Source organism: Scyliorhinus torazame, chromosome 4 (assembly GCF_047496885.1).
Source record: "Scyliorhinus torazame isolate Kashiwa2021f chromosome 4, sScyTor2.1, whole genome shotgun sequence".
In the NCBI taxonomy this organism is placed as follows: Eukaryota; Metazoa; Chordata; class Chondrichthyes; order Carcharhiniformes; family Scyliorhinidae; genus Scyliorhinus; species Scyliorhinus torazame.
Window position 1 is genome coordinate 84,611,356 of NC_092710.1, and position 281,941 is coordinate 84,893,296.

Here is a 281,941-nt window from a genome sequence, read left to right on the forward strand (position 1 = left end):
GTCTCTCTCTGTGAAGAGTTTGGATGAACTCGGATAGTTTCTCGGTGAGGAGAGGTTGGGTAAGCTTGGATTGTTGCTCTATGAGGAGAGATCGGATAAACTCGGATTGTTTCTCGATGAGGAGAGGTTGGATAAACTCGGATTCTTTCTGTGTGAGGAGAGTTTGGATAAACTCGGATTGTTTCTCTATGAGGAGAGGTTGGATAAAGTCGGAATGTTTCTCTACGAGGAGTGGCTGGATAAACTCGGATTGACTCTATGAGTAGAGATTGGATAAAGTCGGATTGTTTCTCTATGAGGAGAGTTTGGATAAACTCTGATTGTTTCTCTGGGAGGAGAGGTTGCATAAACTCGGATTGTTTCTCTATGAGGAGAGTTTGGATGAACTCGGATTGTTTTGCTATGAGGAGAGGTTGGATAACTTTGGATTGTTTCTCTGTGAGGAGTGGTTGCATAAACTCGGATTGTCTCTCTGTGAGGATTGGTTGCATAAACTCGGATTGTCTCTCTGTGAAGAGAGTTTGGATAAACTCTGATGTTTCTCGATGAGGAGAGGTTTGATTAACTCGGATTGTTTAGCTATGAGGAGAGGTTGGATAAACTTGGATTGTTTCTCGATGTGGAGATGTTGGATAAACTCGGATTGTTTTGCTATGAGGAGAGGTTGGATCAACACGGATTGGTTCTCTATGAGGAGAGGTTGGATGAATTTGGATTGTTTCTCTATGATGAGAGGTTGGATAAACTCGAATTGTTTCTCTGTGAGTAGAGGTTGGATAAACTCGGATTGTCCCTCTGTGAGTAGAGGTTGGATAAACTCGGATTGTTTCTCTGTGAGTAGAGGTTGGATAAACTCGGATTGTTTTGCTGTGAGGAGAGGTTGGATAAACTTGGATTGTTTCTCTGTGAGGAGATGTTGGATAAACTCGGATTGTCTCTCTCTGAGTAGAGTTTGGATAAACTCGGATTGTTTCTCGATGAGGAGAGGTTGGGTAAGCTTGGATTGTTGCTCTATGAGGAGAGATCGGATAAACTCGGATTGTTTCTCGGTGAGGAGAATTTGGATAAACACGGACTGTTTCTCTGTGAGGAGAGGTTGGATAAACTCGAATTATTTCTCTGTGAGGAGAGGTTGGATGAACTCCGATTGTTTCTGAATAAGGAGTGGATGGATAAACTCGGATTGGCTCTCTGTGAGTAGAGTTTGGATAAACTCGGATTGTTTCTCTATGTGGAGATTTGGATAACCTCGGATTTGTTCTCTATGAGGAGAGGCTGGATAAACTCGGATTGATTTGCTATGAGGAGAGGTTGGATAAACTTGGATTGTTTCTCTGTGAGGAGATGTTGGATAAACTCGGATTGTCTCTCTCTGTGAAGAGTTTGGATGAACTCGGATTGTTTCTCGGTGAGGAGAGGTTGGGTAAGCTTGGATTGTTGCTCTATGAGGTGAGATCGGATAAACTCGGATTGTTTCTCGATGAGGAGAGGTTGGATAAACTCGGATTCTTTCTGTATGAGGAGAGTTTGGATAAACTCGGATTGTTTCTCTATGAGGAGAGGTTGGACAAACTCGGAATGTTTCTCTATGAGGAGTGGCTGGATAAACTCGGATTGACTCTCTATGAGTAGAGTTTGGATAAAGTCGGATTCTTTCTCTATGAGGAGAGTTTGGAGAAACTCTGACTGTTTCTCTGGGAGGAGAGGTTGCATAAACTCTGATTGTTTCTCTATGAGGAGAGGTTGGAAGAACTCGGATTGTTTTGCTATGAGGAGAGGTTGGATAACCTTGGATTTTTTCTCTGTGAGGAGAGTTCGGATGAACCCGGATTGTTTCTCTATGAGTAGAGGTTGGATAAACTCGGATTGTCCCTCTGTGAGTAGAGGTTGGATAAACTCGGATTGTTTCTCTATGAGTAGAGGTTGGATAAACTCGGATTGTTTCTCCATGAGGAGAGGTTGGATAAACTCGGATTGTTTCTCTTTGAGTAGAGGTTGGATAAACTCAGATTCGTTCTCGATGAGGAGAGGTTGGATAAACTTGGATTGTTTCTCTATGATGAGAGGTTGGATGAACTCGGATTGTTTCTCTAAATGGAGTGGATGGATAAACTCGGATCGTCTCTCTATGAGTAGAGTTTGGATAAACTCGGATTGTTTCTCTGTGAGGAGTGGTTGGATAAACTCGGATTGTCTCTCTGTGCAGAGAGTTTGGATAAACTCGGATGTTTCTCGATGAGGAGAGGTTGGATTAACTCGGATTGTTTTGGTATGAGGAGAGGTTGGATAAACTCGGATTGTTTCTCTGTGAGGAGATGTTGGATAAACTCGGATTGTCCCTCTCTGAGTAGAGTTTGGATAACCTCGGATTATTATTCGATGAGGAGAGGTTGGGTAAGCTTGGATTGTTCCTCAATGAGGAGAGATCGGATAAACTCGGATTGTTACTCGATGAGGAGTGGTTGGATAAACTCGGATTCTTTCTATATGAGCAGAGTTTGGATAAACTCGAATTGTTTCTCGATGAGGAGAGGTTGGATAAACTCGGAATGTTTCTCTATGAGGAGTGGCTGGATAAACTCGGATTGACTCTCTATGAGTAGAGTTTGGATAAAGTCGGATTGATTCTCTATGAGGAGAGTTTGGATAAACTCTGATTGTTTCTCTGGGAGGAGAGGTTGCATAAACTCGGATTGTTTCTCTATGAGGAGAGGTTGGATGAACTCGGATTGTTTTGCTATGAGGAGAGGTTGGATAACCTCGGATTTTTTCTCTGTGAGGAGAGTTCGGATAAACTCGGATTGTTTCTTTGTTAGGAGTGGTTGCATAAACTCGGATTGTCTCTCTGTGAAGAGAGTTTGGATAAACTCGGATGTTTCTCGATGAGGAGAGGTTGGATTAACTCGGATTGTTTAGCTATGAGGAGAGGTTGGATAAACTTGGATTGTTTCTCGTTGAGGAGAGGTTGGATAAACTCGGATTGTTTTGCTATGAGGAGAGGTTTGATAAACTCGGATTGGTTCTCTATGAGGAGAGGTTCGATAAACTTGTATTGTTTCTCTATGATGAGAGGTTGGATAAACTCGGATTGTTTCTCTATGAGTAGAGGTTGGATAAACTCGGATTGTCCCTCTGTGAGTAGAGGTTGGATGAACTCGGATTGTTTCTCTATGAGTAGAGGTTGGATAAACTTGGATTGTTTCTCCATGAGGAGTGGTTGGTTAAACTCGGATTGTTTCTCTATGAGTAGAGGTTGGATAAACTCGGATTGTTTCTCTATGAGGAGAGTTTGGATCAAATCGGATTGTCTCTCTATGAGTACAGTTTGGATAAACTCGGACTGTTTCTCTGTGAGGAGAGGTTGGATAAACTCGAATTATTTCTCTATGAGGAGAGGTTGGATGAACTCCGATTGTTTCTGAATAATGAATGGATGGATAAACTCGGATTGTCTCTCTGTGAGTAGAGTTTGGATAAACTCGGATTGTTTCTCTATGTGGAGAGTTGGATAACCTCGGATTTGTTCTCTATGAGGAGAGGCTGGATAAACTCGGATTGATTTGCTATGAGGAGAGGTTGGATAAACTTGGATTGTCTCTCTCTGTGAAGAGTTTGGATGAACTCGGCTTGTTTCTCGGTGAGGAGAGGTTGGGTAAGCTTGGATTGTTGCTCTATGAGGAGAGATCGGATAAACTCGGATTGTTTCTCGATGAGGAGAGGTTGGACAAACTCTGATTCTTTCTGTATGAGGAGAGTTTGGATAAACTCGGATTGTTTCTCTGTGAGGAGACGTTGGATAAACTCGGAATGTTTCTCTATGAGGAGTGGCTGGATAAACTCGGATTGACTCTCTATGAGTAGAGTTTGGATAAATTCGGATTGTTTCTCTATGAGGAGAATTTGTATAAACTCTGACTGTTTCTCTGGGAGGAGAGGTTGCATAAACTCGGATTGTTTCTCTATGAGGAGAGGTTGGATGAACTCGGATTGTTTTGCTATGAGGAGAGGTTGGATAACCTTGGATTTTTTCTCTGTGAGGAGAGTTCGGAAGAACTCGGATTGTTTCTCTGTGAGGAGTGGTTGCATAAACTCGGATTGTCTCTCTGTGACGAGAGTTTGGATAAACTCTGATGTTTCTCGATGAGGAGAGGTTTGATTAACTCGGATTGTTTAGCTATGAGGAGAGGTTGGATAAACTTGGATTGTTTCTCGATGAGGAGATGTTGGATAAACTCGGATTGTTTTGCGATGAGGAGAGGTTGGATAAACACGGATTGGTTCTCTATGAGGAGAGGTTGGATAAACTTGGATTGTTTCTCTATGATGAGAGGTTGGATAAACTCGGATTGTTTCTCTATGAGGAGAGGTTGGATAAACTCGGATTGTTTCTCTATGAGTAGAGGTTGGATAAACTCAGATTCGTTCTCGATGAGGAGAGGTTGGATAAACTTGGATTGTTGCTCTATGATGAGAGGTTGGATAAACTCGGATTGTTTCTCTATGAGGAGAGGTTGGATGAACTCGGATTGTTTCTCTAAATGGAGTGGATGGATAAACTCGGATTGTCTCTCTATGAGTAGATTTTGGATAAACTCGGATTGTTTCTCTGTGAGGAGTGGTTGGATAAACTCGGATTGTCTCTCTGTGCAGAGAGTTTGGATAAACTCGGATGTTTCTCGATGAGGAGAGGTTGGATTAACTCGGATTGTTTTGGTATGAGGAGAGGTTGGATAAACTCTGATTGTGGATAACTTTGGATTGTGTCTCTATGATGAGAAGTTGAATAAACTCGGATTGTTTCTCGATGAGCAGAGGTTGGATAAACTCGGAATGTTTCTCTATGAGGAGTGGCTGGATAAACTCGGATTGACTCTCTATGAGTAGAGTTTGGATAAAGTCGGATTGTTTCTCTATGAGGAGAGGTTGGATGAACTCGGACTGATTTGCTATGAGGAGAGGTTGGATAACATCGGATTTTTTCTCTGTGAGGAGAGTTCGGATAAACTCGGATTGTTTCTGTGTTAGGAGTGGTTGCATAAACTCGGATTGTCTCTCTGTGAAGAGAGTTTGGATAAACTCGGATGTTTCTCGATGAGGAGAGGTTGGATAAACTTGGATGGTTTCTCGTTGAGGAGAGGTTGGATAAACTCCGATTGTTTTGCTATGAGGAGAGGTTGGATAAACTCGGATTGGTTCTCTATGAGGAGAGGTTCGATAAACTTGTATTGTTTCTCTATGAGGAGAGGTTGGATAAACTCGAATTATTTCTCTATGAGGAGAGGTTGGATGAACTCGAATTGTTTCTGAATAAGGAGTGGATGGATGAACTCGGATTGTCTCTCTGTGAGTAGAGTTTGGATAAACTCGGATTGTTTATCTATGAGGACAGTTGGATAACCTCGGATTTGTTCTCTATGAGGAGAGGCTGGATAAACTCGGATTATTTTGCTATGAGGAGAGGTTGGATAAACTTGGATTGTTTCTCTGTGAGGAGATGTTGGATTAACTCGGATTGTCCCTCTGTGATTAGAGGTTGGATAAACTCGGATTGTTTCTCTATGAGTAGAGGTTGGATAAACTTGGATTGTTTCTCCTGAGGAGTGGTTGGTTAAACTCGGATTGTTTCTCTATGAGGAGAGTTGTATAACCTCGGATTTTTTCTCTATGAGGAGAGACTGGATAAACACGTATTGTTTTGCTATGAGGAGAGGTTGGATAAACTTGGATTGTTTCTCTGTGAGGAGATGTTGGATAAACTTGGAATGTTTCTCTATGAGGAGTGGCTGGATAAACTCCGATTGTTTCTCTATGAGTAGAGTTTGGAAAAGTCGGATTGTTTCTCTATGAGGAGAGTTTGGATCAACTCGGATTGTCTCTCGATGAGTAGAGTTTGGATAAACTAGGATTGTTTCTCTATGATGAGAGTTGGATAACCTCGGATTTTTTCTCTATGAGGATAGGCTGGATAAACTCGTATTGTTTTGCTATGAGGAGAGGTTGGATAAACTTGGATTGTTTCTCTGTGAGGAGATGTTGGATAAACTTGGAATGTTTCTCTATGAGGAGTGGCTGGATAAACTCGGATTGTCTCTCTATGAGTAGAGTTTGGATGAAGTCGGATTGTTTCTCTATGAGTAGAGTTTGGATAAACTCGGATTGTTTCTCTATGAGGAGAATTTGGATAAACACGGACTGTTTCTCTGTGAGGAGATGTTGGATAAACTCGGATTGTCTCTCTCTGTGAAGAGTTTGGATAAACTCGGATTGTTTCTCGGTGAGGAGAGGTTGGGTAAGCTTGGATTGTTGCTCTATGAGGAGAGGTCGGATCAACTCGGATTCTTTCTCTATGAGGAGAGGTTGGATAAACTCGGAATGTTTCTCTATGAGGAGTGGCTGGATAAACTCGGATTGACTCTCTATGAGTAGAGTTTGGATAATGTCGGATTGTTTCTCTATGAGGAGAGTTTGGATAAACTCTGATTGTTTCTCTGGGAGGAGAGGTTGCATAAACTCGGATTGTTTCTCTATGAGGAGAGTTTGGATGAACTCGGATTGTTTTGCTATGAGGAGAGGTTGGATAACCTTGGATATTTTCTCTGTGAGGAGTGGTTGCATAAACTCGGATTGTCTCTCTATGAAGAGAGTTTGGATAAACTCTGATGTTTCTAGATGAGGAGAGGTTTGATTAACTCGAATTATTTCTCTGTGAGGAGAGGTTGGATGCACTCCGATTGTTTCTGAATAAGGAGTGGATGGATAAACTCGGATTGGCTCTCTGTGAGTAGAGTTTGGATAAACTCGGATTGTTTCTCTATGTGGAGATTTGGATAACCTCGGATTTGTTCTCTATGAGGAGAGGCTGGATAAACTCGGATTGATTTGCTATGAGGAGAGGTTGGATAAACTTGGATTGTTTCTCTGTGAGGAGATGTTGGATAAACTCGGATTGTCTCTCTCTGTGAAGAGTTTGGATGAACTCGGATTGTTTCTCGGTGAGGAGAGTTTGGGTAAGCTTGGATTGTTGCTCTATGAGGTGAGATCGGATAAACTCGGATTGTTTCTCGATGAGGAGAGGTTGGATAAACTCGGATTCTTTCTGTATGAGGAGAGTTTGGATAAACTCGGATTGTTTCTCTATGAGGAGAGGTTGGACAAACTCGGAATGTTTCTCTATGAGGAGTGGCTGGATAAACTCGGATTGACTCTCTATGAGTAGAGTTTGGATAAAGTCGGATTGTTTCTCTATGAGGAGAGTTTGGAGAAACTCTGACTGTTTCTCTGGGAGGAGAGGTTGCATAAACTCGGATTGTTTCTCTATGAGGAGAGGTTGGAAGAACTCGGATTGTTTTGCTATGAGGAGAGGTTGGATAACCTTGGATTTTTTCTCTGTGAGGAGAGTTCGGATGAACCCGGATTGTTTCTCTGTGAGGAGTGGTTGCATTAACTCGGATTGTCTCTCTGTGACGAGAGTTTGGATAAACTCTGATGTTTCTCGATGAGGAGAGGTTTGATTAACTCGGATTGTTTAGCTATGAGGAGAGGTTGGATAAACTTGGATTGTTTCTCGATGAGGAGATGTTGGATAAACTCGGATTGTTTTGCTATGAGGAGAGGTTGGATAAACACGGATTGGTTCTCTATGAGGAGAGGTTGGATAAATTTGGATTGTTTCTCTATGATGAGAGGTTGGATAAACTCGGATTGTTTCTCTATGAGTAGAGGTTGGATAAACTCGGATTGTCCCTCTGTGAGTAGAGGTTGGATAAACTCGGATTGTTTCTCTATGAGTAGAGGTTGGATAAACTCGGATTGTTTCTCCATGAGGAGAGGTTGGATAAACTCGGATTGTTTCTCTTTGAGTAGAGGTTGGATAAACTCAGATTCGTTCTCGATGAGGAGAGGTTGGATAAACTTGGATTGTTTCTCTATGATGAGAGGTTGGATAAACTCGGATTGTTTCTCTATGAGGAGAGGTTGGATGAACTCGGATTGTTTCTCTAAATGGAGTGGATGGATAAACTCGGATCGTCTCTCTATGAGTAGAGTTTGGATAAACTCGGATTGTTTCTCTGTGAGGAGTGGTTGGATAAACTCGGATTGTCTCTCTGTGCAGAGAGTTTGGATAAACTCGGATGTTTCTCGATGAGGAGAGGTTGGATTAACTCGGATTGTTTTGGTATGAGGAGAGGTTGGATAAACTCGGATTGTTTCTCTGTGAGGAGATGTTGGATAAACTCGGATTGTCCCTCTCTGAGTAGAGTTTGGATAACCTCGGATTATTATTCGATGAGGAGAGGTTGGGTAAGCTTGGATTGTTCCTCAATGAGGAGAGATCGGATAAACTCGGATTGTTACTCGATGAGGAGTGGTTGGATAAACTCGGATTCTTTCTATATGAGCAGAGTTTGGATAAACTCGAATTGTTTCTCGATGAGGAGAGGTTGGATAAACTCGGAATGTTTCTCTATGAGGAGTGGCTGGATAAACTCGGATTGACTCTCTATGAGTAGAGTTTGGATAAAGTCGGATTGTTTCTCTATGAGGAGAGTTTGGATAAACTCTGATTGTTTCTCTATGATGAGAAGTTGAATAAACTCGGATTGTTTCTCGATGAGCAGAGGTTGGATAAACTCGGAATGTTTCTCTATGAGGAGTGGCTGGATAAACTCGGATTGACTCTCTATGAGTAGAGTTTGGATAAAGTCGGATTGTTTCTCTATGAGGAGAGGTTGGATGAACTCGGACTGTTTTGCTATGAGGAGAGGTTGGATAACATCGGATTTTTTCTCTGTGAGGAGAGTTCGGATAAACTCGGATTGTTTCTGTGTTAGGAGTGGTTGCATAAACTCGGATTGTCTCTCTGTGAAGAGAGTTTGGATAAACTCGGATGTTTCTCGATGAGGAGAGGTTGGATAAACTTGGATGGTTTCTCGTTGAGGAGAGGTTGGATAAACTCGGATTGTTTTGCTATGAGGAGAGGTTGGATAAACTCGGATTGGTTCTCTATGAGGAGAGGTTCGATAAACTTGTATTGTTTCTCTATGAGGAGAGGTTGGATAAACTCGAATTATTTCTCTATGAGGAGAGGTTGGATGAACTCGAATTGTTTCTGAATAAGGAGTGGATGGATGAACTCGGATTGTCTCTCTGTGAGTAGAGTTTGGATAAACTCGGATTGTTTATCTATGAGGACAGTTGGATAACCTCGGATTTGTTCTCTATGAGGAGAGGCTGGATAAACTCGGATTATTTTGCTATGAGGAGAGGTTGGATAAACTTGGATTGTTTCTCTGTGAGGAGATGTTGGATGAACTCGGATTGTCCCTCTGTGATTAGAGGTTGGATAAACTCGGATTGTTTCTCTATGAGTAGAGGTTGGATAAACTTGGATTGTTTCTCCTGAGGAGTGGTTGGTTAAACTCGGATTGTTTCTCTATGAGGAGAGTTGTATAACCTCGGATTTTTTCTCTATGAGGAGAGACTGGATAAACACGTATTGTTTTGCTATGAGGAGAGGTTGGATAAACTTGGATTGTTTCTCTGTGAGGAGATGTTGGATAAACTTGGAATGTTTCTCTATGAGGAGTGGCTGGATAAACTCCGATTGTTTCTCTATGAGTAGAGTTTGGAAAAGTCGGATTGTTTCTCTATGAGGAGAGTTTGGATCAACTCGGATTGTCTCTCGATGAGTAGAGTTTGGATAAACTAGGATTGTTTCTCTATGATGAGAGTTGGATAACCTCGGATTTTTTCTCTATGAGGATAGGCTGGATAAACTCGTATTGTTTTGCTATGAGGAGAGGTTGGATAAACTTGGATTGTTTCTCTGTGAGGAGATGTTGGATAAACTTGGAATGTTTCTCTATGAGGAGTGGCTGGATAAACTCGGATTGTCTCTCTATGAGTAGAGTTTGGATGAAGTCGGATTGTTTCTCTATGAGTAGAGTTTGGATAAACTCGGATTGTTTCTCTATGAGGAGAATTTGGATAAACACGGACTGTTTCTCTGTGAGGAGATGTTGGATAAACTCGGATTGTCTCTCTCTGTGAAGAGTTTGGATAAACTCGGATGTTTCTCGATGAGGAGAGGTTGGATAAACTTGGATGGTTTCTCGTTGAGGAGAGGTTGGATAAACTCGGATTGTTTTGCTATGAGGAGAGGTTGGATAAACTCGGATTGTCTCTCTATGAGTAGAGTTTGGATGAAGTCGGATTGTTTCTCTATGAGGAGAATTTGGATAAACACGGACTGTTTCTCTGTGAGGAGATGTTGGATAAACTCGGATTGTCTCTCTCTGTGAAGAGTTTGGATAAACTCGGATTGTTTCTCGGTGAGGAGAGGTTGGGTAAGCTTGGATTGTTGCTCTATGAGGAGAGGTCGGATCAACTCGGATTCTTTCTCTATGAGGAGAGGTTGGATAAACTCGGAATGTTTCTCTATGAGGAGTGGCTGGATAAACTCGGATTGACTCTCTATGAGTAGAGTTTGGATAATGTCGGATTGTTTCTCTATGAGGAGAGTTTGGATAAACTCTGATTGTTTCTCTGGGAGGAGAGGTTGCATAAACTCGGATTGTTTCTCTATGAGGAGAGTTTGGATGAACTCGGATTGTTTTGCTATGAGGAGAGGTTGGATAACCTTGGATATTTTCTCTGTGAGGAGTGGTTGCATAAACTCGGATTGTCTCTCTATGAAGAGAGTTTGGATAAACTCTGATGTTTCTAGATGAGGAGAGGTTTGATTAACTCGAATTATTTCTCTGTGAGGAGAGGTTGGATGAACTCCGATTGTTTCTGAATAAGGAGTGGATGGATAAACTCGGATTGGCTCTCTGTGAGTAGAGTTTGGATAAACTCGGATTGTTTCTCTATGTGGAGATTTGGATAACCTCGGATTTGTTCTCTATGAGGAGAGGCTGGATAAACTCGGATTGATTTGCTATGAGGAGAGGTTGGATAAACTTGGATTGTTTCTCTGTGAGGAGATGTTGGATAAACTCGGATTGTCTCTCTCTGTGAAGAGTTTGGATGAACTCGGATTGTTTCTCGGTGAGGAGAGGTTGGGTAAGCTTGGATTGTTGCTCTATGAGGTGAGATCGGATAAACTCGGATTGTTTCTCGATGAGGAGAGGTTGGATAAACTCGGATTCTTTCTGTATGAGGAGAGTTTGGATAAACTCGGATTGTTTCTCTATGAGGAGAGGTTGGACAAACTCGGAATGTTTCTCTATGAGGAGTGGCTGGATAAACTCGGATTGACTCTCTATGAGTAGAGTTTGGATAAAGTCGGATTGTTTCTCTATGAGGAGAGTTTGGAGAAACTCTGACTGTTTCTCTGGGAGGAGAGGTTGCATAAACTCGGATTGTTTCTCTATGAGGAGAGGTTGGAAGAACTCGGATTGTTTTGCTATGAGGAGAGGTTGGATAACCTTGGATTTTTTCTCTGTGAGGAGAGTTCGGATGAACCCGGATTGTTTCTCTGTGAGGAGTGGTTGCATTAACTCGGATTGTCTCTCTGTGACGAGAGTTTGGATAAACTCTGATGTTTCTCGATGAGGAGAGGTTTGATTAACTCGGATTGTTTAGCTATGAGGAGAGGTTGGATAAACTTGGATTGTTTCTCGATGAGGAGATGTTGGATAAACTCGGATTGTTTTGCTATGAGGAGAGGTTGGATAAACACGGATTGGTTCTCTATGAGGAGAGGTTGGATAAATTTGGATTGTTTCTCTATGATGAGAGGTTGGATAAACTCGGATTGTTTCTCTATGAGTAGAGGTTGGATAAACTCGGATTGTCCCTCTGTGAGTAGAGGTTGGATAAACTCGGATTGTTTCTCTATGAGTAGAGGTTGGATAAACTCGGATTGTTTCTCCATGAGGAGAGGTTGGATAAACTCGGATTGTTTCTCTTTGAGTAGAGGTTGGATAAACTCAGATTCGTTCTCGATGAGGAGAGGTTGGATAAACTTGGATTGTTTCTCTATGATGAGAGGTTGGATAAACTCGGATTGTTTCTCTATGAGGAGAGGTTGGATGAACTCGGATTGTTTCTCTAAATGGAGTGGATGGATAAACTCGGATCGTCTCTCTATGAGTAGAGTTTGGATAAACTCGGATTGTTTCTCTGTGAGGAGTGGTTGGATAAACTCGGATTGTCTCTCTGTGCAGAGAGTTTGGATAAACTCGGATGTTTCTCGATGAGGAGAGGTTGGATTAACTCGGATTGTTTTGGTATGAGGAGAGGTTGGATAAACTCGGATTGTTTCTCTGTGAGGAGATGTTGGATAAACTCGGATTGTCCCTCTCTGAGTAGAGTTTGGATAACCTCGGATTATTATTCGATGAGGAGAGGTTGGGTAAGCTTGGATTGTTCCTCAATGAGGAGAGATCGGATAAACTCGGATTGTTACTCGATGAGGAGTGGTTGGATAAACTCGGATTCTTTCTATATGAGCAGAGTTTGGATAAACTCGAATTGTTTCTCGATGAGGAGAGGTTGGATAAACTCGGAATGTTTCTCTATGAGGAGTGGCTGGATAAACTCGGATTGACTCTCTATGAGTAGAGTTTGGATAAAGTCGGATTGTTTCTCTATGAGGAGAGTTTGGATAAACTCTGATTGTTTCTCTGGGAGGAGAGGTTGCATAAACTCGGATTGTTTCTCTATGAGGAGAGGTTGGATGAACTCGGACTGTTTTGCTATGAGGAGAGGTTGGATAACCTCGGATTTTTTCTCTGTGAGGAGAGTTCGGATAAACTCGGATTGTTTCTTTGTTAGGAGTGGTTGCATAAACTCGGATTGTCTCTCTGTGAAGAGAGTTTGGATAAACTCGGATGTTTCTCGATGAGGAGAGGTTGGATTAACTCGGATTGTTTAGCTATGAGGAGAGGTTGGATAAACTTGGATTGTTTCTCGTTGAGGAGAGGTTGGATAAACTCGGATTGTTTTGCTATGAGGAGAGGTTTGATAAACTCGGATTGGTTCTCTATGAGGAGAGGTTCGATAAACTTGTATTGTTTCTCTATGATGAGAGGTTGGATAAACTCGGATTGTTTCTCTATGAGTAGAGGTTGGATAAACTTGGATTGTCCCTCTGTGAGTAGAGGTTGGATAAACTCGGATTGTTTCTCTATGAGTAGAGGTTGGATAAACTTGGATTGTTTCTCCATGAGGAGTGGTTGGTTAAACTCGGATTGTTTCTCTATGAGTAGAGGTTGGATAGACTCGGATTATTTCTCTATGAGGAGAGTTTGGATAAACACGTATTGTTTTGCTATGAGGAGAGGTTGGATAAACTTGGATTGTTGCTATGTGAGTAGATTTTTGATAAACTTGGAATGTTTCTCTATGAGGAGTGGCTGGATAAACTCGGCTTGTCTCTCTATGAGTAGAGTTTGGATAAAGTCGGATTGTTTCTCTATGAGGAGAGTTTGGATCAAATCGGATTGTCTCTCTATGAGTACAGTTTGGATAAACTCGGACTGTTTCTCTGTGAGGAGAGGTTGGATAAACTCGAATTATTTCTCTATGAGGAGAGGTTGGATGAACTCCGATTGTTTCTGAATAATGAATGGATGGATAAACTCGGATTGTCTCTCTGTGAGTAGAGTTTGGATAAACTCGGATTGTTTCTCTATGTGGAGAGTTGGATAACCTCGGATTTGTTCTCTATGAGGAGAGGCTGGATAAACTCGGATTGATTTGCTATGAGGAGAGGTTGGATAAACTTGGATTGTCTCTCTCTGTGAAGAGTTTGGATGAACTCGGCTTGTTTCTCGGTGAGGAGAGGTTGGGTAAGCTTGGATTGTTGCTCTATGAGGAGAGATCGGATAAACTCGGATTGTTTCTCGATGAGGAGAGGTTGGACAAACTCTGATTCTTTCTGTATGAGGAGAGTTTGGATAAACTCGGATTGTTTCTCTATGAGGAGACGTTGGATAAACTCGGAATGTTTCTCTATGAGGAGTGGCTGGATAAACTCAGATTGACTCTCTATGAGTAGAGTTTGGATAAATTCGGATTGTTTCTCTATGAGGAGAGTTTGGATAAACTCTGACTGTTTCTCTGGGAGGAGAGGTTGCATAAACTCGGATTGTTTCTCTATGAGGAGAGGTTGGATGAACTCGGATTGTTTTGCTATGAGGAGAGGTTGGATAACCTTGGATTTTTTCTCTGTGAGGAGAGTTCGGATGAACTCGGATTGTTTCTCTGTGAGGAGTGGTTGCATCAACTCGGATTGTCTCTCTGTGACGAGAGTTTGGATAAACTCTGATGTTTCTCGATGAGGAGAGGTTTGATTAACTCGGATTGTTTAGCTATGAGGAGAGGTTGGATAAACTTGGATTGTTTCTCGATGAGGAGATGTTGGATAAACTCGGATTGTTTTGCGATGAGGAGAGGTTGGATAAACACGGATTGGTTCTCTATGAGGAGAGGTTGGATAAATTTGGATTGTTTCTCTATGATGAGAGGTTGGATAAACTTGGATTGTTTCTCTATGAGGAGAGGTTGGATAAACTCGGATTGTTTCTCTATGAGTAGAGGTTGGATAAACTCAGATTCGTTCTCGATGAGGAGAGGTTGGATAAACTTGGATTGTTGCTCTATGATGAGAGGTTGGATAAACTCGGATTGTTTCTCTATGAGGAGAGGTTGGATGAACTCGGATTGTTTCTCTAAATGGAGTGGATGGATAAACTCGGATTGTCTCTCTATGAGTAGATTTTGGATAAACTCGGATTGTTTCTCTGTGAGGAGTGGTTGGATAAACTCGGATTGTCTCTCTGTGCAGAGAGTTTGGATAAACTCGGATTGTTTCTCGATGAGCAGAGGTTGGATAAACTCGGATTGACTCTCTATGAGTAGAGTTTGGATAAAGTCGGATTGTTTCTCTATGAGGAGAGTTTGGATAAACTCTGATTGTTTCTCTGGGAGGAGAGGTTGCATAAACTCGGATTGTTTCTCTATGAGGAGAGGTTGGATGAACTCGGACTGTTTTGCTATGAGGAGAGGTTGGATAACCTCGGATTTTTTCTCTGTGAGGAGAGTTCGGATAAACTCGGATTGTTTCTTTGTTAGGAGTGGTTGCATAAACTCGGATTGTCTCTCTGTGAAGAGAGTTTGGATAAACTCGGATGTTTCTCGATGAGGAGAGGTTGGATTAACTCGGATTGTTTAGCTATGAGGAGAGGTTGGATAAACTTGGATTGTTTCTCGTTGAGGAGAGGTTGGATAAACTCGGATTGTTTTGCTATGAGGAGAGGTTTGATAAACTCGGATTGGTTCTCTATGAGGAGAGGTTCGATAAACTTGTATTGTTTCTCTATGATGAGAGGTTGGATAAACTCGGATTGTTTCTCTATGAGTAGAGGTTGGATAAACTTGGATTGTCCCTCTGTGAGTAGAGGTTGGATAAACTCGGATTGTTTCTCTATGAGTAGAGGTTGGATAAACTTGGATTGTTTCTCCATGAGGAGTGGTTGGTTAAACTCGGATTGTTTCTCTATGAGTAGAGGTTGGATAGACTCGGATTATTTCTCTATGAGGAGAGTTTGGATAAACACGTATTGTTTTGCTATGAGGAGAGGTTGGATAAACTTGGATTGTTGCTATGTGAGTAGATTTTTGATAAACTTGGAATGTTTCTCTATGAGGAGTGGCTGGATAAACTCGGCTTGTCTCTCTATGAGTAGAGTTTGGATAAAGTCGGATTGTTTCTCTATGAGGAGAGTTTGGATCAAATCGGATTGTCTCTCTATGAGTACAGTTTGGATAAACTCGGACTGTTTCTCTGTGAGGAGAGGTTGGATAAACTCGAATTATTTCTCTATGAGGAGAGGTTGGATGAACTCCGATTGTTTCTGAATAATGAATGGATGGATAAACTCGGATTGTCTCTCTGTGAGTAGAGTTTGGATAAACTCGGATTGTTTCTCTATGTGGAGAGTTGGATAACCTCGGATTTGTTCTCTATGAGGAGAGGCTGGATAAACTCGGATTGATTTGCTATGAGGAGAGGTTGGATAAACTTGGATTGTCTCTCTCTGTGAAGAGTTTGGATGAACTCGGCTTGTTTCTCGGTGAGGAGAGGTTGGGTAAGCTTGGATTGTTGCTCTATGAGGAGAGATCGGATAAACTCGGATTGTTTCTCGATGAGGAGAGGTTGGACAAACTCTGATTCTTTCTGTATGAGGAGAGTTTGGATAAACTCGGATTGTTTCTCTATGAGGAGACGTTGGATAAACTCGGAATGTTTCTCTATGAGGAGTGGCTGGATAAACTCAGATTGACTCTCTATGAGTAGAGTTTGGATAAATTCGGATTGTTTCTCTATGAGGAGAGTTTGGATAAACTCTGACTGTTTCTCTGGGAGGAGAGGTTGCATAAACTCGGATTGTTTCTCTATGAGGAGAGGTTGGATGAACTCGGATTGTTTTGCTATGAGGAGAGGTTGGATAACCTTGGATTTTTTCTCTGTGAGGAGAGTTCGGATGAACTCGGATTGTTTCTCTGTGAGGAGTGGTTGCATCAACTCGGATTGTCTCTCTGTGACGAGAGTTTGGATAAACTCTGATGTTTCTCGATGAGGAGAGGTTTGATTAACTCGGATTGTTTATCTATGAGGAGAGGTTGGATAAACTTGGATTGTTTCTCGATGAGGAGATGTTGGATAAACTCGGATTGTTTTGCGATGAGGAGAGGTTGGATAAACACGGATTGGTTCTCTATGAGGAGAGGTTGGATAAATTTGGATTGTTTCTCTATGATGAGAGGTTGGATAAACTTGGATTGTTTCTCTATGAGGAGAGGTTGGATAAACTCGGATTGTTTCTCTATGAGTAGAGGTTGGATAAACTCAGATTCGTTCTCGATGAGGAGAGGTTGGATAAACTTGGATTGTTGCTCTATGATGAGAGGTTGGATAAACTCGGATTGTTTCTCTATGAGGAGAGGTTGGATGAACTCGGATTGTTTCTCTAAATGGAGTGGATGGATAAACTCGGATTGTCTCTCTATGAGTAGATTTTGGATAAACTCGGATTGTTTCTCTGTGAGGAGTGGTTGGATAAACTCGGATTGTCTCTCTGTGCAGAGAGTTTGGATAAACTCGGATGTTTCTCGATGAGGAGAGGTTGGATTAACTCGGATTGTTTTGGTATGAGGAGAGGTTGGATAAACTCTGATTGTGGATAAATTTGGATTGTTTCTCTATGATGAGAAGTTGAATAAACTCGGATTGTTTCTCGATGAGCAGAGGTTGGATAAACTCGGAATGTTTCTCTATGAGGAGTGGCTGGATAAACTCGGATTGACTCTCTATGAGTAGAGTTTGGATAAAGTCGGATTGTTTCTCTATGAGGAGAGGTTGGATGAACTCGGACTGTTTTGCTATGAGGAGAGGTTGGATAACATCGGATTTTTTCTCTGTGAGGAGAGTTCGGATAAACTCGGATTGTTTCTGTGTCAGGAGTGGTTGCATAAACTCGGATTGTCTCTCTGTGAAGAGAGTTTGGATAAACTCGGATGTTTCTCGATGAGGAGAGGTTGGATAAACTTGGATGGTTTCTCGTTGAGGAGAGGTTGGATAAACTCGGATTGTTTTGCTATGAGGAGAGGTTGGATAAACTCGGATTGGTTCTCTATGAGGAGAGGTTCGATAAACTTGTATTGTTTCTCTATGAGGAGAGGTTGGATAAACTCGAATTATTTCTCTATGAGGAGAGGTTGGATGAACTCGAATTGTTTCTGAATAAGGAGTGGATGGATGAACTCGGATTGTCTCTCTGTGAGTAGAGTTTGGATAAACTCGGATTGTTTATCTATGAGGACAGTTGGATAACCTCGGATTTGTTCTCTATGAGGAGAGGCTGGATAAACTCGGATGTTTCTCGATGAGGAGAGGTTGGATTAACTCGGATTGTTTTGGTATGAGGAGAGGTTGGATAAACTCTGATTGTGGATAAATTTGGATTGTTTCTCTATGATGAGAAGTTGAATAAACTCGGATTGTTTCTCGATGAGCAGAGGTTGGATAAACTCGGAATGTTTCTCTATGAGGAGTGGCTGGATAAACTCGGATTGACTCTCTATGAGTAGAGTTTGGATAAAGTCGGATTGTTTCTCTATGAGGAGAGGTTGGATGAACTCGGACTGTTTTGCTATGAGGAGAGGTTGGATAACATCGGATTTTTTCTCTGTGAGGAGAGTTCGGATAAACTCGGATTGTTTCTGTGTCAGGAGTGGTTGCATAAACTCGGATTGTCTCTCTGTGAAGAGAGTTTGGATAAACTCGGATGTTTCTCGATGAGGAGAGGTTGGATAAACTTGGATGGTTTCTCGTTGAGGAGAGGTTGGATAAACTCGGATTGTTTTGCTATGAGGAGAGGTTGGATAAACTCGGATTGGTTCTCTATGAGGAGAGGTTCGATAAACTTGTATTGTTTCTCTATGAGGAGAGGTTGGATAAACTCGAATTATTTCTCTATGAGGAGAGGTTGGATGAACTCGAATTGTTTCTGAATAAGGAGTGGATGGATGAACTCGGATTGTCTCTCTGTGAGTAGAGTTTGGATAAACTCGGATTGTTTATCTATGAGGACAGTTGGATAACCTCGGATTTGTTCTCTATGAGGAGAGGCTGGATAAACTCGGATTATTTTGCTGTGAGGAGAGGTTGGATAAACTTGGATTGTTTCTCTGTGAGGAGATGTTGGATTAACTCGGATTGTCCCTCTGTGATTAGAGGTTGGATAAACTCGGATTGATTCTCTATGAGTAGAGGTTGGATAAACTTGGATTGTTTCTCCTGAGGAGTGGTTGGTTAAACTCGGATTGTTTCTCTATGAGTAGAGGTTGGATAAATTCAGATTGTCCCTCTGTGAGTAGAGGTTGGATAAACTTGGATTGTTTCTCTATGAGGAGAGTTGTATAACCTCGGATTTTTTCTCTATGAGGAGAGGCTGGATAAACACGTATTGTTTTGCTATGAGGAGAGGTTGGATAAACTTGGATTGTTTCTCTGTGAGGAGATGTTGGATAAACTTGGAATGTTTCTCTATGAGGAGTGGCTGGATAAACTCCGATTGTTTCTCTATGAGTAGAGTTTGGAAAAGTCGGATTGTTTCTCTATGAGGAGAGTTTGGATCAACTCGGATTGTCTCTCGATGAGTACAGTTTGGATAAACTAGGATTGTTTCTCTATGATGAGAGTTGGATAACCTCGGATTTTTTCTCTATGAGGATAGGCTGGATAAACTCGTATTGTTTTGCTATGAGGAGAGGTTGGGTAAACTTGGATTGTTTCTCTGTGAGGAGATGTTGGATAAACTTGGAATGTTTCTCTATGAGGAGTGGCTGGATAAACTCGGATTGTCTCTCTATGAGTAGAGTTTGGATGAAGTCGGATTGTTTCTCTATGAGTAGAGTTTGGATAAACTCGGATTGTTTCTCTATGAGGAGAATTTGGATAAACACGAACTGTTTCTCTGTGAGGAGATGTTGGATAAACTCGGATTGTCTCTCTCTGTGAAGAGTTTGGATAAACTCGGATTGTTTCTCGGTGAGGAGAGGTTGGGTAAGCTTGGATTGTTGCTCTATGAGGAGAGGTCGGATCAACTCGGATTGTTTCTCTATGAGGAGAGGTTGGATAAACTCGGAATGTTTCTCTATGAGGAGTGGCTGGATAAACTCGGATTGACTCTCTATGAGTAGAGTTTGGATAATGTCGGATTGTTTCTCTATGAGGAGAGTTTGGATAAACTCTGATTGTTTCTCTGGGAGGAGAGGTTGCATAAACTCGGATTGTTTCTCTATGAGGAGAGTTTGGAGGAACTCGGATTGTTTTGCTATGAGGAGAGGTTGGATAACCTTGGATATTTTCTCTGTGAGGAGTGGTTGCATAAACTCGGATTGTCTCTCTATGAAGAGAGTTTGGATAAACTCTGATGTTTCTAGATGAGGAGAGGTTTGATTAACTCGGAATGTTTAGCTATGAGGAGAGGTTGGATAAACTTGGATTGTTTCTCGATGAGGAGATGTTGGATAAACTCGGATTGTTTTGCTATGAGGCGAGGTTGGATAAACACGGATTGGTTCTCTATGAGGAGAGGTTGGATACATTTGGATTGTTTCTCTATGTGTAGAGGCTGGATAAACTCAGATTCGTTCTCGATGAGGAGAGGTTGGATAAACTTGGATTGTTTCTCTATGATGAGAGGTTGAATAAACTCGGATTGTTTCTCTATGAGGAGAGGTTGGATGAACTCGGATTTTTTCTCTAAATGGAGTGGATGGATAAACTCGGATTGTCTCTCTATGAGTTGAGTTTGGATAAACTCGGATTGTTTCTCTGTGAGGAGTGGTTGGATAAACTCGGATTGTCTCTCTGTGCAGAGAGTTTGGATAAACTCGGATGTTTCTCGATGAGGAGAGGTTGGATTAACTCGGATTGGTTTGGTATGAGGAGAGGTTGGATGAACTTGGATTGTTTCTCGATGAGGAGATGTTGGATAAACTCAGATTGTCCCTCTGTGAGTAGAGGTTGGATAAACTTGGATTGTTTTTCTATGAGGAGAGTTGTATAACCTCGGATTTTTTCTCTATGAGGAGAGGCTGGATAAACTCGTATTGTTTTGCTATGAGGAGAGGTTGGATAAACTTGGATTGTTTCTCTGTGAGGAGATTTTGGATAAACTTGGAATGTTTCTCTGTGAGGAGTGGCTGGATAAACTCGGATTGTCTCTCTATGAGTAGAGTTTGGATAAAGTCGGATTGTTTCTCTATGAGGAGAGTTTGGATCAACTCGGATTGTCTCTATATGAGTACAGTTTGGATAAACTCGGACTGTTTCTCTGTGAGGAGAGGTTGGATAAACTCGAATTATTTCTCTCTGAGGAGAGGTTGGATGAACTCGGATTGTTTCTGAATAAGGAGTGGATGGATGAACTCGGATTGTCTCTCTGTGAGTAGAGTTTGGAAAAACTCGGATTGTTTCTCTATGAGGAGAGTTGGATAACCTCGGATTTGTTCTCTATGAGGAGAGGCTGGATAAACTCGGATTGTTTTGCTATGAGGAGAGGTTGGATAAACTTGGATTGTTTCTCTGTGAGGAGATGTTGGATAAACTCGGATTGTCCCTCTGTGAGTAGAGGTTGGATAAACTCGGATTGTTTCTCTGTGAGTAGAGGTTGGATAAACTTGGATTGTTTCTCCATGAGGAGAGGTTGGTTAAACTCGGATTGTTTCTCTATGAGTAGAGGTTGGATAAACTCAGATTGTCCCTCTGTGTGTAGAGGTTGGATAAACTTGGATTGTTTCTCTATGAGGAGAGTTGTATAACCTCGGATTTTTTCTCTATGAAGAAAGGCTGGATAAACTCGTATTGTTTTGCTTTGAGGAGAGGTTGGATAAACTTGGATTGTTTCTCTGTGAGAAGATGTTGGATAAACTTGGAATGTTTCTCTATGAGGAGTGGCTGGGTAAACTCGGATTGTCTCTCTATGAGTAGAGTTTGGATAAAGTCGGATTGTTTCTCTATGAGGAGTGTTTGGATCAACTCGAATTGTCTCTCTATGAGTAGAGTTTGGATAAACTAGGATTGTTTCTCGATGATGAGAGTTGGATAACCTCGGATTTTTTCTCTATGAGGATAGGCTGCATAAACTCGTATTGTTTTGCTATGAGGAGAGGTTGGATAAACTCGGATTGTTTCTCTATGAGGAGAATTTGGATAAACACGGACTGTTTCTCTGTGTGGAGAGGTTGGATAAACTCGAATTATTTCTCTATGAGGAGAGGTTGGATGAACTCCGATTGTTTCTGAATAAGGAGTGGATGGATAAACTCGGATTGTCTCTCTTTGAGTAGAGTTTGGATAAACTCGGATTGTTTCTCTATTGGGAGTGGATGGAAAACTCGGATTGTCTCTCTATGAGGAGAATTTGGATAAACTCGGATTGTTTCTCTATGAGGAGAGGTTGGATAAACTCGGATTTTTTCTCTATGAGGAGAGTTCGGAAAAACTCGGATGGTTTCTCTGTGAGGAGATTTTGGATAAACTCGGATTGTTTCTCGATGAGGAGAAGTTGGATGAACTCGGATTGTTTCTCTATGTGGAGTGGCTGGATAAACTCGGATTGTTTTGCCGTGAGGAGAGGTTGGATAACCTCGGATTTTTTCTCTATGAGGAGTGGCTGGATAAACTCGGATTGTCTCTCTATGAGAAGAGTTTGGATGAAGTCGGATTGTTTCTCTATGAGGAGAGGTTGGATAAACTCGGATTGTTACTCTCTGAGGAGAAGTTGGATAAACTCGCATTGTGATGCTATCAGGAGAGGTTGGATAACCTCGGATTTTTTCTCCATGAAGAGAGTTCGGATAAACACGGATTGTTTCTCGGTGAGGAGTGATTGGATAAACTCGGATTGTTTCTCTATGAGGAGAGGTTGGATAAACTCGGATTGTTTCTCTATGAGGAGAGGTTGGATGAACTCGGATTGTTTCTCTCTGAGGAGAAGTTGGATAAACTCGCATTGTGTTGCTATCAGGAGAGGTTGGATAACCTCGGATTTTTTCTCCATGAAGAGAGTTCGGATAAACACGGATTGTTTCTCGGTGAGGAGTGATTGGATTAACTCGGATTGTTTCTCGATGAGGAGAAGTTGGATGAAATCGGATTGTTCCTCTATGAGGTGAGATTGGATGAACACAGATTGTCTCTCTGTGAGTAGATGTTGGATAAACTCGGATTGTTTCTCTATGAGGAGAGGTTAGATAAACTCGGATTGTTTCTCTATGAGGTAGGTTGGATAAACTGAGATTGTCTCTCTGTGAGTAGAGGTTGGATAAACTCGGACTGTTTCTCTATGAGGAGAGGTTAGATAAACTCGGATTGTTTCTCTATGAGGAGAGGTTGGATCAACTCGGATTGTCTCTCTATGAGGACAGGTTGGATTTACTGGATTGTCTCTCTCTGAGGAGTGGCTGGATAAAATCGGATTGATTCTCTATGAGGAGAGGTTGGATAAACTCGGATTGTCTCTCTATGAGGACAGGTTTGATAAACTCGGATTGTCTCTCTCTGAGGAGTGGTTGGATAAACTCGGTTTGTTTCTCTATGAGGAGTGGCTGGATAAACTCGGATTGTTTCTCTATGAGGAGACGTTCGATAGACTCAGATTGTTTCTCGATGAGGAGAGGTTGGATAAACTCGGATTGAGGAGAGATTGGATAATCTCGGATTTTCTCTCTCCGAGTAGAGTTTGGATAAACTCGGATTTTTTTCTCGATGAGGAGCGATTGGATGAACTCGGATTGTTTCTCTATGAGGAGAGGTTAGATAAACTCGGATTGTTTCTCTATGAGGAGAGGTTGGACAAACTCGGATTGTTTCTCAATGAGGAGAGGTTGGATAGACGCAGATTGATTCTCTATGAGGAGAGGTTAGATAAACTCGGATTATTTCTCTATGAGGAGAGGTTGGATGAACTCGGATTGTTTATCAATGAGGAGAGGTTGGATAAACTCGGATTGATTCTCAATGAGGAGAGGTTAGATAAACTCGGATTGTTTCTCTATGAGGAGAGGTTGGACAAACTCGGATTGTTTCTCAATGAGGAGAGGTTGGATAGACACGGATTGATTCTCTATGAGGAGAGGTTAGATAAACTCGGATTATTTCTCTATGAGGAGAGGTTGGATAAACTCGGATTGTCTCTCTCTGAGGACAGGTTGGATAAACTCGGATTGTCTCTCTCTGAGGAGTGGTTGGATAAACTCGGATTGTTTCTCTATGAGGAGACGTTCGATAGACTCAGATTGTTTCTCGATGAGGAGAGGTTGGATAAACTCGGATTGAGGAGAGATTGGATAATCTCGGATTTTCTCTCTCCGAGTAGAGTTTGGATAAACTCGGATTTTTTTCTCGATGAGGAGCGATTGGATGAACTCGGATTGTTTCTCTATGAGGAGAGGTTGGATAAACTCGGATTGATTCTCAATGAGGAGAGGTTAGATAAACTCGGATTGTTTCTCTATGAGGAGAGGTTGGACAAACTCGGATTGTTTCTCAATGAGGAGAGGTTGGATAGACGCAGATTGATTCTCTATGAGGAGAGGTTAGATAAACTCGGATTATTTCTCTATGAGGAGAGGTTGGATGAACTCGGATTGTTTATCAATGAGGAGAGGTTGTATAAACTCGGATTGATTCTCAATGAGGAGAGGTTGGATAAACTCGGATTTTTTCTCTATGAGGAGATTTCAAATAAACTCGGTTGGTTTCTCTGTGAGGAGTGGTTGGATAAACTCGGATTGTCTCTCTATGAGTAGAGGTTAGGTAAACTCGGATTGTTTCTCTATGAGGAGAGGTTGGATAAACTGAGATTGTCTCTCTGTGAGTAGAGGTTGGATAAACTCGGACTGTTTCTCTACGAGGAGAGGATAGATAAACTCGGATTGTCTCTCTATGAGGACAGGTTGGATTTACTGGATTGTCTCTCTCTGAGGAGTGGCTGGATAAAATCGGATTGATTCTCTATGAGGAGAGGTTAGATAAACTCGGATTGTTGCTCTATGATGAGAGGTTGGATAAACTCGGATTGTTTCTCTATGAGGAGAGGTTGGATGAACTCGGATTGTTTCTCTAAATGGAGTGGATGGATAAACTCGGATTGTCTCTCTATGAGTAGATTTTGGATAAACTCGGATTGTTTCTCTGTGAGGAGTGGTTGGATAAACTCGGATTGTCTCTCTGTGCAGAGAGTTTGGATAAACTCGGATGTTTCTCGATGAGGAGAGGTTGGATTAACTCGGATTGTTTTGGTATGAGGAGAGGTTGGATAAACTCTGATTGTGGATAAATTTGGATTGTTTCTCTATGATGAGAAGTTGAATAAACTCGGATTGTTTCTCGATGAGCAGAGGTTGGATAAACTCGGAATGTTTCTCTATGAGGAGTGGCTGGATAAACTCGGATTGACTCTCTATGAGTAGAGTTTGGATAAAGTCGGATTGTTTCTCTATGAGGAGAGGTTGGATGAACTCGGACTGTTTTGCTATGAGGAGAGGTTGGATAACATCGGATTTTTTCTCTGTGAGGAGAGTTCGGATAAACTCGGATTGTTTCTGTGTCAGGAGTGGTTGCATAAACTCGGATTGTCTCTCTGTGAAGAGAGTTTGGATAAACTCGGATGTTTCTCGATGAGGAGAGGTTGGATAAACTTGGATGGTTTCTCGTTGAGGAGAGGTTGGATAAACTCGGATTGTTTTGCTATGAGGAGAGGTTGGATAAACTCGGATTGGTTCTCTATGAGGAGAGGTTCGATAAACTTGTATTGTTTCTCTATGAGGAGAGGTTGGATAAACTCGAATTATTTCTCTATGAGGAGAGGTTGGATGAACTCGAATTGTTTCTGAATAAGGAGTGGATGGATGAACTCGGATTGTCTCTCTGTGAGTAGAGTTTGGATAAACTCGGATTGTTTATCTATGAGGACAGTTGGATAACCTCGGATTTGTTCTCTATGAGGAGAGGCTGGATAAACTCGGATGTTTCTCGATGAGGAGAGGTTGGATTAACTCGGATTGTTTTGGTATGAGGAGAGGTTGGATAAACTCTGATTGTGGATAAATTTGGATTGTTTCTCTATGATGAGAAGTTGAATAAACTCGGATTGTTTCTCGATGAGCAGAGGTTGGATAAACTCGGAATGTTTCTCTATGAGGAGTGGCTGGATAAACTCGGATTGACTCTCTATGAGTAGAGTTTGGATAAAGTCGGATTGTTTCTCTATGAGGAGAGGTTGGATGAACTCGGACTGTTTTGCTATGAGGAGAGGTTGGATAACATCGGATTTTTTCTCTGTGAGGAGAGTTCGGATAAACTCGGATTGTTTCTGTGTCAGGAGTGGTTGCATAAACTCGGATTGTCTCTCTGTGAAGAGAGTTTGGATAAACTCGGATGTTTCTCGATGAGGAGAGGTTGGATAAACTTGGATGGTTTCTCGTTGAGGAGAGGTTGGATAAACTCGGATTGTTTTGCTATGAGGAGAGGTTGGATAAACTCGGATTGGTTCTCTATGAGGAGAGGTTCGATAAACTTGTATTGTTTCTCTATGAGGAGAGGTTGGATAAACTCGAATTATTTCTCTATGAGGAGAGGTTGGATGAACTCGAATTGTTTCTGAATAAGGAGTGGATGGATGAACTCGGATTGTCTCTCTGTGAGTAGAGTTTGGATAAACTCGGATTGTTTATCTATGAGGACAGTTGGATAACCTCGGATTTGTTCTCTATGAGGAGAGGCTGGATAAACTCGGATTATTTTGCTGTGAGGAGAGGTTGGATAAACTTGGATTGTTTCTCTGTGAGGAGATGTTGGATTAACTCGGATTGTCCCTCTGTGATTAGAGGTTGGATAAACTCGGATTGATTCTCTATGAGTAGAGGTTGGATAAACTTGGATTGTTTCTCCTGAGGAGTGGTTGGTTAAACTCGGATTGTTTCTCTATGAGTAGAGGTTGGATAAATTCAGATTGTCCCTCTGTGAGTAGAGGTTGGATAAACTTGGATTGTTTCTCTATGAGGAGAGTTGTATAATCTCGGATTTTTTCTCTATGAGGAGAGGCTGGATAAACACGTATTGTTTTGCTATGAGGAGAGGTTGGATAAACTTGGATTGTTTCTCTGTGAGGAGATGTTGGATAAACTTGGAATGTTTCTCTATGAGGAGTGGCTGGATAAACTCCGATTGTTTCTCTATGAGTAGAGTTTGGAAAAGTCGGATTGTTTCTCTATGAGGAGAGTTTGGATCAACTCGGATTGTCTCTCGATGAGTACAGTTTGGATAAACTAGGATTGTTTCTCTATGATGAGAGTTGGATAACCTCGGATTTTTTCTCTATGAGGATAGGCTGGATAAACTCGTATTGTTTTGCTATGAGGAGAGGTTGGGTAAACTTGGATTGTTTCTCTGTGAGGAGATGTTGGATAAACTTGGAATGTTTCTCTATGAGGAGTGGCTGGATAAACTCGGATTGTCTCTCTATGAGTAGAGTTTGGATGAAGTCGGATTGTTTCTCTATGAGTAGAGTTTGGATAAACTCGGATTGTTTCTCTATGAGGAGAATTTGGATAAACACGAACTGTTTCTCTGTGAGGAGATGTTGGATAAACTCGGATTGTCTCTCTCTGTGAAGAGTTTGGATAAACTCGGATTGTTTCTCGGTGAGGAGAGGTTGGGTAAGCTTGGATTGTTGCTCTATGAGGAGAGGTCGGATCAACTCGGATTGTTTCTCTATGAGGAGAGGTTGGATAAACTCGGAATGTTTCTCTATGAGGAGTGGCTGGATAAACTCGGATTGACTCTCTATGAGTAGAGTTTGGATAATGTCGGATTGTTTCTCTATGAGGAGAGTTTGGATAAACTCTGATTGTTTCTCTGGGAGGAGAGGTTGCATAAACTCGGATTGTTTCTCTATGAGGAGAGTTTGGAGGAACTCGGATTGTTTTGCTATGAGGAGAGGTTGGATAACCTTGGATATTTTCTCTGTGAGGAGTGGTTGCATAAACTCGGATTGTCTCTCTATGAAGAGAGTTTGGATAAACTCTGATGTTTCTAGATGAGGAGAGGTTTGATTAACTCGGAATGTTTAGCTATGAGGAGAGGTTGGATAAACTTGGATTGTTTCTCGATGAGGAGATGTTGGATAAACTCGGATTGTTTTGCTATGAGGCGAGGTTGGATAAACACGGATTGGTTCTCTATGAGGAGAGGTTGGATACATTTGGATTGTTTCTCTATGTGTAGAGGCTGGATAAACTCAGATTCGTTCTCGATGAGGAGAGGTTGGATAAACTTGGATTGTTTCTCTATGATGAGAGGTTGAATAAACTCGGATTGTTTCTCTATGAGGAGAGGTTGGATGAACTCGGATTTTTTCTCTAAATGGAGTGGATGGATAAACTCGGATTGTCTCTCTATGAGTTGAGTTTGGATAAACTCGGATTGTTTCTCTGTGAGGAGTGGTTGGATAAACTCGGATTGTCTCTCTGTGCAGAGAGTTTGGATAAACTCGGATGTTTCTCGATGAGGAGAGGTTGGATTAACTCGGATTGGTTTGGTATGAGGAGAGGTTGGATGAACTTGGATTGTTTCTCGATGAGGAGATGTTGGATAAACTCAGATTGTCCCTCTGTGAGTAGAGGTTGGATAAACTTGGATTGTTTTTCTATGAGGAGAGTTGTATAACCTCGGATTTTTTCTCTATGAGGAGAGGCTGGATAAACTCGTATTGTTTTGCTATGAGGAGAGGTTGGATAAACTTGGATTGTTTCTCTGTGAGGAGATTTTGGATAAACTTGGAATGTTTCTCTGTGAGGAGTGGCTGGATAAACTCGGATTGTCTCTCTATGAGTAGAGTTTGGATAAAGTCGGATTGTTTCTCTATGAGGAGAGTTTGGATCAACTCGGATTGTCTCTATATGAGTACAGTTTGGATAAACTCGGACTGTTTCTCTGTGAGGAGAGGTTGGATAAACTCGAATTATTTCTCTCTGAGGAGAGGTTGGATGAACTCGGATTGTTTCTGAATAAGGAGTGGATGGATGAACTCGGATTGTCTCTCTGTGAGTAGAGTTTGGAAAAACTCGGATTGTTTCTCTATGAGGAGAGTTGGATAACCTCGGATTTGTTCTCTATGAGGAGAGGCTGGATAAACTCGGATTGTTTTGCTATGAGGAGAGGTTGGATAAACTTGGATTGTTTCTCTGTGAGGAGATGTTGGATAAACTCGGATTGTCCCTCTGTGAGTAGAGGTTGGATAAACTCGGATTGTTTCTCTGTGAGTAGAGGTTGGATAAACTTGGATTGTTTCTCCATGAGGAGAGGTTGGTTAAACTCGGATTGTTTCTCTATGAGTAGAGGTTGGATAAACTCAGATTGTCCCTCTGTGTGTAGAGGTTGGATAAACTTGGATTGTTTCTCTATGAGGAGAGTTGTATAACCTCGGATTTTTTCTCTATGAAGAAAGGCTGGATAAACTCGTATTGTTTTGCTATGAGGAGAGGTTGGATAAACTTGGATTGTTTCTCTGTGAGAAGATGTTGGATAAACTTGGAATGTTTCTCTATGAGGAGTGGCTGGGTAAACTCGGATTGTCTCTCTATGAGTAGAGTTTGGATAAAGTCGGATTGTTTCTCTATGAGGAGTGTTTGGATCAACTCGAATTGTCTCTCTATGAGTAGAGTTTGGATAAACTAGGATTGTTTCTCGATGATGAGAGTTGGATAACCTCGGATTTTTTCTCTATGAGGATAGGCTGCATAAACTCGTATTGTTTTGCTATGAGGAGAGGTTGGATAAACTCGGATTGTTTCTCTATGAGGAGAATTTGGATAAACACGGACTGTTTCTCTGTGTGGAGAGGTTGGATAAACTCGAATTATTTCTCTATGAGGAGAGGTTGGATGAACTCCGATTGTTTCTGAATAAGGAGTGGATGGATAAACTCGGATTGTCTCTCTTTGAGTAGAGTTTGGATAAACTCGGATTGTTTCTCTATTGGGAGTGGATGGAAAACTCGGATTGTCTCTCTATGAGGAGAATTTGGATAAACTCGGATTGTTTCTCTATGAGGAGAGGTTGGATAAACTCGGATTTTTTCTCTATGAGGAGAGTTCGGAAAAACTCGGATGGTTTCTCTGTGAGGAGATTTTGGATAAACTCGGATTGTTTCTCGATGAGGAGAAGTTGGATGAACTCGGATTGTTTCTCTATGTGGAGTGGCTGGATAAACTCGGATTGTTTTGCCGTGAGGAGAGGTTGGATAACCTCGGATTTTTTCTCTATGAGGAGTGGCTGGATAAACTCGGATTGTCTCTCTATGAGAAGAGTTTGGATGAAGTCGGATTGTTTCTCTATGAGGAGAGGTTGGATAAACTCGGATTGTTACTCTCTGAGGAGAAGTTGGATAAACTCGCATTGTGATGCTATCAGGAGAGGTTGGATAACCTCGGATTTTTTCTCCATGAAGAGAGTTCGGATAAACACGGATTGTTTCTCGGTGAGGAGTGATTGGATAAACTCGGATTGTTTCTCTATGAGGAGAGGTTGGATAAACTCGGATTGTTTCTCTATGAGGAGAGGTTGGATGAACTCGGATTGTTTCTCTCTGAGGAGAAGTTGGATAAACTCGCATTGTGTTGCTATCAGGAGAGGTTGGATAACCTCGGATTTTTTCTCCATGAAGAGAGTTCGGATAAACACGGATTGTTTCTCGGTGAGGAGTGATTGGATTAACTCGGATTGTTTCTCGATGAGGAGAAGTTGGATGAAATCGGATTGTTCCTCTATGAGGTGAGATTGGATGAACACAGATTGTCTCTCTGTGAGTAGATGTTGGATAAACTCGGATTGTTTCTCTATGAGGAGAGGTTAGATAAACTCGGATTGTTTCTCTATGAGGTAGGTTGGATAAACTGAGATTGTCTCTCTGTGAGTAGAGGTTGGATAAACTCGGACTGTTTCTCTATGAGGAGAGGTTAGATAAACTCGGATTGTTTCTCTATGAGGAGAGGTTGGATCAACTCGGATTGTCTCTCTATGAGGACAGGTTGGATTTACTGGATTGTCTCTCTCTGAGGAGTGGCTGGATAAAATCGGATTGATTCTCTATGAGGAGAGGTTGGATAAACTCGGATTGTCTCTCTATGAGGACAGGTTTGATAAACTCGGATTGTCTCTCTCTGAGGAGTGGTTGGATAAACTCGGTTTGTTTCTCTATGAGGAGTGGCTGGATAAACTCGGATTGTTTCTCTATGAGGAGACGTTCGATAGACTCAGATTGTTTCTCGATGAGGAGAGGTTGGATAAACTCGGATTGAGGAGAGATTGGATAATCTCGGATTTTCTCTCTCCGAGTAGAGTTTGGATAAACTCGGATTTTTTTCTCGATGAGGAGCGATTGGATGAACTCGGATTGTTTCTCTATGAGGAGAGGTTAGATAAACTCGGATTGTTTCTCTATGAGGAGAGGTTGGACAAACTCGGATTGTTTCTCAATGAGGAGAGGTTGGATAGACGCAGATTGATTCTCTATGAGGAGAGGTTAGATAAACTCGGATTATTTCTCTATGAGGAGAGGTTGGATGAACTCGGATTGTTTATCAATGAGGAGAGGTTGGATAAACTCGGATTGATTCTCAATGAGGAGAGGTTAGATAAACTCGGATTGTTTCTCTATGAGGAGAGGTTGGACAAACTCGGATTGTTTCTCAATGAGGAGAGGTTGGATAGACACGGATTGATTCTCTATGAGGAGAGGTTAGATAAACTCGGATTATTTCTCTATGAGGAGAGGTTGGATAAACTCGGATTGTCTCTCTCTGAGGACAGGTTGGATAAACTCGGATTGTCTCTCTCTGAGGAGTGGTTGGATAAACTCGGATTGTTTCTCTATGAGGAGACGTTCGATAGACTCAGATTGTTTCTCGATGAGGAGAGGTTGGATAAACTCGGATTGAGGAGAGATTGGATAATCTCGGATTTTCTCTCTCCGAGTAGAGTTTGGATAAACTCGGATTTTTTTCTCGATGAGGAGCGATTGGATGAACTCGGATTGTTTCTCTATGAGGAGAGGTTGGATAAACTCGGATTGATTCTCAATGAGGAGAGGTTAGATAAACTCGGATTGTTTCTCTATGAGGAGAGGTTGGACAAACTCGGATTGTTTCTCAATGAGGAGAGGTTGGATAGACGCAGATTGATTCTCTATGAGGAGAGGTTAGATAAACTCGGATTATTTCTCTATGAGGAGAGGTTGGATGAACTCGGATTGTTTATCAATGAGGAGAGGTTGGATAAACTCGGATTGATTCTCAATGAGGAGAGGTTGGATAAACTCGGATTTTTTCTCTATGAGGAGATTTCAAATAAACTCGGTTGGTTTCTCTGTGAGGAGTGGTTGGATAAACTTGGATTGTCTCTCTATGAGTAGAGGTTAGGTAAACTCGGATTGTTTCTCTATGAGGAGAGGTTGGATAAACTGAGATTGTCTCTCTGTGAGTAGAGGTTGGATAAACTCGGACTGTTTCTCTACGAGGAGAGGATAGATAAACTCGGATTGTCTCTCTATGAGGACAGGTTGGATTTACTGGATTGTCTCTCTCTGAGGAGTGGCTGGATAAAATCGGATTGATTCTCTATGAGGAGAGGTTAGATAAACTCGGATTGTTTCTCTATGAGGAGAGGTTGGATAAACTCGGATTGTCTCTCTCTGAGGAGTGGCTGGATAAACTCGGATTGTTTCTCTATGAGGAGACGTTGGATAGACTCAGATTGTTTCTCGATGAGGAGACGTTGGATAAACTCGGATTGAGGAGAGGTTGGATAATCTCGGATTTTCTCTCTCCGAGTAGAGTTTGGATAAACTCGGATTTTTTCTCGATGAGGAGCGATTGGATGAACTCGGATTGTTTCTCTATGAGGAGAGGTTGGATAAACTCGGAATGTTTCTCTGTGAGGAGAGGTTGGATTAACACGGATTGTTTCTCTATGAGGAGAGGTTATATGAACTAGGATTGTTTCTCTATGAGGAGAGGTTGGATAAACTCGGAATGTTTCTCTGTGAGGAGAGGTTGGATAAACACGGATTGTTTCTCTATGAGGAGAGGTTATATGAACTCGGATTGTTTCTCTATGAGGAGAGGTTGGATAAACTCGGATTGTTTTTTTTTTGAGGAGAGGTTGGATAATCTCGGATTGTCTCTCTATGAGGACAGGTTGGATAAACGCGGATTGTTTCTCTGTAAGGAGTGGCTGGATAAACTCGGATTGTCTCTCTAAGAGAAGAGTTTGGATAAAGTCGGATTGTTTCTCTATGAGGAGAGGTTGGATAAACTCGGATTGTTTCTCTATGAGGAGAGGTTGGATAAACTCAGATTGTTTTCCCACGAGGAGAGGTTGGATAACCTCGGATTTTTTCTCTATGAGGAGAGTTCGGATAAACTCGGATGGTTTCTCTGTGAGGAGTGGTTGGATAAACTCGGATTGTCTCTCTAAGAGTAGAGCTTAGGTAAAATTGGAATGTTTCTCTATGAGGAGAGGTTGGATTAACTCGGATTGTTTCTCTATGAGCAGAGGTTGGATAAACTCAGATTGTCTCTCTATGAGGTGAGGTCAGATAAACTCGGATTGTTTCTCTATGAGGAGAGGTTGGATAAACTCGGATTGTCTCTCTATGAGGACAGGTTGTTTAAACTCGGATTGTCTCTCTCTGAGGAGTGGCTGGATAAACTCGGATTGATTCTCTATGAGGAGAGGTTAGATAAACTCGGATTGTTTCTCCATGAGGAGAGGTTGGATACACTCGGATTGTCTCTCTATGAGGACAGGTTGGATGAACTCGGATTGTCTCTCTCTGAGGAGTGGTTGGATAAACTCGGTTTGTTTCTCTATGAGGAGTGGCTGGATAAACTCGGATTGTTTCTCTACGAGGAGACGTTGGATAAACTCGGACTGTTTTGCTATGAGGAGAGGTTGGATAACCTCGGATTTTTTCTCTGTGAGGAGAGTTCGGATCAACTCGGATGGTTTCTCTGTGAGGAGAGTTTGGATAAACTCGGATTGTTTCTCTATGAGGAGAGGTTGGATAAACTCGGATTGTTTTGCTATGAGGATAGGTTGGATAAACTTGTATTGCTTCTCTATGAGGGCAGGTTGGATAATCTCGGATTGTTTCTCTTGAGGAGAGGTTGCATAAACTCGGATTGTTTCTCTGTGAGAAGAGGTTGGATAAACTCGGATTGTTTCTCTATGATGAGTGGTTGGATAAACTCGGAATGTTTTGCATTGAGGAGAGGTTGGATAACCTCGGATTTTTTCTCTATGAGGAGAGTTCGGATAAACTCGGATGGTTTCACTGTGAGGAGAGTTTGGATAAAATCGGATTGTTTCTCTATGAGGAGAGGTTGGATAAACTCGGATTGTTTTGCTATGAGGAGAGGTTGGATAAACTTGGATTGCTTCTCTATGAGGACAGGTTGGATAATCTCGGATTGTTTCTCTTGAGGAGAGGTTGCATGAACTCGGATTGTTTCTCTGTGAGAAGAGGTTGGATAAACTCGGATTGTTTCTCTATGATGAGAGTTTGGATAAACTCGGATTGTTTCTCGATGAGGAGCGATTGGATAAACTCGGAATGTTTCTCTATGTGGAGAGGTTGGATAACCTTGGATTCTTTCTCCATGAGGAGTGGTTGGATAAACTCGGATGGTTTCTCTGTGAGGATAGGTTGGATAAACTCGGATTATTTCTCTATGAGGAGAGGTTATATAAACTCGGATTTTTTCTCTATGAGGAGAGATTGGATAAACTCGGATTGTTTTTATATGAGGAGAGGTTGGATAAACTCGGATTGTTTCTCTGTGAGGAGAGGTTGGATGAACTCGGATTGTTTCTCTCTGAGGAGAGGTTAGATAATCTCGGAAACTTTCTCTATGAGGAGTTGCTGGATAAACTTGGATTGTCTCTTTATGAGTAGAGTTTGGATAAAGTCGGATTGTTTCTCAATGAGGAGATGTTGGATAAACTCGGATTGTTGCTCTATGAGGAGAGGTTGGGTAAACTCGGATTGTTTTGCTATGAGGAGAGGTTGGATTACCTCGGATTTTTGCTCTATGAGGAGAGTTCGGATAAACTCGGGTTGTTTCTGTGTGAGGACTGGTTGGATAAACTCGGATTGTCTCTCTATGAGTAGAGGTTGGATAAACTCGGATTGTTTCTCTATGAGGAGAGGTTGGATAAACTCAGATTGTTTCTCTATGAGGAGAGGTTGGATAAACTTGGATTATTTCTCAAAAAGGAGTGGATGGATAAAGTCGGAATGTCTCTCTATGAGTAGAGTTTGGATAAACTCGGATTGTTTCTCTATGAGGAGAGGTTGCATAAATTCGGATTGCTTCTCTATGAGGAGAGGTTGGATAAACTGGGATTGTTTCTCTATGAGGTGAGGTTGGATGAAGTCGGACTGTTTCTCTATTGGGAGTGGATGGAAAACTCGGATTGTCTCTCTATGAGGAGAATTTGGATAAACTCGGATTGTTTCTCGATGAGAAGAGGTTGGATAAACTCGGATTGTTTCTCTATGAGGAGAGGTTGGATAAACTCGGAATATTTCTCTATGGGGAGTGGCTGGATAAACTCGGATTGTCTCTATGAGTAGAGTTTGGAAAAAGCCGGATTGTTTCTCTATGAGAGGTTTGATAATCGTGGATTGGTTCTCTGTGAGTAGAGGGTGGATAAACTCGGATTGTTTCTCGATGAGGAGAAGTTGGCTGAACATGGATTGTTTCTCTCTGAGGAGCGGTTGGATAAACTCGGATTGTGTCTCGATGAGGACAGGTGGGAGAAACTCGGATTATTTCTCTCTGAGGAGAGGTTGGATAAACTCGGATTGTCTCTCTCTGAGTAGAGTTGGATAAACTCGGATTGTTTCTCGATGAGGTGCGATTGGATAAACTCGGATTGTCTCTCTATGAGGAGTGGTTGGATTAAATCGGATTGTTTCTCTGTGAAGATAGGTTGGATAAACTCGGATTGTTTCTCTATGAGGAGAGGTTATATAAACTCGGATTGTTTCTCTCTGAGGACAGGTTGGATAAACTTGGATTGTTTCTCTGTGAGGAGAGTTTGTATAAACTCGGATTGTTTCTCTATGAGTAGAGGTTGGATAATCTCGTAAACTTTCTCTCTGAGGAGTGGCTGAATAAACTTGGATTGTCTCTCTATGAGTAGAGTTTGGATAAAGTCGGATTGTTTCTCGATGAGGAGATGTTGGGTAAACTCGGAATGTTTCTCTATGAGGAGAGGTTGGATAAACTCGGAATGTTTCTCTATGAGGAGAGGTTGGATAAACTCGGATTGTTACTCTGTGGGGAGAGGTGGGATAAACTCGGATTGTTTTGCTATGAGGGGAGCTTGGATAACCTCGGATTTTTGCTCTATAAGGAGAGTTCGGATAAACTCGGGTTGTTTCTCTGTGAGGACTGGTTGGAAAAACTCGGATTGTCTCTCTATGAGTAGAGGTTGGATAAACTCGGATTGTTTCTCTATGAGGAGATGTTGAACAAACTTGGATTGTTTCTCAAAAAGGAGTGGATGGATAAACTCGGAATGTCTCTCTATGAGTAGAGTTTGGATAAACTCGGATTGTTTCTCTATGTGGAGAGGTTGAATAAACTCGGATTGTTTCTCTATGAGGAGACGTTGGATAAACTCGGAATGTTTCTCTATGAGGAGTGGTTGGATAAACTCGGATTGTCTCTCTATGAGGACAGGTTGGATAAACTCGGATTGTCTCACTATGAGTCAAGATTGGATAAACTCGGATTGTTTCTCTTGAGGAGAGGTTGCATAAACTTGGATTGTTTCTCTGTGAGAAGAGTTTGGATAAACTCGGATTGTCTCTCTATGAGTAGAGTTTGGTTAAACTCGGATGGTTTCTCTATGAGGAGAGGTTGGATAAACTCGGATTGTTTTGCTATGAGGAGAGGTTGGATAAACTTGGATTGTTTCTCGATGAGGAGATGTTGGATAAACTCGGATTGTTTCTCTATGAGGAGAGGTTGGATAAACTCGGATTGTTTCTCTATGAGGACAGGTTGGATAATCTTGGATTGTTTCGCTTGAGGATAGGTTTCATGATCTCGTATTGTTTCTCTGTGAGAAGAGGTTGGATAAACTCGGATTGTTTCTCTATGAGGAGAGGTTGGATAAACTCGGAATGTTTCTCTATGGGGAGTGGCTGGATAAACTCGGATTGTCTCTATGAGTAGAGTTTGGAAAAAGCCGGATTGTTTCTCTATGAGGAGAGGTTTGATAAACTTGGATTGTTTCCCTGTGAGTAGAGAGTGGATAAACTCGGATTGTTTCTCGATGAGGAGAAGTTGGCTGAACATGGATTGTTTCTCTCTGAGGAGCGGTTGGATAAACTCGGATTGTGTCTCGATGAGGACAGGTTGGAGAAACTCGGATTATTTCTCTGTGAGGAGAGGTTGGATAAACTCGGACTGTTTCTCTCTGAGGAGAGGTTGGATAAACTCGGATTGTCTCTCTCTGAGTAGAGTTTGGATAAACTCGGATTGTTTCTCGATGAGGTGCGATTGGATAAACTCGGATTGTCTCTCTATGAGGAGTGGTTGGATAAACTCGGATTGTTTCTCTGTGAAGATAGGTTGGATAAACTCGGATTGTTTCTCTATGAGGAGAGGTTATATAAACTCCGATTGTTTCTCTATGAGGAGAGGTTGGATAAACTCGGATTGTCTCTCTCTGAGGACAGGTTGGATAAACTTGGATTGTTTCTCTGTGAGGAGAGGTTGTATAAACTCGGATTGTTTCTCTATGAGTAGAGGTTGGATAATCTCGTAAACTTTCTCTCTGAGGAGTGGCTGAATAAACTTGGATTGTCTCTCTATGAGTAGAGTTTGGATAAAGTCGGATTGTTTCTCGATGAGGAGATGTTGGGTAAACTCGGATTGTTTCTCTATGAGGAGAGGTTGGATGAACTCGGATTGTTACTCTATGGGGAGAGCTTGGATAAACTCGGATTGTTTTGCTATGAGGAGAGTTCGGATAACCTCAGATTGTTTCTCTGTGAGGAGCGATTGGATATATTCGGATTGTTTCTCTATGAGTTGCGGTTGGATAAACTCGCATTGTTTCTCGATGAGGAGAAGTTGGATGAACTCGGATTGCTTGTCTATGAGGAGCGGTTGGATAAACTCGGATTGTTTCTCGATGAGGAGAAGTTGGATGAACTCGGATTGTTTCTCCATGAGGAGCGGTTGGATAAACTCGGATTATTTCTCTATGCGGAGAGGTTGGATAAACTCAGATTGTCTCCCTATGAGTAGAGTTTGGATAAACTCGGATTGTTTCTCGATGAGGAGAGGTTGGATAAACTCGGATTGTCTCTCTCTGAGTAGAGTTTGGATAAACTCGGATTGTTTCTCGATGAGGTGCGATTGGATAAACTCGGATTGTCTCTCTATGAGGAGTGGTTGGATTAAAACGGATTGTTTCTCTGTGAAGATAGGTTGGATAAACTCGGATTGTTTCTCTATGAGGAGAGGTTATATAAACTCGGATTGTTTCTCTATGAGGAGAGGCTGGATAAACTCGGATTGTTTTTATATGAGGAGAGGTTGGATAAACTCGGATTGTCTCTCTCTGAGGACAGGTTGGATAAACTTGGATTGTTTCTCGGTGAGGAGAGGTTGTATAAACTCGGATTGTTTCTCTATGAGTAGAGGTTGGATAATCTCGTAAACTTTCTCTCTGAGGACTGGCTGAATAAACTTGGATTGTCTCTCTATGAGTAGAGTTTGGATAAAGTCGGATTATTTCTCGATGAGGAGATGTTGGGTAAACTCGGATTGTTTCTCTATGAGGAGAGGTTGGATAAACTCGGATTGTTACTCTATGGGGAGAGGTTGGATAAACTCGGATTGTTTTGCTATGAGGAGAGCTTGGATAACCTCGGGTTTTTGCTCTATGAGGAGAGTTCGGATAAACTCGGGTTGTTTCTCTATGAGGAGAGGTTGGATAAAATCGGATTGTTTTGCTATGAGGAGAGGTTGGATAACCTCGGATATTTGCTCTATGAGGAGAGTTCGGATAAACTCGGGTTGTTTCTCTGTGAGGACTGGTTGGATAAACTCGGATTGTCTCTCTATGAGTAGAGGTTGGATGAACTCGGATTGTTTCTCTACGAGGAGAGGTTGGATAAACTCAGATTGTTTCTCTATGAGGAGATGTTGGATAAACTTGGATTGTTTCTCAAAAAGGAGTGGATGGATAAACTCGGAATGTCTCTCTATGTGTAGAGTTTGGATAAACTCGGATTGTTTCTCTATGTGGAGAGGTTGAATAAACTCGGATTGTTTCTATATGAGGAGAGGTTGGATAAACTCAGATTGTTTCTCTATGAGTAGAGGTTGGATAAGCTCAGATTGTTTTTCTATGAGGAGAGGTTAGATATACTCGGATTATATCTCTATGAGTAGAGTTTGGATAACGTCTGATTGTTTCTCTGAGAGGAGAGGTTGGATAAACTCGGATTGTTTCTCTCTGAGGAGAGGTTGGATAAGCTCGGATTGTTTTGCTATGAGGAGAGGTTGGATAACCTCGGATTCTTTCTCCATGAGGAGAGTTCGGATAACCTCAGATTGTTTCTCTGTGAGGAGCGATTGGATAAACTCGGATTGTTTCTCTATGAGTAGCGGTTGGATAAACTCGCATTGTTTCTCGATGAGGAGAAGTTGGATGAACTCGGATTGTTTCTCTGTGAGAAGAGGTTGGATAAACTCGGATTGTTTCTCTATGATGAGAGTTTGGATAAACTCGGATTGTTTCTCGATGAGGAGCGATTGGATAAACTCGGAATGTTTCTCTATGTGGAGAGGTTGGATAACCTTGGATTCTTTCTCCATGAGGAGTGGTTGGATAAACTCGGATGGTTTCTCTGTGAGGATAGGTTGGATAAACTCGGATTATTTCTCTATGAGGAGAGGTTATATAAACTCGGATTTTTTCTCTATGAGGAGAGATTGGATAAACTCGGATTGTTTTTATATGAGGAGAGGTTGGATAAACTCGGATTGTTTCTCTGTGAGGAGAGGTTGGATGAACTCGGATTGTTTCTCTCTGAGGAGAGGTTAGATAATCTCGGAAACTTTCTCTATGAGGAGTTGCTGGATAAACTTGGATTGTCTCTTTATGAGTAGAGTTTGGATAAAGTCGGATTGTTTCTCAATGAGGAGAGGTTGGATTACCTCGGATTTTTGCTCTATGAGGAGAGTTCGGATAAACTCGGGTTGTTTCTGTGTGAGGACTGGTTGGATAAACTCGGATTGTCTCTCTATGAGTAGAGGTTGGATAAACTCGGATTGTTTCTCTATGAGGAGAGGTTGGATAAACTCAGATTGTTTCTCTATGAGGAGAGGTTGGATAAACTTGGATTATTTCTCAAAAAGGAGTGGATGGATAAAGTCGGAATGTCTCTCTATGAGTAGAGTTTGGATAAACTCGGATTGTTTCTCTATGAGGAGAGGTTGCATAAATTCGGATTGCTTCTCTATGAGGAGAGGTTGGATAAACTCGGATTGTTTCTCTATGAGGTGAGGTTGGATGAAGTCGGACTGTTTCTCTATTGGGAGTGGATGGAAAACTCGGATTGTCTCTCTATGAGGAGAATTTGGATAAACTCGGATTGTTTCTCGATGAGAAGAGGTTGGATAAACTCGGATTGTTTCTCTATGAGGAGAGGTTGGATAAACTCGGAATATTTCTCTATGGGGAGTGGCTGGATAAACTCGGATTGTCTCTATGAGTAGAGTTTGGAAAAAGCCGGATTGTTTCTCTATGAGAGGTTTGATAATCGTGGATTGGTTCTCTGTGAGTAGAGGGTGGATAAACTCGGATTGTTTCTCGATGAGGAGAAGTTGGCTGAACATGGATTGTTTCTCTCTGAGGAGCGGTTGGATAAACTCGGATTGTGTCTCGATGAGGACAGGTGGGAGAAACTCGGATTATTTCTCTCTGAGGAGAGGTTGGATAAACTCGGATTGTCTCTCTCTGAGTAGAGTTGGATAAACTCGGATTGTTTCTCGATGAGGTGCGATTGGATAAACTCGGATTGTCTCTCTATGAGGAGTGGTTGGATTAAATCGGATTGTTTCTCTGTGAAGATAGGTTGGATAAACTCGGATTGTTTCTCTATGAGGAGAGGTTATATAAACTCGGATTGTTTCTCTCTGAGGACAGGTTGGATAAACTTGGATTGTTTCTCTATAAGGAGAAGTTGGATAAACTCGGATTGTTTTGCTATGAGGAGAGGTTGGATAAACTTGGATTGTTTCTCGATGAGGAGATGTTGGATAAACTCGGATTGTTTCTCTATGAGGAGAGGTTGGATAAACTCGGATTGTTTCTCTATGAGGACAGGTTGGATAAACTCGGATTGTTTCTCTATGAGTAGAGGTTGGATAAGCTCAGATTGTTTTTCTATGAGGAGAGGTTAGATATACTCGGATTATATCTCTATGAGTAGAGTTTGGATAACGTCTGATTGTTTCTCTGAGAGGAGAGGTTGGATAAACTCGGATTGTTTCTCTCTGAGGAGAGGTTGGATAAGCTCGGATTGTTTTGCTATGAGGAGAGGTTGGATAACCTCGGATTCTTTCTCCATGAGGAGAGTTCGGATAACCTCAGATTGTTTCTCTGTGAGGAGCGATTGGATAAACTCGGATTGTTTCTCTATGAGTAGCGGTTGGATAAACTCGCATTGTTTCTCGATGAGGAGAAGTTGGATGAACTCGGATTGTTTCTCTATGAGGAGCGGTTGGATAAACTCGGATTGTTTCTCGATGAGGAGAAGTTGGATGAACTCGGATTGTTTCTCCATGAGGAGCGGTTGGATAAACTCGGATTGTTTCTCTATGCGGAGAGGTTGGATAAACTCAGATTGTCTCTCTATGAGTAGAGTTTGGATAAACTCGGATTGTTTCTCGATGAGGAGCGATTGGATAAACTTGGATTGTTTCTCTATGAGGAGTGGTTGGATAAACGCGGATTGTTTCTCTATGAGGAGAGGTTGGATAAACTCGGATTGTCTCTCTATGAGGACAGGTTGGATAAGCTCGGATTGTCTCACTATGAGTCAAGTTTGGATAAACTCGGATTGTTTCTCTTGAGGAGAGGTTGCATAAACTTGGATTGTTTCTATGTGAGAAGAGGTTGGATAAACTCGGATTGGCTCTCTATGAGTAGAGTTTGGTTAAACTCGGATTGTTTCTCTATGAGGAGAGGTTGGATAAACTCGGATTGTTTTGCTATGAGGAGAGGTTGGATAAACTTGGATTGTTTCTCGATGAGGAGATGTTGGATATACTCGGATTGTTTCTCTATGAGGAGATGTTGGATAAACTCGGATTGTTTCTCTATGAGGACAGTTTGGATAATCTCGGATTGTTTCGCTTGAGGAGAGGTTTCAAAACTCGGATTGTTTCTCTGTGAGAAGAGGTTGGATAAACTCGGATTGTTTCTCTATGAGTAGAGGTTGGATAATATCGTAAACTTTCTCTCTGAGGAGTGGCTGAATAAACTTGGATTGTCTCTCTATGAGTAGAGTTTGGATAAAGTCGAATTATTTCTCGATGAGGAGATGTTGGGTAAACTCGGATTGTTTCTCTCTGAGGAGAGGTTGGATAAACTCGGATTTTTACTCTATGAGGAGAGTTCGGATAAACTCGGGTTGTTTCTCTATGAGGAGAGGTTGGATAAAATCGGATTGTTTTGCTATGAGGAGAGGTTGGATGAACTCAGACTGTTTCTCTATGAGGAGATGTTGGATAAACTTGGAATGTTTCTCAAAAAGGAGTGGATGGATAAACTCGGAATGTCTCTCTATGAGTAGAGTTTGGATAAACTCGGATTGTTTCTCTGTGTGGAGAGTTTGAATATACTCGGATTGTTTCTATATGAAGAGAGGTTGGATAAACTCGGATTGTTTCTCTATGAGGAGTGGTTGGATAAACTCAGATTGTTTTTCTATGAGGAGAGGTTAGATATACTCGGATTATCTCTCTATGAGTAGAGTTTGGATAACGTCTGATTGTTTCTCTGAGGAGAGGTTGGATAAACTCGGATTGTTTCTCTCTGAGGAGAGGTTGGATAAGCTCGGATTGTTTTGCTATGAGGAGAGGTTGGATAACCTCGGATTCTTTCTCCATGAGGAGAGTTCGGATAACCTCAGATTGTTTCTCTGTGAGGAGCGATTGGATATACTCGGATTGTTTCTCTATGAGGAGCGGTTGGATAAACTCGGATTGTTTCTCGATGAGGAGAAGTTGGATGAACTCGGATTGTTTCTCCATGAGGAGCGGTTGGATAAACTCGGATTGTTTCTCTATGCGGAGAGGTTGGTTAAACTCATATTGTCTCTCTATGAGTAGAGCTTGGATAAACTCGGATTGTTTCTCGATGAGGAGCGATTGGATAAACTTGGATTGTTTCTCTATGAGGAGTGGTTGGATGAACTCGGATTGTTTCTCTATGAGGAGAGGTTGGATAAACTCGGATTGTCTCTCTATGAGGACAGGTTGGATAAACTCGGTTTGTCTCACTATGAGTCAAGTTTGGATAAACTCGTGTTGTTTCTCTTGAGGAGAGGTTGCATAAACTTGGATTGTTTCTCTGTGAGAAGAGGTTGGATAAACTCGGATTGGCTCTCTATGAGTAGAGTTTGGTTAAACTCGGATTGTTTCTCTATGAGGAGAGGTTGGATAAACTCGGATTTTTTTGCTATGAGGAGAGTTTGGAAAAACTTGGATTGTTTCTCGATGAGGAGATGTTGGATAAACTCGGATTGTTTCTCTATGAGGAGATGTTGGATAAACTCGGATTGTTTCTCTATGAGGAGATGTTGGATAAACTCGGATTGTTTCGCTTGAGGAGAGGTTTCATAAACTCGGATTGTTTCTCTGTGAGAAGAGGTTGGATAAACTCGGATTGTTTCTCTATGAGGAGAGGTTGGATAAACTCGGAATGTTTCTCTATGGGGAGTGGCTGGATAAACTCGGATTGTCTCTATGAGTAGAGTTTGGAAAAAGCCGGATTGTTTCTCTATGAGGAGAGGTTTGATAAACTTCGATAGTTTCTCTGTGAGTAGAGCGTGGATAAACTCGGATTGTTTCTCGATGAGGAGAAATTGGCTGAACATGGATTGTTTCTCTCTGAGGAGCAGTTGGATAAACTCGGATTGTTTCTCTATGAGGAGAGGTTGGATAAACTCGGATTGTTTCTCTATTTGGAGAGGTTGAATAAACTCGGATTGTTTCTCTATGAGGAGAGGTTGGATAAAGTCGGATTGTTTCTCTATGAGGTGAGGTTGGATGAACTCGGACTGTTTCTCTCTAAGGAGTGGATGGATAAACTCGGATTGTCTCTCTATGAGTAGAATTTGGATGAACTCGGATTGTTTCTCAATTAGGAGAGGTTGGATTAACTCGGATTGTTTCTCTATGAGGAGAGGTTGGAAAAACTCGGATTGTTTTACTATGAGGAGCAGTTGGATAATCTTGGATTGTTTCTCTGTGAGAAGAGGTTGGATAAAATCGGATTGTCTCTCTATGAGTAGAGTTTGGATAAACTCGGATTGTTTCTCGATGAGGAGAGGTTGGATAAACTCGAATTGTTTCTCTATGAGGAGAGGTTGGATAAACTCGGATTGTCTCTCTATGAGGAGAGGTTGGATAAACACGGATTGTTTCTCTATGAGGAGAGGTTGGATAAACTCGGATTGTTTCTCGATGAGGAGAGGTTGGATAAACTCGGATTGTTTGGCTGTGAGGAGAGGTTGGAAAAACTCGGATTGTTTCTCTATGAGGAGAGGTTGGATAAACTCGGATTGTCTCTCTGTGAGGAGAGGTTGGATAAACTCGGATTGTTTCTCTATGAGGAGAGGTTGGATAAACTCGGATTGTTTCTCTGTGAGTAGAGTTTGGATGAAGTCGGATTGTTTCGCTGTGAGGAGAGGTTGGATAACCTCGGATTCTCTCTCCATGAGGAGAGTTCGGATAACCTCAGATTGTTTCTCTGTGAGGAGCGATTGGATAAACTCGGATTGTTTCTCTATGAGTAGCGGTTGGATAAACTCGGATTGTTTCTCGATGAGGAGACGTTGGATGAACTCGGATTGTTTCTCTATGAGGAGAGGTTGGATAAACTCGGATTGTTTCTCTATGAGCTGAGGTTGGATAAACTCGGATTGTTTCTCTATGAGGAGAGGTTGGATAATCTCGGAGTGTTTCTCGTTGAGGAGCGGTTGCATAAACTCGCATTGTTTCTCGATGAGGAGAAGTTGGATGAACTCGGATTGTTTCTCTATGAGGAGAGGTTGGATGAACTCGGATTGTTTCTCTATGAGCTGAGGTTGGATAAACTCGGATTGTTTCTCTATGAGGAGAGGTTGGATAATCTCGGAGTGTTTCTCGTTGAGGAGCGGTTGCATAAACTCGCATTGTTTCTCGATGAGGAGAAGTTAGATGAACTCGGATTGTTTCTCCATGAGGAGCGGTTGGATAAACTCGGAGTGTTTCTCGTTGAGGAGCGGTTGGATAAACTCGCATTGTTTCTCGATGAGGAGAAGTTGGATGAACTCGGATTGTTTCTCCATGAGGAGCGGTTGGATGAACTCGGATTGTTTCTCTATGCGGAGAGGTTGGATAAACTCAGATTGTCTCTCTATGAGTAGAGTTTGGACAAACTCAGATTGTTTCTCGATGCGGAGCGATTGGATAAACTTGGATTGTTTCTCTATGAGGAGAGGTTGGATAAACTCGGATTGTCTCTCTATGAGGACAGGTTGGATAAACTAGGATTGTCTCACTATGAGTCAAGTTTGGATTAACTCGGATTGATTCTCGATGAGGAGCGATTGGATAAACTTGGATTGTTTCTCTATGAGGAGAGGTTGGATAAACTCGGATTGTTTCTCTGTGAGGAGAGGCCGGATAAACTCGGATTGTTTCTCTATGAGGAGAGGTTGGATAAACTCGGATTGTTTCTCTATGAGGACAGGTTGGATGAACTCGGATTGTTTCTCTGTGAGGAGAGGTTCGATAAACTCGGATTGTTGCTCCATGAGGAGAGCTTGGATAAACTCGGATTGTTTCTCTATGAGGAGAGGTTTGATAAACTCAGGCTGTCTCGCTATGAGTAGAGGTTGGATAAACTCGGATTGTTTCTCTATGAGGAGAGGTTGTATAAACTCGGATTGTTTCTCTATGAGTAGAGGTTGGATGAACTCGGATTGTTTCTCTATGAGGAGAGGTTGAATAAACTCGGATTGTTTCTCTATGAGGAGACGTTGGATAAACTCGGATTGTTTTGCTATGAGGAGAGGTTGGATAAACTTGGATTGTTTCTCTATGAGCTGAGGTTGGATAAACTCGGATTTTTTCTCTATGAGGAGAGGTTAGATAAACTCGGATTGTTTCTCTATGAGGAGAGTTTGGATAAACTCGGATTCTCTCTCTATGAGTAGAGTTTGGATCAACTCGGATTGTTTCTCTATGAGGAGAGGCTGGATAAACTCGGATTGTTTCTCTCTGAGGAGAGGTTGGATAAACTCGGATTGTTTCTCTATGAGGAGTGGTTGGATAAACTCGGATTGTTTCTCCATGAGGTGAGGTTGGATAAACTGCACACAATACTTCAAGTGTGGCCTCACCAAGGCCCTGTACAATTTCAGCAACACATCCCTGCTTCTATACTCAAAACCTCTCGCAATGAAGGCCAACATACCATTAGCCTTCTTTACCGCCTGCTGCACCTGCATGCTTATCTTCAGCGAATGGTGCACAAGGACACCCAGGTCCCGCTGCACACTCCCCTCTCCCAATTTACAACCATTCCGGTAGTAATCTGCCTTCCTGTTTTTGTTTCCAAAATGAATAACCTCACACTTAACCAAATTATACTGCATCTGCCATTGATTTGCCCACTCGCCCAACCTGTCCAGATCTTGCTGAAGGATCCCTGCCTCCTCGTCACAATTCACCCTCCCACCTAATTTGGTATCATCTGCAAACTTTGAGATGTTACATTTTGTTTCCTCATCCAAATCATTATTTATATTGTGAATAGCTGGTGTCCCAGCACCAATCCCACTAGTTACTGCCTGCCAATTTGAAAAGGACCCATTAATCCCTATTCTTTGTTTCCTCTCTTCCAACCAGTTTTCTATCCACCTCAATACATTTCCCCCAATCCCATGCGCTTTAATTTTGCATAATAATCTCTTATGCGGGACTTTGTCAAACGCCTTTGTGTGGACCAGTAATGTACGGTGTCGGCTGCGGCCTCCCAGGGGAGGTTGGTAGATTTTGGGTCAACAGTCTATGATGAACGGTTACTGTATTATTGTACCCTTATCATCATGTAAGGTGATGTCCCCTTTCAGACTGGGCTTGGAACCCTGGGGGACTCTGCCTCTGGCTCCGCCCACCTGGGAGCCGTATATAAGGGGCCGCCTTGTGGGCGGCACCCAGTAAGCACCCGTCTCGGTACCAGGCTAGTTCTTAGCTTATTAAAGCCTCCTTTATCGTTTTACTCTCTAAGCGTCATTATTGAGGGTACAACAATTTAATAAGCTAAACTATATCAGGATGGACGCAGGCCTAAAACCAGAGAAGCTTAATCTGGAAGCATGGACACCGGAGGCAAAATAAATTTTTAAATACTGGCTTCGATGCTTCGAGGCCTACCTGGACTCCTCAGAGACTCCCATCCTGGGAGTCGGTAGGTGCAAGCTGCACCTACTCCACGCCCGGGTGAGTCACAGAATCTTGCCACACTCGAAAAAGCGACTACCTACGAAGAGGCGGTTGAGTTACTATGCAAGCGGTTTGTCAAACCCATCAACGAGGTACATGCCCGGCATCTGCTTTCTACCTGCCGGCAGCGCTCGGGGGAATCGCTAGACGAATTTGTAGGAAAACTCACCGCGCTCGCCAGGGTCTGTGACCATCAGGATGTGACAGGGGAAGTTCATATGAACCTGCACATCAGAGACGCTTTCGTGTCTGGCATCCGCTTGACCTACATCCGGCAGCGGCTACTCGAAAACGGGCAAAAGACCTCCAGGCAACGCTAACGTTCGCCTCCTTGCTGGAAGTGGCCCGACATAATTTGGGCACGTACCCCGCGGACCCTGCGAGCCCCCCTCGGACTTCCCCAGGCTCGGCCACGTTACGGGCCTGCACCGCGTGGCGACCCGCCCAGACCGGGGGGCACACCGTGCTACTTCTGCGGGCAGGGCCAGCATCCATGCCCACCCTGCCCAGCCCGCTCTGCCATCTGCAGCTACTGCGGGAAAAAGGGGCATTTTGTGAGGGCCTGCCTGGCCAGGCTCAAGGGCCAGAAACACAAAGAACAGCAAGCCCGAAAATCAGGCTCACAGGCCCGCAGGCCTTGCAATGCGGCTGCGCATCGACCCAACACGCCCACTTCAGACGCGTCATCCACCTCGTGCGAATCATGGGAGCGGCCATCTTGTCAGCGGCCATCTTCTCGACCCAACACATGCGACTGACGGCGACGGCCATTTTACGAATCCGACTCGGCTGAGGACTCGGACTACCCGTGACTGGGAGTGATTACCCTCGACCAAACGCAGCCAAAACATCTGCAGAACTCGATGATGAAGGTCCAGGTCAACGGGCGCGACACTCCTTGCCTTTTCGACTCCGGGAGCACTGAGAGCTTTATTCATCCTGAGACGGTAAGGCGCTGCTACTTGCACACCCATTCCGCGTCCCAAACCATAGCCCTCGCATCCGGATCCCACTCGGTACAAATCAAGGGGTATTGTATCGCGGATCTCTCGATCCAGGGCGCCGAATACACCCTTTTCAAACTATATGACCACAATTCTGTGACTTTCACTTTAGTAATGGAGAGGGATAGGTGCGTACAACAGGGCAAGGTTTACAATTGGGGGAAGGGTAAATACGATGTTGTCAGACAAGAATTGAAGTGCATAAGTTGGGAACAGAGGCTGTCAGGGAAGGACACAAGTGAAATGTGGAACTTGTTCAAGGAACAGGTACTACGTGTCCTTGATACGTATGTCCCTGTCAGGCAGGGAAGAGATGGTCGAGTGAGGGAACCATGGTTGACAAGAGAGGTTGAATGTCTTGTTAAGAGGAAAAAGGTGACTTATGTAAGGCTGAGGAAACAAGGTTCAGACAGGGCATTGGAGGGATACAAGATAGCCAGGAGGGAACTGAAGAAAGGGAGAGCTAAGAGAGGGCATGAACAATCTTTGGCGGGTAGGATCAAGGAAAACCCCAAGGCCTTTTACACATATGTGAGAAATATGAGAATGACTAGAGCGAGGGTCGGTCCGATCAAGGACAGTAGCGAGGGATTGTGTATTGAGTCTGAAGAGATAGGAGAGGTCTTCTGTATTTACAAATGAGAGGGGCGATATTGTTGGAGAGGACAGTGTGAAACAGACTGGTAAGCTTGAGGAAATACTTGTTAGGAAGGAAGATGTGTTGGGCATTTTGAAAAACTTGAGGATAGACAAGTCGGGTATCCCGGGCCTGACGGGATATATCAAGGATTCTATGGGAAGCAAGAGATGAAATTGCAGAGCCGTTGGAAATGATCCTTTCGTCCTCACTGTCAACAGGGGTAGTACCAGGATTGGAGAGTGGCGAATGTCGTGCCCCTGTTCAAAAAAGGGACTAGGGATAACCCTGGGAATTACAGGCCAGTTAGTCTTACTTCGGTGGTAGGCAAAGGTGGAAAGGGTACTGAAGGATAGGATTTCTGAGCATCTGGAAAGACACTGCTTGATTAGGGATAGTCAGCACGGATTTGTGAGGGGTAGGTCTTGCCTTACAAATCTTATTGAATTCTTTGAGGAGGTGACCAAGCATGTGGATGAAGGTAAAGCAGTGGATGTAGTGTACATGGATTTTAGTAAGGCATTTGATAAGGATCCCCATGGTAGGCTTCTGCAGAAAGTAAGGAGGCATGGGATAGTGGGAAATTTGGCCAGTTGGATAACGAACTGGCTAACCGATAGAAGTCAGAGAGTGGTGGTGGATGGCAAATATTCAGCCTGGATCCCAGTTACCAGTGGCGTACCGCAGGGATCAGTTCTGGGTCCTCTGCTGTTTGTGATTTTCATTAATGACTTGGATGAGGGAGTTGAAGGGTGGGTCAGTAAATTTTCAGACGATACGAAGATTGGTGGAGTTGTGGATAGTAAGGAGGGCTGTTGTCGGCTGCAAAGAGACATAGATAGGATGCAGAGCTGGGTTGAGAAGTGGCAGATGGAGTTTAACCCTGAAAAGTGTGAGGTTGTCCATTTTGGAAGGACAAATATGAATGCGGAATACAGGGTTAACGGTAGAGTTCTTGGCCATGTGGAGGAGCAGAGAGATCTTGGGGTCTATGTTCATACATCTTTGAAAGTTGCCACTCAAGTGGATAGAGCTGTGAAGAAGGCCTATGGTGTGCTCGCGTTCATTAACAGAGGGATTGAATTTAAGGGCCGTGAGGTGATGATGCAGCTGTACAAAACTTTGGTAAGGCCACATTTGGAGTACTGTGTACAGTTCTGGTCACCTTATTTTAGGAAGGATGTGGAAGCTTTGGAAAAGGTGCAAAGAAGATTTACCAGGATGTTACTTGGAATGGAGAGTAGGTCTTACGAGGAAAGGTTGAGGGTGCTAGGCCTTTTCTCATTAGAACGGAGAAGGATGAGGGGCGACTTGATAGAGGTTGATAAGATGATCAGGGGAATGGATAGAGTAGACAGTCAGAGACTTTTTCCCCGGGTGGAACAAACCATTACAAGGGGACATAAATTTAAGGTGAAAGGTGGAAGATATAAGAGGGATATCAGAGGTAGGTTCTTTACCCAGAGAGTAGTGGTGGCATGGAATGCACTGCCTGTGGAAGTAGTTGAGTCGGAAACATTAGGGACCTTCAAGCAGCTATTGGATAGGTACATGGATTACGGTAAAATGAAATAGTGTAGATTTATTTGTTCTTAAGGGCAGCACGGTAGCATTGTGGATAGCAGAATCGTCCGGCTTGGGTCACTGTCTGTGCGGAGTCTGCACGTCCTCCCCGTGTCTGCGTGGGTTTCCTCCGGGTGCTCCGGTTTCCTCCCACAGTCCAAAGATGTGCAGGGTAGGTGGATTGGCCATGATAAATTGCCCTTAGTGTCCAAAATTGCCCTTGATGTTGGGTGGAGGTGTTGAGTTTGGGTAGGGTGCTCTTTCCAAGAGCCGGTGCAGACTCAGGGGGCCGAATGGCCTCCTTCTGCACTGTAAATTCAATGATAATCTATGATGAATCTAGGACAAAGGTTCGGCACAACATCGTGGGCCGAAGGGCCTGTTCTGTGCTGTATTTTCTATGTTCTATGTTCTATGTATATCCTCCCTCACCTCTGCGCCCCCCTGCTGCTTGGACTGGATTTCCAGTGCAGCCACCGAAGCCTGACACTGAAGTTCGGTGGACTCTTGTCCCCCCTCACGGTATGCAGCCTTGCGACACTGAAAGTCGCACCCCCCTCTCTATTCGCGAACCTCACTCCCGACTGTAAGCCCGTCGCCACCAGGAGCCGGCGGTACAGTGCCCAAGACATGACTTTCATCAAGTCAGAGGTCCAGCGTTTACTGGGAGAGGGGGTCATCGAGGCTAGCAACAGCCCCTGGAGAGCACAACTGGTGGTTGTCCGGTCTGGGGAAAAGAAACGAATGGTCGTGGATTATAGCCAGACCATAAACCGCTCCACGCTGCTCAATGCGTACCCCCTTCCTCGTATCGCGGAAATGGTAAATCGGATCGCCCAATACTGGGTATTTTCCACGGTCGATCTCAAATCCGCCTATCACCAGCTCCCCATCCGACCAAAAGACCGCCCCTATACTGCCTTCGAAGCAGCCGGCCGGCTCTTCCACTTCCTCAGGGTCCCCTTTGGTGTCACAAATGGGGTCTCCATCTTCCAAAGGTTGATGGACCAAATGGTGGACCAGTACGGTTTGCGGGCTACATACCTGTACTTGGACAATGTCACCATCTGCAGCCATGATCAGCAAGATCATGACGCGAACCTCGAAAAGTTCGTCCAGACCGACCGAGCCCTCAACCTGACCTATAACGAGGAAAAATGCGTTTTCTACACAACCCAGCTAGCCATCCTCGGCTATGTCGTGGGAAACGGGGTCCTAGGTCCCGACCCCGACCGCATAAAGAACTTTCCCTCCCCTGCAGCCTCAAGGCCCTCAAACGGTGCTTGGGGCTCCTCTCCTATTACGCCCAGTGGGTCCCCAAATATGCGGACAAAGCCCGCCCACTCATAAAGACCACGATATTTCCCCTGTCGGCTGAGGCCCGATCGGCCTTCAGCCGCATCAAGGCCGACATCATCAAGGCCGCTATGCACGCGGTGGACAAAACTATCCTCTTCCAGGTAGAGAGCGATGCATCAGACATCGCCCTGGCTGCTACCCTCAACCAGGCAGGCAGACCAGTAGCGTTCTTCTCCCGGACCCTCACCTCCTCCGAGATTCAGGCACTCTGCAGTCGAGAAGGAGGCACAAGCCATTATGGAGGCTGTGCGGCACTGGAGGCATTACCTAGCCAGTAGGAGGTTCACCCTCATCACCGACCAATGGTCGGTAGCCTTTATGTTCGATAACGCACAACGCGGCAATAAAAAAACAATTACATTTTGAGGTGGAGGATCTCCACCTACACGTACGATATCAAGTATCGTCCAGGGGAGCTCAACGAGCCCCCAGATGCCCTGTCCCATGGCACGTGCGCCAACGCGCAGGAGGACAGCCTGCAAGCCATCCACAATGACCTCTGCCACCCGGGGGTTACCCGGCTCGTCCACTTTATCAAGTCCCGCAACCTATCTTACTCAACCAAGGAGGTCAAGGCTATGACCAGGGCCTGCCAGATCTGCACAGAGTGCAAACACCACTTCTACCGGCCACACAAGGCTCGGCTCATGAAGGCCTCGGGGCCCTTTGAGCGACTAAGCGTGGACTTCAAGGGTCCCCTCCCGTCCACCAACCGCAATGCCTATTTCCTCACCGTTATTGACGAGTTCTCCCGCTTCCCATTCGCCATCCCCTGCCCCGACATGACCTCAGGCACTGTGACAAAGGCACTGCACAACATCTTCACCCTGTTTGTTTTCTCCGCTTATATCCACAGAGACCGGGATACATCGTTCATGAGCGATGAACTGCGTCAGTATCTGCTCAGCAAAAGCATCACCTCGAGCAGGACGACCAGTTATAACCCGCGGGGAAACGGGCAGGTGGAGAGGGAGAATGCGACAGTTTGGAAGGCTGTCCTTCTGGCCCTACTGTCGAGAAGTCTCCCAACCACCCGCTGGCAGGAGGTCCTGCCCGATGCCCTACACTCCATTAGGTTGCTCCTCTGCACGGCCACGAATGAGACCCCTCACAACCGATTGTTTGTCTTCCCCAGGAAGTCCACCTCTGGGTCTCGTACGCCCAAGTAGGTTTAAACCCTAGTGGTGTGACCGGGTGCACGGCATCTGGTCACACCCTTTTTGGGCCTAATTCCCATCCCAACGCCTCATGGGATGTGGGTATATACTGTAAGGCGTGAAGGCTATTGGGAAGTCCGTGAGAGGCCTTTGCTAGGCCGCGTTGCGCTTGAGCGAGAGGGCAAAAAGATAATGCCCAGAGAGAGACATAGGGCGCGATTCTCTAACATAAGGGACACAGCACTGATCCCTGTGGTATGTCGCTGGACAGCCTCCACTTAGTCAAACGGCCTCCTACCACCATCCTGCCTGTCCTATTACTAAGCTAGTTTTGGATCAATCTCGACAAGTTTCCATGAATTCCATGTGTTTCAACCTTCACAATCAGTCTATCATGTGGGGCCTTGTCAAAGGCTTTGCTAAAATCCGTATGAACTACATCAACTGCACTTCCTTCATCCATGCACTCAGTCACTTTATCAAAAGGCTCTATCAAATTTGTTAGGCATGACCGTCCTCTGACAAAGCCATGCTGACTATCATAGAACATAGAACAGTACAGCACAGAACAGACCCTTCGGCCCTCGATGTTGTGCCGAGCTTTATCCGAAACCAAGATCAAGCTATTCCACTCCCTGTTATTCTGGTGTGCTCCATGTGCCTATCCAATAACCGCTTGAAAGTTCCTAAAGTGTCCGACTCCACTATCACAGCAGGCAGTCCATTCCACACCCTAACCACTCTCTAAGAACCTACCTCGGACATCCCTCCTATATCTCCCACCCTGAACCTTATAGTTATGCCCCCTTGTAACAGCTACATCCACCCGAGGAAATAGTCTCTGAATGTCCACTCTATCTATCCCCCTCATCATCTTATAAACCTCTATTAAGTCATCTCTTATCCTCCTCCGCTCCAAAGAGAAAAGTCTTAGCTCCCTCAACCTTTCCTCATAAAACCTACCCTCCAAACCAGGCAGCATCCTGGTAAATCTCCTTTCCACCCTTTACAATGCTTCCACATCCTTCCTATAGTGAGGTGACCAGAACTGCACACAATATTCCAAATGTGGTCTCACCAGGGTCATGTACAGTTGCAGCATAACCCCACGGCTCTTAAACTCAAGCCCCCTGTTGATAAACGCTAACACACTGTAGGCCTTCTTCACGGCTCTATCCACTTGAGTGGCAACCTTCAGAGATCTGTGAACATGAACCCCGAGATCTCTCTGTTCCTCCACATTCCTCAGAACCCTGCCGTTGACCCTGTAATCTGCATTCAAATTTTTCCTACCAAAATGAATCGCCTCGCATTTATCAGGGCTAAACTTCATCTGCCATTTTTCGGCCCAGCTCTGCATCCTATCAATGTCTCATTGCAGCCTACAACAGCCCTCCCCCTCATCCACTACCCCACCAGTCTTGGTGTCATCAGCAAATTTACTGACGCACCCTTCAGCCCCCTCCTCCAAGTCAATGATAAAAATCACAAATAGCAGAGGACCCAGCACTGATCCCTGTGGTACACCGCTGGTAACTGGTCTCCAGTCTGAAAATTTTTCATCCACCACCACCCTCTGTCTTCGACGTGATAGCCAGTTACTGATCCAATCAACCTATGCCAACCCATGCTATCCTAATCAACCCATGCCTTTCCAAGTGGAGATTAATTCTCTCCTTCAGAATTTTCTCCAATAGTTTCCCTACCACTGACGTGAGACTCACCAGTCTGTAATTCCCTGGCTTATCTCTACCACTCTTATTGAAAAGTGGAACATTAGCTGTTCTCCAGTCCACTGGCACGTCCCCCGTGGCCAGAGAGGAATTAATAACTTGTGCAGAGCCCCTGCCTCGCCTCCCACAGCAGCTTCAGATGCAATTCATCCAGGCCTGGGGATTTGTCTATTTTGAAGTCCGTCAAAGCCTCCAACAGTTCCTCATTTCCTAGGTCAAACTGCTCAAGATCCTCATAGTCCCATTTCCTGAAAACTGTACCTATGTCCTCCTTCTCCTGAGTGAAGACCGCCGAGAAGTATTCATTTAACACTGTAGCAATGTCCTGCAGCTTCACACACAGATTTCCCCCTTCATTTCTAATGGGCCCTACTCTGTAAATACATTCTCTAAATGTATTTATAGAATACCTTAGGGTTCTCCCTAATCTTATTCTCAAGTCCTTTTTCATGCCACCTTTTTATTCTTCTAATTGTCGGACAGTACGGTAGCACAGTTGCTTCACAGCTCCAGGGTCCCAGGTTCGATTCCCGACTTGGGTCACTGTCTGTGTGAAGTCTGCACGTTCTCCCCATGTGTGCATGGGTTTCCTCCGGGTGCTCCGGTTTCCTCCCACAGTCCAAAGACGTGCAGGTTAGGTGGATTGGCTATGCTAAATTGCCCTTAGTGTCCAAAAAAAGTTAGGTTGGGTTACTGGGTTACAGGGACAGGGTGGAGGCGTGGGCTTAAGTAGGGTGCTCTCTCCAAGGACTGGTGCAGACTCGATGGGCCGAATGGCTTCCTTCTGTACTGTAAATTCTAAGATTGTATAATTACTTTCTCAAGTTCTCTCTTGCACTTCCTATATTCCTCTCGGGCCGCAGTTGAATTTCTCCCTTTAGACTTGCCTTCTCTTTCTCCTTATTATGTCCTGGATTGTCCTACGCATTTAGGGTTCCCTGAATTTATTACTCCTATATTTCCCTCTACAGCGAGCTTGTTGAACCTGTGCTCTCCCCATTTCCTTTTCTCCACTGCTTGGCTGCAGATTTTCCCACAAGAAGTTGTTCCCAAGTGAGTTAGCCCTGCTGCCTCACGGCGCCGAGATCTCAGGTTCAATCCCGGCTCTGGGTCACTGTCGGTGTGGAGTTTGCACATTCTCCCCGTGTTTGCGTGGGTTTGACCCCCACAACCCAAAGATGTGCAGGGTAGGTGGATTGGCCCTTAATTGGAAAAAATGAATTGAGTACTCTAAATTTATAAAACAAAAAGTTGTTCCCAGTCAACTTTGGCCAGATCCAGCCTTATTTTAGTAAAATCTGCCTTGCCCCAATCCAAAACAGTCTTATTTGCAGGTCATCTATTTCCTTGTCCATTACAAATTTGAACTGTACCGTGTTGTGGTCGCTATTACTAAAGTGCTCCCCCACAGCCACATTGAACACTTGTCCGGCTTCGTTCCCCAGAATCTTGTCAAATGCCTTCTGGAAATCCAAGTACCGCACATCCACAGCTTCCCCTTTATCCATGCTGTTTGTCGCTTTCTCAAATAACTCTTAACAAATTTTCCTTTTACAAAACGGTGTTTTCTCTGCCTCATTACATTCAGATTTTCTATGCGCCCCACAATAACCTTAATAATAGATTCCGGCAGTTTCCAGTGACAGATGTTAGACTTCCTGGCTTGTTGTCTCCCGCCTTTCTTGAACAGGGGAGTCACATTTGCTATTTCCAATCTGATGGGACCTGTCAGAATCAAGGGACCTTTCGATAATTAATAATAATTAATAATAATTAATAATAATAATAATGCACCCACTATCTCAGCAGCAACTTCTTTATAAACCCTAGGATAAAGTCCATCAGGAGCTAGGGACGTGTCAGCTTTTAGTCCAAAGAATTTTCTCAGTACCCTTTACTTGGCGATTATAATTGTTTTACGTTGCTCCCATCCTTTCACCTCAAAATGCGCACTTATTTCTGGAACCTTCTCTGTATCCTCTACAGCGAAGACAGACACAAAATATCTGTTCAATCTTCATCCCATTTTCTTATTTTCCGCGGCATGGTAGCCCAGTTGTTAGCACTGTTGCTTCACTGCTCCAGGGTCCCAAGTTGGATTCCCGGCTTGGGTCACTGCCTGTGTGGAGTCTGCACGATCTCCCCGTGTCTGCGTGGGCCAGCATTTATTACCCATCCCTAATGGGCAATAAATAAGAATCAACCACATTGCTGTGGGTCTGGAGTCACATGTTAGGCCAGACCTTAGAGGTAAGGATGACAGATTTCCTTCCCAAAGGACACTAGTGAACCAGATGGATTTTTTCAACAATCGACATGGTCATCCTTTTAATTCCAGATTTTTATTGAATTCAAATTCTGCAGTTGTGGGATTTGAACCTGGGTCCGCAGAGCATTACTCTGGGTGTCTGCTTAACTAGTCCAGTGACAATGCCACTACGTCACTGTGTTTACATTTCTCGCTAGCTTCCTCTCATACTCTAATCCCGTCCTCATTATTGTTTTCGTCATTCTTGTCACTGTTTTATGTTCTGTCCAATCTTCTAAACTGCCATTAATTTTGTGGAATTATACACTTTTCTTGCTGTGGAAGGGAAATTAACATAAATGAAATACTGCTGAAATATTCTGGTTTCGGCCTTATTATGAAAACATATTGTCCTCCGAAAGATAACAAAGCCAAGGGCAAGAACATACGTACTACGTATTTCATCGTACGTACTTTCCAAGGTCTATTTAATATAAACATGCCTGTTTACTTCAGATTATAAAAACATGCTGTCTTCAATCGAATCTCAGAGTGCAGTGCCCTGGCTTTGCAGCTGAAACACTCTCTCTCCGCAAATATATTTGTGTAAATAAATTTCCTTTAATCGAATCTCGAGGAATTTGTCTTTATTATGATTTCCACGACACTTGCAGTTTGGTTTAAGGCAGATAGTTTGATGGATCTCGGGCGGGAATTTCTGGTCTCGAGGTGGTCAGGACGGAAAATCCTGCCAACTGTCTTTAACTTCTTCAGTTAGCCATGGGTGGTGTCTTCCTCCTTTCTTTCTCTCTGAATTGTATTGTTGCTGACTGTTACGAAGTAACTCTTCAATTGTCTGCTGCTGCACGTCTACTGACCTGTCCCATGTTCTAATTTCCCAACTCACTTCAGCCAGCTCCGTCCTCCTACCCTCATAACTGCCCTTATTTAAGTTCAAAATCTTGAGTCTTAGACCCACTTCTTCCTCCCTCAAACCAAATGGAAAATTCAATCGTACTATGATCACTGCTGTCTACCTTTACGATGAGGCGATTAATTACTCCAGTTTCATTTCACATGATCGGATCTGCTGTTCCCTGCTCTATGGTTGGGCTGTAGAAGGCACTGCTTCACGAGAATGTCTCGGAAACACTCTCTGAACTCATCATGCAGGCTATCTTTCCCAATTTGGCGGCACGGTAGCACAGTGGTTAGCACCGATGCTTCTCAGCTCCAGGGTCCCAGGTTCGATTCCTGGCTTGGGTCATTGTCTCTGCAGAGTCTGCATGTTCTCCCTGTGTCTGCGTGAGTTTCCACCGGGTGCTCCGGTTTCCTCCCACAACTCCCGAAAGACGTGCTGCTAGGAAATTAAGACTTTCTGAATTCTCCCTCTGTGTACCCGAACATGTGCCGCAGCGCGGCGACTAGGCTTTTCACAGTAACATCATTGCAGTGTTAATGTAAGCCTACTTGTGACAATAAAGATTATTATTAATCTATATGTACAGTAAAATCACCCATGATTATCACCTGACCGACTTCCATTATCTCTTCCTGTATGCCCCGTTCTGGAGTGTGGTGACTGATAGGGGGAACGTACAAACTTCTTAAACTGCTCCCACAAGTGACTTCCAGCTGTTACAATGTCTTATCTTTACTCAAATTGATTCTACATCTTGACCTGTCGAACAAAGGTTGTCTCCCTCTCTCTCTCTAGCATCCTCGTGCCATCCATTTTTAAAATAAATTCAGAGTACCCAATTTTTCTTTCCAAATAAGGGGCAATTTAGCGTGGCCAATCCACCTACACTGCACGTCTTTGGGTTGTGGGAGTCAAACCCATGCAGACACGGGGAAAATGTACAAACTCCACACGGACAGTGACCCAGAGCCGGGATCAAACCCGGGTCCTCGGTGCCATGAGGCAACAGTGCTAATCACTGTGCCACTGTGCTGCCCTGTGCTCAAGCCATCCTTAATTAACCAGGCTACCCTTCCAATGCTTCCGGGTTTCCTGCCCCACCTAAATGCCATGTATCCTTGAATATTCAGGTCTAAGTCGTTGTTATGCTGCACTTTTTAAAATAAATTTTAGAATACCCAATTCATTTTTTCCAATTAAGGGACAATTTAGCGTGGCCAATCCACCTACTCTGCACATCTTTGGGTTGTGGGGGTGAAACCCATGCAAACACGGGGAGAATGTGTAAACTCCACACGGACAGTGACCCAGAGCCGGGATCGAACCTGGGACCTCGGCGCCGTGAGGCAGCAATGCTAACCACTGCACCACCGTGCTGCCCATGTTGTTATGCTGCATTGAGGTTTTCGCCTGTTGGGTGCATGCACTCAGTGGTCCCCGAAGTGGATGCAAAATGCTGCAGCCGGCGCTGGAGTGCAATTGTACTCTGGCTGACCAATTAATGGCCATCCAACGTGAACCAGGCTCTGTGGAAAGCTGAGTGCTGCCGGGGAGGGCGAGAAGAGGATGGACATGGAAAAAAAGGGAGGGTGCGGGCTTTAATAGAACATAGAACATAGAACAATAAAAGGGCAGTGCAGGCCCTTCGGCCCACGATGTTGCAACGAAACAAAAGCCATCTAACCTACACTATGCCATTATCATCCATATGTTTATCCAATAAACTTTTAAATGCCCTCAATGTTGGCGAGTTCACTACTGTAGCAGATAGGGCATTCCACGGCCTCACTACTCTTTGCGTAAAGAACCTACCTCTGACCTCTGTCCTATATCTATTACCCCTCAGTTTAAAGTTATGTCCCCTCGTGCCAGCCATTTCCATCCGCGGGAGAAGGCTCTCACTGTCCACCCTATCCAACCCCCTGATCATTTTGTATGCCTCTATTAAGTCTCCTCTTAACCTTCTTCTCTCCAACGAAAACAACCTCAAGTCCATCAGCCTTTCCTCATAAGATTTTCCCTCCATACCAGGCAACATCCTGGTAAATCTCCTCTGCACCCGCTCCAAAGCCTCCACGTCCTTCCTATAATGCGGTGACCAGAACTGTACGCAATACTCCAAATGCGGCCGTACCAAAGTTCTGTACAGCTGCAACATGATCTCCTGACTCCGGAACTCAATCCCTCTACCAATAAAGGCCAACACTCCATAGGCCTTCTTCACAACCCTATCAACCTGGGTGGCAACTTTCAGGGATCTATGTACATGGATACCTAGATCCCTCTGCTCATCCACACTTCCAAGAACTTTACCATTAGCCAAATATTCCGCATTCCTGTTATTCCTTCCAAAGTGAATCACCTCACACTTCTCTACATTAAATTCCATTTGCCACCTCTCAGCCCAGCTCTGCAGCTTATCTATATCCCTCTGTAACCTGCTCTACATCCTTCCACACTATCGACAACACCACCGACTTTAGTATCGTCTGCAAATTTACTCACCCACCCTTCTGCGCCTTCCTCTAGGTCATTGATAAAAATGACAAACAGCAACGACCCCAGAACAGATCCTTGTGGTACTCCACTTGTGACTGTACTCCATTCTGAACATTTCCCATCAACCACCACCCTCTGTCTTCTTTCAGCTAGCCAATTTCTGATCCACATCTCTAAATCACCCTCAATCCCCAGCCTCCGTATTTTCTGCAATAGCCTACTGTGGGGAACCTTATCAAACGCTTTGCTGAAATCCATATACACCACATCAACTGCTTTCTAATGTGCTCCCTTGGTAAGCCTCTGCGGAGCTGCCTCAGGGAACTACAGACCCGTGATGAATAAATATTGATTTCAAAACAATGCTACGAGTGTCTAGGCAGCATTCAAACACATCCTGTCCTGGATTGAGGTTTAAACTAAAACGTAATGGCTGCTTGGCCAATCAGCTCGCTCGCTAACTGTAAATGCAGACGGGCCGCATAAAATGGCTCCCGAATGCACTACATTGCCTGCTTATCGCCGGGCGTCTGACTCTCACGCGCGCGACAACCAAAATATTGCATTAGTATGCGACAACATTGGGACATGTGTCCCACGCCTTTTCCCCATGACCATGCGCTCTCTATGCCCAAGTGATGTGAAATTGTGGCTCGTGTCTCTGCAATCCTGCTGACTAATTTCACTGCATGCTGTCAAATCATCCACCTTGATACCAATGCTACTGCCATTCAGACCATTACACTTTTCTTTCCTGGCCTTATTTGCTGGTGCACTCCACTCTGTCCCTTCCTCCGATTGTCACTGTTGTGTCTGTTGTGTTATGCTTCTTCATGTAGCATAAGCTGCTTCCTTGATGTATACTCTGACAAATGAAGGTTTAGACTTGGAGATAGGTTTAACACATTTATTGAACAGTTAACAGTTCTCCTACTTGAGTTCAACTCTCCTGCTGATCTTCCTATAGTAACTCAGTCTAACTAATCAGCCTGCTCTAATCCATGCAGTAGGTGTGATGCTTCCTGATCTGCCCCTGTCTCTGAGTGTCGCCTATGGAAAGAGAAAGAGCATGTGTGCACTGTCCTTTTATATGGGTAGGCCCCTTGTGGTAGTGTCACCTCTGGGTGTGTCTTGACTGCCCATTGGTCGTGTCCTATCTTACTGACCTTTTAGTTGAATGTCTGTGTGTCATGACATTCATGATGTCTCCGGTGCTCCCTCTAGTGTTTACTCAGTCCTAGTGTATCTACATTAACCCTTTGTGTATTTACAGTGATGCATATCACCACATCCTCCCTTTTTTCGTGTTACATATTTTCTGTACAGTGTTAAGAAAATTGAACAAAATAGGTAGATAAGTGATGACATGTACAAATCATGATGACAGTGATGATTATACAATACCAAATAATATGTATTTGGTCCAAAGTTCATGAATTAATATGGTCGAGTGGCTTTCTTGTTTTGTTATTGAAGTGTCGACGTCGATGTTGTCATTTCCTTGTGAACGCAGTCAGTGTCCCTGTGCTTAAGGAACCAAGAAGTGGTCAAATCACTTCATTGTCTGATTTGGAGTCTTTTTTTTCTATGCTTGTGGTAGCGATGCAGTATGTAATCTGTGTCATCCAACCTGGACTGTTTCTTGTGATTGTGATATTGATGCAGTATGTCAGCTGCCATGAAAGCTGGTCTGCTTGTTTGTAGTGGAGCAAACACATCTGCCTTGAAAGTTTGTTTGCTTGTTTGTAGTGGAGGAAACTTGAACCTGTGAGATTTGCTGTCATGCCATGGTATGGCTGTACTCTTGCCAGTGTCAGGAGCTGTGCTGTTACATTGTCCTGCATTTGCAGAGTTGTACCATGTTGTACCAGTAATTTTTCCAGTGTTGTTGTTTTTGTCGTGCTTGTTGTTGACATTGGTGCCTTTGGTACGCTTCTTGTTGTTGTTTTCATAGGTTTTGTTGTTGTGTTTGCTGCGCTCAATGACCATTCCAAGTAGAGAATTCGAGTCCTTCACAAAGTTACTTGTGTCAGTGTCCTTTGTGGCATCTGCTGTTTCATTGAGCGGCACGCCAAGGATGATTCCAGTGAACCGGACATGATTTCAGGCGGTGAACGCCGAGCAATCAGAGACGGCACGTCTCTGATTGCTCGGCGTTCACCGCCTGAAGTCATGTCCGGTTCACTGGAATCATCCTTGGCTTGTCGATGCTCCCCGTCTGGAGCCCTTTCTGGTTCACCTGAATCAGCTTTGGTTTCTTGACACTCCCCGTTCGGAATCATTTCAGGTTCAGTTGAATCATCTGAGGTGGCTTGATGCTCCCCGTCTGGAGTCAAAACGTTCAGGAATGCATTTTCCTTTGGAGAGGCTCGAGTAGATGAGGTTTGAATTAACGTAGTGTCACTGGAGTCACTAGTAACCTCACTTTGGTTGTTGAGTGCCTCTGTATATAGTAGCTGAGATCTGTCAGTCTCGCTGAGATGTCGCACATCTTGTATGGGAATTGTGATGCCTTCGTCACTTGTCGCACATACAGTGGGTAGACCTTCAGTGTCTTCTTGTCGGTTACATGAGCTGGGTAGACTGTCAGAGTCTTCTTCTGGTGGCTCAAATAATCTGGGTGGACTGCCATAGTTGCTTTGTTGTTCACGTGAGCATGGCAGACTGTCATAGTCTTCTTGCTGTTCACTGGAGCATGGCAGACTTGCATCGTCTGCTGCTGGTTGCTCAGATAAGGTTGCTAGACCTTAATGGCCTTGTTCATGCAAGGACTGCCCTCTGCAGTCTTGCGTTGCTTCCATTGTGGAGTCTGTCAACGAGCTCACCGTGGAACATAGAACATTACAGCGCAGTACAGGCCCTTAGGCCCTCGATGTTGCGCCGGCCTGTGAAACCACTCTAAAGCCCATCTCTACTATTCCCTTATCGTCCATATGTCTATCCAATGACCATTTGAATGCCCTTAGTGTTGGTGGGTCCACTACTGTTGCAGGCAGGGCATTCCACGCCCTTACTACTCTCTGAGTAAAGAACCTACCTCTGACATCTGTCTTATATCTATCTCCCCTCAATTTAAAGCTATGTCCCCTCATGCTAGACATCACCATCCGAGGAAAAAGGCTCTCACTGTCCACCCTATCCAATCCTCTGATCATCTTGTATGCCTCAATTAAGTCACCTCTTAACCTTCTTCTCTCTAACGAAAACAGCCTCAAGTCCCTCAGCCTTTCCTCATAAGATCTTCCCTCCATACCAGGCAACATTCTGGTAAATCTCCTCTGCACCCTTTCCAATGCTTTCACATCCTTCCTATAATGCAGCGACCAGAATTGCACGCAATACTCCAAATGCGGCCGCACCAGAGTTTTGTACAGCTGCAACATGACCTCATGGCTCCGAAACTCAATCCCTCTACAAATAAAAGCTAACACACCTTCTTAACAACCCTCTCAACCTGAATGGCAACTTTCAGGGATCTATGTACATGGACACCGAGATCTCTCTGCTCATCCACACTGCCAAGAATCTTACCATTAGCCCAGTACTCTGTCTTCCTGTTATTCCTTCCAAAATGAATCACCCCACACTTTTCTGCATTAAACTCCATTTGCCACCTCTCAGCCCAGCGTTGCAGCTTATCTATGTCCCTCTGTAACTTGCTTCATACTTCCGCACTGTCCACAATTCCACCGACTTTAGTGTCATCTGCAAATTTACTCACCCAACCTTCTACGCCCTCCTCCAGGTCATTTATAAAAATGACAAACAGCAGTGGCCCCAAAACAGATCCTTGCAGTACACCACTGGTAACTGGACTCCAGTCTGAACATTTCCCATCAACCACCACCCTTTGTCTTCTTCCAGCTAGCCAATTTCAGATCCAAACTGCTAAATCACCCTGAATCCCATGCCTCCGTATTTTCTGTAGTAGTCTACTGTGGGGAACCTTATCAAATGCTTTACTGAAATCCATATACACCACATCAACTGCTTTACCCTCATCCACCTGTTTGGTCACCTTCTCAAAGAACTCAATAAGGTTTGTGAGGCACGACCTACCCTTCACAAAACCGTGTTGACTATCTCTAATCAAATTATTCCTTTCCAGATGATTATACATCCTATCTCTTATAAACCTTTCCAAGATTTTGCCCACAACAGAAGTAACGCTCACTGGTCTATAGTTACCTGGGTTGTCTCTACTCCCCTTCTTGAACAAGGGGACAACATTTGTTATCCTCCAGTCTTCTGGCACTATTCCTGTAGACAAAGATGACTTAAAGATCAAAGCCAAAGGCTCAGCAATCTCCTCCCTAGCTTCCCAGAGAATCCTAGGATAAATCCCATCCGGCCCAGGGGACTTATCTATTTTCACACTTTCCAGAATTGCTAACACCTCCTCCTTATGAACCTCAAGCCCTTCTAGTCTAGTAGCCTGAATCTCAGTATTCTCCTCGACAACATTGCCTTTTTCCTGTGTGAAAACGGACGAAAAATATTCATTTAGCACCTCCCCTATCTCCTCGGACTCCAAACACTACTGTCCTTGACTGGCCCTACTCTTACCCTAGTCATTCATTTATTCCTGACATATCTAGAGAAAGCTTTAGGGTTATCCTTGATCCTACCTGCCAAAGACTTCTCATGTCCCCTCCTGGCTCTTCCTAGCTAACTTGTAACTCTTGAGCGCCCTAACTGAACCTTCATGTCTCACCTTTACATAAGCCTTCTTCTTCCTCTTGACAAGTGGAGGCTTGTATCGGTCTCACTGTGGAGTCTGTCATCGCTTAATGTGTGGAGTCGGGGACTCTTCGTGGTGCGTGGACCACTCTCTGTGTGGAGTCGTGGACTCTTTGTGGTGCGTGGAACACTGTTCGTGGTGGGTGGATCACTAGTGTGGCGTCAGGTCACTCTCTGTGGGCTTGTACCGCTCTCTGTCTCTTGGCTTCAGGCCGCAGCAGAATCCTGTACTTCTGGATTAGGATGTCGTCTGCGCTGGGCTGAGGATCCTCAAATCCGAAGAACTCGTCCATGTCTGAGTCGGATTCTTCACTGTACAACACATCTCGTTGCAGTTCGGATTTGGTACTGAGGTCACCACGTCCAATCGTCTGAGTCGTAGTCTTCAAGGACCATATCATCACTTTTTGTGTCAGAGCTGTCATTGTGATCGCGTTGTCCAAAGAAGTAATCAACATCTGAGTCGTAGTCTTCAAGAACCAAATCATTTCTTTGGGTGGTGCTAACTGCTTGCTGCAGGGTTCTGCAGAGGTTACTTTCAGCTACTGGTCGAAGTTCAGGCATTGTGCTGTCATTCCAGGTGAAAGAATTGTGTTTTCCGGCTTAAATGTTTTTTCTCTCACTATTTTGGGACATTTCCCCTTTAAGTGGGCGTGGTCCAAGGCCTCTGACGACATGAAGCTTGTGACATAGAGTGTAGGAATGGATCGCGCATGCGCAGATCGCTTTTCCTTTACTGTGCGCTCTTTGCACATGCGCAGCTTCTCACATTGTTTTGCCGGTTCTCGTCTTCTGGGGAACTGCGCATGTGCAGCTCCTTTCTCAAGATGGCTGCCAAACAAAACTGCCGTTTGCTGCATTTGCAGGCCTACCTTCGCCTCGTGGTGAGTATTGGCGCCTCTTTTACCATTCTCTCTTGTGTACTCTTGAAACTTGTCCAGGACTGCCTGGAAGTCTCTCTTGTCTTTGGAGTACTTGAAGATTTCTGCTGCACTTGCACCCCCAACAGTGAGCAGAAGCTTTATTTTCTCTGCATCCGCCACACCATCTAGGTCGGATGCTACTAGGTAGATCTCGAATCTCTGCCTGAACGCACGCCAGTTTGCACTGAGATTGCCGTGGTACCTGAGCTACAATGGAACCGGAATCTCGAACATCATGCCTGGGTGCTGTTGCTGGTAGTCACGGACTTGTTGAATTGAACTATGTAAATTTAACAGGCACTAATTGATACCATGTTGTGTTATGCTTCTTCATGTAGCATAAGCTGTTTCCTTGATGTATACTCTGATAAAGGAAGGGTCAGACTTGGAGATAGGTTTAACACACTTATTGAACAGTTAAAAATTCTCCTACTTGAGTTTGACTCTCCTGCTGATCTTCCTATAGTAACTCAATCTAACTAACCAGTCTGCTCTAATCCATGCGGTGGGTGTGATGCTTCCTGATCTGCCCCTGTCTCTCTGAGTGTCACCTATGGAAAGAGAAAGAGCATGTGTGCCCTGTTCTTTTATATGGGTAGCCCCCTTGTGATAGTGTCACCTCTGGGTGTCTTGACTGCCCATTGGTCATGTCCTATCCTACTGACCTTACTGGTTGAATGTCTATGTGTCATGATGTCTCTGGTGCTCCCTCTAGTGTTTACTCAGTCCTAGTGTTAACCCCTTGTGTATTTACAATGATGCATATCACCACACCGTCTTCCCCCATTTAGTTGAAAGCCCACTCTACTGCCTTAGTTACGTTACTCGGCAGAGCACCCGCCCCAGCATGCTTCAGGTTGTGGCCGAACGGCCACCCAAGATGGTGTCCTGCATAGGATGCTGGGAGAACTGGCTAAGTTTAAGGACATGCAGGCTGCAGCTCAAATGAATATTGAAGCAGCCCAGGCTCTGCAATACACTGGAAAATGGCCATCTCCAGGCCATCCCAAGGACAATAGAACTATCATGTCAAACATACTCATCTATCAGACACAACAGCACCTGCATTCCTTATTTGGAAGGGCCTACGTGCCCCTGACACCTACAGACATGGCCGATGAGTGCACGCCCCACAAACAAGGTGGCAGGCCCTGAATGGACTTGATCGATCAGGGTGATCGAACCCTGATCGATTGATTGATAGCATCCCAGGAACGCCCAAAACGGTGCAAAATCAGTGAAGTTAAAAGGTGCTGCGCCACCCCAGAATCTCTCTCTGAAGCAGCAATGAAACGGTGACCTTTTTTTGGGGAAAATATTTTTATTAAAGTATTTGCAAATTTTTATAACAACAACAAAAATAATAACAATGACATTGACATAGTAAAATAAACATTTCCCCACCCGACCCAATCTTCACACACCACAACCCTCTAGCACCTATCCGCCCCCCCCCCCCCCCCCTCCTTGGAATACTGCATCTGCTGACATTTTAATTTTCCCCGAGAAAATCGACGAACGGCTGCCACCTCCGAGAGAACCCCAACATTGACCCTCTTAAGGCAAACTTTATTTTCTCCAGCTTGAGAAACCCAGCCATGTCACTAACCCAGGTCTCGACACTCGGGGGCTTCGAGTCCCTCCACAATAACAAAATCCGTCTCCGGGCTACTAGGGAGGCAAAGGCCAGGACATCGGCCTCTTTCACTCCCTGAACTCCCGGATCTTCTGACACTCCAAAGGTCGCTACCTCTGGACCCGGCACCACCCGAGTTCCTAGCACCGTGGACATTGCCTTTGCAAACTCCTGCCAAAACTCTCTGAGCTTCGGGCATGCCCAGAACATGTGGACATGGTTTGCTGGGGTTCCCGCGCACCTCACACATCTATCCTCTACCCCGAAAAACTTGCTCATCCTCGCCGCTGTTATATGTGCCCGGTGGACTACCTTGAATTGTATTAGGCTAAGCCTGGCACATGAAGATGAGGAATTGACCCTGCTTAGGGCATCCGCCCATCGACCTGCCTCTATCTCTCCACCTAGCTCGTCCTCCCACTTGCCCTTAAGCTCCTCCACCGGAGTTTCCTCTGCCTCCGAAAGCTCCTGGTAGATATCCGACACTTTCCCCTCCCCCACCCAGGTATCGTATACAACTCTATCCTGTAACCCCCGTGGCTGCAGCAGCGGAAAGGCCGGAACCTGCTTTCTCAGGAAGTCTTGCACCTGCAAATATCTAAACCCATTCCCTGGCGGTAGTTTAAATTTATCTTCCAGCGCCTTCAAGCCGGGAAAGCTCCCGTCTATAAATAGATCCCCCATCCTTCGAATTCCTGCCCTCTGCCAGCTCTGCAACCCACCATCCAGCCTGCCCGGTGCAAACCTGTGGTTGTTACAAATCGGGGTCCAGACCGATGCACCCTCCACCTTCTTATGCCTCCTCCATTGCCCCCAGATTTTCAGAGCCGCCACTACCACCAGACTTGTGGAGTACCGGGCCAGCGAGAACGGCAGAGGTGCTGTTACCAATGCCCCCAGACTGGTGCCTTTACAAGACGCCGCCTCCAGCCGCTCCCATGCCGACCCCTCCCCCATTACCCACTTCTGAATCATGGTGATGTTAGCCGCCCAGTAGTAGTTGCTGAAGTTCGGCAGCGCCAACCCACCCTCCCCGACTACGCTCCAACCACATTCTCTTCACCCGCGGGGTTTTATTTGCCCATACAAAGCCCGAGAGATCTTGTTCACCCGCTTGAAAAAGGCCTTAGGGATGAAGATGGGGAGGCACTGAAAGACTGTTATGGGCGAGGCATTTTCAGAACCCCAAAATGTATCATGGAGTTCAACCAACCTCCCCCTTTAATGTATTTGTTGCTTTTCCTAGCACACGGCTTTTTCCCTAGGTGTGTGGATTACAATTATGGACACGTGGGTTTTTAAACACAAAACAATGTTTATTTCATGAAATCAACTTAACATCTTAAATAAATATTGGATCACTTAACACCCCTTACTTCAAAGATAACTCAGAAAATATTACAACAGTAAATAATTCCTCAAAATGTTCCTTCAAACTTCCAAGACACTTTACACCTTTAAACAGAATCACATCAGGTTAAAGACTTTACTATTATGAGTTTAAATCACCCAAATGATCCAGAGATAATCTTTCATGGCAGAGATCACAGCAAATCCAGCTCACTGCAAAACACAGACACTCCCCAAGCTTTTTTCCTCCAAATTGCAGCTCTCTGGAAACACACACAAACAGGTTTTCCAACTAAAACTTCAAAAATGGCTGATCTGAAGCCCAGCTCCACCCACTCTCTGACATCACTGTTTTCTTAAAGGTACATTGCTTAAACATCCATGTCTTAAAGGTACTCACACAAAGTCTGGGGAGGACCGTCATTTTCACGGTCTGTACCCTCCCCGCCAGTGACAACGGGAGCATGTCCCATCTCTTAAAGTCCCCTTCCATTTGCTCTACAAACTAGAATAGATTAAGCTTATGCAGTGCCTCCCATTTCTGAGCCACCTGGATTCCCAGATAGCGAAAGCTCTTCCCTACCATTCTAAGCGGCAGCTCCCACAGTCTTTCCTCCTGCCCTCCAACCTGAATCACAAACATTTCGCTCTTCCCCATGTTCAATGTATACCCCGAAAAACTGCCAAATTCCCCCAAGATCCGCATGACCTCTCCCATCCCCTCCAGTGGGTTCGAAGTGGGTTAGAGCGAGACCCAATGATCCACATCCCCCCGAACCAGCCCCTGCCAGTTCCTCAAAGCTCTTAGCACCATGACCAGTGGCTCTATAGCTAGAGCAAACAATAACGGGGAGAGGAGGCACCCTTGCCTCGCCCCTTGGTGTAATTTAAAATACAGGCGCCTTCTCTCCTCCCGCGCTGTTTTCAATGTCCCGGAGAGTGAGCCGGGGCATTGAAAACAGCGCGAGTGGAGAGTGAGCAGGGACATTGAAAACAGCGCGAGTGGAGAGTGAGCCGGGACATTGAAAACAGCGCGAGTGGAGAGTGAGCCGGGACATTGAAAACAGCGCGAGTGGAGAGTGAGCCGGGACATTGAAAACAGCGCGACAGGTGAGTGAGCCGGGACATTGAAAACAGCGCGAGTGGAGAGTGAGCCGGGACATTGAAAACAGCGCAAGTGGAGAGTTGAGCCTGGACATTGAAAACAGCGCGAGTGGAGAGTGAGCCGGGACAGTGAAAACAGCGCGAAAGAGAAAGCCGGGACATTGAAAACAGCGCGAGTGGAGAGTGAGCCGGGACATTGAAAACAGCGCGAGTGGAGAGTGAGCCGGGACATTGAAAACAGCGCGAGTGGAGAGTGAGCCGGGACATTGAAAACAGCGCGAGTGGAGAGTGAGCCGGGACATTGAAAACAGCACGAGTGGAGAGTGAGCCGGGACATTGAAAACAGCGCGAGTGGTGAGAGAGCCGGGACATTGAAAACAGCGCGAGTGGAGAGTGAGCCGGGACATTGGAAACAGCACGAGTGGAGAGTGAGCCGGGACATTGAAAACAGCGCGAGTGGTGAGAGAGCCGGGACATTGAAAACAGCGCGAGTGGAGAGAGAGCCGGGACATTGAAAACAGCGCGAGAGGAGAGAGAGCCGAGACATTGAAAACAGCGCGAGTGGTGAGAGAGACGGGACATTGAAAACAGCGCGAGAGGAGAGTGAGCCGAGACATTGAAAACAGCGCGAGTGGAGAGTGAGCCGGGACATTGAAAACAACGCGAGTGGAGAGTGAGCCGGGACATTGAAAACAGCGCAAGAGGAGAGTGAGCCGAGACATTGAAAACAGCGCGAGAGGAGAGTGAGCCGGGACATTGAAAACAGCGCGAGTGGTGAGAGAGCGGGAGATTCTAAACGCGCGGGAGGAGAGAGAGCCAGGAGATTTTAAAAGCGCGGGAGATTTAAAAAGAGCAGGAGCTGCGAGTCAGAGCGGAGATTTAAAAAGATCGCGGCCTAGTTTCGGGAGCCGTTCGGAGGAGGAGGAGCAGTCTCTGTCAGGGAGAGAACTTGAGAACATCTAAGACACTCAGAAGGTAAGAAGGTAAGTAAGTGATTTTTACTCATTTTTACTTTTATACCTTTTTCAAAGTGTGTGTGTCAGGGGGAAACTGAAGTGACATCACAGAAAAGCTGTGACCTGAGTGGCTGGTTGGGAATCTACACTAAATTAAAAAAATTAAGCATTGGTAACTAATTAAACAGAATTACTTAATTATAATTTAGAGGGGTATCTAAGCCAGAGATCGGAGAGTACTATATTTGGCTTTCGCATTTATATTAGAAATCTAGTGCTAGGAAACAGATAGTTAACAGTAACTTTGAAAAATTTTTTTTTTAATGTTTTTTAACTTTTAATTTTAATTAATTGACGCAATGTCAGTTAGAGGGGTGCAGTGCTCTGACTGTGAGATGTGGCAGGTCCGGGAGGCTTCCAGCGTCCCGAATGGCTTCATCTGCAGAAAGTGCACCCAACTGGAGCTCCTCACAGACCGCATGGTTCGGTTGGAGCAGCAATTGGATGCACTTAGGAGCATGCAGGTGGCGGAAAGCGCCATAGATCGCAGTTATATAAATGTGGTCACACCCAAGGTGCAGGCAGAGAAATGGGTGACCACCAGAAAGGGCACGCAGTCAGTGCAGGAATCCCCTGTGGTTGTCCCCCTCTCGAACAGGTATACCCCTTTGGATACTGTCGGGGTATAGCCTATCAGGGGAAAACAGCAGCAGCCAGAGCCACCACGGCTGGCTCTGATGTTCAGAAGGGAGGGGCAAAGCGCAGAAGAGCAATAGTAATAGGGGACTCTATAGTTAGGGGCACAGATAGGCGCTTCTGTGGACGTGAAAGAGATGGTATGTTGCCTCCCTGGTGCCAGGGTCCAGGATGTCTCCGAACGGGTAGAGGGCATCCTGAAGGGGGAGGGCAAACAGGCAGAGGTCGTTGTACATATTGGTACTAACGACATAGGCAGGAAGGGGCATGAGGTCCTGCAGCAGGAGTTCAGGGAGCTAGGCAGTAAGTTAAAAGACAGGACCTCTAGGGTTGTAATCTCGGGATTACTCCCTGTGCCACGCGCCAGTGAGGCTAGAAATAGGAAGATAGAGCAGCTAAACACGTGGCTAAACAGCTGGTGTAGGAGGGAGGGTTTCCATTATCTGGACCACTGGGACCTCTTCCGGGGCAGGTGTGACCTGTATAAGAAGGACGGGTTGCATCTAAACCGGAGAGGCATAAATATCCTGGCCGCGAGGTTTGCTAGTGTCACACGGGAGGGTTTAAACTAGTATGGCAGGGGGGTGGGCACGGGAGCAATAGGTCAGAAGGTGAGAGCATTGAGGGAGAACTAGGGAATAGGGACAGTGTGGCTCTGAGGCAGAGCAGACAGGGAGAAGTTGCTGAACACAGCGGGTCTGGTGGCCTGAAGTGCATATGTTTTAATGCAAGAAGTATTACGGGTAAGGCAGATGAACTTAGAGCTTGGATTAGTACTTGGAACGTTGGAATGTTGTTGCCATTACAGAGATCTGGTTGAGGGAAGGGCAGGATTGGCAGTTAAACGTTCCAGGATTTAGATGTTTCAGGTGGGATAGAGGGGGATGTAAAAGGGGTGGCGGAGTTGCGCTACTGGTTAGGGAGAATATCACAGCTGTACTGCGGGAGGACACCTCAGAGGGCAGTGAGGCTATATGGGTAGAGATCAGGAATAAGAAGGTTGCAGTCACAATGTTGGGGGTTTACTACAGGCCTCCCAACAGCCAGCGGGAGATAGAGGAGCAGATAGGTAGACAGATTTTGGAAAAGAGTAAAAACAACAGGGTTGTGGTGATGCGAGACTTCAACTTCCCCAATATTGACTGGGACTCACTTAGTGCCAGGGGCTTAGACGGGGCGGAGTTTGTAAGGAGCATCCAGGAGGGCTTCTTAAAACAATATGTGGACAGTCCAACTAGGGAAGGGGCGGTACTGGACCTGGTATTGGGGAATGAGCCCGGCTAGGTGGTAGGTGTTTCAGTAGGGGAGCATTTCGAGAATAGTGACCACAATTCAGTAAGTTTGAAAGTCCTGGTGGACAAGGATAAGAGTGGTCCTAGGATGAATGTGCTAAATTGGGGGAAGGCTAATTATAACAATATTAGGCGGGAACTGAAGAACATAGATTGGGGGCGGATGTTTGAGGGCAAATCAACATCTGACATGTGGGAGGCTTTCAAGTGGCAGTTGAAAGGAATTCAGGACCGGCATGTTCCTGTGAGGAAGAAGGATAAATACGGCAATTTTCGGGAACCTTGGATAACGAGAGATATTGTAGGCCTCGTCAAAAAGAAAAAGGAGGCATTTGTCAAGGCTAAAAGGCTGGGAACAGACGAAGTCTGTGTGGAATATAAGGAAAGTAGGAAGGAACTTAAGCAAGGAGTCAGGAGGGCTAGAAGGGGTCACGAAAAGTCACTGGCAAATAGGGTTAAGGAAAATCCCAAGGCTTTTTACATGTACATAAAAAGCAAGAGGGTAGCCAGGGAAAGGGTTGGCCCACTGAAGGATAGGCAAGGGAATCTATGTGTGGAGCCAGAGGAAATGGGCGAGGTACTAAATGAATACTTTGCATCAGCATTCACCAAAGAGAAGAAATTGGTAGATGTTGAGTCTAGAGAAGGGGGTGTAGATAGCCTTGGTCACATTGAGATCCAAAAAGACGAGGTGTTGGATGTCTTAAAAAATATTAAGGTAGATACGTCCCCAGGGCCTGATGGGATCTGCCCCAGAATACTGAAGGAGGCTGGAGAGGAAATTGCTGAGGCCTTGACAGAAATCTTTGGATCCTCACTGTCTTCAGGTGATGTCCTGGAGGACTGGAGAATAGCCAATGTTGTTCCTCTGTTTAAGAAGGGTAGCAAGGATAATCCAGGGAACTACAGGCCGGTGAGCCTTACTTCAGTGGTAGGGAAATTACTGGAGAGAATTCTTCGAGACAGGATCTACTCCCATTTGCAAGCAAATGGACGTATTAGTGAGAGGCAGCATGGTTTTGTGAAGGGGAGGTCGTGTCTCACTAACTTGATCGAGTTTTTCGAGGTCACTAAGATGATTGATGCAGGTAGGGTAGTGGATGCTGTCCATATGGACTTCAGTAAGGCCTTTGACAAGGTCCCTCATGGTAGACTAGTACAAAAGGTGAAGTCACACGGGATCAGGGGTGAGCTGGCAAGGTGGATACAGAACTGGCTAGGTCATAGAAGGCAGAGAGTAGCAATGGAAGGATGCTTTTCTAATTGGAGGGCTGTGACCAGTGGTGTTCCACAGGAATCAGTGCTGGGACCTTTGCTCTTTGTAGTATATATAAATGATTTGGAGGAAAATGTAACTGGTCTGATTAGTAAGTTTGCAGATGACACAAAGGTTGGTGGAATTGCGGATAGCGATGAGGACTGTCAGAGGATACAGCAGAATTTAGATTGTTTGGAGACTTGGGCGGAGAGATGGCAGGTGGAGTTTAATCCGGAGAAATGTGAGGTAATGCATTTTGGAAGGTCTAATGCAGGTAGGGAATATACATAGAACATAGAACGATACAGCGCAGTACAGGCCCTTCGGCCCACGATGTTGCACCGAAACAAAAGCCATCTAACCTACACTATGCCATTATCATCCATATGTTTATCCAATAAACCTTTAAATGCCCTCAATGTTGGCGAGTTCACTACTGTAGCAGGTAGGGCATTCCACGGCCTCACTACTTTTGCGTAAAGAACCTACCTCTGACCTCTGTCCTATATCTATTACCCCTCAGTTTAAAGCTATGTCCCCTCGTGCCAGCCATTTCCATCCGCGGGAGAAGGTTCTCACTGTCCACCCTATATAACCCCCTGATCATTTTGTATGCCTCTATTAAGTCTCCTCTTAACCTTCTTCTCTCCAACGAAAACAACCTCAAGTCCAGCAGCCTTTCCTCATAAGATTTTCCCTCCATACCAGGCAACATCCTGGTAAATCTCCTCTGCACCCGCTCCAAAGCCTCCACGTCCTTCCTATAATGCGGTGACCAGAACTGTACGCAATACTCCAAATGCGGCCGTACCAAAGTTCTGTACAGCTGCAACATGACCTCCTGACTCCGGAACTCAATCCCTCTACCAATAAAGGCCAACACTCCATAGGCCTTCTTCACAACCCTATCAACCTGGGTGGCAACTTTCAGGGATCTATGTACATGGACACCTAGATCCCTCTGCTCATCCACACTTCCAAGAACTTTACCATTAGCCAAATATTCCGCATTCCTGTTATTCCTTCCAAAGTGAATCACCTCACACTTCTCTACATTAAATTCCATTTGCCACCTCTCAGCCCAGCTCTGCAGCTTATCTATATCCTTCTGTAACCTGCTACATCCTTCCACACTATCGACAACACCACCGACTTTCGTATCGTCTGCAAATTTACTCACCCACCCTTCTGCGCCTTCCTCTAGGTCATTGATAAAAATGACAAACAGCAACGGCCCCAGAACAGATCCTTGTGGTACTCCACATGTAACTGAACTCCATTCTGAACATTTCCCATCAACCACCAACCTCTGTCTTCTTTCAGCTAGCCAATTTCTGATCCACATCTCTAAATCACCCTCAATCCCCAGCCTCCGTATTTTCTGCAATAGCCTACCGTGGGGAACCTTATCAAACACTTTGCTGAAATCCATATACACCACATCAACTGTTCTACCCTCGTCTACCTGTTCAGTCACCTTCTCAAAGAACTCGATAAGGTTTGTGAGGCATGACCTACCCTTCACAAAGCCATGCTGACTATCCCTGATCATATTATTCCTATCTAGATGATTATAAATCTTGTCTCTTATAATCCCCTCCAAGACTTTACCCACTACAGACGTGAGGCTCACCGGTCTATAGTTGCCGGGGTTGTCTCTGCTCCACTTTTTGAACAAAGGGACCACATTTGCTATCCTCCAGTCCTCTGGCACTATTCCTGTAGCCAATGATGACATAAAAATCAAAGCCAAAGGTCCAGCAATCTCTTCCCTGGCCTCCCAGAGAATCCTAGGATAAATCCCATCAGGACCCGGGGACTTATCTATTTTCAGCCTGTCCAGAATTGCCAACACCTCTTCCCTACGTACCTCAATGCCATCTATTCTATTAGCCTGGGTCTCAGCATTCTCCTCCACAACATTATCTTTTTCCTGAGTGAATACTGACGAAAAATATTCATTTAGTATCTCGCCTATCTCTTCAGACTCCACACACAACTTCCCATCCCTGTCCTTGACTGGTCCCTAGTCATTCGCTTATTCCTGACATACCTATAGAAAGCTTTTGGGTTTTCCTTGATCCTACCTGCCAAATACTTCTCATGTCCCCTCCTTGCTCATCTTAGCTCTCTCTTTAGATCCTTCCTCGCTACCTTGTAACTATCCATCGCCCCAACTGAAACTTCAGACCTCATCTTCACGTAGGCCTCCTTCTTCCTATTAACAAGAGATTCCACTTCCTTGGTAAACCACGGTTCCCTCGCTCGACGCCTTCCTCCTTGCCTGACCGGAACATACTTATCAAGAACACGCAGTAGCTGATCCTTGAACAAGCTCCACTTATCCAGTGTGCCCAACACTTGCAGCCTACTTCTCCACCTTATCCCCCCCAAGTCACGTCTAATGGCATCATAATTGCCCTTCCCCCAGCTATAACTCTTGCCCTGCGGTGTATACTTATCCCTTTCCATCATTAACGTAAACGTCACCGAATTGTGGTCACTGTCCCCAAAGTGCTCTCCTACCTCCAAATCCAACGCCTGGCCTGGTTCATTACCCAAAACCAAATCCAACGTGGCCTCGCCTCTTGTTGGCCTGTCAACATATTGTGTCAGGAAACCCTCCTGCACACACTGTACAAAAAACGACCCATCTAATGTACTCGAACTATATCTTTTCCAGTCAATATTTGGAAAGTTAAAGTCTCCCCTAATAACTACCCTGTTACTTCCGCTCTTATCCAGGATCATCCTCGCCAACCTTTCCTCTACATCCCTAGAACTATTTGGAGGTCTATAGAAGACTCCCAACAGGGTGACCTCTCCTTTCACGTTTCTAACCTCAGCCCATACTACCTCGGAAGATGAGTCCCCATCTAGCATCCTCTCCGCCACCGTAATACTGCTCTTGACTAGCAGCGCCACACCTCCCCCTATTTTGCCTCCTTCTCTGAGCTTACTAAAACACCTAAACCCCGGAACCTGCAACATCCATTCCTGTCCCTGCTCTATCCATGTCTCCGAAATGGCCACAACATCGATGTCCCAGGTACCAACCCATGCTGCCAGTTCCCCTACCTTATTTTGTATACTCCTGGCATTGAAGTAGACACACTTCAAACCACCTACCTGAACACTGGCCCCCTCCTGCGACGTCAAATCTGTGCTCCTGACCTCTATACTCTCATTCTCCCTTACCCTAAAACTACAATCCAGGTTCCCATGCCCCTGCTGCATTAGTTTAAACCCCCCCAAAGAGCACTAACAAATCTCCCCCCCAGGATATTTGTGCCGCTCAGGTTCAGATGTAGACCATCCTGTCTGTAGAGGTCCCACCTTCCCCAGAAAGAGCCCCAGTTATCCAGAAATCTGAATCCCTCCCGCCTGCACCATCCCTGTAGCCACGTGTTTAATTGCTCTCTCTCCCTATTCCTCATCTCACTATCACGTGGCACGGGCAACAACCCAGAGATAATAACTCTGTTTGTTCTAGTTCTGAGCTTCCATCCGAGCTCCCTGAAAGCCTGCCTGACATCCTTGTCCCCTTTCCTACCTATGTCGTTAGTGCCAATGTGGACCACGACTTGGGGCTGCTCACCCTCCCCCCTAAGGACCCGGAAAACACGATCCGAGACATGACGTACCCTTGCACCTGGGAGGCAACATACCAAACGTGAGTCTCTCACGCTCCCACAAAATCTCCTATCTGTGCCCCTGACTATCGAGTCCCCAATTACTAACGCTCTGCTCCTCTTCCCCCCTTCCCTTCTGAGCAGCAGGGACAGACTCCGTGCCAGAGGCCCGTGCCCCATGGCTTACCCCTGGTAAGCCCCCCCCCCCCCCACAAGTATCCAAAGCGGTATACTTGTTTCTCAGGGGAACGACCGCAGGGGATCCCTGCACTGACTGCTTCTTCCCAGTCCCTCTTACAGTTACCCAGCTATCTCCAATCTTTGGTGTAACTAATTCCCTGAAGCTGCTATCTATGACCCCCTCTGCCTCCCGAATGATCCGAAGTTCTTCCAACTCCAGCTCCAGTTCCCTAACTCGGTCTTGGAGGAGCTGGAGATGGCGGCACTTCCTGCAGGTAAAATCAGCAGGGACACTAACGGCATCCCTCACCTCAAACATCCTGCAGGAGGAACATTGCACTCCCTTCCCTGCCATCCCTCTAACTTTCTACCAAGATCTGGCTAACAACTAAATTAAATTAAACAAAAAAATAATAATAATAATAAAATATGGTACTTATTATTCGGTTAGAGGAGGAGGGCAGGTGGGAGACACTACACGTGTAGTGTCTCGGGTTTCCTCTCCACCAGAATTTATTGGTGAGGGTCTTCCCAGAAGTCCGCGGGTCGAACTTCCTGTTCCCGCCTTAAACACTAAAAATTTTTTTTAAAACAGCAAAGAGGGACCGAAAACGGGACCAGGTAAGTGTTTACTGCTGAAATTGACTAGCCTGCTCCTGTGAAGGTCTCCCAGGAATCACTAACGCACCGCTCCCGCTGATATCGACTGGTCTGCTCCTGCAAAGACAAGTGTTTTTAAAGGAGAAACTTACCTCCCAGAAATCACTTGCTCACTGCTCCCGCTGAAATTGACTAACCTGCTCCGCTCCCGCTGAAATCGACTGACCTGCTCCTGCAAAGACAAGTGTTTTTAAAGGAGAAACTTACCTCCCAGAAATCACTTGCGCACTGCTCCCGCTGAAATTGACTAACCTGCTCCGCTCCCGCTGAAATCGACTGGCCTGCTCCTGCAAAGACAAGTGTTTTTAAAGGAGAAACTTACCTCCCAGAAATCACTTGCGCACTGCTCCCGCTGAAATTGACTAACCTGCTCCGCTCCCGCTGAAATCGGCTGGCCTGCTCCTGCAAAGACAAGTGTTTTTAAAGGAGAAACTTACCTCCCAGAAATCACTTGCGCACTGCTCCCGCTGTGTACAGTGAATGGTAGAACCCTCAAGAGTATTGAAAGTCAAAGAGATCTAGGAGTACAGGTCCACAGGTCACTGAAAGCGGCAACACAGGTGGAGAAGGTAGTCAAGAAGGCATACGGCATACTTGCCTTCATTGGCCGGGGCATTGAGTATAAGAGTTGGCAAGTCATGTTGCAGCTGTATAGAACCTTAGTTAGGCCACACTTGGAGTATAGTGTTCAATTCTGGTTGCCACACTACCAGAAGGATGTGGAGGCTTTAGAGAGGGTGCAGAAGAGATTTACCAGAATGTTGCCTAGTATGGAGGGCATTAGCTATGAGGAGCGGTTGAATAAACTCGGTTTGTTCTCACTGGAACGAAGGAGGTTGAGGGGCGACCTGATAGAGGTCTACAAAATTATGAGGGGCATAGACAGAGTTGATAGTCAGAGGCTTTTCCCCGGGGTAGAGAGGTCAATTACTAGTGGGCATAGGTTTAAGATGAGAGGGGCAAGGTTTAGAGTAGATGTACAAGGCAAGTTTTTTACGCAGAGGGTAGTGGGTGCCTGGAACTCGCTACCGGAGGAGGTGGTGGAACCAGGGACGATAGTGACATTTAAGGGGCATCTTGACAAGTACATGAATAGGATGGGAATAGAGGGATATTGACCCAGGAAGTGTAGAAGATTGTAGTTTAGTCGGGCAGCATGGTCGGCACGGGCTTGGAGGGCCGAAGGGCCTGTTCCTGTGCTGTACATTTCTTTGTTCTTTGTACATAAAAAGCAAGAGGGTAGCCAGGGAAATGGTTGGCCCACTGAAGGAAAGGCAAGGGAACCTATGTGTGGAGCCAGAGGAAATGGGCGAGGTACTAAATGAATACTTTGCATCAGTATTCACCAAAGAGAAGAAATTGGTAGATGTTGAGTCTGGAGAAGGGTGTGTAGATAGCCTGGGTCACATTGAGATCCAAAAAGACGAGGTGTTGGGTGTCTTAAAAAATATTAAGGTAGATAAGTCCCCAGGGCCTGATGGGATCTACCCCAGAATACTGAACGATACTAATAATGTATTGAGGGAGTGCTGCACTGTCAGAGGGTCAGTACTGAGGGAGTGTTGAACTGTCAGAGGGTCAGTATTGAGGGAGCGTTGCACTGTCAGCGGGGCAGTACTGAGGGAGTGCTGCACTGTCACAAGGTCAGTACTGAGTGTGTGCTGCACTGTCAGAGGGTCAGTACTGAGGGAGTGCTGCACTGTCAAAGGGTCAGTACTGAGGTAGTGCGGCACAGTCGGAGGGTCAGTACTGAGGGAGCGCTGCACTGTCAGAGGGTCAGTACTGAGGTAGTGCGGCACAGTCGGAGGGTCAGTAATGAGGTAGTGCTGCACTGTCAGAGGGTCAGTACTGAGGGAGCGCTGCACGGTCAGGGGGTCAGTACTGAGGGAGTGCTGCCCTGTCAGAGGGTCAGTACTGAGGGAGTGCTGCACTGTCACAGGGTCAGTTCTGAGGGAGTGCGACATTGAAAGAGTGTCAGTATTGAGGGAGTGTTGCACTGTCAGAGGGTCAGTACTGAGGGAGTGCTGCACTGTCTGGGGGGTCAGTACTGAGGGAGCGCTGCACTGTCAGGGGGTCAGTACTGAGGGAGTGCTGCACTGTCAGAGGGTCAGTACTAAGGGAGTGCTGCACTGTCAGAGGGTCAGTACTGAGGGAGCGCTGCATTGACAGAGGGTCAGTACTGAGGGAATGCTGCACTGTCACAGGGTCAGTTCTGAGGGAGTGCGACACTGTCAGAGGGTCAGTATTTTTTAAAAATATATATATTTATTCAAGATTTTTCACACAATTTTTCTCCCTTGCAAACAATAACCCCCCCCTCATAACAAATAAAAACGAGAAATTGCGCAGAGCAAGATATATACGTGGCAAAATGATATATTTACACAGCTTTGTACACTGGCCCTCACCCATACGTGCCAGTTTCCCCAAATCTTCATGTTATCTCTTGCTCATCCACCCTCCCAGGCAGTCCCCCCTTTTGCCCCCCCCGCCCCCCCCAAGGTTACTGCTGCTGCTGACCGACCTTCCCCTAACGATCCGCGTGATAGTCTAGGAACGGTTGCCACCGCCTGTAGAACCCCTGCGCAGACCCTCTCAAGGCGAATTTAATCCTCTCCAACTTTATGAACCAAGCCATATCATTTATCCAGGCCTCCAGGCTGGGGGGCTTCGACCCCTTCCACATTAGCAAGATCCTTCGCCGGGCTACTAGGGACGCAAAGGCCAGAATGCCGGCCTCTAGAGGGTCAGTATTGAGGGAGTGCTGCACTGTCAGAGGGTCAGTACTGAGGGAGTGCTGCACTGTCTGCGGGGCCAATACTAAGGGAGTGCTGCACTGTCAGAGGGTCAGTACTGAGGGAGCGCTGCACTGTCAGAGGGTCAGTACTGAGAGAGTCCTGCACTGTTAGGAGGTAAGTACTGAGGGAGCGCTGATCTGTCAGAGGGTCAGTACTGAGGGAGAGCTGCACTGTCAGAAGGTCAGTACTGAGGGAGTGCTGCACTGTCAGGAGGTAAGTACTGAGGGAGCGCTGATCTGTCAGAGGGTCAGTACTGAGGGAGTGCTGCACTGTCAGAAGGTCAGTACTGAGGGAGTGCTGCACTGTCAGAGAATCAGTACTGAGGGGAGTGCTGCACTGTCAGACGGTCAGTACTGAGGGAGTACTGCACTGAATACAGTCAGTTTTGAGGGAATGCTGCACTATCAGAGGGTCAGTAAAGGGAGTGTTGCAGTGTCAGAGGGTCAGTACAGAGGGAGTGTTGCACTGTCAGAGGGTCAGTACTGAGGGAGTGCTGCCCTCTCAGAGGGTCAGTACTGAAGGAGCGCTGATCTGTCAGGGGGTCAGTGATGAGGGAGCGCTGCGCTGTCAGAGTGTCAGTACTGAGGGAGTGCTGCACTGTCAGGGGGTCAGTACTGAGGGAGCGCTGCACTGTCAGTGGGTCAGTTCTGAGGGAGGGCTGCACTGTCAGAGGGTCAGTACAGAGGGAGTGCTGCACTGTCAGACGGTCAGTACTGAGGGAGCGCTGCACTGTCAGAGGGTCAGTACTGAGTGAGTGTTGCACTGTCAGAGGGTCAGTACTGAAAGATTGCTGCCCTGTCAGAGGGTCAGTACTGAAGGAGCTCTGATCTGTCAGAGGGTCAGCACTGAGGGAGTGCTGCACTGTCAGAGGTTCAGAATTGAGGGAGTATTGCACTGTCAGAGGGCCAGTACTGAGGGAGTGCTGCACTGTCAGAGGATCAGTACTGAGGGAGTGATGCACTGTCACGGGGTCAGTCCTGAGGGTGTGCTGCACTATCGGAGGGTAGGTACTGAAGGAGCGCTGATCTGTCACAGGGTCAGTTCTGAGGGAGTGCTACACTGTCAGAGGGTCAGAATTGAGGGGGTTTTGCACTGTCAGAGGGTCAGTACTGAGGGAGTGCTGCACTGTCAGAGGATCAGTACTGAGGGAGTGCTGCACTGTCACGGGGTCAGTCCTGAGGGTGTGCTGCACTGTCAGAGGGTCAGTACTGAGGGAGTGCTGCACTGTCAAAGGGTCAGTACTGAGTGTGTGCTGCACAGAAAGAGGGTCAATACTGAGGGAGTGCTGCACTGTCAGAGGGTCAGTACTGAGGTAAGGCTGCACAGTCGGAGGGCCAGTGCTGAGGGAGGGCTGCACTGTCAAAGAACCAGTACTCAGGGAGGGCTGCACGGTCAGGGGGTCAGTACTGAGGGAGTGCTGCACTGTCAGAGGGTCAGTACTGAGAGAGTGCTGCACTGTCAGACGGTCAGTACTGAGGGAATGCTGCACTGTCACAGCGACAGCTCTGAGGGAGTGCTGCACTGTCAGAGGTTCAATACTGAGGGAGCGTTGCACGCTCAAAGGGTCAGTGCTGAGTGAGCGCTGCTCTGTCAGAGGGTCAGTACTGAGGGAGTGCTGCACTGTCTGACAGTTATTACTGAGGGAGTGCTGCACTTTCAGAGAGTCAGTACTGAGGGAGTGCTGCACTGAATACAGAGTCAGTTTTGAGGGAATGCTGCACTATCAGAGGGTCAGTACGGAAGGAGCGCTGATCTATCAGGGGGTCAGTACTGAGGGAGCGCTGAACTGTCAGTGGGCAGTTCTGAGGGAGTGCTGCACTGTCAGAGGGTCCGTACTGAGGGAGTGCTGCACTGTCAGGGGGTCAGCACTGAGGGTGGGCTGCACTGTCAGAGGGTCAGTACTGAAAGAGTGCTGCCCTGTCAGAGGGTCAGATTTGAGGGGGTTTTGCACTGTCAGAGGGTCAGTACTGAGGGTGTGCTGCACTGTCAGAGGATCAGTACTGAGGGAGTGCTGCACTGTCACGGGGTCAGTCCTGAGGGTGTGCTGCACTGTCGGAGGGTCAGTACTGAGGGAGTGCTGCACTGTCACAGGGTCAGTACTGAGTGAGTGCTGCACAGTCAGAGGGCCAGTAATGAGGGAGTGCTGCACTGTCAGAGGATCAGTACTGAGATAGTGCTGCACAGTCGGAAAGCCAGTTCTGAGGGAGTGCTGCACTGTCAGAGGGTCAGTACTGAGGGAGTGCTGCACTGTCAGATGGTCAGTACTGAGGGAATGCTGCACTGTCACAGGGTCAGTTCTGAGGGAGTGCTGCACTGTCAGAGGGTCAGTACTGAGGGAGCATTGCACACTCAAATGGTCAGTACTGAGGGAGTGCTGCACTGTCAGAGGGTCAGTACTGAAGGAGCGCTGATCTGTCAGAGGGTCAGTACTGAAAGAGTGCTGCCCTGACAGAGGGTCAGAATTGAGGGTGTGCTGCACTGTCACGGGGTCAGTCCTGAGGGTGTGCTGCACTGTCGGAGGGTCAGTACTGAGGGAATGCTGCACTGTCACAGGGTCAGTACTTAGATAGTGCTGCACAGTCGGAAAGCCAGTGCTGAGGGAGTGCTGCACTGTCATAGGGTAAGTACTGAGGGAGCGCTGCACTGTCAGAGAACCAGTACTCAGGGAGTGCTGCACGGTCAGGGGGTCAGTACTGAGCGAGTGCTGCACTGTCAGAGGTTCAGTACTCAGGGAGTGCTGCACTGTCAGACGATCAGTACTGAGGGAGTGCTGCACTGTCAGAGGGGTCAGTAGTGAAGGAGCGCTGATCTGTCAGAGGGTCAGTACTGAAGGAGCGCTGATCTGTCAGAGGGTCAGTACTGAGGGACTGCTGCACTATCAGAGGGTCAGTTCTGAGGGAGTGCTGCACTGTCAGAGGGTCAGTACTGAGGGAGTGCTGCACTGTCAGGGGGTCAGCACAGAGGGGGCGCTGATCTGTCAGAGGATCAGTACTGAGGGAGTGCTGCACTGAATACAGAGTCAGTTTTGAGGGAATGCTGCACTATCAGAGGGTCAGTACTGAGGGAGTGTTGCAGTGTCAGAGGGTCAGTACTGAGGGAGTGCTGCACTGTCTGAGGGTCAGTACTGAAGGAGCGCTGATCTGTCAGAGGATCAGTACTGAGGGAGCGCTGCACTGTCAGAGGGTCAGTTCTGAGGGAGTGCTGCACTGTCAGAGGGTCAGTACTGAGGGAGCGTTGCACACTCAAAGGGTCAGTACTGAGGGAGTGCTGCACTGTCAGAGAGTCAGTACTGAAGGAGCGCTGATCTGTCAGAGGGTCAGTTCTGAGGGAGTGCTGCACTGTCAGAGGGTCAGTACTGAGGGAGTGCTGCACTGTCAGGGGGCCAGTACTGGGGGAGTGCTGCACTGTCAGTGGGTCAGTTCTGAGGGAGTGCTGCACTGTCAGAGGGTCATTACTGAGGGATCGCTGATCTGTAAGAGGGTCAGTACTGAGGGCGCGCTGCACTGTTAGTGGGTCAGTTCTGAGGGAGTGCTGCACTGTCAGAGGGTCAGTACTGAGGGAGTGCTGCACTGTAAGGGGGTCAGCACTGAGGGAGGGCTGCACTGTCAGGGAGTCAGTACAGGGGGAGTGTTGCACTGTCAGAGCATCAGTACTGAGGAGTGCTGCACTGTCACGGGGTCAGTCCTGAGGTTGTGCTGCACTGTCGGAGGGTCAGTACTGAGGGAGTGCTGCACTGTCACAGGGTCAGTACTGAGTGAGTACTGCACAGTCAGAGGGTCAGTACTGAGGGAGCGCTGCACTGTCAGAGGGTCAGTTCTGAGGTAGTGCTGCACAGTCGGAGGGCCAGTGCTGAGGGAGTGCTGCACTGTCAGAGAACCAGTACTCAAAAGTGCTGCACGGTCAGAGGGTCAGTACTGAGGGAGTGCTGCACTGTCAGGGGGTCAGCACTGAGGGAGGGCTGCACTGTCAGGGAGTCAGTAGAGAGGGAGTGCTGCACTGTCAGAGGGTCAGTACTGAGGGTGTGCTGCACTGTCAGAGGATCAGTACTGAGGGAGTGCTGCACTGTCAGAGGGTCAGTACTGAGGGAGTGCTGCACTGTCTGGGGGTCAATACTAAGGGAGTGCTGCACTGTCAGAGGGTCAGTACTGAGGGAGCGCTGCACTGTCGGAGGGTCAGTACTGAGAGAGTCCTGCACTGTCAGGAGGTAAGTACTGAGGGAGCGCTGATCTGTCAGAGGGTCAGTACTGAGGGAGTGCTGCACTGTCAGAAGGTCAGTACTGAGGGAGTGCTGCACTGTCAGAGAATCAGTACTGAGGGGAGTGCTGCACTGTCAGACGGTCAGTACTGAGGGAGTACTGCACTGAATACAGTCAGTTTTGAGGGAATGCTGCACTATCAGAGGGTCAGTAAAGGGAGTGTTGCAGTGTCAGAGGGTCAGTACAGAGGGAGTGTTGCACTGTCAGAGGGTCAGTACTGAGGGAGTGCTGCCCTGTCAGAGGGTCAGTACTGAAGGAGCGCTGATCTGTCAGCGGGTCAATAATGAGGGAGCGCTGCGCTGTCAGAGTGTCAGTACTGAGGGAGTGCTGCACTGTCAGGGGGTCAGTACTGAGGGAGCGCTGCACTGTCAGTGGGTCAGTTCTGAGGGAGGGCTGCACTGTCAGAGGGTCAGTACAGAGGGAGTGCTGCACTGTCAGACGGTCAGTACTGAGGGAGCGCTGCACTGTCAGAGGGTCAGTACTGAGGGAGTGTTGCACTGTCAGAGGGTCAGTACTGAAAGATTGCTGCCCTGTCAGAGGGTCAGTACTGAAGGAGCTCTGATCTGTCAGAGGGTCAGTACTGAGGGACTGCTGCACTATCAGAGGGTCAGTTCTGAGGGAGTGCTGCACTGTCAGAGGGTCAGTACTGAGGGAGTGCTGCACTGTCAGGGGGTCAGCACAGAGGGGGCGCTGATCTGTCAGAGGATCAGTACTGAGGGAGTGCTGCACTGAATACAGAGTCAGTTTTGAGGGAATGCTGCACTATCAGAGGGTCAGTACTGAGGGAGTGTTGCAGTGTCAGAGGGTCAGTACTGAGGGAGTGCTGCACTGTCTGAGGGTCAGTACTGAAGGAGCGCTGATCTGTCAGAGGATCAGTACTGAGGGAGCGCTGCACTGTCAGAGGGTCAGTTCTGAGGGAGTGCTGCACTGTCAGAGGGTCAGTACTGAGGGAGCGTTGCACACTCAAAGGGTCAGTACTGAGGGAGTGCTGCACTGTCAGAGAGTCAGTACTGAAGGAGCGCTGATCTGTCAGAGGGTCAGTTCTGAGGGAGTGCTGCACTGTCAGAGGGTCAGTACTGAGGGAGTGCTGCACTGTCAGGGGGCCAGTACTGGGGGAGTGCTGCACTGTCAGTGGGTCAGTTCTGAGGGAGTGCTGCACTGTCACAGGGTCAGTACTTAGATAGTGCTGCACAGTCGGAAAGCCAGTGCTGAGGGAGTGCTGCACTGTCATAGGGTAAGTACTGAGGGAGCGCTGCACTGTCAGAGAACCAGTACTCAGGGAGTGCTGCACGGTCAGGGGGTCAGTACTGAGCGAGTGCTGCACTGTCAGAGGTTCAGTACTCAGGGAGTGCTGCACTGTCAGACGATCAGTACTGAGGGAGTGCTGCACTGTCAGAGGGGTCAGTAGTGAAGGAGCGCTGATCTGTCAGAGGGTCAGTACTGAAGGAGCGCTGATCTGTCAGAGGGTCAGTACTGAGGGACTGCTGCACTATCAGAGGGTCAGTTCTGAGGGAGTGCTGCACTGTCAGAGGGTCAGTACTGAGGGAGTGCTGCACTGTCAGGGGGTCAGCACAGAGGGGGCGCTGATCTGTCAGAGGATCAGTACTGAGGGAGTGCTGCACTGAATACAGAGTCAGTTTTGAGGGAATGCTGCACTATCAGAGGGTCAGTACTGAGGGAGTGTTGCAGTGTCAGAGGGTCAGTACTGAGGGAGTGCTGCACTGTCTGAGGGTCAGTACTGAAGGAGCGCTGATCTGTCAGAGGATCAGTACTGAGGGAGCGCTGCACTGTCAGAGGGTCAGTTCTGAGGGAGTGCTGCACTGTCAGAGGGTCAGTACTGAGGGAGCGTTGCACACTCAAAGGGTCAGTACTGAGGGAGTGCTGCACTGTCAGAGAGTCAGTACTGAAGGAGCGCTGATCTGTCAGAGGGTCAGTTCTGAGGGAGTGCTGCACTGTCAGAGGGTCAGTACTGAGGGAGTGCTGCACTGTCAGGGGGCCAGTACTGGGGGAGTGCTGCACTGTCAGTGGGTCAGTTCTGAGGGAGTGCTGCACTGTCAGAGGGTCATTACTGAGGGATCGCTGATCTGTAAGAGGGTCAGTACTGAGGGCGCGCTGCACTGTTAGTGGGTCAGTTCTGAGGGAGTGCTGCACTGTCAGAGGGTCAGTACTGAGGGAGTGCTGCACTGTAAGGGGGTCAGCACTGAGGGAGGGCTGCACTGTCAGGGAGTCAGTACAGGGGGAGTGTTGCACTGTCAGAGCATCAGTACTGAGGAGTGCTGCACTGTCACGGGGTCAGTCCTGAGGTTGTGCTGCACTGTCGGAGGGTCAGTACTGAGGGAGTGCTGCACTGTCACAGGGTCAGTACTGAGTGAGTACTGCACAGTCAGAGGGTCAGTACTGAGGGAGCGCTGCACTGTCAGAGGGTCAGTTCTGAGGTAGTGCTGCACAGTCGGAGGGCCAGTGCTGAGGGAGTGCTGCACTGTCAGAGAACCAGTACTCAAAAGTGCTGCACGGTCAGAGGGTCAGTACTGAGGGAGTGCTGCACTGTCAGGGGGTCAGCACTGAGGGAGGGCTGCACTGTCAGGGAGTCAGTAGAGAGGGAGTGCTGCACTGTCAGAGGGTCAGTACTGAGGGTGTGCTGCACTGTCAGAGGATCAGTACTGAGGGAGTGCTGCACTGTCAGAGGGTCAGTACTGAGGGAGTGCTGCACTGTCTGGGGGTCAATACTAAGGGAGTGCTGCACTGTCAGAGGGTCAGTACTGAGGGAGCGCTGCACTGTCGGAGGGTCAGTACTGAGAGAGTCCTGCACTGTCAGGAGGTAAGTACTGAGGGAGCGCTGATCTGTCAGAGGGTCAGTACTGAGGGAGTGCTGCACTGTCAGAAGGTCAGTACTGAGGGAGTGCTGCACTGTCAGAGAATCAGTACTGAGGGGAGTGCTGCACTGTCAGACGGTCAGTACTGAGGGAGTACTGCACTGAATACAGTCAGTTTTGAGGGAATGCTGCACTATCAGAGGGTCAGTAAAGGGAGTGTTGCAGTGTCAGAGGGTCAGTACAGAGGGAGTGTTGCACTGTCAGAGGGTCAGTACTGAGGGAGTGCTGCCCTGTCAGAGGGTCAGTACTGAAGGAGCGCTGATCTGTCAGCGGGTCAATAATGAGGGAGCGCTGCGCTGTCAGAGTGTCAGTACTGAGGGAGTGCTGCACTGTCAGGGGGTCAGTACTGAGGGAGCGCTGCACTGTCAGTGGGTCAGTTCTGAGGGAGGGCTGCACTGTCAGAGGGTCAGTACAGAGGGAGTGCTGCACTGTCAGACGGTCAGTACTGAGGGAGCGCTGCACTGTCAGAGGGTCAGTACTGAGGGAGTGTTGCACTGTCAGAGGGTCAGTACTGAAAGATTGCTGCCCTGTCAGAGGGTCAGTACTGAAGGAGCTCTGATCTGTCAGAGGGTCAGTACTGAGGGACTGCTGCACTATCAGAGGGTCAGTTCTGAGGGAGTGCTGCACTGTCAGAGGGTCAGTACTGAGGGAGTGCTGCACTGTCAGGGGGTCAGCACAGAGGGGGCGCTGATCTGTCAGAGGATCAGTACTGAGGGAGTGCTGCACTGAATACAGAGTCAGTTTTGAGGGAATGCTGCACTATCAGAGGGTCAGTACTGAGGGAGTGTTGCAGTGTCAGAGGGTCAGTACTGAGGGAGTGCTGCACTGTCTGAGGGTCAGTACTGAAGGAGCGCTGATCTGTCAGAGGATCAGTACTGAGGGAGCGCTGCACTGTCAGAGGGTCAGTTCTGAGGGAGTGCTGCACTGTCAGAGGGTCAGTACTGAGGGAGCGTTGCACACTCAAAGGGTCAGTACTGAGGGAGTGCTGCACTGTCAGAGAGTCAGTACTGAAGGAGCGCTGATCTGTCAGAGGGTCAGTTCTGAGGGAGTGCTGCACTGTCAGAGGGTCAGTACTGAGGGAGTGCTGCACTGTCAGGGGGCCAGTACTGGGGGAGTGCTGCACTGTCAGTGGGTCAGTTCTGAGGGAGTGCTGCACTGTCACAGGGTCAGTACTTAGATAGTGCTGCACAGTCGGAAAGCCAGTGCTGAGGGAGTGCTGCACTGTCATAGGGTAAGTACTGAGGGAGCGCTGCACTGTCAGAGAACCAGTACTCAGGGAGTGCTGCACGGTCAGGGGGTCAGTACTGAGCGAGTGCTGCACTGTCAGAGGTTCAGTACTCAGGGAGTGCTGCACTGTCAGACGGTCAGTACTGAGGGAGTGCTGCACTGTCAGAGGGTCAGTAGTGAAGTAGCGCTGATCTGTCAGAGGGTCAGTACTGAAGGAGCGCTGATCTGTCAGAGGGTCAGTACTGAGGGACTGCTGCACTATCAGAGGGTCAGTTCTGAGTGAGTGCTGCACTGTCAGAGGGTCAGTACTGAGGGAGTGCTGCACTGTCAGGGGGTCAGTACAGAGGGGGCGCTGATCTGTCAGAGGATCAGTACTGAGGGAGTGCTGCACTGAATACAGAGTCAGTTTTGAGGGAATGCTGCACTACCAGAGGGTCAGTACTGAGGGAGTGTTGCAGTGTCAGAGGGTCAGTACTGAGGGAGTGCTGCACTGTCTGAGGGTCAGTACTGAAGGAGCGCTGATCTGACAGAGGATCAGTACTGAGGGAGCGCTGCACTGTCAGAGGGTCAGTTCTGAGGGAGTGCTGCACTGTCAGAGGGTCAGTACTGAGGGAGCGTTGCACACTCAAAGGGTCAGTACTGAGGGAGTGCTGGACTGTCAGAGGGTCAGTACTGAAGGAGCGCTGATCTGTCAGAGGGTCAGTACTGAGGGAGCGCTGCACTGTCAGAGGGTCAGTTCTGAGGGAGTGCTGCACTGTCAGAGGGTCAGTACTGAGGGAGTGCTGCACTGTCAGGGGGCCAGTACTGGGGGAGTGCTGCACTGTCAGAGGATCAGTACTGAGGGAGTGCTGCACTGTCACGGGGTCAGTCGTGAGGGTGTGCTGCACTGTCGGAGGGTCAGTACTGAGGGAGTGCTGCACTGTCACAGGGTCAGTACTGAGTGAGTGCTGCACAGTCAGAGGGTCAGTACTGAAGGAGCGCTGATCTGTCAGAGGGTCAGTACTGAAAGAGTGCTGCCCTGTCAGAGGGTCAGAATTGAGGGGGTTTTACACTGTCAGAGGGTCAGTACTGAGGGTGTGCTGCACTGTCAGAGGATCAGTACTGAGGGAGTGCTGCACTGTCACGGGGTCAGTCGTGAGGGTGTGCTGCACTGTCGAAGGGTCAGTACTGAGGGAGTGCTGCACTGTCACAGGGTCAGTACTGAGTGAGTGCTGCACAGTCAGAGGGCCAGTAATGAGGGAGTGCTGCACTGTCAGAGGATCAGTACTGAGATAGTGCTGCACAGTCGGAAAGCCAGTTCTGAGGGAGTGCTGCACTGTCAGAGGGTCAGTACTGAGGGAGTGCTGCACTGTCAGACGGTCAGTACTGAGGGAATGCTGCACTGTCACAGGGTCAGTTCTGAGGGAGTGCTGCACTGTCAGAGGGTCAGTACTGAAGGAGCGCTGATCTGTCAGAGGGTCAGTACTGAAAGAGTGCTGCCCTGTCAGAGGGTCAGAATTGAGGGTGTGCTGCACTGTCGGAGGGTCAGTACTGAGGGAGTGCTGCACTGTCACAGGGTCAGTACTGAGTGAGTGCTGCACAGTCAGAGGGCCAGTAATGAGGGAGTGCTGCACTGTCAGAGGATCAGTACTGAGATAGTGCTGCACAGTCGGAAAGCCAGTTCTGAGGGAGTGCTGCACTGTCAGAGGGTCAGTACTGAGGGAGCATTGCACACTCAAATGGTCAGTACTGAGGGAGTGCTGCACTGTCAGAGGGTCAGTACTGAAGGAGCGCTGATCTGTCAGAGGGTCAGTACTGAAAGAGTGCTGCCCTGACAGAGGGTCAGAATTGAGGGTGTGCTGCACTGTCACGGGGTCAGTCCTGAGGGTGTGCTGCACTGTCGGAGGGTCAGTACTGAGGGAATGCTGCACTGTCACAGGGTCAGTACTTAGATAGTGCTGCACAGTCGGAAAGCCAGTGCTGAGTGAGTGCTGCACTGTCAGAGGGTCAGTACTGAGGGAGTGCTGCACTGTCAGGGGGTCAGTACAGAGGGGGCGCTGATCTGTCAGAGGATCAGTACTGAGGGAGTGCTGCACTGAATACAGAGTCAGTTTTGAGGGAATGCTGCACTACCAGAGGGTCAGTACTGAGGGAGTGTTGCAGTGTCAGAGGGTCAGTACTGAGGGAGTGCTGCACTGTCTGAGGGTCAGTACTGAAGGAGCGCTGATCTGACAGAGGATCAGTACTGAGGGAGCGCTGCACTGTCAGAGGGTCAGTTCTGAGGGAGTGCTGCACTGTCAGAGGGTCAGTACTGAGGGAGCGTTGCACACTCAAAGGGTCAGTACTGAGGGAGTGCTGGACTGTCAGAGGGTCAGTACTGAAGGAGCGCTGATCTGTCAGAGGGTCAGTACTGAGGGAGCGCTGCACTGTCAGAGGGTCAGTTCTGAGGGAGTGCTGCACTGTCAGAGGGTCAGTACTGAGGGAGTGCTGCACTGTCAGGGGGCCAGTACTGGGGGAGTGCTGCACTGTCAGAGGATCAGTACTGAGGGAGTGCTGCACTGTCACGGGGTCAGTCGTGAGGGTGTGCTGCACTGTCGGAGGGTCAGTACTGAGGGAGTGCTGCACTGTCACAGGGTCAGTACTGAGTGAGTGCTGCACAGTCAGAGGGTCAGTACTGAAGGAGCGCTGATCTGTCAGAGGGTCAGTACTGAAAGAGTGCTGCCCTGTCAGAGGGTCAGAATTGAGGGGGTTTTACACTGTCAGAGGGTCAGTACTGAGGGTGTGCTGCACTGTCAGAGGATCAGTACTGAGGGAGTGCTGCACTGTCACGGGGTCAGTCGTGAGGGTGTGCTGCACTGTCGAAGGGTCAGTACTGAGGGAGTGCTGCACTGTCACAGGGTCAGTACTGAGTGAGTGCTGCACAGTCAGAGGGCCAGTAATGAGGGAGTGCTGCACTGTCAGAGGATCAGTACTGAGATAGTGCTGCACAGTCGGAAAGCCAGTTCTGAGGGAGTGCTGCACTGTCAGAGGGTCAGTACTGAGGGAGTGCTGCACTGTCAGACGGTCAGTACTGAGGGAATGCTGCACTGTCACAGGGTCAGTTCTGAGGGAGTGCTGCACTGTCAGAGGGTCAGTACTGAAGGAGCGCTGATCTGTCAGAGGGTCAGTACTGAAAGAGTGCTGCCCTGTCAGAGGGTCAGAATTGAGGGTGTGCTGCACTGTCGGAGGGTCAGTACTGAGGGAGTGCTGCACTGTCACAGGGTCAGTACTGAGTGAGTGCTGCACAGTCAGAGGGCCAGTAATGAGGGAGTGCTGCACTGTCAGAGGATCAGTACTGAGATAGTGCTGCACAGTCGGAAAGCCAGTTCTGAGGGAGTGCTGCACTGTCAGAGGGTCAGTACTGAGGGAGTGCTGCACTGTCAGATGGTCAGTACTGAGGGAATGCTGCACTGTCACAGGGTCAGTTCTGAGGGAGTGCTGCACTGTCAGAGGGTCAGTACTGAGGGAGCATTGCACACTCAAATGGTCAGTACTGAGGGAGTGCTGCACTGTCAGAGGGTCAGTACTGAAGGAGCGCTGATCTGTCAGAGGGTCAGTACTGAAAGAGTGCTGCCCTGACAGAGGGTCAGAATTGAGGGTGTGCTGCAGTGTCACGGGGTCAGTCCTGAGGGTGTGCTGCACTGTCGGAGGGTCAGTACTGAGGGAATGCTGCACTGTCACAGGGTCAGTACTTAGATAGTGCTGCACAGTCGGAAAGCCAGTGCTGAGGGAGTGCTGCACTGTCATAGGGTAAGTACTGAGGGAGCGCTGCACTGTCAGAGAACCAGTACTCAGGGAGTGCTGCACGGTCAGACGATCAGTACTGAGGGAGTGCTGCACTGTCAGAGGGGTCAGTAGTGAAGGAGCGCTGATCTGTCAGAGGGTCAGTACTGAAGGAGCGCTGATCTGTCAGAGGGTCAGTACTGAGGGACTGCTGCACTATCAGAGGGTCAGTTCTGAGGGAGTGCTGCACTGTCAGAGGGTCAGTACTGAGGGAGTGCTGCACTGTCAGGGGGTCAGCACAGAGGGGGCGCTGATCTGTCAGAGGATCAGTACTGAGGGAGTGCTGCACTGAATACAGAGTCAGTTTTGAGGGAATGCTGCACTATCAGAGGGTCAGTACTGAGGGAGTGTTGCAGTGTCAGAGGGTCAGTACTGAGGGAGTGCTGCACTGTCTGAGGGTCAGTACTGAAGGAGCGCTGATCTGTCAGAGGATCAGTACTGAGGGAGCGCTGCACTGTCAGAGGGTCAGTTCTGAGGGAGTGCTGCACTGTCAGAGGGTCAGTACTGAGGGAGCGTTGCACACTCAAAGGGTCAGTACTGAGGGAGTGCTGCACTGTCAGAGAGTCAGTACTGAAGGAGCGCTGATCTGTCAGAGGGTCAGTTCTGAGGGAGTGCTGCACTGTCAGAGGGTCAGTACTGAGGGAGTGCTGCACTGTCAGGGGGCCAGTACTGGGGGAGTGCTGCACTGTCAGTGGGTCAGTTCTGAGGGAGTGCTGCACTGTCAGAGGGTCATTACTGAGGGATCGCTGATCTGTAAGAGGGTCAGTACTGAGGGCGCGCTGCACTGTTAGTGGGTCAGTTCTGAGGGAGTGCTGCACTGTCAGAGGGTCAGTACTGAGGGAGTGCTGCACTGTAAGGGGGTCAGCACTGAGGGAGGGCTGCACTGTCAGGGAGTCAGTACAGGGGGAGTGTTGCACTGTCAGAGCATCAGTACTGAGGAGTGCTGCACTGTCACGGGGTCAGTCCTGAGGTTGTGCTGCACTGTCGGAGGGTCAGTACTGAGGGAGTGCTGCACTGTCACAGGGTCAGTACTGAGTGAGTACTGCACAGTCAGAGGGTCAGTACTGAGGGAGCGCTGCACTGTCAGAGGGTCAGTTCTGAGGTAGTGCTGCACAGTCGGAGGGCCAGTGCTGAGGGAGTGCTGCACTGTCAGAGAACCAGTACTCAAAAGTGCTGCACGGTCAGAGGGTCAGTACTGAGGGAGTGCTGCACTGTCAGGGGGTCAGCACTGAGGGAGGGCTGCACTGTCAGGGAGTTAGTACAGAGGGAGTGCTGCACTGTCAGAGGGTCAGTACTGAGGGTGTGCTGCACTGTCAGAGGATCAGTACTGAGGGAGTGCTGCACTGTCAGAGGGTCAGTACTGAGGGAGTGCTGCACTGTCTGGGGGTCAATACTAAGGGAGTGCTGCACTGTCAGAGGGTCAGTACTGAGGGAGCGCTGCACTGTCGGAGGGTCAGTACTGAGAGAGTCCTGCACTGTCAGGAGGTAAGTACTGAGGGAGCGCTGCACTGTCAGAGGGTCAGTTCTGAGGGAGTGCTGCACTGTCAGAGGGTCAGTACTGAGGGAGTGCTGCACTGTCAGGGGGCCAGTACTGGGGGAGTGCTGCACTTTCAGAGAGTCAGTACTGAGGGAGTGCTGCACTGAATACAGAGTCAGTTTTGAGGGAATGCTGCACTATCAGAGGGTCAGTACGGAAGGAGCGCTGATCTATCAGGGGGTCAGTACTGAGGGAGCGCTGAACTGTCAGTGGGCAGTTCTGAGGGAGTGCTGCACTGTCAGAGGGTCCGTACTGAGGGAGTGCTGCACTGTCAGGGGGTCAGCACTGAGGGTGGGCTGCACTGTCAGAGGGTCAGTACTGAAAGAGTGCTGCCCTGTCAGAGGGTCAGATTTGAGGGGGTTTTGCACTGTCAGAGGGTCAGTACTGAGGGTGTGCTGCACTGTCAGAGGATCAGTACTGAGGGAGTGCTGCACTGTCACGGGGTCAGTCCTGAGGGTGTGCTGCACTGTCGGAGGGTCAGTACTGAGGGAGTGCTGCACTGTCACAGGGTCAGTACTGAGTGAGTGCTGCACAGTCAGAGGGCCAGTAATGAGGGAGTGCTGCACTGTCAGAGGATCAGTACTGAGATAGTGCTGCACAGTCGGAAAGCAAGTTCTGAGGGAGTGCTGCACTGTCAGAGGGTCAGTACTGAGGGAGTGCTGCACTGTCAGATGGTCAGTACTGAGGGAATGCTGCACTGTCACAGGGTCAGTTCTGAGGGAGTGCTGCACTGTCAGAGGGTCAGTACTGAGGGAGCATTGCACACTCAAATGGTCAGTACTGAGGGAGTGCTGCACTGTCAGAGGGTCAGTACTGAAGGAGCGCTGATCTGTCAGAGGGTCAGTACTGAAAGAGTGCTGCCCTGACAGAGGGTCAGAATTGAGGGTGTGCTGCACTGTCACGGGGTCAGTCCTGAGGGTGTGCTGCACTGTCGGAGGGTCAGTACTGAGGGAATGCTGCACTGTCACAGGGTCAGTACTTAGATAGTGCTGCACAGTCGGAAAGCCAGTGCTGAGGGAGTGCTGCACTGTCATAGGGTAAGTACTGAGGGAGCGCTGCACTGTCAGAGAACCAGTACTCAGGGAGTGCTGCACGGTCAGGGGGTCAGTACTGAGCGAGTGCTGCACTGTCAGAGGTTCAGTACTCAGGGAGTGCTGCACTGTCAGACGATCAGTACTGAGGGAGTGCTGCACTGTCAGAGGGGTCAGTAGTGAAGGAGCGCTGATCTGTCAGAGGGTCAGTACTGAAGGAGCGCTGATCTGTCAGAGGGTCAGTACTGAGGGACTGCTGCACTATCAGAGGGTCAGTTCTGAGGGAGTGCTGCACTGTCAGAGGGTCAGTACTGAGGGAGTGCTGCACTGTCAGGGGGTCAGTACAGAGGGGGCGCTGATCTGTCAGAGGATCAGTACTGAGGGAGTGCTGCACTGAATACAGAGTCAGTTTTGAGGGAATGCTGCACTACCAGAGGGTCAGTACTGAGGGAGTGTTGCAGTGTCAGAGGGTCAGTACTGAGGGAGTGCTGCACTGTCTGAGGGTCAGTACTGAAGGAGCGCTGATCTGACAGAGGATCAGTACTGAGGGAGCGCTGCACTGTCAGAGGGTCAGTTCTGAGGGAGTGCTGCACTGTCAGAGGGTCAGTACTGAGGGAGCGTTGCACACTCAAAGGGTCAGTACTGAGGGAGTGCTGGACTGTCAGAGGGTCAGTACTGAAGGAGCGCTGATCTGTCAGAGGGTCAGTACTGAGGGAGCGCTGCACTGTCAGAGGGTCAGTTCTGAGGGAGTGCTGCACTGTCAGAGGGTCAGTACTGAGGGAGTGCTGCACTGTCTGACAGTTATTACTGAGGGAGTGCTGCACTTTCAGAGAGTCAGTACTGAGGGAGTGCTGCACTGAATACAGAGTCAGTTTTGAGGGAATGCTGCACTATCAGAGGGTCAGTACGGAAGGAGCGCTGATCTATCAGGGGGTCAGTACTGAGGGAGCGCTGAACTGTCAGTGGGCAGTTCTGAGGGAGTGCTGCACTGTCAGAGGGTCCGTACTGAGGGAGTGCTGCACTGTCAGGGGGTCAGCACTGAGGGTGGGCTGCACTGTCAGAGGGTCAGTACTGAAAGAGTGCTGCCCTGTCAGAGGGTCAGATTTGAGGGGGTTTTGCACTGTCAGAGGGTCAGTACTGAGGGTGTGCTGCACTGTCAGAGGATCAGTACTGAGGGAGTGCTGCACTGTCACGGGGTCAGTCCTGAGGGTGTGCTGCACTGTCGGAGGGTCAGTACTGAGGGAGTGCTGCACTGTCACAGGGTCAGTACTGAGTGAGTGCTGCACAGTCAGAGGGCCAGTAATGAGGGAGTGCTGCACTGTCAGAGGATCAGTACTGAGATAGTGCTGCACAGTCGGAAAGCAAGTTCTGAGGGAGTGCTGCACTGTCAGAGGGTCAGTACTGAGGGAGTGCTGCACTGTCAGATGGTCAGTACTGAGGGAATGCTGCACTGTCACAGGGTCAGTTCTGAGGGAGTGCTGCACTGTCAGAGGGTCAGTACTGAGGGAGCATTGCACACTCAAATGGTCAGTACTGAGGGAGTGCTGCACTGTCAGAGGGTCAGTACTGAAGGAGCGCTGATCTGTCAGAGGGTCAGTACTGAAAGAGTGCTGCCCTGACAGAGGGTCAGAATTGAGGGTGTGCTGCACTGTCACGGGGTCAGTCCTGAGGGTGTGCTGCACTGTCGGAGGGTCAGTACTGAGGGAATGCTGCACTGTCACAGGGTCAGTACTTAGATAGTGCTGCACAGTCGGAAAGCCAGTGCTGAGTGAGTGCTGCACTGTCAGAGGGTCAGTACTGAGGGAGTGCTGCACTGTCAGGGGGTCAGTACAGAGGGGGCGCTGATCTGTCAGAGGATCAGTACTGAGGGAGTGCTGCACTGAATACAGAGTCAGTTTTGAGGGAATGCTGCACTACCAGAGGGTCAGTACTGAGGGAGTGTTGCAGTGTCAGAGGGTCAGTACTGAGGGAGTGCTGCACTGTCTGAGGGTCAGTACTGAAGGAGCGCTGATCTGACAGAGGATCAGTACTGAGGGAGCGCTGCACTGTCAGAGGGTCAGTTCTGAGGGAGTGCTGCACTGTCAGAGGGTCAGTACTGAGGGAGCGTTGCACACTCAAAGGGTCAGTACTGAGGGAGTGCTGGACTGTCAGAGGGTCAGTACTGAAGGAGCGCTGATCTGTCAGAGGGTCAGTACTGAGGGAGCGCTGCACTGTCAGAGGGTCAGTTCTGAGGGAGTGCTGCACTGTCAGATGGTCAGTACTGAGGGAATGCTGCACTGTCACAGGGTCAGTTCTGAGGGAGTGCTGCACTGTCAGAGGGTCAGTACTGAGGGAGCATTGCACACTCAAATGGTCAGTACTGAGGGAGTGCTGCACTGTCAGAGGGTCAGTACTGAAGGAGCGCTGATCTGTCAGAGGGTCAGTACTGAAAGAGTGCTGCCCTGACAGAGGGTCAGAATTGAGGGTGTGCTGCACTGTCACGGGGTCAGTCCTGAGGGTGTGCTGCACTGTCGGAGGGTCAGTACTGAGGGAATGCTGCACTGTCACAGGGTCAGTACTTAGATAGTGCTGCACAGTCGGAAAGCCAGTGCTGAGGGAGTGCTGCACTGTCATAGGGTAAGTACTGAGGGAGCGCTGCACTGTCAGAGAACCAGTACTCAGGGAGTGCTGCACGGTCAGGGGGTCAGTACTGAGCGAGTGCTGCACTGTCAGAGGTTCAGTACTCAGGGAGTGCTGCACTGTCAGACGATCAGTACTGAGGGAGTGCTGCACTGTCAGAGGGGTCAGTAGTGAAGGAGCGCTGATCTGTCAGAGGGTCAGTACTGAAGGAGCGCTGATCTGTCAGAGGGTCAGTACTGAGGGACTGCTGCACTATCAGAGGGTCAGTTCTGAGTGAGTGCTGCACTGTCAGAGGGTCAGTACTGAGGGAGTGCTGCACTGAATACAGAGTCAGTTTTGAGGGAATGCTGCACTACCAGAGGGTCAGTACTGAGGGAGTGTTGCAGTGTCAGAGGGTCAGTACTGAGGGAGTGCTGCACTGTCTGAGGGTCAGTACTGAAGGAGCGCTGATCTGACAGAGGATCAGTACTGAGGGAGCGCTGCACTGTCAGAGGGTCAGTTCTGAGGGAGTGCTGCACTGTCAGAGGGTCAGTACTGAGGGAGCGTTGCACACTCAAAGGGTCAGTACTGAGGGAGTGCTGGACTGTCAGAGGGTCAGTACTGAAGGAGCGCTGATCTGTCAGAGGGTCAGTACTGAGGGAGCGCTGCACTGTCAGAGGGTCAGTTCTGAGGGAGTGCTGCACTGTCAGAGGGTCAGTACTGAGGGAGTGCTGCACTGTCTGACAGTTATTACTGAGGGAGTGCTGCACTTTCAGAGAGTCAGTACTGAGGGAGTGCTGCACTGAATACAGAGTCAGTTTTGAGGGAATGCTGCACTATCAGAGGGTCAGTACGGAAGGAGCGCTGATCTATCAGGGGGTCAGTACTGAGGGAGCGCTGAACTGTCAGTGGGCAGTTCTGAGGGAGTGCTGCACTGTCAGAGGGTCCGTACTGAGGGAGTGCTGCACTGTCAGGGGGTCAGCACTGAGGGTGGGCTGCACTGTCAGAGGGTCAGTACTGAAAGAGTGCTGCCCTGTCAGAGGGTCAGATTTGAGGGGGTTTTGCACTGTCAGAGGGTCAGTACTGAGGGTGTGCTGCACTGTCAGAGGATCAGTACTGAGGGAGTGCTGCACTGTCACGGGGTCAGTCCTGAGGGTGTGCTGCACTGTCGGAGGGTCAGTACTGAGGGAGTGCTGCACTGTCACAGGGTCAGTACTGAGTGAGTGCTGCACAGTCAGAGGGCCAGTAATGAGGGAGTGCTGCACTGTCAGAGGATCAGTACTGAGATAGTGCTGCACAGTCGGAAAGCAAGTTCTGAGGGAGTGCTGCACTGTCAGAGGGTCAGTACTGAGGGAGTGCTGCACTGTCAGATGGTCAGTACTGAGGGAATGCTGCACTGTCACAGGGTCAGTTCTGAGGGAGTGCTGCACTGTCAGAGGGTCAGTACTGAGGGAGCATTGCACACTCAAATGGTCAGTACTGAGGGAGTGCTGCACTGTCAGAGGGTCAGTACTGAAGGAGCGCTGATCTGTCAGAGGGTCAGTACTGAAAGAGTGCTGCCCTGACAGAGGGTCAGAATTGAGGGTGTGCTGCACTGTCACGGGGTCAGTCCTGAGGGTGTGCTGCACTGTCGGAGGGTCAGTACTGAGGGAATGCTGCACTGTCACAGGGTCAGTACTTAGATAGTGCTGCACAGTCGGAAAGCCAGTGCTGAGGGAGTGCTGCACTGTCATAGGGTAAGTACTGAGGGAGCGCTGCACTGTCAGAGAACCAGTACTCAGGGAGTGCTGCACGGTCAGGGGGTCAGTACTGAGCGAGTGCTGCACTGTCAGAGGTTCAGTACTCAGGGAGTGCTGCACTGTCAGACGATCAGTACTGAGGGAGTGCTGCACTGTCAGAGGGGTCAGTAGTGAAGGAGCGCTGATCTGTCAGAGGGTCAGTACTGAAGGAGCGCTGATCTGTCAGAGGGTCAGTACTGAGGGACTGCTGCACTATCAGAGGGTCAGTTCTGAGTGAGTGCTGCACTGTCAGAGGGTCAGTACTGAGGGAGTGCTGCACTGTCAGGGGGTCAGTACAGAGGGGGCGCTGATCTGTCAGAGGATCAGTACTGAGGGAGTGCTGCACTGAATACAGAGTCAGTTTTGAGGGAATGCTGCACTACCAGAGGGTCAGTACTGAGGGAGTGTTGCAGTGTCAGAGGGTCAGTACTGAGGGAGTGCTGCACTGTCTGAGGGTCAGTACTGAAGGAGCGCTGATCTGACAGAGGATCAGTACTGAGGGAGCGCTGCACTGTCAGAGGGTCAGTTCTGAGGGAGTGCTGCACTGTCAGAGGGTCAGTACTGAGGGAGCGTTGCACACTCAAAGGGTCAGTACTGAGGGAGTGCTGGACTGTCAGAGGGTCAGTACTGAAGGAGCGCTGATCTGTCAGAGGGTCAGTACTGAGGGAGCGCTGCACTGTCAGAGGGTCAGTTCTGAGGGAGTGCTGCACTGTCAGAGGGTCAGTACTGAGGGAGTGCTGCACTGTCAGGGGGCCAGTACTGGGGGAGTGCTGCACTGTCAGAGGATCAGTACTGAGGGAGTGCTGCACTGTCACGGGGTCAGTCGTGAGGGTGTGCTGCACTGTCGGAGGGTCAGTACTGAGGGAGTGCTGCACTGTCACAGGGTCAGTACTGAGTGAGTGCTGCACAGTCAGAGGGTCAGTACTGAAGGAGCGCTGATCTGTCAGAGGGTCAGTACTGAAAGAGTGCTGCCCTGTCAGAGGGTCAGAATTGAGGGGGTTTTACACTGTCAGAGGGTCAGTACTGAGGGTGTGCTGCACTGTCAGAGGATCAGTACTGAGGGAGTGCTGCACTGTCACGGGGTCAGTCGTGAGGGTGTGCTGCACTGTCGAAGGGTCAGTACTGAGGGAGTGCTGCACTGTCACAGGGTCAGTACTGAGTGAGTGCTGCACAGTCAGAGGGCCAGTAATGAGGGAGTGCTGCACTGTCAGAGGATCAGTACTGAGATAGTGCTGCACAGTCGGAAAGCCAGTTCTGAGGGAGTGCTGCACTGTCAGAGGGTCAGTACTGAGGGAGTGCTGCACTGTCAGACGGTCAGTACTGAGGGAATGCTGCACTGTCACAGGGTCAGTTCTGAGGGAGTGCTGCACTGTCAGAGGGTCAGTACTGAAGGAGCGCTGATCTGTCAGAGGGTCAGTACTGAAAGAGTGCTGCCCTGTCAGAGGGTCAGAATTGAGGGTGTGCTGCACTGTCGGAGGGTCAGTACTGAGGGAGTGCTGCACTGTCACAGGGTCAGTACTGAGTGAGTGCTGCACAGTCAGAGGGCCAGTAATGAGGGAGTGCTGCACTGTCAGAGGATCAGTACTGAGATAGTGCTGCACAGTCGGAAAGCCAGTTCTGAGGGAGTGCTGCACTGTCAGAGGGTCAGTACTGAGGGAGTGCTGCACTGTCAGATGGTCAGTACTGAGGGAATGCTGCACTGTCACAGGGTCAGTTCTGAGGGAGTGCTGCACTGTCAGAGGGTCAGTACTGAGGGAGCATTGCACACTCAAATGGTCAGTACTGAGGGAGTGCTGCACTGTCAGAGGGTCAGTACTGAAGGAGCGCTGATCTGTCAGAGGGTCAGTACTGAAAGAGTGCTGCCCTGACAGAGGGTCAGAATTGAGGGTGTGCTGCACTGTCACGGGGTCAGTCCTGAGGGTGTGCTGCACTGTCGGAGGGTCAGTACTGAGGGAATGCTGCACTGTCACAGGGTCAGTACTTAGATAGTGCTGCACAGTCGGAAAGCCAGTGCTGAGTGAGTGCTGCACTGTCAGAGGGTCAGTACTGAGGGAGTGCTGCACTGTCAGGGGGTCAGTACAGAGGGGGCGCTGATCTGTCAGAGGATCAGTACTGAGGGAGTGCTGCACTGAATACAGAGTCAGTTTTGAGGGAATGCTGCACTACCAGAGGGTCAGTACTGAGGGAGTGTTGCAGTGTCAGAGGGTCAGTACTGAGGGAGTGCTGCACTGTCTGAGGGTCAGTACTGAAGGAGCGCTGATCTGACAGAGGATCAGTACTGAGGGAGCGCTGCACTGTCAGAGGGTCAGTTCTGAGGGAGTGCTGCACTGTCAGAGGGTCAGTACTGAGGGAGCGTTGCACACTCAAAGGGTCAGTACTGAGGGAGTGCTGGACTGTCAGAGGGTCAGTACTGAAGGAGCGCTGATCTGTCAGAGGGTCAGTACTGAGGGAGCGCTGCACTGTCAGAGGGTCAGTTCTGAGGGAGTGCTGCACTGTCAGAGGGTCAGTACTGAGGGAGTGCTGCACTGTCAGGGGGCCAGTACTGGGGGAGTGCTGCACTGTCAGAGGATCAGTACTGAGGGAGTGCTGCACTGTCACGGGGTCAGTCGTGAGGGTGTGCTGCACTGTCGGAGGGTCAGTACTGAGGGAGTGCTGCACTGTCACAGGGTCAGTACTGAGTGAGTGCTGCACAGTCAGAGGGTCAGTACTGAAGGAGCGCTGATCTGTCAGAGGGTCAGTACTGAAAGAGTGCTGCCCTGTCAGAGGGTCAGAATTGAGGGGGTTTTACACTGTCAGAGGGTCAGTACTGAGGGTGTGCTGCACTGTCAGAGGATCAGTACTGAGGGAGTGCTGCACTGTCACGGGGTCAGTCGTGAGGGTGTGCTGCACTGTCGAAGGGTCAGTACTGAGGGAGTGCTGCACTGTCACAGGGTCAGTACTGAGTGAGTGCTGCACAGTCAGAGGGCCAGTAATGAGGGAGTGCTGCACTGTCAGAGGATCAGTACTGAGATAGTGCTGCACAGTCGGAAAGCCAGTTCTGAGGGAGTGCTGCACTGTCAGAGGGTCAGTACTGAGGGAGTGCTGCACTGTCAGACGGTCAGTACTGAGGGAATGCTGCACTGTCACAGGGTCAGTTCTGAGGGAGTGCTGCACTGTCAGAGGGTCAGTACTGAAGGAGCGCTGATCTGTCAGAGGGTCAGTACTGAAAGAGTGCTGCCCTGTCAGAGGGTCAGAATTGAGGGTGTGCTGCACTGTCGGAGGGTCAGTACTGAGGGAGTGCTGCACTGTCACAGGGTCAGTACTGAGTGAGTGCTGCACAGTCAGAGGGCCAGTAATGAGGGAGTGCTGCACTGTCAGAGGATCAGTACTGAGATAGTGCTGCACAGTCGGAAAGCCAGTTCTGAGGGAGTGCTGCACTGTCAGAGGGTCAGTACTGAGGGAGTGCTGCACTGTCAGATGGTCAGTACTGAGGGAATGCTGCACTGTCACAGGGTCAGTTCTGAGGGAGTGCTGCACTGTCAGAGGGTCAGTACTGAGGGAGCATTGCACACTCAAATGGTCAGTACTGAGGGAGTGCTGCACTGTCAGAGGGTCAGTACTGAAGGAGCGCTGATCTGTCAGAGGGTCAGTACTGAAAGAGTGCTGCCCTGACAGAGGGTCAGAATTGAGGGTGTGCTGCACTGTCACGGGGTCAGTCCTGAGGGTGTGCTGCACTGTCGGAGGGTCAGTACTGAGGGAATGCTGCACTGTCACAGGGTCAGTACTTAGATAGTGCTGCACAGTCGGAAAGCCAGTGCTGAGGGAGTGCTGCACTGTCATAGGGTAAGTACTGAGGGAGCGCTGCACTGTCAGAGAACCAGTACTCAGGGAGTGCTGCACGGTCAGACGATCAGTACTGAGGGAGTGCTGCACTGTCAGAGGGGTCAGTAGTGAAGGAGCGCTGATCTGTCAGAGGGTCAGTACTGAAGGAGCGCTGATCTGTCAGAGGGTCAGTACTGAGGGACTGCTGCACTATCAGAGGGTCAGTTCTGAGGGAGTGCTGCACTGTCAGAGGGTCAGTACTGAGGGAGTGCTGCACTGTCAGGGGGTCAGCACAGAGGGGGCGCTGATCTGTCAGAGGATCAGTACTGAGGGAGTGCTGCACTGAATACAGAGTCAGTTTTGAGGGAATGCTGCACTATCAGAGGGTCAGTACTGAGGGAGTGTTGCAGTGTCAGAGGGTCAGTACTGAGGGAGTGCTGCACTGTCTGAGGGTCAGTACTGAAGGAGCGCTGATCTGTCAGAGGATCAGTACTGAGGGAGCGCTGCACTGTCAGAGGGTCAGTTCTGAGGGAGTGCTGCACTGTCAGAGGGTCAGTACTGAGGGAGCGTTGCACACTCAAAGGGTCAGTACTGAGGGAGTGCTGCACTGTCAGAGAGTCAGTACTGAAGGAGCGCTGATCTGTCAGAGGGTCAGTTCTGAGGGAGTGCTGCACTGTCAGAGGGTCAGTACTGAGGGAGTGCTGCACTGTCAGGGGGCCAGTACTGGGGGAGTGCTGCACTGTCAGTGGGTCAGTTCTGAGGGAGTGCTGCACTGTCAGAGGGTCATTACTGAGGGATCGCTGATCTGTAAGAGGGTCAGTACTGAGGGCGCGCTGCACTGTTAGTGGGTCAGTTCTGAGGGAGTGCTGCACTGTCAGAGGGTCAGTACTGAGGGAGTGCTGCACTGTAAGGGGGTCAGCACTGAGGGAGGGCTGCACTGTCAGGGAGTCAGTACAGGGGGAGTGTTGCACTGTCAGAGCATCAGTACTGAGGAGTGCTGCACTGTCACGGGGTCAGTCCTGAGGTTGTGCTGCACTGTCGGAGGGTCAGTACTGAGGGAGTGCTGCACTGTCACAGGGTCAGTACTGAGTGAGTACTGCACAGTCAGAGGGTCAGTACTGAGGGAGCGCTGCACTGTCAGAGGGTCAGTTCTGAGGTAGTGCTGCACAGTCGGAGGGCCAGTGCTGAGGGAGTGCTGCACTGTCAGAGAACCAGTACTCAAAAGTGCTGCACGGTCAGAGGGTCAGTACTGAGGGAGTGCTGCACTGTCAGGGGGTCAGCACTGAGGGAGGGCTGCACTGTCAGGGAGTTAGTACAGAGGGAGTGCTGCACTGTCAGAGGGTCAGTACTGAGGGTGTGCTGCACTGTCAGAGGATCAGTACTGAGGGAGTGCTGCACTGTCAGAGGGTCAGTACTGAGGGAGTGCTGCACTGTCTGGGGGTCAATACTAAGGGAGTGCTGCACTGTCAGAGGGTCAGTACTGAGGGAGCGCTGCACTGTCGGAGGGTCAGTACTGAGAGAGTCCTGCACTGTCAGGAGGTAAGTACTGAGGGAGCGCTGATCTGTCAGAGGGTCAGTACTGAGGGAGTGCTGCACTGTCAGAAGGTCAGTACTGAGGGAGTGCTGCACTGTCAGAGAATCAGTACTGAGGGGAGTGCTGCACTGTCAGACGGTCAGTACTGAGGGAGTACTGCACTGAATACAGTCAGTTTTGAGGGAATGCTGCACTATCAGAGGGTCAGTAAAGGGAGTGTTGCAGTGTCAGAGGGTCAGTACAGAGGGAGTGTTGCACTGTCAGAGGGTCAGTACTGAGGGAGTGCTGCCCTGTCAGAGGGTCAGTACTGAAGGAGCGCTGATCTGTCAGGGGGTCAATAATGAGGGAGCGCTGCGCTGTCAGAGTGTCAGTACTGAGGGAGTGCTGCACTGTCAGGGGGTCAGTACTGAGGGAGCGCTGCACTGTCAGTGGGTCAGTACTGAGGTAGTGCGGCACAGTCGGAGGGTCAGTAATGAGGTAGTGCTGCACTGTCAGAGGGTCAGTACTGAGGGAGCGCTGCACGGTCAGGGGGTCAGTACTGAGGGAGTGCTGCACTGTCAGAGGGTCAGTACTGAGGGAGTGCTGCACTGTCACAGGGTCAGTTCTGAGGGAGTGCGACATTGAAAGAGTGTCAGTATTGAGGGAGTGTTGCACTGTCAGAGGGTCAGTACTGAGGGAGTGCTGCACTGTCTGGGGGGTCAGTACTGAGGGAGCGCTGCACTGTCAGGGGGTCAGTACTGAGGGAGTGCTGCACTGTCAGAGGGTCAGTACTAAGGGAGTGCTGCACTGTCAGAGGGTCAGTACTGAGGGAGCGCTGCATTGACAGAGGGTCAGTACTGAGGGAATGCTGCACTGTCACAGGGTCAGTTCTGAGGGAGTGCGACACTGTCAGAGGGTCAGTATTTTTTAAAAATATATATATTTATTCAAGATTTTTCACACAATTTTTCTCCCTTGCAAACAATAACCCCCCCCTCATAACAAATAAAAACGAGAAATTGCGCAGAGCAAGATATATACGTGGCAAAATGATATATTTACACAGCTTTGTACACTGGCCCTCACCCATACGTGCCAGTTTCCCCAAATCTTCATGTTATCTCTTGCTCATCCACCCTCCCAGGCAGTCCCCCCTTTTGCCCCCCCCGCCCCCCCCAAGGTTACTGCTGCTGCTGACCGACCTTCCCCTAACGATCCGCGTGATAGTCTAGGAACGGTTGCCACCGCCTGTAGAACCCCTGCGCAGACCCTCTCAAGGCGAATTTAATCCTCTCCAACTTTATGAACCAAGCCATATCATTTATCCAGGCCTCCAGGCTGGGGGGCTTCGACCCCTTCCACATTAGCAAGATCCTTCGCCGGGCTACTAGGGACGCAAAGGCCAGAATGCCGGCCTCTAGAGGGTCAGTATTGAGGGAGTGCTGCACTGTCAGAGGGTCAGTACTGAGGGAGTGCTGCACTGTCTGGGGGTCAATACTAAGGGAGTGCTGCACTGTCAGAGGGTCAGTACTGAGGGAGCGCTGCACTGTCAGAGGGTCAGTACTGAGAGAGTCCTGCACTGTTAGGAGGTAAGTACTGAGGGAGCGCTGATCTGTCAGAGGGTCAGTACTGAGGGAGAGCTGCACTGTCAGAAGGTCAGTACTGAGGGAGTGCTGCACTGTCAGGAGGTAAGTACTGAGGGAGCGCTGATCTGTCAGAGGGTCAGTACTGAGGGAGTGCTGCACTGTCAGAAGGTCAGTACTGAGGGAGTGCTGCACTGTCAGAGAATCAGTACTGAGGGGAGTGCTGCACTGTCAGACGGTCAGTACTGAGGGAGTACTGCACTGAATACAATCAGTTTTGAGGGAATGCTGCACTATCAGAGGGTCAGTAAAGGGAGTGTTGCAGTGTCAGAGGGTCAGTACAGAGGGAGTGTTGCACTGTCAGAGGGTCAGTACTGAGGGAGTGCTGCCCTCTCAGAGGGTCAGTACTGAAGGAGCGCTGATCTGTCAGGGGGTCAGTGATGAGGGAGCGCTGCGCTGTCAGAGTGTCAGTACTGAGGGAGTGCTGCACTGTCAGGGGGTCAGTACTGAGGGAGCGCTGCACTGTCAGTGGGTCAGTTCTGAGGGAGGGCTGCACTGTCAGAGGGTCAGTACAGAGGGAGTGCTGCACTGTCAGACGGTCAGTACTGAGGGAGCGCTGCACTGTCAGAGGGTCAGTACTGAGGGAGTGTTGCACTGTCAGAGGGTCAGTACTGAAAGATTGCTGCCCTGTCAGAGGGTCAGTACTGAAGGAGCTCTGATCTGTCAGAGGGTCAGCACTGAGGGAGTGCTGCACTGTCAGAGGTTCAGAATTGAGGGAGTATTGCACTGTCAGAGGGCCAGTACTGAGGGAGTGCTGCACTGTCAGAGGATCAGTACTGAGGGAGTGATGCACTGTCACGGGGTCAGTCCTGAGGGTGTGCTGCACTATCGGAGGGTAGGTACTGAAGGAGCGCTGATCTGTCACAGGGTCAGTTCTGAGGGAGTGCTACACTGTCAGAGGGTCAGAATTGAGGGGGTTTTGCACTGTCAGAGGGTCAGTACTGAGGGAGTGCTGCACTGTCAGAGGATCAGTACTGAGGGAGTGCTGCACTGTCACGGGGTCAGTCCTGAGGGTGTGCTGCACTGTCAGAGGGTCAGTACTGAGGGAGTGCTGCACTGTCAAAGGGTCAGTACTGAGTGTGTGCTGCACAGAAAGAGGGTCAATACTGAGGGAGTGCTGCACTGTCAGAGGGTCAGTACTGAGGTAAGGCTGCACAGTCGGAGGGCCAGTGCTGAGGGAGGGCTGCACTGTCAAAGAACCAGTACTCAGGGAGGGCTGCACGGTCAGGGGGTCAGTACTGAGGGAGTGCTGCACTGTCAGAGGGTCAGTACTGAGAGAGTGCTGCACTGTCAGACGGTCAGTACTGAGGGAATGCTGCACTGTCACAGCGACAGCTCTGAGGGAGTGCTGCACTGTCAGAGGTTCAATACTGAGGGAGCGTTGCACGCTCAAAGGGTCAGTGCTGAGTGAGCGCTGCTCTGTCAGAGGGTCAGTACTGAGGGAGTGCTGCACTGTCTGACAGTTATTACTGAGGGAGTGCTGCACTTTCAGAGAGTCAGTACTGAGGGAGTGCTGCACTGAATACAGAGTCAGTTTTGAGGGAATGCTGCACTATCAGAGGGTCAGTACGGAAGGAGCGCTGATCTATCAGGGGGTCAGTACTGAGGGAGCGCTGAACTGTCAGTGGGCAGTTCTGAGGGAGTGCTGCACTGTCAGAGGGTCCGTACTGAGGGAGTGCTGCACTGTCAGGGGGTCAGCACTGAGGGTGGGCTGCACTGTCAGAGGGTCAGTACTGAAAGAGTGCTGCCCTGTCAGAGGGTCAGATTTGAGGGGGTTTTGCACTGTCAGAGGGTCAGTACTGAGGGTGTGCTGCACTGTCAGAGGATCAGTACTGAGGGAGTGCTGCACTGTCACGGGGTCAGTCCTGAGGGTGTGCTGCACTGTCGGAGGGTCAGTACTGAGGGAGTGCTGCACTGTCACAGGGTCAGTACTGAGTGAGTGCTGCACAGTCAGAGGGCCAGTAATGAGGGAGTGCTGCACTGTCAGAGGATCAGTACTGAGATAGTGCTGCACAGTCGGAAAGCCAGTTCTGAGGGAGTGCTGCACTGTCAGAGGGTCAGTACTGAGGGAGTGCTGCACTGTCAGATGGTCAGTACTGAGGGAATGCTGCACTGTCACAGGGTCAGTTCTGAGGGAGTGCTGCACTGTCAGAGGGTCAGTACTGAGGGAGCATTGCACACTCAAATGGTCAGTACTGAGGGAGTGCTGCACTGTCAGAGGGTCAGTACTGAAGGAGCGCTGATCTGTCAGAGGGTCAGTACTGAAAGAGTGCTGCCCTGACAGAGGGTCAGAATTGAGGGTGTGCTGCACTGTCACGGGGTCAGTCCTGAGGGTGTGCTGCACTGTCGGAGGGTCAGTACTGAGGGAATGCTGCACTGTCACAGGGTCAGTACTTAGATAGTGCTGCACAGTCGGAAAGCCAGTGCTGAGGGAGTGCTGCACTGTCATAGGGTAAGTACTGAGGGAGCGCTGCACTGTCAGAGAACCAGTACTCAGGGAGTGCTGCACGGTCAGGGGGTCAGTACTGAGCGAGTGCTGCACTGTCAGAGGTTCAGTACTCAGGGAGTGCTGCACTGTCAGACGATCAGTACTGAGGGAGTGCTGCACTGTCAGAGGGGTCAGTAGTGAAGGAGCGCTGATCTGTCAGAGGGTCAGTACTGAAGGAGCGCTGATCTGTCAGAGGGTCAGTACTGAGGGACTGCTGCACTATCAGAGGGTCAGTTCTGAGGGAGTGCTGCACTGTCAGAGGGTCAGTACTGAGGGAGTGCTGCACTGTCAGGGGGTCAGCACAGAGGGGGCGCTGATCTGTCAGAGGATCAGTACTGAGGGAGTGCTGCACTGAATACAGAGTCAGTTTTGAGGGAATGCTGCACTATCAGAGGGTCAGTACTGAGGGAGTGTTGCAGTGTCAGAGGGTCAGTACTGAGGGAGTGCTGCACTGTCTGAGGGTCAGTACTGAAGGAGCGCTGATCTGTCAGAGGATCAGTACTGAGGGAGCGCTGCACTGTCAGAGGGTCAGTTCTGAGGGAGTGCTGCACTGTCAGAGGGTCAGTACTGAGGGAGCGTTGCACACTCAAAGGGTCAGTACTGAGGGAGTGCTGCACTGTCAGAGAGTCAGTACTGAAGGAGCGCTGATCTGTCAGAGGGTCAGTTCTGAGGGAGTGCTGCACTGTCAGAGGGTCAGTACTGAGGGAGTGCTGCACTGTCAGGGGGCCAGTACTGGGGGAGTGCTGCACTGTCAGTGGGTCAGTTCTGAGGGAGTGCTGCACTGTCAGAGGGTCATTACTGAGGGATCGCTGATCTGTAAGAGGGTCAGTACTGAGGGCGCGCTGCACTGTTAGTGGGTCAGTTCTGAGGGAGTGCTGCACTGTCAGAGGGTCAGTACTGAGGGAGTGCTGCACTGTAAGGGGGTCAGCACTGAGGGAGGGCTGCACTGTCAGGGAGTCAGTACAGGGGGAGTGTTGCACTGTCAGAGCATCAGTACTGAGGAGTGCTGCACTGTCACGGGGTCAGTCCTGAGGTTGTGCTGCACTGTCGGAGGGTCAGTACTGAGGGAGTGCTGCACTGTCACAGGGTCAGTACTGAGTGAGTACTGCACAGTCAGAGGGTCAGTACTGAGGGAGCGCTGCACTGTCAGAGGGTCAGTTCTGAGGTAGTGCTGCACAGTCGGAGGGCCAGTGCTGAGGGAGTGCTGCACTGTCAGAGAACCAGTACTCAAAAGTGCTGCACGGTCAGAGGGTCAGTACTGAGGGAGTGCTGCACTGTCAGGGGGTCAGCACTGAGGGAGGGCTGCACTGTCAGGGAGTCAGTAGAGGGAGTGCTGCACTGTCAGAGGGTCAGTACTGAGGGTGTGCTGCACTGTCAGAGGATCAGTACTGAGGGAGTGCTGCACTGTCAGAGGGTCAGTACTGAGGGAGTGCTGCACTGTCTGGGGGTCAATACTAAGGGAGTGCTGCACTGTCAGAGGGTCAGTACTGAGGGAGCGCTGCACTGTCGGAGGGTCAGTACTGAGAGAGTCCTGCACTGTCAGGAGGTAAGTACTGAGGGAGCGCTGATCTGTCAGAGGGTCAGTACTGAGGGAGTGCTGCACTGTCAGAAGGTCAGTACTGAGGGAGTGCTGCACTGTCAGAGAATCAGTACTGAGGGGAGTGCTGCACTGTCAGACGGTCAGTACTGAGGGAGTACTGCACTGAATACAGTCAGTTTTGAGGGAATGCTGCACTATCAGAGGGTCAGTAAAGGGAGTGTTGCAGTGTCAGAGGGTCAGTACAGAGGGAGTGTTGCACTGTCAGAGGGTCAGTACTGAGGGAGTGCTGCCCTGTCAGAGGGTCAGTACTGAAGGAGCGCTGATCTGTCAGGGGGTCAATAATGAGGGAGCGCTGCGCTGTCAGAGTGTCAGTACTGAGGGAGTGCTGCACTGTCAGGGGGTCAGTACTGAGGGAGCGCTGCACTGTCAGTGGGTCAGTTCTGAGGGAGGGCTGCACTGTCAGAGGGTCAGTACAGAGGGAGTGCTGCACTGTCAGACGGTCAGTACTGAGGGAGCGCTGCACTGTCAGAGGGTCAGTACTGAGGGAGTGTTGCACTGTCAGAGGGTCAGTACTGAAAGATTGCTGCCCTGTCAGAGGGTCAGTACTGAAGGAGCTCTGATCTGTCAGAGGGCCAGTACTGAGGGAGTGCTGCACTGTCAGAGGATCAGAATTGAGGGGGTTTTACACTGTCAGAGGGTCAGTACTGAGGGTGTGCTGCACTGTCAGAGGATCAGTACTGAGGGAGTGCTGCACTGTCACGGGGTCAGACGTGAGGGTGTGCTGCACTGTCGGAGGGTCAGTACTGAGGGAGTGCTGCACTGTCACAGGGTCAGTACTGAGTGAGTGCTGCACAGTCAGAGGGCCAGTAATGAGGGAGTGCTGCACTGACAGAGGATCAGTACTGAGATAGTGCTGCACAGTCGGAAAGCCAGTTCTGAGGGAGTGCTGCACTGTCAGAGGGTCAGTACTGAGGGAGTGCTGCACTGTCAGACGGTCAGTACTGAGGGAATGCTGCACTGTCACAGGGTCAGTTCTGAGGGAGTGCTGCACTGTCAGAGGGTCAGTACTGAAGGAGCGCTGATCTGTCAGAGGGTCAGTACTTAGATAGTGCTGCACAGTCGGAAAGCCAGTGCTGAGGGAGTGCTGCACTGTCATAGGGTAAGTACTGAGGGAGCGCTGCACTGTCAGAGAACCAGTACTCAGGGAGTGCTGCACGGTCAGGGGGTCAGTACTGAGCGAGTGCTGCACTGTCAGAGGTTCAGTACTCAGGGAGTGCTGCACTGTCAGACGGTCAGTACTGAGGGAGTGCTGCACTGTCAGAGGGTCAGTAGTGAAGTAGCGCTGATCTGTCAGAGGGTCAGTACTGAAGGAGCGCTGATCTGTCAGAGGGTCAGTACTGAGGGACTGCTGCACTATCAGAGGGTCAGTTCTGAGTGAGTGCTGCACTGTCAGAGGGTCAGTACTGAGGGAGTGCTGCACTGTCAGGGGGTCAGTACAGAGGGGGCGCTGATCTGTCAGAGGATCAGTACTGAGGGAGTGCTGCACTGAATACAGAGTCAGTTTTGAGGGAATGCTGCACTACCAGAGGGTCAGTACTGAGGGAGTGTTGCAGTGTCAGAGGGTCAGTACTGAGGGAGTGCTGCACTGTCTGAGGGTCAGTACTGAAGGAGCGCTGATCTGACAGAGGATCAGTACTGAGGGAGCGCTGCACTGTCAGAGGGTCAGTTCTGAGGGAGTGCTGCACTGTCAGAGGGTCAGTACTGAGGGAGCGTTGCACACTCAAAGGGTCAGTACTGAGGGAGTGCTGCACTGTCAGAGGGTCAGTACTGAAGGAGCGCTGATCTGTCAGAGGGTCAGTACTGAGGGAGCGCTGCACTGTCAGAGGGTCAGTTCTGAGGGAGTGCTGCACTGTCAGAGGGTCAGTACTGAGGGAGTGCTGCACTGTCAGGGGGCGAGTACTGCGGGAGTGCTGCACTGTCAGAGGATCAGTACTGAGGGAGTGCTGCACTGTCTCGGGGTCAGTCGTGAGGGTGTGCTGCACTGTCGGAGTGTCAATACTGAGGGAGTGCTGCACTGTCACAGGGTCAGTACTGAGTGAGTGCTGCACAGTCAGAGGGTCAGTACTGAAGGAGCGCTGATCTGTCAGAGGGTCAGTACTGAAAGAGTGCTGCCCTGTCAGAGGGTCAGAATTGAGGGGGTTTTACACTGTCAGAGGGTCAGTACTGAGGGTGTGCTGCACTGTCAGAGGATCAGTACTGAGGGAGTGCTGCACTGTCACGGGGTCAGTCGTGAGGGTGTGCTGCACTGTCGAAGGGTCAGTACTGAGGGAGTGCTGCACTGTCACAGGGTCAGTACTGAGTGAGTGCTGCACAGTCAGAGGGCCAGTAATGAGGGAGTGCTGCACTGTCAGAGGATCAGTACTGAGATAGTGCTGCACAGTCGGAAAGCCAGTTCTGAGGGAGTGCTGCACTGTCAGAGGGTCAGTACTGAGGGAGTGCTGCACTGTCAGACGGTCAGTACTGAGGGAATGCTGCACTGTCACAGGGTCAGTTCTGAGGGAGTGCTGCACTGTCAGAGGGTCAGTACTGAAGGAGCGCTGATCTGTCAGAGGGTCAGTACTGAAAGAGTGCTGCCCTGTCAGAGGGTCAGAATTGAGGGTGTGCTGCACTGTCGGAGGGTCAGTACTGAGGGAGTGCTGCACTGTCACAGGGTCAGTACTGAGTGAGTGCTGCACAGTCAGAGGGCCAGTAATGAGGGAGTGCTGCACTGTCAGAGGATCAGTACTGAGATAGTGCTGCACAGTCGGAAAGCCAGTTCTGAGGGAGTGCTGCACTGTCAGAGGGTCAGTACTGAGGGAGTGCTGCACTGTCAGATGGTCAGTACTGAGGGAATGCTGCACTGTCACAGGGTCAGTTCTGAGGGAGTGCTGCACTGTCAGAGGGTCAGTACTGAGGGAGCATTGCACACTCAAATGGTCAGTACTGAGGGAGTGCTGCACTGTCAGAGGGTCAGTACTGAAGGAGCGCTGATCTGTCAGAGGGTCAGTACTGAAAGAGTGCTGCCCTGACAGAGGGTCAGAATTGAGGGTGTGCTGCACTGTCACGGGGTCAGTCCTGAGGGTGTGCTGCACTGTCGGAGGGTCAGTACTGAGGGAATGCTGCACTGTCACAGGGTCAGTACTTAGATAGTGCTGCACAGTCGGAAAGCCAGTGCTGAGGGAGTGCTGCACTGTCATAGGGTAAGTACTGAGGGAGCGCTGCACTGTCAGAGAACCAGTACTCAGGGAGTGCTGCACGGTCAGACGATCAGTACTGAGGGAGTGCTGCACTGTCAGAGGGGTCAGTAGTGAAGGAGCGCTGATCTGTCAGAGGGTCAGTACTGAAGGAGCGCTGATCTGTCAGAGGGTCAGTACTGAGGGACTGCTGCACTATCAGAGGGTCAGTTCTGAGGGAGTGCTGCACTGTCAGAGGGTCAGTACTGAGGGAGTGCTGCACTGTCAGGGGGTCAGCACAGAGGGGGCGCTGATCTGTCAGAGGATCAGTACTGAGGGAGTGCTGCACTGAATACAGAGTCAGTTTTGAGGGAATGCTGCACTATCAGAGGGTCAGTACTGAGGGAGTGTTGCAGTGTCAGAGGGTCAGTACTGAGGGAGTGCTGCACTGTCTGAGGGTCAGTACTGAAGGAGCGCTGATCTGTCAGAGGATCAGTACTGAGGGAGCGCTGCACTGTCAGAGGGTCAGTTCTGAGGGAGTGCTGCACTGTCAGAGGGTCAGTACTGAGGGAGCGTTGCACACTCAAAGGGTCAGTACTGAGGGAGTGCTGCACTGTCAGAGAGTCAGTACTGAAGGAGCGCTGATCTGTCAGAGGGTCAGTTCTGAGGGAGTGCTGCACTGTCAGAGGGTCAGTACTGAGGGAGTGCTGCACTGTCAGGGGGCCAGTACTGGGGGAGTGCTGCACTGTCAGTGGGTCAGTTCTGAGGGAGTGCTGCACTGTCAGAGGGTCATTACTGAGGGATCGCTGATCTGTAAGAGGGTCAGTACTGAGGGCGCGCTGCACTGTTAGTGGGTCAGTTCTGAGGGAGTGCTGCACTGTCAGAGGGTCAGTACTGAGGGAGTGCTGCACTGTAAGGGGGTCAGCACTGAGGGAGGGCTGCACTGTCAGGGAGTCAGTACAGGGGGAGTGTTGCACTGTCAGAGCATCAGTACTGAGGAGTGCTGCACTGTCACGGGGTCAGTCCTGAGGTTGTGCTGCACTGTCGGAGGGTCAGTACTGAGGGAGTGCTGCACTGTCACAGGGTCAGTACTGAGTGAGTACTGCACAGTCAGAGGGTCAGTACTGAGGGAGCGCTGCACTGTCAGAGGGTCAGTTCTGAGGTAGTGCTGCACAGTCGGAGGGCCAGTGCTGAGGGAGTGCTGCACTGTCAGAGAACCAGTACTCAAAAGTGCTGCACGGTCAGAGGGTCAGTACTGAGGGAGTGCTGCACTGTCAGGGGGTCAGCACTGAGGGAGGGCTGCACTGTCAGGGAGTCAGTACAGAGGGAGTGCTGCACTGTCAGAGGGTCAGTACTGAGGGTGTGCTGCACTGTCAGAGGATCAGTACTGAGGGAGTGCTGCACTGTCAGAGGGTCAGTACTGAGGGAGTGCTGCACTGTCTGGGGGTCAATACTAAGGGAGTGCTGCACTGTCAGAGGGTCAGTACTGAGGGAGCGCTGCACTGTCGGAGGGTCAGTACTGAGAGAGTCCTGCACTGTCAGGAGGTAAGTACTGAGGGAGCGCTGATCTGTCAGAGGGTCAGTACTGAGGGAGTGCTGCACTGTCAGAAGGTCAGTACTGAGGGAGTGCTGCACTGTCAGAGAATCAGTACTGAGGGGAGTGCTGCACTGTCAGACGGTCAGTACTGAGGGAGTACTGCACTGAATACAGTCAGTTTTGAGGGAATGCTGCACTATCAGAGGGTCAGTAAAGGGAGTGTTGCAGTGTCAGAGGGTCAGTACAGAGGGAGTGTTGCACTGTCAGAGGGTCAGTACTGAGGGAGTGCTGCCCTGTCAGAGGGTCAGTACTGAAGGAGCGCTGATCTGTCAGGGGGTCAATAATGAGGGAGCGCTGCGCTGTCAGAGTGTCAGTACTGAGGGAGTGCTGCACTGTCAGGGGGTCAGTACTGAGGGAGCGCTGCACTGTCAGTGGGTCAGTTCTGAGGGAGGGCTGCACTGTCAGAGGGTCAGTACAGAGGGAGTGCTGCACTGTCAGACGGTCAGTACTGAGGGAGCGCTGCACTGTCAGAGGGTCAGTACTGAGGGAGTGTTGCACTGTCAGAGGGTCAGTACTGAAAGATTGCTGCCCTGTCAGAGGGTCAGTACTGAAGGAGCTCTGATCTGTCAGAGGGCCAGTACTGAGGGAGTGCTGCACTGTCAGAGGATCAGAATTGAGGGGGTTTTACACTGTCAGAGGGTCAGTACTGAGGGTGTGCTGCACTGTCAGAGGATCAGTACTGAGGGAGTGCTGCACTGTCACGGGGTCAGACGTGAGGGTGTGCTGCACTGTCGGTGGGTCAGTACTGAGGGAGTGCTGCACTGTCACAGGGTCAGTACTGAGTGAGTGCTGCACAGTCAGAGGGCCAGTAATGAGGGAGTGCTGCACTGTCAGAGGATCAGTACTGAGATAGTGCTGCACAGTCGGAAAGCCAGTTCTGAGGGAGTGCTGCACTGTCAGAGGGTCAGTACTGAGGGAGTGCTGCACTGTCAGACGGTCAGTACTGAGGGAATGCTGCACTGTCACAGGGTCAGTTCTGAGGGAGTGCTGCACTGTCAGAGGGTCAGTACTGAAGGAGCGCTGATCTGTCAGAGGGTCAGTACTGAAAGAGTGCTGCCCTGTCAGAGGGTCAGAATTGAGGGTGTGCTGCACTGTCACGGGGTCAGTCCTGAGGGTGTGCTGCACTGTCGGAGGGTCAGTACTGAGGGAGTGCTGCACTGTCACAGGGTCAGTACTTAGATAGTGCTGCACAGTCGGAAAGCCAGTGCTGAGGGAGTGCTGCACTGTCATAGGGTAAGTACTGAGGGAGCGCTGCACTGTCAGAGAACCAGTACTCAGGGAGTGCTGCACGGTCAGGGGGTCAGTACTGAGCGAGTGCTGCACTGTCAGAGGTTCAGTACTCAGGGAGTGCTGCACTGTCAGACGGTCAGTACTGAGGGAGTGCTGCACTGTCAGAGGGTCAGTAGTGAAGTAGCGCTGATCTGTCAGAGGGTCAGTACTGAAGGAGCGCTGATCTGTCAGAGGGTCAGTACTGAGGGACTGCTGCACTATCAGAGGGTCAGTTCTGAGTGAGTGCTGCACTGTCAGAGGGTCAGTACTGAGGGAGTGCTGCACTGTCAGGGGGTCAGTACAGAGGGGGCGCTGATCTGTCAGAGGATCAGTACTGAGGGAGTGCTGCACTGAATACAGAGTCAGTTTTGAGGGAATGCTGCACTACCAGAGGGTCAGTACTGAGGGAGTGTTGCAGTGTCAGAGGGTCAGTACTGAGGGAGTGCTGCACTGTCTGAGGGTCAGTACTGAAGGAGCGCTGATCTGACAGAGGATCAGTACTGAGGGAGCGCTGCACTGTCAGAGGGCCAGTTCTGAGGGAGTGCTGCACTGTCAGAGGGTCAGTACTGAGGGAGCGTTGCACACTCAAAGGGTCAGTACTGAGGGAGTGCTGCACTGTCAGAGGGTCAGTACTGAAGGAGCGCTGATCTGTCAGAGGGTCAGGACTGAGGGAGCGCTGCACTGTCAGAGGGTCAGTTCTGAGGGAGTGCTGCACTGTCAGAGGGTCAGTACTGAGGGAGTGCTGCACTGTCAGGGGGCCAGTACTGGGGGAGTGCTGCACTGTCAGAGGATCAGTACTGAGGGAGTGCTGCACTGTCACGGGGTCAGTCGTGAGGGTGTGCTGCACTGTCGGAGGGTCAGTACTGAGGGAGTGCTGCACTGTCACAGGGTCAGTACTGAGTGAGTGCTGCACAGTCAGAGGGTCAGTACTGAAGGAGCGCTGATCTGTCAGAGGGTCAGTACTGAAAGAGTGCTGCCCTGTCAGAGGGTCAGAATTGAGGGGGTTTTACACTGTCAGAGGGTCAGTACTGAGGGTGTGCTGCACTGTCAGAGGGTCAGTACTGAGGGAGTGCTGCACTGTCAGGGGGCCAGTACTGGGGGAGTGCTGCACTGTCAGAGGATCAGTACTGAGGGAGTGCTGCACTGTCACGGGGTCAGTCGTGAGGGTGTGCTGCACTGTCGGAGGGTCAGTACTGAGGGAGTGCTGCACTGTCACAGGGTCAGTACTGAGTGAGTGCTGCACAGTCAGAGGGTCAGTACTGAAGGAGCGCTGATCTGTCAGAGGGTCAGTACTGAAAGAGTGCTGCCCTGTCAGAGGGTCAGAATTGAGGGGGTTTTACACTGTCAGAGGGTCAGTACTGAGGGTGTGCTGCACTGTCAGAGGATCAGTACTGAGGGAGTGCTGCACTGTCACGGGGTCAGTCGTGAGGGTGTGCTGCACTGTCGAAGGGTCAGTACTGAGGGAGTGCTGCACTGTCACAGGGTCAGTACTGAGTGAGTGCTGCACAGTCAGAGGGCCAGTAATGAGGGAGTGCTGCACTGTCAGAGGATCAGTACTGAGATAGTGCTGCACAGTCGGAAAGCCAGTTCTGAGGGAGTGCTGCACTGTCAGAGGGTCAGTACTGAGGGAGTGCTGCACTGTCAGACGGTCAGTACTGAGGGAATGCTGCACTGTCACAGGGTCAGTTCTGAGGGAGTGCTGCACTGTCAGAGGGTCAGTACTGAAGGAGCGCTGATCTGTCAGAGGGTCAGTACTGAAAGAGTGCTGCCCTGTCAGAGGGTCAGAATTGAGGGTGTGCTGCACTGTCGGAGGGTCAGTACTGAGGGAGTGCTGCACTGTCACAGGGTCAGTACTGAGTGAGTGCTGCACAGTCAGAGGGCCAGTAATGAGGGAGTGCTGCACTGTCAGAGGATCAGTACTGAGATAGTGCTGCACAGTCGGAAAGCCAGTTCTGAGGGAGTGCTGCACTGTCAGAGGGTCAGTACTGAGGGAGTGCTGCACTGTCAGATGGTCAGTACTGAGGGAATGCTGCACTGTCACAGGGTCAGTTCTGAGGGAGTGCTGCACTGTCAGAGGGTCAGTACTGAGGGAGCATTGCACACTCAAATGGTCAGTACTGAGGGAGTGCTGCACTGTCAGAGGGTCAGTACTGAAGGAGCGCTGATCTGTCAGAGGGTCAGTACTGAAAGAGTGCTGCCCTGACAGAGGGTCAGAATTGAGGGTGTGCTGCACTGTCACGGGGTCAGTCCTGAGGGTGTGCTGCACTGTCGGAGGGTCAGTACTGAGGGAATGCTGCACTGTCACAGGGTCAGTACTTAGATAGTGCTGCACAGTCGGAAAGCCAGTGCTGAGGGAGTGCTGCACTGTCATAGGGTAAGTACTGAGGGAGCGCTGCACTGTCAGAGAACCAGTACTCAGGGAGTGCTGCACGGTCAGACGATCAGTACTGAGGGAGTGCTGCACTGTCAGAGGGGTCAGTAGTGAAGGAGCGCTGATCTGTCAGATGGTCAGTACTGAAGGAGCGCTGATCTGTCAGAGGGTCAGTACTGAGGGACTGCTGCACTATCAGAGGGTCAGTTCTGAGGGAGTGCTGCACTGTCAGAGGGTCAGTACTGAGGGAGTGCTGCACTGTCAGGGGGTCAGCACAGAGGGGGCGCTGATCTGTCAGAGGATCAGTACTGAGGGAGTGCTGCACTGAATACAGAGTCAGTTTTGAGGGAATGCTGCACTATCAGAGGGTCAGTACTGAGGGAGTGTTGCAGTGTCAGAGGGTCAGTACTGAGGGAGTGCTGCACTGTCTGAGGGTCAGTACTGAAGGAGCGCTGATCTGTCAGAGGATCAGTACTGAGGGAGCGCTGCACTGTCAGAGGGTCAGTTCTGAGGGAGTGCTGCACTGTCAGAGGGTCAGTACTGAGGGAGCGTTGCACACTCAAAGGGTCAGTACTGAGGGAGTGCTGCACTGTCAGAGAGTCAGTACTGAAGGAGCGCTGATCTGTCAGAGGGTCAGTTCTGAGGGAGTGCTGCACTGTCAGAGGGTCAGTACTGAGGGAGTGCTGCACTGTCAGGGGGCCAGTACTGGGGGAGTGCTGCACTGTCAGTGGGTCAGTTCTGAGGGAGTGCTGCACTGTCAGAGGGTCATTACTGAGGGATCGCTGATCTGTAAGAGGGTCAGTACTGAGGGCGCGCTGCACTGTTAGTGGGTCAGTTCTGAGGGAGTGCTGCACTGTCAGAGGGTCAGTACTGAGGGAGTGCTGCACTGTAAGGGGGTCAGCACTGAGGGAGGGCTGCACTGTCAGGGAGTCAGTACAGGGGGAGTGTTGCACTGTCAGAGCATCAGTACTGAGGAGTGCTGCACTGTCACGGGGTCAGTCCTGAGGTTGTGCTGCACTGTCGGAGGGTCAGTACTGAGGGAGTGCTGCACTGTCACAGGGTCAGTACTGAGTGAGTACTGCACAGTCAGAGGGTCAGTACTGACGGAGCGCTGCACTGTCAGAGGGTCAGTTCTGAGGTAGTGCTGCACAGTCAGAGGGCCAGTGCTGAGGGAGTGCTGCACTGTCAGAGAACCAGTACTCAAAAGTGCTGCACGGTCAGAGGGTCAGTACTGAGGGAGTGCTGCACTGTCAGGGGGTCAGCACTGAGGGAGGGCTGCACTGTCAGGGAGTCAGTACAGAGGGAGTGCTGCACTGTCAGAGGGTCAGTACTGAGGGTGTGCTGCACTGTCAGAGGATCAGTACTGAGGGAGTGCTGCACTGTCAGAGGGTCAGTACTGAGGGAGTGCTGCACTGTCTGGGGGTCAATACTAAGGGAGTGCTGCACTGTCAGAGGGTCAGTACTGAGGGAGCGCTGCACTGTCGGAGGGTCAGTACTGAGAGAGTCCTGCACTGTCAGGAGGTAAGTACTGAGGGAGCGCTGATCTGTCAGAGGGTCAGTACTGAGGGAGTGCTGCACTGTCAGAAGGTCAGTACTGAGGGAGTGCTGCACTGTCAGAGAATCAGTACTGAGGGGAGTGCTGCACTGTCAGACGGTCAGTACTGAGGGAGTACTGCACTGAATACAGTCAGTTTTGAGGGAATGCTGCACTATCAGAGGGTCAGTAAAGGGAGTGTTGCAGTGTCAGAGGGTCAGTACAGAGGGAGTGTTGCACTGTCAGAGGGTCAGTACTGAGGGAGTGCTGCCCTGTCAGAGGGTCAGTACTGAAGGAGCGCTGATCTGTCAGGGGGTCAATAATGAGGGAGCGCTGCGCTGTCAGAGTGTCAGTACTGAGGGTGGGCTGCACTGTCAGGGGGTCAGTACTGAGGGAGCGCTGCACTGTCAGTGGGTCAGTTCTGAGGGAGGGCTGCACTGTCAGAGGGTCAGTACAGAGGGAGTGCTGCACTGTCAGACGGTCAGTACTGAGGGAGCGCTGCACTGTCAGTGGGTCAGTTCTGAGGGAGGGCTGCACTGTCAGAGGGTCAGTACAGAGGGAGTGCTGCACTGTCAGACGGTCAGTACTGAGGGAGCGCTGCACTGTCAGAGGGTCAGTACTGAGGGAGTGTTGCACTGTCAGAGGGTCAGTACTGAAAGATTGCTGCCCTGTCAGAGGGTCAGTACTGAAGGAGCTCTGATCTGTCAGAGGGCCAGTACTGAGGGAGTGCTGCACTGTCAGAGGATCAGAATTGAGGGGGTTTTACACTGTCAGAGGGTCAGTACTGAGGGTGTGCTGCACTGTCAGAGGATCAGTACTGAGGGAGTGCTGCACTGTCACGGGGTCAGACGTGAGGGTGTGCTGCACTGTCGGAGGGTCAGTACTGAGGGAGTGCTGCACTGTCACAGGGTCAGTACTGAGTGAGTGCTGCACAGTCAGAGGGCCAGTAATGAGGGAGTGCTGCACTGTCAGAGGATCAGTACTGAGATAGTGCTGCACAGTCGGAAAGCCAGTTCTGAGGGAGTGCTGCACTGTCAGAGGGTCAGTACTGAGGGAGTGCTGCACTGTCAGACGGTCAGTACTGAGGGAATGCTGCACTGTCACAGGGTCAGTTCTGAGGGAGTGCTGCACTGTCAGAGGGTCAGTACTGAAGCAGCGCTGATCTGTCAGAGGGTCAGTACTGAAAGAGTGCTGCCCTGTCAGAGGGTCAGAATTGAGGGTGTGCTGCACTGTCACGGGGTCAGTCCTGAGGGTGTGCTGCACTGTCGGAGGGTCAGTACTGAGGGAGTGCTGCACTGTCACAGGGTCAGTACTTAGATAGTGCTGCACAGTCGGAAAGCCAGTGCTGAGGGAGTGCTGCACTGTCATAGGGTAAGTACTGAGGGAGCGCTGCACTGTCAGAGAACCAGTACTCAGGGAGTGCTGCACGGTCAGGGGGTCAGTACTGAGCGAGTGCTGCACTGTCAGAGGTTCAGTACTCAGGGAGTGCTGCACTGTCAGACGGTCAGTACTGAGGGAGTGCTGCACTGTCAGAGGGTCAGTAGTGAAGTAGCGCTGATCTGTCAGAGGGTCAGTACTGAAGGAGCGCTGATCTGTCAGAGGGTCAGTACTGAGGGACTGCTGCACTATCAGAGGGTCAGTTCTGAGTGAGTGCTGCACTGTCAGAGGGTCAGTACTGAGGGAGTGCTGCACTGTCAGGGGGTCAGTACAGAGGGGGCGCTGATCTGTCAGAGGATCAGTACTGAGGGAGTGTTGCAGTGTCAGAGGGTCAGTACTGAGGGAGTGCTGCACTGTCTGAGGGTCAGTACTGAAGGAGCGCTGATCTGACAGAGGATCAGTACTGAGGGAGCGCTGCACTGTCAGAGGGTCAGTTCTGAGGGAGTGCTGCACTGTCAGAGGGTCAGTACTGAGGGAGCGTTGCACACTCAAAGGGTCAGTACTGAGGGAGTGCTGCACTGTCAGAGGGTCAGTACTGAAGGAGCGCTGATCGGTCAGAGGGTCAGTACTGAGGGAGCGCTGCACTGTCAGAGGGTCAGTTCTGAGGGAGTGCTGCACTGTCAGAGGGTCAGTACTGAGGGAGTGCTGCACTGTCAGGGGGCCAGTACTGGGGGAGTGCTGCACTGTCAGAGGATCAGTACTGAGGGAGTGCTGCACTGTCACGGGGTCAGTCGTGAGGGTGTGCTGCACTGTCGGAGGGTCAGTACTGAGGGAGTGCTGCACTGTCACAGGGTCAGTACTGAGTGAGTGCTGCACAGTCAGAGGGTCAGTACTGAAGGAGCGCTGATCTGTCAGAGGGTCAGTACTGAAAGAGTGCTGCCCTGTCAGAGGGTCAGAATTGAGGGGGTTTTACACTGTCAGAGGGTCAGTACTGAGGGTGTGCTGCACTGTCAGAGGATCAGTACTGAGGGAGTGCTGCACTGTCACGGGGTCAGTCGTGAGGGTGTGCTGCACTGTCGAAGGGTCAGTACTGAGGGAGTGCTGCACTGTCACAGGGTCAGTACTGAGTGAGTGCTGCACAGTCAGAGGGCCAGTAATGAGGGAGTGCTGCACTGTCAGAGGATCAGTACTGAGATAGTGCTGCACAGTCGGAAAGCCAGTTCTGAGGGAGTGCTGCACTGTCAGAGGGTCAGTACTGAGGGAGTGCTGCACTGTCAGACGGTCAGTACTGAGGGAATGCTGCACTGTCACAGGGTCAGTTCTGAGGGAGTGCTGCACTGTCAGAGGGTCAGTACTGAAGGAGCGCTGATCTGTCAGAGGGTCAGTACTGAAAGAGTGCTGCCCTGTCAGAGGGTCAGAATTGAGGGTGTGCTGCACTGTCACGGGGTCAGTCCTGAGGGTGTGCTGCACTGTCGGAGGGTCAGTACTGAGGGAGTGCTGCACTGTCACAGGGTCAGTACTTAGATAGTGCTGCACAGTCGGAAAGCCAGTGCTTAGGGAGTGCTGCACTGTCATAGGGTAAGTACTGAGGGAGCGCTGCACTGTCAGAGAACCAGTACTCAGGGAGTGCTGCACGGTCAGGGGGTCAGTACTGAGCGAATGCTGCACTGTCAGAGGTTCAGTACTCAGGGAGTGCTGCACTGTCAGACGGTCAGTACTGAGGGAGTGCTGCACTGTCAGAGGGTCAGTAGTGAAGTAGCGCTGATCTGTCAGAGGGTCAGTACTGAAGGAGCGCTGATCTGTCAGAGGGTCAGTACTGAGGGACTGATGCACTATCAGAGGGTCAGTTCTGAGGGAGTGCTGCACTGTCAGAGGGTCAGTACTGAGGGAGTGCTGCACTGTCAGGGGGTCAGTACAGAGGGGGCGCTGATCTGTCAGAGGATCAGTACTGAGGGAGTGCTGCACTGAATACAGAGTCAGTTTTGAGGGAATGCTGCACTACCAGAGGGTCAGTACTGAGGGAGTGTTGCAGTGTCAGAGGGTCAGTACTGAGGGAGTGCTGCACTGTCTGAGGGTCAGTACTGAAGGAGCGCTGATCTGACAGAGGATCAGTACTGAGGGAGCGCTGCACTGTCAGAGGGTCAGTTCTGAGGGAGTGCTGCACTGTCAGAGGGTCAGTACTGAGGGAGCGTTGCACTGTCAGAGGGTCAGTACTGAAAGATTGCTGCCCTGTCAGAGGGTCAGTACTGAAGGAGCTCTGATCTGTCAGAGGGTCAGCACTGAGGGAGTGCTGCACTGTCAGAGGTTCAGAATTGAGGGAGTATTGCACTGTCAGAGGGCCAGTACTGAGGGAGTGCTGCACTGTCAGAGGATCAGTACTGAGATAGTGCTGCACAGTCGGAGGGTAGGTACTGAAGGAGCGCTGATCTGTCACAGGGTCAGTTCTGAGGGAGTGCTACACTGTCAGAGGGTCAGAATTGAGGGGGTTTTGCACTGTCAGAGGGTCAGTACTGAGGGAGTGCTGCACTGTCAGAGGATCAGTACTGAGGGAGTGCTGCACTGTCACGGGGTCAGTCCTGAGGGTGTGCTGCACTGTCAGAGGGTCAGTACTGAGGGAGTGCTGCACTGTCAAAGGGTCAGTACTGAGTGTGTGCTGCACAGATAGAGGGTCAATACTGAGGGAGTGCTGCACTGTCAGAGGGTCAGTACTGAGGTAAGGCTGCACAATCGGAGGGCCAGTGCTGAGGGAGGGCTGCACTGTCAAAGAACCAGTACTCAGGGAGGGCTGCACGGTCAGGGGGTCAGTACTGAGGGAGTGCTGCACTGTCAGAGGGTCAGTACTGAGAGAGTGCTGCACTGTCAGACGGTCAGTACTGAGGGAATGCTGCACTGTCACAGCGACAGCTCTGAGGGAGTGCTGCACTGTCAGAGGTTCAATACTGAGGGAGCGTTGCACGCTCAAAGGGTCAGTGCTGAGTGAGCGCTGCTCTGTCAGAGGGTCAGTACTGAGGGAGTGCTGCACTGTCTGACAGTTATTACTGAGGGAGTGCTGCACTTTCAGAGAGTCAGTACTGAGGGAGTGCTGCACTGAATACAGAGTCAGTTTTGAGGGAATGCTGCACTATCAGAGGGTCAGTACGGAAGGAGCGCTGATCTATCAGGGGGTCAGTACTGAGGGAGCGCTGAACTGTCAGTGGGCAGTTCTGAGGGAGTGCTGCACTGTCAGAGGGTCCGTACTGAGGGAGTGCTGCACTGTCAGGGGGTCAGCACTGAGGGTGGGCTGCACTGTCAGAGGGTCAGTACTGAAAGAGTGCTGCCCTGTCAGAGGGTCAGATTTGAGGGGGTTTTGCACTGTCAGAGGGTCAGTACTGAGGGTGTGCTGCACTGTCAGAGGATCAGTACTGAGGGAGTGCTGCACTGTCACGGGGTCAGTCCTGAGGGTGTGCTGCACTGTCGGAGGGTCAGTACTGAGGGAGTGCTGCACTGTCACAGGGTCAGTACTGAGTGAGTGCTGCACAGTCAGAGGGTCAGTAATGAGGGAGTGCTGCACTGTCAGAGGATCAGTACTGAGATAGTGCTGCACAGTCGGAAAGCCAGTTCTGAGGGAGTGCTGCACTGTCAGAGGGTCAGTACTGAGGGAGTGCTGCACTGTCAGATGGTCAGTACTGAGGGAATGCTGCACTGTCACAGGGTCAGTTCTGAGGGAGTGCTGCACTGTCAGAGGGTCAGTACTGAGGGAGCATTGCACACTCAAATGGTCAGTACTGAGGGAGTGCTGCACTGTCAGAGGGTCAGTACTGAAGGAGCGCTGATCTGTCAGAGGGTCAGTACTGAAAGAGTGCTGCCCTGACAGAGGGTCAGAATTGAGGGTGTGCTGCACTGTCACGGGGTCAGTCCTGAGGGTGTGCTGCACTGTCGGAGGGGCAGTACTGAGGGAATGCTGCACTGTCACAGGGTCAGTACTTAGATAGTGCTGCACAGTCGGAAAGCCAGTGCTGAGGGAGTGCTGCACTGTCATAGGGTAAGTACTGAGGGAGCGCTGCACTGTCAGAGAACCAGTACTCAGGGAGTGCTGCACGGTCAGGGGGTCAGTACTGAGCGAGTGCTGCACTGTCAGAGGTTCAGTACTCAGGGAGTGCTGCACTGTCAGACGATCAGTACTGAGGGAGTGCTGCACTGTCAGAGGGGTCAGTAGTGAAGGAGCGCTGATCTGTCAGAGGGTCAGTACTGAAGGAGCGCTGATCTGTCAGAGGGTCAGTACTGAGGGACTGCTGTACTATCAGAGGGTCAGTTCTGAGGGAGTGCTGCACTGTCAGAGGGTCAGTACTGAGGGAGTGCTGCACTGTCAGGGGGTCAGCACAGAGGGGGCGCTGATCTGTCAGAGGATCAGTACTGAGGGAGTGCTGCACTGAATACAGAGTCAGTTTTGAGGGAATGCTGCACTATCAGAGGGTCAGTACTGAGGGAGTGTTGCAGTGTCAGAGGGTCAGTACTGAGGGAGTGCTGCACTGTCTGAGGGTCAGTACTGAAGGAGCGCTGATCTGTCAGAGGATCAGTACTGAGGGAGCGCTGCACTGTCAGAGGGTCAGTTCTGAGGGAGTGCTGCACTGTCAGAGGGTCAGTACTGAGGGAGCGTTGCACACTCAAAGGGTCAGTACTGAGGGAGTGCTGCACTGTCAGAGAGTCAGTACTGAAGGAGCGCTGATCTGTCAGAGGGTCAGTTCTGAGGGAGTGCTGCACTGTCAGAGGGTCAGTACTGAGGGAGTGCTGCACTGTCAGGGGGCCAGTACTGGGGGAGTGCTGCACTGTCAGTGGGTCAGTTCTGAGGGAGTGCTGCACTGTCAGAGGGTCATTACTGAGGGATCGCTGATCTGTAAGAGGGTCAGTACTGAGGGCGCGCTGCACTGTTAGTGGGTCAGTTCTGAGGGAGTGCTGCACTGTCAGAGGGTCAGTACTGAGGGAGTGCTGCACTGTAAGGGGGTCAGCACTGAGGGAGGGCTGCACTGTCAGGGAGTCAGTACAGGGGGAGTGTTGCACTGTCAGAGCATCAGTACTGAGGAGTGCTGCACTGTCACGGGGTCAGTCCTGAGGTTGTGCTGCACTGTCGGAGGGTCAGTACTGAGGGAGTGCTGCACTGTCACAGGGTCAGTACTGAGTGAGTACTGCACAGTCAGAGGGTCAGTACTGAGGGAGCGCTGCACTGTCAGAGGGTCAGTTCTGAGGTAGTGCTGCACAGTCGGAGGGCCAGTGCTGAGGGAGTGCTGCACTGTCAGATGGTCAGTACTGAGGGAATGCTGCACTGTCACAGGGTCAGTTCTGAGGGAGTGCTGCACTGTCAGAGGGTCAGTACTGAGGGAGCATTGCACACTCAAATGGTCAGTACTGAGGGAGTGCTGCACTGTCAGAGGGTCAGTACTGAAGGAGCGCTGATCTGTCAGAGGGTCAGTACTGAAAGAGTGCTGCACTGTCAGAGGTTCAGTACTCAGGGAGTGCTGCACTGTCAGACGATCAGTACTGAGGGAGTGCTGCACTGTCAGAGGGGTCAGTAGTGAAGGAGCGCTGATCTGTCAGAGGGTCAGTACTGAAGGAGCGCTGATCTGTCAGAGGGTCAGTACTGAGGGACTGCTGTACTATCAGAGGGTCAGTTCTGAGGGAGTGCTGCACTGTCAGAGGGTCAGTACTGAGGGAGTGCTGCACTGTCAGGGGGTCAGCACAGAGGGGGCGCTGATCTGTCAGAGGATCAGTACTGAGGGAGTGCTGCACTGAATACAGAGTCAGTTTTGAGGGAATGCTGCACTATCAGAGGGTCAGTACTGAGGGAGTGTTGCAGTGTCAGAGGGTCAGTACTGAGGGAGTGCTGCACTGTCTGAGGGTCAGTACTGAAGGAGCGCTGATCTGTCAGAGGATCAGTACTGAGGGAGCGCTGCACTGTCAGAGGGTCAGTTCTGAGGGAGTGCTGCACTGTCAGAGGGTCAGTACTGAGGGAGCGTTGCACACTCAAAGGGTCAGTACTGAGGGAGTGCTGCACTGTCAGAGAGTCAGCACTGAAGGAGCGCTGATCTGTCAGAGGGTCAGTTCTGAGGGAGTGCTGCACTGTCAGAGGGTCAGTACTGAGGGAGTGCTGCACTGTCAGGGGGCCAGTACTGGGGGAGTGCTGCACTGTCAGTGGGTCAGTTCTGAGGGAGTGCTGCACTGTCAGAGGGTCATTACTGAGGGATCGCTGATCTGTAAGAGGGTCAGTACTGAGGGCGCGCTGCACTGTTAGTGGGTCAGTTCTGAGGGAGTGCTGCACTGTCAGAGGGTCAGTACTGAGGGAGTGCTGCACTGTAAGGGGGTCAGCACTGAGGGAGGGCTGCACTGTCAGGGAGTCAGTACAGGGGGAGTGTTGCACTGTCAGAGCATCAGTACTGAGGAGTGCTGCACTGTCACGGGGTCAGTCCTGAGGTTGTGCTGCACTGTCGGAGGGTCAGTACTGAGGGAGTGCTGCACTGTCACAGGGTCAGTACTGAGTGAGTACTGCACAGTCAGAGGGTCAGTACTGAGGGAGCGCTGCACTGTCAGAGGGTCAGTTCTGAGGTAGTGCTGCACAGTCGGAGGGCCAGTGCTGAGGGAGTGCTGCACTGTCAGAGAACCAGTACTCAAAAGTGCTGCACGGTCAGAGGGTCAGTACTGAGGGAGTGCTGCACTGTCAGGGGGTCAGCACTGAGGGAGGGCTGCACTGTCAGGGAGTCAGTACAGAGGGAGTGCTGCACTGTCAGAGGGTCAGTACTGAGGGTGTGCTGCACTGTCAGAGGATCAGTACTGAGGGAGTGCTGCACTGTCAGAGGGTCAGTACTGAGGGAGTGCTGCACTGTCTGGGGGTCAATACTAAGGGAGTGCTGCACTGTCAGAGGGTCAGTACTGAGGGAGCGCTGCACTGTCGGAGGGTCAGTACTGAGAGAGTCCTGCACTGTCAGGAGGTAAGTACTGAGGGAGCGCTGATCTGTCAGAGGGTCAGTACTGAGGGAGTGCTGCACTGTCAGAAGGTCAGTACTGAGGGAGTGCTGCACTGTCAGAGAATCAGTACTGAGGGGAGTGCTGCACTGTCAGACGGTCAGTACTGAGGGAGTACTGCACTGAATACAGTCAGTTTTGAGGGAATGCTGCACTATCAGAGGGTCAGTAAAGGGAGTGTTGCAGTGTCAGAGGGTCAGTACAGAGGGAGTGTTGCACTGTCAGAGGGTCAGTACTGAGGGAGTGCTGCCCTGTCAGAGGGTCAGTACTGAAGGAGCGCTGATCTGTCAGGGGGTCAATAATGAGGGAGCGCTGCGCTGTCAGAGTGTCAGTACTGAGGGAGTGCTGCACTGTCAGGGGGTCAGTACTGAGGGAGCGCTGCACTGTCAGTGGGTCAGTTCTGAGGGAGGGCTGCACTGTCAGAGGGTCAGTACAGAGGGAGTGCTGCACTGTCAGACGGTCAGTACTGAGGGAGCGCTGCACTGTCAGAGGGTCAGTACTGAGGGAGTGTTGCACTGTCAGAGGGTCAGTACTGAAAGATTGCTGCCCTGTCAGAGGGTCAGTACTGAAGGAGCTCTGATCTGTCAGAGGGCCAGTACTGAGGGAGTGCTGCACTGTCAGAGGATCAGAATTGAGGGGGTTTTACACTGTCAGAGGGTCAGTACTGAGGGTGTGCTGCACTGTCAGAGGATCAGTACTGAGGGAGTGCTGCACTGTCACGGGGTCAGACGTGAGGGTGTGCTGCACTGTCGGAGGGTCAGTACTGAGGGAGTGCTGCACTGTCACAGGGTCAGTACTGAGTGAGTGCTGCACAGTCAGAGGGCCAGTAATGAGGGAGTGCTGCACTGTCAGAGGATCAGTACTGAGATAGTGCTGCACAGTCGGAAAGCCAGTTCTGAGGGAGTGCTGCACTGTCAGAGGGTCAGTACTGAGGGAGTGCTGCACTGTCAGACGGTCAGTACTGAGGGAATGCTGCACTGTCACAGGGTCAGTTCTGAGGGAGTGCTGCACTGTCAGAGGGTCAGTACTGAAGGAGCGCTGATCTGTCAGAGGGTCAGTACTGAAAGAGTGCTGCCCTGTCAGAGGGTCAGAATTGAGGGTGTGCTGCACTGTCACGGGGTCAGTCCTGAGGGTGTGCTGCACTGTCGGAGGGTCAGTACTGAGGGAGTGCTGCACTGTCACAGGGTCAGTACTTAGATAGTGCTGCACAGTCGGAAAGCCAGTGCTGAGGGAGTGCTGCACTGTCATAGGGTAAGTACTGAGGGAGCGCTGCACTGTCAGAGAACCAGTACTCAGGGAGTGCTGCACGGTCAGAGGGTCAGTTCTGAGGGAGTGCTGCACTGTCAGAGGGTCAGTACTGAGGGAGTGCTGCACTGTCAGGGGGCCAGTACTGGGGGAGTGCTGCACTGTCAGTGGGTCAGTTCTGAGGGAGTGCTGCACTGTCAGAGGGTCATTACTGAGGGATCGCTGATCTGTAAGAGGGTCAGTACTGAGGGCGCGCTGCACTGTTAGTGGGTCAGTTCTGAGGGAGTGCTGCACTGTCAGAGGGTCAGTACTGAGGGAGTGCTGCACTGTAAGGGGGTCAGCACTGAGGGAGGGCTGCACTGTCAGGGAGTCAGTACAGGGGGAGTGTTGCACTGTCAGAGCATCAGTACTGAGGAGTGCTGCACTGTCACGGGGTCAGTCCTGAGGTTGTGCTGCACTGTCGGAGGGTCAGTACTGAGGGAGTGCTGCACTGTCACAGGGTCAGTACTGAGTGAGTACTGCACAGTCAGAGGGTCAGTACTGAGGGAGCGCTGCACTGTCAGAGGGTCAGTTCTGAGGTAGTGCTGCACAGTCGGAGGGCCAGTGCTGAGGGAGTGCTGCACTGTCAGATGGTCAGTACTGAGGGAATGCTGCACTGTCACAGGGTCAGTTCTGAGGGAGTGCTGCACTGTCAGAGGGTCAGTACTGAGGGAGCATTGCACACTCAAATGGTCAGTACTGAGGGAGTGCTGCACTGTCAGAGGGTCAGTACTGAAGGAGCGCTGATCTGTCAGAGGGTCAGTACTGAAAGAGTGCTGCACTGTCAGAGGTTCAGTACTCAGGGAGTGCTGCACTGTCAGACGATCAGTACTGAGGGAGTGCTGCACTGTCAGAGGGGTCAGTAGTGAAGGAGCGCTGATCTGTCAGAGGGTCAGTACTGAAGGAGCGCTGATCTGTCAGAGGGTCAGTACTGAGGGACTGCTGTACTATCAGAGGGTCAGTTCTGAGGGAGTGCTGCACTGTCAGAGGGTCAGTACTGAGGGAGTGCTGCACTGTCAGGGGGTCAGCACAGAGGGGGCGCTGATCTGTCAGAGGATCAGTACTGAGGGAGTGCTGCACTGAATACAGAGTCAGTTTTGAGGGAATGCTGCACTATCAGAGGGTCAGTACTGAGGGAGTGTTGCAGTGTCAGAGGGTCAGTACTGAGGGAGTGCTGCACTGTCTGAGGGTCAGTACTGAAGGAGCGCTGATCTGTCAGAGGATCAGTACTGAGGGAGCGCTGCACTGTCAGAGGGTCAGTTCTGAGGGAGTGCTGCACTGTCAGAGGGTCAGTACTGAGGGAGCGTTGCACACTCAAAGGGTCAGTACTGAGGGAGTGCTGCACTGTCAGAGAGTCAGCACTGAAGGAGCGCTGATCTGTCAGAGGGTCAGTTCTGAGGGAGTGCTGCACTGTCAGAGGGTCAGTACTGAGGGAGTGCTGCACTGTCAGGGGGCCAGTACTGGGGGAGTGCTGCACTGTCAGTGGGTCAGTTCTGAGGGAGTGCTGCACTGTCAGAGGGTCATTACTGAGGGATCGCTGATCTGTAAGAGGGTCAGTACTGAGGGCGCGCTGCACTGTTAGTGGGTCAGTTCTGAGGGAGTGCTGCACTGTCAGAGGGTCAGTACTGAGGGAGTGCTGCACTGTAAGGGGGTCAGCACTGAGGGAGGGCTGCACTGTCAGGGAGTCAGTACAGGGGGAGTGTTGCACTGTCAGAGCATCAGTACTGAGGAGTGCTGCACTGTCACGGGGTCAGTCCTGAGGTTGTGCTGCACTGTCGGAGGGTCAGTACTGAGGGAGTGCTGCACTGTCACAGGGTCAGTACTGAGTGAGTACTGCACAGTCAGAGGGTCAGTACTGAGGGAGCGCTGCACTGTCAGAGGGTCAGTTCTGAGGTAGTGCTGCACAGTCGGAGGGCCAGTGCTGAGGGAGTGCTGCACTGTCAGAGAACCAGTACTCAAAAGTGCTGCACGGTCAGAGGGTCAGTACTGAGGGAGTGCTGCACTGTCAGGGGGTCAGCACTGAGGGAGGGCTGCACTGTCAGGGAGTCAGTACAGAGGGAGTGCTGCACTGTCAGAGGGTCAGTACTGAGGGTGTGCTGCACTGTCAGAGGATCAGTACTGAGGGAGTGCTGCACTGTCAGAGGGTCAGTACTGAGGGAGTGCTGCACTGTCTGGGGGTCAATACTAAGGGAGTGCTGCACTGTCAGAGGGTCAGTACTGAGGGAGCGCTGCACTGTCGGAGGGTCAGTACTGAGAGAGTCCTGCACTGTCAGGAGGTAAGTACTGAGGGAGCGCTGATCTGTCAGAGGGTCAGTACTGAGGGAGTGCTGCACTGTCAGAAGGTCAGTACTGAGGGAGTGCTGCACTGTCAGAGAATCAGTACTGAGGGGAGTGCTGCACTGTCAGACGGTCAGTACTGAGGGAGTACTGCACTGAATACAGTCAGTTTTGAGGGAATGCTGCACTATCAGAGGGTCAGTAAAGGGAGTGTTGCAGTGTCAGAGGGTCAGTACAGAGGGAGTGTTGCACTGTCAGAGGGTCAGTACTGAGGGAGTGCTGCCCTGTCAGAGGGTCAGTACTGAAGGAGCGCTGATCTGTCAGGGGGTCAATAATGAGGGAGCGCTGCGCTGTCAGAGTGTCAGTACTGAGGGAGTGCTGCACTGTCAGGGGGTCAGTACTGAGGGAGCGCTGCACTGTCAGTGGGTCAGTTCTGAGGGAGGGCTGCACTGTCAGAGGGTCAGTACAGAGGGAGTGCTGCACTGTCAGACGGTCAGTACTGAGGGAGCGCTGCACTGTCAGAGGGTCAGTACTGAGGGAGTGTTGCACTGTCAGAGGGTCAGTACTGAAAGATTGCTGCCCTGTCAGAGGGTCAGTACTGAAGGAGCTCTGATCTGTCAGAGGGCCAGTACTGAGGGAGTGCTGCACTGTCAGAGGATCAGAATTGAGGGGGTTTTACACTGTCAGAGGGTCAGTACTGAGGGTGTGCTGCACTGTCAGAGGATCAGTACTGAGGGAGTGCTGCACTGTCACGGGGTCAGACGTGAGGGTGTGCTGCACTGTCGGAGGGTCAGTACTGAGGGAGTGCTGCACTGTCACAGGGTCAGTACTGAGTGAGTGCTGCACAGTCAGAGGGCCAGTAATGAGGGAGTGCTGCACTGTCAGAGGATCAGTACTGAGATAGTGCTGCACAGTCGGAAAGCCAGTTCTGAGGGAGTGCTGCACTGTCAGAGGGTCAGTACTGAGGGAGTGCTGCACTGTCAGACGGTCAGTACTGAGGGAATGCTGCACTGTCACAGGGTCAGTTCTGAGGGAGTGCTGCACTGTCAGAGGGTCAGTACTGAAGGAGCGCTGATCTGTCAGAGGGTCAGTACTGAAAGAGTGCTGCCCTGTCAGAGGGTCAGAATTGAGGGTGTGCTGCACTGTCACGGGGTCAGTCCTGAGGGTGTGCTGCACTGTCGGAGGGTCAGTACTGAGGGAGTGCTGCACTGTCACAGGGTCAGTACTTAGATAGTGCTGCACAGTCGGAAAGCCAGTGCTGAGGGAGTGCTGCACTGTCATAGGGTAAGTACTGAGGGAGCGCTGCACTGTCAGAGAACCAGTACTCAGGGAGTGCTGCACGGTCAGGGGGTCAGTACTGAGCGAGTGCTGCACTGTCAGAGGTTCAGTACTCAGGGAGTGCTGCACTGTCAGACGGTCAGTACTGAGGGAGTGCTGCACTGTCAGAGGGTCAGTAGTGAAGTAGCGCTGATCTGTCAGAGGGTCAGTACTGAAGGAGCGCTGATCTGTCAGAGGGTCAGTACTGAGGGACTGCTGCACTATCAGAGGGTCAGTTCTGAGTGAGTGCTGCACTGTCAGAGGGTCAGTACTGAGGGAGTGCTGCACTGTCAGGGGGTCAGTACAGAGGGGGCGCTGATCTGTCAGAGGATCAGTACTGAGGGAGTGTTGCAGTGTCAGAGGGTCAGTACTGAGGGAGTGCTGCACTGTCTGAGGGTCAGTACTGAAGGAGCGCTGATCTGACAGAGGATCAGTACTGAGGGAGCGCTGCACTGTCAGAGGGTCAGTTCTGAGGGAGTGCTGCACTGTCAGAGGGTCAGTACTGAGGGAGCGTTGCACACTCAAAGGGTCAGTACTGAGGGAGTGCTGCACTGTCAGAGGGTCAGTACTGAAGGAGCGCTGATCTGTCAGAGGGTCAATAATGAGGGAGCGCTGCGCTGTCAGAGTGTCAGTACTGAGGGAGTGCTGCACTGTCAGGGGGTCAGTACTGAGGGAGCGCTGCACTGTCAGACGGTCAGTACTGAGGGAGTACTGCACTGAATACAGTCAGTTTTGAGGGAATGCTGCACTATCAGAGGGTCAGTAAAGGGAGTGTTGCAGTGTCAGAGGGTCAGTACAGAGGGAGTGTTGCACTGTCAGAGGGTCAGTACTGAGGGAGTGCTGCCCTGTCAGAGGGTCAGTACTGAAGGAGCGCTGATCTGTCAGGGGGTCAATAATGAGGGAGCGCTGCGCTGTCAGAGTGTCAGTACTGAGGGAGTGCTGCACTGTCAGGGGGTCAGTACTGAGGGAGCGCTGCACTGTCAGTGGGTCAGTTCTGAGGCAGGGCTGCACTGTCAGAGGGTCAGTACAGAGGGAGTGCTGCACTGTCAGACGGTCAGTACTGAGGGAGCGCTGCACTGTCAGAGGGTCAGTACTGAGGGAGTGTTGCACTGTCAGAGGGTCAGTACTGAAAGATTGCTGCCCTGTCAGAGGGTCAGTAATGAAGGAGCTCTGATCTGTCAGAGGGCCAGTACTGAGGGAGTGCTGCACTGTCAGAGGATCAGAATTGAGGGGGTTTTACACTGTCAGAGGGTCAGTACTGAGGGAGTGCTGCACTGTCAGGGGGTCAGTACAGAGGGGGCGCTGATCTGTCAGAGGATCAGTACTGAGGGAGTGTTGCAGTGTCAGAGGGTCAGTACTGAGGGAGTGCTGCACTGTCTGAGGGTCAGTACTGAAGGAGCGCTGATCTGACAGAGGATCAGTACTGAGGGAGCGCTGCACTGTCAGAGGGTCAGTTCTGAGGGAGTGCTGCACTGTCAGAGGGTCAGTACTGAGGGAGCGTTGCACACTCAAAGGGTCAGTACTGAGGGAGTGCTGCACTGTCAGAGGGTCAGTACTGAAGGAGCGCTGATCTGTCAGAGGGTCAATAATGAGGGAGCGCTGCGCTGTCAGAGTGTCAGTACTGAGGGAGTGCTGCACTGTCAGGGGGTCAGTACTGAGGGAGCGCTGCACTGTCAGACGGTCAGTACTGAGGGAGTACTGCACTGAATACAGTCAGTTTTGAGGGAATGCTGCACTATCAGAGGGTCAGTAAAGGGAGTGTTGCAGTGTCAGAGGGTCAGTACAGAGGGAGTGTTGCACTGTCAGAGGGTCAGTACTGAGGGAGTGCTGCCCTGTCAGAGGGTCAGTACTGAAGGAGCGCTGATCTGTCAGGGGGTCAATAATGAGGGAGCGCTGCGCTGTCAGAGTGTCAGTACTGAGGGAGTGCTGCACTGTCAGGGGGTCAGTACTGAGGGAGCGCTGCACTGTCAGTGGGTCAGTTCTGAGGCAGGGCTGCACTGTCAGAGGGTCAGTACAGAGGGAGTGCTGCACTGTCAGACGGTCAGTACTGAGGGAGCGCTGCACTGTCAGAGGGTCAGTACTGAGGGAGTGTTGCACTGTCAGAGGGTCAGTACTGAAAGATTGCTGCCCTGTCAGAGGGTCAGTAATGAAGGAGCTCTGATCTGTCAGAGGGCCAGTACTGAGGGAGTGCTGCACTGTCAGAGGATCAGAATTGAGGGGGTTTTACACTGTCAGAGGGTCAGTACTGAGGGTGTGCTGCACTGTCAGAGGATCAGTACTGAGGGAGTGCTGCACTGTCACGGGGTCAGACGTGAGGGTGTGCTGCACTGTCGGAGGGTCAGTACTGAGGGAGTGCTGCACTGTCACAGGGTCAGTACTGAGTGAGTGCTGCACAGTCAGAGGGCCAGTAATGAGGGAGTGCTGCACTGTCAGAGGATCAGTACTGAGATAGTGCTGCACAGTCGGAAAGCCAGTTCTGAGGGAGTGCTGCACTGTCAGAGGGTCAGTACTGAGGGAGTGCTGCACTGTCAGACGGTCAGTACTGAGGGAATGCTGCACTGTCACAGGGTCAGTTCTGAGGGAGTGCTGCACTGTCAGAGGGTCAGTACTGAAGGAGCGCTGATCTGTCAGAGGGTCAGTACTGAAAGAGTGCTGCCCTGTCAGAGGGTCAGAATTGAGGGTGTGCTGCACTGTCACGGGGTCAGTCCTGAGGGTGTGCTGCACTGTCGGAGGGTCAGTACTGAGGGAGTGCTGCACTGTCACAGGGTCAGTACTTAGATAGTGCTGCACAGTCGGAAAGCCAGTGCTGAGGGAGTGCTGCACTGTCATAGGGTAAGTACTGAGGGAGCGCTGCACTGTCAGAGAACCAGTACTCAGGGAGTGCTGCACGGTCAGGGGGTCAGTACTGAGCGAGTGCTGCACTGTCAGAGGTTCAGTACTCAGGGAGTGCTGCACTGTCAGACGGTCAGTACTGAGGGAGTGCTGCACTGTCAGAGGGTCAGTAGTGAAGTAGCGCTGATCTGTCAGAGGGTCAGTACTGAAGGAGCGCTGATCTGTCAGAGGGTCAGTACTGAGGGACTGCTGCACTATCAGAGGGTCAGTTCTGAGTGAGTGCTGCACTGTCAGAGGGTCAGTACTGAGGGAGTGCTGCACTGTCAGGGGGTCAGTACAGAGGGGGCGCTGATCTGTCAGAGGATCAGTACTGAGGGAGTGTTGCAGTGTCAGAGGGTCAGTACTGAGGGAGTGCTGCACTGTCTGAGGGTCAGTACTGAAGGAGCGCTGATCTGACAGAGGATCAGTACTGAGGGAGCGCTGCACTGTCAGAGGGTCAGTTCTGAGGGAGTGCTGCACTGTCAGAGGGTCAGTACTGAGGGAGCGTTGCACTGTCAGAGGGTCAGTACTGAAAGATTGCTGCCCTGTCAGAGGGTCAGTACTGAAGGAGCTCTGATCTGTCAGAGGGTCAGCACTGAGGGAGTGCTGCACTGTCAGAGGATCAGTACTGAGATAGTGCTGCACAGTCGGAAAGCCAGTTCTGAGGGAGTGCTGCACTGTCAGAGGGTCAGTACTGAAGGAGCGCTGATCTGTCAGAGGGTCAGTACTGAGGGAGTGCTGCACTGTCAGAGGATCAGTACTGAGATAGTGCTGCACAGTCGGAAAGCCAGTTCTGAGGGAGTGCTGCACTGTCAGAGGGTCAGTACTGAGGGAGTGCTGCACTGTCAGACGGTCAGTACTGAGGGAATGCTGCACTGTCACAGGGTCAGTTCTGAGGGAGTGCTGCACTGTCAGAGGGTCAGTACTGAAGGAGCGCTGATCTGTCAGAGGGTCAGTACTGAAAGAGTGCTGCCCTGTCAGAGGGTCAGAATTGAGGGTGTGCTGCACTGTCACGGGGTCAGTCCTGAGGGTGTGCTGCACTGTCGGAGGGTCAGTACTGAGGGAGTGCTGCACTGTCACAGGGTCAGTACTTAGATAGTGCTGCACAGTCGGAAAGCCAGTGCTGAGGGAGTGCTGCACTGTCATAGGGTAAGTACTGAGGGAGCGCTGCACTGTCAGAGAACCAGTACTCAGGGAGTGCTGCACGGTCAGGGGGTCAGTACTGAGCGAATGCTGCACTGTCAGAGGTTCAGTACTCAGGGAGTGCTGCACTGTCAGACGGTCAGTACTGAGGGAGTGCTGCACTGTCAGAGGGTCAGTAGTGAAGTAGCGCTGATCTGTCAGAGGGTCAGTACTGAAGGAGCGCTGATCTGTCAGAGGGTCAGTACAGAGGGACTGCTGCACTATCAGAGGGTCAGTTCTGAGGGAGTGCTGCACTGTCAGAGGGTCAGTACTGAGGGAGTGCTGCACTGTCAGGGGGTCAGTACAGAGGGGGCGCTGATCTGTCAGAGGATCAGTACTGAGGGAGTGCTGCACTGAATACAGAGTCAGTTTTGAGGGAATGCTGCACTACCAGAGGGTCAGTACTGAGGGAGTGTTGCAGTGTCAGAGGGTCAGTACTGAGGGAGTGCTGCACTGTCTGAGGGTCAGTACTGAAGGAGCGCTGATCTGACAGAGGATCAGTACTGAGGGAGCGCTGCACTGTCAGAGGGTCAGTTCTGAGGGAGTGCTGCACTGTCAGAGGGTCAGTACTGAGGGAGCGTTGCACTGTCAGAGGGTCAGTACTGAAAGATTGCTGCCCTGTCAGAGGGTCAGTACTGAAGGAGCTCTGATCTGTCAGAGGGTCAGCACTGAGGGAGTGCTGCACTGTCAGAGGTTCAGAATTGAGGGAGTATTGCACTGTCAGAGGGCCAGTACTGAGGGAGTGCTGCACTGTCAGAGGATCAGTACTGAGATAGTGCTGCACAGTCGGAGGGTAGGTACTGAAGGAGCGCTGATCTGTCACAGGGTCAGTTCTGAGGGAGTGCTACACTGTCAGAGGGTCAGAATTGAGGGGGTTTTGCACTGTCAGAGGGTCAGTACTGAGGGAGTGCTGCACTGTCAGAGGATCAGTACTGAGGGAGTGCTGCACTGTCACGGGGTCAGTCCTGAGGGTGTGCTGCACTGTCAGAGGGTCAGTACTGAGGGAGTGCTGCACTGTCAAAGGGTCAGTACTGAGTGTGTGCTGCACAGAAAGAGGGTCAATACTGAGGGAGTGCTGCACTGTCAGAGGGTCAGTACTGAGGTAAGGCTGCACAGTCGGAGGGCCAGTGCTGAGGGAGGGCTGCACTGTCAAAGAACCAGTACTCAGGGAGGGCTGCACGGTCAGGGGGTCAGTACTGAGGGAGTGCTGCACTGTCAGAGGGTCAGTACTGAGAGAGTGCTGCACTGTCAGACGGTCAGTACTGAGGGAATGCTGCACTGTCACAGCGACAGCTCTGAGGGAGTGCTGCACTGTCAGAGGTTCAATACTGAGGGAGCGTTGCACGCTCAAAGGGTCAGTGCTGAGTGAGCGCTGCTCTGTCAGAGGGTCAGTACTGAGGGAGTGCTGCACTGTCTGACAGTTATTACTGAGGGAGTGCTGCACTTTCAGAGAGTCAGTACTGAGGGAGTGCTGCACTGAATACAGAGTCAGTTTTGAGGGAATGCTGCACTATCAGAGGGTCAGTACGGAAGGAGCGCTGATCTATCAGGGGGTCAGTACTGAGGGAGCGCTGAACTGTCAGTGGGCAGTTCTGAGGGAGTGCTGCACTGTCAGAGGGTCCGTACTGAGGGAGTGCTGCACTGTCAGGGGGTCAGCACTGAGGGTGGGCTGCACTGTCAGAGGGTCAGTACTGAAAGAGTGCTGCCCTGTCAGAGGGTCAGATTTGAGGGGGTTTTGCACTGTCAGAGGGTCAGTACTGAGGGTGTGCTGCACTGTCAGAGGATCAGTACTGAGGGAGTGCTGCACTGTCACGGGGTCAGTCCTGAGGGTGTGCTGCACTGTCGGAGGGTCAGTACTGAGGGAGTGCTGCACTGTCACAGGGTCAGTACTGAGTGAGTGCTGCACAGTCAGAGGGTCAGTAATGAGGGAGTGCTGCACTGTCAGAGGATCAGTACTGAGATAGTGCTGCACAGTCGGAAAGCCAGTTCTGAGGGAGTGCTGCACTGTCAGAGGGTCAGTACTGAGGGAGTGCTGCACTGTCAGATGGTCAGTACTGAGGGAATGCTGCACTGTCACAGGGTCAGTTCTGAGGGAGTGCTGCACTGTCAGAGGGTCAGTACTGAGGGAGCATTGCACACTCAAATGGTCAGTACTGAGGGAGTGCTGCACTGTCAGAGGGTCAGTACTGAAGGAGCGCTGATCTGTCAGAGGGTCAGTACTGAAAGAGTGCTGCCCTGACAGAGGGTCAGAATTGAGGGTGTGCTGCACTGTCACGGGGTCAGTCCTGAGGGTGTGCTGCACTGTCGGAGGGTCAGTACTGAGGGAATGCTGCACTGTCACAGGGTCAGTACTTAGATAGTGCTGCACAGTCGGAAAGCCAGTGCTGAGGGAGTGCTGCACTGTCATAGGGTAAGTACTGAGGGAGCGCTGCACTGTCAGAGAACCAGTACTCAGGGAGTGCTGCACGGTCAGGGGGTCAGTACTGAGCGAGTGCTGCACTGTCAGAGGTTCAGTACTCAGGGAGTGCTGCACTGTCAGACGATCAGTACTGAGGGAGTGCTGCACTGTCAGAGGGGTCAGTAGTGAAGGAGCGCTGATCTGTCAGAGGGTCAGTACTGAAGGAGCGCTGATCTGTCAGAGGGTCAGTACTGAGGGACTGCTGCACTATCAGAGGGTCAGTTCTGAGGGAGTGCTGCACTGTCAGAGGGTCAGTACTGAGGGAGTGCTGCACTGTCAGGGGGTCAGCACAGAGGGGGCGCTGATCTGTCAGAGGATCAGTACTGAGGGAGTGCTGCACTGAATACAGAGTCAGTTTTGAGGGAATGCTGCACTATCAGAGGGTCAGTACTGAGGGAGTGTTGCAGTGTCAGAGGGTCAGTACTGAGGGAGTGCTGCACTGTCTGAGGGTCAGTACTGAAGGAGCGCTGATCTGTCAGAGGATCAGTACTGAGGGAGCGCTGCACTGTCAGAGGGTCAGTTCTGAGGGAGTGCTGCACTGTCAGAGGGTCAGTACTGAGGGAGCGTTGCACACTCAAAGGGTCAGTACTGAGGGAGTGCTGCACTGTCAGAGAGTCAGTACTGAAGGAGCGCTGATCTGTCAGAGGGTCAGTTCTGAGGGAGTGCTGCACTGTCAGAGGGTCAGTACTGAGGGAGTGCTGCACTGTCAGGGGGCCAGTACTGGGGGAGTGCTGCACTGTCAGTGGGTCAGTTCTGAGGGAGTGCTGCACTGTCAGAGGGTCATTACTGAGGGATCGCTGATCTGTAAGAGGGTCAGTACTGAGGGCGCGCTGCACTGTTAGTGGGTCAGTTCTGAGGGAGTGCTGCACTGTCAGAGGGTCAGTACTGAGGGAGTGCTGCACTGTAAGGGGGTCAGCACTGAGGGAGGGCTGCACTGTCAGGGAGTCAGTACAGGGGGAGTGTTGCACTGTCAGAGCATCAGTACTGAGGAGTGCTGCACTGTCACGGGTTCAGTCCTGAGGTTGTGCTGCACTGTCGGAGGGTCAGTACTGAGGGAGTGCTGCACTGTCACAGGGTCAGTACTGAGTGAGTACTGCACAGTCAGAGGGTCAGTACTGAGGGAGCGCTGCACTGTCAGAGGGTCAGTTCTGAGGTAGTGCTGCACAGTCGGAGGGCCAGTGCTGAGGGAGTGCTGCACTGTCAGAGAACCAGTACTCAAAAGTGCTGCACGGTCAGAGGGTCAGTACTGAGGGAGTGCTGCACTGTCAGGGGGTCAGCACTGAGGGAGGGCTGCACTGTCAGGGAGTCAGTACAGAGGGAGTGCTGCACTGTCAGAGGGTCAGTACTGAGGGTGTGCTGCACTGTCAGAGGATCAGTACTGAGGGAGTGCTGCACTGTCAGAGGGTCAGTACTGAGGGAGTGCTGCACTGTCTGGGGGTCAATACTAAGGGAGTGCTGCACTGTCAGAGGGTCAGTACTGAGGGAGCGCTGCACTGTCGGAGGGTCAGTACTGAGAGAGTCCTGCACTGTCAGGAGGTAAGTACTGAGGGAGCGCTGATCTGTCAGAGGGTCAGTACTGAGGGAGTGCTGCACTGTCAGAAGGTCAGTACTGAGGGAGTGCTGCACTGTCAGAGAATCAGTACTGAGGGGAGTGCTGCACTGTCAGACGGTCAGTACTGAGGGAGTACTGCACTGAATACAGTCAGTTTTGAGGGAATGCTGCACTATCAGAGGGTCAGTAAAGGGAGTGTTGCAGTGTCAGAGGGTCAGTACAGAGGGAGTGTTGCACTGTCAGAGGGTCAGTACTGAGGGAGTGCTGCCCTGTCAGAGGGTCAGTACTGAAGGAGCGCTGATCTGTCAGGGGGTCAATAATGAGGGAGCGCTGCGCTGTCAGAGTGTCAGTACTGAGGGAGTGCTGCACTGTCAGTGGGTCAGTTCTGAGGGAGGGCAGCACTGTCAGAGGGTCAGTACAGAGGGAGTGCTGCACTGTCAGACGGTCAGTACTGAGGGAGCGCTGCACTGTCAGAGGGTCAGTACTGAGGGAGTGTTGCACTGTCAGAGGGTCAGTACTGAAAGATTGCTGCCCTGTCAGAGGGTCAGTACTGAAGGAGCTCTGATCTGTCAGAGGGCCAGTACTGAGGGAGTGCTGCACTGTCAGAGGATCAGAATTGAGGGGGTTTTACACTGTCAGAGGGTCAGTACTGAGGGTGTGCTGCACTGTCAGAGGATCAGTACTGAGGGAGTGCTGCACTGTCACGGGGTCAGACGTGAGGGTGTGCTGCACTGTCGGAGGGTCAGTACTGAGGGAGTGCTGCACTGTCACAGGGTCAGTACTGAGTGAGTGCTGCACAGTCAGAGAGCCAGTAATGAGGGAGTGCTGCACTGTCAGAGGATCAGTACTGAGATAGTGCTGCACAGTCGGAAAGCCAGTTCTGAGGGAGTGCTGCACTGTCAGAGGGTCAGTACTGAGGGAGTGCTGCACTGTCAGACGGTCAGTACTGAGGGAATGCTGCACTGTCACAGGGTCAGTTCTGAGGGAGTGCTGCACTGTCAGAGGGTCAGTACTGAAGGAGCGCTGATCTGTCAGAGGGTCAGTACTGAAAGAGTGCTGCCCTGTCAGAGGGTCAGAATTGAGGGTGTGCTGCACTGTCACGGGGTCAGTCCTGAGGGTGTGCTGCACTGTCGGAGGGTCAGTACTGAGGGAGTGCTGCACTGTCACAGGGTCAGTACTTAGATAGTGCTGCACAGTCGGAAAGCCAGTGCTGAGGGAGTGCTGCACTGTCATAGGGTAAGTACTGAGGGAGCGCTGCACTGTCAGAGAACCAGTACTCAGGGAGTGCTGCACGGTCAGGGGGTCAGTACTGAGCGAGTGCTGCACTGTCAGAGGTTCAGTACTCAGGGAGTGCTGCACTGTCAGACGGTCAGTACTGAGGGAGTGCTGCACTGTCAGAGGGTCAGTAGTGAAGTAGCGCTGATCTGTCAGAGGGTCAGTACTGAAGGAGCGCTGATCTGTCAGAGGGTCAGTACTGAGGGACTGCTGCACTATCAGAGGGTCAGTTCTGAGTGAGTGCTGCACTGTCAGAGGGTCAGTACTGAGGGAGTGCTGCACTGTCAGGGGGTCAGTACAGAGGGGGCGCTGATCTGTCAGAGGATCAGTACTGAGGGAGTGCTGCACTGAATACAGAGTCAGTTTTGAGGGAATGCTGCACTATCAGAGGGTCAGTACTGAGGGAGTGTTGCAGTGTCAGAGGGTCAGTACTGAGGGAGTGCTGCACTGTCTGAGGGTCAGTACTGAAGGAGCGCTGATCTGACAGAGGATCAGTACTGAGGGAGCGCTGCACTGTCAGAGGGTCAGTTCTGAGGGAGTGCTGCACTGTCAGAGGGTCAGTACTGAGGGAGCGTTGCACACTCAAAGGGTCAGTACTGAGGGAGTGCTGCACTGTCAGAGGGTCAGTACTGAAGGAGCGCTGATCTGTCAGAGGGTCAGTACTGAGAGAGTGCTGCACTGTCAGACGGTCAGTACTGAGGGAATGCTGCACTGTCACAGCGACAGCTCTGAGGGAGTGCTGCACTGTCAGAGGTTCAATACTGAGGGAGCGTTGCACGCTCAAAGGGTCAGTGCTGAGTGAGCGCTGCTCTGTCAGAGGGTCAGTACTGAGGGAGTGCTGCACTGTCTGACAGTTATTACTGAGGGAGTGCTGCACTTTCAGAGAGTCAGTACTGAGGGAGTGCTGCACTGAATACAGAGTCAGTTTTGAGGGAATGCTGCACTATCAGAGGGTCAGTACGGAAGGAGCGCTGATCTATCAGGGGGTCAGTACTGAGGGAGCGCTGAACTGTCAGTGGGCAGTTCTGAGGGAGTGCTGCACTGTCAGAGGGTCCGTACTGAGGGAGTGCTGCACTGTCAGGGGGTCAGCACTGAGGGTGGGCTGCACTGTCAGAGGGTCAGTACTGAAAGAGTGCTGCCCTGTCAGAGGGTCAGATTTGAGGGGGTTTTGCACTGTCAGAGGGTCAGTACTGAGGGTGTGCTGCACTGTCAGAGGATCAGTACTGAGGGAGTGCTGCACTGTCACGGGGTCAGTCCTGAGGGTGTGCTGCACTGTCGGAGGGTCAGTACTGAGGGAGTGCTGCACTGTCACAGGGTCAGTACTCAGTGAGTGCTGCACAGTCAGAGGGCCAGTAATGAGGGAGTGCATCACTGTCAGAGGATCAGTACTGAGATAGTGCTGCACAGTCGGAAAGCCAGTTCTGAGGGAGTGCTGCACTGTCAGAGGGTCAGTACTGAGGGAGTGCTGCACTGTCAGATGGTCAGTACTGAGGGAATGCTGCACTGTCACAGGGTCAGTTCTGAGGGAGTGCTGCACTGTCAGAGGGTCAGTACTGAGGGAGCATTGCACACTCAAATGGTCAGTACTGAGGGAGTGCTGCACTGTCAGAGGGTCAGTACTGAAGGAGCGCTGATCTGTCAGAGGGTCAGTACTGAAAGAGTGCTGCCCTGACAGAGGGTCAGAATTGAGGGTGTGCTGCACTGTCACGGGGTCAGTCCTGAGGGTGTGCTGCACTGTCGGAGGGTCAGTACTGAGGGAATGCTGCACTGTCACAGGGTCAGTACTTAGATAGTGCTGCACAGTCGGAAAGCCAGTGCTGAGGGAGTGCTGCACTGTCATAGGGTAAGTACTGAGGGAGCGCTGCACTGTCAGAGAACCAGTACTCAGGGAGTGCTGCACGGTCAGGGGGTCAGTACTGAGCGAGTGCTGCACTGTCAGAGGTTCAGTACTCAGGGAGTGCTGCACTGTCAGACGATCAGTACTGAGGGAGTGCTGCACTGTCAGAGGGGTCAGTAGTGAAGGAGCGCTGATCTGTCAGAGGGTCAGTACTGAAGGAGCGCTGATCTGTCAGAGGGTCAGTACTGAGGGCCTGCTGCACTATCAGAGGGTCAGTTCTGAGGGAGTGCTGCACTGTCAGAGGGTCAGTACTGAGGGAGTGCTGCACTGTCAGGGGGTCAGCACAGAGGGGGCGCTGATCTGTCAGAGGATCAGTACTGAGGGAGTGCTGCACTGAATACAGAGTCAGTTTTGAGGGAATGCTGCACTATCAGAGGGTCAGTACTGAGGGAGTGTTGCAGTGTCAGAGGGTCAGTACTGAGGGAGTGCTGCACTGTCTGAGGGTCAGTACTGAAGGAGCGCTGATCTGTCAGAGGATCAGTACTGAGGGAGCGCTGCACTGTCAGAGGGTCAGTTCTGAGGGAGTGCTGCACTGTCAGAGGGTCAGTACTGAGGGAGCGTTGCACACTCAAAGGGTCAGTACTGAGGGAGTGCTGCACTGTCAGAGAGTCAGTACTGAAGGAGCGCTGATCTGTCAGAGGGTCAGTTCTGAGGGAGTGCTGCACTGTCAGAGGGTCAGTACTGAGGGAGTGCTGCACTGTCAGGGGGCCAATACTGGGGGAGTGCTGCACTGTCAGTGGGTCAGTTCTGAGGGAGTGCTGCACTGTCAGAGGGTCATTACTGAGGGATCGCTGATCTGTAAGAGGGTCAGTACTGAGGGCGCGCTGCACTGTTAGTGGGTCAGTTCTGAGGGAGTGCTGCACTGTCAGAGGGTCAGTACTGAGGGAGTGCTGCACTGTAAGGGGGTCAGCACTGAGGGAGGGCTGCACTGTCAGGGAGTCAGTACAGGGGGAGTGTTGCACTGTCAGAGAGTCAGTACTGAAGGAGCGCTGATCTGTCAAAGGGTCAGTACTGAGGGAGTGCTGCACTGTCAGAGAGTCAGTACTGAAGGAGCGCTGATCTGTCAGAGGGTCAGTTCTGAGGGAGTGCTGCACTGTCAGAGGGTCAGTACTGAGGGAGTGCTGCACTGTCAGGGGGCCAATACTGGGGGAGTGCTGCACTGTCAGTGGGTCAGTTCTGAGGGAGTGCTGCACTGTCAGAGGGTCATTACTGAGGGATCGCTGATCTGTAAGAGGGTCAGTACTGAGGGCGCGCTGCACTGTTAGTGGGTCAGTTCTGAGGGAGTGCTGCACTGTCAGAGGATCAGTACTGAGGGAGTGCTGCACTGTCACGGGGTCAGACGTGAGGGTGTGCTGCACTGTCGGAGGGTCAGTACTGAGGGAGTGCTGCACTGTCACAGGGTCAGTACTGAGTGAGTGCTGCACAGTCAGAGAGCCAGTAATGAGGGAGTGCTGCACTGTCAGAGGATCAGTACTGAGATAGTGCTGCACAGTCGGAAAGCCAGTTCTGAGGGAGTGCTGCACTGTCAGAGGGTCAGTACTGAGGGAGTGCTGCACTGTCAGACGGTCAGTACTGAGGGAATGCTGCACTGTCACAGGGTCAGTTCTGAGGGAGTGCTGCACTGTCAGAGGGTCAGTACTGAAGGAGCGCTGATCTGTCAGAGGGTCAGTACTGAAAGAGTGCTGCCCTGTCAGAGGGTCAGAATTGAGGGTGTGCTGCACTGTCACGGGGTCAGTCCTGAGGGTGTGCTGCACTGTCGGAGGGTCAGTACTGAGGGAGTGCTGCACTGTCACAGGGTCAGTACTTAGATAGTGCTGCACAGTCGGAAAGCCAGTGCTGAGGGAGTGCTGCACTGTCATAGGGTAAGTACTGAGGGAGCGCTGCACTGTCAGAGAACCAGTACTCAGGGAGTGCTGCACGGTCAGGGGGTCAGTACTGAGCGAGTGCTGCACTGTCAGAGGTTCAGTACTCAGGGAGTGCTGCACTGTCAGACGGTCAGTACTGAGGGAGTGCTGCACTGTCAGAGGGTCAGTAGTGAAGTAGCGCTGATCTGTCAGAGGGTCAGTACTGAAGGAGCGCTGATCTGTCAGAGGGTCAGTACTGAGGGACTGCTGCACTATCAGAGGGTCAGTTCTGAGTGAGTGCTGCACTGTCAGAGGGTCAGTACTGAGGGAGTGCTGCACTGTCAGGGGGTCAGTACAGAGGGGGCGCTGATCTGTCAGAGGATCAGTACTGAGGGAGTGCTGCACTGAATACAGAGTCAGTTTTGAGGGAATGCTGCACTATCAGAGGGTCAGTACTGAGGGAGTGTTGCAGTGTCAGAGGGTCAGTACTGAGGGAGTGCTGCACTGTCTGAGGGTCAGTACTGAAGGAGCGCTGATCTGACAGAGGATCAGTACTGAGGGAGCGCTGCACTGTCAGAGGGTCAGTTCTGAGGGAGTGCTGCACTGTCAGAGGGTCAGTACTGAGGGAGCGTTGCACACTCAAAGGGTCAGTACTGAGGGAGTGCTGCACTGTCAGAGGGTCAGTACTGAAGGAGCGCTGATCTGTCAGAGGGTCAGTACTGAGAGAGTGCTGCACTGTCAGACGGTCAGTACTGAGGGAATGCTGCACTGTCACAGCGACAGCTCTGAGGGAGTGCTGCACTGTCAGAGGTTCAATACTGAGGGAGCGTTGCACGCTCAAAGGGTCAGTGCTGAGTGAGCGCTGCTCTGTCAGAGGGTCAGTACTGAGGGAGTGCTGCACTGTCTGACAGTTATTACTGAGGGAGTGCTGCACTTTCAGAGAGTCAGTACTGAGGGAGTGCTGCACTGAATACAGAGTCAGTTTTGAGGGAATGCTGCACTATCAGAGGGTCAGTACGGAAGGAGCGCTGATCTATCAGGGGGTCAGTACTGAGGGAGCGCTGAACTGTCAGTGGGCAGTTCTGAGGGAGTGCTGCACTGTCAGAGGGTCCGTACTGAGGGAGTGCTGCACTGTCAGGGGGTCAGCACTGAGGGTGGGCTGCACTGTCAGAGGGTCAGTACTGAAAGAGTGCTGCCCTGTCAGAGGGTCAGATTTGAGGGGGTTTTGCACTGTCAGAGGGTCAGTACTGAGGGTGTGCTGCACTGTCAGAGGATCAGTACTGAGGGAGTGCTGCACTGTCACGGGGTCAGTCCTGAGGGTGTGCTGCACTGTCGGAGGGTCAGTACTGAGGGAGTGCTGCACTGTCACAGGGTCAGTACTCAGTGAGTGCTGCACAGTCAGAGGGCCAGTAATGAGGGAGTGCATCACTGTCAGAGGATCAGTACTGAGATAGTGCTGCACAGTCGGAAAGCCAGTTCTGAGGGAGTGCTGCACTGTCAGAGGGTCAGTACTGAGGGAGTGCTGCACTGTCAGATGGTCAGTACTGAGGGAATGCTGCACTGTCACAGGGTCAGTTCTGAGGGAGTGCTGCACTGTCAGAGGGTCAGTACTGAGGGAGCATTGCACACTCAAATGGTCAGTACTGAGGGAGTGCTGCACTGTCAGAGGGTCAGTACTGAAGGAGCGCTGATCTGTCAGAGGGTCAGTACTGAAAGAGTGCTGCCCTGACAGAGGGTCAGAATTGAGGGTGTGCTGCACTGTCACGGGGTCAGTCCTGAGGGTGTGCTGCACTGTCGGAGGGTCAGTACTGAGGGAATGCTGCACTGTCACAGGGTCAGTACTTAGATAGTGCTGCACAGTCGGAAAGCCAGTGCTGAGGGAGTGCTGCACTGTCATAGGGTAAGTACTGAGGGAGCGCTGCACTGTCAGAGAACCAGTACTCAGGGAGTGCTGCACGGTCAGGGGGTCAGTACTGAGCGAGTGCTGCACTGTCAGAGGTTCAGTACTCAGGGAGTGCTGCACTGTCAGACGATCAGTACTGAGGGAGTGCTGCACTGTCAGAGGGGTCAGTAGTGAAGGAGCGCTGATCTGTCAGAGGGTCAGTACTGAAGGAGCGCTGATCTGTCAGAGGGTCAGTACTGAGGGCCTGCTGCACTATCAGAGGGTCAGTTCTGAGGGAGTGCTGCACTGTCAGAGGGTCAGTACTGAGGGAGTGCTGCACTGTCAGGGGGTCAGCACAGAGGGGGCGCTGATCTGTCAGAGGATCAGTACTGAGGGAGTGCTGCACTGAATACAGAGTCAGTTTTGAGGGAATGCTGCACTATCAGAGGGTCAGTACTGAGGGAGTGTTGCAGTGTCAGAGGGTCAGTACTGAGGGAGTGCTGCACTGTCTGAGGGTCAGTACTGAAGGAGCGCTGATCTGTCAGAGGATCAGTACTGAGGGAGCGCTGCACTGTCAGAGGGTCAGTTCTGAGGGAGTGCTGCACTGTCAGAGGGTCAGTACTGAGGGAGCGTTGCACACTCAAAGGGTCAGTACTGAGGGAGTGCTGCACTGTCAGAGAGTCAGTACTGAAGGAGCGCTGATCTGTCAGAGGGTCAGTTCTGAGGGAGTGCTGCACTGTCAGAGGGTCAGTACTGAGGGAGTGCTGCACTGTCAGGGGGCCAATACTGGGGGAGTGCTGCACTGTCAGTGGGTCAGTTCTGAGGGAGTGCTGCACTGTCAGAGGGTCATTACTGAGGGATCGCTGATCTGTAAGAGGGTCAGTACTGAGGGCGCGCTGCACTGTTAGTGGGTCAGTTCTGAGGGAGTGCTGCACTGTCAGAGGGTCAGTACTGAGGGAGTGCTGCACTGTAAGGGGGTCAGCACTGAGGGAGGGCTGCACTGTCAGGGAGTCAGTACAGGGGGAGTGTTGCACTGTCAGAGCATCAGTACTGAGGAGTGCTGCACTGTCACGGGGTCAGTCCTGAGGTTGTGCTGCACTGTCGGAGGGTCAGTACTGAGGGAGTGCTGCACTGTCACAGGGTCAGTACTGAGTGAGTACTGCACAGTCAGAGGGTCAGTACTGAGGGAGCGCTGCACTGTCAGAGGGTCAGTTCTGAGGTAGTGCTGCACAGTCGGAGGGCCAGTGCTGAGGGAGTGCTGCACTGTCAAAGAACCAGTACTCAAAAGTGCTGCACGGTCAGAGGGTCAGTACTGAGGGAGTGCTGCACTGTCAGGGGGTCAGCACTGAGGGAGGGCTGCACTGTCAGGGAGTCAGTACAGAGGGAGTGCTGCACTGTCAGAGGGTCAGTACTGAGGGTGTGCTGCACTGTCAGAGGATCAGTACTGAGGGAGTGCTGCACTGTCAGAGGGTCAGTACTGAGGGAGTGCTGCACTGTCTGGGGGTCAATACTAAGGGAGTGCTGCACTGTCAGAGGGTCAGTACTGAGGGAGCGCTGCACTGTCGGAGTGTCAGTACTGAGAGAGTCCTGCACTGTCAGGAGGTAAGTACTGAGGGAGCGCTGATCTGTCAGAGGGTCAGTACTGAGGGAGTGCTGCACTGTCAGAAGGTCAGTACTGAGGGAGTGCTGCACTGACAGAGAATCAGTACTGAGGGGAGTGCTGCACTGTCAGACGGTCAGTACTGAGGGAGTACTGCACTGAATACAGTCAGTTTTGAGGGAATGCTGCACTATCAGAGGGTCAGTAAAGGGAGTGTTGCAGTGTCAGAGGGTCAGTACAGAGGGAGTGTTGCACTGTCAGAGGGTCAGTACTGAGGGAGTGCTGCCCTGTCAGAGGGTCAGTACTGAAGGAGCGCTGATCTGTCAGGGGGTCAATAATGAGGGAGCGCTGCGCTGTCAGAGTGTCAGTACTGAGGGAGTGCTGCACTGTCAGGGGGTCAGTACTGAGGGAGCGCTGCACTGTCAGTGGGTCAGTTCTGAGGGAGGGCTGCACTGTCAGAGGGTCAGTACAGAGGGAGTGCTGCACTGTCAGACGGTCAGTACTGAGGGAGCGCTGCACTGTCAGAGGGTCAGTACTGAGGGAGTGTTGCACTGTCAGAGGGTCAGTACTGAAAGATTGCTGCCCTGTCAGAGGGTCAGTACTGAGGGAGTGTTGCACTGTCAGAGGGTCAGTACTGAAAGATTGCTGCACTGTCAGAGGGTCAGTACTGAAGGAGCGCTGATCTGTCAGAGGGTCAGTACTGAAAGAGTGCTGCCCTGTCAGAGGGTCAGAATTGAGGGTGTGCTGCACTGTCACGGGGTCAGTCCTGAGGGTGTGCTGCACTGTCGGAGGGTCAGTACTGAGGGAGTGCTGCACTGTCACAGGGTCAGTACTTAGATAGTGCTGCACAGTCGGAAAGCCAGTGCTGAGGGAGTGCTGCACTGTCACGGGGTCAGTCCTGAGGGTGTGCTGCACTGTCGGAGGGTCAGTACTGAGGGAGCGCTGCACTGTCAGAGAACCAGTACTCAGGGAGTGCTGCACGGTCAGGGGGTCAGTACTGAGCGAGTGCTGCACTGTCAGAGGTTCAGTACTCAGGGAGTGCTGCACTGTCAGACGGTCAGTACTGAGGGAGTGCTGCACTGTCAGAGGGTCAGTAGTGAAGTAGCGCTGATCTGTCAGAGGGTCAGTACTGAAGGAGCGCTGATCTGTCAGAGGGTCAGTACTGAGGGACTGCTGCACTATCAGAGGGTCAGTTCTGAGTGAGTGCTGCACTGTCAGAGGGTCAGTACTGAGGGAGTGCTGCACTGTCAGGGGGTCAGTACAGAGGGGGCGCTGATCTGTCAGAGGATCAGTACTGAGGGAGTGCTGCACTGAATACAGAGTCAGTTTTGAGGGAATGCTGCACTATCAGAGGGTCAGTACTGAGGGAGTGTTGCAGTGTCAGAGGGTCAGTACTGAGGGAGTGCTGCACTGTCTGAGGGTCAGTACTGAAGGAGCGCTGATCTGACAGAGGATCAGTACTGAGGGAGCGCTGCACTGTCAGAGGGTCAGTTCTGAGGGAGTGCTGCACTGTCAGAGGGTCAGTACTGAGGGAGCGTTGCACACTCAAAGGGTCAGTACTGAGGGAGTGCTGCACTGTCAGAGGGTCAGTACTGAAGGAGCGCTGATCTGTCAGAGGGTCAGTACTGAGAGAGTGCTGCACTGTCAGACGGTCAGTACTGAGGAAATGCTGCACTGTCACAGCGACAGCTCTGAGGGAGTGCTGCACTGTCAGAGGTTCAATACTGAGGGAGCGTTGCACGCTCAAAGGGTCAGTGCTGAGTGAGCGCTGCTCTGTCAGAGGGTCAGTACTGAGGGAGTGCTGCACTGTCTGACAGTTATTACTGAGGGAGTGCTGCACTTTCAGAGAGTCAGTACTGAGGGAGTGCTGCACTGAATACAGAGTCAGTTTTGAGGGAATGCTGCACTATCAGAGGGTCAGTACGGAAGGAGCGCTGATCTATCAGGGGGTCAGTACTGAGGGAGCGCTGAACTGTCAGTGGGCAGTTCTGAGGGAGTGCTGCACTGTCAGAGGGTCCGTACTGAGGGAGTGCTGCACTGTCAGGGGGTCAGCACTGAGGGTGGGCTGCACTGTCAGAGGGTCAGTACTGAAAGAGTGCTGCCCTGTCAGAGGGTCAGATTTGAGGGGGTTTTGCACTGTCAGAGGGTCAGTACTGAGGGTGTGCTGCACTGTCAGAGGATCAGTACTGAGGGAGTGCTGCACTGTCACGGGGTCAGTCCTGAGGGTGTGCTGCACTGTCGGAGGGTCAGTACTGAGGGAGTGCTGCACTGTCACAGGGTCAGTACTCAGTGAGTGCTGCACAGTCAGAGGGCCAGTAATGAGGGAGTGCATCACTGTCAGAGGATCAGTACTGAGATAGTGCTGCACAGTCGGAAAGCCAGTTCTGAGGGAGTGCTGCACTGTCAGAGGGTCAGTACTGAGGGAGTGCTGCACTGTCAGATGGTCAGTACTGAGGGAATGCTGCACTGTCACAGGGTCAGTTCTGAGGGAGTGCTGCACTGTCAGAGGGTCAGTACTGAGGGAGCATTGCACACTCAAATGGTCAGTACTGAGGGAGTGCTGCACTGTCAGAGGGTCAGTACTGAAGGAGCGCTGATCTGTCAGAGGGTCAGTACTGAAAGAGTGCTGCCCTGACAGAGGGTCAGAATTGAGGGTGTGCTGCACTGTCACGGGGTCAGTCCTGAGGGTGTGCTGCACTGTCGGAGGGTCAGTACTGAGGGAATGCTGCACTGTCACAGGGTCAGTACTTAGATAGTGCTGCACAGTCGGAAAGCCAGTGCTGAGGGAGTGCTGCACTGTCATAGGGTAAGTACTGAGGGAGCGCTGCACTGTCAGAGAACCAGTACTCAGGGAGTGCTGCACGGTCAGGGGGTCAGTACTGAGCGAGTGCTGCACTGTCAGAGGTTCAGTACTCAGGGAGTGCTGCACTGTCAGACGATCAGTACTGAGGGAGTGCTGCACTGTCAGAGGGGTCAGTAGTGAAGGAGCGCTGATCTGTCAGAGGGTCAGTACTGAAGGAGCGCTGATCTGTCAGAGGGTCAGTACTGAGGGCCTGCTGCACTATCAGAGGGTCAGTTCTGAGGGAGTGCTGCACTGTCAGAGGGTCAGTACTGAGGGAGTGCTGCACTGTCAGGGGGTCAGCACAGAGGGGGCGCTGATCTGTCAGAGGATCAGTACTGAGGGAGTGCTGCACTGAATACAGAGTCAGTTTTGAGGGAATGCTGCACTATCAGAGGGTCAGTACTGAGGGAGTGTTGCAGTGTCAGAGGGTCAGTACTGAGGGAGTGCTGCACTGTCTGAGGGTCAGTACTGAAGGAGCGCTGATCTGTCAGAGGATCAGTACTGAGGGAGCGCTGCACTGTCAGAGGGTCAGTTCTGAGGGAGTGCTGCACTGTCAGAGGGTCAGTACTGAGGGAGCGTTGCACTGTCAGAGAGTCAGTACTGAAGGAGCGCTGATCTGTCAGAGGGTCAGTTCTGAGGGAGTGCTGCACTGTCAGAGGGTCAGTACTGAGGGAGTGCTGCACTGTCAGGGGGCCAATCCTGGGGGAGTGCTGCACTGTCAGTGGGTCAGTTCTGAGGGAGTGCTGCACTGTCAGAGGGTCATTACTGAGGGATCGCTGATCTGTAAGAGGGTCAGTACTGAGGGCGCGCTGCACTGTTAGTGGGTCAGTTCTGAGGGAGTGCTGCACTGTCAGAGGGTCAGTACTGAGGGAGTGCTGCACTGTAAGGGGGTCAGCACTGAGGGAGGGCTGCACTGTCAGGGAGTCAGTACAGGGGGAGTGTTGCACTGTCAGAGCATCAGTACTGAGGAGTGCTGCACTGTCACGGGGTCAGTCCTGAGGTTGTGCTGCACTGTCGGAGGGTCAGTACTGAGGGAGTGCTGCACTGTCACAGGGTCAGTACTGAGTGAGTACTGCACAGTCAGAGGGTCAGTACTGAGGGAGCGCTGCACTGTCAGAGGGTCAGTTCTGAGGTAGTGCTGCACAGTCGGAGGGCCAGTGCTGAGGGAGTGCTGCACTGTCAGAGAACCAGTACTCAAAAGTGCTGCACGGTCAGAGGGTCAGTACTGAGGGAGTGCTGCACTGTCAGGGGGTCAGCACTGAGGGAGGGCTGCACTGTCAGGGAGTCAGTACAGAGGGAGTGCTGCACTGTCAGAGGGTCAGTACTGAGGGTGTGCTGCACTGTCAGAGGATCAGTACTGAGGGAGTGCTGCATGTCAGAGGGTCAGTACTGAGGGAGTGCTGCACTGTCTGGGGGTCAATACTAAGGGAGTGCTGCACTGTCAGAGGGTCAGTACTGAGGGAGCGCTGCACTGTCGGAGGGTCAGTACTGAGAGAGTCCTGCACTGTCAGGAGGTAAGTACTGAGGGAGCGCTGATCTGTCAGAGGGTCAGTACTGAGGGAGTGCTGCACTGTCAGAAGGTCAGTACTGAGGGAGTGCTGCACTGACAGAGAATCAGTACTGAGGGGAGTGCTGCACTGTCAGACGGTCAGTACTGAGGGAGTACTGCACTGAATACAGTCAGTTTTGAGGGAATGCTGCACTATCAGAGGGTCAGTACAGAGGGAGTGTTGCACTGTCAGAGGGTCAGTACTGAGGGAGTGCTGCCCTGTCAGAGGGTCAGTACTGAAGGAGCGCTGATCTGTCAGGGGGTCAATAATGAGGGAGCGCTGCGCTGTCAGAGTGTCAGTACTGAGGGAGTGCTGCACTGTCAGGGGGTCAGTACTGAGGGAGCGCTGCACTGTCAGTGGGTCAGTTCTGAGGGAGGGCTGCACTGTCAGAGGGTCAGTACAGAGGGAGTGCTGCACTGTCAGACGGTCAGTACTGAGGGAGCGCTGCACTGTCAGAGGGTCAGTACTGAGGGAGTGTTGCACTGTCAGAGGGTCAGTACTGAAAGATTGCTGCCCTGTCAGAGGGTCAGTACTGAAGGAGCTCTGATCTGTCAGAGGGCCAGTACTGAGGGAGTGCTGCACTGTCAGAGGATCAGAATTGAGGGGGTTTTACACTGTCAGAGGGTCAGTACTGAGGGTGTGCTGCACTGTCAGAGGATCAGTACTGAGGGAGTGCTGCACTGTCACGGGGTCAGACGTGAGGGTGTGCTGCACTGTCGGAGGGTCAGTACTGAGGGAGTGCTGCACTGTCACAGGGTCAGTACTGAGTGAGTGCTGCACAGTCAGAGGGCCAGTAATGAGGGAGTGCTGCACTGTCAGAGGATCAGTACTGAGATAGTGCTGCACAGTCGGAAAGCCAGTTCTGAGGGAGTGCTGCACTGTCAGAGGGTCAGTACTGAGGGAGTGCTGCACTGTCAGACGGTCAGTACTGAGGGAATGCTGCACTGTCACAGGGTCAGTTCTGAGGGAGTGCTGCACTGTCAGACGGTCAGTACTGAGGGAGTGCTGCACTGTCAGAGGGTCAGTAGTGAAGTAGCGCTGATCTGTCAGAGGGTCAGTACTGAAGGAGCGCTGATCTGTCAGAGGGTCAGTACTGAGGGACTGCTGCACTATCAGAGGGTCAGTTCTGAGTGAGTGCTGCACTGTCAGAGGGTCAGTACTGAGGGAGTGCTGCACTGTCAGGGGGTCAGTACAGAGGGGGCGCTGATCTGTCAGAGGATCAGTACTGAGGGAGTGCTGCACTGAATACAGAGTCAGTTTTGAGGGAATGCTGCACTACCAGAGGGTCAGTACTGAGGGAGTGTTGCAGTGTCAGAGGGTCAGTACTGAGGGAGTGCTGCACTGTCTGAGGGTCAGTACTGAAGGAGCGCTGATCTGACAGAGGATCAGTACTGAGGGAGCGCTGCACTGTCAGAGGGTCAGTTCTGAGGGAGTGCTGCACTGTCAGAGGGTCAGTACTGAGGGAGCGTTGCACACTCAAAGGGTCAGTACTGAGGGAGTGCTGCACTGTCAGAGGGTCAGTACTGAAGGAGCGCTGATCTGTCAGAGGGTCAGTACTGAGGGAGCGCTGCACTGTCAGAGGGTCAGTTCTGAGGGAGTGCTGCACTGTCAGAGGGTCAGTGCTGAGGGAGTGCTGCACTGTCAGGGGGCCAGTACTGGGGGAGTGCTGCACTGTCAGAGGACCAGTACTGAGGGAGTGCTGCACTGTCACGGGGTCAGTCGTGAGGGTGTGCTGCACTGTCGGAGGGTCAGTACTGAGGGAGTGCTGCACTGTCACAGGGTCAGTACTGAGTGAGTGCTGCACAGTCAGAGGGTCAGTACTGAAGGAGCGCTGATCTGTCAGAGGGTCAGTACTGAAAGAGTGCTGCCCTGTCAGAGGGTCAGAATTGAGGGGGTTTTACACTGTCAGAGGGTCAGTACTGAGGGTGTGCTGCACTGTCAGAGGATCAGTACTGAGGGAGTGCTGCACTGTCACGGGGTCAGTCGTGAGGGTGTGCTGCACTGTCGAAGGGTCAGTACTGAGGGAGTGCTGCACTGTCACAGGGTCAGTACTGAGTGAGTGCTGCACAGTCAGAGGGCCAGTAATGAGGGAGTGCTGCACTGTCAGAGGATCAGTACTGAGATAGTGCTGCACAGTCGGAAAGCCAGTTCTGAGGGAGTGCTGCACTGTCAGACGGTCAGTACTGAGGGAATGCTGCACTGTCACAGGGTCAGTTCTGAGGGAGTGCTGCACTGTCAGAGGGTCAGTACTGAAGGAGCGCTGATCTGTCAGAGGGTCAGTACTGAAAGAGTGCTGCCCTGTCAGAGGGTCAGAATTGAGGGTGTGCTGCACTGTCACGGGGTCAGTCCTGAGGGTGTGCTGCACTGTCGGAGGGTCAGTACTGAGGGAGTGCTGCACTGTCACAGGGTCAGTACTTAGATAGTGCTGCACAGTCGGAAAGCCAGTGCTGAGGGAGTGCTGCACTGTCATAGGGTAAGTACTGAGGGAGCGCTGCACTGTCAGAGAACCAGTACTCAGGGAGTGCTGCACGGTCAGGGGGTCAGTACTGAGCGAGTGCTGCACTGTCAGAGGTTCAGTACTCAGGGAGTGCTGCACTGTCAGACGGTCAGTACTGAGGGAGTGCTGCACTGTCAGAGGGTCAGTAGTGAAGTAGCGCTGATCTGTCAGAGGGTCAGTACTGAAGGAGCGCTGATCTGTCAGAGGGTCAGTACTGAGGGACTGCTGCACTATCAGAGGGTCAGTTCTGAGGGAGTGCTGCACTGTCAGAGGGTCAGTACTGAGGGAGTGCTGCACTGTCAGGGGGTCAGTACAGAGGGGGCGCTGATCTGTCAGAGGATCAGTACTGAGGGAGTGCTGCATTGAATACAGAGTCAGTTTTGAGGGAATGCTGCACTACCAGAGGGTCAGTACTGAGGGAGTGTTGCAGTGTCAGAGGGTCAGTACTGAGGGAGTGCTGCACTGTCTGAGGGTCAGTACTGAAGGAGTGCTGCACTGTCAGAGGGTCAGTACTGAGGGAGCGTTGCACACTCAAAGGGTCAGTACTGAGGGAGTGCTGCACTGTCAGAGGGTCAGTACTGAAGGAGCGCTGATCTGTCAGAGGGTCAGTACTGAGGGAGCGCTGCACTGTCAGAGGGTCAGTTCTGAGGGAGTGCTGCACTGTCAGAGGGTCAGTACTGAGGGAGTGCTGCACTGTCAGGGGGCCAGTACTGGGGGAGTGCTGCACTGTCAGTGGGTCAGTTCTGAGGGAGTGCTGCACTGTCAGAGGGTCATTACTGAGGGATCGCTGATCTGTAAGAGGGTCAGTACTGAGGGCGCGCTGCACTGTCAGTGGGTCAGTTCTGAGGGAGTGCTGCACTGTCAGAGGGTCAGTACTGAGGGAGTGCTGCACTGTAAGGGGGTCAGCACTGAGGGAGGGCTGCACTGTCAGGGAGTCAGTACAGGGGGAGTGTTGCACTGTCAGAGCATCAGTATTGAGGAGTGCTGCACTGTCACGGGGTCAGTCCTGAGGTTGTGCTGCACTGTCGGACGGTCAGTACTGAGGGAGTGCTGCACTGTCACAGGGTCAGTACTGAGTGAGTGCTGCACAGTCAGAGGGTCAGTACTGAGGGAGCGCTGCACTGTCAGAGGGTCAGTTCTGAGGTAGTGCAGCACAGTCGGAGGGCCAGTGCTGAGGGAGTGCTGCACTGTCAGAGAACCAGTACTCAAAAGTGCTGCACGGTCAGAGGGTCAGTACTGAGGGAGTGCTGCACTGTCAGGGGGTCAGCACTGAGGGAGGGCTGCACTGTCAGGGAGTCAGTACAGAGGGAGTGCTGCACCGTCAGAGGGTCAGTACTGAGGGTGTGCTGCACTGTCAGAGGATCAGTACTGAGGGAGTGCTGCACTGTCACGGGGTCAGTCCTGAGGGTGTGCTGTACTGTCGGAGGGTCAGTACTGAGGGAGTGCTGCACTGTCACAGGGTCAGTACTGAGTGAGTGCTGCACTGTCGGAGGGTCAGTACTGAGGGAGTGCTGCACTGTCAGAGGGTCAGTACTGAGGGAGCGCTGCACTGTCAGAGAACCAGTACTCAGGGAGTGCTGCACGGTCAGGGTGTCAGTATTGATGGATTGCTGCACTGTCAGAGGGTCAGTACTGAGGGCGTGCTGCACTGTCAGAGGATCAGTACTGAGGAAGTGCTGCACTGTCACGGGGTCAGTCCTGAGGGTGTGCTGTACTGTCGGAGGGTCAGTACTGAGGGAGTGCTGCACTGTCACAGGGTCAGTACTGAGTGAGTGCTGCACTGTCGGAGGGTCAGTACTAAGGGAGTGCTGCACTGCCAGAAGGTCAGTACTGAAGGAGCGCTGATCTGTCAGGGGGTCAGTACTGAGGGAGCGCTGCACTGTCAGAGGGTCAGTGCTGAGGGAGATTCTGCACTGTCAGGGGGTCAGTACTTAGGGAGTGCTGCACTGTCAGGGGGTGAGCACTGAGGGAGGGCAGCACTGTCAGGCGGTCAGTACAGAGGGAGTGTTGCACTGTCAGAGGGTCAGTACAGAGAGAGTGCTACACTGTCAGACGGGCAGTACTGAGGGAGCACTGCAGTGTCAGAGGGTCAGTACTGAGGGAGCGTTGCACACTCAAAGGGTCAGTACTGAGGGAGTGCTGCACTGTCAGAGCGTCAGTACTGAAGGAGCGCTGATCTGTCAGAGGGTCAGTACTGAGGGAGCGCTGCACTGTCAGAGGGTCAGTACTGAGGGAGTGCTGCACTGTCAGGGGGCCAGTACTGGGGGAGTGCTGCACTGTCAGTGGGTCAGTTCTGAGGGAGTGCTGCACTGTCAGAGGGTCATTACTGAGGGATCGCTGATCTGTAAGAGGGTCAGTACTGAGGGCGCGCTGCACTGTCAGTGGGTCAGTTCTGAGGGAATGCTGCACTGTCAGAAGGTCAGTACTGAGGGAGTGCTGCACTGTAAGGGGGTCAGCACTGAGGGAGGGCTGCACTGTCAGGGAGTCAGTACAGAGGGAGTGTTGCACTGTCAGAGCATCAGTGCTGAGGAGTGCTGCACTGTCACGGGGTCAGTCCTGAGGTTGTGCTGCACTGTCGGAGGGTCAGTACTGAGGGAGTGCTGCCCTGTCACAGGGTCAGTACTGAGTGAGTGCTGCACAGTCAGAGGGTCAATACTGAGGGAGCGCTGCACTGTCAGAGGGTCAGTTCTGAGGTAGTGCTGCACAGTCGGAGGGCCAGTGCTGAGGGAGTGCTGCACTGTCAGAGAACCAGTACTCAGGGAGTGCTGCACGGTCAGAGGGTCAGTACTGAGGGAGTGCTGCACTGTCAGAGGGTAAGTACTGAGGGAGTGCTGCACTGTCTGGGGGTTAGCACTGAGGGAGGGCTGCACTGTCAGGGAGTCAGTACAGAGGGAGTGCTGCACTGTCAGAGGGTCAGTACTGAGGGAGTGCTGCACTGTCACGGGGTCAGTCCTGAGGGTGTGCTGTACTGTCGGAGGGTCAGTACTGAGGGAGTGCTGCACTGTCACAGGGTCAGTACTGAGGGATCGCTGATCTGTAAGAGGATCAGTACTGAGGGTGCGCTGCACTGTCAGTGGGTCAGTTCTGAGGGAGTGCTGCACTGTCAGAGGGTCAGTACTGAGGGAGTGCTGCACTGTAAGGGGGTCAGCACTGAGGGAGGGCTGCACTGTCAGGGAGTCAGTACAGAGGGAGTGTTGCACTGTCAGAGCATCAGTACTGAGGAGTGCTGCACTGTCACGGGGTCAGTCCTGAGGTTGTGCTGCACTGTCGGAGCGTCAGTACTGAGGGATTGCTGCCCTGTCACAGGGTCAGTACTGAGTGAGTGCTGCACAGTCAGAGGGTCAGTACTGAGGGAGCGCTGCACTGTCAGAGGGTCAGTTCTGAGGTAGTGCTGCACAGTCGGAGGGCCAGTGCTGAGGGAGTGCTGCACTGTCAGAGAACCAGTACTCAGGGAGTGCTGCACGGTCAGAGGGTCAGTACTGAGGGAGTGCTGCACTGTCAGCGGGTCAGTACTGAGGGAGTGCTGCACTGTCAGGGGGTCAGCACTGAGGGAGGGCTGCACTGTCAGGGAGTCAGTACAGAGGGAGTGCTGCACTGTCAGAGGGTCAGTACTGAGGGAGTGCTGCACTGTCACGGGGTCAGTCCTGAGGGTGTGCTGTACTGTCAGAGGGTCAGTACTGAGGGAGTGCTGCACTGTCAGGGGGTCAGTACTGAGGGAGCGCTGATCACTCTGAGGGTCAGTCAAGAGGGATGCTGCACTGTCAGAGGGTCAGTGCAGAAGGAGTGCTGCACTGTCACAGGGTCAGTTCTGAGTAAGTCCTGCACTGTCAGAGGGTCAGTACTGAGGGAGCTTTGCACTCTCAAAGGGTCAGTACTGAGGGAGTGCTGCACTGTCAGAGGGTCAGTACTGAAGGAGCGCTGATCTGTCAGAGGGTCAGTACTGAGGGACTGCTGCACTATCAGAGGGTCAGTACAGTGGGAGCGCTGATCTGTCAGAGAGTCAGTACTGAGGGAGTGCTGCACTGAATACAGAGTCAGTTTTGATGGAATGCTGAACTATCAGAGGGTCAGTACTGAGGGAGTATTGCAGTGTCAGAGGGTCAGTACTGAGGGAGTGCTGCCCTGCCAAAGGGTCAGTACTGAAGGAGCGCTGATCTGTCAGGGGGTCAGTACTGAGGGAGCGCTGCACTGTCAGAGGGTCAGTACTGAGGGAGATTCTGCACTGTCAGGGGGTCAGTACTGAGGGAGGGCTGCACTGTCAGGGGGTCAGTGCAGAGGGAGTGTTGCACTGTCAGAAGGTCAGTACAGAGGGAGTGCTACACTGTCAGACGGGCAGTACTGAGGGAGCGCTGCAGTGTCAGAAGGTCAGTACAGAGGGAGTGTTGCACTGTCAGAGGGTCAGTACAGAAGGAGCGCTGATCTGTCAGGGGGTCAGTACAGAGGGAGAGCTGCACAGTCAGAGGGTCAGTAGTGAGGGAGCGCTGATCTGTCAGAGGATTAGTACTGAGGGAGCGCTGCACTGTCAGAGGGTCAGTTCTGAGGGAGTGCTGCACTGTCAGAGGGTCAGTACTGAGGGAGCGTTGCACACTCAAAGGGTCAGTACTGAGGGAGTGCTGCACTGTCAGAGGGTCAGTGCTGAAGGAGCGCTGATCTGTCAGAGGGTCAGTACTGAGGGAGCGCTGCACTGTCAGAGGGTCAGTTCTGAGGGAGTGCTGCACTGTCAGAGGGTCAGTACTGAAGGAGTGCTGCACTGTCAGGGGCCAGTACTGGGGGAGTGCTGCACTGTCAGTGGGTCAGTTCTGAGGGAGTGCTGCACTGTCAGAGGGTCATTACTGAGGGATCGGTGATCTGTAAGAGGGTCAGTACTGAGGGCGCGCTGCACTGTCAGTGGGTCAGTTCTGAGGGAGTGCTGCACTGTCAGAGGGTCAGTACTGAGGGAGTGCTGCACACTCAAAGGGTCAGTACTGAGGGAGTGCTGCACTGTCTGAGGGTCAGTACTGAAGGAGCGCTGATCTGTCAGAGGATCAGTACTGAGGGAGCGCTGCACTGTCAGAGGGTCAGTTCTGAGGGAGTGCTGCACTGTCAGAGGGTCAGTACTGAGGGAGCGTTGCACACTCAAAGGGTCAGTACTGAGGGAGTGCTGCACTGTCAGAGGGTCAGTACTGAAGGAGCGCTGATCTTTCAGAGGGTCAGTACTGAGGGAGCGCTGCACTGTCAGATGGTCAGTACTGAGGGAGTGCTGCACTGTCAGGGGGCCAGTACTGGGGGAGTGCTGCACTGTCAGTGGGTCAGTTCTGAGGGAGTGCTGCACTGTCAGAGGGTCATTACTGAGGGATCGGTGATCTGTAAGAGGGTCAGTACTGAGGGCGCGCTGCACTGTCAGTGGGTCAGTTCTGAGGGAGTGCTGCACTGTCAGAGGGTCAGTACTGAGGGAGTGCTGCACTGTAAGGGGGTCAGCACTGAGGGAGGGCTGCACTGTCAGGGAGTCAGTACAGAGGGAGTGTTGCACTGTCAGAGCATCAGTGCTGAGGAGTGCTGCACTGTCACGGGGTCAGTCCTGAGGTTGTGCTGCACTGTCGGAGGGTCAGTACTGAGGGAGTGCTGCCCTGTCACAGGGTCAGTACTGAGTGAGTGCTGCACAGTCAGAGGGTCAGTACTGAGGGAGCGCTGCACTGTCAGAGGGTCAGTTCTGAGGTAGTGCTGCACAGTCGGAGTGCCAGTGCTGAGGGAGTGCTGCACTGTCAGAGAACCAGTACTCAGGGAGTGCTGCACTGTCAGAGGGTAAGTACTGAGGGAGTGCTGCACTGTCTGGGGGTCAGCACTGAGGGAGGGCTGCACTGTCAGGGAGTCAGTACAGAGGGAGTGCTGCATGTCAGAGGGTCAGTACTGAGGGAGTGCTGCACTGTCACGGGGTCAGTCCTGAGGGTGTGCTGTACTGTCGGAGGGTCAGTACTGAGGGAGTGCTGCACTGTCACAGGGTCAGTACTGAGGGATCGCTGATCTGTAAGAGGATCAGTACTGAGGGCGCGCTGCACTGTCAGTGGGTCAGTTCTGAGGGAGTGCTGCACTGTCAGAGGGTCAGTACTGAGGGAGTGCTGCACTGTAAGGGGGTCAGCACTGAGGGAGGGCTGCACTGTCAGGGAGTCAGTACAGAGGGAGTGTTGCACTGTCAGAGCATCAGTACTGAGGAGTGCTGCACTGTCACGGGGTCAGTCCTGAGGTTGTGCTGCACTGTCGGAGGGTCAGTACTGAGGGATTGCTGCCCTGTCACAGGGTCAGTACTGAGTGAGTGCTGCACAGTCAGAGGGTCAGTACTGAGGGAGCGCTGCACTGTCAGAGGGTCAGTTCTGAGGTAGTGCTGCACAGTCGGAGGGCCAGTGCTGAGGGAGTGCTGCACTGTCAGAGAACCAGTACTCAGGGAGTGCTGCACGGTCAGAGGGTCAGTACTGAGGGAGTGCTGCACTGTCAGCGGGTCAGTACTGAGGGAGTGCTGCACTGTCAGGGGGTCAGCACTGAGGGAGGGCTGCACTGTCAGGGAGTCAGTACAGAGGGAGTGCTGCACTGTCACGGGGTCAGTCCTGAGGGTGTGCTGTACTGTCAGAGGGTCAGTACTGAGGGAGTGCTGCACTGTCAGGGGGTCAGTACTGAGGGAGCGCTGATCACTCTGAGGGTCAGTCAAGAGGGATGTGGCACTGTCAGAGGGTCAGTGCAGAAGGAGTGCTGCACTGTCACAGGGTCAGTTCTGAGTAAGTCCTGCACTGTCAGAGGGTCAGTACTGAGGGAGCTTTGCACTCTCAAAGGGTCAGTACTGAGGGAGTGCTGCACTGTCAGAGGGTCAGTACTGAAGGAGCGCTGATCTGTCAGAGGGTCAGTACTGAGGGACTGCTGCACTATCAGAGGGTCAGTACAGTGGGAGCGCTGATCTGTCAGAGAGTCAGTACTGAGGGAGTGCTGCACTGAATACAGAGTCAGTTTTGATGGAATGCTGAACTATCAGAGGGTCAGTACTGAGGGAGTATTGCAGTGTCAGAGGGTCAGTACTGAGGGAGTGCTGCCCTGCCAGAGGGTCAGTACTGAAGGAGCGCTGATCTGTCAGGGGGTCAGTACTGAGGGAGCGCTGCACTGTCAGAGGGTCAGTACTGAGGGAGATTCTGCACTGTCAGGGGGTCAGTACTGAGGGAGGGCTGCACTGTCAGGGGGTCAGCGCAGAGGGAGTGTTGCACTGTCAGATGGTCAGTACAGAGGGAGTGCTACACTGTCAGACGGGCAGTACTGAGGGAGCGCTGCAGTGTCAGAAGGTCAGTACAGAGGGAGTGTTGCACTGTCAGAGGGTCAGTACAGAAGGAGCGCTGATCTGTCAGGGGGTCAGTACAGAGGGAGAGCTGCACAGTCAGAGGGTCAGTAGTGAGAGAGTGCTGCACTGTCAGAGGATCAGTACTGAGGGAGTGCTGCACTGTCACGGGGTCAGTCCTGAGGGTGTGCTGCACTGTCGGAGGGTCAGTACTGAGGGAGTGCTGCAGTGTCACAGGGTCAGTACTGAGGGAGTGCTGCACTGTCAGAGGATCTGTACTCAGGGAGTGCTGCACAGTCAGGGGGTCAGTACTGAGGGAGTGCTGCACTGTCAGAGGTTCAGTACTCAGGGAGTGCTGTACTGTCAGACGGTCAGTACTGAAGGAGCGCTGATCTGTCAGAGAATCAGTACTGAGGGAGCGCTGCACTGTCAGAGGGTCAGTTCTGAGGGAGTGCTGCACTGTCAGAGGGTCAGTACTGAGGGAGCGTTGCACACTCAAAGGGTCAGTACTGAGGGAGTGCTGCACTGTCAGAGGGTCAGTGCTGAAGGAGCGCTGATCTGTCAGAGGGTCAGTACTGAGGGAGCGCTGCACTGTCAGAGGGTCAGTTCTGAGGGAGTGCTGCACTGTCAGAGGGTCAGTACTGAGGGAGTGCTGCACTGTCAGGGGCCAGTGCTGGGGGAGTGCTGCACTGTCAGTGGGTCAGTTCTGAGGGAGTGCTGCACTGTCAGAGGGTCATTACTGAGGGATCGGTGATCTGTAAGAGGGTCAGTACTGAGGGCGCGCTGCACTGTCAGTGGGTCAGTTCTGAGGGAGTGCTGCACTGTCAGAGGGTCAGTACTGAGGGAGTGCTGCACTGTAAGGGGGTCAGCACTGAGGGAGGGCTGCACTGTCAGGGAGTCAGTACAGAGGGAGTGTTGCACTGTCAGAGCATCAGTACTGAGGAGTGCTGCACTGTCACGGGGTCAGTCCTGAGGTTGTGCTGCACTGTCGGAGGGTCAGTACTGAGGGAGTGCTGCCCTGTCACAGGGTCAGTACTGAGTGAGTGCTGCACAGTCAGAGGGTCAGTACTGAGGGAGCGCTGCATTGTCAGAGGGTCAGTTCTGAGGTAGTGCTGCACAGTCGGAGGGCCAGTGCGGAGGGAGTGCTGCACTGTCAGAGAACCAGTACTCAGGGAGTGCTGCACGGTCAGAGGGTCAGTACTGAGGGAGTGCTGCACTGTCAGAGGGTCAGTACTGAGGGAGTGCTGCACTGTCTGGGGGTCAGCACTGAGGGAGCGCTGCACTGTCAGGGAGTCAGTACAGAGGGAGTGCTGCACTGTCAGGGGGCCAGTACTGGGGGAGTGCTGCACTGTCAGTGGGTCAGTTCTGAGGGAGTGCTGCACTCTCAGAGGGTCATTACTGAGGGATCGCTGATCTGTAAGAGGGTCAGTACTGAGGGCGCGCTGCACTGTCAGTGGGTCAGTTCTGAGGGAGTGCTGCACTGTCAGAGGGTCAGTACTGAGGGAGTGCTGCACTGTAAGGGGGTCAGCACTGAGGGAGGGCTGCACTGTCAGGGAGTCAGTACAGAGGGAGTGCTGCACTGTCAGGGGGTCAGTACTGAGGGAGCGCTGATCACTCTGAGGGTCAGTCAAGAGGGATGCTGCACTGTCAGAGGGTCAGTGCAGAAGGAGTGCTGCACTGTCACAGGGTCAGTTCTGAGTAAGTCCTGCACTGTCAGAGGGTCAGTACTGAGGTAGCTTTGCACTCTCAAAGGGTCAGTACGTAGGGAGTGCTGCACTGTCTGAGGGTCAGTACTGAAGGAGCGCTGATCTGTCAGAGGATCAGTACTGAGGGAGCACTGTACTGTCAGAGGGTCAGTTCTGAGGGAGTGCTGCACTGTCAGAGGGTCAGTACTGAGGGAGCGTTGCACACTCAAAGGGTCAGTACTGAGGGAGTGCTGCACTGTCAGAGGGTCAGTGCTGAAGGAGCGCTGATCTGTCAGAGGGTCAGTACTGAGGGAGCGCTGCACTGTCAGAGGGTCAGTTCTGAGGGAGTGCTGCACTGTCAGAGGGTCAGTACTGAGGGAGTGCTGCACTGTCAGGGGCCAGTACTGGGGGAGTGCTGCACTGTCAGTGGGTCAGTTCTGAGGGAGTGCTGCACTGTCAGAGGGTCATTACTGAGGGATCGGTGATCTGTAAGAGGGTCAGTACTGAGGGCGCGCTGCACTGTCAGTGGGTCAGTTCTGAGGGAGTGCTGCACTGTCAGGGGGTCAGTACTGAGGGAGTGCTGCACTGTAAGGGGGTCAGCACTGAGGGAGGGCTGCACTGTCAGGGAGTCAGTACAGAGGGAGTGTTGCACTGTCAGAGCATCAGTACTGAGGAGTGCTGCACTGTCACGGGGTCAGTCCTGAGGTTGTGCTGCACTGTCGGAGGGTCAGTACTGAGGGAGTGCTGCCCTGTCACAGGGTCAGTACTGAGTGAGTGCTGCACAGTCAGAGGGTCAGTACTGAGGGAGCGCTGCATTGTCAGAGGGTCAGTTCTGAGGTAGTGCTGCACAGTCGGAGGGCCAGTGCTGAAGGAGTGCTGCACTGTCAGAGAACCAGTACTCAGGGAGTGCTGCACGGTCAGAGGGTCAGTACTGAGGGAGTGCTGCACTGTCAGAGGGTCAGTACTGAGGGAGTGCTGCACTGTCTGGGGGTCAGCACTGAGGGAGCGCTGCACTGTCAGGGAGTCAGTACAGAGGGAGTGCTGCACTGTCAGGGGGCCAGTACTGGGGGAGTGCTGCACTGTCAGTGGGTCAGTTCTGAGGGAGTGCTGCACTCTCAGAGGGTCATGACTGAGGGATCGCTGATCTGTAAGAGGGTCAGTACTGAGGGCGCGCTGCACTGTCAGTGGGTCAGTTCTGAGGGAGTGCTGCACTGTCAGATGGTCAGTACTGAGGGAGTGCTGCACTGTAAGGGGGTCAGCACTGAGGGAGGGCTGCACTGTCAGGGAGTCAGTACAGAGGGAGTGTTGCACTGTCAGAGCATCAGTACTGAGGAGTGCTGCACTGTCAAGGGATCAGTCCTGAGGTTGTGCTGCACTGTCGGAGGGTCAGTACTGAGGGATTGCTGCCCTGTCACAGGGTCAGTACTGAGTGAGTGCTGCACAGTCAGAGGGTCAGTACTGAGGGAGCGCTGCACTGTCAGAGGGTCAGTTCTGCGGTAGTGCTGCACAGTCGGAGGGCCAGTGCTGAGGGAGTGCTGCACTGTCAGAGAACCAGTACTCAGGGAGTGCTGCACGGTCAGAGGGTCAGTACTGAGGGAGTGCTGCACTGTCAGCGGGTCAGTACTGAGGGAGTGCTGCACTGTCAGGGGGTCAGCACTGAGGGAGGGCTGCACTGTCAGGGAGTCAGTACAGAGGGAGTGCTGCACTGTCAGAGGGTCAGTACTGAGGGAGTGCTGCACTGTCACGGGGTCAGTCCTGAGGGTGTGCTGTACTGTCAGAGTGTCAGTACTGAAGGAGCGCTGATCTGTCAGAGGGTCAGTACTGAGGGACTGCTGCACTATCAGAGGGTCAGTACAGTGGGAGCGCTGATCTGTCAGAGAGTCAGTACTGAGGGAGTGCTGCACTGAATACAGAGTCAGTTTTGATGGAATGCTGAACTATCAGAGGGTCAGTACTGAGGGAGTATTGCAGTGTCAGAGGGTCAGTACTGAGGGAGTGCTGCCCTGCCAGAGGGTCAGTACTGAAGGAGCGCTGATCTGTCAGGGGGTCAGTACTGAGGGAGATTCTGCACTGTCAGGGGGTCAGTACTGAGGGAGGGCTGCACTGTCAGAGGTTCAGTACTCAGGGAGTGCTGCACTGTCAGACGGTCAGTACTGAGGGAGCGTTGCACACTCAAAGGGTCAGTACTGAGGGAGTGCTGCACTGTCAGAGGGTCAGTTCTGAGGGAGTGCTGCACTGTCAGAGGGTCAGTACTGAAGGAGCGCTGATCTGTCAGAGGGTCAGTACTGAGGGAGCGCTGCACTGTCAGAGGGTCAGTTCTGAGGGAGTGCTGCACTGTCAGAGGGTCAGTACTGAGGGAGTGCTGCACTGTCAGGGGGCCAGTACTGGGGGAGTGCTGCACTGTCAGTGGGTCAGTTCTGAGGGAGTGCTGCACTGTCAGAGGGTCATTACTGAGGGATCGGTGATCTGTAAGAGGGTCAGTACTGAGGGCGCGCTGCACTGTCAGTGGGTCAGTTCAGAGGGAGTGCTGCACTGTCAGAGGGTCAGTACTGAGGGAGTGCTGCACTGTAAGGGGGTCAGCACTGAGGGAGGGCTGCACTGTCAGGGAGTCAGTACAGAGGGAGTGTTGCACTGTCAGAGCATCAGTACTGAGGAGTGCTGCACTGTCACGGGGTCAGTCCTGAGGTTGTGCTGCACTGTCGGAGGGTCAGTACTGAGGGAGTGCTGCCCTGTCACAGGGTCAGTACTGAGTGAGTGCTGCACAGTCAGAGGGTCAGTACTGAGGTAGTGCTGCACAGTCGGAGGGCCAGTGCTGAGGGAGTGCTGCACTGTCAGAGAACCAGTACTCAGGGAGTGCTGCACGGTCAGAGGGTCAGTACTGAGGGAGTGCTGCACTGTCAGAGGGTCAGTACTGAGGGAGTGCTGCACTGTCTGGGGGTCAGCACTGAGGGAGCGCTGCACTGTCAGGGAGTCAGTACAGAGGGAGTGCTGCACTGTCAGGAGGCCAGTACTGGGGGAGTGCTGCACTGTCAGTGGGTCAGTTCTGACGGAGTGCTGCACTCTCAGAGGGTCATTACTGAGGGATCGCTGATCTGTAAGAGGGTCAGTACTGAGGACGCGCTGCACTGTCAGTGGGTCAGTTCTGAGGGAGTGCTGCACTGTCAGAGGGTCAGTACTGAGGGAGTGCTGCACTGTAAGGGGGTCAGCACTGAGGGAGGGCTGCACTGTCAGGGAGTCAGTACAGAGGGAGTGTTGCACTGTCAGAGCATCAGTACTGAGGAGTGCTGCACTGTCAAGGGATTAGTCTTGAGGTTGTGCTGCACTGTCGGAGGGTCAGTACTGAGGGATTGCTGCCCTTTCACAGGGTCAGTACTGAGTGAGTGCTGCACAGTCAGAGGGTCAGTACTGAGGGAGCGCTGCACTGTCAGAGGGTCAGTTCTGAGGTAGTGCTGCACAGTCGGAGGGCCAGTGCTGAGGGAGTGCTGCACTGTCAGAGAACCAGTACTCAGGGAGTGCTGCACGGTCAGAGGGTCAGTACTGAGGGAGTGCTGCACTGTCAGCGGGTCAGTACTGAGGGAGTGCTGCACTGTCAGGGGGTCAGCACTGAGGGAGGGCTGCACTGTCAGGGAGTCAGTACAGAGGGAGTGCTGCACTGTCAGAGGGTCAGTACTGAGGGAGTGCTGCACTGTCACGGGGTCAGTCCTGAGGGTGTGCTGTACTGTCAGAGGGTCAGTACTGAGGGAGTGCTGCACTGTCAGGGGGTCAGTACTGAGGGAGCGCTGATCACTCTGAGGGTCAGTCAAGAGGGATGCTGCACTGTCAGAGGGTCAGTGCAGAAGGAGTGCTGCACTGTCACAGGGTCAGTTCTGAGTAAGTCCTGCACTGTCAGAGGGTCAGTACTGAGGGAGCTTTGCACTCTCAAAGGGTCAGTACGTAGGGAGTGCTGCACTGTCAGAGGGTCAGTACTGAAGGTGCGCTGATCTGTCAGAGGGTCAGTACTGAGGGAGTGCTGCACTGTCAGAGGGTCAGTACTGAAGGAGCGCTGATCTGTCAGAGGGTCAGTACTGAGGGACTGCTGCACTATCAGAGGGTCAGTACAGTGGGAGCGCTGATCTGTCAGAGAGTCAGTACTGAGGGAGTGCTGCACTGAATACAGAGTCAGTTTTGATGGAATGCTGAACTATCAGAGGGTCAGTACTGAGGGAGTATTGCAGTGTCAGAGGGTCAGTACTGAGGGAGTGCTGCCCTGCCAGAGGGTCAGTACTGAAGGAGCGCTGATCTGTCATGGGGTCAGTACTGAGGGAGCGCTGCACTGTCAGAGGGTCAGTACTGAGGGAGATTCTGCACTGTCAGGGGGTCAGTACTGAGGGAGGGCTGCACTGTCAGAGGTTCAGTACTCAGGGAGTGCTGCACTGTCAGACGGTCAGTACTGAGGGAGCGTTGCACACTCAAAGGGTCAGTACTGAGGGAGTGCTGCACTGTCTGAGGGTCAGTACTGAAGGAGCGCTGATCCGTCAGAGGATCAGTACTGAGGGAGCGCTGCACTGTCAGAGGGTCAGTTCTGAGGGAGTGCTGCACTGTCAGAGGGTCAGTACTGAGGGAGCGTTGCACACTCAAAGGGTCAGTACTGAGGGAGTGCTGCACTGTCAGAGGGTCAGTACTGAAGGAGCGCTGATCTGTCAGAGGGTCAGTACTGAGGGAGCGCTGCACTGTCAGAGGGTCAGTTCTGAGGGAGTGCTGCACTGTCAGAGGGTCAGTACTGAGGGAGTGCTGCACTGTCAGGGGGCCAGTACTGGGGGAGTGCTGCACTGTCAGTGGGTCAGTTCTGAGGGAGTGCTGCACTGTCAGAGGGTCATTACTGAGGGATCGGTGATCTGTAAGAGGGTCAGTACTGAGGGAGTGCTGCACTGTCACGGGGTCAGTCCTGAGGGTGTGCTGCACTGTCAGAGGGTCAGTTCTGAGGTAGTGCTGCACAGTCGGAGGGCCAGTGCTGAGGGAGTGCTGCACTGTCAGAGAACCAGTACTCAGGGAGTGCTGCACTGTCAGGGAGTCAGTACAGAGGGAGTGCTGCACTGTCAGAGGGTCAGTACTGAGGGAGTGCTGCACTGTCACGGGGTCAGTCGTGAGGGTGTGCTGTACTGTCAGAGGGTCAGTACTGAGGGAGTGCTGCACTGTCACGGGGTCAGTCCTGAGGTTGTGCTGTACTGTCGGAGGGTCAGTACTGAGGGAGTGCTGCATTGTCACAGGGTCAGTACTGAGGGATCGCTGATCTGTAAGAGGGTCAGTACTGAGGGCGCGCTGCACTGTCAGTGGGTCAGTTCTGAGGGAGTGCTGCACTGTCAGAGGGTCAGTACTGAGGGAGTGCTGCACTGTAAGGGGGTCAGCACTGATGGAGGGCTGCACTGTCAGGGAGTCAGTACAGAGGGAGTGTTGCACTGTCAGAGCATCAGTACTGAGGAGTGCTGCACTGTCACGGGGTCAGTCCTGAGGTTGTGCTGCACTGTCGGAGGGTCAGTACTGAGGGATTGCTGCCCTGTCACAGGGTCAGTACTGAGTGAGTGCTGCACAGTCAGAGGGTCAGTACTGAGGGAGCGCTGCACTGTCAGAGGGTCAGTTCTGAGGTAGTGCTGCACAGTCGGAGGGCCAGTGCTGAGGGAGTGCTGCACTGTCAGAGAACCAGTACTCAGGGAGTGCTGCACGGTCAGAAGGTCAGTACTGAGGGAGTGCTGCACTGTCAGCGGGTCAGCACTGAGGGAGGGCTGCACTGTCAGGGAGTCAGTACAGAGGGAGTGCTGCACTGTCAGAGGGTCAGTACTGAGGGAGTGCTGCACTGTCACGGGGTCAGTCCTGAGGGTGTGCTGTACTGTCAGAGGGTCAGTACTGAGGGAGTGCTGCACTGTCAGGGGGTCTGTACTGAGGGAGCGCTGCACTGTCAGTGGGTCAGTTCTGAGGGAGTGCTGCACTGTCAGAGGGTCAGTACTGAGGGAGTGCTGCACAGTAAGGGGGTCAGTACTGAGGGAGGGCTGCACTGTCAGGGAGTCAGTACAGAGGGAGTGTTGCACTGTCAGAGCATCAGTACTGAGGAGTGCTGCACTGTCAAGGGATTAGTCCTGAGGTTGTGCTGCACTGTCGGAGGGTCAGTACTGAGGGATTGCTGCCCTGTCACAGGGTCAGTACTGAGTGAGTGCTGCACAGTCAGAGGGTCAGTACTGAGGGAGCGCTGCACTGTCAGAGGGTCAGTTCTGAGGTAGTGCTGCACAGTCGGAGGGCCAGTGCTGAGGGAGTGCTGCACTGTCAGAGAACCAGTACTCAGGGAGTGCTGCACGGTCAGAGGGTCAGTACTGAGGGAGTGCTGCACTGTCAGCGGGTCAGTACTGAGGGAGTGCTGCACTGTCAGGGGGTCAGCACTGAGGGAGGGCTGCACTGTCAGGGAGTCAGTACAGAGGGAGTGCTGCACTGTCAGAGGGTCAGTACTGAGGGAGTGCTGCACTGTCACGGGGTCAGTCCTGAGGGTGTGCTGTACTGTCAAAGGGTCAGTACTGAGGGAGTGCTGCACTGTCAGGGGGTCAGTACTGAGGGAGCGCTGATCACTCTGAGGGTCAGTCAAGAGGGATGCTGCACTGTCAGAGGGTCAGTGCAGAAGGAGTGCTGCACTGTCACAGGGTCAGTTCTGAGTAAGTCCTGCACTGTCAGAGGGTCAGTACTGAGGGAGCTTTGCACTCTCAAAGGGTCAGTACGTAGGGAGTGCTGCACTGTCAGAGGGTCAGTACTGAAGGTGCGCTGATCTGTCAGAGGGTCAGTACTGAGGGAGTGCTGCACTGTCAGAGGGTCAGTACTGAAGGAGCGCTGATCTGTCAGAGGGTCAGTACTGAGGGACTGCTGCACTATCAGAGGGTCAGTACAGTGGGAGCGCTGATCTGTCAGAGAGTCAGTACTGAGGGAGTGATGCACTGAATACAGAGTCAGTTTTGATGGAATGCTGAACTATCAGAGGGTCAGTACTGAGGGAGTATTGCAGTGTCAGAGGGTCAGTACTGAGGGAGTGCTGCCCTGCCAGAGGGTCAGTACTGAAGGAGCGCTGATCTGTCAGGGGGTCAGTACTGAGGGAGCGCTGCACTGTCAGAGGGTCAGTACTGAGGGAGATTCTGCACTGTCAGGGGGTCAGTACTGAGGGAGGGCTGCACTGTCAGAGGTTCAGTACTCAGGGAGTGCTGCACTGTCAGACGGTCAGTACTGAGGGAGCGTTGCACACTCAAAGGGTCAGTACTGAGGGAGTGCTGCACTGTCTGAGGGTCAGTACTGAAGGAGCGCTGATCCGTCAGAGGATCAGTACTGAGGGAGCGCTGCACTGTCAGAGGGTCAGTTCTGAGGGAGTGCTGCACTGTCAGAGGGTCAGTACTGAGGGAGCGTTGCACACTCAAAGGGTCAGTACTGAGGGAGTGCTGCACTGTCAGAGGGTCAGTACTGAAGGAGCGCTGATCTGTCAGAGGGTCAGTACTGAGGGAGCGCTGCACTGTCAGAGGGTCAGTTCTGAGGGAGTGCTGCACTGTCAGAGGGTCAGTACTGAGGGAGTGCTGCACTGTCAGGGGGCCAGTACTGGGGGAGTGCTGCACTGTCAGTGGGTCAATTCTGAGGGAGTGCTGCACTGTCAGAGGGTCATTACTGAGGGATCGGTGATCTGTAAGAGGGTCAGTACTGAGGGAGTGCTGCACTGTCACGGGGTCAGTCCTGAGGGGGTGCTGCACTGTCAGAGGGTCAGTTCTGAGGTAGTGCTGCACAGTCGGAGGGCCAGTGCTGAGGGAGTGCTGCACTGTCAGAGAACCAGTACTCAGGGAGTGCTGCACGGTCAGAGGGTCAGTACTGAGGGAGTGCTGCACTGTCAGAGGGTCAGTACTGAGGGAGTGCTGCACTGTCTGGGGGTCAGCACTGAGGGAGGGCTGCACTGTCAGGGAGTCAGTACAGAGGGAGTGCTGCACTGTCAGAGGGTCAGTACTGAGGGAGTGCTGCACTGTCACGGGGTCAGTCCTGAGGGTGTGCTGTACTGTCGGAGGGTCAGTACTGAGGGAGTGCTGCATTGTCACAGGGTCAGTACTGAGGGATCGCTGATCTGTAAGAGGGTCAGTACTGAGGGCGCGCTGCACTGTCAGTGGGTCAGTTCTGAGGGAGTGCTGCACTGTCAGAGGGTCAGTAATGAGGGAGTGCTGCACTGTAAGGGGGTCAGCACTGAGGGAGGGCTGCACTGTCAGGGAGTCAGTACAGAGGGAGTGTTGCACTGTCAGAGCATCAGTACTGAGGAGTGCTGCACTGTCACGGGGTCAGTCCTGAGGTTGTGCTGCACTGTCGGAGGGTCAGTACTGAGGGATTGCTGCCCTGTCACAGGGTCAGTACTGAGTGAGTGCTGCACAGTCAGAGGGTCAGTACTGAGGGAGCGCTGCACTGTCAGAGGGTCAGTTCTGAGGTAGTGCTGCACAGTCGGAGGGCCAGTGCTGAGGGAGTGCTGCACTGTCAGAGAACCAGTACTCAGGGAGTGCTGCACGGTCAGAGGGTCAGTACTGAGGGAGTGCTGCACTGTCAGCGGTTCAGCACTGAGGGAGGGCTGCACTGTCAGGGAGTCAGTACAGAGGGAGTGCTGCACTGTCAGAGGGTCAGTACTGAGGGAGTGCTGCACTGTCACGGGGTCAGTCCTGAGGGTGTGCTGTACTGTCAGAGGGTCAGTACTGAGGGAGTGCTGCACTGTCAGGGGGTCAGTACTGAGGGAGCGCTGATCACTCTGAGGGTCAGTCAAGAGGGATGCTGCACTGTCAGAGGGTCAGTGCAGAAGGAGTGCTGCACTGTCACAGGGTCAGTTCTGAGTAAGTCCTGCACTGTCAGAGGGTCAGTACTGAGGGAGCTTTGCACTCTCAAAGGGTCAGTACGTAGGGAGTGCTGTACTGTCAGAGGGTCAGTACTGAAGGTGCGCTGATCTGTCAGAGGGTTAGTACTGAGGGAGTGCTGCACTGTCAGAGGGTCAGTACTGAAGGAGCGCTGATCTGTCAGAGGGTCAGTACTGAGGGACTGCTGCACTATCAGAGGGTCAGTACAGTGGGAGCGCTGATCTGTCAGAGAGTCAGTACTGAGGGAGTGCTGCACTGAATACAGAGTCAGTTTTGATGGAATGCTGAACTATCAGAGGGTCAGTACTGAGGGAGTATTGCAGTGTCAGAGGGTCAGTACTGAGGGAGTGCAGCACTGTCAGACGGTCAGTACTAAGGTAGCGCTGCACTGTCAGAGAACCAGTACTCAGGGAGTGCTGCACGGTCAGGGTGTCAGTATTGAGGGATTGCTGCACTGTCAGACGGTCAGTACTGAGGGAATGCTGCCCTGTCAGACGGTCAGTACTGAGGGAATGCTGCACTGTCACAGGGTCAGTTCTGAGGGAGTGCTGCACTGTCAGAGGGTCAGTACTGAGGGAGTGCTGCACTGTCAGAGGGTCAGTACTGAGGGAGCTTTGCACATTCAAATGGTCAGTACTGAGGGAGTGCTGCACTGTCACGGGGTCAGTCCTGAGGGTGTGCTGCACTGTCGGAGGGTCAGTACTGAGGGAGTGCTGCACTGTCACAGGGTCAGTACTGAGTGAGTGCTGCACAGTCAGAGGGTAAGTACTGAGGGAGTGCTGCACAGTCAGAGTTTAAGTGCTGAGGGAGCGCTGCACTGTCAGAGAACTAGTACTCAGGGAGTGCTACACGGTCAGGGGGTCAGTACTGAGGGAGTGCTGCACTGTCAGAGGGTCAGTACTGAGGATGCGCTGCACTGTCAGAGGGTCAGTTCTGAGGGAGCACTGCACTGTCAGGGGGTCAGCACTGAGGGAGGGCTGCACTGTCAGGGAGTCAGTACAGAGGGAATGTTGCACTGTCAGAGGGTCAGTACTAAAAGAATGCTGCCCTGTCGGAGGGTCAGTACTGAGGGAGTGCTGCACTGTCAGAGGGTCAGTACTGAGGGAGCGCTGCACTGTCAGAGAACTAGTACTCAGGGAGTGCTACATGGTCAGGGGGTCAGTACTGAGGGAGTGCTGCACTGTCAGAGGGTCAGTACTGAGATAGTGCTGCACAGTCGGAAAGCCAGTGCTGAGGGAGTGCTGCACTGTCAGGGAGTCTGTACTGAGGGGGTGCTGCACTGTCAGAGGTTCAGTACTGAGGGAATGCTGCACTGTCAGACGGTCAGTACTGAGGGAAAGCTGCACTGTCACAGGGTCAGTTCTGAGGGAGTGCTGCACTGTCAGAGGGTCAATAGAACATAGAACATAGAAAATACAGCACAGAACAGGCCCTTCGGCCCACGATGTTGTGCCGAACCTTGGTCTTAGATTAATCATAGATTATCATTGAATTTACAGTGCAGAAGGAGGCCATTCGGCCCTTTGAGTCTGCACCGGCTCTTGGAAAGAGCACCCTACCCAAACTCAACACCTTCACCCAACACCAAGGGCAATTTGGACATTAAGGCAAATTTATCATTGGCCAATTCACCTAACCCGCACATCTTTGGATTGTGGGAGGAAACCGGAGCACCCGGAGGAAACCCACGCAGACACGGGGAGGACGTGAAGACTCCGCACAGTCAGTGACCCAAGCCGGAATCGAACCTGGGACCCTGGAGCTGTGAAGCAATTGTGCTATCCACAATGCTACCGTGCTGCCCTTGAGAACAAATAAATCTACACTATATCATTTTACCGTAATCCATGTACCTATCCAATAGCTGCTTGAAGGTCCCTAATGTTTCCGACTCAACTACTTCCACAGGCAGTGCATTCCATGCCCCCACTACTCTCTGGGTAAAGAACCTACCTCTGATATCCCTCCTATATCTTCCACCTTTCACCTTAAATTTATGTCCCCTTGTAATGGTTTGTTCCACCCGGGGAAAAAGTCTCTGACTGTCTACTCTATCTGTTCCCCTGATCAACTTAGAAACCTCTATCAAGTCGCCCCTCATCCTTCTCCGTTCTAATGAGAAAAGGCCTAGCACCCTCAAGCTTTCCTCGTAAGACCAACTCTCCATTCCAGGCAACATCCTGGTAAATCTTCTTTGCACCTTTTCCAAAGCTTCCACATCCTTCCTAAAATGAGGCGACCAGAACTGTACACAGTACTCCAAATCTGGCCTTACCAAAGTTTTGTACAGCGGCATCATCACTTCACGGCTCTTAAATTCAATCCCTCTGTTAATGAATCCCTCTGTTACTGAAGGAGCGTGATCTGTCTGAGGGTCAGTACTGAGGGAGTGCTGCACTGTAGGAGGGTCAGTTCTGAGTGAGTGATGCACTGTCAGGGGGTCAGTACTGAAAGAGTGCTGCCCTGTCAGAGGGTCAGAATTGAGGGAGTTTTGCACTGTCAGAGGGTCAGTACTGAGGGAGTGCTGCACTGTCAGAGAACTAGTACTGAGGGAGTGCTGCACTGTCAGAGGGTCAGTACTGAGGGAGTGTTGCACTGTCAGAGGGTCAGTACTGAAAGAGTGCTGCCCTGTCAGAGGGTCAGAATTGAGGGAGTTTTGCACTGTCAGAGGGTCAGTACCGAGGGTGTGCTGCACTGTCAGAGGTTCAGTACTGAGGAAGTGCTGCACTGTCACGGGGTCAGTCCTGAGGGTGTGCTGCACTGTCGGAGGGTCAGTACTGAGGGAGTGCTGCACTGTCAGGGGGTCAGTACTGAGGGAGCGCTGATCACTCTGAGGGTCAGTCAAGAGGGATGCTGCACTGTCAGAGGGTCAGTGCAGAAGGAGTGCTGCACTGTCACAGGGTCAGTTCTGAGTAAGTCCTGCACTGTCAGAGGGTCAGTACTGAGGGAGCTTTGCACTCTCAAAGGGTCAGTACGTAGGGAGTGCTGTACTGTCAGAGGGTCAGTACTGAAGGTGCGCTGATCTGTCAGAGGGTTAGTACTGAGGGAGTGCTGCACTGTCAGAGGGTCAGTACTGAAGGAGCGCTGATCTGTCAGAGGGTCAGTACTGAGGGACTGCTGCACTATCAGAGGGTCAGTACAGTGGGAGCGCTGATCTGTCAGAGAGTCAGTACTGAGGGAGTGCTGCACTGAATACAGAGTCAGTTTTGATGGAATGCTGAACTATCAGAGGGTCAGTACTGAGGGAGTATTGCAGTGTCAGAGGGTCAGTACTGAGGGAGTGCAGCACTGTCAGACGGTCAGTACTAAGGTAGCGCTGCACTGTCAGAGAACCAGTACTCAGGGAGTGCTGCACGGTCAGGGTGTCAGTATTGAGGGATTGCTGCACTGTCAGACGGTCAGTACTGAGGGAATGCTGCCCTGTCAGACGGTCAGTACTGAGGGAATGCTGCACTGTCACAGGGTCAGTTCTGAGGGAGTGCTGCACTGTCAGAGGGTCAGTACTGAGGGAGTGCTGCACTGTCAGAGGGTCAGTACTGAGGGAGCTTTGCACATTCAAATGGTCAGTACTGAGGGAGTGCTGCACTGTCACGGGGTCAGTCCTGAGGGTGTGCTGCACTGTCGGAGGGTCAGTACTGAGGGAGTGCTGCACTGTCACAGGGTCAGTACTGAGTGAGTGCTGCACAGTCAGAGGGTAAGTACTGAGGGAGTGCTGCACAGTCGGAAAGCCAGTGCTGAGGGAGCGCTGCACTGTCAGAGAACTAGTACTCAGGGAGTGCTACACGGTCAGGGGGTCAGTACTGAGGGAGTGCTGCACTGTCAGAGGGTCAGTACTGAGGATGCGCTGCACTGTCAGAGGGTCAGTTCTGAGGGAGCACTGCACTGTCAGGGGGTCAGCACTGAGGGAGGGCTGCACTGTCAGGGAGTCAGTACAGAGGGAATGTTGCACTGTCAGAGGGTCAGTACTAAAAGAATGCTGCCCTGTCGGAGGGTCAGTACTGAGGGAGTGCTGCACTGTCAGAGGGTCAGTACTGAGGGAGCGCTGCACTGTCAGAGAACTAGTACTCAGGGAGTGCTACACGGTCAGGGGGTCAGTACTGAGGGAGTGCTGCACTGTCAGAGGGTCAGTACTGAGGATGCGCTGCACTGTCAGAGGGTCAGTTCTGAGGGAGCACTGCACTGTCAGGGGGTCAGCACTGAGGGAGGGCTGCACTGTCAGGGAGTCAGTACAGAGGGAATGTTGCACTGTCAGAGGGTCAGTACTAAAAGAATGCTGCCCTGTCAGAGGGTCAGAATTGAGGGAGTTTTGCACTGTCAGAGGGTCAGTACTGAGTGAGTGCTGCACTGTCAGAGGGTCAGTACTGAGGGAGTGCTGCACAGTCGGAAAGCCAGTGCTGAGGGAGTGCTGCACTATCAGAGGGTCATTCCCTAGTGAGTGCTGCACTGTCGGAGGGTCAGTACTGAGGGAGTGCTGCACTGTCAGAGGGTCAGTACTGAGATAGTGCTGCACAGTCGGAAAGCCAGTGCTGAGGGAGTGCTGCACTGTCAGGGAGTCTGTACTGAGGGGGTGCTGCACTGTCAGAGGTTCAGTACTGAGGGAATGCTGCACTGTCAGACGGTCAGTACTGAGGGAAAGCTGCACTGTCACAGGGTCAGTTCTGAGGGAGTGCTGCACTGTCAGAGGGTCAATAGAACATAGAACATAGAAAATACAGCACAGAACAGGCCCTTCGGCCCACGATGTTGTGCCGAACCTTGGTCTTAGATTAATCATAGATTATCATTGAATTTACAGTGCAGAAGGAGGCCATTCGGCCCTTTGAGTCTGCACCGGCTCTTGGAAAGAGCACCCTACCCAAACTCAACACCTTCACCCAACACCAAGGGCAATTTGGACATTAAGGCAAATTTATCATTGGCCAATTCACCTAACCCGCACATCTTTGGATTGTGGGAGGAAACCGGAGCACCCGGAGGAAACCCACGCAGACACGGGGAGGACGTGAAGACTCCGCACAGTCAGTGACCCAAGCCGGAATCGAACCTGGGACCCTGGAGCTGTGAAGCAATTGTGCTATCCACAATGCTACCGTGCTGCCCTTGAGAACAAATAAATCTACACTATATCATTTTACCGTAATCCATGTACCTATCCAATAGCTGCTTGAAGGTCCCTAATGTTTCCGACTCAACTACTTCCACAGGCAGTGCATTCCATGCCCCCACTACTCTCTGGGTAAAGAACCTACCTCTGATATCCCTCCTATATCTTCCACCTTTCACCTTAAATTTATGTCCCCTTGTAATGGTTTGTTCCACCCGGGGAAAAAGTCTCTGACTGTCTACTCTATCTGTTCCCCTGATCAACTTAGAAACCTCTATCAAGTCGCCCCTCATCCTTCTCCGTTCTAATGAGAAAAGGCCTAGCACCCTCAACCTTTCCTCGTAAGACCAACTCTCCATTCCAGGCAACATCCTGGTAAATCTTCTTTGCACCTTTTCCAAAGCTTCCACATCCTTCCTAAAATGAGGCGACCAGAACTGTACACAGTACTCCAAATCTGGCCTTACCAAAGTTTTGTACAGCGGCATCATCACTTCACGGCTCTTAAATTCAATCCCTCTGTTAATGAATCCCTCTGTTACTGAAGGAGCGTGATCTGTCTGAGGGTCAGTACTGAGGGAGTGCTGCACTGTAGGAGGGTCAGTTCTGAGTGAGTGATGCACTGTCAGGGGGTCAGTACTGAAAGAGTGCTGCCCTGTCAGAGGGTCAGAATTGAGGGAGTTTTGCACTGTCAGAGGGTCAGTACTGAGGGAGTGCTGCACTGTCAGAGAACTAGTACTGAGGGAGTGCTGCACGTTCAGGGGGTCAGTACTGAGGGAGTGCTGCACTGTCAGAGGGTCAGTACTGAGGGAGTGTTGCACTGTCAGAGGGTCAGTACTGAAAGAGTGCTGCCCTGTCAGAGGGTCAGAATTGAGGGAGTTTTGCACTGTCAGAGGGTCAGTACCGAGGGTGTGCTGCACTGTCAGAGGTTCAGTACTGAGGAAGTGCTGCACTGTCACGGGGTCAGTCCTGAGGGTGTGCTGCACTGTCGGAGGGTCAGTACTGAGGGAGTGCTGCACTGTCAGGGGGTCAGTACTGAGGGAGCGCTGATCACTCTGAGGGTCAGTCAAGAGGGATGCTGCACTGTCAGAGGGTCAGTGCAGAAGGAGTGCTGCACTGTCACAGGGTCAGTTCTGAGTAAGTCCTGCACTGTCAGAGGGTCAGTACTGAGGGAGCTTTGCACTCTCAAAGGGTCAGTACGTAGGGAGTGCTGTACTGTCAGAGGGTCAGTACTGAAGGTGCGCTGATCTGTCAGAGGATTAGTACTGAGGGAGTGCTGCACTGTCAGAGGGTCAGTACTGAAGGAGCGCTGATCTGTCAGAGGGTCAGTACTGAGGGACTGCTGCACTATCAGAGGGTCAGTACAGTGGGAGCGCTGATCTGTCAGAGAGTCAGTACTGAGGGAGTGCTGCACTGAATACAGAGTCAGTTTTGATGGAATGCTGAACTATCAGAGGGTCAGTACTGAGGGAGTATTGCAGTGTCAGAGGGTCAGTACTGAGGGAGTGCAGCACTGTCAGACGGTCAGTACTAAGGTAGCGCTGCACTGTCAGAGAACCAGTACTCAGGGAGTGCTGCACGGTCAGGGTGTCAGTATTGAGGGATTGCTGCACTGTCAGACGGTCAGTACTGAGGGAATGCTGCCCTGTCAGACGGTCAGTACTGAGGGAATGCTGCACTGTCACAGGGTCAGTTCTGAGGGAGTGCTGCACTGTCAGAGGGTCAGTACTGAGGGAGTGCTGCACTGTCAGAGGGTCAGTACTGAGGGAGCTTTGCACATTCAAATGGTCAGTACTGAGGGAGTGCTGCACTGTCACGGGGTCAGTCCTGAGGGTGTGCTGCACTGTCGGAGGGTCAGTACTGAGGGAGTGCTGCACTGTCACAGGGTCAGTACTGAGTGAGTGCTGCACAGTCAGAGGGTAAGTACTGAGGGAGTGCTGCACAGTCGGAAAGCCAGTGCTGAGGGAGCGCTGCACTGTCAGAGAACTAGTACTCAGGGAGTGCTACACGGTCAGGGGGTCAGTACTGAGGGAGTGCTGCACTGTCAGAGGGTCAGTACTGAGGATGCGCTGCACTGTCAGAGGGTCAGCTCTGAGGGAGCACTGCACTGTCAGGGGGTCAGCACTGAGGGAGGGCTGCACTGTCAGGGAGTCAGTACAGAGGGAATGTTGCACTGTCAGAGGGTCAGTACTAAAAGAATGCTGCCCTGTCGGAGGGTCAGTACTGAGGGAGTGCTGCACTGTCAGAGGGTCAGTACTGAGGGAGCGCTGCACTGTCAGAGAACTAGTACTCAGGGAGTGCTACACGGTCAGGGGGTCAGTACTGAGGGAGTGCTGCACTGTCAGAGGGTCAGTACTGAGGATGCGCTGCACTGTCAGAGGGTCAGTTCTGAGGGAGCACTGCACTGTCAGGGGGTCAGCACTGAGGGAGGGCTGCACTGTCAGGGAGTCAGTACAGAGGGAATGTTGCACTGTCAGAGGGTCAGTACTAAAAGAATGCTGCCCTGTCAGAGGGTCATAATTGAGGGAGTTTTGCACTGTCAGAGGGTCAGTACTGAGTGAGTGCTGCACTGTCAGAGGGTCAGTACTGAGGGAGTGCTGCACAGTCGGAAAGCCAGTGCTGAGGGAGTGCTGCACTATCAGAGGGTCATTCCCTAGTGAGTGCTGCACTGTCGGAGGGTCAGTACTGAGGGAGTGCTGCACTGTCAGAGGGTCAGTACTGAGATAGTGCTGCACAGTCGGAAAGCCAGTGCTGAGGGAGTGCTGCACTGTCAGGGAGTCTGTACTGAGGGGGTGCTGCACTGTCAGAGGTTCAGTACTGAGGGAATGCTGCACTGTCAGACGGTCAGTACTGAGGGAAAGCTGCACTGTCACAGGGTCAGTTCTGAGGGAGTGCTGCACTGTCAGAGGGTCAATAGAACATAGAAAATACAGCACAGAACAGGCCCTTCGGCCCACGATGTTGTGCCGAACCTTGGTCTTAGATTAATCATAGATTATCATTGAATTTACAGTGCAGAAGGAGGCCATTCGGCCCTTTGAGTCTGCACCGGCTCTTGGAAAGAGCACCCTACCCAAACTCAACACCTTCACCCAACACCAAGGGCAATTTGGACATTAAGGCAAATTTATCATTGGCCAATTCACCTAACCCGCACATCTTTGGATTGTGGGAGGAAACCGGAGCACCCGGAGGAAACCCACGCAGACACGGGGAGGACGTGAAGACTCCGCACAGTCAGTGACCCAAGCCGGAATCGAACCTGGGACCCTGGAGCTGTGAAGCAATTGTGCTATCCACAATGCTACCGTGCTGCCCTTGAGAACAAATAAATCTACACTATATCATTTTACCGTAATCCATGTACCTATCCAATAGCTGCTTGAAGGTCCCTAATGTTTCCGACTCAACTACTTCCACAGGCAGTGCATTCCATGCCCCCACTACTCTCTGGGTAAAGAACCTACCTCTGATATCCCTCCTATATCTTCCACCTTTCACCTTAAATTTATGTCCCCTTGTAATGGTTTGTTCCACCCGGGGAAAAAGTCTCTGACTGTCTACTCTATCTGTTCCCCTGATCAACTTAGAAACCTCTATCAAGTCGCCCCTCATCCTTCTCCGTTCTAATGAGAAAAGGCCTAGCACCCTCAACCTTTCCTCGTAAGACCAACTCTCCATTCCAGGCAACATCCTGGTAAATCTTCTTTGCACCTTTTCCAAAGCTTCCACATCCTTCCTAAAATGAGGCGACCAGAACTGTACACAGTACTCCAAATCTGGCCTTACCAAAGTTTTGTACAGCGGCATCATCACTTCACGGCTCTTAAATTCAATCCCTCTGTTAATGAATCCCTCTGTTACTGAAGGAGCGTGATCTGTCTGAGGGTCAGTACTGAGGGAGTGCTGCACTGTAGGAGGGTCAGTTCTGAGTGAGTGATGCACTGTCAGGGGGTCAGTACTGAAAGAGTGCTGCCCTGTCAGAGGGTCAGAATTGAGGGAGTTTTGCACTGTCAGAGGGTCAGTACTGAGGGAGTGCTGCACTGTCAGAGAACTAGTACTGAGGGAGTGCTGCACTGTCAGAGGGTCAGTACTGAGGGAGTGTTGCACTGTCAGAGGGTCAGTACTGAAAGAGTGCTGCCCTGTCAGAGGGTCAGAATTGAGGGAGTTTTGCACTGTCAGAGGGTCAGTACCGAGGGTGTGCTGCACTGTCAGAGGTTCAGTACTGAGGAAGTGCTGCACTGTCACGGGGTCAGTCCTGAGGGTGTGCTGCACTGTCGGAGGGTCAGTACTGAGGGAGTGCTGCACTGTCAGGGGGTCAGTACTGAGGGAGCGCTGATCACTCTGAGGGTCAGTCAAGAGGGATGCTGCACTGTCAGAGGGTCAGTGCAGAAGGAGTGCTGCACTGTCACAGGGTCAGTTCTGAGTAAGTCCTGCACTGTCAGAGGGTCAGTACTGAGGGAGCTTTGCACTCTCAAAGGGTCAGTACGTAGGGAGTGCTGTACTGTCAGAGGGTCAGTACTGAAGGTGCGCTGATCTGTCAGAGGGTTAGTACTGAGGGAGTGCTGCACTGTCAGAGGGTCAGTACTGAAGGAGCGCTGATCTGTCAGAGGGTCAGTACTGAGGGACTGCTGCACTATCAGAGGGTCAGTACAGTGGGAGCGCTGATCTGTCAGAGAGTCAGTACTGAGGGAGTGCTGCACTGAATACAGAGTCAGTTTTGATGGAATGCTGAACTATCAGAGGGTCAGTACTGAGGGAGTATTGCAGTGTCAGAGGGTCAGTACTGAGGGAGTGCAGCACTGTCAGACGGTCAGTACTAAGGTAGCGCTGCACTGTCAGAGAACCAGTACTCAGGGAGTGCTGCACGGTCAGGGTGTCAGTATTGAGGGATTGCTGCACTGTCAGACGGTCAGTACTGAGGGAATGCTGCCCTGTCAGACGGTCAGTACTGAGGGAATGCTGCACTGTCACAGGGTCAGTTCTGAGGGAGTGCTGCACTGTCAGAGGGTCAGTACTGAGGGAGTGCTGCACTGTCAGAGGGTCAGTACTGAGGGAGCTTTGCACATTCAAATGGTCAGTACTGAGGGAGTGCTGCACTGTCACGGGGTCAGTCCTGAGGGTGTGCTGCACTGTCGGAGGGTCAGTACTGAGGGAGTGCTGCACTGTCACAGGGTCAGTACTGAGTGAGTGCTGCACAGTCAGAGGGTAAGTACTGAGGGAGTGCTGCACAGTCGGAAAGCCAGTGCTGAGGGAGCGCTGCACTGTCAGAGAACTAGTACTCAGGGAGTGCTACACGGTCAGGGGGTCAGTACTGAGGGAGTGCTGCACTGTCAGAGGGTCAGTACTGAGGATGCGCTGCACTGTCAGAGGGTCAGTTCTGAGGGAGCACTGCACTGTCAGGGGGTCAGCACTGAGGGAGGGCTGCACTGTCAGGGAGTCAGTACAGAGGGAATGTTGCACTGTCAGAGGGTCAGTACTAAAAGAATGCTGCCCTGTCGGAGGGTCAGTACTGAGGGAGTGCTGCACTGTCAGAGGGTCAGTACTGAGGGAGCGCTGCACTGTCAGAGAACTAGTACTCAGGGAGTGCTACACGGTCAGGTGGTCAGTACTGAGGGAGTGCTGCACTGTCAGAGGGTCAGTACTGAGGATGCGCTGCACTGTCAGAGGGTCAGTTCTGAGGGAGCACTGCACTGTCAGGGGGTCAGCACTGAGGGAGGGCTGCACTGTCAGGGAGTCAGTACAGAGGGAATGTTGCACTGTCAGAGGGTCAGTACTAAAAGAATGCTGCCCTGTCAGAGGGTCAGAATTGAGGGAGTTTTGCACTGTCAGAGGGTCAGTACTGAGGGAGTGCTGCACTGTCAGAGAACTAGTACTGAGGGAGTGCTGCACGTTCAGGGGGTCAGTACTGAGGGAGTGCTGCACTGTCAGAGGGTCAGTACTGAGGGAGTGTTGCACTGTCAGAGGGTCAGTACTGAAAGAGTGCTGCCCTGTCAGAGGGTCAGAATTGAGGGAGTTTTGCACTGTCAGAGGGTCAGTACCGAGGGTGTGCTGCACTGTCAGAGGTTCAGTACTGAGGAAGTGCTGCACTGTCACGGGGTCAGTCCTGAGGGTGTGCTGCACTGTCGGAGGGTCAGTACTGAGGGAGTGCTGCACTGTCACAGGGTCAGTCCTGAGTGAGTGCTGCACTGTCGGAGGGTCAGTACTGAGGGAGCGTTGCACACTCAAATGGTCAGTACTGAGGGAGTGCTGCACTGTCAGAGGGTCAGTACTGAGTGAGTGCTGCACAGTCAGAGGGTCAGTACTGAGGGAGTGCTGCACAGTCGGAAAGCCAGTGTTGAGGGAGTGCTGCACTGTCAGAGGGTCAGTACTGAGGGAGCGCTGCACTGTGAGAGAACCAGTACTCAGGGAGTGCTGCACGGTCAGGGTGTCAGTACTGAGGGAGTGCTGCACTGTCAGAGGTTCAGTACTGAGGGAGTGCTGCACTGTCAGACGGTCAGTACTGAGGGAATGCTGCACTGTCACAGGGTCAGTTCTGAGGGAGTGCTGCACTGTCAGAGGGTCAATACTAAAGGAGCGCTGATCTGTCAGAGGGTCAGTACTGAGGATGCGCTGCACTGTCAGAGGGTCAGTTCTGAGGGAGCACTGCACTGTCAGGGGGTCAGCACTGAGGGAGGGCTGCACTGTCAGGGAGTCAGTACAGAGGGAATGTTGCACTGTCAGAGGGTCAGTACTAAAAGAGTGCTGTCCTGTCAGAGGGTCAGAATTGATAGAATTTTGCACTGTCAGAGGGTCAGTACTGAGGGTGTGCTGCACTGTCAGAGGATCAGTACTGAGGGAGTGCTGCACTGTCACGGCGTCAGTCCTGAGGGTGTGCTACACTGTCGGAGGGTCAGTGCTGAGGGAGTGCTGCACTGTCAGAGAACTGGTACTGAGGGAGTGCTGCACGGTCAGGGGGTCAGTACTGAGGGAGTGCTGCACTGTCAGAGGGTCTGTACTGAGGGAGTGTTGCACTGTCAGAGGGTCAGTACTGAAAGAGTGCTGCCCTGTCAGAGGGTCAGAATTGAGGGAGTTTTGCACTGTCAGAGGGTCAGTACCGAGGGTGTGCTGCACTGTCAGAGGATCAGTACTGAGGGAGTGCTGCACTGTCACGGGGTCAGTCCTGAGGGTGTGCTGCACTGTCGGAGGGTCAGTACTGAGGGAGTGCTGCACTGTCACAGGGTCAGTCCTGAGTGAGTGCTGCACTGTCGGAGGGTCAGTACTGAGGGAGCGTTGCACACTCAAATGGTCAGTACTGAGGGAGTGCTGCACTGTCAGAGGGTCAGTACTGAGGGAGTGCTGCACTGTCAGAGGGTCAGTACTGAAGGAGCGCTGATCTGTCGGGGGTCAGTACTGAGGGAGCGCTGCACTGTCAGAGGGTCAGTTCTGAGTGAGTGCTGCACAGTCAGAGGGTCAGTACTGAGGGAGTGCTGCACAGTCGGAAAGCCAGTGCTGAGGGAGTGCTGCACTGTCAGCGGGTCAGTACTGAGGGAGCGCTACACTGTGAGAGAACCAGTACTCAGGGAGTGCTGCACGGTCAGGGTGTCAGTACTGAGGGAGTGCTGCACTGTCAGAGGTTCAGTACTGAGGGAGTGCTGCACTGTCAGACGGTCAGTACTGAGGGAATGCTGCACTGTCACAGGGTCAGTTCTGAGGGAGTGCTGCACTGTCAGAGGGTCAATACTAAAGGAGCGCTGATCTGTCAGAGGGTCAGTACTGAGGATGCGCTGCACTGTCAGAGGGTCAGTTCTGAGGGAGCACTGCACTGTCAGGGGGTCAGCACTGAGGGAGGGCTGCACTGTCAGGGAGTCAGTACAGAGGGAATGTTGCACTGTCAGAGGGTCAGTACTAAAAGAGTGCTGCCCTGTCAGAGGGTCAGAATTGATAGAAGTTTGCACTGTCAGAGGGTCAGTACTGAGGGTGTGCTGCACTGTCAGAGGATCAGTACTGAGGGAGTGCTGCACTGTCAGAGGATCAGTACTGAGGGAGTGCTGCACTGTCACGGCGTCAGTCCTGAGGGTGTGCTACACTGTCGGAGGGTCAGTACTGAGGGAATACTGCACTGTCACAGGGTCAGTACTGAGTGAGTGCTGCACTGTCGGAGGGTCAGTACTGAGGGAGTGCTGCACTGTCAGAGGGTCAGTACTGAGATAGTGATGCACAGTCGGAAAGCCAGTGCTGAGGGAGTGCTGCACTGTCAGAGAACCAGTACTCAGGGAGTGCTGCACGGTCAGGGTGTCAGTATTGAGGGATTGCTGCACTGTCAGAGGGTCAGTACTGAGGGAGCGCTGCACTGTCAGAGAACCAGTACTCAGGGAGTGCTGCACGGTCAGGGTGTAAGTATTGAGGGAATGCTGCACTGTCAGACGGTCAGTACGGAGGGAATGCTGCACTGTCACAGGGTCAGTTCTGAGGGAGTGCTGCACTGTCGGAGGGTCAGTACTGAGGGAGTGCTGCACTGTCACAGGGTCAGTACTGAGTGAGTGCTGCACAGTCAGAGGGTCAGTACTGAGGGAGTGCTGCACAGTCGGAAAGCCAGTGCTGAGGGAGCGCTGCACTGTCAGAGAACCAGTACTCAGGGAGTGCTGCACGGTCAGGGGGTCAGTACTGAGGGAGTGCTGCACTGTCACAGGGTCAGTACTGAGGATGCGCTGCACTGTCAGAGGGTCAGTTCTGAGGGAGCACTGCACTTTCAGGGGGTCAGCACTGAGGGAGGGCTGCACTGTCAGGGAGTCAGTACAGAGGGAATGTTGCACTGCCAGAGGGTCAGTACTAAAAGAGTGCTGCCATGGCCGAGGGTCAGAATTGAGGGAGTTTTGCACTGTCAGAGGGTCAGTACTGAGGGTGTGCTGCACTGTCAGAGGATCAGTACTGAGGGAGTGCTGCACTGTCACGGCGTCAGTCCTGAGGGTGTGCTACACTGTCGGAGGGTCAGTACAGAGGGAGTGCTGCACTGTCACAGGGTCAGTACTGTGGGAGTGCTGCACTGTCAGAGGGTCAGTATTGAGATAGTGCTGCACAGTCGGAAAGCCAGTGCTGAGGGAGTGCTGCACTGTCAGAGGGTCAGTACTGAGGGAACGCAGCAGTGTAAGACGGTCAGTACTGAGGGAATGCTGCACTGTCAGACGGTCAGTACTGAAGGAGCGCTGATCTGTCAGGGGGTCAGTACTGAGGGAGCGCTGCACTGTCAGAGGGTCAGTACTGAGGGAGTGCTGCACTGTCAGAGGGTCAGTACTGAAGGAGCGCTGATCTGTCAGGGGGTCAGTACTGAGGGAGCGCTGCACTGTCAGAGGATCAGTTCTGAGGGAGTGCTGCACTGTCAGGGGGCAGCACTGAGGGAGGGCTGCACTGTCAGGGAGTCTGTACAGAGGGAGTGTTGCACTGTCAGAGGGTCAGTACTGAAAGAGTGCTGCCCTGTCAGAGGGTCAGTACTGAGGGTGTGCTGCACTGTCAGAGGATCAGTACTGAGGGAGTGCTGCACTGTCACAGGGTCAGTACTGAGTGAGTGCCGCACAGTCAGAGGGTCAGTACTGAGGGAGTACTGCACTGTCAGAGGGTCAGTTCTGAGGTTGTGCTGCACAGTCGGATGGCCAGTGCTGAGGGAGTGCTGCACTGTCAGAGGGTCAGTACTGAGGGTGCGCTGCACTGACAGAGAACCAGTACTCAGGGAGTGCTGCACGGTCAGGGGGTCTGTACTGAGGGGGTGCTGCACTGTCAGAGGTTCAGTACTGAGGGAATGCTGCACTGTCAGACGGTCAGTACTGAGGGAAAGCTGCACTGTCACAGGGTCAGTTCTGAGGGAGTGCTTCACTGTCAGAGGGTCAATACTGAAGGAGCGCTGATCTGTCAGAGGGTCAGTACTGAGAGAGCGCTGCACTGTAGGAGGGTCAGTTCTGAGTGAGTGCTGCACTGTCAGTGGGTCAGGACTGGGGGAGGGCTGCACTGTCAGGGAGTCAGTACAGAGGGAGTGTTACACTGTCAGAGGGTCAGTACTGAAAGAGTGCTGCCCTGTCAGAGGGTCAGAATTGAGGGAGTGCTGCACTGTCAGAGGGTCAGTACTGAGGTAGTGCTGCACAGTCGGAGGGCCAGTGCTGAGGGAGTGCTGCACTGTCAGAGAACTAGTACTGAGGGAGTGCTGCACTGTCAGAGGGTCAGAACTGAAAGAGTGCTGCCCTGTCAGAGGGTCAGAATTGTGGGAGTTTTGCACTGTCAGAGGGTCAGTACTGAGGGTGTGCTGCACTGTCAGAGGATCAGTACTGAGGGAGTGCTGCACTGTCACGGGGTCAGTCCTGAGGGTGTGCTGCACTGTCTGAGGGTCAGTACTGAGGGAGTGCTGCACTGTCACAGGGTCAGTCCTGAGTGAGTGCTGCACTGTCGGAGGGTCAGTACTGAGGGAGTGCTGCACTGTCAGAGGGTCAGTACTGAGATAGTGCTGCACAGTCGGAAAGCCAGTGCTGAGGGAGTGCTGCACTGTCAGAGGGTCAGTACTGAGGGAGCGCTTCACTGTCAGAGAACCAGTACTCAGGGAGTGCTGCACTGTCAGAGGTTCAGTACTGAGGGAGTGCTGCACTGTCAGACGGTCAGTACTGAGGGAATGCTGCACTGTCAGACGGTCAGTACTGAGGGAATGCTGCACTGTCACACGGTCAGTTTCTGAGGGAGTGCTGCACTGTCAGAGGGTCAGTACTGAGGGAGTGCTGCACTGTCAGACGGTCAGTACTGAGGGAATGCTGCACTGTAAGGGGGTCAGCACTGAGGGAGGGCTCCACTGTCAGGGAGTCAATACAGAGGGAGTGTTGCACTGTCACAGCATCAGTACTGAGGGAGTGCTGCACTGTCACGGGGTCAGTCCTGAGGTTGTGCTGCACTGTCAGAGGGTCAGTTCTGAGGTACTGCTGCACAGTCGGAGGGTCAGTACTGAGGGAGCGTTGCACACTCAAATGGTCAGTACTGAGGGAGTGCTGCACTGTCAGAGGGTCAGTACTGAAGGAGCGCTGATCTGTCAGGGGGTCAGTACTGAGGGAGCGCTGCACTGTCAGAGGGTCAGTTCTGAGTGAGTGCTGCACAGTCAGAGCGTCAGTACTGAGGGAGTGCTGCACAGTCGGAAAGCCAGTGCGGAGGGAGTGCTGCACTGTCAGAGGGTCAGTACTGAGGGAGCGCTGCACTGTCAGAGAACCAGTACTCAGGGAGTGCTGCACGGTCAGGGGGTCAGTACTGAGGGAGTGCTGCACTGTCAGAGGTTCAGTACTGAGGGAGTGCTGCACTGTCAGACGGTCAGTACTGAGGGAATGCTGCACTGTCACAGGGTCAGTTCTGAGGGAGTGCTGCACTGTCAGAGGGTCAATACTGAAGGAACGCTGACCTGTCAGAGGGTCAGTACTGACAGAGCGCTGCACTGTAGGAGGGTCAGTTCTGAGTGAGTGCTGCACTGTCAGTGGGTCAGGACTGGGGGAGGGCTGCACTGTCAGGGAGTTCGTACAGAGGGAGTGTTACACTGTCAGAGGGTCAGTATTGAAAGAGTGCTGCCCTGTCAGAGGGTCAGAATTGAGGGAGTGCTGCACTGTCAAAGGGTCAGTGCTGAGGTAGTGCTGCACAGTCGGAGGGCCAGTGCTGAGGGAGTGCTGCACTGTCAGAGAACTAGTACTGAGGGAGTGCTGCACTGTCAGAGGGTCAGTAGTGAAAGAGTGCTGCACTGTCAGAGGGTCAGAATTGTGGGAGTTTTGCACTGTCAGAGGGTCAGTACTGAGGGTGTGCTGCACTGTCAGAGGATCAGTACTGAGGGAGTGCTGCACTGTCACGGGGTCAGTCCTGAGGGTGTGCTGCACTGTCTGAGGGTCAGTACTGAGGGAGTGCTGCACTGTCACAGGGTCAGTCCTGAGTGAGTGCAGCACTGTCGGAGGGTCAGTACTGAGGGAGTGCTGCACTGTCAGAGGGTCAGTACTGAGATAGTGCTGCACAGTCGGAAAGCCAGTACTGAGGGAGTGCTGCACTGTCTGAGGGTCAATACTAAAGGAGCGCTGATCTGTCAGAGGGTCAGTACTGAGGATGCGCTGCACTGTCAGAGGGTCAGTTCTGAGGGAGCACTGCACTGTCAGGGGGTCAGCACTGAGGGAGGGCTGCACTGTCAGGGAGTCAGTACAGAGGGAATGTTGCACCGTCAGAGGGTCAGTACTAAAAGAGTGCTGCCCTGTCAGAGGGTCAGAATTGAGGGAGTTTTGCACTGTCAGAGGGTCAGTACTGAGGGTGTGCTGCACTGTCACGGCGTCAGTCCTGAGGGTGTGCTACACTGTCGGAGGGTCAGTACTGAGGGAGTGCTGCACTGTCACAGGGTCAGTACTCAGTTAGTGCTGCACTGTCAGAGGGTCAGTACTGAGATAGCGCTGCACAGTCGGAAAGCCAGTGCTGAGGGAGTGCTGCACTGTCAGAGGGTCAGTGCTGAGGGAACGCTGCACTGTCAGACGGTCAGTACTGAGGGAATGCTGCACTGTCAGACGGTCAGTACTGAGGGAATGCTGCACTGTCACAGGGTCAGTTCTGAGGGAGTGCTGCACTGTCAGAGGGTCAGTACTGAGGGAGCGTTGCACACTCAAATGGTCAGTACTGCGGGAGTGCTGCACTGTCAGAGGGTCAGTACTGAAGGAGCGCTGATCTGTCAGGGGGTCAGTACTGAGGGAGCGCTGCACTGTCAGAGGGTCAGTTCTGAGGGAGTGCTGCACTGTCAGGGGGCAGCACTGAGGGAGGGCTGCACTGTCAGGGAGTCAGGACAGAGGGAGTGTTGCACTGTCAGAGGGTCAGTACTGAAAGAGTGCTGCCCTGTCAGAGGGTTATAATTGAGGGCGTTTTGCACCGTCAGAGGGTCAGTACTGAGGGTGTGCTGCACTGTCAGAGGATCAGTACTGAGGGAGTGCTGCACTGTCACAGGGTCAGTACTACGTGAGTGCCGCACAGTCAGAGGTTCAGTGCTGAGGGATCGCTGATCTGTAAGAGGGTCAGGACTGAGGGATCGCTGATCTGTAAGAGGATCAGTACTGAGGGAGCGATGCACTGTCAGTGGGTCAGTTCTGAGGGAGTGCTGTACTGTCAGAGGTTCAGTACTGAGGGATCGCTGATCTGTAACAGCGTCAGTACTGAGGGAGCGCTGCACTGTCAGTGGGTCAGTTCTGAGGGAGTGCTGCACTGTCAGAGGGTCAGTACTGAGGGAGTGCTGCACTGTCAGGGGATCAGCACTGAGGTTGTGCTGCACTGTCGGAGGGTCAGTACTGAGGGAGTGCTGCACTGTCAGAGGGTCAGTACTGAGGGAGCGCTGCACTGACAGAGAACCAGTACTCAGGGAGTGCTGCACGGTCAGGGGGTCTGTACTGAGGGGGTGCTGCACTGTCAGAGGTTCAGTACTGAGGGAATGCTGCACTGTCAGACGGTCAGTACTGAGGGAAAGCTGCACTGTCACAGGGTCAGTTCTCAGGGAGCGCTGATCTGTCAGAGGGTCAGTACTGAGAGAGCGCTGCACTGTAGGAGGGTCAGTTCTGAGTGAGTGCTGCACTGTCAGTGGGTCAGCACTGAGGGAGGGCTGCACTGTCAGGGAGTCAGTACAGAGGGAGTGTTACACTGTCAGAGGGTCAGTACTGAAAGAGTGCTGCCCTGTCAGAGGGTCAGAATTGAGGGAGTGCTGCACTGTCAGAGGGTCAGTACTGAAAGAGTGCTGCCCTGTCAGAGGGTCAGAATTGAGGGAGTTTTGCACTGTCAGAGGGTCAGTACTGAGGGTGTGCTGCAATGTAAGAGGATCAGTACTGAGGGAGTGCTGCACTGTCACGGGGTCAGTCCTGAGGGTGTGCTGCACTGTCAGAGGGTCAGTACTGAGGGAGTGCTGCACTGTAAGAGGATCAGTACTGAGGGAGTGCTGCACTGTCACGGGGTCAGTGCTGAGGGAGTGCTGCACTGTCGGAGGGTCAGTACTGAGGGAGTGCTGCACTGTCACAGGGTCAGTCCTGAGATAGTGCTGCACAGTCGGAAAGCCAGCGCTCCCTGAGGGAGCGCTGCACTGTCAGAGGGTCAGTTCTGAGTGAGTGCTGCACAGTCAGAGGGTCAGTACTGAGGGAGTGCTGCACTGTCAGAGGGTCAGTACTGAGGGAGTGCCGCACTGTCAGAGGGTCAGTACTGAGGGAGTGCTGCACTGTCAGAGGATCAGTACTGAGGGAGCGCTGCACTGTCAGAGAACCAGTACTCAGGGAATGCTGCACTGTCACAGGGTCAGTTCTGAGGGAGTGCTGCACTGTCAGAGGGTCAGTACTGAGGGAGTGCTGCACTGTCAGACGGTCAGTTCTGAGGGAATGCTGCACTGTAAGGGGGTCAGCACTGAGGGAGGGCTGCACTGTCAGGGAGTCAATACAGAGGGTGTGTTGCACTGTCAGAGGATCAGTACTGAGGGAGTGCTGCACTGTCACGGGGTCAGTCCTGAGGTTGTGCTGCACTGTCGGAGGGTCAGTACTGAGGGAGTGCTGCACTGTCACAGGGTCAGTCCTGAGATAGTGCTGCACTGTCGGAAAGCCAGTGCTGAGTGAGTGCTGCACTGTCAGAGGGTCATTACTGACGTTGCGCTGCACTGTCAGAGAACCAGTACTCAGGGAATGCTGCACTGTCACAGGGTCAGTTCTGAGGGAGTGCTGCACTGTCAGAGGGTCAGTACTGAGGGAGTGCTGCACTGTCAGACGGTCAGTTCTGAGGGAATGCTGCACTGTAAGGGGGTCAGCACTGAGGGAGGGCTGCACTGTCAGGGAGTCAATACAGAGGGTGTGTTGCACTGTCAGAGGATCAGTACTGAGGGAGTGCTGCACTGTCACGGGGTCAGTCCTGAGGTTGTGCTGCACTGTCGGAGTGTCAGTACTGAGGGAGTGCTGCACTGTCACAGGGTCAGTACTGAGTGAATGCTGCACAGTCAGAGGGTCAGTACTGAGGGAGCGCTGCACACTCAAATGGTCAGTACTGAGGGAGTGCTGCACTGTCAGAGGGTCAGTACTGAAGGAGCGCTGATCTGTCAGGGGGTCAGTACTGAGGGAGCGCTGCACTGTCAGAGGGTCAGTTCTGAGTGAGTGCTGCACAGTCAGAGGGTCAGTACTGAGGGGGTGCTGCACAGTCGGAAAGCCAGTGCGGAGGGAGTGCTGCACTGTCAGAGGGTCAGTACTGAGGGAGCGCTGCACTGTCAGAGGGTCAGTACTGAGGGAGTGCTGCACTGTCAGACGGTCAGTACTGAGGGAATGATGCACTGTCACAGGGTCAGTTCTGAGGGAGTGCTGCACTGTCAGAGGGTCAATACTAAAGGAGCGCTGATCTGTCAGAGGGTCAGTACTGAGGATGCGCTGCACTGTCAGAGGGTCAGTTCTGAGGGAGCACTGCATTGTCAGGGGGTCAGCACTGAGGGAGGGCTGCACTGTCAGGGAGTCAGTACAGAGGGAATGTTGCACTGTCAGAGGGTCAGTACTAAAAGAGTGCTGCCCTGTCAGAGGGTCAGAATTGAGGGAGTTTTGCACTGTCAGAGGGTCAGTACTGAGGGAGTGCTGCACTGTCAGAGGATCAGTACTGAGGGAGTGCTGCACTGTCACGGCGTCAGTCCTGAGGGTGTGCTACACTGTCGGATGATCAGTACTGAGGGAGTGCTGCACTGTCACGGGGTCAGTCCTGAGGGTGTGCTACACTGTCGGAGGATCAGTACTGAGGGAGTGCTGCACGGTCAGGGTGTCAGTATTGAGGGAGTGCTGCACTGTCAGAGGTTCAGTACTGAGGGAGTGCTGCACTGTCAGACGGTCAGTACTGAGGGAATGCTGCACTGTCACAGGGTCAGTTCTGAGGGAGTGGTGCACTGTCAGAGGGTCAGTACTGAGGGAGTGCTGCACTGTCAGACGGTCAGTACTGAGGGAATGCTGCACTGTCAGACGGTCAGTACTGAGGGAATGCTGCACTGTCACAGGGTCAGTTCTGAGGGAGTGGTGCACTGTCAGAGGGTCAGTACTGAGGGAGTGCTGCACTGTCAGACGGTCAGTACTGAGGGAATCCTGCACTGTAAGGGGGTCAGCACTGAGGGAGGGCTGCACTGTCAGGGAGTCAATACAGAGGGAGTGTTGCACTGTCAGAGCATCAGTACTGAGGGAGTGCTGCACTGTCACGGGGTCAGTCCTGAGGTTCTGCTGCAATTCGGAGTGTCAGTACTGAGGGAGTGCTGCACTGTCACAGGGTCAGTACTGAGTGAGTGCTGCACAGTCGGAGGGTCAGTGCTGAGGGAGCGTTGCACACTCAAATGGTCAGTACAGAGGGAGTGCTGCACTGTCAGAGGGTCAGTGCTGAGGGAGCGTTGCACACTCAAATGGTCAGTACTGAGGGAGTGCTGCACTGTCAGAGGGTCAGTACTGAAGGAGCGCTGATTTGTCAGGGGGTCAGTACTGAGGGAGCGCTGCACTGTCAGAGGGTCAGTTCTGAGTGAGTGCTGCACAGTCAGAGGGTCAGTACTGAGGGAGTGCTGCACAGTCGGAAAGCCAGTGCTGAGGGAGTGCTGCACTGTCAGAGGGTCAGTACTGAGGGAGCGCTGCACTGTCAGAGAACCAGTACTCAGGGAGTGCTGCACGGTCAGGGGGTCAGTACTGAGGGAGTGCTGCACTGTCAGAGGTTCTGTACTGAGGGAGTGCTGCACTGTCAGACGGTCAGTACTGAGGGAATGCTGCACTGTCACAGGGTCAGTTCTGAGGGAGTGCTGCACTGTCAGAGGGTCAATACTAAAGGAGCGCTGATCTGTCAGAGGGTCAGTACTGAGGATGCGCTGCACTGTCAGAGGGTCAGTACTGAGGGAGCACTGCACTGTCAGGGGGTGAGCACTGAGGGAGGGCTGCACTGTCAGACGGTCAGTACTGAGGGAATGCTGCACTGTCAGAGGGTGAGTACTGAGGGAGCGCTGATCTGTCAGAGGGTCAGTACTGAGAGAGCGCTGCACTGTAGGAGGGTCAGTTCTGAGTGAGTGCTGCACTGTCAGTGGGTCAGCACTGAGGGAGGGCTGCACTGTCAGGGAGTCAGTACAGAGGGAGTGTTACACTGTCAGAGGGTCAGTACTGAAGGAGCGCTGATCTGTCAGGGGGTCAGTACTGAGGGAGCGCTGCACTGTCAGAGGGTCAGTTCTGAGTGAGTGCTGCACAGTCAGAGGGTCAGTACTGAGGGAGTGCTGCACAGTCGGAAAGCCAGTGCTGAGGGAGTGCTGCACTGTCAGAGGGTCAGTACTGAGGGAGCGCTGCACTGTCAGAGAACCAGTACTCAGGGAGTGCTGCACGGTCAGGGGGTCAGTACTGAGGGAGTGCTGCACTGTCAGAGGTTCAGTACTGAGGGAGTGCTGCACTGTCAGACGGTCAGTACTGAGGGAATGCTGCACTGTCACAGGGTCAGTTCTGAGGGAGTGCTGCACTGTCAGAGGGTCAATACTAAAGGAGCGCTGATCTGTCAGAGGGTCAGTACTGAGGATGCGCTGCACTGTCAGAGGGTCAGTACTGAGGGAGCACTGCACTGTCAGGGGGTGAGCACTGAGGGAGGGCTGCACTGTCAGAGGGTCAGTACTGAGGGAGTGCTGCACTGTCAGACGGTCAGTACTCAGGGAGTGCTGCACGGTCAGGGTGTCAGTATTGAGGGAGTGCTGCACTGTCAGAGGTTCAGTACTGAGGGAGTGCTGCACTGTCACAGGGTCAGTCCTGAGATAGTGCTGCACAGTCGGAAAGCCAGTGCTGAGTGAGTGCTGCACTGTCAGAGGGTCATTACTGACGTTGCGCTGCACTGTCAGAGAACCAGTACTCAGGGAATGCTGCACTGTCACAGGGTCAGTTCTGAGGGAGTGCTGCACTGTCAGAGGGTCAGTACTGAGGGAGTGCTGCACTGTCAGACGGTCAGTTCTGAGGGAATGCTGCACTGTAAGGGGGTCAGCACTGAGGGAGGGCTGCACTGTCAGGGAGTCAATACAGAGGGTGTGTTGCACTGTCAGAGGATCAGTACTGAGGGAGTGCTGCACTGTCACGGGGTCAGTCCTGAGGTTGTGCTGCACTGTCGGAGTGTCAGTACTGAGGGAGTGCTGCACTGTCACAGGGTCAGTACTGAGTGAATGCTGCACAGTCAGAGGGTCAGTACTGAGGGAGCGCTGCACACTCAAATGGTCAGTACTGAGGGAGTGCTGCACTGTCAGAGGGTCAGTACTGAAGGAGCGCTGATCTGTCAGGGGGTCAGTACTGAGGGAGCGCTGCACTGTCAGAGGGTCAGTTCTGAGTGAGTGCTGCACAGTCAGAGGGTCAGTACTGAGGGGGTGCTGCACAGTCGGAAAGCCAGTGCGGAGGGAGTGCTGCACTGTCAGAGGGTCAGGACTGAGGGAGCGCTGCACTGTCAGAGGGTCAGTACTGAGGGAGTGCTGCACTGTCAGACGGTCAGTACTGAGGGAATGATGCACTGTCACAGGGTCAGTTCTGAGGGAGTGCTGCACTGTCAGAGGGTCAATACTAAAGGAGCGCTGATCTGTCAGAGGGTCAGTACTGAGGATGCGCTGCACTGTCAGAGGGTCAGTTCTGAGGGAGCACTGCATTGTCAGGGGGTCAGCACTGAGGGAGGGCTGCACTGTCAGGGAGTCAGTACAGAGGGAATGTTGCACTGTCAGAGGGTCAGTACTAAAAGAGTGCTGCCCTGTCAGAGGGTCAGAATTGAGGGAGTTTTGCACTGTCAGAGGGTCAGTACTGAGGGAGTGCTGCACTGTCAGAGGATCAGTACTGAGGGAGTGCTGCACTGTCACGGCGTCAGTCCTGAGGGTGTGCTACACTGTCGGAGGATCAGTACTGAGGGAGTGCTGCACTGTCACGGGGTCAGTCCTGAGGGTGTGCTACACTGTCGGAGGATCAGTACTGAGGGAGTGCTGCACGGTCAGGGTGTCAGTATTGAGGGAGTGCTGCACTGTCAGAGGTTCAGTACTGAGGGAGTGCTGCACTGTCAGACGGTCAGTACTGAGGGAATGCTGCACTGTCACAGGGTCAGTTCTGAGGGAGTGGTGCACTGTCAGAGGGTCAGTACTGAGGGAGTGCTGCACTGTCAGACGGTCAGTACTGAGGGAATGCTGCACTGTCAGACGGTCAGTACTGAGGGAATGCTGCACTGTCACAGGGTCAGTTCTGAGGGAGTGGTGCACTGTCAGAGGGTCAGTACTGAGGGAGTGCTGCACTGTCAGACGGTCAGTACTGAGGGAATCCTGCACTGTAAGGGGGTCAGCACTGAGGGAGGGCTGCACTGTCAGGGAGTCAATACAGAGGGAGTGTTGCACTGTCAGAGCATCAGTACTGAGGGAGTGCTGCACTGTCACGGGGTCAGTCCTGAGGTTCTGCTGCAATTCGGAGTGTCAGTACTGAGGGAGTGCTGCACTGTCACAGGGTCAGTACTGAGTGAGTGCTGCACAGTCGGAGGGTCAGTGCTGAGGGAGCGTTGCACACTCAAATGGTCAGTACAGAGGGAGTGCTGCACTGTCAGTGGGTCAGCACTGAGGGAGGGCTGCACTGTCAGGGAGTCAGTACAGAGGGAGTGTTACACTGTCAGAGGGTCAGTACTGAAGGAGCGCTGATCTGTCAGGGGGTCAGTACTGAGGGAGCGCTGCACTGTCAGAGGGTCAGTTCTGAGTGAGTGCTGCACAGTCAGAGGGTCAGTACTGAGGGAGTGCTGCACAGTCGGAAAGCCAGTGCTGAGGGAGTGCTGCACTGTCAGAGGGTCAGTACTGAGGGAGCGCTGCACTGTCAGAGAACCAGTACTCAGGGAGTGCTGCACGGTCAGGGGGTCAGTACTGAGGGAGTGCTGCACTGTCAGAGGTTCAGTACTGAGGGAGTGCTGCACTGTCAGACGGTCAGTACTGAGGGAATGCTGCACTGTCACAGGGTCAGTTCTGAGGGAGTGCTGCACTGTCAGAGGGTCAATACTAAAGGAGCGCTGATCTGTCAGAGGGTCAGTACTGAGGATGCGCTGCACTGTCAGAGGGTCAGTACTGAGGGAGCACTGCACTGTCAGGGGGTGAGCACTGAGGGAGGGCTGCACTGTCAGAGGGTCAGTACTGAGGGAGTGCTGCACTGTCAGACGGTCAGTACTCAGGGAGTGCTGCACGGTCAGGGTGTCAGTATTGAGGGAGTGCTGCACTGTCAGAGGTTCAGTACTGAGGGAGTGCTGCACTGTCAGACGGTCAGTCCTGAGGGAATGATGCACTGTCAGACGGTCAGTACTGAGGGAATGCTGCACTGTCACAGGGTCAGTTCTGAGGGAGTGCTGCACTGTCAGAGGGTCAGTACAGAGGGAGTGCTGCACTGTCAGACGGTCAGTACTGAGGGAATGCTGCATTGTAAGGGGGTCAGCACTGAGGGAGGGCTGCACTGTCAGGGAGTCAATACAGAGGGAGTGTTGTACTGTCAGAGCATCAGTACTGAGGGAGTGCTGCACTGTCACGGGGTCAGTCCTGAGGTTGTGCTGCACTGTCGGAGTGTCAGTACTGAGGGAGTGCTGCACTGTCACAGGGTCAGTACTGAGTGAGTGCTGCACAGTCAGAGGGTCAGTACTGAGGGAGTGCTGCACAGTCGGAGGGCCAGTGCTGAGGGAGTACTGCAAAGACAGAGGGTCAGTACTGAGGGAGCGCTGCACTGTCAGAGTGTCAGTACTGAGGGAGCGCTGCACTGTCAGAGGGTCAGTTCTGAGGTAGTGCTGCACAGTCGGAGGGTCAGTGCTGAGGGAGCGTTGCACACTCAAATGGTCAGTACTGAGGGAGTGCTGCACTGTCAGAGGGTCAGTACTGAAGGAGCGCTGATCTGTCAGGGGGTCAGTACTGAGGGAGCGCTGCACTGCCAGAGGGTCAGTTCTGAGTGAGTGCTGCACAGTCAGAGAGTCAGTACTGAGGGTGTGCTGCACAGTCGGAAAGCCAGTGCGGAGGGAGTGCTGCACTGTCAGAGGGTCAGTACTGAGGGAGCGCTGCACTGTCAGAGAACCAGTACTCAGGGAGTGCTGCACGGTCAGGGGGTCAGTACTGAGGGAGTGCTGCACTGTCAGAGGTTCAGTACTGAGGGAGTGCTGCACTGTCAGACGGTCAGTACTGAGGGAATGCTGCACTGTCACAGGGTCAGTTCTGGGCGAGTGCTGCACTGTCAGAGGGTCAATACTAAAGGAGCGCTGATCTGTCAGAGGGTCAGTACTGAGGATGCGCTGCACTGTCAGAGGGTCAGTACTGAGGGAGCACTGCACTGTCAGGGGTTGAGCACTGAGGGAGGGCTGCACTGTCAGAGGGTCAGTACTGAGGGAGTGCTGCACTGTCAGACGGTCAGTACTCAGGGAGTGCTGCACGGTCAGGGTGTCAGTATTGAGGGAGTGCTGCACTGTCAGAGGTTCAGTACTGAGGGACTGCTGCACTGTCAGACGGTCAGTCCTGAGGGAATGCTGCACTGTCAGACGGTCAGTACTGAGGGAATGCTGCACTGTCACAGGGTCAGTTCTGAGGGAGTGCTGCACTGTCAGAGGGTCAGTACTGAGAGAGTGCTGCACTGTCAGACGGTCAGTACTGAGGGAATGCTGCATTGTAAGGGGGTCAGCACTGAGGGAGGGCTGCACTGTCAGGGAGTCAATACAGAGGGAATGTTGTACTGTCAGAGCATCAGTACTGAGGGAGTGCTGCACTGTCACGGCGTCAGTCCTGAGGGTGTGCTACACTGTCGGAGGATCAGTACTGAGGGAGTGCTGCACTGTCTGGGTCAGTCCTGAGGGTGTGCTGCACTGTCGTAGCGTCAGTACTGAGGGAGTGCTGCACTGTCACAGGGTCAGTCCTGAGTGAGTGCTGCACTGTCGGAGGGTCAGTACTGAGGGAGTGCTGCACTGTCAGAGGGTCAGTACTGAGATAGTGCTGCACAGTCGGAAAGCCAGTGCTGAGGGAGTGCTGCACTGTCAGAGGGTCAGTACTGAGGGAGCGCTGCACTGTCAGAAAACCAGTACTCAGGGAGTGCTGCACGGTCAGGGTGTCAGTATTGAGGGAGTGCTGCACTGTCAGAGGTTCAGTACTGAGGGAGTGCTGCACTGTCAGACGGTCAGTACTGAGGGAATGCTGCACTGTCAGACGGTCAGTACTGAGGGAATGCTGCACTGTCACAGGGTCAGTTCTGAGGGAGTGCTGCACTGTCAGAGGGTCAGGACTGAGGGAGTGCTGCACTGTCAGACGGTCAGTACTGAGGGAATGCTGCACTGTAAGGGGGTCAGCACTGAGGGAGGGCTGCACTGTCAGGGAGTCAATACAGAGGGAGTGTTGCACTGTCAGAGCATCAGTACTGAGGGAGTGCTGCAGTGTCACGGGGTCAGTCCTGAGGTTGTGCTGCACTGTCGGAGTGTCAGTACTGAGGGAGTGGTGCACTGTCACAGGGTCAGTACTGAGTGAGTGCTGCACAGTCAGAGGGTCAGTACTGAGGGAGCGCTGCACTGTCAGAGGGTCAGTTCTGAGGTAGTGCTGCACAGTCGGAGGGTCAGTGCTGAGGGAGCGTTGCACACTCAAATGGTCTGTACTGAGGGAGTGCTGCACTGTCAGAGGGTCAGTACTGAAGGAGCGCTGATCTGTCAGGGGGTCAGTACTGAGGGAGCGCTGCACTGTCAGAGGGTCAGTTCTGAGTGAGTGCTGCACAGTCAGAGGGTCAGTACTGAGGGAGTGCTGCACTGTCAGAGAACCAGTACTCAGGGAGTGCTGCACGGTCAGGGGGTCAGTACTGAGGGTGTGCTGCACTGTCAGAGGATCAGTACTGAGGGAGTGCTGCACTGTCACAGGGTCAGTACTGAGTGAGTGCCGCACAGTCAGAGGGTCAGTACTGAGGGAGTGCTGCACTGTCAGAGGTTCAGTACTGAGGGATCGCTGATCTGTAAGAGGGTCAGGACTGAGGGATCGCTGATCTGTAAGAGGATCAGTACTGAGGGAGCGATGCACCGTCAGTGGGTCAGTTCTGAGGGAGTGCTGCACTGTCAGAGGTTCAGTACTGAGGGATCGCTGATCTGTGAGAGGGTCAGTACTGAGGGAGCGCTGCACTGTCAGTGGGTCAGTTCTGAGGGAGTGCTGCCCTGTCAGGGGGTCTGTACTGAGGGGGTGCTGCACTGTCAGAGGTTCAGTACTGAGGGAAAGATGTACTGTCACAGGGTCAGTTCTGAGGGAGTGCTGCACTGTCAGAGGGTCAATACTGAAGGAGCGCTGATCTGTCAGAGGGTCAGTACTGAAAGAGTGCTGCACTGTAGGAGGGTCAGTACTGAGGGAGTGCTGCACTGTCAGAGGGTCAGTACTGAGATAGTGCTGCACAGTCGGAAAGCCAGTGCTGAGGGAGTGCTGCACTGTCATAGGGTCAGTACTGAGGGAGCGCTGCACTGTCAGAAACCAGTACTCAGGGAGTGCTGCACGGTCAGGGTGTCAGTATTGAGGGAGTGCTGCACTGTCAGAGGTTCAGTACTGAGGGAGTGCTGCACTGTCAGACGGTCAGTACTGAGGGAATGCTGCACTGACAGACGGTCAGTACTGAGGGAATGCTGCACTGTCACGGGGTCAGTTCTGAGGGAGGGCAGCACTGTCAGAGGGTCAGCACTGAGGGAGGGCTGCACTGTCAGAGGGTCAGTACTGAGGGAGCGCTGCACTGTCAGAGGGTCAGTTCTGAGGGAGCACTGCACTGTCAGGGGGTCAGCACTGAGGGAGGGCTGCACTGTCAGGGAGTCAATACAGAGGGAGTGTTGCACTGTCAGAGCATCAGTACTGAGGGAGTGCTGCACTGTCACGGGGTATGTCCTGAGGTTGTGCTGCACTGTCGGAGTGTCAGTACTGAGGGAGTGCTGCACAGTCACAGGGTCAGTACTGAGTGAGTGCTGCACAGTCAGAGGGTCAGTACTGAGGGAGCGCTGCACTGTCAGAGGGTCAGTTCTGAGGTAGTGCTGCACAGTCGGAGGGTCAGTACTGAGGGAGCGTTGCACAATCAAATGCTCAGTACTGAGGGAGTGCTGCACGGTCAGAGGGTCAGTACTGAAGGAGCGCTGATCTGTCAGGGGGTCAGTACTGAGGGAGTGCTGCACAGTCGGAAAGCCAGTGCTGAGGGAGTGCTGCACTGTCAGAGGGTCAGTACTGAGGGAGCGCTGCACTGTCAGAGAACCAGTACTCAGGGAGTGCTGCACGGTCAGGGGGTCAGTACTGAGCGAGTGCTGCACTGTCAGAGGTTCAGTACTGAGGGAGTGCTGCACTGTCAGACGGTCAGTACTGAGGGAATGCTGCACTGTCACAGGGTCAGTTCTGAGGGAGTGCTGCACTGTCAGAGGGTCAATACTAAAGGAACGCTGATCTGTCAGAGGGTCAGTACTGAGGATGCGCTGCACTGTCAGAGGGTCAGTTCTGAGGGAGCACTGCACTGTCAGGGGGTCAGCACTGAGGGAGGGCTGCACTGTCAGTGAGTCAGTGCTGAGGGAGTGCTGCACTGTCAGAGGGTCAGTACTGAGGGAGCGCTGCACTGTCAGAGAACCAGTACTCAGGGAGTGCTGCACGGTCAGAGGGTCAGTACTGAGGGTGTGCAGCACTGTCAGAGGATCAGTACTGAGGGAGTGCTGCACTGTCACGGCGTCAGTCCTGAGGGTGTGCTACACTGTCGGAGGGTCTGTACTGAGTGAGTGCTGCACTGTAGGAGGGTCAGTACTGAGGGAGTGCTGCACTGTCACAGGGTCAGTACTGAGTGAGTGCTGCACTGTAGGAGGGTCAGTTCTGAGTGAGTGCTGCACTGTCACGGGGTAAGCACTGAGGGAGGGCTGCACTGTCAGGGAGTCAGTACAGAGGGAGTGTTACACTGTCAGAGGGTCAGTACTGAAAGAGTGCTGCACAGTCGGAAAGCCAGTGCTGAGGGAGTGCTGCACTGTCAGAGGGTCAGTACTGAGGGAGCGCTGCACTGTCAGAAACCAGTACTCAGGGAGTGCTGCACGGTCAGGGTGTCAGTATTGAGGGAGTGCTGCACTGTCAGAGGTTCAGTACTGAGGGAGTGCTGCACTGTCAGACGGTCAGTACTGAGGGAATGCTGCACTGTCAGACTGTCAGTACTGAGGGAGTGTTGCACTGTCTGAGGGTCAGTACGGAGGGAGTGCTGCACTGTCACAGGGTCAGTTCTGAGGGAGGGCTGCACTGTCAGAGGGTCAGTACTGAGGGAGTGCTGCACTGTCAGACGGTCAGTACTGAGGGAATGCTGCACTGTAAGGGGGTCAGCACTGAGGGAGGGCTGCACTGTCAGAGGGTCAGTTCTGAGGTAGTGCTGCACAGTCGGAGGGTCAGTACTGAGGGAGCGTTGCACACTCAAATGGGCAGTACTGAGGGAGTGCTGCACTGTCAGAGCATCAGTACTGAGGGAGTGCTGCACTGTCACGCGGTCAGTCCTGAGGTTGTGCTGCACTGTCGGAGGGTCAGTACTGAGGGAGTGCTGCACTGTCACAGGGTCAGTACTGAGTGAGTGCTGCACAGTCAGAGGGTCAGTACTGAGGGAGCGCTGCACTGTCAGAGGGTCAGTTCTGAGGTAGTGCTGCACAGTCGGAGGGTCAGTACTGAGGGAATGTTGCACACTCAAATGGTCAGTACTGAGGGAATGCTGCACTGTCAGAGGGTCAGTACTGAAGGAGCGCTGATCTGTCAGGGGGTCAGTACTGAGGGAGCGCTGCACTGTCAGAGGGTCAGTTCTGAGTGAGTGCTGCACAGTCAGAGGGTCAGTACTGAGGGAATGCTGCACAGTCGGAAAGCCAGTGCTGAGGGAGTGCTGCACTGTCAGAGGGTCAGTACTGAGGGAGCGCTGCACTGTCAGAGAACCAGTACTCAGGAAGTGCTGCACGGTCAGGGGGTCAGTACTGAGCGAGTGCTGCACTGTCAGAGGTTCAGTACTGAGGGAGTGCTGCACTGTCAGACGGTCAGTACTGAGGCAATGCTGCACTGTCACAGGGTCAGTTCTGAGGAAGTGCTGCACTGTCAGAGGGTCAATACTAAAGGAACGCTGATCTGTCAGAGGGTCAGTACTGAGGATGCGCTGCACTGTCAGAGGGTCAGTTCTGAGGGAGCACTGCACTGTCAGGGGGTCAGCACTGAGGGAGGGCTGCACTGTCAGGGAGTCAGTACAGAGGGAATGTTGTACTGTCAGAGGGTCAGCACTAAAAGAGTGCTGGCCTGTCAGAGGGTCAGAATTGAGGGAGTTTTGCACTGTCAGAGGGTCAGTACTGAGAGTGTGCTGCACTGTCAGAGGATCAGTACTGAGGGAATGCTGCACTGTCACGGCGTCAGTCCTGAGGGTGTGCTACACTGTCGGAGGGTCAGTACTGAGGGAGCGCTGATCTGTCAGGGGGTCAGTACTGAGGGAGCGCTGCACTGTCAGAGGGTCAGTTCTGAGTGAGTGCTGCACAGTCAGAGGGTCAGTACTGAGGGAGTGCTGCACAGTCGGAAAGCCAGTGCGGAGGGAGTGCTGCACTGTCAGAGGGTCAGTACTGAGGGAGCGCTGCACTGTCAGAGAACCAGTACTCAGGGAGTGCTGTACAGTCAGGGGGTCAGTACTGAGGGAGTGCTGCACTGTCAGAGGTTCAGTACTGAGGGAGTGCTGCACTGTCAGACGGTCAGTACTAAAAGAGTGCTGCCCTGTCAGAGGGTCAGAATTGAGGGAGTTTTGCACTGTCAGAGGGTCAGTACTGAGGGTGTGCTGCACTGTCAGAGGATCAGTACTGAGGGAGTGCTGCACTGTCACGGCGTCAGTCCTGAGGGTGTGCTACACTGTCGGAGGGTCAGTACTGAGGGAGTGCTGCACTGTCACAGGGTCAGTACTCAGTTAGTGCTGCACTGTCAGAGGTTCAGTACTGAGGGAGTGCTGCACTGTCAGACGGTCAGTACTAAAAGAGTGCTGCCCTGTCAGAGGGTCAGAATTGAGGGAGTTTTGCACTGTCAGAGGGTCAGTACTGAGGGTGTGCTGCACTGTCAGAGGATCAGTACTGAGGGAGTGCTGCACTGTCACGGCGTCAGTCCTGAGGGTGTGCTACACTGTCGGAGGGTCAGTACTGAGGGAGTGCTGCACTGTCACAGGGTCAGTACTCAGTTAGTGCTGCACTGTCAGAGGGTCAGTACTGAGATAGTGCTGCACAGTCAGGTGCTGAGGGAGTGCTGCACTGTCAGAGGGTCAGTGCTGAGGGAACGCTGCACTGTCAGTCGGTCAGTACTGAGGGAATGCTGCACTGTCAGACGGTCAGTACTGAGAGAATGCTGCACTGTCACAGGGTCAGTTCTGAGGGAGTGCTGCACTGTCAGAGGGTCAGTGCTGAGGGAACGCTGCACTGTCAGACGGTCAGTACTGAGGGAGTGCTGCACAGTCAGAGGGTCAGTACTGAGGGAGTGCTGCACAGTCGGAAAGCCAGTGCGGAGGGAGTGCTGCACTGTCAGAGGGTCAGTACTGAGGGAGCGCTGCACAGTCGGAAAGCCAGTGCTGAGGGAGTGCTGCACTGTCAGAGATTCAGTACGGAGGGAGCGCTGCACTGTCAGAGAACCAGTACTCAGGGAGTGCTGCACGGTCAGGGGGTCTGTACTGAGGGGGTGCTGCACTGTCAGAGGTTCAGTACTGAGGGAAAGATGCACTGTCACAGGGTCAGTTCTGAGGGAGTGCTGCACTGTCAGAGGGTCAATACTGAAGGAGCGCTGATCTGTCAGAGGGTCAGTACTGAAAGAGTGCTGCACTGTAGGAGGGTCAGTACTGAGGGAGTGCTGCACTGTCAGAGGGTCAGTACTGAGATAGTGCTGCACAGTCGGAAAGCCAGTGCTGAGGGAGTGCTGCACTGTCATAGGGTCAGTACTGAGGGAGCGCTGCACTGTCAGAAACGAGTACTCAGGGAGTGCTGCACGGTCAGGGTCTCAGTATTGAGGGAGTGCTGCACTGTCAGAGGTTCAGTACTGAGGGAGTGCTGCACTGTCAGACGGTCAGTACTGAGGGAATGCTGCACTGTCAGACGGTCAGTACTGAGGGAATGCTGCACTGTCACAGGGTCAGTTCTGAGGGAGGGCTGCACTGTCAGAGGGTCAGTACTGAGGGAGTGCTGCACTGACAGACGGTCAGTACTGAGGGAATGCTGCACTGTAAGGGGGTCAGCACTGAGGGAGGGCTGCACTGTCAGAGGGTCAGTACTGAGGGAGCGCTGCACTGTCAGAGGGTCAGTTCTGAGGGAGCACTGCACTGTCAGGGGGTCAGCACTGAGGGAGGGCTGCACTGTCAGGGAGTCAATACAGAGGGAGTGTTGCACTGTCAGAGCATCAGTACTGAGGGAGTGCTGCACTGTCACGGGGTATGTCCTGAGGTTGTGCTGCACTGTCGGAGTGTCAGTACTGAGGGAGTGCTGCACTGTCACAGGGTCAGTACTGAGTGAGTGCTGCACAGTCAGAGGGTCAGTACTGAGGGAGCGCTGCACTGTCAGAGGGTCAGTTCTGAGGTAGTGCTGCACAGTCGGAGGGTCAGTACTGAGGGAGCGTTGCACAATCAAATGCTCAGTACTGAGGGAGTGCTGCACTGTCAGAGGGTCAGTACTGAAGGAGCGCTGAACTGTCAGGGGGTCAGTACTGAGGGAGCGCTGCACTGTCAGAGGGTCAGTTCTGAGTGAGTGCTGCACAGTCAGAGGGTCAGTACTGAGGGAGTGCTGCACAGTCGGAAAGCCAGTGCTGAGGGAGTGCTGCACTGTCAGAGGGTCAGTACTGAGGGAGCGCTGCACTGTCAGAGAACCAGTACTCAGGGAGTGCTGCACGGTCAGGGGGTCAGTACTGAGCGAGTGCTGCACTGTCAGAGGTTCAGTACTGAGGGAGTGCTGCACTGTCAGACGGTCAGTACTGAGGGAATGCTGCACTGTCACAGGGTCAGTTCTGAGGGAGTGCTGCACTGTCAGAGGGTCAATACTAAAGGAACGCTGATCTGTCAGAGGGTCAGTACTGAGGATGCGCTGCACTGTCAGAGGGTCAGTTCTGAGGCAGCACTGCACTGTCAGGGGGTCAGCACTGAGGGAGGGCTGCACTGTCAGGGAGTCAGTACAGAGGGAATGTTGCACTGTCAGAGGGTCAGTACTAAAAGAGTGCTGCCCTGTCAGAGGGTCAGAATTGAGGGAGTTTTGCAATGTCAAAGGGTCAGTACTGAGGGTGTGATGCACTGTCAGAGGATCAGTACTGAGGGAGTGCTGCACTGTCACGGCGTCATTCCTGATGGTGTGCTACACTGTAGGAGGGTCAGTACTGAGGGAGTGCTGCACTGTCACAGGGTCAGTACTGAGTGAGTGCTGCACTGTAGGAGGGTCAGTTTTGAGTGAGTGCTGCACTGTCACAGGGTAAGCACTTAGGGAGGGCTGCACTGTCAGGGAGTCAGTACAGAGGGAGTGTTACACTGTCAGAGGGTCAGTACTGAAAGAGTGCTGCACTGTAGGAGGGTCAGTACTGAGGGAGTGCTGCACTGTCAGAGTGTCAGTACTGAGATAGTGCTGCACAGTCGGAAAGCCAGTGCTGAGGGAGTGCTGCACTGTCAGAGGGTCAGTACTGAGGGAGCGCTGCACTGTCAGAAACCAGTACTCAGGGAGTGCTGCACGGTCAGGGTGTCAGTATTGAGGGAGTGCTGCACTGTCAGAGGGTCAGTACTGAGGGAGTGCTGCACTGTCAGAGGGTCAGTTCTGAGTGAGTGCTGCACAGTCAGAGGGTCAGTACTGAGGGAGTGCTGCACAGTCGGAAAGCCAGTGCGGAGGGAGTGCTGCACTGTCAGAGGGTCAGTACTGAGGGAGCGCTGCACATTCAGAGAACCAGTACTCAGGGAGTGCTGCACAGTCAGGGGGTCAGTACTGAGGGAGTGCTGCACTGTCAGAGGTTCAGTACTGAGGGAGTGCTGCACTGTCAGACGGTCAGTACTAAATGAGTGCTGCCCTGTCAGAGGCTCAGAATTGAGGGAGTTTTGCACTGTCAGAGGGTCAGTACTGAGGGTGTGCTGCACTGTCAGAGGATCAGTACTGAGGGAGTGCTGCACTGTCACGGCGTCAGTCCTGAGGGTGTGCTACACTGTCGGAGGGTCAGTACTGAGGGAGTGCTGCACTGTCACAGGATCAGTACTCAGTTAGTGCTGCACTGTCAGAGGTTCAGTACTGAGGGAGTGCTGCACTGTCAGACGGTCAGTACTAAAAGAGTGCTGCCCTGTCAGAGGGTCAGAATTGAGGGAGTGCTGCACAGTCGGGTGCTGAGGGAGTGCTGCACTGTCAGAGGGTCAGTGCTGAGGGAACGCTGCACTGTCAGTCGGTCAGTACTGAGGGAATGCTGCACTGTCAGACGGTCAGTACTGAGGGAATGCTGCACTGTCACAGGGTCAGTTCTGAGGGAGTGCTGCACTGTCAGAGGGTCAGTGCTGAGGGAACGCTGCACTGTCAGACGGTCAGTACTGAGGGAGTGCTGCACAGTCAGAGGGTCAGTACTGAGGGAGTGCTGCACAGTCGGAAAGCGAGTGCGGAGGGAGTGCTGCACTGTCAGAGGGTCAGTACTGAGGGAGCGCTGCACAGTCGGAAAGCCAGTGCTGAGGGAGTGCTGCACTGTCAGGGGGTCTGTACTGAGGGGGTGCTGCACTGTCAGAGGTTCAGTACTGAGGGAAAGATGCACTGTCACAGGGTCAGTTCTGAGGGAGTGCTGCACTGTCAGAGGGTCAATACTGAAGGAGAGCTGATCTGTCAGAGGGTCAGTACTGAAAGAGTGCTGCACTGTAGGAGGGTCAGTACTGAGATAGTGCTGCACAGTCGGAAAGCCAGTGCTGAGGGAGTGCTGCACTGTCATAGGGTCAGTACTGAGGGAGCGCTGCACTGTCAGAAACCAGTACTCAGGGAGTGCTGCACGGTCAGGGTCTCAGAATTGAGGGAGTGCTGCACTGTCAGAGGTTCAGTACTGAGGGAGTGCTGCACTGTCAGACGGTCAGTACTGAGGGAATGCTGCACTGTCAGACGGTCAGTGCTGAGGGAATGCTACACTGTCACAGGGTCAGTTCTGAGGGAGGGCTGCACTGTCAGAGGGTCAGTACTGAGGGAGTGCTGCACTGACAGACTGTCAGTACTGAGGGAATGCTGCACTGTAAGGGGGTCAGCACTGAGGGAGGGCTGCACTGCCAGAGGGTCAGTACTGAGGGAGCGCTGCACTGTCAGAGGGTCAGTTCTGAGGGAGCACTGCACTGTCAGGGGGTCAGCACTGAGGGAGGGCTGCACTGTCAGGGAGTCAATACAGAGGGAGTGTTGCACTGTCAGAGCATCAGTACTGAGGGAGTGCTGCACTGTCACGGGGTATGTCCTGAGGTTGTGCTGCACTGTCGGAGTGTCAGTACTGAGGGAGTGCTGCACTGACACAGGGTCAGTACTGAGTGAGTGCTGCACAGTCAGAGGGTCAGTACTGAGGGAGCGCTGCACTGTCAGAGGGTCAGTTCTGAGGTAGTGCTGCACAGTCGGAGGGTCAGTACTGAGGGAGCGTTGCACAATCAAATGCTCAGTACTGAGGGAGTGCTGCACTGTCAGAGGGTCAGTACTGAAGGAGCGCTGAACTGTCAGGGGGTCAGTACTGAGGGAGCGCTGCACTGTCAGAGGGTCAGTTCTGAGTGAGTGCTGCACAGTCAGAGGGTCAGTACTGAGGGAGTGCTGCACAGTCGGAAAGCCAGTGCTGAGGGAGTGCTGCACTGTCAGAGGGTCAGTACTGAGGGAGCGCTGCACTGTCAGAGAACCAGTACTCAGGGAGTGCTGCACGGTCAGGGGGTCAGTACTGAGCGAGTGCTGCACTGTCAGAGGTTCAGTACTGAGGGAGTGCTGCACTGTCAGACGGTCAGTACTGAGGGAATGCTGCACTGTCACAGGGTCAGTTCTGAGGGAGTGCTGCACTGTCAGAGGGTCAATACTAAAGGAACGCTGATCTGTCAGAGGGTCAGTACTGAGGATGCGCTGCACTGTCAGAGGGTCAGTTCTGAGGCAGCACTGCACTGTCAGGGGGTCAGCACTGAGGGAGGGCTGCACTGTCAGGGAGTCAGTACAGAGGGAATGTTGCACTGTCAGAGGGTCAGTACTAAAAGAGTGCTGCCCTGTCAGAGGGTCAGAATTGAGGGAGTTTTGCAATGTCAAAGGGTCAGTACTGAGGGTGTGATGCACTGTCAGAGGATCAGTACTGAGGGAGTGCTGCACTGTCACGGCGTCATTCCTGATGGTGTGCTACACTGTAGGAGGGTCAGTACTGAGGGAGTGCTGCACTGTCACAGGGTCAGTACTGAGTGAGTGCTGCACTGTAGGAGGGTCAGTTTTGAGTGAGTGCTGCACTGTCACAGGGTAAGCACTTAGGGAGGGCTGCACTGTCAGGGAGTCAGTACAGAGGGAGTGTTACACTGTCAGAGGGTCAGTACTGAAAGAGTGCTGCACTGTAGGAGGGTCAGTACTGAGGGAGTGCTGCACTGTCAGAGTGTCAGTACTGAGATAGTGCTGCACAGTCTGAAAGCCAGTGCTGAGGGAGTGCTGCACTGTCAGAGGGTCAGTACTGAGGGAGCGCTGCACTGTCAGAAACCAGTACTCAGGGAGTGCTGCACGGTCAGGGTGTCAGTATTGAGGGAGTGCTGCACTGTCAGAGGGTCAGTACTGAGGGAGTGCTGCACTGTCAGAGGGTCAGTTCTGAGTGAGTGCTGCACAGTCAGAGGGTCAGTACTGAGGGAGTGCTGCACAGTCGGAAAGCCAGTGCGGAGGGAGTGCTGCACTGTCAGAGGGTCAGTACTGAGGGAGCGCTGCACTGTCAGAGAACCAGTACTCAGGGAGTGCTGCACAGTCAGGGGGTCAGTACTGAGGGAGTGCTGCACTGTCAGAGGTTCAGTACTGAGGGAGTGCTGCACTGTCAGACGGTCAGTACTAAAAGAGTGCTGCCCTGTCAGAGGGTCAGAATTGAGGGAGTTTTGCACTGTCAGAGGGTCAGTACTGAGGGTGTGCTGCACTGTCAGAGGATCAGTACTGAGGGAGTGCTGCACTGTCACGGCGTCAGTCCTGAGGGTGTGCTACACTGTCGGAGGGTCAGTACTGAGGGAGTGCTGCACTGTCACATGATCAGTACTCAGTTAGTGCTGCACTGTCAGAGGTTCAGTACTGAGGGAGTGCTGCACTGTCAGACGGTCAGTACTAAAAGAGTGCTGCCCTGTCAGAGGGTCAGAATTGAGGGAGTGCTGCACAGTCGGGTGCTGAGGGAGTGCTGCACTGTCAGAGGGTCAGTGCTGAGGGAACGCTGCACTGTCAGTCGGTCAGTACTGAGGGAATGCTGCACTGTCAGACGGTCAGTACTGAGGGAATGCTGCACTGTCACAGGGTCAGTTCTGAGGGAGTGCTGCACTGTCAGAGGGTCAGTGCTGAGGGAACGCTGCACTGTCAGACGGTCAGTACTGAGGGAGTGCTGCACAGTCAGAGGGTCAGGACTGAGGGAGTGCTGCACAGTCGGAAAGCCAGTGCGGAGGGAGTGCTGCACTGTCAGAGGGTCAGTACTGAGGGAGCGCTGCACAGTCGGAAAGCCAGTGCTGAGGGAGTGCTGCACTGTCAGAGATTCAGTACGGAGGGAGCGCTGCACTGTCAGAGAACCAGTACTCAGGGAGTGCTGCACGGTCAGGGGGTCTGTACTGAGGGGGTGCTGCACTGTCAGAGGTTCAGTACTGAGGGAAAGATGCACTGTCACAGGGTCAGTTCTGAGGGAGTGCTGCACTGTCAGAGGGTCAATACTGAAGGAGAGCTGATCTGTCAGAGGGTCAGTACTGAAAGAGTGCTGCACTGTAGGAGGGTCAGTACTGAGGGAGTGCTGCACTGTCAGAGGGTCAGTACTGAGATAGTGCTGCACAGTCGGAAAGCCAGTGCTGAGGGAGTGCTGCACTGTCATAGGGTCAGTACTGAGGGAGCGCTGCACTGTCAGAAACCAGTACTCAGGGAGTGCTGCACGGTCAGGGTCTCAGAATTGAGGGAGTGCTGCACTGTCAGAGGTTCAGTACTGAGGGAGTGCTGCACTGTCAGAGGGTCAGCACTGAGGGAGGGCTGCACTGTCAGGGAGTCAATACAGAGGGAGTGTTGCACTGTCAGAGCATCAGTACTGAGGGAGTGCTGCACTGTCACGGGGTATGTCCTGAGGTTGTGCTGCACTGTCGGAGTGTCAGTACTGAGGGAGTGCTGCACTGTCACAGGGTCAGTACTGAGTGAGTGCTGCACAGTCAGAGGGTCAGTACTGAGGGAGCGCTGCACTGTCAGAGGGTCAGTTCTGAGGTAGTGCTGCACAGTCGGAGGGTCAGTACTGAGGGAGCGTTGCACAATCAAATGCTCAGTACTGAGGGAGTGCTGCACTGTCACAGGGTCAGTACTGAAGGAGCGCTGTTCTGTCAGGGGGTCAGTACTGAGGGAGCGCTGCACTGTCAGAGGGTCAGTTCTGAGTGAGTGCTGCACAGTCAGAGGGTCAGTACTGAGGGAGTGCTGCACAGTCGGAAAGCCAGTGCTGAGGGAGTGCTGCACTGTCAGAGGGTCAGTACTGAGGGAGCGCTGCACTGTCAGAGAACCAGTACTCAGGGAGTGCTGCACGGTCAGGGGGTCAGTACCGAGCGAGTGCTGCACTGTCAGAGGTTCAGTACTGAGGGAGTGCTGCACTGTCAGACGGTCAGTACTGAGGGAATGCTGCACTGTCACAGGGTCAGTTCTGAGGGAGTGCTGCACTGTCAGAGGGTCAATACTAAAGGAACGCTGATCTGTCAGAGGGTCAGTACTGAGGATGCGCTGCACTGTCAGAGGGTCAGTTCTGAGGGAGCACTGCACTGTCAGGGGGTCAGCACTGAGGGAGGGCTGCACTGACAGGGAGTCAGTACAGAGGGAATGTTGCACTGTCAGAGGGTCAGTACTAAAAGAGTGCTGCCCTGTCAGAGGGTCAGAATTGAGGGAGTTTTGCACTGTCAGAGAGTCAGTACTGAGGGTGTGCTGCACTGTCAGAGGATCAGTACTGAGGGAGTGCTGCACTGTAGGAGGGTCAGTTCTGAGGGAGTGCTGCACTGTCACAGAGTCAGTACTGAGTGAGTGCTGCACTGTAGGAGGGTCAGTTCTGAGTGAGTGCTGCACTGTCACAGGGTTAGCACTGAGGGAGGGCTGCACTGTCAGGGAGTCAGTACAGAGGGAGTGTTACACTGTCAGAAGGTCAGTACTGAAAGAGTGCTGCACTGTAGGAGGGTCAGTACTGAGGGAGTGCTGCACTGTCAGAGTGTCAGTACTGAGATAGTGCTGCACAGTCGGAAAGCCAGTGCTGAGGGAGTGCTGCACTGTCAGAGGGTCAGTACTGAGGGAGCGCTGCACTGTCAGAAACCAGTACTCAGGGAGTGCTGCACGGTCAGGGTGTCAGTTTTGAGGGAGTGCTGCACTGTCAGAGGTTCAGTACTGAGGGAGTGCTGCACTGTCAGACGGTCAGTACTGAGGGAATGCTGCACTGTCAGACTGTCAGTACTGAGGGAATGCTGCACTGTCACAGGGTCAGTTCTGAGGGAGGGCTGCACTGTCAGAGGGTCAGTACTGAGGGAGTGCTGCACTGTCACAGGGTCAGTTCTGAGGGAGCGCTGCACCGTCAGAGGGTCAGTACTGAGGGAGTGCCGCACTGTCAGGGGGTCAGTTCTGAGGTAGTGCTGCACAGTCGGAGGGTCAGTACTGAGGGAGCATTGCACACTCAAATGGGCAGTACTGAGGGAGTGCTGCACTGTCAGAGCATCAGTACTGAGGGAGTGCTGCACTGTCACGCGGTCAGTCCTGAGGTTGTGCTGCACTGTCGGAGTGTCAGTACTGAGGGAGTGCTGCACTGTCACAGGGTCAGTACTGAGTGAGTGCTGCACAGTCAGAGGGTCAGTACTGAGGGAGCGCTGCACTGTCAGAGGGTCAGTTCTGAGGTAGTGCTGCACAGTCGGAGGGTCAGTACTGAGGGAACGTTGCACACTCAAATGGTCAGTACTGAGGGAATGCTGCACTGTCAGAGGGTCAGTACTGAAGGAGCGCTGATCTGTCAGGGGGTCAGTACTGAGGGAGCGCTGCACTGTCAGAGGGTCAGTTCTGAGTGAGTGCTGCACAGTCAGAGGGTCAGTACTGAGGGAGTGCTGCACAGTCGGAAAGCCAGTGCTGAGTGAGTGCTGCACTGTCAGAGGGTCAGTACTGAGGGAGCGCTGCACTGTCAGAGAACCAGTACTCAGGGAGTGCTGCACGGTCAGGGGGTCAGTACTGAGCGAGTGCTGCACTGTCAGAGGTTCAGTACTGAGGGAGTGCTGCACTGTCAGACGGTCAGTACTGAGGGAATGCTGCACTGTCACAGGGTCAGTTCTGAGGGAGTGCTGCACTGTCAGAGGGTCAATACTAAAGGAACGCTGATCTGTCAGAGGGTCAGTACTGAGGATGCGCTGCACTGTCAGAGGGTCAGTTCTGAGGGAGCACTGCACTGTCAGGGGGTCAGCACTGAGGGAGGGCTGCACTGTCAGGGAGTCAGTACAGAGGGAATGTTGCACTGTCAGAGGGTCAGTACTAAAAGAGTGCTGGCCTGTCAGAGGGTCAGAATTGAGGGAGTTTTGCACTGTCAGAGGGTCAGTACTGAGGGTGTGCTGCACTGTCAGAGGATCAGTACTGAGGGAGTGCTGCACTGTCACGGCGTCAGTCCTGAGGGTGTGCTACACTGTCGGAGGGTCAGTACTGAGGGAGTGCTGCACTGTCACAGGGTCAGTACTGAGTGGGTGCTGCACTGTCGGAGGGTCAGTACTGAGGGAGTGCTGCACTGTCAGAGGGTCAGTACTGAGATAGTGCTGCACAGTCGGAAAGCCAGTGCTGAGGGAGTGCTGCACTGTCAGAGAACCAGTAGTAAGGGAGTGCTGCACGGTCAGGGTGTCATTATTGAGGGATTGCTGCACTGTCAGATGGTCAGTACTGAGGGTGTGCTGCACTGTCAGAGGATCAGTATTGAGGGAGTGCTGCACTGTCACGGGGTCAGTCCTGAGGGTGTGCTGTACTGTCGGAGGGTCAGTACTGAAGGAGTGCTGCACTGTCACAGGGTCAGTACTGAGTGAGTGCTGCACTGTCGGTGGGTCAGTACTCAGGGAGTGCTGCACGGTCAGGGTGTCAGTATTGAGGGATTGCTGCACTGTCAGACGGTCAGTTCTGAGGGAGTGCTGCACTGTCAGAGGGTCAGTACTGAGGGAGTGCTGCACTGTCAGAGGGTCAGTACTGAGGGAGCGTTGCACATTCAAATGGTAAGTACTGAGGGAGTGCTGCACTGTCACGGGGTCAGTCCTGTGAGTGTGCTGCACTGTCGGAGGGTCAGTACTGAGGGAGTGCTGCACTGTCACAGGGTCAGTACTGAGTGAGTGCTGCACAGTCAGAGGGTCAGTACTGAGGGAGTGCTGCACAGTGGGAAAGCCAGTGCTGAGGGAGTGCTGCACTGTCAGAGGGTCAGTACTGAGGGAGCGCTGCACTGTCAGAGAACCAGTACTCAGGGAGTGCTGGACGGTCAGGGGGTCAGTACTGAGGATGCGCTGCACTGGCAGAGGGTCAGTTCTGAGGGAGCACTGCACTGTCAGGGGGTCAGCGCTGAGGGAGGGCTGCACTGTCAGGGAGTCAGTACAGAGGGAATGTTGCACTGTCAGAGGGTCAGTCCTAAAAGGGTGCTGCCCTGTCAGAGGGTCAGAATTGAGGGAGTTTTGCACTGTCAGAGGGTCAGTACTGAGTGAGTGCTGCACTGTCAGAGGGTCAGTACTGAGGGAATGCTGCACTGTCAGACGGTCAGTACTGAGGGAAAGCTGCACTGTCACAGGGTCAGTTCTGAGGGAGTGCTGCACTGTCAGAGGGTCAATACTGAAGGAGCGCTGATCTGTCAGAGGGTCAGTGATGAGAGAGCGCTGCACTGTAGGAGGGTCAGTTCTGAGTGAGTGCTGCACTGTCAGGGGGTCAGCACTGAGGGAGGGCTGCGCTGTCAGGGAGTCAGTACATAGGGAGTGTTACACTGTCAGAGGGTCAGTACTGAAAGAGTGCTGCCCTGTCAGTGGGTCAGAATTGAGGGAGTTTTGCACTGTCAGAGGGTCAGTACTGAGGGTGTGCTGCACTGTCAGAGGGTCAGTACTGAGGGAGTGTTGCACTGTCAGAGAACTAGTACTAAGGTGGTGCTGCACTGTCAGAGGTTCAGTACTGAGGGAATGCTGCACTGTCAGACGGTCAGTACTGAGGGAAAGCTGCACTGTCACAGGGTCAGTTCTGAGGGAGTGCTGCACTGTCAGAGGGTCAATACTGAAGGAGCGCTGATCTGTCAGAGGGTCAGTACTGAAAGAGTGCTGCCCTGTCAGTGGGTCAGAATTGAGGGAGTTTTGCACTGTCAGAGGGTCAGTACTGAGGGAGTGTTGCAATGTCAGAGAACTAGTACTGAGGGAGTGCTGAACGGTCAGGGGGTCAGTACTGAGGGAGAGCTGCACTGTCAGAGGGTCAGTACTGAGGGAGTGTTGCACTGTCAGAGGGTCAGTACTGAAAGAATGCTGCCCTGTCAGAGGGTCAGAATTGAGGGAGTTTTGCACTGTCATAGGGTCAGTACTGAGGGTGTGCTGCACTGTCAGAGGGTCAGTACTGAGGGAGTGCTGCACAGTCGGAAAGCCAGTGCTGAGGGAGTGCTGCACTGTCAGAGGGTCAGTACGGAGGGAGCGCTGCACTGTCAGAGAACCAGTACTCAGGGAGCGCTGCACGGTCAGGCGGTCTGTACTAACGTGGTGCTGCACTGTCAGAGGTTCAGTTCTGAGGGAATGCTGCACTGTCAGACGGTCAGTACAGAGGGAAAGCTGCACTGTCACAGGGTCAATACTGAAGGAGCGCTGATCTGTCAGAGGGTCAGTACTGAGAGAGCGCTGCACTGTAGGAGGGTCAGTTCTGAGTGAATGCTGCACTGTCAGGGGGTCAGCACTGAGGGAGGGCTGCACTGTCAGAGAGTCAGTACAGAGGGAGTGTTACACTGTCAGAGGGTCAGTACTGAAAGAGTGCTGCCCTGTCAGAAGGTCAGAATTGAGGGAGTTTTGCACTGTCAGAGGGTCAGTACTGAGGGTGTGCTGCACTGTCAGAGGGTCAGTACTGAGGGAGTGTTGCACTGTCAGAGAACTAGTACTGAGGGAGTGCTGCACTGTCAGAGGGTCAGTACTGAGGGAGTGTTGCACTGTCAGAGGGTCAGTACTGAAAGAATGCTGCCCTGTCAGAGGGTCAGAATTGAGGGAGTTTTGCACTGTCATAGGGTCAGTACTGAGGGTGTGCTGCACTGTCAGAGGATCAGTACTGAGGGAGTGCTGCACTGTCATGGGGTCAGTCCTGAGGGTGTGCTGCACTGTCGGAGGGTCAGTACTGAGGGAGTGCTGCACTGTCACAGGGTCAGTCCTGAGTGAGTGCTGCACTGTCGGAGGGTCAGTACTGAGGAAGCGCTGCACTGTCAGAGAACCAGTACTCAGGGAGTGCTGCACGGTCAGGGTGTCAGTATTGAGGGAGTGCTGCACTGTCAGAGGTTCAGTACTGAGGGAGTGCTGCACTGTCAGATGGTCAGTACTGAGGGAATGCTGCACTGTCAGACGGTCAGTACTGAGGGAATGCTGCACTGTCACAGGGTCAGTTCTGAGGGAGTGCTGCAGTGTCAGAGGGTCAGTACTGAGGGAGTGCTGCACTGTCAGACGGTCAGTACTGTGGGAATGCTGCACTGTAAGGGGGTTAGCACTGAGGGAGGGCTGCACTGTCAGGGAGTCAATACAGAGGGAGTGTTGCACTGTCAGAGCATCAGTACTGAGGGAGTGCTGCACTGTCACGGGGTATGTCCTGAGGTTGTGCTGCACTGTCGGAGTGTCAGTACTGAGGGAGTGCTGCACTGTCACAGGGTCAGTACTGAGTGAGTGCTGCACAGTCAGAGGGTCAGTACTGAGGGATCGTTGCACTGTCAGAGGGTCAGTTCTGAGGTAGTGCTGCACAGTCGGAGGGTCAGTACTGAGGGAGCGTTGCAGACTCAAATGGTCAGTACTGAGGGAGTGCTGCACTGTCAGAGGGTCAGTACTGAAGGAGCGCTGATCTGTCAGGGGGCCAGTACTGGGGGAGTGCTGCACTGTCAGTGGGTCAGTTCTGAGGGAGTGCTGCACTGTCAGAGGGCCAGTTCTGAGGGAGTGCTGCACTGTCAGAGGGTCAGTACTAAGGGAGTGCTGCACTGTGAGGGGGCCAGTACTGGGGGAGTGCTGCACTGTGAGGGGGCCAGTACTGGGGGAGTGCTGCACTGTCAGTGGGTCAGTACTGAGGGAGCGCTGCACTGTCAGTGGGTCAGTTCTGGGGGAGTGCTGCACTGTCAGAGGGTCAGTACTGAGGGAGTGCTGCACTGTCAGGGGGTCAGCACTGCGGGAGGGCTGCACTGTCAGGGAGTCAGTACAGAGGGAGTGTTGCACTGACAGAGCATCTGTACTGATGGAGTACTGCACTGTCACGGGGTCAGTCCTGAGGTCGTGCTGCACTGTCGGAGGGTCAGTACTGAGGGAGTGCTGCACTGTCACAGGGTCAGTACTGACTGAGTGCTGCACAGTCAGAGGGTCAGTTCTGAGGTAGTGCTGCACAGTCGGAGGGCCAGTGCTGAGGGAGTGCTGCACTGTCAGAGGGTCAGTACGGAGGGAGCGCTGCACTGTCAGAGAACCAGTACTCAGGGAGCGCTGCACGGTCAGGCGGTCTGTACTAAGGTGGTGCTGCACTGTCAGAGGTTCAGTTCTGAGGGAATGCTGCACTGTCAGACGGTCAGTACTGAGGGAAAGCTGCACTGTCACAGGGTCAATACTGAAGGTGCGCTGATCTGTCAGAGGGTCAGTACTGAGAGAGCGCTGCACTGTAGGAGGGTCAGTTCTGAGTGAATGCTGCACTGTCAGGGGGTCAGCACTGAGGGAGGGCTGCACTGTCAGGGAGTCAGTACAGAGGGAGTGTCACACTGTCAGAGGGTCAGTACTGAAAGAGTGCTGCCCTGTCAGAGGGTCAGAATTGAGGGAGTTTTGCACTGTCAGAGGGTCAGTACTGAGGGTGTGCTGCACTGTCAGAGGGTCAGTACTGAGGGAGTGTTGCACTGTCAGAGAACTAGTACTGAGGGAGTGCTGCACTGTCAGAGGGTCAGTACTGAGGGAGTGTTGCACTGTCAGAGGGTCAGTACTGAAAGAATGCTGCCCTGTCAGAGGGTCAGAATTGAGGGAGTTTTGCACTGTCATAGGGTCAGTACTGAGGGTGTGCTGCACTGTTAGAGGATCAGTACTGAGGGAGTGCTGCACTGTCATGGGGTCAGTCCTGAGGGTGTGCTGCACTGTCGGAGGGTCAGTACTGAGGGAGTGCTGCACTGTCACAGGGTCAGTCCTGAGTGAGTGCTGCACTGTCGGAGGGTCAGTACTGAGGGAGTGCTGCACTGTCAGAGGGTCAGTACTGAGCGAGTGCTGCACTGTCAGAGGGTCAGTACTGAGGAAGCGCTGCACTGTCAGAGAACCAGTACTCAGGGAGTGCTGCACGGTCAGGGTGTCAGTATTGAGGGAGTGCTGCACTGTCAGAGGTTCAGTACTGAGGGAGTGCTGCACTGTCAGATGGTCAGTACTGAGGGAATGCTGCACTGTCAGACGGTCAGTACTGTGGGAATGCTGCACTGTCACAGGGTCAGTTCTGAGGGAGTGCTGCAGTGTCAGAGGGTCAGTACTGAGGGAGTGCTGCACTGTCAGACGGTCAGTACTGTGGGAATGCTGCACTGTAAGGGGGTTAGCACTGAGGGAGGGCTGCACTGTCAGGGAGTCAAAACAGAGGGAGTGTTGCACTGTCAGAGCATCAGAACTGAGGGAGTGCTCCACTGTCACGGGGTATGTCCTGAGGTTGTGCTGCACTGTCGGAGTGTCAGTACTGAGGGAGTGCTGCACTGTCACAGGGTCAGTACTGAGTGAGTGCTGCACAGTCAGAGGGTCAGTACTGAGGGATCGCTGCACTGTCAGAAGGTCAGTTCTGAGGTAGTGTTGCACAGTCGGAGGGTCAGTACTGAGGGAGCGTTGCACACTCAAATGGTCAGTACTGAGGGAGTGCTGCACTGTCAGAGGGTCAGTACTGAAGGAGCGCTGATCTGTCAGGGGGCCAGTACTGGGGGAGTGCTGCACTGTCAGTGGGTCAGTTCTGAGGGAGTGCTGCACTGTCAGAGGGCCAGTTCTGAGGGAGTGCTGCACTGTCAGAGGGTCAGTACTAAGGGAGTGCTGCACTGTGAGGGGGCCAGTACTGGGGGAGTGCTGCACTGTGAGGGGGCCAGTACTGGGGGAGTGCTGCACTGTCAGCGGGTCAGTACTGAGGGAGCGCTGCACTGTCAGTGGGTCAGTTCTGAGGGAGTGCTGCACTGTCAGAGGGTCAGTACTGAGGGAGTGCTGCACTGTCAGGGGATCAGCACTGCGGGAGGGCTGCACTGTCAGGGAGTCAGTACAGAGGGAGTGTTGCACTGTCAGAGCATCTGTACTGATGGAGTACTGCACTGTCACGGGGTCAGTCCTGAGGTTGTGCTGCACTGTCGGAGGGTCAGTACTGAGGGAGTGCTGCACTGTCACAGGGTCAGTACTGAGTGAGTGCTGCACAGTCAGAGGGTCAGTTCTGAGGTAGTGCTGCACAGTCGGAGGGCCAGTGCTGAGGAAGTGCTGCACTGTCAGAGGGTCAGTACGGAGGGAGCGCTGCACTGTCAGAGAACCAGTACTCAGGGAGCGCTGCACGGTCAGGCGGTCTGTACTAAGGTGGTGCTGCACTGTCAGAGGTTCAGTTCTGAGGGAATGCTGCACTGTCAGACGGTCAGTACTGAGGGAAAGCTGCACTGTCACAGGGTCAATACTGAAGGAGCGCTGATCTGTCAGAGGGTCAGTACTGAGAGAGCGCTGCACTGTAGGAGGGTCAGTTCTGAGTGAATGCTGCACTGTCAGGGGGTCAGCACTGAGGGAGGGCTGCACTGTCAGGGAGTCAGTACAGAGGGAGTGTTACACTGTCAGAGGGTCAGTACTGAAAGAGTGCTGCCCTGTCAGAGGGTCAGAATTGAGGGAGTTTTGCACTGTCAGAGGGTCAGTACTGAGGGTGTGCTGCACTGTCAGAGGGTCAGTACTGAGGGAGTGTTGCACTGTCAGAGAACTAGTACTGAGGGAGAGCTGCACTGTCAGAGGGTCAGTACTGAGGGAGTGTTGCACTGTCAGAAGGTCAGTACTGAAAGAATGCTGCCCAGTCAGAGGGTCAGAATTGAGGGAGTTTTGCACTGTCATAGGGTCAGTACTGAGGGTGTGCTGCACTGTCAGAGGATCAGTACTGAGGGAGTGCTGCACTGTCATGGGGTCAGTCCTGAGGGTGTGCTGCACTGTCGGAGGGTCAGTACTGAGGGAGTGCTGCACTGTCACAGGGTCAGTCCTGAGTGAGTGCTGCACTGTCGGAGGGTCAGTACTGAGGGAGTGCTGCACTGTCAGAGGGTCAGTACTGAGGAAGCGCTGCACTGTCAGAGAACCAGTACTCAGGGAGTGCTGCACGGTCAGGGTGTCAGTATTGAGGGATTGCTGCACGGTCAGAGGTTCAGTACTGAGGGAGTGCTGCACTGTCAGATGGTCAGTACTAAGGGAATGCTGCACTGTCAGACGGTCAGCACTGAGGGAATGCTGCACTGTCACAGGGTCAGTACTGAGGGAGTGCTGCACTGTCAGACGGTCAGTACTGTGGGAATGCTGCACTGTAAGGGGGTTAGCACTGAGGGAGGGCTGCACTGTCAGGGAGTCAATACAGAGGGAGTGTTGCACTGTCAGAGCATCAGTACTGAGGGAGTGCTGCACTGTCACGGGGTATGTCCTGAGGTTGTGCTGCACTGTCGGAGTGTCAGTACTGAGGGAGTGCTGCACTGTCACAGGGTCAGTACTGAGTGAGTGCTGCACAGTCAGAGGGTCAGTACTGAGGGATCGCTGCACTGTCAGAGGGTCAGTTCTGAGGTAGTGCTGCACAGTCGGAGGGTCAGTACTGAGGGAGCGTTGCACACTCAAATGGTCAGTACTGAGGGAGTGCTGCACTGTCAGAGGGTCAGTACTGAAGGAGCGCTGATCTGTCAGGGGGCCAGTACTGGGGGAGTGCTGCACTGTCAGTGGGTCAGTTCTGAGGGAGTGCTGCACTGTCAGAGGGCCAGTTCTGAGGGAGTGCTGCACTGTCAGAGGGTCAGTACTAAGGGAGTGCTGCACTGTGAGGGGGCCAGTACTGGGGGAGTGCTGCACTGTGAGGGGGCCAGTACTGGGGGAGTGCTGCACTGTCAGTGGGTCAGTACTGAGGGAGCGCTGCACTGTCAGTGGGTCAGTTCTGAGGGAGTGCTGCACTGTCAGAGGGTCAGTACTGAGGGAGTGCTGCACTGTCAGGGGGTCAGCACTGCGGGAGGGCTGCACTGTCAGAGGGTCAGTACTAAAAGAGTGCTGCCCTGTCAGAGGGTCAGAATTGAGGGAGATTTGCACTGTCAGAGGGTCAGTACTGAGGGTGTGCTGCACTGTCAGAGGATCAGTACTGAGGGAGTGCTGCACTGTCATGGGGTCAGTCCTGAGGGTGTGCTGCACTGTCGGAGGGTCAGTACTGAGGGAGTGCTGCACTGTCACAGGGTCAGTCCTGAGTGAGTGCTGCACTGTCGGAGGGTCAGTACTGAGGGAGTGCTGCACTGTCAGAGGGTCAGTACTGAGCGAGTGCTGCACTGTCAGAGGGTCAGTACTGAGGAAGCGCTGCACTGTCAGAGAACCAGTACTCAGGGAGTGCTGCACGGTCAGGGTGTCAGTATTGAGGGAGTGCTGCACTGTCAGAGGTTCAGTACTGAGGGAGTGCTGCACTGTCAGATGGTCAGTACTGAGGGAATGCTGCACTGTCAGACGGTCAGTACTGTGGGAATGCTGCACTGTCACAGGGTCAGTTCTGAGGGAGTGCTGCAGTGTCAGAGGGTCAGTACTGAGGGAGTGCTGCACTGTCAGACGGTCAGTACTGTGGGAATGCTGCACTGTAAGGGGGTTAGCACTGAGGGAGGGCTGCACTGTCAGGGAGTCAAAACAGAGGGAGTGTTGCACTGTCAGAGCATCAGTACTGAGGGAGTGCTGCACTGTCACGGGGTATGTCCTGAGGTTGTGCTGCACTGTCGGAGTGTCAGTACTGAGGGAGTGCTGCACTGTCACAGGGTCAGTACTGAGTGAGTGCTGCACAGTCAGAGGGTCAGTACTGAGGGATCGCTGCACTGTCAGAGGGTCAGTTCTGAGGTAGTGCTGCACAGTCGGAGGGTCAGTACTGAGGGAGCGTTGCACACTCAAATGGTCAGTACTGAGGGAGTGCTGCACTGTCAGAGGGTCAGTACTGAAGGAGCGCTGATCTGTCAGGGGGCCAGTACTGGGGGAGTGCTGCACTGTCAGTGGGTCAGTTCTGAGGGAGTGCTGCACTGTCAGAGGGCCAGTTCTGAGGGAGTGCTGCACTGTCAGAGGGTCAGTACTAAGGGAGTGCTGCACTGTGAGGGGGCCAGTACTGGGGGAGTGCTGCACTGTGAGGGGGCCAGTACTGGGGGAGTGCTGCACTGTCAGCGGGTCAGTACTGAGGGAGCGCTGCACTGTCAGTGGGTCAGTTCTGAGGGAGTGCTGCACTGTCAGAGGGTCAGTACTGAGGGAGTGCTGCACTGTCAGGGGATCAGCACTGCGGGAGGGCTGCACTGTCACAGGGTCAGTACTGAGTGAGTGCTGCACAGTCAGAGGGTCAGTTCTGAGGTAGTGCTGCACAGTCGGAGGGCCAGTGCTGAGGAAGTGCTGCACTGTCAGAGGGTCAGTACGGAGGGAGCGCTGCACTGTCAGAGAACCAGTACTCAGGGAGCGCTGCACGGTCAGGCGGTCTGTACTAAGGTGGTGCTGCACTGTCAGAGGTTCAGTTCTGAGGGAATGCTGCACTGTCAGACGGTCAGTACTGAGGGAATGCTGCACTGTCACAGGGTCAATACTGAAGGAGCGCTGATCTGTCAGAGGGTCAGTACTGAGAGAGCGCTGCACTGTAGGAGGGTCAGTTCTGAGTGAATGCTGCACTGTCAGGGGGTCAGCACTGAGGGAGGGCTGCACTGTCAGGGAGTCAGTACAGAGGGAGTGTTACACTGTCAGAGGGTCAGTACTGAAAGAGTGCTGCCCTGTCAGAGGGTCAGAATTGAGGGAGTTTTGCACTGTCAGAGGGTCAGTACTGAGGGTGTGCTGCACTGTCAGAGGGTCAGTACTGAGGGAGTGTTGCACTGTCAGAGAACTAGTACTGAGGGAGAGCTGCACTGTCAGAGGGTCAGTACTGAGGGAGTGTTGCACTGTCAGAAGGTCAGTACTGAAAGAATGCTGCCCTGTCAGAGGGTCAGAATTGAGGGAGTTTTGCACTGTCATAGGGTCAGTACTGAGGGTGTGCTGCACTGTCAGAGGATCAGTACTGAGGGAGTGCTGCACTGTCATGGGGTCAGTCCTGAGGGTGTGCTGCACTGTCGGAGGGTCAGTACTGAGGGAGTGCTGCACTGTCACAGGGTCAGTCCTGAGTGAGTGCTGCACTGTCGGAAGGTCAGTACTGAGGGAGTGCTGCACTGTCAGAGGGTCAGTACTGAGGAAGCGCTGCACTGTCAGAGAACCAGTACTCAGGGAGTGCTGCACGGTCAGGGTGTCAGTATTGAGGGATTGCTGCACGGTCAGAGGTTCAGTACTGAGGGAGTGCTGCACTGTCAGATGGTCAGTACTAAGGGAATGCTGCACTGTCAGACGGTCAGTACTGAGGGAATGCTGCACTGTCACAGGGTCAGTACTGAGGGAGTGCTGCACTGTCAGACGGTCAGTACTGTGGGAATGCTGCACTGTAAGGGGGTTAGCACTGAGGGAGGGCTGCACTGTCAGGGAGTCAATACAGAGGGAGTGTTGCACTGTCAGAGCATCAGTACTGAGGGAGTGCTGCACTGTCACGGGGTATGTCCTGAGGTTGTGCTGCACTGTCGGAGTGTCAGTACTGAGGGAGCGCTGCAGTGTCAGAGGGTCAGTTCTGACGGAGTGCTGCACTGTAAGAGGGTCAGTACTGAGGGAGTGCTGCACTGTCAGGGGGTCAGTGCCGAGGGAGCGCTGCACTGTCAGAGGGTCAGTACTGAGGGAGTGCTGCGCTGTCAGGGGATCAGTACTGAGGGAGCGCTGATCCGTCTGAGGGTCAGTCAAGAGGGATGCTGCACTGTCAGAGGGTCAGTGCAGAAGGAGTGCTGCATTGTCACAGGGTCAGTTCTGAGTAAGTCCTGCACTGTCAGAGGGTCAGTACTGAGGGAGCGTTGCACTCTCAAAGGGTCAGTACGGAGGGAGTGCTGCACTGTCAGAGGGTCAGTACTGAAGGAGCGCTGATCTGTCAGAGGGTCAGTACTGAGGGACTGCTGCACTGTCAGAGGGTCAGTACTAAGGGAGTGCTGCCCTGCCAGAGGTTCAGTACTGAAGGAGCGCTGATCTGTAAGGGGGTTAGTACGAGGGAGCGCTGCACTCTCAGAGAGTCAGTACTGAGGGAGATTCTGCACTGTCAGGGGGTCAGTACTGAGGGAGTGCTGCACTGTCAGGGGGTCAGCACTGAGGGAGGGCTGCACTGTCAGGGGGTCAGTACAGAGGGAGTATTGCACTGTCAGAGGGTCAGTACAGAGCGAGCGCTACACTGTCAGACGGGCAGTACTGAGGGAGTGCTGCACTGTCAGACGGTCAGTACTGAGGGAGTGCTGCACTGTCAGAGGGTCAGTACTGAAGGAGCGCTGATCTGTCAGAGGATCAGTGCTGAGGGAGCGCTGCAGTGTCAGAGGGTCAGTTCTGAGGGAGTGCTGCACTGTCAGAGGGTCAGTACTGAGGGAGTGCTGCACTGTCAGGGGGTATGTCCTGAGGTTGTGCTGCACTGTCGGAGTGTCAGTACTGAGGGAGTGCTGCACTGTCACAGGGTCAGTACTGAGTGAGTGCTGCACAGTCAGAGGGTCAGTACTGAGGGATCGCTGCACTGTCAGAGGGTCAGTTCTGAGGTAGTGCTGCACAGTCGGAGGGTCAGTACTGAGGGAGCGTTGCACACTCAAATGGTCAGTACTGAGGGAGTGCTGCACTGTCAGAGGGTCAGTACTGAAGGAGCGCTGATCTGTCAGGGGGCCAGTACTGGGGGAGTGCTGCACTGTCAGTGGGTCAGTTCTGAGGGAGTGCTGCACTGTCAGAGGGCCAGTTCTGAGGGAGTGCTGCACTGTCAGAGGGTCAGTACTAAGGGAGTGCTGCACTGTGAGGGGGCCAGTACTGGGGGAGTGCTGCACTGTGAGGGGGCCAGTACTGGGGGAGTGCTGCACTGTCAGAGGGTCAGTTCTGAGGGAGCGCTGCACTGTCAGGGGGTCAGCACTGAGGGAGTGTTGCACTGTCAGAGGGTCAGTACTAAAAGAGTGCTGCCCTGTCAGAGGGTCAGAATTGAGGGAGATTTGCACTGTCAGAGGGTCAGTACGGAGGGAGTGCTGCACTGTCAGAGGATCAGTACTGAGGGAGTGCTGCACTGTCACGGCGTCAGTCCTGAGGGTGTGCTGCACTGTCACAGGGTCAGTACTGAGTGAGTGCTGCACTGTCGGAGGGTCTGTACTGAGGGAGTGCTGCACTGTCACAGGGTCAGTACTGAGGTAGTGCTGCACAGTCGGAGGGCCAGTGCTGAGGGAGTGCTGCACTGTCACAGGGTCAGTACTGAGTGAGTGCTGCACTGTCGGAGGGTCTGTACTGAGGGAGTGCTGCACTGTCAGAGGGTCAGTTCTGAGGTAGTGCTGCACAGTCGGAGGGCCAGTGCTGAGGGAGTGCTGCACTGTCAGAGGGTCAGTACTGAGGGAGCACTGCACTGTCAGAGAACCAGTACTCAGGGAGTGCTGCACGGTCAGGGGGTCAGTACTGAGGGGGTGCTGCACTGTCGGAGGTTCAGTACTGAGGGAGTGCTGCACTGTCAGACGGTCAGTACTGAGGGAAAGCTGCACTGTCACAGGGTGAGTTCTGAGGGATGTCTGCACTGTCAGAGGGTCAATACTGAAGGAGCGCTGATCTGTCAGAGGGTCAGTACTGAGGGAGGGCTGCACTGTCAGAGGGTCAGTACTGAGATAGTGCTGCACAGTCGGAAAGCCAGTGCTGAGGGAGTGCTGCACTGTCAGAGGGTCAGTACTGAGGGAGTGCTGCACTGTCAGACGGTCAGTACTGAGGGAATGCTGCACTGTCACAGGGTCAGTTCTGAGGGAGTGCTGCACTGTCAGAGGGTCAGTACTGAGGGAGCGTTGCACACTCAAATGGTCAGTACTGAGGGAGTGCTGCACTGTCAGAGGGTCAGTACTGAGTGAGTGCTGCACAGTCAGAGGGTCAGTTCTGAGGTAGTGCTGCACAGTCGGAGGGCCAGTGCTGATCTGTCAGAGGGTCAGTACTGAAAGAGTGCTGCCCTGTCAGAGGGTCAGAATTGAGGGTGTGCTGCACTGTCACGGGGTCAGTCCTGAGGGTGTGCTGCACTGTCGGAGGGTCAGTACTGAGGGAGTGCTGCACTGTCACAGGGTCAGTACTGAGATAGTGCTGCACAGTCGGAAAGCCAGTGCTGAGGGAGTGCTGCTCTGTCATAGGGTAAGTACTGAGGGAGCGCTGCACTGTCAGAGAACCAGTACTCAAGGAGTGCTGCACTGTCAGACGGTCAGTACTGAGGGAATGCTGCACTGTCAGAGGGTCAGTACTGAGGGAGCGTTGCACACTCAAAGGGTCAGTACTAAGGGAGTGCTGCACTGTCACGGGGTCAGTCCTGAGGGTGTGCTGCACTGTCGGAGGGTCAGTACTGAGGGAGTGCTGCACTGTCACAGGGTCAGTACTGAGTGAGTGCTGCACTGTCGGAGGGTCTGTACTGAGGGAGTGCTGCACTGTCAGAGGGTCAGTTCTGAGGTAGTACTGCACAGTCGGAGGGCCAGTGCTGAGGGAGTGCTGCACTGTCAGAGGGTCAGTACTGAGGGAGCACTGCACTGTCAGAGAACCAGTACTCAGGGAGTGCTGCACGGTCAGGGGGTCAGTACTGAGGGGGTGCTGCACTGTCAGAGGGTCAGAACTGAAGGAGCGCTGATCTGTCAGAGGATCAGTACTGAGGGAGCGCTGCAGTGTCAGAGGGTCAGTTCTGACGGAGTGCTGCACTGTAAGAGGGTCAGTACTGAGGGAGTGCTGCACTGTCAGGGGGTCAGTGCCGAGGGAGCGCTGCACTGTCAGAGGGTCAGTACTGAGGGAGTGCTGCGCTGTCAGGGGATCAGTACTGAGGGAGCGCTGATCCGTCTGAGGGTCAGTCAAGAGGGATGCTGCACTGTCAGAGGGTCAGTGCAGAAGGAGTGCTGCATTGTCACAGGGTCAGTTCTGAGTAAGTCCTGCACTGTCAGAGGGTCAGTACTGAGGGAGCGTTGCACTCTCAAAGGGTCAGTACGGAGGGAGTGCTGCACTGTCAGAGGGTCAGTACTGAAGGAGCGCTGATCTGTCAGAGGGTCAGTACTGAAGGACTGCTGCACTATCAGAGGGTCAGTTCTGAGGGAGTGCTGCACTGTCAGAGGGTCAGTTCAGAGGGAGTGCTGCACTGTCAGAGGGTCAGTACTAAGGGAGTGCTGCACTGTCAGGGGGTCAGTACAGAGGGAGCGCTGATCTGTCAGAGGGTCAGTACTGAGGGAGTGCTGCACTATCAGAGGGTCAGTTCTGAGGGAGCGCTGCACTGTCAGAGGGTCAGTACTAAGGGAGTGCTGCACTGTCAGGGGGTCAGTACAGAGGGAGCGCTGATCTGTCAGAGGGTCAGTCAAGAGGGCTGCTGCACTGTCAGAGGGTCAGTACAGAGGGATTGCTGCACTGTCACAGGGTCAGTACTGACGGAGTGTTGCAGTGTTAGAGGGTCAGTACTGAGGGAGTGCTGCCCTGCCAGAGGGTCAGTACTGAAGGAGCGCTGATCTGTAAAGGGGTTAGTACGAGGGAGCGCTGCACTGTCAGAGGGTCAGTACTGAGGGAGATTCTGCACTGTCAGGGGGTCAGTACTGAGGGAGTGCTGCACTGTCAGGGGGTCAGCACTGAGGGAGGGCTGCACTGTCAGGGGGTCAGTAGCGAGGGAGCGCTACACTGTCAGATGGGCAGTACTGAGGGAGCGCTGCAGTGTCAGAAGGTCAGTACAGAAGGAGTGTTGCACTGTCAGAGGGTCAGTACAGAAGGAGCGCTGATCTGTCAGGGGGTCAGTACAGAGGGAGCGCTGCGCTGTCAGAGGGTCAGTACAGAGCGAGTGCTGCACTGTCAGAGGGTCAGTACTGAAGGAGCGCTGATCTGACAGAGGGTCAGTACTGAGGGAGTGCTGCACTATCAGAGGGTCAGTTCTGAGGGAGTGCTGCACTGTCAGGGGGTCAGTACTAAGGGAGTGCTGCACTGTCAGGGGGTCAGTACAGAGGGAGCACTGATCTGTCAGATGGTCAGTACTGAGGGAGTGCTGCACTGAATACACAGTCAGTTTTGAGGGAATGCTGCACTATCAGAGGGTCAGTACTGACGGAGTGTTGCAGTGTCAGAGGGTCAGTACTGAGGGAGTGCTGCCCTGCCAGAGGTTCAGTACTGAAGGAGCGCTGATCTGTAAGGGGGTTAGTACGAGGGAGCGCTGCACTCTCAGAGAGTCAGTACTGAGGGAGATTCTGCACTGTCAGGGGGTCGGTACTGAGGGACTGCTGCACTGTCAGGGGGTCAGCACTGAGGGAGGGCTGCACTGTCAGGGGGTCAGTACAGAGGGAGTATTGCACTGTCAGAGGGTCAGTACAGAGCGAGCGCTACACTGTCAGACGGGCAGTACTGAGGGAGTGCTGCACTGTCAGACGGTCAGTACTGAGGGAGTGCTGCACTGTCAGAGGGTCAGTACTGAAGGAGCGCTGATCTGTCAGAGGATCAGTGCTGAGGGAGCGCTGCAGTGTCAGAGGGTCAGTTCTGAGGGAGTGCTGCACTGTCAGAGGGTCAGTACAGAGGGAGTGCTGCACTGTCAGGGGGCCAGTACTGAGGGAGTGCTGCACTGTCAGGGGGTCAGTGCCGAGGGAGCGCTGCACTGTCAGAGGGTCAGTACTGAGGGAGTGCTGCACTGTCAGGGGGTCAGTACTGAGGGAGCGCTGATCCGTCTGAGGGTCAGTCAAGAGGGATGCTGCACTGTCAGAGGTTCAGTATTCAGGGAGTGCTGCACTGTCAGACGGTCAGTACTGAGGGAGTGCTGCACTGTCAGAGGGTCAGTACTGAAGGAGCGCTGATCTGTCAGAGGATCAGTACTGAGGGAGCGCTGCATTGTCAGAGGGTCAGTTCTGAGGGAGTGCTGCACTGTCAGAGGGTCAGTACTGAGGGAGTGCTGCACTGTCAGGGGGCCAGTACTGAGGGAGTGCTGCACTGTCAGGGGGTCAGTACAGAGGGAGTGTTGCACTGTCAGAGGGTCAGTACTGAGGGAGTGCTGCACGGTCAGAGGATCAGTACTGAGGGAGTGCTGCACTGACACGGGGTCAGTCCTGAGGTTGTGCTGCACTGTCGGAGGGTCAGTACTGAGGGAGTGCTGCACTGTCACAGGGTCAGTACTGACTGAGTGCTGCACAGTCAGAGGGTCAGTACTGAGGGAGTGCTGCACTGTCAGAGGGTCAGTTCTGAGGTAGTGCTGCACAGTCGGAGGGCCAGTGCTGAGGGAGTGCTGCACTGTCAGAGGGTCAGTACTGAGGGAGCGCTGCACAGTCAGAGGGTCAGTACTGAGGGAGTGCTGCCTTGTCAGAGGATCAGTACTGAGGGAGTGCTGCACTGTCACGGGTCAGTCCTGAGGGTGTGCTGCACTGTCAGGGGGTCAGTACTGAGGGAGCGCTGATCCGTCTGAGGGTCAGTCAAGAGGGATGCTGCACTGTCAGAGGGTCAGTGCAGGAGGAGTGCTGCACTGTCACAGGGTCAGTTCTGAGTAAGTCCTGCACTGTCAGAGGGTCTGTACTGATGAAGCGTTGCACTCTCAAAGGGTCAGTATGGAGGGAGTGCAGCATGTCAGAGGGTCAGTACTGAAGGTGCGCTGATCTGTCAGAGGGTCAGTACTGAGGGAGTGCTGCACTGTCAGTGGGTCAGTACAGAGGGAGTATTGCACTGTCAGAGGGTCAGTACAGAGCGAGCGCTACACTGTCAGACGGGCAGTACTGAGGGAGCGCTGCTGTGTCAGAAGGTCAGTACAGAGTGGGTGTTGCACTGTCAGAGGGTCAGTACAGAAGGAGCGCTGATCTGTCAGGGGGTCAGTACAGAGGGAGCGCTGCGCTGTAAGAGGGTCAGTACAGAGCGAGTGCTGCACTGTCAGAGGGTCAGTACTGAAGGAGCGCTGATCTGTCAGAGGGTCAGTACTGAGGGAGTGCTGCACTGTCAGAGGGTCAGTACTGAAGGAGCGCTGATCTGTCAGAGGGTCAGTACTGAGGGAGTGCTGCACTATCAGAGGGTCAGTAATGAGAGAGCGCTGCACTGTCAGGGGGTCAGTACTGAAGGAGCGCTGATCTGTCAGAGGGTCAGTACTGAGGGAGTGCTGCACTGTCAGAGGGTCAGTACTGAAGGAGCGCTGATCTGTCAGAGGGTCAGTACTGAGGGAGTGCTGCACTATCAGAGGGTCAGTACTGAGAGAGCGCTGCACTGTCAGGGGGTCAGTACTGAGGGATCGCTGATCTGTTAGAGGATCAGTACTGAGGGAGCGATGCACTGTCAGTGGGTCACTTCTGAGGGAGTGCTGCACTGTCAGAGGTTCAGTACTGAGGGATCGCTGATCTGTAAGAGGGTCAGTACTGAGGGAGTGCTGCACTGTCAGTGGGTCAGTTCTGAGGGAGTGCTGCACTGTCAGAGGGTCAGTACTGAGTAAGTCCTGCACTGTCAGATGGTGAGTACTGAGGGAGCGTTGCACACTCAAAGGGGCAGTACGGAGGGAGTGCTGCACTGTCAGAGGGTCAGTACTGAAGGTGCGCTGATCTGTCAGAGGGTTTGTACTGAGGGACTGCTGCACTATCAGAGGGTCAGTACTAAGGGAGTGCTGCACTGTCAGGGGGTCAGTACAGTGGGAGAGCTGATCTGTCAGAGAGTCAGTACTGAGGGAGTGCTGCACTGTCAGAGGGTCAGTACTGAGGGAGTGCTGCACTGAATACAGAGTCAGTTTTGAGGGAATGCTGAACTATCAGAGGGTCAGTACTGAGGGAGTGTTGCTGTGTCAGAGGGTCAGTACTGAGGGAGTGCTGCCCTGCCAGAGGGTCAGTACTGAAGGAGCGCTGGTCTGTCAGGGGGTCAGTCCTGAGGTTGTGCTGCACTGTCGGAGGGTCAGTACTGAGGGAGTGCTGCACTGTCACAGGGTCAGTACTGAGTGAGTGCTGCAAAGTCAGAGGGTCAGTACTGAGAGAGTGCTGCACTGTCACAGAGTCAGGACTGAGTGAGTGCTGCACAGTCAGAGGGTCAGTACTGAGGGAGTGCTGCACAGTCGGAAAGCCAGCGCTGAGTGAGTGCTGCACTGTCAGAGGATCAGTACTCAGGGAGTGCTGCACGGTCAGGGGGTCAGTACTGAGGGAGTGCTGCACTGTCAGAGGTTCAGTACTCAGGGAGTGATGCACTGTCAGACGGTGAGTACTGAGGGAGCGTTGCACACTCAAAGGGTCAGTACTGAGGGAGTGCTGCACTGTCTGTGGGTCAGTATTGAAGGAGCGCTGATCTGTCAGAGGATCAGTACTGAGGGAGCGCTGCACTGTCAGAGGGTCAGTTCTGAGGGAGTGCTGCACTGTCAGAGGGTCAGTACTGAGGGAGCGTTGCACACTCAAAGGGTCAGTACTGAGGGAGTGCTGCACTGTCAGAGGGTCAGTACTGAAGGAGCGCTGATCTGTCAGAGGGTCAGTACTGAGAGAGCGCTGCACTGTCAGAGGGTCAGTTCTGAGGGAGTGCTGCACTGTCAGAGGGTCAGTACTGAGGGCGTGCTGCACTGTCAGTGGGTCAGTTCTGAGGGAGTGCTGCACTGTCAGAGGGTCAGTACTGAGGGAGTGTTGCACTGTCAGGGGTTCAGCACTGAGGGAGGGCTGCACTGTCAGGGAGTCAGTACAGAGGGAGTGTTGCACTGTCAGAGGGTCAGTACTAAAAGAGTGCTGCCCTGTTAGAAGGTCAGAATTGAGGGAGTTTTGCACTGTCAGAGGGTCAGTACTGAGGGTGTGCTGCACTGTCAGAGGATCAGTACTGAGGGAGTGCTGCACTGTCACGGGGTCAGTCCTGAGGGTGTGCTGTACTGTCGGAGGGTCAGTACTGAGGGAGTGCTGCACTGTCACAGGGTCAGTACTGAGTGAGTGCTGCACTGTCGGAGGGTCAATACTGAGGGAGTGCTGCACTGTCAGAGGTTCAGTACTGAGACAGCGCTGCACAGTCGGAAAGCCAGTGCTGAAGGAGTGCTGCACTGTCAGAGGGTCAGTACTGAGGGAGTGCTGCACTGTCACGGGGTCAGTCCTGAGGGTGTGCTGTACTGTCGGAGGGTCAGTACTGAGGGAGTGCTGCACTGTCACAGGGTCATTACTGAGTGAGTGCTGCACTGTCGGAAAGCCAGTGCTGAGGGAGTGCTGCACTGTCAGAGGGTCAGTACTGAGGGAGCGCTGCACTGTCAGAGAACCAGTACTGAGGGAGCGCTGCACTGTCAGTGGGTCAGTTCTGAGGGAGTGCTGCACTGTCAGATGGTCAGTACTGAGGGAGTGCTGCACTGTCAGGGGGTCAGCACTGAGGGAGGGCTGCACTGTCAGGGAGTCAGTACAGAGGGAGTGTTGCACTGTCAGAGGGTCAGTACTGAGGGAGTGCTGCACTGTCACGGGGTCAGTCCTGAGGTTGTGCTGCACTGTCGGAGGGTCAGTACTGAGGGAGTGCTGCACTGTCACAGGGTCAGTACTGAGTGAGTGCTGCAAAGTCAGAGGGTCAGTACTGAGGGAGTGCTGCACTGTCAGAGGGTCAGTGCTGAGGGAGTGCTGCACAGTCGGAGGGCCAGTGCTGAGGGAGTGCTGCACTGTCAGAGGGTCAGTACTGAGGGAGTGCTGCACTGTCAGACGGTCAGTACTGAGGGAAAGCTGCACTGTCACAGGGTCAGTTCTGAGGGAGCGCTGCACTGTCAGAGGGTCAGTACAGAGAGAGCGCTCCACAGTCAGAGAGTCAGTTCTGAGTGAGTGCTGCACTGTCAGGTGTCAGCACTGAGGGAGGGCTGCACTGTCAGAGGGTCAGTACTGAGATAGTGCTGCACAGTCGGAAAGCCAGTGCTGAGGGAGTGCTGCACTGTCAGAGGGTCAGTACTGAGGGAGTGCTGCACTATCAGACGGTAAGTACTGAGGGAATGCTGCACTGTCACAGGGTCAGTTCTGAGGGAGTGCTGCACTGTCAGAGGTCAGTACTGAGGGAGCGTTGCACACTCAAATGGTCAGTACTGAGGGAGTGCTGCCCTGTCAGACGGTCAGTACTGAAGGAGCGCTGATCTGTCAGAGGGTCAGTACTGAAAGAGTGCTGCCCTGTCAGAGGGTCAGAATTGAGGGTGTGCTGCACTGTCACGGGGTCAGTCCTGAGGGTGTGCTGCACTGTCGGTGGGTCAGTACTGAGGGAGTGCTGCACAGTCACAGGGTCAGTACTGAGGGAGCGCTGCACTGTCAGAGAACCAGTACTCAGGGAGTGCTGCACGGTCAGGGGGTCAGTACTGAGGGAGTGTTGCACTGTCAGAGGTTCAGTACTCAGGGAGTGCTGCACTGTCAGACGGTCAGTACTGAGGGAATGCTGCACTGTCAGTGGGTCAGTACTGAGGGAGCGTTGCACACTCAAAGGGTCAGTACTGACGGAGTGCTGCACTGTCAGAGGGTCAGTACTGAAGGAGCGCTGATCTGTCAGAGGATCAGTACTGAGGGAGCGCTGCAGTGTCAGAGGGTCGGTTCTGAGGGAGTGCTGCACTGTCAGAGGGTCAGTACTGAGGGAGTGCTGCACTGTCAGGGGGTCAGCACTGAGGGTGGGCTGCACTGTCAGAGGGTCAGTACTGAAAGATTGCTGCCCTGTCGGAGGGTCAGATTTGAGGGGGTTTTGCACTGTCAGAGGGTCAGTACTGAGGGTGTGCTGCACTGTCAGAGGATCAGTACTGAGGGAGTGCCCCACTGTCACGGGGTCAGTCCTGAGGGTGTGCTGCACTGCCAGAGGGTCAGTACTGAGGGAGTGCTGGACTGTCACAGGGTCAGTACTGAGTGAGTGCTGCACAGTCAGAGTGCCAGTAATGAGGGAGTGCTGCACTGTCAGAGGGTCAGTACTGACATAGTGCTGCACAGTCGGAAAGCCAGTGCTGAGGGAGTGCTGCACTGTCAGAGGGTCAGTACTGAGGGAGTGCTGCACTGTCAGACGGTCAGTACTGAGGGAATGCTGCACTGTCACAGGGTCAGTTCTGAGGGAGTGGCTGCACTGTCAGAGGGTCAGTACTGAGGGAGCGTTGCACACTCAAATGGTCAGTACTGAGGGAGTGCTGCACTGTCAGAGGGTCAGTACTGAAGGAGCGCTGATCTGTCAGAGAGTCAGTACTGAAAGAGTGCTGCCCTGGCAGAGGATCAGAATTGAGGGTGTGCTGCACTGTCACGGGTTCAGTCCTGAGGGTGTGCTGCACTGTCGGAGGGTCAGTACTGAGGGAGTGCTGCACTGTCACAGGGTCAGTACTGAGATAGTGCTGCACAGTCGGAAAGCCAGTGCTGAGGGAGTGCTGCACTGTCATAGGGTAAGTACTGAGGGAGCGCTGCACTGTCAGAGAACCAGTACTCCGGGAGTGCTGCACGGTCAGGGGGTCAGTAGTGAGGGAATGCTGCACTGTCAGAGGTTCAGTACTCAGGGAGTGCTGCACTGTCAGACGGTCAGTACTGAGGGAATGCTGCACTGTCAGAGGGTCAGTACTGAAGGAGCGCTGATCTGTCAGAGGATCAGTACTGAGGGAGCGCTGCAGTGTCAGAGGGTCAGTTCTGAGGGAGTGCTGCACTGTCAGAGGGTCAGTACTGAGGGAGTGCTGCACTGTCAGGGGGCCAGTACTGGGGGAGTGCTGCACTGTCAGGGGGTCAGTGCCGAGGAAGCGCTGCACTGTCAGAGGGTCAGTACTGAGGGAGTGCTGCACTGTCAGGGGGTCAGTACTGAGGGAGCGCTGATCCGGCTGAGGGTCAGTCAAGAGGGATGCTGCACTGTCAGAGGGTCAGTGCAGGAGGAGTGCTGCACTGTCACAGGGTCAGTTCTGAGTAAGTCCTGCACTGTCAGAGGGTGAGTACTGAGGGAGCGTTGCACTCTCAAAGGGTCAGTACGGAGGGAGTGCTGCACTGTCAGAGGGTCAGTACTGAAGGTGCGCTGATCTGTCAGAGGGTCAGTACTGAGGGAGTGCTGCACTGTCAGAGGGTCAGTACTGAAGGAGCGCTGATCTGTCAGAGGGTCAGTACTGAGGGACTGCTGCACTATCAGAGGGTCAGTACTAAGGGAGTGCTGCACTGTCAGGGGGTCAGTACAGTGGGAGCGCTGATCTGTCAGAGAGTCAGTACTGAGGGAGTGCTGCCCTGCCAGAGGATCAGTACTGAAGGAGCGCTGATCTGTCAGGGGGTCAGTACTGAGGGAGCGCTGCACTGTCAGAGGGTGAGTACTGAGGGAGATTCTGCACTGTCAGGGGGTCAGTACTGAGGGAGTGCTGCACTGTCAGGAGGTCAGCACTGAGGGAGGGCTGCACTGTCAAGGGGTCAGTACAGAAGGAGCGCTAATCTGTCAGGGGGTCAGTACAGAGGGAGCGCTGCAGTGTCAGAAGGTCAGTACAGAGGGAGTGTTGCACTGTCAGAGGGTCAGTACAGAAGGAGCGCTGATCTGCCAGGGGTCAGTACAGAGGGAGCGCTGCGCTGTCAGAGGGTCAGTACTGAGAGAGCGCTGCACTGTCAGGGGGTCAGTACGGAGGGATCGCTGATCCGTAAGAGGGTCAGTACTGAGGGAGTGCTGCACTGTCAGTGGGTCAGTTCTGAGGGAGTGCGGCACTGTCAGGGGGTCAGCACTGAGGGAGGGCTGCACTGTCAGGGAGTCAGTACAGAGGGAGTGTTGCACTGTCAGAGGGTCAGTACTGAGGGAGTGCTGCACTGTCAGAGGATCAGTACTGAGGGAGTGCTGCACTGTCACGGGGTCAGTCCTGAGGTTGTGCTGCACTGTCGGAGGGTCAGTACTGAGGGAGTGCTGCACTGTCACAGGGTCAGTACTGAGTGAGTGCTGCACAGTCAGAGGGTCAGTACTGAGGGAGTGCTGCACTGTCAGAGGGTCAGTTCTGAGGTAGTGCTGCACAGTCGGAGGGCCAGTGCTGAGGGAGTGCTGCACTGTCAGAGGGTCAGTACTGAGGGAGCGCTGCACAGTCAGAGGGTCAGTACTGAGGGAGTGCTGCACTGTCAGAGGATCAGGACTGAGGGAGTGCTGCACTGTCACGGGGTCAGTCCTGAGGGTGTGCTGCACTGTCAGGGGGTCAGTACTGAGGGAGCGCTGATCCGTCTGAGGGTCAGTCAAGAGGGATGCTGCACTGTCAAAGGGTCAGTGCAGGAGGAGTGCTGCCCTGTCACAGGGTCAGTTCTGAGAAAGTCCTGCACTGTCAGAGGGTCAGTACTGATGAAGCGTTGCACTCTCAAAGGGTCAGTACGGAGGGAGTGCTGCACTGTCAGAGGGTCAGTACTGAAGGTGCGCTGATCTCTCAGAGGGTCAGTACTGAGGGAGTGCTGCACTATCAGAGGGTCAGTACTGAGGGAGTGCTGCACTGTCAGAGGGTCAGTACTGAAGGAGCGCTGATCTGTCAGAGGGTCAGTACTGAGGGACTGCTGCACTATCAGAGGGTCAGTACTAAGGGAGCGCTGATCTGTCAGAGAGTCAGTACTGACGGAGTGCTGCACTGAATACAGAGTCAGTTTTGAGGGAATGCTGAACTATCAGAGGGTCAGTACTGAGGGAGTGTTGCAGTGTCAGAGGGTCAGTACTGAGGGAGTGCTGACCTGCCAGAGGGTCGGTGCTGACGGAGCGCTGATCTGTCAGGGGGTCAGTACTGAGGGAGCGCTGCACTGTCAGAGGGTCAGTACTGAGGGAGATTCTGCACTGTCAGGGGGTCAGTACTGAGGGAGTGCTGCACTGTCAGGGGGTCAGCACTGAGGGAGGGCTGCACTGTCAGGGGGTCAGTACAGAGGGAGTATTGCACTGTCAGAGGGTCAGTACAGAGCGAGCGCTACACTGTCAGACGGGCAGTACTGAGGGAGCGCTACAGTGTCAGAGGGTCAGTTCAGAAGGAGCGCTGATCTGTCAGGGGGTCAGTACAGAGAGAGCGCTGCGCTGTAAGAGGTTCAGTACAGAGCGAGTGCTGCACTGTCAGAGGGTCAGTACTGAAGGAGCGCTGATCTGTCAGAGGGTCAGTACTGAGGGAGTGCTGCACTGTCAGAGGGTCAGTACTGAAGGAGCGCTGATCTGTCAGAGGGTCAGTACTGAGGGAGTGCTGCACTATCAGAGGGTCAATTCTGAGGGTGTGCTGCACTGTCAGAGGGTCAGTACTTCGGGAGTGCTGCACTGTCAGGGGGTCAGTACAGAGGGGGGCGCTGATCTGTCAGAGGGTCAGTACTGAGGGAGTGCTGCACTGAATACAGAGTCAGTTTTGAGGGAATGCTGCACTATCAGAGGGTCAGTACTGAGGGAGTGTTGCAGTGTCAGAGGGTCAGTACTGAGGGAGTGCTGCCCTGCCAGAGGGTCAGTACTGAAGGAGCGCTGATCTGTCAGGGGGTCAGTACTGAGGGAGCGCTGCTCTGTCAGAGGGTCAGTACTGAGGGAGATACTGCACTGTCAGGGGGTCAGCACTGAGGGAGAGCAGCACTGTCAGGAGGTCAGTACAGAGGGAGTGTTGCACTGTCAGAGGGTCAGTACAGAGGGAGTACTACACTGTCAGATGGGCAGTACTGAGGGAGCGCTGCCGTGTCAGAAGGTCAGTACAGAGGGAGTGTTGCACTGTCAGAGGGTCAGTACAGAAGGAGCGCTGATCTGCCAGTGGGTCAGTACAGAGGGAGTGCTGCGCTGTCAGAGGGTCAGTACTGAGAGAGTGCTGCACTGTCAGGGGGTCAGTACTGAGGGATCGCTGATCTGTAAGAGGATCAGTACTGAGGGAGCGATGCACTGTCAGTGGGTCACTTCTGAGGGAGTGCTGCACTGTCAGAGGTTCAGTACTGAGGGATCGCTGATCTGTAAGAGGGTCAGTACTGAGGGAGCGCTGCACTGTCAGTGGGTCAGTTCTGAGGGAGTGCTGCACTGTCAGAGGGTCAGTACTGAGGGAGTGCGGCACGGTCAGGGGGTCAGCACCGAGGGAGGGCTGCACTGTCATGGAGTCAGCACAGAGGGAGTGTTGCACTGTCAGAGGCTCAGTACTGAGGGAGTGCTGCACTGTCAGAGGATCAGTACTGAGGGAGTGCTGCACTGTCACGGGGTCAGTCCTGAGGTTGTGCTGCACTGTCGGAGGGTCAGTACTGAGGGAGTGCTGCACTGTCACAGGGTCAGTACTGAGTGAGTGCTGCACAGTCAGAGGGTCAGTACTGAGGGAGTGCTGCACTGTCAGAGGGTCAGTTCTGAGGTAGTGCTGCACAGTCGGAGGGCCAGTGCTGAGGGAGTGCTGCACTGTCAGAGGGTCAGTACTGAGGGAGCGCTGCACAATCAGAGGGTCAGTACTGAGGGAGTGCTGCACTGTCAGAGGATCAGTACTGAGGGAGTGCTGCACTGTCACGGGGTCAGTCCTGAGGGTGTGCTGCACTGTCGGAGGGTCATGACTGAGAGAGTGCTGCACTGTCACAGGGTCAGTACTGAGTGAGTGCTGCATTGTCAGAGGATCAGTTCTCAGGGAGTGCTGCAAGGTCAGGGGGTCAGTACTGAGGGAGTGCTGCACTGTCAGAGGTTCAGTACTCAGGGAGTGCTGCACTGTCAGACGGTCAGTACTGAGGGAGCATTGCACACTCAAAGGGTCAGTACTGAGGGAGTGCTGCACTGTCTGAGGGTCAGTATTGAAGGAGCGCTGATCTGTCAGAGGATCAGTACTGAGGGAGCGCTGCACTGTCAGAGGGTCAGTTCTGAGGGAGTGCTGCACTGTCAGAGGGTCAGTACTGAGGGAGCGTTGCACACTCAAAGGGTCAGTACTGAGGGAGTGCTGCACTGTCTGAGGGTCAGTATTGAAGGAGCGCTGATCTGTCAGAGGATCAGTACTGAGGGAGCGCTGATCCGTCTGAGGGTCAGTCAAGAGGGATGCTGCACTGTCAGAGGGTCAGTGCAGGAGGAGTGCTGCACTGTCACAGGGTCAGTTCTGAGTAAGTCCTGCACTGTCAGAGGGTGAGTACTGAGGGAGCGTTGCACTCTCAAAGGGTCAGTACGGAGGGAGGGCTGCACTGTCAGAGTGTCAGTACTGAAGGTGCGCTGATCTGTCAGAGGGTCAGTACTGAGGGAGTGCTTCACTGTCAGAGGGTCAGTACTGAAGGAGCGCTGATCTGTCAAAGGGTTAGTACTGAGGGACTGCTGCACTATCAGAGGGTCAGTACTAAGGGAGTGCTGCACTGTCAGGGGTACAGTACAGTGGGAGCGCTGATCTGTCAGAGAGTCAATACTGAGGGAGTGCTGCACTGTCAGAGGGTCAGTACTGAGGGAGTGCTGCACTGAATACAGAGTCAGTTTTGAGGGAATGCTGAACTATCAGAGGGTCAGTACTGAGGGAGTGTTGCAGTGTCAGAGGGTCAGTACTGAGGGAGTGCTGCCCTGCCAGAGGGTCAGTACTGAAGGAGCGCTGATCTGTCAGGGGGTCAGTACTGAGGGAGCGCTGCACTGTCAGAGGGTCAGTACTGAGGGAGATTCTGCACTGTCAGGGGGTCAGTACTGAGGGAGTGCTGCACTGTCAGGGGGTCAGCACTGAGGGAGGGCTGCACTGTCAAGGGGTCAGGACAGAAGGAGCGCTGATCTGTCAGGGGGTCAGTACAGAGGGAGCGCTGCAGTGTCAGAAGGTCAGTACAGAGGGAGTGCTGCACTGTCAGAGGGTCAGTACAGAAGGAGCGCTGATCTGCCAGGGGTCAGTACAGAGGGAGCGCTGCGCTGTCAGAGGGTCAGTACTGAGAGAGCGCTGCACTGTCAGGGGGTCAGTACTGAGGGATCGCTGATCTGTAAGAGGATCAGTACTGAGGGAGCGATGCACTGTCAGTGGGTCACTTCTGAGGGAGTGCTGCACTGTCAGAGGTTCAGTACTGAGGGATCGCTGATCTGTAAGAGGGTCAGTACTGAGGGAGTGCTGCACTGTCAGTGGGTCAGTTCTGAGGGAGTGCTGCACTGTCAGAGGGTCAGTACTGAGGGAGTGCGGCACTGTCAGGGGGTCAGCACTGAGGTAGGGCTGCACTGTCAGGGAGTCAGTACAGAGGGAGTGTTGCACTGTCAGAGGGTCAGTACTGAGGGGCTGCTGCACTGTCAGGGGGTCAGTACTGAGGGATCGCTGATCTGTAAGAGGATCAGTACTGAGGGAGCGATGCACTGTCAGTGGGTCACTTCTGAGGGAGTGCTGCACTGTCAGAGGTTCAGTACTGAGGGATCGCTGATCTGTAAGAGGGTCAGTACTGAGGGAGCGCTGCACTGTCAGTGGGTCAGTTCTGAGGGAGTGCTGCACTGTCAGAGGGTCAGTACTGAGGGAGTGCGGCACGGTCAGGGGGTCAGCACCGAGGGAGGGCTGCACTGTCATGGAGTCAGCACAGAGGGAGTGTTGCACTGTCAGAGGCTCAGTACTGAGGGAGTGCTGCACTGTCAGAGGATCAGTACTGAGGGAGTGCTGCACTGTCACGGGGTCAGTCCTGAGGTTGTGCTGCACTGTCGGAGGGTCAGTACTGAGGGAGTGCTGCACTGTCACAGGGTCAGTACTGAGTGAGTGCTGCACAGTCAGAGGGTCAGTACTGAGGGAGTGCTGCACTGTCAGAGGGTCAGTTCTGAGGTAGTGCTGCACAGTCGGAGGGCCAGTGCTGAGGGAGTGCTGCACTGTCAGAGGGTCAGTACTGAGGGAGCGCTGCACAATCAGAGGGTCAGTACTGAGGGAGTGCTGCACTGTCAGAGGATCAGTACTGAGGGAGTGCTGCACTGTCACGGGGTCAGTCCTGAGGGTGTGCTGCACTGTCGGAGGGTCATGACTGAGAGAGTGCTGCACTGTCACAGGGTCAGTACTGAGTGAGTGCTGCATTGTCAGAGGATCAGTTCTCAGGGAGTGCTGCAAGGTCAGGGGGTCAGTACTGAGGGAGTGCTGCACTGTCAGAGGTTCAGTACTCAGGGAGTGCTGCACTGTCAGACGGTCAGTACTGAGGGAGCATTGCACACTCAAAGGGTCAGTACTGAGGGAGTGCTGCACTGTCTGAGGGTCAGTATTGAAGGAGCGCTGATCTGTCAGAGGATCAGTACTGAGGGAGCGCTGCACTGTCAGAGGGTCAGTTCTGAGGGAGTGCTGCACTGTCAGAGGGTCAGTACTGAGGGAGCGTTGCACACTCAAAGGGTCAGTACTGAGGGAGTGCTGCACTGTCTGAGGGTCAGTATTGAAGGAGCGCTGATCTGTCAGAGGATCAGTACTGAGGGAGCGCTGATCCGTCTGAGGGTCAGTCAAGAGGGATGCTGCACTGTCAGAGGGTCAGTGCAGGAGGAGTGCTGCACTGTCACAGGGTCAGTTCTGAGTAAGTCCTGCACTGTCAGAGGGTGAGTACTGAGGGAGCGTTGCACTCTCAAAGGGTCAGTACGGAGGGAGGGCTGCACTGTCAGAGTGTCAGTACTGAAGGTGCGCTGATCTGTCAGAGGGTCAGTACTGAGGGAGTGCTTCACTGTCAGAGGGTCAGTACTGAAGGAGCGCTGATCTGTCAAAGGGTTAGTACTGAGGGACTGCTGCACTATCAGAGGGTCAGTACTAAGGGAGTGCTGCACTGTCAGGGGTACAGTACAGTGGGAGCGCTGATCTGTCAGAGAGTCAATACTGAGGGAGTGCTGCACTGTCAGAGGGTCAGTACTGAGGGAGTGCTGCACTGAATACAGAGTCAGTTTTGAGGGAATGCTGAACTATCAGAGGGTCAGTACTGAGGGAGTGTTGCAGTGTCAGAGGGTCAGTACTGAGGGAGTGCTGCCCTGCCAGAGGGTCAGTACTGAAGGAGCGCTGATCTGTCAGGGGGTCAGTACTGAGGGAGCGCTGCACTGTCAGAGGGTCAGTACTGAGGGAGATTCTGCACTGTCAGGGGGTCAGTACTGAGGGAGTGCTGCACTGTCAGGGGGTCAGCACTGAGGGAGGGCTGCACTGTCAAGGGGTCAGGACAGAAGGAGCGCTGATCTGTCAGGGGGTCAGTACAGAGGGAGCGCTGCAGTGTCAGAAGGTCAGTACAGAGGGAGTGCTGCACTGTCAGAGGGTCAGTACAGAAGGAGCGCTGATCTGCCAGGGGTCAGTACAGAGGGAGCGCTGCGCTGTCAGAGGGTCAGTACTGAGAGAGCGCTGCACTGTCAGGGGGTCAGTACTGAGGGATCGCTGATCTGTAAGAGGATCAGTACTGAGGGAGCGATGCACTGTCAGTGGGTCACTTCTGAGGGAGTGCTGCACTGTCAGAGGTTCAGTACTGAGGGATCGCTGATCTGTAAGAGGGTCAGTACTGAGGGAGTGCTGCACTGTCAGTGGGTCAGTTCTGAGGGAGTGCTGCACTGTCAGAGGGTCAGTACTGAGGGAGTGCGGCACTGTCAGGGGGTCAGCACTGAGGTAGGGCTGCACTGTCAGGGAGTCAGTACAGAGGGAGTGTTGCACTGTCAGAGGGTCAGTACTGAGGGGCTGCTGCACTGTCAGAGGATCAGTACTGAGGGAGTGCTGCACTGTCACGGGGTCAGTCCTGAGGTTGTGCTGCACTGTCGGAGGGTCAGTACTGAGGGAGTGCTGCACTGTCACAGGGTCAGTACTGAGTGAGTGCTGCACAGTCAGAGGGTCAGTGCTGAGGGAGTGCTGCACGGTCAGAGGGTCAGTACTGAGGGAGCGCTGCACAGTCAGAGGGTCAGTACTGAGGGAGTGCTGCACTGTCACAGGATCTGTACTGAGGGAGTGCTGCACTGTCACGGGGTCAGTCCTGAGGGTGTGCTGCACTGTCAGGGGGTCAGTACTGAGGGAGCGCTGATCCGTCTGAGGGTCAGTCAAGAGGGATGCTGCACTGTCAGAGGGTCAGTGCAGGAGGAGTGCTGCACTGTCACAGGGTCAGTTCTCAGTAAGTCCTGCACTGTCAGAGGGTCAGTACTGATGAAGCGTTGCACTCTCAAAGGGTCAGTACGGAGGGAGTGCTGCACTGTCAGAGGGTCAGTACTGAAGGAGCGCTGATCTGTCAGAGGGTTAGTACTGAGGGAGTGCTGCACTGTCAGACGGTCAGTACTGAGGGAGCATTGCACACTCAAAGGGTCAGTACTGAGGGAGTGCTGCACTATCAGAGGGTCAGTACTAAGGGAGTGCTGCACTGTCAGGGGGTCAGTACAGTGGGAGCGCTGATCTGTCAGAGAGTCAGTACTGAGGGAGTGCTGCACTGAATACAGAGTCAGTTTTGAGGGAATGCTGAACTATGAGAGAGTCAGTACTGAGGGAGTGTTGCAGTGTCAGAGAGTCAGTACTGAGGGAGTGCTGCCCTGCCAGAGGGTCGGTACTGAAGGAGCGCTGATCTGTCAGGGGGTCAGTACTGAGGGAGCGCTGCACTGTCAGAGGGTCAGTACTGAGGGAGATTCTGCACTGTCAGGGGGTCAGTACTGAGGGAGTGCTGCACTGTCAGGGGGTCAGCACTGACGGAGCGCTGCAGTGTCAGAAGGTCAGTACAGAGGGAGTGTTGCACTGTCAGAGGGTCAGTACAGAAGGAGCGCTGATCTGTCAGGGGGTCAGTACAGAGGGAGCGCTGCGCTGTAAGAGGGTCAGTACAGAGCGAGTGCTGCACTGTCAGAGGGTCAGTACTGAAGGAGCGCTGATCTGTCAGAGGGTCAGTACTGAGGGAGTGCTGCACTATCAGAGGGTCAATTCTGAGGGTGTGCTGCACTGTCAGAGGGTCAGTACTAAGGGAGTGCTGCACTGTCAGGGGGTCAGTACAGAGGGGGACGCTGATCTGTCAGAGGGTCAGTACTGAGGGAGTGCTGCACTGAATGCAGAGTCAGTTTTGAGGGAATGCTGCACTATCAGAGGGTCAGTACTGAGGGAGTGTTGCAGTGTCAGAGGGTCAGTACTGAGGGAGTGCTGCCCTGCCAGAGGGTCAGTACTGAAGGAGCGCTGATCTGTCAGGGGGTCAGTACTGAGGGAGATAATGCACTGTCAGGGGGTCAGCACTGAGGGAGGGCAGCACTGTCAGGGGGTCAGTACAGAGGGAGTGCTACACTGTCAGATGGGCAGTACTGAGGGAGCGCTGCAGTGTCAGCAGGTCAGTACAGAGGGAGTGTTGCACTGTCAGAGGGTCAGTACAGAAGGAGCGCTGATCTGCAGGGGGGTCAGTACAGAGGGAGTGCTGCGCTGTCAGAGGGTCAGTACTGAGAGAGTGCTGCACTGTCAGGGGGTCAGTACTGAGGGATCGCTGATCTAGAAGAGGATCAGTACTGAGGGAGCGCTGCACTGTCAGTGGGTCAGTTCTGAGGGAGTGCTGCACTGTCAGAGGGTCAGTACTGAGGGAGTGCGGCACTGTCAGGGGGTCAGGACCGAGGGAGGGCTGCACTGTCAGGGAGTCAGTACAGAGGGAGTGTTGCACTGTCAGAGGCTCAGTACTGAGGGAGTGCTGCACTGTCAGAGGATCAGTACTGAGGGAGTGCTGCACTGTCACGGGGTCAGTCCTGAGGTTGTGCTGCACTGTCGGAGGGTCAGTACTGAGGGTGTGCTGCACTGTCGGAGGGTCAGTACTGAGAGAGTGCTGCACTGTCACAGGGTCAGTACTGAGTGAGTGCTGCACTGTCAGAGGATCAGTACTCAGGGAGTGCTGCACGGTCAGGGGGTCAGTACTGAGGGAGTGCTGCACTGTCAGAGATTCAGTACTCAGGGAGTGCTGCACTGTCAGACGGTCAGTACTGAGGGAGCGTTGCACACTCAAAGGGTCAGTACTGAGGGAGTGCTGCACTGTCTGAGGGTCAGTATTGAAGGAGCGCTGATCTGTCAGAGGATCAGTACTGAGGGAGCGCTGCACTGTCAGAGGGTCAGTTCTGAGGGAGTGCTGCACTGTCAGAGGGTCAGTACTGAGGGAGCGTTGCACACTCAAAGGGTCAGTACTGAGGGAGTGCTGCACTGTCAGAGGGTCAGTACTGAAGGAGCGCTGATCTGTCAGATGGTCAGTACTGAGGGAGCGCTGCACTGTCAGAGGGTCAGTTCTGAGGGAGTGCTGCACTGTCAGAGGGTCAGTACTGAGGGAGTGCTGCACTGTCAGGTGGCCAGTACTGGGGGAGTGCTGCACTGTCAGTGCGTCAGTTCTGAGGGAGTGCTGCACTGTCAGAGGGTCATTACTGAGGGATCGCTGCTCTGTAAGAGGGTCAGTACTGAGGGCGCGCTGCACTGTCAGTGGGTCAGTTCTGAGGGAGTGCTGCACTGTCAGAGAACCAGTACTCAGGGAGTGCTGCACGGTCAGAGGGTCAGTACTGAGGGAGTGCTGCACTGTCAGAGGGTCAGTACTGAGGGAGTGCTGCACTGTCAGGGGTTCAGCACTGAGGGAGGGCTGCACTGTCAGGGAGTCAGTACAGAGGGAGTGTTGCACTGTCAGAGGGTCAGTACTAAAAGAGTGCTGCCCTGTTAGAAGGTCAGAATTGAGGGGGTTTTGCACTGTCAGAGGGTCAGCACTGAGGGTGTGCTGCACTGTCAGAGGATCAGTACTGAGGGAGTGCTGCACTGTCACGGGGTCAGTCCTGAGGGTGGGCTGTACTGTCGGAGGGTCAGTACTGAGGGAGTGCTGCACTGTCACAGGGTCAGTACTGAGTGAGTGCTGCACTGTCGGAGGGTCAGTACTGAGGGAGTGCTGCACTGTCAGAGGTTCAGTACTGAGATAGTGCTGCACAGTCGGAAAGCCAGTGCTGAGGGAGTGCTGCACTGTCAGAGGGTCAGTATTGAGGGATTGCTGCACTGTCAGACGGTCAGCACTGAGGGATTGCTGCACTGTCAGACGGTCAGCACTGAGGGAATGCTGCACTGTCAGACGGTCAGTACTGAGGGAGTGCTGCACTGTCACGGGGTCAGTACTGAGTGAGTGCTGCACAGTCAGAGGGTCAGAACTGAGGGAGTGCTGCACAGTCAGAGAATCAGTACTCAGGGAGTGCAGCACGGTCAGGGGGTCAGTACTGAGGGAGTGCTGCATTGTCAGAGGGTCAGTACTGAGGGAGTGCTGCACTGTCAGGGGGTCAGTACTGACAGAGTGCTGTACTGTCAGGGGGCCAGTACAAAGGGAGTGTTGCATGTTAGAGGGTCAGTACAGTGGGACTGCTGCACTGTAAGACGGTCAGCACTGAGGGAGTGCTGCACTTTCAGAGTGTCAGTACTAAGGTAGTGCTGCACTGTCAGACGGTCAGTACTGAGGGTGCGCTGCACTGTCACAGGGTCAGTGCTGAGGGAGTGCTGCACCGTCAGAGGGTCAGTACTGAAGGTGTGTTGCACTGTCACAGAGTCAGTTCTGAGGGAGTGCTTCACCGTCAGAGGGTCAGTATTGAGGGAGTGCTGCACTTTCAGGGGGTCAGTGCTGAGGGACTGCTGCACTATAAGAGGGTCAGTGCTGAGGGACTGCTGCACTGTCAGAGGGTCATTACTGAGGGACTGCTGCACTGTCAGGGGGTCAGTACTGAGGGAGCGCTCATCAGTCAGAGGTTCAGTCAAGAGGGATGCTGCACTGTCAGAGGGTCAGTACAGAGGAAGTGCTGCACTGTCAGAGAGTCAGGACTGAGGGAGTGTTGCACTGTCAGAGAGTCAGGACTGAGGGAGTGCTGCACTGTCAGAGGGTCAGTACTGAGGACGTGCTGCCCTGTCAGAGGGTCAGGACTGAGGACGTGCTGCCCTGTCAGAGGGTCAGGACTGAGGTAGCGCTGCACTGTCAGAGGGTCAGTCAAGAGGGATGCTGCACTGTCAGAGGGTCAGTACAGAGGGAGTGCTGCACTGTCAGACGGTCAGTACTGAGGGAGTGCTGCACTGTCACAGGGTCAGTTCAGAGGGAATGCTACACTGTCAGAGTGTGAGTCTTGAGGAGGTGTTGACTGTCAGAGGGTCAGTCTTGAGGAAGTGTTGACTGTCAGAGGGTCAGTACTGAGGGAGTGCTGCACTGTCAGAGGGTCAGTACTGAGGACGTGCTGCCCTGTCAGAGGGTCAGTACTGAGGTAGCGCTGCACTGTCAGATGGTCAGTACTGAGAGGGTGATGCACGTTCAGGGCGTCAGTGCTGAGGTAGTGCTGCACTATCAGTGGGTCAGTACTGAGGGAGTACTGCACTGTCAGACGGTCAGCACTGAGGGAGGGCTGCACTGTCAGGGGGTCAGTACAGAGGGAGTATTGCACTGTCAGAGGGTCAGTACAGAGCGAGCGCTACACTGTCAGACGGGCAGTACTGAGGGAGCGCTACAGTGTCAGAGGGTCAGTTCAGAAGGAGCGCTGATCTGTCAGGGGTTCAGTACAGAGAGAGCGCTGCGCTGTAAGAGGTTCAGTACAGAGCGAGTGCTGCACTGTCAGAGGGTCAGTACTGAAGGAGCGCTGATCTGTCAGAGGGTCAGTACTGAGGGAGTGCTGCACTATCAGAGGGTCAATTCTGAGGGTGTGCTGCACTGTCAGAGGGTCAGTACTTCGGGAGTACTGCACTGTCAGGGGGTCAGTACAGAGGGGGGCGCTGATCTGTCAGAGGGTCAGTACTGAGGGAGTGCTGCACTGAATACAGAGTCAGTTTTGAGGGAATGCTGCACTATCAGAGGGTCAGTACTGAGGGAGTGTTGCAGTGTCAGAGGGTCAGTACTGAGGGAGTGCTGCCCTGCCAGAGGGTCAGTACTGAAGGAGCGCTGATCTGTCAGGGGGTCAGTACTGAGGGAGCGCTGTTCTGTCAGAGGGTCAGTACTGAGGGAGATACTGCACTGTCAGGGGGTCAGCACTGAGGGAGAGCAGCACTGTCAGGGGGTCAGTACAGAGGGAGTGTTGCACTGTCAGAGGGTCAGTACAGAGGGAGTGCTACACTGTCAGATGGGCAGTACTGAGGGAGCGCTGCAGTGTCAGAAGGTCAGTACAGAGGGAGTGTTGCACTGTCAGAGGGTCAGTACAGAAGGAGCGCTGATCTGCCAGTGGGTCAGTACAGAGGGAGTGCTGCGCTGTCAGAGGGTCAGTACTGAGAGAGTGCTGCACTGTCAGAGGTTCAGTACTGAGGGATCGCTGATCTGTAAGAGGGTCAGTACTGAGGGAGCGCTGCACTGTCAGTGGGTCAGTTCTGAGGGAGTGCTGCACTGTCAGAGGGTCAGTACTGAGGGAGTGCGGCACGGTCAGGGGGTCAGCACCGAGGGAGGGCTGCACTGTCATGGAGTCAGCACAAAGGGAGTGTTGCACTGTCAGAGGCTCAGTACTGAGGGAGTGCTGCACTGTCAGAGGATCAGTACTGAGGGAGTGCTGCACTGTCACGGGGTCAGTCCTGAGGTTGTGCTGCACTGTCGGAGGGTCAGTACTGAGGGAGTGCTGCACTGTCACAGGGTCAGTGCTGAGTGAGTGCTGCACAGTCAGAGGGTCAGTACTGAGGGAGTGCTGCACTGTCAGAGGGTCAGTTCTGAGGTAGTGCTGCACAGTCGGAGGGCCAGTGCTGAGGGAGTGCTGCACTGTCAGAGGGTCAGTACTGAGGGAGCGCTGCACAATCAGAGGGTCAGTACTGAGGGAGTGCTGCACTGTCAGAGGATCAGTACTGAGGGAGTGCTGCACTGTCACGGGGTCAGTCCTGAGGGTGTGCTGCACTGTCGGAGGGTCATGACTGAGAGAGTGCTGCACTGTCACAGGGTCAGTACTGAGTGAGTGCTGCACTGTCAGAGGATCAGTACTCAGGGAGTGCTGCATGGTCAGGGGGTCAGTACTGAGGGAGTGCTGCACTGTCAGAGGTTCAGTACTCAGGGAGTGCTGCACTGTCAGACGGTCAGTACTGAGGGAGCATTGCACACTCAAAGGGTCAGTACTGAGGGAGTGCTGCACTGTCTGAGGGTCAGTATTGAAGGAGCGCTGATCTGTCAGAGGATCAGTACTGAGGGAGCGCTGCACTGTCAGAGGGTCAGTTCTGAGGGAGTGCTGCACTGTCAGAGGGTCAGTACTGAGGGAGCGTTGCACACTCAAAGGGTCAGTACTGAGGGAGTGCTGCACTGTCTGAGGGTCAGTATTGAAGGAGCGCTGATCTGTCAGAGGATCAGTACTGAGGGAGCGCTGATCCGTCTGAGGGTCAGTCAAGAGGGATGCTGCACTGTCAGAGGGTCAGTGCAGGAGGAGTGCTGCACTGTCACAGGGTCAGTTCTGAGTAAGTCCTGCACTGTCAGAGGGTGAGTACTGAGGGAGCGTTGCACTCTCAAAGGGTCAGTACGGAGGGAGGGCTGCACTGTCAGAGTGTCAGTACTGAAGGTGCGCTGATCTGTCAGAGGATCAGTACTGAGGGAGCGCTGCACTGTCAGAGGGTCAGTTCTGAGGGAGTGCTGCACTGTCAGAGGGTCAGTACTGAGGGAGCGTTGCACACTCAAAGGGTCAGTACTGAGGGAGTGCTGCACTGTCAGAGGGTCAGTACTGAAGGAGCGCTGATCTGTCAGATGGTCAGTACTGAGGGAGCGCTGCACTGTCAGAGGGTCAGTTCTGAGGGAGTGCTGCACTGTCAGAGGGTCAGTACTGAGGGAGTGCTGCACTGTCAGGGGGCCAGTACTGGGGGAGTGCTGCACTGTCAGTGCGTCAGTTCTGAGGGAGTGCTGCACTGTCAGAGGGTCATTACTGAGGGATCGCTGCTCTGTAAGAGGGTCAGTACTGAGGGCGCGCTGCACTGTCAGTGGGTCAGTTCTGAGGGAGTGCTGCACTGTCAGAGAACCAGTACTCAGGGAGTGCTGCACGGTCAGAGGGTCAGTACTGAGGGAGTGCTGCACTGTCAGAGGGTCAGTACTGAGGGAGTGCTGCACTGTCAGGGGTTCAGCACTGAGGGAGGGCTGCACTGTCAGGGAGTCAGTACAGAGGGAGTGTTGCACTGTCAGAGGGTCAGTACTAAAAGAGTGCTGCCCTGTTAGAAGGTCAGAATTGAGGGGGTTTTGCACTGTCAGAGGGTCAGCACTGAGGGTGTGCTGCACTGTCAGAGGATCAGTACTGAGGGAGTGCTGCACTGTCACGGGGTCAGTCCTGAGGGTGGGCTGTACTGTCGGAGGGTCAGTACTGAGGGAGTGCTGCACTGTCACAGGGTCAGTACAGAGTGACAGCTGCACTGTCACAGGGTCAGTACTGAGGCAGTGCTGCACTGTCGGAGGGTCAGTACTGAGGGAGTGCTGCACTGTCAGAGGTTCAGTACTGAGATAGTGCTGCACAGTCGGAAAGCCAGTGCTGAGGGAGTGCTGCACTGTCAGAGGGTCAGTATTGAGGGATTGCTGCACTGTCAGACGGTCAGCACTGAGGGATTGCTGCACTGTCAGACGGTCAGCACTGAGGGAATGCTGCACTGTCAGACGGTCAGTACTGAGGGAGTGCTGCACTGTCACAGGGTCAGTACTGAGTGAGTGCTGCACAGTCAGAGGGTCAGAACTGAGGGAGTGCTGCACAGTCAGAGAATCAGTACTCAGGGAGTGCAGCACGGTCAGGGGGTCAGTACTGAGGGAGTGCTGCATTGTCAGAGGGTCAGTACTGAGGGAGTGCTGCACTGTCAGGGGGTCAGTACTGACGGAGTGCTGTACTGTCAGGGGGCCAGTACAAAGGGAGTGTTGCATGTTAGAGGGTCAGTACAGTGGGACTGCTGCACTGTAAGACGGTCAGCACTGAGGGAGTGCTGCACTTTCAGAGTGTCAGTACTAAGGTAGTGCTGCACTGTCAGACGGTCAGTACTGAGGGTGCGCTGCACTGTCACAGGGTCAGTGCTGAGGGAGTGCTGCACCGTCAGAGGGTCAGTACTGAAGGTGTGTTGCACTGTCACAGAGTCAGTTCTGAGGGAGTGCTTCACCGTCAGAGGGTCAGTATTGAGGGAGTGCTGCACTTTCAGGGGGTCAGTGCTGAGGGACTGCTGCACTATAAGAGGGTCAGTACTGAGGGAGTGCTGCACTGTCAGGGGGTCAGTACTGAGGGAGTACTGCACTATCAGAGGGTCAGTCCAGTGGGACTGCTGCACTGTCAGAGGGTCAGCACTGAGGGAGCGCTGATCAGTCAGAGGGTCAGTCAAGAGGGAGTGCTGCACTGTCAGAGGGTCAGTTGAGAGGGACTGCTGCACTGTCAGAGGGCCAGCACTGAGGGAGCGCTTATCAGTCAGAGGGTCAGTCAAGAGGGAGTGCTGCACTGTCAGAGGGTCAGTAGAGAGGGACTGCTGCACTGTCAGAGGGTCATTACTGAGGGACTGCTGCACTGTCAGGGGGTCAGTACTGAGGGAGCGCTCATCAGTCAGAGGTTCAGTCAAGAGGGATGCTGCACTGTCAGAGGGTCAGTACAGAGGAAGTGCTGCACTGTCAGAGAGTCAGGACTGAGGGAGTGTTGCACTGTCAGAGAGTCAGGACTGAGGGAGTGCTGCACTGTCAGAGGGTCAGTACTGAGGACGTGCTGCCCTGTCAGAGGGTCAGGACTGAGGACGTGCTGCCCTGTCAGAGGGTCAGGACTGAGGTAGCGCTGCACTGTCAGAGGGTCAGTCAAGAGGGATGCTGCACTGTCAGAGGGTCAGTACAGAGGGAGTGCTGCACTGTCAGACGGTCAGTACTGAGGGAGTGCTGCACTGTCACAGGGTCAGTTGAGAGGGAATGCTACACTGTCAGAGTGTGAGTCTTGAGGATGTGTTGACTGTCAGAGGGTCAGTCTTGAGGAAGTGTTGACTGTCAGAGGGTCAGTACTGAGGGAGTGCTGCACTGTCAGAGGGTCAGTACTGAGGACGTGCTGCCCTGTCAGAGGGTCAGTGCTGAGGTAGCGCTGCACTATCAGTGGGTCAGTACTGAGGGAGTACTGCACTGTCAGACGGTCAGCACTGAGGGAGGGCTGCACTGTCAGGGGGTCAGTACAGAGGGAGTATTGCACTGTCAGAGGGTCAGTACAGAGCGAGTGCTACACTGTCAGACGGGCAGTACTGAGGGAGCGCTACAGTGTCAGAGGGTCAGTTCAGAAGGAGCGCTGATCTGTCAGGGGGTCAGTACAGAGAGAGCGCTGCGCTGTAAGAGGTTCAGTACAGAGCGAGTGCTGCACTGTAAGAGGGTCAGTACTGAAGGAGCGTTGATCTGTCAGAGGGTCAGTACTGAGGGAGTGCTGCACTGTCAGAGGGTCAGTACTGAAGGAGCGCTGATCTGTCAGAGGGTCAGTACTGAGGGAGTGCTGCACTATCAGAGGGTCAATTCTGAGGGTGTGCTGCACTGTCAGAGGGTCAGTACTTCGGGAGTGCTGCACTGTCAGGGGGTCAGTACAGAGGGGGGCGCTGATCTGTCAGAGGGTCAGTACTGAGGGAGTGCTGCACTGAATACAGAGTCAGTTTTGAGGGAATGCTGCACTATCAGAGGGTCAGTACTGAGGGAGTGTTGCAGTGTCAGAGGGTCAGTACTGAGGGAGTGCTGCCCTGCCAGAGGGTCAGTACTGAAGGAGCGCTGATCTGTCAGGGGGTCAGTACTGAGGGAGCGCTGCCCTGTCAGAGGGTCAGTACTGAGGGAGATACTGCACTGTCAGGGGGTCAGCACTGAGGGAGAGCAGCACTGTCAGGGGGTCAGTACAGAGGGAGTGTTGCACTGTCAGAGGGTCAGTACAGAGGGAGTGCTACACTGTCAGATGGGCAGTACTGAGGGAGCGCTGCAGTGTCAGAAGGTCAGTACAGAGGGAGTGTTGCACTGTCAGAGGGTCAGTACAGAAGGAGCGCTGATCTGCCAGTGGGTCAGTACAGAGGGAGTGCTGCGCTGTCAGAGGGTCAGTACTGAGAGAGTGCTGCACTGTCAGGGGGTCAGTACTGAGGGATCGCTGATCTGTAAGAGGATCAGTACTGAGGGAGCGATGCACTGTCAGTGGGTCACTTCTGAGGGAGTGCTGCACTGTCAGAGGTTCAGTACTGAGGGATCGCTGATCTGTAAGAGGGTCAGTACTGAGGGAGCGCTGCACTGTCAGTGGGTCAGTTCTGAGGGAGTGCTGCACTGTCAGAGGGTCAGTACTGAGGGAGTGCGGCACGGTCAGGGGGTCAGCACCGAGGGAGGGCATCACTGTCATGGAGTCAGCACAGAGGGAGTGTTGCACTGTCAGAGGCTCAGTACTGAGGGAGTGCTGCACTGTCAGAGGATCAGTACTGAGGGAGTGCTGCACTGTCACGGGGTCAGTCCTGAGGTTGTGCTGCACTGTCGGAGGGTCAGTACTGAGGGAGTGCTGCACTGTCACAGGGTCAGTACTGAGTAAGTGCTGCACAGTCAGAGGGTCAGTACTGAGGGAGTGCTGCACTGTCAGAGGGTCAGTTCTGAGGTAGTGCTGCACAGTCGGAGGGCCAGTGCTGAGGGAGTGCTGCACTGTCAGAGGGTCAGTACTGAGGGAGCGCTGCACAATCAGAGGGTCAGTACTGAGGGAGTGCTGCACTGTCAGAGGATCAGTACTGAGGGAGTGCTGCACTGTCACGGGGTCAGTCCTGAGGGTGTGCTGCACTGTCGGAGGGTCATGACTGAGAGAGTGCTGCACTGTCACAGGGTCAGTACTGAGTGAGTGCTGCACTGTCAGAGGATCAGTACTCAGGGTGTGCTGCATGGTCAGGGGGTCAGTACTGAGGGAGTGCTGCACTGTCAGAGGTTCAGTACTCAGGGAGTGCTGCACTGTCAGACGGTCAGTACTGAGGGAGCATTGCACACTCAAAGGGTCAGTACTGAGGGAGTGCTGCACTGTCTGAGGGTCAGTATTGAAGGAGCGCTGATCTGTCAGAGGATCAGTACTGAGGGAGCGCTGCACTGGCAGAGGGTCAGTTCTGAGGGAGTGCTGCACTGCCAGAGGGTCAGTACTGAGGGAGCGTTGCACACTCAAAGGGTCAGTACTGAGGGAGTGCTGCACTGTCTGAGGGTCAGTATTGAAGGAGCGCTGATCTGTCAGAGGATCAGTACTGAGGGAGCGCTGATCCGTCTGAGGGTCAGTCAAGAGGGATGCTGCACTGTCAGAGGGTCAGTGCAGGAGGAGTGCTGCACTGTCACAGGGTCAGTTCTGAGTAAGTCCTGCACTGTCAGAGGGTGAGTACTGAGGGAGCGTTGCACTCTCAAAGGGTCAGTACGGAGGGAGGGCTGCACTGTCAGAGTGTCAGTACTGAAGGTGCGCTGATCTGTCAGAGGGTCAGTACTGAGGGAGTGCTGCACTGTCAGAGGGTCAGTACTGAAGGAGCGCTGATCTGTCAAAGGGTTAGTACTGAGGGACTGCTGCACTATCAGAGGGTCAGTACTGAGGGAGTGCTGCCCTGCCAGAGGGTCAGTACTGAAGGAGCGCTGATCTGTCAGGGGGTCAGTACTGAGGGAGCGCTGCACTGTCAGAGGGTCAGTACTGAGGGAGATTCTGCACTGTCAGGGGGTCAGTACTGAGGGAGTGCTGCACTGTCAGGGGGTCAGCACTGAGGGACGGCTGCACTGTCAAGGGGTCAGGACAGAAGGAGCGCTGATCTGTCAGGGGGTCAGTACAGAGGGAGCGCTGCAGTGTCAGAAGGTCAGTACAGAGGGAGTGCTGCACTGTCAGAGGGTCAGTACAGAAGGAGCGCTGATCTGCCAGGGGTCAGTACAGAGGGAGCGCTGCGCTGTCAGAGGGTCAGTACTGAGAGAGCGCTGCACTGTCAGGGGGTCAGTACTGAGGGATCGCTGATCTGTAAGAGGATCAGTACTGAGGGAGCGATGCACTGTCAGTGGGTCACTTCTGAGGGAGTGCTGCACTGTCAGAGGTTCAGTACTGAGGGATCGCTGATCTGTAAGAGGGTCAGTACTGAGGGAGTGCTGCACTGTCAGTGGGTCAGTTCTGAGGGAGTGCTGCACTGTCAGAGAACCAGTACTCAGGGAGTGCTGCACGGTCAGAGGGTCAGTACTGAGGGAGTGCTGCACTGTCAGAGGGTCAGTACTGAGGGAGTGCTGCACTGTCAGGGGTTCAGCACTGAGGGAGGGCTGCACTGTCAGGGAGTCAGTACAGAGGGAGTGTTGCACTGTCAGAGGGTCAGTACTAAAAGAGTGCTGCCCTGTTAGAAGGTCAGAATTGAGGGGGTTTTGCACTGTCAGAGGGTCAGCACTGAGGGTGTGCTGCACTGTCAGAGGATCAGTACTGAGGGAGTGCTGCACTGTCACGGGGTCAGTCCTGAGGGTGGGCTGTACTGTCGGAGGGTCAGTACTGAGGGAGTGCTGCACTGTCACAGGGTCAGTACAGAGTGACAGCTGCACTGTCACAGGGTCAGTACTGAGGCAGTGCTGCACTGTCGGAGGGTCAGTACTGAGGGAGTGCTGCACTGTCAGAGGTTCAGTACTGAGATAGTGCTGCACAGTCGGAAAGCCAGTGCTGAGGGAGTGCTGCACTGTCAGAGGGTCAGTATTGAGGGATTGCTGCACTGTCAGACGGTCAGCACTGAGGGATTGCTGCACTGTCAGACGGTCAGCACTGAGGGAATGCTGCACTGTCAGACGGTCAGTACTGAGGGAGTGCTGCACTGTCACAGGGTCAGTACTGAGTGAGTGCTGCACAGTCAGAGGGTCAGAACTGAGGGAGTGCTGCACAGTCAGAGAATCAGTACTCAGGGAGTGCAGCACGGTCAGGGGGTCAGTACTGAGGGAGTGCTGCATTGTCAGAGGGTCAGTACTGAGGGAGTGCTGCACTGTCAGGGGGTCAGTACTGACGGAGTGCTGTACTGTCAGGGGGCCAGTACAAAGGGAGTGTTGCATGTTAGAGGGTCAGTACAGTGGGACTGCTGCACTGTAAGACGGTCAGCACTGAGGGAGTGCTGCACTTTCAGAGTGTCAGTACTAAGGTAGTGCTGCACTGTCAGACGGTCAGTACTGAGGGTGCGCTGCACTGTCACAGGGTCAGTGCTGAGGGAGTGCTGCACCGTCAGAGGGTCAGTACTGAAGGTGTGTTGCACTGTCACAGAGTCAGTTCTGAGGGAGTGCTTCACCGTCAGAGGGTCAGTATTGAGGGAGTGCTGCACTTTCAGGGGGTCAGTGCTGAGGGACTGCTGCACTATAAGAGGGTCAGTACTGAGGGAGTGCTGCACTGTCAGGGGGTCAGTACTGAGGGAGTACTGCACTATCAGAGGGTCAGTCCAGTGGGACTGCTGCACTGTCAGAGGGTCAGCACTGAGGGAGCGCTGATCAGTCAGAGGGTCAGTCAAGAGGGAGTGCTGCACTGTCAGAGGGTCAGTTGAGAGGGACTGCTGCACTGTCAGAGGGCCAGCACTGAGGGAGCGCTTATCAGTCAGAGGGTCAGTCAAGAGGGAGTGCTGCACTGTCAGAGGGTCAGTAGAGAGGGACTGCTGCACTGTCAGAGGGTCATTACTGAGGGACTGCTGCACTGTCAGGGGGTCAGTACTGAGGGAGCGCTCATCAGTCAGAGGTTCAGTCAAGAGGGATGCTGCACTGTCAGAGGGTCAGTACAGAGGAAGTGCTGCACTGTCAGAGAGTCAGGACTGAGGGAGTGTTGCACTGTCAGAGAGTCAGGACTGAGGGAGTGCTGCACTGTCAGAGGGTCAGTACTGAGGACGTGCTGCCCTGTCAGAGGGTCAGGACTGAGGACGTGCTGCCCTGTCAGAGGGTCAGGACTGAGGTAGCGCTGCACTGTCAGAGGGTCAGTCAAGAGGGATGCTGCACTGTCAGAGGGTCAGTACAGAGGGAGTGCTGCACTGTCAGACGGTCAGTACTGAGGGAGTGCTGCACTGTCACAGGGTCAGTTGAGAGGGAATGCTACACTGTCAGAGTGTGAGTCTTGAGGATGTGTTGACTGTCAGAGGGTCAGTCTTGAGGAAGTGTTGACTGTCAGAGGGTCAGTACTGAGGGAGTGCTGCACTGTCAGAGGGTCAGTACTGAGGACGTGCTGCCCTGTCAGAGGGTCAGTGCTGAGGTAGCGCTGCACTATCAGTGGGTCAGTACTGAGGGAGTACTGCACTGTCAGACGGTCAGCACTGAGGGAGGGCTGCACTGTCAGGGGGTCAGTACAGAGGGAGTATTGCACTGTCAGAGGGTCAGTACAGAGCGAGTGCTACACTGTCAGACGGGCAGTACTGAGGGAGCGCTACAGTGTCAGAGGGTCAGTTCAGAAGGAGCGCTGATCTGTCAGGGGGTCAGTACAGAGAGAGCGCTGCGCTGTAAGAGGTTCAGTACAGAGCGAGTGCTGCACTGTCAGAGGGTCAGTACTGAAGGAGCGCTGATCTGTCAGAGGGTCAGTACTGAGGGAGTGCTGCACTGTCAGAGGGTCAGTACTGAAGGAGCGCTGATCTGTCAGAGGGTCAGTACTGAGGGAGTGCTGCACTATCAGAGGGTCAATTCTGAGGGTGTGCTGCACTGTCAGAGGGTCAGTACTTCGGGAGTGCTGCACTGTCAGGGGGTCAGTACAGAGGGGGGCGCTGATCTGTCAGAGGGTCAGTACTGAGGGAGTGCTGCACTGAATACAGAGTCAGTTTTGAGGGAATGCTGCACTATCAGAGGGTCAGTACTGAGGGAGTGTTGCAGTGTCAGAGGGTCAGTACTGAGGGAGTGCTGCCCTGCCAGAGGGTCAGTACTGAAGGAGCGCTGATCTGTCAGGGGGTCAGTACTGAGGGAGCGCTGCCCTGTCAGAGGGTCAGTACTGAGGGAGATACTGCACTGTCAGGGGGTCAGCACTGAGGGAGAGCAGCACTGTCAGGGGGTCAGTACAGAGGGAGTGTTGCACTGTCAGAGGGTCAGTACAGAGGGAGTGCTACACTGTCAGATGGGCAGTACTGAGGGAGCGCTGCAGTGTCAGAAGGTCAGTACAGAGGGAGTGTTGCACTGTCAGAGGGTCAGTACAGAAGGAGCGCTGATCTGCCAGTGGGTCAGTACAGAGGGAGTGCTGCGCTGTCAGAGGGTCAGTACTGAGAGAGTGCTGCACTGTCAGGGGGTCAGTACTGAGGGATCGCTGATCTGTAAGAGGATCAGTACTGAGGGAGCGATGCACTGTCAGTGGGTCACTTCTGAGGGAGTGCTGCACTGTCAGAGGTTCAGTACTGAGGGATCGCTGATCTGTAAGAGGGTCAGTACTGAGGGAGCGCTGCACTGTCAGTGGGTCAGTTCTGAGGGAGTGCTGCACTGTCAGAGGGTCAGTACTGAGGGAGTGCGGCACGGTCAGGGGGTCAGCACCGAGGGAGGGCATCACTGTCATGGAGTCAGCACAGAGGGAGTGTTGCACTGTCAGAGGCTCAGTACTGAGGGAGTGCTGCACTGTCAGAGGATCAGTACTGAGGGAGTGCTGCACTGTCACGGGGTCAGTCCTGAGGTTGTGCTGCACTGTCGGAGGGTCAGTACTGAGGGAGTGCTGCACTGTCACAGGGTCAGTACTGAGTGAGTGCTGCACAGTCAGAGGGTCAGTACTGAGGGAGTGCTGCACTGTCAGAGGGTCAGTTCTGAGGTAGTGCTGCACAGTCGGAGGGCCAGTGCTGAGGGAGTGCTGCACTGTCAGAGGGTCAGTACTGAGGGAGCGCTGCACAATCAGAGGGTCAGTACTGAGGGAGTGCTGCACTGTCAGAGGATCAGTACTGAGGGAGTGCTGCACTGTCACGGGGTCAGTCCTGAGGGTGTGCTGCACTGTCGGAGGGTCATGACTGAGAGAGTGCTGCACTGTCACAGGGTCAGTACTGAGTGAGTGCTGCACTGTCAGAGGATCAGTACTCAGGGTGTGCTGCATGGTCAGGGGGTCAGTACTGAGGGAGTGCTGCACTGTCAGAGGTTCAGTACTCAGGGAGTGCTGCACTGTCAGACGGTCAGTACTGAGGGAGCATTGCACACTCAAAGGGTCAGTACTGAGGGAGTGCTGCACTGTCTGAGGGTCAGTATTGAAGGAGCGCTGATCTGTCAGAGGATCAGTACTGAGGGAGCGCTGCACTGGCAGAGGGTCAGTTCTGAGGGAGTGCTGCACTGCCAGAGGGTCAGTACTGAGGGAGCGTTGCACACTCAAAGGGTCAGTACTGAGGGAGTGCTGCACTGTCTGAGGGTCAGTATTGAAGGAGCGCTGATCTGTCAGAGGATCAGTACTGAGGGAGCGCTGATCCGTCTGAGGGTCAGTCAAGAGGGATGCTGCACTGTCAGAGGGTCAGTGCAGGAGGAGTGCTGCACTGTCACAGGGTCAGTTCTGAGTAAGTCCTGCACTGTCAGAGGGTGAGTACTGAGGGAGCGTTGCACTCTCAAAGGGTCAGTACGGAGGGAGGGCTGCACTGTCAGAGTGTCAGTACTGAAGGTGCGCTGATCTGTCAGAGGGTCAGTACTGAGGGAGTGCTGCACTGTCAGAGGGTCAGTACTGAAGGAGCGCTGATCTGTCAAAGGGTTAGTACTGAGGGACTGCTGCAATATCAGAGGGTCAGTACTGAGGGAGTGCTGCCCTGCCAGAGGGTCAGTACTGAAGGAGCGCTGATCTGTCAGGGGGTCAGTACTGAGGGAGCGCTGCACTGTCAGAGGGTCAGTACTGAGGGAGATTCTGCACTGTCAGGGGGTCAGTACTGAGGGAGTGCTGCACTGTCAGGGGGTCAGCACTGAGGGAGGGCTGCACTGTCAAGGGGTCAGGACAGAAGGAGCGCTGATCTGTCAGGGGGTCAGTACAGAGGGAGCGCTGCAGTGTCAGAAGGTCAGTACAGAGGGAGTGCTGCACTGTCAGAGGGTCAGTACAGAAGGAGCGCTGATCTGCCAGGGGTCAGTACAGAGGGAGCGCTGCGCTGTCAGAGGGTCAGTACTGAGAGAGCGCTGCACTGTCAGGGGGTCAGTACTGAGGGATCGCTGATCTGTAAGAGGATCAGTACTGAGGGAGCGATGCACTGTCAGTGGGTCAGTTCTGAGGGAGTGCTGCACTGTCAGAGGGTCAGTACTGAGGGAGTGCGGCACTGTCAGGGGGTCAGCACTGAGGTAGGGCTGCACTGTCAGGGAGTCAGTACAGAGGGAGTGTTGCACTGTCAGAGGGTCAGTACTGAGGGGCTGCTGCACTGTCAGAGGATCAGTACTGAGGGAGTGCTGCACTGTCACGGGGTCAGTCCTGAGGTTGTGCTGCACTGTCGGAGGGTCAGTCCTGAGGGAGTGCTGCACTGTCACAGGGTCAGTACTGAGTGAGTGCTGCACAGTCAGAGGGTCAGTGCTGAGGGAGTGCTGCACTGTCAGAGGATCAGTACTGAGGGAGTGCTGCACTGTCACGGGGTCAGTCCTGAGGGTGTGCTGCACTGTCAGGGGGTCAGTACTGAGGGAGCGCTGATCCGTCTGAGGGTCAGTCAAGAGGGATGCTGCACTGTCAGAGGGTCAGTGCAGGAGGAGTGCTGCACTGTCACAGGGTCAGTTCTCAGTAAGTCCTGCACTGTCAGAGGGTCAGTACTGATGAAGCGTTGCACTCTCAAAGGGTCAGTACGGAGGGAGTGCTGCACTGTCAGAGGGTCAGTACTGAAGGAGCGCTGATCTGTCAGAGGGTCAGTACTGAGGGACTGCTGCACTATCATAGGGTCAGTACTAAGGGAGTGCTGCACTGTCAGGGGGTCAGTACAGTGGGAGCGCTGATCTGTCAGAGAGTCAGTACTGAGGGAGTGCTGCACTGAATACAGAGTCAGTTTTGAGGGAATGCTGAACTATGAGAGAGTCAGTACTGAGGGAGTGTTGCAGTGTCAGAGAGTCAGTACTGAGGGAGTGCTGCCCTGCCAGAGGGTCGGTACTGAAGGAGCGCTGATCTGTCAGGGGGTCAGTACTGAGGGAGCGCTGCACTGTCAGAGGGTCAGTACTGAGGGAGATTCTGCACTGTCAGGGGGTCAGTACTGAGGGAGTGCTGCACTGTCAGGGGGTCAGCACTGAGGGAGGGCTGCACTGTCAGGGGGTCAGTACAGAGGGAGTATTGCACTGTCAGAGGGTCAGTACAGAGCGAGCGCTACACTGTCAGACGGGCAGTACTGACGGAGCGCTGCAGTGTCAGAAGGTCAGTACAGAGGGAGTGTTGCACTGTCAGAGGGTCAGTACAGAAGGAGCGCTGATCTGTCAGGGGGTCAGTACAGAGGGAGCGCTGCGCTGTAAGAGGGTCAGTACAGAGCGAGTGCTGCACTGTCAGAGGGTCAGTACTGAAGGAGCGCTGATCTGTCAGAGGGTCAGTACTGAGGGAGTGCTGCACTATCAGAAGGTCAATTCTGAGGGTGTGCTGCACTGTCAGAGGGTCAGTACTAAGGGAGTGCTGCACTGTCAGGGGGTCAGTACAGAGGGGGACGCTGATCTGTCAGAGGGTCAGTACTGAGGGAGTGCTGCACTGAATACAGAGTCAGTTTTGAGGGAATGCTGCACTATCAGAGGGTCAGTACTGAGGGAGTGTTGCAGTGTCAGAGGGTCAGTACTGAGGGAGTGCTGCCCTGCCAGAGGGTCAGTACTGAAGGAGCGCTGATCTGTCAGGGGGTCAGTACTGAGGGAGATAATGCACTGTCAGGGGGTCAGCACTGAGGGAGGGCAGCACTGTCAGGGGGTCAGTACAGAGGGAGTGTTGCACTGTCAGAGGGTCAGTACAGAGGGAGTGCTACACTGTCAGATGGGCAGTACTGAGGGAGCGCTGCAGTGTCAGCAGGTCAGTACAGAGGGAGTGTTGCACTGTCAGAGGGTCAGTACAGAAGGAGCGCTGATCTGCAGGGGGGTCAGTACAGAGGGAGTGCTGCGCTGTCAGAGGGTCAGTACTGAGAGAGTGCTGCACTGTCAGGGGGTCAGTACTGAGGGATCGCTGATCTAGAAGAGGATCAGTACTGAGGGAGCGATGCACTGTCAGTGGGTCACTTCTGAGGGAGTGCTGCACTGTCAGAGGTTCAGTACTGAGGGATCGCTGATCTGTAAGAGGGTCAGTACTGAGGGAGCGCTGCACTGTCAGTGGGTCAGTTCTGAGGGAGTGCTGCACTGTCAGAGGGTCAGTACTGAGGGAGTGCGGCACTGTCAGGGGGTCAGGACCGAGGGAGGGCTGCACTGTCAGGGAGTCAGTACAGAGGGAGTGTTGCACTGTCAGAGGCTCAGTACTGAGGGAGTGCTGCACTGTCAGAGGATCAGTACTGAGGGAGTGCTGCACTGTCACGGGGTCAGTCCTGAGGTTGTGCTGCACTGTCGGAGGGTCAGTACTGAGGGTGTGCTGCACTGTCGGAGGGTCAGTACTGAGAGAGTGCTGCACTGTCACAGGGTCAGTACTGAGTGAGTGCTGCACTGTCAGAGGATCAGTACTCAGGGAGTGCTGCACGGTCAGGGGGTCAGTACTGAGGGAGTGCTGCACTGTCAGAGGTTCAGTACTCAGGGAGTGCTGCACTGTCAGACGGTCAGTACTGAGGGAGCGTTGCACACTCAAAGGGTCAGTACTGAGGGAGTGCTGCACTGTCTGAGGGTCAGTATTGAAGGAGCGCTGATCTGTCAGAGGATCAGTACTGAGGGAGCGCTGCACTGTCAGAGGGTCAGTCCTGAGGGAGTGCTGCACTGTCAGAGGGTCAGTACTGAGGGAGCGTTGCACACTCAAAGGGTCAGTACTGAGGGAGTGCTGCACTGTCAGAGGGTCAGTACTGAAGGAGCGCTGATCTGTCAGATGGTCAGTAGTGAGGGAGCGCTGCACTGTCAGAGGGTCAGTTCTGAGGGAGTGCTGCACTGTCAGGGGGCCAGTACTGGGGGAGTGCTGCACTGTCAGTGCGTCAGTTCTGAGGGAGTGCTGCACTGTCAGAGGGTCATTACTGAGGGATCGCTGCTCTGTAAGAGGGTCAGTACTGAGGGCGCGCTGCACTGTCAGTGGGTCAGTTCTGAGGTAGTGCTGCACTGTCAGAGAACCAGTACTCAGGGAGTGCTGCACGGTCAGAGGGTCAGTACTGAGGGAGTGCTGCACTGTCAGAGGGTCAGTACTGAGGGAGTGCTGCACTGTCAGGGGTTCAGCACTGAGGGAGGGCTGCACTGTCAGAGGTTCAGTACTGAGGGATCGCTGATCTGTAAGAGGGTCAGTACTGAGGGAGCGCTGCACTGTCAGTGGGTCAGTTCTGAGGGAGTGCTGCACTGTCAGAGGGTCAGTACTGAGGGAGTGCGGCACTGTCAGGGGGTCAGGACCGAGGGAGGGCTGCACTGTCAGGGAGTCAGTACAGAGGGAGTGTTGCACTGTCAGAGGCTCAGTACTGAGGGAGTGCTGCACTGTCAGAGGATCAGTACTGAGGGAGTGCTGCACTGTCACGGGGTCAGTCCTGAGGTTGTGCTGCACTGTCGGAGGGTCAGTACTGAGGGTGTGCTGCACTGTCGGAGGGTCAGTACTGAGAGAGTGCTGCACTGTCACAGGGTCAGTACTGAGTGAGTGCTGCACTGTCAGAGGATCAGTACTCAGGGAGTGCTGCACGGTCAGGGGGTCAGTACTGAGGGAGTGCTGCACTGTCAGAGGTTCAGTACTCAGGGAGTGCTGCACTGTCAGACGGTCAGTACTGAGGGAGCGTTGCACACTCAAAGGGTCAGTACTGAGGGAGTGCTGCACTGTCTGAGGGTCAGTATTGAAGGAGCGCTGATCTGTCAGAGGATCAGTACTGAGGGAGCGCTGCACTGTCAGAGGGTCAGTCCTGAGGGAGTGCTGCACTGTCAGAGGGTCAGTACTGAGGGAGCGTTGCACACTCAAAGGGTCAGTACTGAGGGAGTGCTGCACTGTCAGAGGGTCAGTACTGAAGGAGCGCTGATCTGTCAGATGGTCAGTACTGAGGGAGCGCTGCACTGTCAGAGGGTCAGTTCTGAGGGAGTGCTGCACTGTCAGGGGGCCAGTACTGGGGGAGTGCTGCACTGTCAGTGCGTCAGTTCTGAGGGAGTGCTGCACTGTCAGAGGGTCATTACTGAGGGATCGCTGCTCTGTAAGAGGGTCAGTACTGAGGGCGCGCTGCACTGTCAGTGGGTCAGTTCTGAGGGAGTGCTGCACTGTCAGAGAACCAGTACTCAGGGAGTGCTGCACGGTCAGAGGGTCAGTACTGAGGGAGTGCTGCACTGTCAGAGGGTCAGTACTGAGGGAGTGCTGCACTGTCAGGGGTTCAGCCCTGAGGGAGGGCTGCACTGTCAGGGAGTCAGTACAGAGGGAGTGTTGCACTGTCAGAGGGTCAGTACTAAAAGAGTGCTGCCCTGTTAGAAGGTCAGAATTGAGGGGGTTTTGCACTGTCAGAGGGTCAGTACTGAGGGTGTGCTGCACTGTCAGAGGATCAGTACTGAGGGAGTGCTGCACTGTCACGGGGTCAGTCCTGAGGGTGGGCTGTACTGTCGGAGGGTCAGTACTGAGGGAGTGCTGCACTGTCACAGGGTCAGTACTGAGTGAGTGCTGCACTGTCGGAGGGTCAGTACTGAGGGAGTGCTGCACTGTCAGAGGTTCAGTACTGAGATAGTGCTGCACAGTCGGAAAGCCAGTGCTGAGGGAGTGCTGCACTGTCAGAGGGTCAGTATTGAGGGATTGCTGCACTGTCAGACGGTCAGCACTGAGGGATTGCTGCACTGTCAGACGGTCAGCACTGAGGGAATGCTGCACTGTCAGACGGTCAGTACTGAGGGAGTGCTGCACTGTCACGGGGTCAGTACTGAGTGAGTGCTGCACAGTCAGAGGGTCAGAACTGAGGGAGTGCTGCACAGTCAGAGAATCAGTACTCAGGGAGTGCAGCACGGTCAGAGGGTCAGTACTGAAGGAGCGCTGATCTGTCAGAGGGTCAGTACTGAGGGACTGCTGCACTATCAGAGGGTCAGTACTAAGGGAGTGCTGCACTGTCAGGGGGTCAGTACAGTGGGAGCGCTGATCTGTCAGAGAGTCAGTACTGAGGGAGTGCTGCACTGAATACAGAGTCAGTTTTGAGGGAATGCTGAACTATGAGAGAGTCAGTACTGAGGGAGTGTTGCAGTGTCAGAGAGTCAGTACTGAGGGAGTGCTGCCCTGCCAGAGGGTCGGTACTGAAGGAGCGCTGATCTGTCAGGGGGTCAGTACTGAGGGAGCGCTGCACTGTCAGAGGGTCAGTACTGAGGGAGATTCTGCACTGTCAGGGGGTCAGTACTGAGGGAGTGCTGCACTGTCAGGGGGTCAGCACTGAGGGAGGGCTGCACTGTCAGGGGGTCAGTACAGAGGGAGTATTGCACTGTCAGAGGGTCAGTACAGAGCGAGCGCTACACTGTCAGACGGGCAGTACTGACGGAGCGCTGCAGTGTCAGAAGGTCAGTACAGAGGGAGTGTTGCACTGTCAGAGGGTCAGTACAGAAGGAGCGCTGATCTGTCAGGGGGTCAGTACAGAGGGAGCGCTGCGCTGTAAGAGGGTCAGTACAGAGCGAGTGCTGCACTGTCAGAGGGTCAGTACTGAAGGAGCGCTGATCTGTCAGAGGGTCAGTACTGAGGGAGTGCTGCACTATCAGAGGGTCAATTCTGAGGGTGTGCTGCACTGTCAGAGGGTCAGTACTAAGGGAGTGCTGCACTGTCAGGGGGTCAGTACAGAGGGGGACGCTGATCTGTCAGAGGGTCAGTACTGAGGGAGTGCTGCCCTGCCAGAGGGTCAGTACTGAAGGAGCGCTGATCTGTCAGGGGGTCAGTACTGAGGGAGATAATGCACTGTCAGGGGGTCAGCACTGAGGGAGGGCAGCACTGTCAGGGGCCAGTACAGAGGGAGTGTTGCACTGTCAGAGGGTCAGTACAGAGGGAGTGCTACACTGTCAGATGGGCAGTACTGAGGGAGCGCTGCAGTGTCAGCAGGTCAGTACAGAGGGAGTGTTGCACTGTCAGAGGGTCAGTACAGAAGGAGCGCTGATCTGCAGGGGGGTCAGTACAGAGGGAGTGCTGCGCTGTCAGAGGGTCAGTACTGAGAGAGTGCTGCACTGTCAGGGGGTCAGTACTGAGGGATCGCTGATCTAGAAGAGGATCAGTACTGAGGGAGCGATGCACTGTCAGTGGGTCACTTCTGAGGGAGTGCTGCACTGTCAGAGGTTCAGTACTGAGGGATCGCTGATCTGTAAGAGGGTCAGTACTGAGGGAGCGCTGCACTGTCAGTGGGTCAGTTCTGAGGGAGTGCTGCACTGTCAGAGGGTCAGTACTGAGGGAGTGCGGCACTGTCAGGGGGTCAGGACCGAGGGAGGGCTGCACTGTCAGGGAGTCAGTACAGAGGGAGTGTTGCACTGTCAGAGGCTCAGTACTGAGGGAGTGCTGCACTGTCAGAGGATCAGTACTGAGGGAGTGCTGCACTGTCACGGGGTCAGTCCTGAGGTTGTGCTGCACTGTCGGAGGGTCAGTACTGAGGGTGTGCTGCACTGTCGGAGGGTCAGTACTGAGAGAGTGCTGCACTGTCACAGGGTCAGTACTGAGTGAGTGCTGCACTGTCAGAGGATCAGTACTCAGGGAGTGCTGCACGGTCAGGGGGTCAGTACTGAGGGAGTGCTGCACTGTCAGAGGTTCAGTACTCAGGGAGTGCTGCACTGTCAGACGGTCAGTACTGAGGGAGCGTTGCACACTCAAAGGGTCAGTACTGAGGGAGTGCTGCACTGTCTGAGGGTCAGTATTGAAGGAGCGCTGATCTGTCAGAGGATCAGTACTGAGGGAGCGCTGCACTGTCAGAGGGTCAGTTCTGAGGGAGTGCTGCACTGTCAGAGGGTCAGTACTGAGGGAGCGTTGCACACTCAAAGGGTCAGTACTGAGGGAGTGCTGCACTGTCAGAGGGTCAGTACTGAAGGAGCGCTGATCTGTCAGATGGTCAGTACTGAGGGAGCGCTGCACTGTCAGAGGGTCAGTTCTGAGGGAGTGCTGCACTGTCAGGGGGCCAGTACTGGGGGAGTGCTGCACTGTCAGTGCGTCAGTTCTGAGGGAGTGCTGCACTGTCAGAGGGTCATTACTGAGGGATCGCTGCTCTGTAAGAGGGTCAGTACTGAGGGCGCGCTGCACTGTCAGTGGGTCAGTTCTGAGGGAGTGCTGCACTGTCAGAGAACCAGTACTGAGGGTGTGTTGCACGGTCAGAGGGTCAGTACTGAGAGAGTGTTGCACTGTCAGAGGGTCAGTACTGAGGGAGTGCTGCACTGTCAGAGGGTCAGTACTGAAGGAGTGCTGCACTGTCAGAGGGTCAGTACTGAGAGAGTGTTGCACTGTCAGAGGGTCATTATTGAGGGAGTGCTGCACTGTCAGAGGGTCAATACTGAGAGAGGGTTGCACTGTCAGAAGGTCAGTACTGAGGGAGTGCTGCACTGTCAGGGGGTCTGTGCAGAGGGAGCGCTGATCTGTCAGAGAGTCAGTACTGAGGGTGTGTTGCACTGTCAGTGGGTCAGTACTGAGAGAGTGTTGCACTGTCAGAGGGTCAATACTGAGGGAGTGCTGCACTGTCAGAGGGTCAGGACTGAAGGTGCGCTGATCTGTCAGATGTTCAGTTCTGAAGGACTGCTGCACTGTCAGAGGGTCAGTCCTGAGGGAGTGCTGCACTGTCACAGGTCAGTGCTGAGGGAGTGCTGCACTGTCAGAGGGTCAGTACTGAAGGTGTGTTGCACTGTCACAGAGTCAGTTCAGAGGGAGTGCTTCCCTGTCAAGAGGGTCAGTATTGAGGGAGTGCTGCACTGTCAGGGGGTCAGTACTGAGGGAGCGCTGATCACTCAGTGGGTCAGTACTGAGGGTGCGCTGCACTGTCACAGGTCAGTGCTGAGGGAGTGCTGCACTGTCAGAGGGTCAGTACTGAAGGTGTGTTGCACTGTCACAGAGTCAGTTCAGAGGGAGTGCTTCCCTGTCAAGAGGGTCAGTATTGAGGGAGTGCTGCACTGTCAGGGGGTCAGTACTGAGGGAGCGCTGCACTGTCAGAGGGTCAGTACTGAGGGAGCGCTGCACTGTCACAGGGTCAGTGCTGAGGGAGTGCTGCACTGTCAGAGAGTCAGTACTGAAGGGGTGTTGCACTGTCACAGAGTCAGTTCTGAGGGAGTGCTTCACTGTCAGAGGGTCAGTATTGAGGGAGTGCTGCACTGTCAGGGGGTCAGTACTGAGGGAGCGCTGCACTGTCAGGGGGTCAGTACTGAGGGAGCGCTGATTTGTCAGAGGGTCAGTACTGAGGGAGTACTGCACTGTCAGAGGGTCAGTACTGAGGGAGTGCTGCACTGTCAGAGGGTCAGAATTGAGGGAGTGCTGCACTGTCAGAGGGTCAGTACTGAGGGAGCGCTGCACTGTCAGAGGGTAAGTTCTAAGGGAGTGCTGCACTGTCAGAGGGTCAGTACTGAGGGAGCGCTGCACTGTCAGGGGGTCAGTACTGAGGGAGCGCTGATCAGTCAGAGGGTCAGTCAAGAGGCAGTGCTGCACTGTCAGAGGGTCAGTTGAGAGGGACTGCTGCACTGTCAGAGGGCCAGCACTGAGGGAGCGCTTATCAGTCAGAGGGTCAGTCAAGAGGGAGTGCTGCACTGTCAGAGGGTCAGGAGAGAGGGACTGCTGCACTGTCAGAGGGTCATTACTGAGGGACTGCTGCACTGTCAGGGGGTCAGTACTGAGGGAGCGCTCATCAGTCAGAGGTTCAGTCAAGAGGGATGCTGCACTGTCAGAGGGTCAGTACTGAGGACGTGCTGCCCTGTCAGAGGGTCAGGACTGAGGTAGCGCTGCACTGTCAGAGGGTCAGTCAAGAGGGAGTGCTGCACTGTCAGACGGTCAGTACTGAGGGAGTGCTGCACTGTCACAGGGTCAGTTCAGAGGGAATGCTACACTGTCAGAGTGTGAGTCTTGAGGAGGTGTTGACTGTCAGAGGGTCAGTCTTGAGGAAGTGTTGACTGTCAGAGGGTCAGTACTGAGGGAGTGTTGCACTGTCAGAGAGTCAGGACTGAGGGAGTGCTGCACTGTCAGAGGGTCAGTACTGAGGACGTGCTGCCCTGTCAGAGGGTCAGTACTGAGGTAGCGCTGCACTGTCAGACGGTCAGTGCTGAGAGGGTGATGCACGTTCAGGGCGTCAGTGCTGAGGTAGTGCTGCACTATCAGTGGGTCAGTACTGAGGGAGTGTTGCACTGTCAGAGGGTCAGTACTGAGAGAGTGTTGCACTGTCAGAGGGTCAGTACTGAGGGAATGCTGCACTGTCAGAGGGTCAGTACTGAAGGAGTGCTGCACTGTCAGAGGGTCAGCACTGAGAGAGTGTTGCACTGTCAGATGATCATTACTGAGGGAGTGCTGCACTGTCAGAGGGTCAGTACTGAGGGAGTGCTGCACTGTCAGAGGCTCAGTACTGAAGGAGCGCTGATCTGTCAGAGGTCAGTACTGAGGGAGTGCTGCACTGTCAGGGGGTCTGTGCAGAGGGAGCGCTGATCTCTCAGAGAGTCAGTACTGAGGGTGTGTTGCACTGTCAGAGGGTCAGTACTGAGAGAGTGTTGCACTGTCAGAGGGTCAATACTGAGGGAGTGCTGCACTGTCAGAGGGTCAGTACTGAAGGTGCGCTGATCTGTCAGAGGGTCAGTTCTGAAGGAGTGCTGCAGTGTCAGAGGGTCAGTCCTGAGGGAGTGCTGCACTGTCAGGGGGTCAGTACAGAGGGAGTGTTGCACTGTCAGAGGGTCAGTACAGAGGGAGTGCTACACTGTCAGATGGGCAGTACTGAGGGAGCGCTGCAGTGTCAGCAGGTCAGTACAGAGGGAGTGTTGCACTGTCAGAGGGTCAGTACAGAAGGAGCGCTGATCTGCAGGGGGGTCAGTACAGAGGGAGTGCTGCGCTGTCAGAGGGTCAATACTGAGAGAGTGCTGCACTGTCAGGGGGTCAGTACTGAGGGATCGCTGATCTAGAAGAGGATCAGTACTGAGGGAGCGATGCACTGTCAGTGGGTCACTTCTGAGGGAGTGCTGCACTGTCAGAGGTTCAGTACTGAGGGATCGCTGATCTGTAAGAGGGTCAGTACTGAGGGAGTGCGGCACTGTCAGGGGGTCAGCACCGAGGGAGGGCTGCACTGTCAGGGAGTGAGTACAGAGGGAGTGTTGCACTGTCAGAGGCTCAGTACTGAGGGAGTGCTGCACTGTCAGAGGATCAGTACTGAGGGAGTGCTGCACTGTCACGGGGTCAGTCCTGAGGTTGTGCTGCACTGTCGGAGGGTCAGTACTGAGGGTGTGCGGCACTGTCGGAGGGTCAGTACTGAGAGTGTGCTGCACTGTCACAGGGTCAGTACTGAGTGAGTGCTGCACTGTCAGAGGGTCAGTACAGAGGGAGTGCTGCACTGTCAGACGGTCAGTACTGAGGGAGTGCTGCACTGTCACAAGGTCAGTTCAGAGGGAATGCTACACTGTCAGAGTGTGAGTCTTGAGGAGGTGTTGACTGTCAGAGGGTCATTCTTGAGGAGGTGTTGACTGTCAGAGGGTCAGTCTTGAGGAAGTGTTGACTGTCAGAGGGTCAGTACTGAGGGAGTGTTGCACTGTCAGAGAGTCAGGACTGAGGGAGTGCTGCACTGTCAGAGTGTCAGTACTGAGGACGTGTAGCCCTGTCAGAGGGTCAGTACTGAGGTAGCGCTGCACTGTCAGAGGGTCAGAACTGAGAGGGTGATGCACGTTCAGGGCGTCAGTGCTGAGTTAGTGCTGCACTATCAGTGGGTCAGTACTGAGGGAGTGCTGCACTGTCACAGGGTCAGTGCTGAGGGAGGGCTGGACTGTCAGAGAGTCAGTACTGAGGGTGTGTTGCACGGTCAGAGGGTCAGTACTGAGAGAGTGTTGCACTGTCAGAGGGTCAGTACTGAGGGAGTGCTGCACTGTCAGAGGGTCAGTACTGAAGGAGTGCTGCACTGTCAGAGGGTCAGTACTGAGAGAGTGTTGCACTGTCAGAGGGTCATTATTGAGGGAGTGCTGCACTGTCAGAGGGTCAGTACTGAAGGAGCGCTGATCTGTCAGATGGTCAGTACTGAGGGAGCGCTGCACTGTCAGAGGGTCAGTTCTGAGGGAGTGCTGCACTGTCAGAGGGTCAGTACTGAGGGAGTGCTGCACTGTCAGGGGGCCAGTACTGGGGGAGTGCTGCACTGTCAGTGCGTCAGTTCTGAGGGAGTGCTGCACTGTCAGAGGGTCATTACTGAGGGATCGCTGCTCTGTAAGAGGGTCAGTACTGAGGGCGCGCTGCACTGTCAGTGGGTCAGTTCTGAGGGAGTGCTGCACTGTCAGAGAACCAGTACTCAGGGAGTGCTGCACGGTCAGAGGGTCAGTACTGAGGGAGTGCTAAACTGTCAGAGGGTCAGTACTGAGGGAGTGCTGCACTGTCAGGGGTTCAGCACTGAGGGAGGGCTGCACTGTCAGGGAGTCAGTACAGAGGGAGTGTTGCACTGTCAGAGGGTCAGTACTAAAAGAGTGCTGCCCTGTTAGAAGGTCAGAATTGAGGGGGTTTTGCACTGTCAGAGGGTCAGTACTGAGGGTGTGCTGCACTGTCAGAGGATCAGTACTGAGGGAGTGCTGCACTGTCACGGGGTCAGTCCTGAGGGTGGGCTGTACTGTCGGAGGGTCAGTACTGAGGGAGTGCTGCACTGTCACAGGGTCAGTACTGAGTGAGTGCTGCACTGTCGGAGGGTCAGTACTGAGGGAGTGCTGCACTGTCAGAGGTTCAGTACTGAGATAGTGCTGCACAGTCGGAAAGCCAGTGCTGAGGGAGTGCTGCACTGTCAGAGGGTCAGTATTGAGGGATTGCTGCACTGTCAGACGGTCAGCACTGAGGGATTGCTGCACTGTCAGACGGTCAGCACTGAGGGAATGCTGCACTGTCAGACGGTCAGTACTGAGGGAGTGCTGCACTGTCACGGGGTCAGTACTGAGTGAGTGCTGCACAGTCAGAGGGTCAGAACTGAGGGAGTGCTGCACAGTCAGAGAATCAGTACTCAGGGAGTGCAGCACGGTCAGGGGGTCAGTACTGAGGGAGTGCTGCATTGTCAGAGGGTCAGTACTGAGAGAGTGCTGCACTGTCAGGGGGTCAGTACTGACGGAGTGCTGTACTGTCAGGGGGCCAGTACAAAGGGAGTGTTGCATGTTAGAGGGTCAGTACAGTGGGACTGCTGCACTGTAAGACGGTCAGCACTGAGGGAGTGCTGCACTGTCAGAGGGTCAGTACTGAGGGAGTGCTGCACTTTCAGAGTGTCAGTACTAAGGTAGTGCTGCACTGTCAGACGGTCAGTACTGAGGGTGCGCTGCACTGTTACAGGGTCAGTGCTGAGGGAGTGCTGCACCGTCAGAGGGTCAGTACTGAAGGTGTGTTGCACTGTCACAGAGTCAGTTCTGAGGGAGTGCTTCACCGTCAGAGGGTCAGTATTGAGGGAGTGCTGCACTGTCAGGGGGTCAGTACTGAGGGACTGCTGCACTATAAGAGGGTCAGTACTGAGGGAGTGCTGCACTGTCAGGGGGTCAGTTGAGAGGGACTGCTGCACTGTCAGAGGGTCAGTTGAGAGGGACTGCTGCACTGTCAGAGGGCCAGCACTGAGGGAGCGCTTATCAGTCAGAGGGTCAGTCAAGAGGGAGTGCTGCACTGTCAGAGGGTCAGTAGAGAGGGACTGCTGCACTGTCAGATGGTCATTACTGAGGGACTGCTGCACTGTCAGGGGGTCAGTACTGAGGGAGCGCTCATCAGTCAGAGGTTCAGTCAAGAGGGATGCTGCACTGTCAGAGGGTCAGTACAGAGGAAGTGCTGCACTGTCAGAGAGTCAGGACTGAGGGAGTGTTGCACTGTCAGAGAGTCAGGACTGAGGGAGTGCTGCACTGTCAGTGGGTAAGTACTGAAGGAGCGCTGATCTGTCAGAGGGTCAGTACTGAGGGAGTGCTGCACTGTCACAGGGTCAGTTCAAAGGGAATGCTACACTGTCAGAGGGTCAGTACAGAGGGAGTGCTGCACTGTCAGACGGTCAGTACTGAGGGAGTGCTGCACTGTCACAGGGTCAGTTCAGAGGGAATGCTACACTGTCAGAGTGTGAGTCTTGAGGAGGTGTTGACTGTCAGAGGGTCATTCTTGAGGAGGTGTTGACTGTCAGAGGGTCAGTCTTGAGGAAGTGTTGACTGTCAGAGGGTCAGTACTGAGGGAGTGTTGCACTGTCAGAGAGTCAGGACTGAGGGAGTGCTGCACTGTCAGAGGGTCAGTACTGAGGACGTGTAGCCCTGTCAGAGGGTCAGTACTGAGGTAGCGCTGCACTGTCAGAGGGTCAGAACTGAGAGGGTGATGCACGTTCAGGGCGTCAGTGCTGAGTTAGTGCTGCACTATCAGTGGGTCAGTACTGAGGGAGTGCTGCACTGTCACAGGGTCAGTGCTGAGGGAGGGCTGGACTGTCAGAGAGTCAGTACTGAGGGTGTGTTGCACGGTCAGAGGGTCAGTACTGAGAGAGTGTTGCACTGTCAGAGGGTCAGTACTGAGGGAGTGCTGCACTGTCAGAGGGTCAGTACTGAAGGAGTGCTGCACTGTCAGAGGGTCAGTACTGAGAGAGTGTTGCACTGTCAGAGGGTCATTATTGAGGGAGTGCTGCACTGTCAGAGGGTCAATACTGAGAGAGGGTTGCACTGTCAGAAGGTCAGTACTGAGGGAGTGCTGCACTGTCAGGGGGTCTGTGCAGAGGGAGCGCTGATCTGTCAGAGAGTCAGTACTGAGGGTGTGTTGCACTGTCAGTGGGTCAGTACTGAGAGAGTGTTGCACTGTCAGAGGGTCAATACTGAGGGAGTGCTGCACTGTCAGAGGGTCAGGACTGAAGGTGCGCTGATCTGTCAGATGTTCAGTTCTGAAGGACTGCTGCACTGTCAGAGGGTCAGTCCTGAGGGAGTGCTGCACTGTCAGGGAGTCTGTACTGAGGGAGCGCTGATCTGTCAGTGGGTCAGTACTGAGGGTGCGCTGCACTGTCACAGGGTCAGTGCTGAGGGAGTGCTGCACTGTCAGAGGGTCAGTACTGAAGGTGTGTTGCACTGTCACAGAGTCAGTTCAGAGGGAGTGCTTCCCTGTCAAGAGGGTCAGTATTGAGGGAGTGCTGCACTGTCAGGGGGTCAGTACTGAGGGAGCGCTGCACTGTCAGAGGGTCAGTACTGAGGGAGCGCTGCACTGTCACAGGGTCAGTGCTGAGGGAGTGCTGCACTGTCAGAGAGTCAGTACTGAAGGGGTGTTGCACTGTCACAGAGTCAGTTCTGAGGGAGTGCTTCACTGTCAGAGGGTCAGTATTGAGGGAGTGCTGCACTGTCAGGGGGTCAGTACTGAGGGAGCGCTGCACTGTCAGGGGGTCAGTACTGAGGGAGCGCTGATTTGTCAGAGGGTCAGTACTGAGGGAGTACTGCACTGTCAGAGGGTCAGTACTGAGGGAGTGCTGCACTGTCAGAGGGTCAGAATTGAGGGAGTGCTGCACTGTCAGAGGGTCAGTACTGAGGGAGCGCTGCACTGTCAGAGGGTAAGTTCTAAGGGAGTGCTGCACTGTCAGAGGGTCAGTACTGAGGGAGCGCTGCACTGTCAGGGGGTCAGTACTGAGGGAGCGCTGATTTGTCAGAGGGTCAGTACTGAAGGAGCGCTGATCTGTCAGAGGGTCAGTACTGAGGGAGTGCTGCACTGTCAGGGGGTCTGTGCAGAAGGAGCGCTGATCTGTCAGAGGGTCAGTACTGAGGGAGTGCTGCACTGTCAGGGGGTCTGTGCAGAGGGAGCGCTGATCTGTCAGAGAGTCAGTACTGAGGGTGTGTTGCACTGTCAGTGGGTCAGTACTGAGAGAGTGTTGCACTGTCAGAGGGTCAATACTGAGGGAGTGCTGCACTGTCAGAGGGTCAGGACTGAAGGTGCGCTGATCTGTCAGATGTTCAGTTCTGAAGGACTGCTGCACTGTCAGAGGGTCAGTCCTGAGGGAGTGCTGCACTGTCAGGGAGTCTGTACTGAGGGAGCGCTGATCTGTCAGTGGGTCAGTACTGAGGGTGCGCTGCACTGTCACAGGGTCAGTGCTGAGGGAGTGCTGCACTGTCAGAGGGTCAGTACTGAAGGTGTGTTGCACTGTCACAGAGTCAGTTCAGAGGGAGTGCTTCCCTGTCAAGAGGGTCAGTATTGAGGGAGTGCTGCACTGTCAGGGGGTCAGTACTGAGGGAGCGCTGCACTGTCAGAGGGTCAGTACTGAGGGAGCGCTGCACTGTCACAGGGTCAGTGCTGAGGGAGTGCTGCACTGTCAGAGAGTCAGTACTGAAGGGGTGTTGCACTGTCACAGAGTCAGTTCTGAGGGAGTGCTTCACTGTCAGAGGGTCAGTATTGAAGGAGTGCTGCACTGTCAGGGGGTCAGTACTGAGGGAGCGCTGCACTGTCAGGGGGTCAGTACTGAGGGAGCGCTGATTTGTCAGAGGGTCAGTACTGAGGGAGTACTGCACTGTCAGAGGGTCAGTACTGAGGGAGTGCTGCACTGTCAAGAGGGTCAGAATTGAGGGAGTGCTGCACTGTCAGAGGGTCAGTACTGAGGGAGCGCTGCACTGTCAGAGGGTAAGTTCTAAGGGAGTGCTGCACTGTCAGAGGGTCAGTACTGAGGGAGCGCTGCACTGTCAGGGGGTCAGTACTGAGGGAGCGCTGATTTGTCAGAGGGTCAGTACTGAGGGAGTGCTGCACTGTCAGAGTGTCAGTACTGAGGGAGTGCTGCACTGTCAGAGGGTCAGTATTGAGGGAGTGCTACACTGTCAGAAGGTCAGTACTGAGGGAGCGCTGCACTATAGAGGGTAAGTTCTAAGGGAGTGCCGCACTGTCAGAGGGTCAGTACTGAGGGAGCGCAGCACTGTCAGAGGTTCAGTTCTGAGGGAGAGCTGCACTGTCAGAGGGGCTGTGCTGAGGGAGTGTTGCACTGTCAGAGGGTCAGGACAGAGTGACTGGTGCACTGTCACAGGGTAAGTACTGAGGGAGTGCTGCACTGTCAGAGGGTCACTACAGAGGGAGTGCTGCACTGTCAGAGGGTCACTACAGAGGGAGTGCTGCACTGTCAGAGGTTCAGTACTGAGGGATTGCTGCACTGTCAGGGGGTCTGTACTGAAGGAGCGCTGATTTGTCAGACGGTCAGTACTGAGGGTGCGCTGATCTGTCAGAGGGTCAGTACTGAGGGATTGCTGCACTGTCAGGGGGTCGGTCTGAGGGAGCGCTGCACTGTCAGTGGGTCAGTTCTGAGGGAGTGCTGCACTGTCAGGGGCTCAGTACTGAGGGAGCGCTGCACTGTCAGGGGGTCAGTACTGAGGGAGCGCTGATTTGTCAGAGGGTCAGTGCTGAGGGAGTGCTGCACTGTCAAGAGGGTCAGTACTGAGGGAGTGCTGCACTGTCAGAGGGTCAGTATTGAGGGAGTGCTGCACTGTCAGAGAGTAAGTTCTAAGGGAGTGCTGCACTGTCACAGGGTCAGTACTGAGGGAGTGCTGCACTGTCAGAGAGTAAGTTCTAAGGGAGCGCTGCACTGTCTGAGGGTCAGTACTGAGGGAGTGCTGCACTGGCAGAGGGTCAGTACTGAGGGAGTGCTGCACTGTCAGACCGTCAGGAGTGAGGGAACGCTGCACTGTCACAGGGTTAGTATTGAGGGAATGCTGCACTGTCAGAGGGAGTGCTGCACTGTCAGAGGGTCAGTACGAAGGGAGTGCTGCACTGTCAGACGGTCAGTACTGAGGGAACACTGCACTGTCACAGGGTCAGTACTGAGGGTGCGCTGCACTGTCACAGGGTCAGTGCTGAGGGAGTGCTGCACTGTCAGGGGGTCAGTACTGAGGGAGTGTTGCACTGTCAGAGGGTCAGTACAGAGTGACAGCTGCACTGTCAGAGGGTCAGTACTAAGGCAGTCCTGCACTGTCGGAGGGTCAGTACTGAGGGAGTGCTGCACTGTCACCGGGTCAGTGCTGAGGGAGTGCTGCACTGTCAAAGAGTCAGTACTGAAGGGGTGTTGCACTGTCACAGAGTCAGTTCTGAGGGAGTGCTTCACTGTCAGAGGGCCAGTATTGAGGGAGTGCTGCACTGTCAGGGGGTCAGTACTGAGGGAGCGCTGATTTGTCAGAGGGTCAGTACTGAGGGAGTACTGCACTGTCAGAGGGTCAGTACTGAGGGAGTGCTGCACTCTCAGAGGGTCAGTATTGAGGGAGTGCTGCACTGTCAGAGGG